The 236,465-nt window shown below is 45.8% G+C and overlaps 3 protein-coding genes and 1 long non-coding RNA gene across 25 annotated transcripts; 1 reads left to right on the top strand and 3 right to left on the bottom strand.

Moving 5' to 3' along the window:
* Nucleotides 1–5,358: 5,358 nt before the first annotated feature.
* Nucleotides 5,359–174,685, bottom strand: CHCHD6 (coiled-coil-helix-coiled-coil-helix domain containing 6). Of its 15 annotated transcripts, none has more exons than XM_005288409.4 (10): nt 174,479–174,682; nt 172,099–172,240; nt 170,718–170,787; nt 168,543–168,687; nt 120,782–120,802; nt 111,905–111,988; nt 78,366–78,436; nt 61,426–61,533; nt 56,907–57,042; nt 5,359–5,931 (listed from the first exon to the last, which is right to left on the bottom strand). In XM_005288409.4, exons 1-10 carry the CDS (start codon nt 174,566–174,568, stop codon nt 5,908–5,910), a joined length of 891 nt encoding a protein of 296 aa, XP_005288466.2. In that variant the 5' UTR covers nt 174,569–174,682; the 3' UTR covers nt 5,359–5,907. The 15 variants fall into 15 exon arrangements, with proteins under 15 accessions (XP_005288466.2, XP_023960753.2, XP_005288468.2 ...); XM_024104984.3 differs by lacking the exon at nt 5,359–5,931 and adding an exon at nt 35,587–35,740 and having other exon boundaries at nt 174,479–174,684; XM_065552937.1 differs by lacking the exon at nt 5,359–5,931 and adding an exon at nt 55,299–55,435 and having other exon boundaries at nt 174,479–174,685.
* LOC135972841 (uncharacterized) lies at nt 28,653–33,719 on the bottom strand. The gene is made up of 2 exons (XR_010589400.1): nt 30,267–33,719; nt 28,653–29,326 (listed from the first exon to the last, which is right to left on the bottom strand). It is a non-coding gene; the product is annotated as an uncharacterized LOC135972841 (long non-coding RNA).
* Nucleotides 174,686–181,744: 7,059 nt separating the features above from the next.
* TPRA1 (transmembrane protein adipocyte associated 1) lies at nt 181,745–205,617 on the bottom strand. Of its 8 annotated transcripts, none has more exons than XM_005288403.5 (11): nt 205,281–205,612; nt 197,437–197,645; nt 197,152–197,284; nt 194,183–194,269; nt 192,109–192,181; nt 191,018–191,097; nt 189,552–189,662; nt 188,858–188,918; nt 187,215–187,317; nt 186,313–186,393; nt 181,745–184,811 (listed from the first exon to the last, which is right to left on the bottom strand). In XM_005288403.5, the coding sequence occupies exons 1-11, from the start codon at nt 205,422–205,424 to the stop codon at nt 184,577–184,579; spliced, it is 1,317 nt and encodes a 438-aa protein (XP_005288460.3). In that variant the 5' UTR covers nt 205,425–205,612; the 3' UTR covers nt 181,745–184,576. The 8 variants fall into 8 exon arrangements, with proteins under 8 accessions (XP_005288460.3, XP_042705766.1, XP_023960751.2 ...); XM_042849832.2 differs by having other exon boundaries at nt 205,421–205,587; XM_024104983.3 differs by having other exon boundaries at nt 197,437–197,640; nt 205,305–205,442.
* A 3,523-nt stretch (nt 205,618–209,140) lies between these two features.
* On the top strand, nt 209,141–227,683 carry MCM2 (minichromosome maintenance complex component 2). Its single transcript, XM_065552935.1, has 16 exons — nt 209,141–209,281; nt 209,862–210,046; nt 210,833–211,008; nt 213,525–213,788; nt 214,601–214,820; nt 215,192–215,399; nt 216,138–216,272; nt 216,554–216,745; nt 218,172–218,265; nt 219,189–219,439; nt 220,386–220,512; nt 220,764–220,876; nt 221,984–222,226; nt 223,161–223,343; nt 224,784–224,939; nt 226,423–227,683. Exons 1-16 carry the CDS (start codon nt 209,276–209,278, stop codon nt 226,531–226,533), a joined length of 2,664 nt encoding a protein of 887 aa, XP_065409007.1. The 5' UTR covers nt 209,141–209,275; the 3' UTR covers nt 226,534–227,683.
* Nucleotides 227,684–236,465: the final 8,782 nt, after the last annotated feature.

The following is a 236,465-nucleotide window of genomic DNA, read 5'->3' on the forward strand; positions in this document are numbered from 1 at the left end:
AAACCTACCTTGTTTAAGAGATTGAGGGTTTTGGAGCCTGAGTCCCATGCACCTTTGTGCAACTCCATGCAGAACCATTTGATGTGAATAGTCTTCTTAGGGCCAATACTAATTGGTGAGCTTCTATGGCCAGGAGATCAGCAGCCATGTTTATGCTAAAACTAAGCATCTGAAATCAAAGAGAATCAACCGTACACTCCATCGCTCCCACCCCCGTCAAGTGCACATTCCAGGGGAGGCACTTCTCAAGAAGACAGCAAAAAGGGCATGTAATTTGGGGGCATTCGTGGACAGATGAGGGTTGCCAGCTGTATTTTGTTACAGATTCCAGAGGAGCAGTTGAATTTACCTTTAGCACAGAAACAACAGTTTGCTTGTTTGTCTCTCCAGCAAAAGAGACAAAAAGTTCCTTGCCTTGAGCTGACTGGCTGGGAACGTATGAAGAGAGAGTGTATGGTGATTAAATGCAAGAGACATTTTGGACATGGAGGCCTGCTAGTGCTGACAGCTGCTCCAGTCACTCCCTTTAGCTCTGCCACAGGTTGCCCACAAACTACCACCACTCTGCAGGTGTAATTAGATACCCGAGGGGGAGGGGTATCATTACTTGCACAGAACAATTGTGGACACAAGGGAGGTTGCAAAACCAGGCTAGGAAGAGACTTTAACCACTTCAGTCTGCATCACCTCTCAACATGGAGAATTGGGGAAATGAGGAGACAGCAAGACATGCACACACAGTGGTGATGGTGGTCGTGGTGGTGGAGGAAGGTTATCAGATAAGGAGATCCATTCAAGAATATTACAGCCACCTTCCCCGAGGACAACTATACAGAATTCCATTCAAGAGGAGCAGGTGTTAGGGTACAGGCCTGTGCAACTCCGTACTGCTGTTCAGATTCTGGTTAAAGATAGCCAGTAATTTCTGATCATGTTGCACCAGCTGGAGAGGGAAGAGATCCTGGTAAGAACATAAGAACGGCCATACGGGGTCAGACCAAGGGTCCCTCTGGCCAAATAGCTTGTCTTTTGACACTGGCCAGTGCCAGGTGCTTGAGAGAGAATGAACAGAACAGGCAATCATTAAGTGATCCATCCCCTGTCGTCCACTCCCAACTTCTGGCAATCAGAGGCTAGGGACACTCAGAGCATGGGGTTACATCCTTGACCATCTTGGCTAATAGCCAATAGGTATTCTAACACAGTGTGAGTTGTAATGGTTAATTTGTGTTAGTCTTTGTGTACACACAACAGGCCACTGCAATTGTAGACTATATTTTAAATAGGTACATTTCTACTACAGCAATTGGTGTGTGTGTGGGGGGGGGGGGGAGAGAAGAAAAGCCAGGGGACATAGAACCTATACTTCTTCCACTCCCATACAGACTGTGACAGCCATTGCAACAGGCCACCATGCAAAGTTAAGGACCTGCTCGTGAAAGGCACAGAGTGTCTGCAATGGAAGCTCAGCACCTCTAGAGATCAGGCCCTGTTTAGCAAGCAAGCTACAGAAAAGAACTTTTAACTAGTTTGGCAATAAAATAAATAATACCTTAAAAGACAAATGGAAAATTCTGCCTGGAAAAGGAGCACACAGCATGAGATCACAGGATTCAGCAGACTATAAAATAGGAAGTGAGACTGACTCTTCTCCCCCAACAGCTGCACAAAACCCTCCTACAAAGATGACAGACACATTTGGCAATTGCCTTCCTCCTTCAGCCTCTCTCATCATGGACAAGGCAGAGTTGGTAAAAGCATGAATGCAGAGAGGATATTAGATAAAGCATCTTGTAAAGTCAAGCGTGAAATATTAACCACAGGAGGCGATGGGTTGTAGTTTTATGCAAGATCACAAATTCAGTGTTTAGAGAGCCTGAGATGCCCTTGCATATTAGAGCTTCTGAGTGCTTGTTGAATGTTGCATTTGAAGAGCCACTCAGTCCTCTTGGAAAATGTTGAACAATTATGTTTTTATTTACTGTATTTTCTCTCTTTTGTTGTTGCTGTTCCCTTCCCATCATGCTAGAGCCTTTTGCATGAAAACAAGTTGATTTAATTCCCACTCATCTAGCCAGTTTCAGACAGTTTGTGCTTGTAACTGGGCATTCTGCAAACCTAATTTTCACATGCAGTTACTGCAACTGTACACCCCACATGCTAATGACTAGTTGCATTTGTGGCACACAATTACCTATTTGCACACACAACTACATTAACTGCACAGGCAAAGTAGTTATGCAGATGCTCAACGGAACTGTCTGAAAATCTGGCTGTATGTGAATTTTGTGCAGGTGGAAGAGGCTGGAGCCACAGTCCTGGATCCTGAAGTTCTACTTATCCACTAAACGTGCACCACAGACTGCAGCAGAGCAAGCTGCTCTCATAATCCTTCAACTTTGCCTTGAAGGGACCTTCTTCTAAGGGCGAGAGTGCAGTTTAGTTTCTATGGTCTACTCAGTCCTTGTTTATTCTGATGGAGAGTGCTAGGTTGCCAATTAGTGCCAACTGTGACAGGTTGTGTGGTGAGGACAACTATCCGCCACTGAGTACTAGACTGTAATCATAACAAACTTTGCCACTTAGGAGTTTAACTGACACCTGCCATCACAATCCTCCATGAAAATCAAACTCGAGCTCCGCAGCAAGCAACAAAGATTTCACGAACAGGCAGTCAAGGAATCAAATGGGGAGATAACCTGAAGGAGCTGATTAACGCATGGTACAGGTGTCTCCTGTCTTTGCGAGGCCCTTAGGAACCCAGGACAGGGGAAAAGGAAGAAAACAAACCAGAGAACACTCATTAGAGATGGTGAGTCATGTGTAGAGAGAAGGGTTTTCACACTGCTCAAAGGTACCCAAGGCTCTAGAGCCAGGATTTCATTTTGGGGTACCAGTGTGAGCTTTCCAAACAGATCAATTTTGTCCCAAGCCCAGAGGAAGATGCGGGGGAACGTGACAGCTAGCACCTTTCAATGGCATCATTCAGCAATGAGGGGGTAACAAGTGTGCTGGATTTTCTGGAAAGCAGGTGGAACCACAATTCCATCCTGCAAGGAGACATCCTGAGACCTACCAAAACTCATTTCATAGCCATTCTCCCGGGAGAAGATCAAGCCAATATTCCAGGGCTGAATGGCTTTCAGCCTCACTACCTCCTATACAGCTGGCTTTCAGGCCCCATCACTGGGCTGCACACAACGCATGTCAGATGGGTTTATTTCAGTCTTCATATGTATCCTGCTCTCACTGAATTCTTCTGAATCAGGACTTTAAGCACCAATATGTAAGAAATATGACAATCATATGACAGTGAGTACAGAGGCTACAAAATGAGTTGGTTTCTGTCATGACCAGCCTCACTCCACCATCATCTCATCTATGATTTCGGGTGAGATGGGCCCCCAGTGGACTGGGGAGGTGATTGAAGGGCAGAGGGAATAAAGGCAGTTAAACTAATCAAGCACTTCATTAGACAATGCCGGATGGCCTCAGACTGATACTCTGTCATCACTGGGGCTGCACAACAGTGGTAGTGCACCTGGCCAGCATTAGCCTGAATGAGGCCAGAGATGTTGCATTTGCCTTTTATGACTGGATCTCCCCCTCCCCCGCTACCCATTGGGTTCATTTTGTGAGCGATCACATCTGTTTATGTTTCACAGACACCTGCATATCTTGAGATGACAGCAACTCCCTGAATGCTGTAATCAGTTATTTCTCAACAGAGGAATTGCCAATTTGGTAAATAAAGCTAATTATGAAAGAACATGGAAATGTATTACAGTTGCCTCAGGGAGAAAATTGTCCTGCACAGCGAGATATTCAGTCCTGGCATCATAATCCATCACCTCCTCCACCCTCACCCCGCAAACAGGGGCGGCTGAAATGCAGGTCATGCAGACTACATGTGCCAAACAAACCTGGGGGAGAGGCGGGACGAGGAAGCAAGTTAATGGGGGCAATCACCGCTCTAAGCCAACAGTAATTAAGAAGTAGTGGTCACCTGGAGATGAACCTTACCCCTCTAAATTCCTGCCGGTAGTGGCTCTAGTGCTCTCTCCACAGATTGTACATGCTGTAGGCAGAGCAGGAGCCATACCCTGCTGGCCTGGCAGCAGCACAGAAAGCTCTCCCAGCAACAAATCTGAGGGCACAAAGTGCCCAGCTCTGGTTTGCGAAGCTTTCCCTCCTCTGCTAGGGCCAGTGGGTCTGATCTGCACAATGCAGCAAGTTTGGAATCAAAGGGAGATCTGTGACTTTAACCAAGGAAGGGCAATGAGTGAGTGAACACAGTGCCTTGTATAGTGAACAGGGGTTTGCAGCGCTGTCCTGCTTGATTAACAGCAAGTAGAAAAGGCTGGAACTGAGCTGACATATGGGCACATTTCCAGTTTAAGTGCACCCGTGATGAGTGGCAAAGTTCAATAATGACTCAGTAGGTGGCCCTCTACTACGGAACCAAACACCCAACACAGCTGTGAGGGGCACTGTAATGCTGGAGGTGCGACATTTTGGCTAAGACGTTAAACTGAAGTCCTGATCTCATGCGGTTCTTGAAGACATAGTCCATCCTTCAATAGCTTTGGTGCTGGCTGGATGTCTTGGCTAAATTCCAACCCTGCTCATTTCATTCTGGCTACCTTATAATTGCCCCTGTGGTTTCAACTGGAGAAGTTATTCTTCATTTCCTGTCCCAAGGTACTACATAGCGTTCTTGGCCTGGGAAATCATGAACCAGGTCCCAACCTACAGATGGCTGCATGTCAAAGATGGGAGAACGATCTTTAACTGTGCTATACACAAGTACAGAGTGTGCAGAGCAATAGAGACTTGTTCAGTCACAGACCAGAGCCAGGCAGTGCTGATGCTAGGAGACACCCAAAGAAATACATTCCAAATAGACTGACTGCCTCGCAACATGGATAGCGATGCAATGCTAGACATGCTGTTCCCTACTGCCCCTTGTTCCACAAAGAGGGAACACAATGGAGTGGGGGCTGGAGGGTGAGAGAGGAAAGTTTACAGCGAGTGGGGGAGGGAGAGTGCACAAGAGACTGGTGCAGTGAGAACTCTGTATTAGGTAAGAAGCTTTTTGCAGCATGATTCACCACAGCTAGTTCCCTTTTGGACAAGGCTTTTGTCCCCTTCCAAGTACTTTCAGAAAAGCCAAAGTCCTTCGACCCCTGGCCTGAAACAAATGAGATTTTTAATTTACAAACTGTGATTGGAACTATTCCTTATCTCTAGTCCTGATGCTTATTGGGAATTGACAGATTTTCACTGCTGGCAGGGGGCGGAGGGAGAGTAAGGAGCAATTCTCAAACTCACAGGGGTGAAAACATCTCACGGACACAGTGACCATTAGACAGTTTATTGTTCTTAGGAGGGAGCCTTGGAAGAGAAGGAATGTGTCTGCTGGTGTTAACAACAAGAGCATGCTAGGAACAGTTAATCCTAACAAGCAGGTCAGGGTTGCTTCCCCCAATACTTCAGATGCCTTTCTCTGGAGCACAAGGACAAAGGCAACAGCGCTGGAAACACAGATTGCATAAGTGAAACCAAAACTAGTACGGAGTTAACTGGGCCTTGGGTCACATGGGCCTCTAAGCTATGTGCGGTGCTGTGGACACTTATGATTGACAGGCTTCTTTTCACAATGAACGAATATAAAGGGTGAAGCACATTTGGCAGAACAGTGCTGCCCCTCAAGCCCTCCCCCCACCCCAACTCCAAAAACAATCAGTGAGACAGATACATGCAGGCGTTCAGAAGAGGAATCCTGTCGTTTTCTTGGACTGCTACTGACAGAAGGCACCGATTTTGGTCAGCATAAATCCAGAAGGATGCTGGGCTTCCAAGGGCCTCTGTGGTCCCTGTGATCTGCTCTTTGGTGGCTGTCGGGGTTTATCCGGAATTAACCAACAGTTCCTGGGAAAGAGGGAAAGAAGAAGACAAAGGGAAGAGCTGGCTGGTTAGTTATTCAACTGCTGACACTGGACTGTTTCTTTCTGAGACAAATGAGTAACATGGGCAGGGATGAGATATAGCTCACACCCAGACAGGAGAAACAGCACCCTTCACAAGATTATCAGGTATTCCTGGCTGTAAAAACAAAGCAAGATGTGGGGGGAAATAGGGATCATAGAACAGGTCACTGAAACAGCCAAATGGCAGAGGAAGAACATTTCAAAATGTGCAACTGGCCCCTCACCTCTTTCCACCCTGTTCCACCCAAAATCAACATGATCCCACCCCAATTTACAGATCTGTAACATTTCAGGAGGGGGAAGTTAAAAATCCCAAAGCTCCATTTGCTTCCTGATGAGCTTTGAATGAAGATTCTGTAACTACACAGGGTAGCTCTCAGTAGCAGAGATCTTCACACTGCCATTAAGGTTTCCTCTAAGGCTCTAGCAAAAGTCAAAGATGGTTTGAAGAGGAGGAATGAACCCAGTCCCAGCAGTTCACTTGCTCCAAGACTGTTTTCTGGATCATCACCCCTACATGTTGTGAAACAACAACAGACCTGGGTTTGTGCTCAGGCCAAGAAGGCTTTCTTTCAGGTTCTCACCTAACACCTCGTCAGCCCCTGCACCATACAGCTTCTGGGAGTTAGCGGCAAGAAACCCCAAACCAAGCTAAAGCATGTTAAACCCTCCTTGTTTGTCCTTAGGGCTGACCCAAACTAAGGCTGCTTGTTAGGGAGTCACCATCCCCTACAATCTCTGCCTGGCTGACCCCATCGCCTCCTCTGATAGTGGAGCTGGAACAAAAGGAAACACCTTTTTGTCAGACTCCTCTGATAACAGGTAAGAGGGGGAGTAACTTGTGGCCTGATTTGCCACCTTTCTGGGATCTTGAGTCCCACAAATGGTAAGGCTGACCCTGAGACAAGTGAAAGCAGCCCCAGGATCAAACATGAGGCACAAGCTCTGGTGAGGGGCACAAGAAAAAACTTGTCCAAGGAAGGATTTAACAATGGGGTCTATAAGGACTTTGGTGAGAAATAGCAGGTCTCTAGCCTCAGATTCAAGAGTCAACGTTCCAACGTAAATCACACTGGAGACGGATTTTTTCCATCGAATATTTATACAGTGCCTATCATGGCAGCATCTTGGCCTCTTACTGTAAGTGCCAAACTGACACACACAGAGACCAGTATGACAATAAAATATCTATTCCTGCCTTTTGATGGGCCCTGACCCTTCCCTGATTAAACAAGGCAGTTTACAATCTGCCCTGAAGGCCACCAACCTTGAGCTCTGGTAGACCAGAAATAGCAAGTTCCACAGGCGAGGGCTCTCCACTGAGAATGAATGCTCTGACACTGGCTTTGGAAAGCTCTGCTCCAGTAATCAACAGCAAGAGTGACGGTCCATGGACAGGTGGGAACTAGGCAAGTTCCAGATCAGCTATGGGTAACTGTACAACACCCCATGGCAGGGTTGACAATCTGGTGCTGTGTTCACTCCCTAGACCCAGGAGGGCTTGGAACACTTTGCTCAGCCCCTACGAAGCTGAACACTTCCTATCCATCTATACATACACGCACTCCACCTGACACTTGGACAAGTGCAGACCAGCTTAGAAGGGAACAGCACCCTATTCTCCTTCCACACGGTCTGACATGAGAAGAATAGAGGATGAAGAAATAGAGGGTCCCACAGACCACTCTGACCCCCACTAAAGTTTGAGGGACTTTGGCTTTTAATCTGAGTGACACAAACCTTCCTAAAACCCAGATCAACCTCGTGTGCTTTGTCCCCAGAGGAATCTTTTAGCTTCTTTGAACCCAGTTCTCTACTTATACTCCATGTCATGCTAATGGTAAGAGAAGACAGAAAACTGTGGGCCTGTTCAAACCCTTTTTAGGATATCATGGTGGCTGCAGCACATGCCATGGTCTCCCTGTCTTTACTCCCACTTCTCTCATTTCTGTAAGTTCAAAGAAAACAGCTGCCCTGTAATGAGCTTCTATCTCCTCCCCTTCCTGTGGATGTCAGCAGAGCGGATGCCAAGTGAAGGTTACTTTCCTCACCGGGCATCAAGGTACTTGTGTGATGCCAGCAAACGTTTCTACTTTTAAGTCAGAGTCAAAACCTTAAGAATGAGTGGTCATTCTTCCCTAGAAGCAGATGCTAGTACTGCCAACCACCTGTATACCCAGGGTACTTTCAGTGATTTATAATCCAGGCTCCTGGTGTCTGATGCCATCTCGTATAGTGGGTAGTTGGCTTCCCTGTATCAGCAACAGCATCATCCTACCAGCCACACATTCAGCAAATTGACAGTCTGTCTAAACTACAGTGAAAAGCGTGTTGAGGGAACCAGTTATGATGTTGGTTGTCTCCCCTACTGGGTTAAAGCATGGTTCCATTTTGCAGGGCAAACAGAACCTAGACATGTTTAAAGAATCTTGCTAAAGCCAGCTACAGAAAGCAGGCTGAGTGACTCGGGGATGATGGGGGTCTCACACAGCAGTCCAGAGGTTCTGGCTGGATTTGAGCTCTATCCCCCTGCCTGCCTGGTGGGCTTCCTTATGGGAGAAGCTGCTTTTCCTGCAAGCACTGTCCCAGAAAGTGGGGTCCTTACAGGAATGATATCACTGTGCCGGATAATGTTCATCGGCAGCTGGTGATGTCACTCCAGCAGTAACCTAATAATAGGCTCCTGTCGGCTGACTGAAGTTCCTGCAAGGGCAATTATTCAGCCCATACCTCCTGTGCCTCCTCAGAATGCTCCCATCTCTAGCATTAATGAGCGGGAGGGAGTTGGTAGGGATGTGAGGATAAAGAGAAACGTTATTTGCCAAATTAGCTAGTCAAAACTGATCAGGAAATCATCAATATTACTTGACCAGCTCTAATTTCCCAAGTAATTTTCCTGATCATTAGAAAGTTAAAGTTTTACATTAAGCAGTACATTTTAAAAACTGCAAAATGCAATAAGCAAAGCAGCAATACATTTCACAGTAAAATAATTCATTATATTCATGCTGTAACATTTTAGTTAAGCGTCAAGGAATGCTGCATTCTTTAATAGAGCCACTAATGCACCAACTCACCCTTCAATTATATTTTAAAACGTTTAAAAAAGCACTTTTTCTCCCTTCAGAGTGTGGTATCTATCAGTTATTTTCATTTGTTTTTAGTTGCTGAGAGAAAGACAATTAGCCAGCACTTACTGATTAAAATCAAATCCGTCCAACCCCAAACTATCTACACACCTCTAGGGAGGTCTCAACCTGAAGGTTAACAAGCATTTCTAATGCTAGAACATCACAGGATCCATCTCATTTGGGGTAGGGGGAGGGGAAGGAGAGAAATAGAACCTGATGAAACTCCTTGTCTAATAAGCATTGGACCCCAAAGCTGGCAGGGTGCAGAACAGAGCTGCCCACCGGCTTCCTGCCATGCAACTCGCATCAAGGAAAGTTTCTATGAACAAAGGCTGCAGTTGGATAGCACTATCAATCAGCTCAGGCTGCTCCCAATGGAGGCCTGATACAATTACATCTAAGATCAACACGCACTGGATGGAGTGACTAATTAATTTTTGTCCTCCTAAGAGGGAACTGCATGTTGTGCTCATGAAGGTTATGGGACTGGCAGTGCTTGGAGACTGAAGTACTCTCAGCACATGGCTGGTAGGATACAGGGAAGCCTCTCACAGCCATGACCGCTTCACTGCTTGGCACAGAGACTCAGGGCTTGGCTACACTTGCGAGTTACAGCGCATTAAGGAGCCCTGGGCGCACTAGCTCACTACCTGTCCACACTGGCAAGGCATGTAGAGCGCTCTGACTCCATGGCTAGAGCGCTCCTGGTACTCCACCTCAGCGAATAGAATAACATTTGATGCACCCCCACTGGAGTGCCGCGGCACCGGTGTGAATGAGGTATTGCATTACTGTGCTCTGATCAGCCTCCGGAAACGTCCCATAATCCCCTTAAGTCAAGTGGCCACTCTTGTCATTGTTTTGGATATGCCCTTTGAAAGCTCCGTTTGACAGACGTCATGCTTATCTGCTCCTGGACAAAGCAGCCATTACTGTGGAATGCTGTGTGTGAGAGAGTGAGAGGCGGGGCGGGGGGAGGGGGGGGTCTGCTGCTGTCTGAACTTACAAGATAGCATGCTGACATGCTCTCAGCCCCCCTAAAACCCACTCTCTCCCCCCCACATACACACAACACACACCCTGTCACACTCCACCCCAGCCTCCCCATTTGAAAAGCACGTTGCAGCCACTTGCATGCTGGGATAGCTACCACAATGCACTGCTCTCTGTGGCCGTTGCAAGAGCTGCTAATGTGGCCACGCCAGTGTGCTTGAAGCTGTCAGTGTGGACAGATTGCAGTGCTTTCCCTACTGCACTCTACAAAGGTTGGTTCAACTCAAAGCGCTCTACACCTGCAAGCGTAGCCATGCCCTCAGACCCACTTTCATAGCATTTACCAAAGCAGCACAGACCAGTGATATCTTGTCTCCAGTAGTGGCCAGTGACTGATGCTTCAGAGGGACACTGAAACCCTCTTAATATGTACTTAGGTTCATTTTAGAAAGAAAGCAAAAAACATGGCATCGTGTATGAGCTGGCTAATGTGTACACCATTGCTCCTCCAGGATGGAATCGACTGTGTGTCATGAACCCTATACTGTTAACAGTTAATGATGCTGGGGGCCTGTGATTTTGGAGCCAGAGATCAAAGTTCTATCCCCACAGATAATCAGTCATAATGTGCTGCACAGCAAAAGCCAGGGGGAAGGCGTGTGTGTGTGTGGGGGGGGGGGGTGTCTGATTTGTTACAATATCATATGCACATACACTTCTGATGCAAGTAGAAATTGTCTCACTTATCATAGGCTATCCAATTAAACAAACTGCTGGGTGCTACCCTCCACATCCCCACAGTATGCCATTCCAGGAGTTCACAGCTTTCACTGGATGAACCAAACACATCCCTCACATGGCATACACAGCATTCCATCCCTACACAGGCCCTAGGGCAGGCTCAAAGCCAGTCCAAGTCAGCTAGCAACTAAGAGTTGCTCCTGTGCGATGGCTGTTTGGTGGCCCACAATGAAATGAGTTAGAAACTTCAGCTCAAAACATCTTCATAATAAACCACCACAACTGGCACTAAGTAGTCTCCTTGTTACAATTTCACTAGTGACGCTAGGGACCTAATGGGGGCATGGAGGCCATACTTCCTGGTCACACTTGGAGGAACAAGGGTGAGGCGTGTTGGCAGGAGAGAGGGGGAGCGTGCCATGCTGCTGCCCAGGATATACATGATCTGTACATGGAGGAATACAGTCTCTAGGGCTGCCAGTCTAGCATCCCTAAACTTGTGTGTGTGTGTGTGTGTGTGTGTGTGTGTGTGTGTGTGTGTGTGTGTGTGTGTGTGTGTGTGTGTGTGTGTGTGTGTGTGTGTGTGTGTGTGTGTGTGTGTGTTATATTTATATAAAGAGTACAAGATAGTTCCTCACAACTTCAGCTCTAGCAGGAAGGGAAATCTGTCCAGTCTAGAAAGCATCTCCAGCTTTGCTTGTCTCTGCCTCCCCTCTCTCTCCTGACATGCAGCAATCTGAGCTACTAACCCACAACTCTTCACCACTGTGAGGCTTTTCCCCTCAATGAACAGCACTGAAAATCAGCCAGCTACTAGGCTGCCAGTCTGTCATCTCACAGCAGCGGCATGGAAAGCCAGCTCCCCTCCATCCCTGATTCCATCAGGGTGCACAAGAAAGGGTCGGGCTCTGCAATCATTTCAACTCAAGACATTTTGTCCTTTCCAAGGCTGTGTTTAGATGTGGGGAGTCGGGGCTCTCCCCTACTCATCCTTGTACCAACATGGGGGGCCAGGTAAACCCAGCAACAAGGTTTTGTAGCGCTGCTCTATCATCTTCCTCCCTTTTATTGTCTGCCCTGTGTGTGCAGCCAGAAGGGTAGCCAGTTAAGATCACTTGGGCCAGTATAGAGCTGTAGTGAGGAACCTTTCCCCTTTTGCCCCATCAAGGCTGGGTTGATCTGGCTGTCAGGGTCCTGGTGTTGCCTGACACTCACAGGCAGGTGTGGAATGTTCTCAGTTGACAGCCTCAGACCCTGTGAAACTTGCTCCCTCTGGTGGTTTGCCGGAAGCCGTGTTTGGCAAACCTCAGCACAGGGCAAGGCACATTTGTTAAATTAAAGCCCGAGCAAACACCACGGCAGCAAACCCTGCCATTTGCTGGGTGCCTCTGATGGACACTATTTTATGTTTGTTTTAATATTATTTTCAGCGCTCAGGCTCCATGGCAACAGGATCAGAATTGCCAGCCACAAGCCAAATGTCTCGGACCCCCCTTCTCTCCTGAATCCCTCCCCCAGAAGGGTGGTGGAGAAAAGGGGGAAGTGGATGTTTTAAGCTTCTCCCCGTGGTTGCAGCTGTAACCTCATGCCACAAACCAGCTTATCCTCTCTTTGGAAAAGCTTTCATTTAAATTATTATGAATCTTTTTGTAACTCCACCAAGAGAGCTCCCCCAAGGTTCTGAGTTCTAAACAGCTATCAATGGACCTCTCTGAACAGGGTGCAATCACCTGGGTGCAGAACATTAATTCCTCATTGCACTTGTGCTGCAGATGCTGACACTTGCTGCCTTATCTTTAGCACTTCTGCGGGGCTTTCCCTCTCCAGAGAACTTTACAAACATCAGTTACATTCCCAGCATCTCATGGAGGTGGGGAAGTGTTATCCTCATTTTACATGGGGGAGACAGGCTCAGAAATATTAAGTAACTTGTTCAAAGCCATGCAGAGGGAGTCAGTGGCAGAGTTGGAATTACAGCTCTGGAGTTCATGGTTCCCTGCCCTATGCTCATACCATACCTCTCCACAGCAGCCTTAATACTGGTGCACGTGTTGTCTGCCTTTAGCCAGCATGACTGCAGAAGTGTTTTTCACTTTTGCTAAGTTAGAAGGGCCCTCCAAGAAAACATTGCCAGTCTCAAGATGGGTATTCAAGGCCTTTTTACTGGCTAAGGCATTTGCTCCTGGACTATTAGCACCTCAAACCAATTTTAAGGGCATTTGCGTCACTTTGATTTGCAGGTATTTTTCAGTTATGTGCAATCGGTATTGTTGCATTCAGTGTACGGTCTCGTCCAAGGAGCAGCTGTGCTGACAAATGGATCAAAGCACTTCTATGCCATACACTTACTGCACAAAAATAAAGCAGCTTGATACCTCCTCTCTATCTCACGTCCTTCAGGCTAACACACAGTCCAAGGGTACTGGGGAGGTCTGCTTTCCTTGTCGCAAAGTTTGGATTGAGAGGGGGCAGGAGGATGTTTAAGCACCAAGAAAAATAGTTCATTCAATAAACAACCCACAGAGTTCTGCTTCCTCATCCCCTACTCTGTTAATTGTTCCCAGTAGCTTTGCAGAGACAGGGGAGGAACAGAAATAAATAGCTTCTGGCCTACTTCACTCCTGGATATAGATCTCAGAAGCCAGCATGATGGCAGAATGGAAAGCCTCCAAAAGGGTACAAAGTATATTGTGGGGAACTACAGAGAGCACATCAGCATGGAAGCCCCCCACTTGGTCTACACAGCCTGATGGAAAAATGGAAAAGGAAAAAGATCTTCTCTACTTATTTCTTTTATTTTCTCCTTGACTCGAGAGACCATATGCACTGTTTGCTTTGCTCTGCCACTACACCTCCTGTCATCTGTGTATGACTGGAAGATGGAGTAATTCACTAGCTCCACTAATCTCTAGTTGTTCTAAGACTCACCTGTTTGTTCATGCATTATAACATATTGATTTCCACAGAACAAATCACTCTAATCATTGTTCTAGCCCAGAAAGAGCCCTCATCATTACAGCTGCTTTATAGGAAATGTTTTTCCACTGGCTGAGAGTTTCTGCAATTCCCAGAATGCTGTAAGCAAATAGACTCCATTTGGGGTCCAGTCCGCTAACAAGTCAGCAGCCCCAACACATTACTGCGGGGAGAACACAGTTTTTTTTTTATTTTGGACATGAGCTGGAAAACACTGGGGGCAAGAGGAACAAACATAATTCCGCAAAGGGTCACTCCTGAGAGAATGATTGCTAACTGATTGCAATAAATACCGAGGGCGTTTTTTATTAAATTAATGTCCATTGATTTTATCTTGTTTTCACCATTAAGAAAGCTGACCAGGCTAGAGTGATGTTCCTTGTGCCTGGCATGCAGACTCCACCCACGCCTAGGCAGTGATGCAAGAGGAGAAAAATTTAGAATAATTCATTTGTGAACTCCTCTTCGCCCCACCCATCATTAAATGATTTGGAACAGGGTACATTTGACAATTATTAAAATATTTTTTATTTTTCAATATAGACTTATGGAGCGATGGAAATTGTATAGGGAGCCTTTCACTGCTAGATTCATCTTGCTGTTCTGATACTGGTACTTGCTCAGAGCTTGGCACCTGCATCTCCCTGTTATTCCAATCCTGATTCCCCTCATGTCTCTGTGCACCTCAACTCTTCTACAAAGCACTCTCTGCTATTTTAGTCCTGGGCCCCACACACAGCTCTGCCCCTGCACCTCAATCCTGACCTGAAACCTCACCTGCTATTCCTACGCCGACCCCTCCCCTGCTCTGCTAGTGCCTCTCCTGGCTATTACAATCCTGAACTTCTTGAGCCAAAAGTGCCATATCATGCTGAATTCTGTCAGTCTCTAATGTTTTGTAATATGAAAAAGTATCTGCTATTAGACAAGGTTCAGGCCAAGCTCATATGCCTTGTAATTTAGCCCACATTTAAAGCCAGCCCTTCCAAGATAAAATGCTGGTACATCTGCCTATTATATCACTTAGTTCTATTGACTGTGCCAATATCTGAACTGCAACCTCTTAAAGAAATATGATGTTCCCTCTCTCTCATCTCTGCAGGAATAGAACCTTGGATCCCAGAGGCAGCCTCACAGCACACAGCTAAAGGGGATGGGGAGGGCTTATGGCTATTGTCTTATTTGTTCCATAAAGTACTTAGTTCATTTTTCGACTCTGTATATAACAATCAAGATTAGGTAATGGGTCTCCCACATGGCAGCACAAAACAATAATCATCAGAACCCAAATCCAGGGCTGGGACTTGCAGTTTATTGCATATTTTTGTTTAGACACTCTGCAAGTGTTAGTACTACATCTTACTGGAGGAAAAGGACATACAGCTGCTGTGAAGTGGGGGCTGGGTTTCTAGTGGTATGAAATGGCTCCACTAGAGTTGGTCAAGATTGCTTCAAAATTCATTTCCCATTAGGATTGTGACCTCTCTCTTACAACCAGACACAATGATTCCGCCTTGGATGAAGATAATTACATCCCACTATACACATTAGAAGGTACAACCACAACAATGCACTTTATAGGAACAGACAGAGAAAGGAATTTATAGGGAAAGGACAGAACACTAGATATTCCTTTCCAGTGCAACTGGAATAACCCCTCGCACTCTTTAAGCTTGTAGTTTAGACCTCAGGAGGGATAAAGGAATCCAGGAGATACCTGATGTTTTCTACAGCAAAATAAATCACAACTTGTGCAAATTCAACCCTAGTTTTAGGTGGGATTAAAAGAAATGTTGCCAGTCCTTATACCAAAGACCCTGGATAACTGCAGCCAGGGGAGCAATACTCCCACTTCCAGAGCCAAAAGGAACAGAAAATCACCCCAGCGATGCAACATAAAACTTTGGTTCTACAAACTGTAACCCAAAAGCATTAGTGAAGTAAGGACAGAGGGTAGCAATATTGTTGCTGGTGTAGAAAGGCTGTGGCTGCAGGCACTTTTAATCACTGTTGTTTTATACCTTGCTCAGAGCAGATCTAAATGAAACAGAGTATATATAACTTGGGTTCCACCATTGCTACAACCAGTTGAACTGAACAATTGGAGCAACAGTGGGAAATTAAAAGAAAAAGAAAAAAATACTAGTACAGACAAGGCCAAAGAAACATTGTGGACCAGTCTTGTAACCTCTCTATGCTGCCATTTCCCCATATATAAAATGGGGATAATATTTACCTGTCTCACAGAGGTTGAGAGTGACAAGATGGGTGAAGTACTATATTGTATTGGATCAACTTCTGTTGGAGAAAAAGACAAACTTTAGAGCCACACAGAGCTCTTTTTTAGGTCTTGGAAAGGTAATCAGAGCATCACAGCTAAATATAAGGTGAAACAAATGGTTAAGCATCTCTGCAGTTGTAGGAAAAAGGAGGGTTAGTGGGTTACAGATTGTTTTAATGAAACATAAAAACAGTGTCTTTATAAAGTCCATGGCTTTTAATGAAGTTATGAATATAAGCTCCCAAGCTCATCTTTTGAAGCTGTTGTGTAGGTTTCCTTTGAGGACAAGGACTAAGAAATCAGATAAGAGTGTTTGACCTAGGATGAGAAGGCAGAATCAGTGAAAGAATTCTTCTAGTTCTCCATCTTAGTATGGTATCAGGGCCTGTGGAAGGCCAGAAGTTCAGTCCCTTGGAGAATACAGATAATTCAGTTTAAGTTAGGGAGTCCTTGATAAACTGATGATGTTGGGGTGTCATCTATGTTGTCCGCCTCAAAGAATCCTTTCACAACAAAGATGACACCATCCACAATGATCATGTCCCCACTGACAATCATAGGAAAAAAGAATAATCTGACAGGCCACCCCCAATGGACACATACTTGATCATTACATTGATTGCTTTAGTTAAAAAAAAAAAAAAAACCAACAGATTGAAATCCCGTAACAAACATCACACCATGCCTGTTACTCCACCACTGAGGGAAGAGCTATACAGCCCCTGAAATCCAACCACCAGATAACAATCAAACCAACAGACAAAGGGAGTGCCATCATAGTTCTCACCCATGATTATTGTGTCAACAAGGCCAACCCAGAACTCTCTGACATCACCTACTATAAAGAACTAAAAGATGACCCTGCACCACAATTTACCCAGGAGTTTAAGAATATCATCAAATCCTTCCCCCAAACAACTCCAAGAGAAACTCTATAACCTCCCCGCCCAAGAACTCCCCCCACCAACCTTCTACATGTTTTCCAAAATAAACAAATCATATCTGGCCATGGAACTCTTACTGAGGGAATATCAGGACTCATATAAACCATCCTCAAACCACTCACCACACAAAAGGCCAGTTTCCTCCAAGACACAACTGATTTCCTCTAGAAACTCACAACATTAACAACCTTCCTCAGAACACCAACCTTGTCTCCATGGATGTCATCTCCCTGTACACCAACATCCCTCACCATGATGGCATCACTGCCTGCCTCAAACATCTACACAACTCAATGGACAACACTCAGGTATCCATCCCAAACACATAGTCAAACTCATCCATATCATCCTCACCCATAACGGTCTATTCAAAAACCAAACACTTTGTCCAAACCATGGGTCCAAGGATGGCTCTCCAATATGCCATTCTCTGCATGGGCCACCTCGAGAAAGAATTTCTGGCAAAATGCACTTCAAAGTCAATGATATGCCTGAAATACATCAAGCATATTTTCACCCTCAGGACAGATTACCTAAACTCCCTCAAATTTCCACCACAACTACAACCACCACCACCCATCTATGAAACTGCCTCAAGAACACTCCCACCCCAGCCATCAATATCCTGGGCACCACGATCAGCTTCAACAATGTAACCCTCCAGACAACTGTATACAAGAAACCCCTGGATCACCACACTCATCTTCATAGATCCAACTACACCCCAGACACCACAAGAAATCTGTTATCTACAGCCATATACTTAGACAGCATAGAATATGCTCTGAGGTGAAAGTCTGGGATACACACCTTAACACACTTAAAACCGCCTTTGCCAAAGGACACTCCACCAGAGAAGTAGATCACATGATGGAATGGGCCAACCAAATACCTCAGGAGAACCTGCTTCAGTACGGGGGGGAGGAGGGGGAAAGAAATCCTCACTGACTGCACACCCTTAGTTGTCACCTACCACCCCTCAGCTTTTGTAACATCAAACAATTACAACTCATATTTGATGAGGACTACAACCTGAAAGAAATCTGCCCCAAACTCCTCTTCTTCCCCAAACAATCCTCCAACCTTGCCAAGCTCATCAACAGAAGCAGGACAGACCAGGACACACCAACTCAAAGCGGCACCAGACCCTGCCACAACAAATGAAAACCCTGAAGACCTATTTCCACTGCTATGATGATCAAGACCCCCCATAACACACCTTTCTAGATCCATGGGCTCTATACATGCCTATCACAACACATGGTGTACTTCACCAAAAGTCCCAATAACAATTATGTGGGTGAAACCAAACAATCACTATGCTCTTGAATAAACTCTCACAGAAAAACGATAAGACACAAAAACATCTTATCACCCGTGGGCAAACACTTTTCACAAAATGATCATGCCATATCTGACCTCTCAGTCCTCATCCTCAAAGGAAACCTGCACAATACCTTCAAAAAGCAAACTTGAGAGCCTAAATTCATAACTTCGCTAGATACTAAAAATCATGGACTAAGGCCATGTCTATGCTTACAAACTTGAAGTATGAGTATTCATGTAGCTGTGTTATGCCGACGGGAGAGAGTTCTCCCATCGACTTAATAAAACCAGCTCAGTGAGTGGCGTTAGCTACTCGGCAGGAGAGCGTCTCGTGCTGACATAGCACTGTGCACATAAGCGCTTATGCCAGCAAAACTTATTTCTCAGGAGGGTGTTTTTTAACACTGAGCGGGAAAAGTTTTGCCAACGTAAGTGCTAGTGTAGACATGGCCTCAATAGAGACTGGTTTTATGTCTCATTACAACAATCTGTAACCCACTTACCCTCCTTTGTCCTATACCTGCAGAGGTATTAATTGCCCACTTCATCTTGAATGTTTCTTGCAACATGTGTTAACTGCTTATGCTTAATTTGTTTCACCTTGTATTTAGCTGTGACATTCTGCTTACCTTTCCCGGAGCTGAAGAAGAGCTCAAGGTAGCTCGAAAGCTTGTCTCTTTCTCCAACAGAAGTTGGTCCAATACAATACATTACCTCACCCACTTTGTCTTTCTCATGTTCTGGGACAAACACGGCTACAACAACACTACAAATCACAGTGGGTTGAGAGATTAAAGTAAATAGTTGGAATGTAGTTCAAAACTCTTGGATTAAAGAGATTAGAGAAGTACAAAGCACATGATACAAAATAGTATAAAACAAGACACCAGTAAACTGCATCTTTGCAAGAATTAGAACCAACCCAGACAATGACTTCTGCAGACTTCTAGGGAAAGGAAGTAGGAGGAGAGAGATTGTCATCAAGATATCGGAAAAGTATTGGCTTTGAAGCCTGTAGTTTGGACATCTGAATTCAGAATGTCACACTGTTACTTAATAAATCTACTTCATCCCACCAGAAAACATAAATGGGCAAGACTACAGGCAAGAAACAGAGGAGACATAAAAGTCAGATATGCAGAAATTCATTTCGGGATCAGTTTACCCTTGGAAACCCCTCTGGATTTCAGATTCATGAGTTTATATATCCCATGTTCCAAAAATAATTCATTACAGATTCTATGCAGGGATTACTTTATCACAGGGGTGGGCAAACTACGGCCTGGCCCGTGAGTTCCCGCTGGGAAACAAGCCGCGGAATGGCCCCCCCTCCGACTCCTACGTGGTCCAATGGCCCCGCTCCAATGGGAGCTGCAGGGGCAATGCCTGCAGATGGGGCAGCATGCAGAGCCGCCTGGCTGCACCTCCACGTTGGAGCCGAAGAAGGGACATGCCGCTACTTCCAGGAGCCGCTTGAGGTAAGTGCCGCTTGGAGCCTGCACCCGAGCCTCTCCCCACACCCCAACCCCCTCCCCCAGTCCTGATCCCACTCCTGCCCTCCAAACCGCTCAATCCCAGCCCAGAGCACTCTCCTGCACCCCAAACCCCTCATCCTCAGCTCCACCCCAGAGCCCACACCCATAGCCAGAGCCTGCACCCCAACCTCCTGCCCCAGCCAAATTCCTCATCCCCAGCCCCACGCCAGAGCCTGCACGCCCCAGCCAGAGCCCTCACCCCCCCACACCTCACTCCCCCACCCTAGCCCGGAACCCCCTCCCGCACCCTGACCTCCTGATTTCTGGCCCCATCCCGGAGCCCACAACCCCAACCAGAGCCTTTCACCCCTTCCCACACCCCAACCCCAATTTTGTGAGCATTCATGGCCCACCATACAATTTCTATTCCCAGATGTGGTCCTCAGGCCAAAAAGTTTGCCCATCCCTGCTTTATCATGTTCAGAACCACTGACATCTGAGAAAAGGCTCCTTTTTAAATATTTTTTTTTCCTGCCTCATCAAATGCCATTTGACTGAGTGATAACTAAAGTTAAATGAACACACTCTGGCCAGACACAAGAATTTTAGATTCCTCATTCCCCTTCCATTTGATAATTCAAACTTTCAGCTCAGTTCACTCACTACACTTCCCACAGAATTAAATTCAATAGTGCATTAGTGCACAAGGCAATTCTGATGCTGTCCAACTTTGATGTCATCGGGAATCCATATTAATCTGAAATCAAGCCCACCAAATCTGGTCAAGACATGATTTCCTCTGAAACAATGTCACCCTGATAAAGAGAAAATACCCCCTGAATTTCCTCTGTATCCCTAAAGACTGTCCAACTTCCCTCCCACATATCCTTAACCCCTCAAAGCTCCAAACAGCAGCCATTGGCTGGAAGATCAAGGAAAACAGGATGCTGTTCTGAGGCAGTCAATGCTGCTCCTTTATCACCCAAAAGGGGTGCTCAGAAGCCATTCTTCCCACCAGTTCCTATTCCGCTCACCACCCTTTGTGGCACAGTTCCACATCTAATCACTGGACACATTATTAATTGATGCCTCCTTCTTCCCTTTTCAAAATATCACATTTATCTTGGGAATTTCAGTGCTCATGAAAGTCGAGACAAGTTTGCAACACCCAATCCCATGTACAATGTGAGCAGTTTGTATGTAGGCTTCACCACCACACAACTCTGGCACCATGTCTCAGTCCTGACCTGTGGTATCACCTGCTACATGCCACTCTGAGACTCTCCTTAGCAGAGGCTGAAAGTCTTGCCATACTATGCAGTGGTTCTTTGATTAATAGAAAATAAGGGTGTTTAAAGGCAAGAGAGAATGTGTATGATTCAGGATTCCTGGGTTCTATTCCCAGCTCTCCTACAAACTTCACTGAATGACTCTAGGTAAGTCACTCTCTGCCTCAGTTCCGCTTCTGTAAAACAGGAATATTGCTACAGGGGTCCTGCAAGGGTCCAAGGTGCTAGAGAAGTACAAATGCTTACCACTAAATTCTCTTGGGATTTATTTCCACATCTAGATTTGAACTCAGGCTTCAGAAAGGAAAAGCTAATGCATTAATTTGCTGGGCTGGTCAGCCCCCTTCTGCCTTGCTTTAAAAGACTCATGCAAAGTACTGCGTATTTTGATTTCCACTTCGGTGCCGCAAAAACATTTTTACACCTTGCGTAAGGCTAACTCCTCTCCAGTCCAGCCTCATATATTGAGCGCACACATGCGGGCAGGAATGACTTCCCTAGATATCCCTCTTCTATGCCTAATTCTATTTCTACTCAGTGATATAGTGAAATTCCACCCAGAAGCATTATGAGCTCGACTGGCTTTATTTGTTTAACGGCTCCCATTTTCATTAAACTGTTGCCATTCGGCAGCCAGTAATTTTATTTGTATGATAGCTGTATTCATCTCGTGCTTACGGGTGTTAATGTCGATTTCTCTTCCCCTTGCAGAGAGGAAGGGTGTCAGCAGAGAAGACAGCAGTGGGGCAGAGGCAAGGCTGCACTCACAACATCTATTTGCAAGGATGTAAGGAGTATAACCTTCCCTACCTGCTTTTATAAAACACCTACCAATGACTGACTGTTTGGTGTCAGAATAAATAATCCAAGGGTGAATCAGAAAGATATTTTACACAGAGATTAACTGAAATGCACAACCATAAGAGCTGGAGATGAAATGCCCTCCAAGCAGGACTGACTCCTTCAGATCAGTGCTGCAGCACTTCAACACTGGAAACTTATCTATAAAGCTACCTAGGCATTTATACCACATTCAACTCCGTGGTATCCAACAGTGCCTAGAGACCTGATTAGATCACCAGGGGAAGAGTGGTCTTATGGTCTCATCCACACTAAACCCCTGATTGATGGGCCTCTGCAAACCTGCAACAGCCAAGCACAAGAATGTAACAGGCATTTCTCATCATGTTTTCTGATGTGAACAAACTGACAAACTAGGCTGCCGCTGAAAATTAAACTGTCTACTTCCGAACCCACACCTCACAGGTGGAGGCTCCAGCATTCACGCACCAAATCCAATCGTTTCACTTCCTTACATTTGCTGGCGGATCCTGCCTTTCTACTGTGTCAAGGAGCCAGGAAACACGGCAACCTGGGTTTCTCAACTGGCACATAATGAAGACTTAGCACCCATGGCAGGAAATGCATGATCCCGAATAAAACGGGAAAGCTAACAAACGGATTAAAAATGAAGAGAGGTGCCTGGCCATGCACCCACACGCAGATGCCCAGCCATGAACCAATAGTAGACTTGACCAGCCACCAACTCAGATGCATGCAGACACTAGGCCACTGTAGTGGGGTGGTCACCCGCTCCGGCCCTGAAAGGGTTACAGCCAGCCCTGGGAGAGGGCTGGGGCTGCGAGTCAAAGACTAGGCTGATGGGGAATGCAGCCACAGCTGGCCCTTAGGGCTGTGAGGCAGCAGCTCAGGCAGTCTCTCTCTAGCGGTGGAGAGAGAAGGACTTGGCTGCCTGGGAGCTGAGCAGGGTGCCTGAGGTAGAGCAGGGCTGGGGAAAGGCAAAGGAGCAGGGGAGCTCCGGCCTGGCAATTCCCCAGGCTGCAGGCCTGGCTAAAGGCCCAAAGAAGGGCACTGGGGCTGCAGAGGTGCAGCCCGGGGTAGGCAAAGGCAGCAGGTCCAAACCCCCCTTGCCAATGATGAGTGGTATAGATTGTCCCAGTGAGCGGGGGCTAGATGGTGACTGGCAGTCGCCACTGAGGCAAGGTGCGAGTAGAGGGTTGGGGTTCCCTTGGTTGGGGAGACCCAGAGAGTGGGGGTACTGCCAGGGGGCAGCATCGAAGGTACAGGAGCACCGGGGTTCGGGAGGGACATGGGGGGCTAGCAACAAGTGGGACATCGGCCAGCAGAGGGTGCGCCGGAGCTGGAGAGCTAATTCCCAGGATGACCAGCAGGAGGCACCGTGCCAGTGAGTCATCGCTTCGCTACAGCCACATACACACAGTTGTCATTATTCCTTAACATTGCAGCAAAATGGTTTTGTATAGCTGACCATTTTTATCCAACACACCCAATGCTATTAAACATCATTGCATACACTGTGCTATAACTCTGAATGGAGCACTAACAAATGAAGGGAGAGCAGCAACGACCCTGGGAAATGAGGATGTTTCTCCACTTATTGCCTCCTCCTATCCAAGTCAGATCCAAGCCCATTTCCAAGATTAAAATCCTTAAAAAAAGCAGTATTTCTCCAGAAACTCTCTCCTCCTCAGGTTGGAATGTGACATTTCCCATGGTTAATGAGATGGAGGCGGCTGGGATAAGACACTAGGGCTGCTTAAATGATCATCTCCCCTTTCCATCGCTGCAAACTTCTAACCCGAGATACATAGAGTGGAGACCTGCTGCCATCTAAAACCAGCTTTTACAAACAGGACCTGAGGTGGGGTGTTTAACTAAAACAGTTTAAAATGCATAAGAAGCTGGAAAAGAAAGCAACATTTTATAAATATGCTACGTGGGTGTCTTGTGGACACAGCTCAGGCCGAGGGTGTTTTAATTTTTGACGAATGGTGCTGGTCGCGTCTTGTAATTTCTCTCACTGTGGAGCATGTCTGTTTGTGATAGATACCAGCACAGCTGCTTGGGTGTCCTTTTATCTGCAGAAAAGTATTGTCTGTTTGGAACCAACTCATCCCGAAACAGGAGCCCCCGAGGGGGAAGAGAGAGAGGAGGGGATGAGGGAGCTGTCAACTGGGAATACATCAATGCTTCGGATGTAAAGGCTCTGGCAAAGAACAGGCTTCATGCTTCAGCTGAATCCTTTCCTCACCCCTCCCTAACCATTCTTTACCTGTAGCTACCTACTTATCCTCTTTCCACAAGGCCTACACATTTAAACAAAATTATTTAATATTTGCATCATGATAGCACAAGGATTGAAGCCATGAGCTTGTACAAATACACAGGAACACCCAGTTAGCAACCTGAACATTTTATAATCCAAGAAAAACAATGTAACAGAGAGGAGACAGGGAAGAGAGGTACACAATCAAGATTTACACACCTTTTGTGTTCGTGCAGACTGTACATATCCCTACTTAGCTTTCATGAGCAATTTCCTCTAGGCAAAACAAACCATCCAAACTATTTTGCTTTCCTGTAGAGCCTTTCAGAAGAGGATCTCAAAGAACATACAAATATTAATTGAGGCTCATAAAACCCTGAGATATGTGCTATAATGAAAACAGAGCAAACTGACTTTTCAGTTCAGGGGCTGCAAAAAAAAATTAAAAATCAGTTCAGTTTGAACTGAAACTGATCTTTTTCATTACAACAACAACAAAACCCCCACAAAGATTTAATTTTCACTCAAACAAAATGTTTTGTTTGACCCAGTTTTTTGTTTCATTTTGGGAGAGGGGTTGGGTTTGTTTTCTTTGGGTTTTGTTTTAATCTTTAATTAGCTAAATTTCTAAACAAAAGTTTTGAAGCAAAAACTAGAAATGTTTCATTTCAGAATGGTCAAAATTAATCTTAATTTCAAGAGTCAAAATGGTTTGTTCTGACTTAGAAAAAAATCCTAATTTTTTTTGTCAGACTACACTATTCATCGAAGTTGACCCAAATAGCTTTGGTGCACTGAAAAAATGCATTTTTGAGTGAAATTATTTATCAAAAAATTTCACCCAGCTCTAGTAATAACCCTATATTACAGATGCAGAAATAGAGGCAGGGACAGATCAAGTAATTTGTCCATGGAAACATGAGTGCGAGGCTGAGCCTAGAACAGAACCCCTGGACTCTGGCTCCCTACTCTAACCAGTACATCACACTCCATCCCAGAGGTAGGAACAAAACACTGGCATCCTAGGTCCCAATTCTTACTGTAACCATATCACACTGCCTACCTCAAGCAAAGCAAGAATCTTGAATGAGTTATTTTTTAGAAAAGGAAAACTATAGTGATTAACTATAGCTAGGGAAGAATATACTCTTATTAAAACAGGATTTTTTTTCAACACAGTGTTTAGAATAGCTATCAATGTTTCACTATTGCCATAATTATGAATGGTGTCCGAGTGGAAATAGCCATGTACAGACCCTTCCTGTTTAGTCTAGGAAATGCAGCTGCCACATGAATTCATGGAAAAGCGAGGACTTTCAAAAAGTTTAAAAAGCTATACAGTTTTAAAATATACCCTGTTATAGTCATTCAAGACTTGCTAAGCCACTACTAAATAAAGCCAAATGAATTATTGTTAACTTAAACAGAGACATTTTTAATAATTAACTCATAGTATTGGAAGCCTGAGCTTTCCCGTGAGTCTCATCTGGATTCCCTCAAACCTACTCTGCATCACACCATCAATATGGCAGTTTTCCATTTGATTTTACTATGTATAAGACAATTCCAAATGTGAGTGATTTGCTCTTGTCATGAATGATCCGACTTCTGTTAACACTTGGAATTTTCCTTTCAAATGGATAAAGTTTGCAAAAAAGTTTCCACACAGGTTTTGACAATGTGGTCACTCGGGCATCGGTGGGGACAGAGGTAACTTGGGATCTGAATTAAGTAAGGTGCTGATCTATGCTGTACGACTGGTAACACTATGAAAAACACTAAGAAAACATTTCCTGTGCCATAGTGTTTAAGTTCACCACGGTACTTATGGCTGCTTCTGTACATGGACCAGGAGAACCTATGCGAAAGGCAGGAACCAACCCACATTAAGTGTCAATTTGGTGTTTTAATACAGCAAGAGCTACATTCCTACCATATATTTGGGTGGGTGGGTGCACAAATGGTTTTCACTGGTGATCTCCTTGGCCAAGCAAGGACAGCCACGACCAGGGGGGTCTCAGCATGAGGCACAGAATTATGGAGACTGAAGGTGACTGCACTGAAACCAGCCAGTCTCTGCTTTTCATCTATCTGCAGATAAAATAATAATAGGGAAAAAAGAAAAAACCCAAAGCCAGCCCACGCAGCACAAAGAGGACAAGCGGGTCGTTTAATTTGCAGAGAGCTATTCCATTTGTCCCACTCCACTTACTGTGGTGTTTGAACAGACAACCTGCTCCCCTTTCATGTGCGCTGCGGTGGCCATTTCTCTACAGCTGCTCATCATTTCCTTATCAAGCAGGAAAAATGAAGGATCACTAGAGACAGAGCTTAGCCTCGCTGAGATTTCACTCTCCCGGTGGGTTGTAAATGCCCCTATAATGTTGGCTTTTTAAATCTTGGGTTATTATTACCCACAGCTGCCATTCAGCCTGCAGAAAATAAAGCACCACGGCTTTCAGGACAACACAATGACTCTGTGCATTTGCCAGTGATTGGGAAAACAATGCTGTTGAGTTTCAGCTTTACTGGAAACCTTTATGTTGTGGGAGTCTGACTGCACGTATGCCTCTGCATGGGCAACGGAGGGGTGTGAGTGTGTACCATCAGAGATTGCAGGTACGTGTGCCTCTGTGTCGCACTGAGAAACCTGTGTGAATGCACGTGGACGCTCACCTGTGAGTCTGTCTGTGCCTCTCTGTAGGATTATTGGGAAGTGTGCATATGGACCTGTGAGTCCAGCTGTGCATCTCTGAAGTTCTATTGAGAAGCCTGAGTATGAATGTTCATCCCTGTGTGAATGTGCATGACTACACGTATGTGCAGTGTTGCCAGTTCTTATGATTTTATCCGAAGTTTCATGATATTTGGTGTTATAGGGATTTTTCTCAACATTACTCCAGCACTTGGGGCTTTATTCCATGAGAATCTCAGTTTTCACTTCCATATGAAAGAGGATTTGACCCTCAATGGCTGCAAAGAAAAAATGTGTCCCCCTAACGGGTCAAAAACAGGAATGCAAATGAGATTTTAAAATCTGGTGTTCTTGTGAGTTTTTGCAGCAGGCCCATGATTTCTGAATGTTTGCAGTTGACATCACTGCTCTGTGTGTATGTGGTGTACGTACATTCCCCCCCTCCAGAGTGTGCTGTATTGCCCACCCCAAGTATTAAAAAAATTATAAGTCAGCCCTCCATCCCACTCAAATCATAAGATTATTTTAAATACATTTGGTATCCTTTTCATTTGCCTTCTGGTTTTTGAATCTTTGGGGTAGACTCATGTCATATTCTCATCTGGGATGATGAGCAGTGACTGCAGAACTTTCGGATGAGAAAAGCCACTTTCATGAGACTGTGTGAGGAGCTCACCCCCACCCTGCGGCGCAAGGACACGAGATTGAGAGCTGCCCTACCCGTGGAGAAGCAGGTGGCTATTGCAATCTGGAAGCTGGCAACTCCAGGCAGCTACTGATCAGTCGCTAACCAGTTTGGAGTGGGAAAGTCGACCGTTGGAATCGTGTTGATGCAAGTTTGCAGGGCCATTAATCGCATCCTGCTCAGAAGAACCATGACTCTGCGTAATGTGCATGACATTGTGGCTGGCTTTGCACAAATGGGGTTCCCTAACTGTGGAGGGGCGATAGATGGGACGCATATTCCAATTCTGGCACCAGCCCACCTAGCCTCCAAGTACATAAATTGAAAGGAGTATTTCTCTATGGTTCTCCAGGAGCTGGTGGATCACCGTGGGCATTTCATTGACATTAACGCAGGCTGGTCCGGAAAGGTGCATCTTTCGGAACACAGGTCTGTTCAGGAAGATGCAAGCCAGGACTTTCTTCCCAGACCAGAAGATCACCGTAGGGGAAGTCGAAATGCCCATTGTGATCCTTGGAGACCCCATTTACTCTTTAATGTCATGGCTCATGAAACCCTACACAGGGAGCCTTGACAGCAGCAACAACAGGCCGAGTCAGTGCAGAAAGACTGTGGAGTGTGCTTTTGGACGTTTAAAGGGCGCTGGCGCTGTCTGTATGGGAAGCCGGACCTGGCTGATGACAACATCCCCACGGTTATATCCGCTTGTTGTACCCTCCATAACATTTGTGAAGGGAAGGGTGAAAGATTCAGTCAGGCATGGACCTTGGAGATTCAACAGCTGGAGGCTGAATTTGAACAGCCAGAGAGCAGGGCTATTAGAGGGGCCCAGCACAGGGCTGCAAGGATTAGGGATGCCTTGAGGGAGAAATTTGAGGCTGAAAGCCACCACTAATGTTTGGTACCTGCACGGGAGTGAAGTGCAGTGGTTCCAATGTTAGTAGGAATCTGTGTTTGCTACGTACGATGCACTGACTTGCAGTGCCGGTTGCTTTCCTGGGCTATGGTATTTTTTATTTAATGCAATAATAAAGAATGTTTTCAAAGCCAAAAAATTCATTTACTGACAAGCAACACAACTGCTTGGGAAACAGAAAGGGCATGATACATCTGTGCTGTGTGGGATAAGGGAAAGGGGTGGGGTGGGGAATGGGACAATCACAGATTTGTGTATGTCCGGTTATCATACTCAGCCTTCCTGTCTGGAGGGCCATGCAATGAGTGCTGCACTTCAGGCTGGCTAAAATGCATGGTGATGGGGGTTGAGTGCAGTGGGTAAGGGTCGTAGTTTGCACGGCTAGGTGGTGAAGCTACAGGTGTTGGAGGCAGCTGGTGGCGATTAGAACCCAGATGTTGGGGAAAGTGGGTTGGCAGTGACATGGTGGCACAAGGGAAAGAGTTTTGGGACAAGGGCTGCAGGGGGGAGCGGGCGCGGAAGTACTCTGCCTGCATTGCTACGAGTGCCTGTATCAAGTCCGCTTAGCACTCCATGATGCTTAGCAGCTGCTCTGTGCTTTGGTGCCAACAATCCGCATTCTGCTGGCGGACCCTCCTTTCACTCTCCCTCCACTCCTGCACTTTTTGATTTTCATTAAGGGGCTACTGCATGACTTCATGCAGCATGTCCTCTTTGCTTCTTCGCGGATGCTTCCTGATTCTTTGGAGTCTTTTGGCCGTTGATAACAAGGACGGCTGGGATCTCAAAGTTGCATCTGTAAAGCCAAAATGCAACACTTAACAGAGGCATCATTGTTCACACCAGACAGAGCAATGATTCGGCCATACTTAAAGACAAGCACAGTGTACACAATAGCAGAAATTGCCCGTCCCAAAGCGAGCGCACATAACCCACAGACAGGGCCAGCTTTAGGAAGGGCGGGGCCCGATTCGAATCGTTTCGACGAGGCCCCGGCAGGGATGACTCACCCGGCGGCGCTCCGGGTCTTCGCTCTGGGTCTTCCGTGGCACTGAAGGACCCGCCACTGAAGACCTGGAGCGAGTGAAGGACCTGCCACCGAAGTCCCGGAGCACCGCCGGGCGAGTAAAAATTAAAAGGGCGCCTAAGTTAGGCTCTCTTCTTTAGGGCGCAGGGCCCTCTTAGGCGCAGGCGCGGGGCCCAATTCGGGGGAATTGGCCTAAAGCCAGCCCTGCCCACAGGAGCCCCAAAATGGTGAGTAAGCACAGGAGCAAGGGGGACTGATTGTTTCACAGCCGTACTGTCCTCTGGGGTTCTGTGCCTTGGGGAGAGCCAACAGATGCAGGGGGCCCCTATACTGAACACTGTCCCCACATTTTCCACAGGATGAGTTCGTCCTGGAAGATATCTCGCTGCTGAGGGTGACCTGGGAAGCAAGGGAGGGTCTTCTACTACAATACAGCTTCCACCCTGGCCCATAAGCAGCTTGCCTGTGTGTGCAGCAATGGTCCCTCCACCTGTCACGGCACAGTGGCACGGACATGTTAGCCTTACTAGGACAAGGGGCACAGTAGCTTCTGCATGAGACCTTTGAAGAGATCACAGAGGCCAATTACCACGATGTGAGAGAGCACATCAACGCCCTATTCCGCATCTAGGCATGCACGCAGCCCTAACCCTCCTCGCCCCAAGAACCCGCACCGAATAACTTCCTTCCCAAAATAAAAGCCGCTTACCGGGCACCTCCTCTGGTGTTTGGTCTTCCCAAAGCATCAGCTGCTGCGACTGGCTACCTTCCTGCTGGCTTGAAAACAGCTCCTGGCTGCATGCATCTAGGGATACCGGGCTGTCTCCCTCCTCCTCAGCACCCTTGCTCCTGCTTTCCTCCTCCTCCTGCCTTGTTGAACTGGGCTCTGAAGTGTCCATGGTGGTCTTTGGAGTGGAGGTGGGGTCACCCCCAAGTATTGTATCCAGCTCTTTGTAGAAATGGCAGGTCACGGGGGCAGCACCAGAGTGGCAGTTTGCCTTGCGCGCTTTCCAATAGGCATTCCGCAGCTCCTTCACTTCGGGATGCACTGCCCCTTTCCATTATGTCCCCTGATATCTGCCCAAAGGTATTGTAATTCCTATGGCTGGAGCGCAGCTGGGACTGGACAGCTTCCTTCCCCTAAACACTGATGAGGTTCGGGACCTCGCCATTGCTCCATACTGGGGATCGCCTGGCGCATGGAGGCATGGTCACCTGGAAAGATTCGCTGAGAGCACTCCACGCCTCGCTGAGCAAACAGGAAGGGGATTTTCAAAATTCCCAGATAATTTAAAGGGTGGGTCTGACAGTTGGTCACCTGAGGGCAGGGCAGTAGAGTTCAAAGTGATGACCAGAATGGCTAGAACAGGCAATGTGGGACACTTCTGGAGGCCAATCAGAGCGCATTAATAGACCAGGGCGTCCACACTGGCGCCGCGGCGCTCCAACCGCGTTATGCGGTGCAGCAAGCGTTATGCTTCTCGTGGAGGTGGATTACCAGGAGCGCTCCACCCACAGAGTCCAGGCACTCTACGTGCCTTGTCAGTGTGAACGTGTCAGGAGTTAGGACGCCCAGGGCTGCCTGAATGCGCTCTACCTCGCAAGTGTAGCCAAGCCCTGAGTGTGTTTGTGAGGAACAGTGACCGAGCCTGAGCCTCAGTACCTGTGTATCTATGGATGTGATGTGTTAATGCTATCAGCTCTCAAGGAGGTGACCTTGAAATTTTGTAGGAATCCACTTTCCCTTCCCCCCGAATATCAATATGTTACAGGAAAATGTGGTTGAGCTCAAAACACCAACTTCAGATGCAGTCTTCAGTCAGTGGGAAAGTTAAAGTGATAGATAAGATAGAGCAAAGATCATGAGCACAGCCATTGGACTCAGAAAATACAAGGAACCTGTATCCATCCTTCCTGGGGTTCGGCTATAGCATCCTCTCCTCCCACCTCAAGCTCTCACCGCAAACCAAGTTGCAGCGAGCTGTATCATTTAGCTGGCTGTCCTGCTCCTCCTCTTGTGGTCCATGTTAACCCTTAAAATACCATCCTCTAGGGAAATCTATTCAGAAGTGGAGTATAGACCAGGGCTCCAGGAGTTGCCCCAACCATATGAAGAGCTACTTATAAATATTTCTAAGGGCTGTGGTTTTCCTGGTGGCACAGGATAGCCTGAAAAAGGTTCAGTATGTTCACTTAACAGTATTCATGCTAATACACTGCCTTTCCCTCATGCCTAATTTCCAAGGATCTTATAAACCTTTACGAATTTTAATAAATTATCATCGTCCCATTGTGAAGTATCAGTGCCTAGACACCACAGTGATAGGTATGTTAAAGATGCCAAAAGAGGAACAGACAGGAGAGAGCAAAATATCTATTTTTACATATAGGGAAACTGAGGCACAGAGAGGAAACTGACTCGCCTAGGGTCACATAGTGAATTAGGGTCTATTCCTGGCTTTGACACCATGTCTCCTGACACCCAAGCTTGTGCCTTACCCACAAGACAATCCTTCCTCATCAGTATATAATTTATATGCCCCTCTCTCACAGATGTGGGAGAGGAGAGTGAAATCACATCAAGCAGAGTCCTCCTCTTTTTAGTATCTGACTGATCTTCATGATGGAAGTTCTGTCTTGTAGTTAAACAGATGTGACACTACACATTTATGCCTCCTTAACAGCTGCACTGCTTGGGCATCTCAAGACCTCTCCCACTCACTAACCTCTCCAATACTTCTATCCACCAATTTATTACGCACCTTGCATCACGCTCACCCTCCCGACACAATTCAGCTTAAGAGACAGGAAAAGCAAAGTGAAAAAGAACTACCGTGACTGTGCTTTACACAGGAATCTGCATGGAGACACACACAGGCTTATGGCAGCATGCAACTTGGGTTAATGAATGACCCATCAGCAAAGTGAGAGACCCAGTGCCTGACCCATTAGAGAACAGCAGTCAAAAAACCAACTCAGTGATGGGTCATGGCAGCGCTTTACTGCTGTGGAGACCTTCCATTCTTTCAAAAAGAGGCTTCCTCTACTGCTTATTCCAACCGCATTGCCCCCAGTATCCTGAATTCACACTAGAGCCTCCTATACTCTTGCAAAGATGACGTCAAGAAGCTGTATGGTCCTTCCCTAGCCACTGGTAAACTGGTGAAAGGACATTATCTGAAGCCAGCAACAAAGCACCACACCAAGGGAGCTTCACAATTGAGTGGATCTCTCCCCCTCTCCATGTCCTATTTCTTTCTCAGTTGGGTGACTGAGGGACAATGACAACTCCTAAACACACGCATAGCGAGAACATACACTACCAGTGCAGTTCCACTGTTAGCAGAGACTGTAGTTCAGGGGTCAGCAACTTTTCAAAAGTGGTGTGCAGAGACTTCATTTATTCCACTCTGATTTAAGGTTTCGCGTGCCAGTCATACATTTTAATGTTTTTAGAAGGTCTCTTTCTATAAGTCTATAATATATAACTAAACTATTGTTGTATGTAAAGTAAATAAGGTTTTTTAAATGTTTAAGAAACTTCATTTAAAATTAAATTAAAATACAGAGCCTGCCACCATCAGCACGTGTGCCATAGGTTGCCTACCTCTGCTGTAGTTGGTCAGGTCTCAGGCATTTCTATCACTATGTCACCTAACCCTGCTTTAAGGTTAGAAGACATGGTGGTAAAACCATCTGAGCCCTATCTACACTTCAGCCTCTGCTGTTAGTACCTTTGAGGGGTTGTGTGTAAATGTTTCAGTGTCTGTGCAGTCCAAGTGTCTAAATGGCTTTGAGGTAAGATGACAAGACATACAGAGGTGAATCTGAACCCTGATCAGTTTTATGAAAAGATAATGTAAATATCTTGCACTTCAATAACGCTTTTCATCTAAGGAACTCAAAGCACTTTCCAGACATCCGGTCAATCTCAATAGGCCTACCAAGTAGGTAGGTAATATCTACCCATCTAGATATGGGCAAACAGAGAAGTTTAATGTCTGGCTCAAGACATCTAATGAGTGTAAGGCAGAGCCACGAATCTAACAGCTAAAGAACTCTTCCCTCTTGAAACACACAAAGAGGTTTAAACTCCTCATCCAGGTGTGAAGCCTGCTATGTTCAGTGAGAAGTGATTATTCTTGCTGCTGGTTCACTGGTGCTAAAAAGGTATAAAGAAACAAAAGCCTTTACAACAGAACACGTTCAAACAGATGCAAATAGGGAAGGGGAAGGGGGAGGATTTTGCACCTGGTTTAAGTTACCACCATTCATACATCTCATTTGTCTATCAGTTACTAAATTATCCACAATCCATCAACAATTCAAGTCTCTCTCCAAGAGGCAGAGATTAATTAGGAATGCAGAAATGTTTCATATCTCTCTCCAGTGAGATCAGTTCATGAGGAGTGTCCTGGGTGTTTGGGAACCAAAGAGGGTTTTGTGAGCCATTCCTTCAGAGAGCAATGACAGACACACAAAGAGAAGGGAAAACGCTACCATCGGGAGGTGAGGTACTATAAGGCAGGAAGTAATGGCTTTCAGATTCATACCGTGGTCTCTTTTATTGAGCACATGTGTGTGCCTGGAGAACAGGAAGCTGCATTTCAGTCCAAGCAATAATGCAAATGAGATTTTCAGGGAAAAACAATGAAGCTAGTATGTAAATATTAATTTAACAATCTACTCTACAAAGTCTCAGCTGATCTATAAATAACTGTTTTATTAAAAGATGATGCTCAAGGCAGCTATCCTGACTCCCGTTCCCACAATCCCCTGTGCCATCTTGTTTTCATTATCCCTGGAGACATTGTCTCACTGTATGTGGCTTGCTCCTCTTCCAGCACCTGCAGTGTAAGGAGCTCATTCCTACAATACAATACATACTCACAGAGCCCCTGGCAAGACAAAAATCATGAAGCGCCGTGCAGACAACAGCTCACAGAGCTCAATTAAAGAGTGCAAAAGGCTTCAGAGAAACAAAAATTAATGCAGTCCTCTTTTAAACAGAGCTAACTAGGGAACTGGCCAAGCAGATACTGACAGGCATTCAAAGAATGACTGACAAGGGCCCTGGCACCTTCTGTCCATATTTACACCACAAGGCCTGCCAACATATGATTGAGCGTAAGTGCCTAGAACGTGCATACTAGGAAGCTGATGGCACCTTCAACTACTCTAGATGAAGAGATATCACACAGCATCACCAGACAAAGAGAGTGTCTTACTATCTGGGATAGTGTTGGTAACCCAAACCCTGAGGTCCTTCATCCGTTTTTTACGCCCATTAGAATTATTTATATTTCATAATAATTATGTATTTCTCTACCACCTTTACTGGTTATACACACCAAAATAAAATCTTCCATTGTTGAAATGTAGCCTTATAGTGACACATGACAGCACACAGCAACACCACAACAGGTTAAGGCAGGAAATAAAGAACACTGCTTTCTGGTGGAACTGTAGAGGCAATTTAGATTAGCAAAATGCAATTACCCAAACTGAAAGGTGGCCAGAAACCACATTCTGAAGTTTTAGGATATTCACGTGGATTTTGTATGTATGCTCCAAAAATGTAAAGTATTTGTCTTCCTTTTGCTTCAAATAACTCTGACAATATACCTCGTGTTGGGCCTGCAAACAGACAGGTTGAATATGAACGAAAAGGAATGGCCTTCACTACTCACCCTCTCATTTATTTTAGACATCTGTTCACTCTGAAACTCACTTATACTTAAGACACTAGCAGTTACAATTTCACTCCTGATCACAGTGCCAGAAACATCCAGCCAATACATTCAGCCAGTGTGCACAATATGCCGGTCACATTATTATCTTGTGTTTATACTGCTGTAGCATCTAGAAGCTAACCAGATCAAGGGCCCCTTTGTGCTGAACACCATACAAACCTATAGAAAATGATAGTCCCTGCTCCAAAGAGCTTACACACTAAAAGATCACAATAATCCATTTCAGGGGAATGGAGATTTCCTATGGTACAGGTTTTGAACATGCAAAGAGCTGAATATTCTTTCATTAATTTGGATTAGAGACATTTGCATCAGTTTAAAAATTAGTGTTGAAGCATGTATCCAGCACTGTAAGTAAGTTTAAGAGGGTCAGACTCCTGCAGCTTGGCTCATGGGACCCTCGAAGTCATGGTGGGATGTGGTGCAGTTTCTAGAATAACAGCAGAAGTAGATTAATGTAGTAAGCCAGTACCTATTTGCGAATAGTCTTGCTTGTATTTTACAATAGTTATGCAATAGGACACAGGAGGCTCGTCCAGCAGAACAGAAAGCAGAAGAAACATGCTGAGAAATCACAAGGATTTTCAGGGGTGGGCAAGTGCTAAAGATATTATCAATTGGTCTTTCATTTTTATGATCATAAATAAAGGGATCAATTAAACTCACAAGTCAACATGAAGAAAACAAGTAATGGATTTGTGGTTAACTTTACTGTATTATTTAGTCTAATAAAAGCTTTTGTAAAGCTCGTAGCAATCGACTTAAGCTGCAACAAACAAGGAAGACTCGAGAGAAATTTGGTAAGAACGGTTGAGGCAATGGAACAAGCTGCCGAGAGAGGCTGCAGAATCACCTTCCCTGCAGAGATCCAAAGCAGATATCAACCCCTTTCTATAGCATGCAGGATTAGATGACCCAGAAGAAGCACTTCCAACCCAAACGACCCTAGGATAGTCCTCACTTGTAGCTATTATAAAGCTGTGAAATCTTACCCTATACTGGAATTTTCATTCACCAGATCCTTAACTTTGGAGAGTGTCCAGTTATAATCCAGGAGCTTTAACAAGCCAGTGCCTGAAGAAAAGTTAAACTAAGTTTGCTTCTCTCTGAAGCAAGTTTCCAGCAACTAGAGCGCAGATGAAATCCAACTTCTCACGTCCAGACAGAGTAATTCATTCTTCACGCTTGTTTAACATGGTCACTCACCGAGCGCAGCCTGGCAGCCTCTTTGTAGGCTGTAGAGTCTGCTTCACTGCCAGGAGTTGTGCTAAGACAAGTCCATGTCACATGTCAATGGAGACAGACTGAATCCTTTGGCTCTGGGACAGAAAGATCAAACTGCCGGATGGGCTCTGTCCCTTGCCGGGTACACTGATTTTTATCAACAGGAAAAGCCAATTAAAGTTGATAAAGACACATTCTCTGCTGATTTTCCTTACTGCCCACTGCTCAGTACTAGAATAATGGATAATACTCTGCCTGTGGGTGTATTTTTCTAAAATCTGTCAGTTCTGACAGCATTTTGGCACCTGGATAACTCAAGATTTATGTCAAGGGTCCAGGACTACACCATCTCTCAGTAGCTGATGGGTACATTTTTCAGCAGGGCTTCCCTAATTAAAGGGATAGAGATAGATGGGATCAGATTGATAGGTTTTGCAGTCAGATATTTCACGCTCAATTTGATGAAATATAAATCACTCTTGGAACTTCTCTTAAACATGTGAGAGGAAAGAAAAAAAATGTAATGAGAATACAGCAATGGGTCCAAAATACCCTGATATTGTCACTTAATTTTCAAATTCCACTTTCTGTCATCCCATGGCAAGGTCCTGACAACAGATGCAATGCTTACTACAAAAGCTAAAAGGAAAACAAACTCAGAAGAAGACATTGCTGCTCTCATTGCTTGCTCTGCCATAAAAGAGACCCAGGAGGTACTGCCCGCCTTGGGAAGATCAGCACAGGCTGGGAATTCTGCATTAGTTTAGATTGCCTCACAACCATCAATTGGCAACATCCTATGGCAGATTAGTGGACAGCTTTGACAGGGGAGTTCTGTCTTGTCCTCAGCAGTCAGTGTGGTGGCTGTAATAGATGGGGACTAGAGAGGGACTATAGTATTTGAGCACTTCATATGACTTTACATATATTAACTAATTATCTTCTCAAACCATTTTCTGGTGACATTATTCCCATTCTACAGATGGAGAAACTTATCCAAAGAGTCTAGTGGCCTGATTTTTCAAAGGTGATGAGCATCCACATGACTCACGCTGGTTTCAATGGGACTTACAAGTACTCAGCACCTGTGAAAAAAATCAGGCTATAAGTGATTGGTCAAGGTCACACAGTGAGTTAGTGTCAGAGCTGGTATTAGAACTCACAAGTTCCTAGCACCCAGCCCTATTTTCAGACCACACCATTGTCACAGAGGCTTGGAGAGAAACTCACAGGATAACCCTCTAGAGAAGGGGAGAAAGAAAATAGCCTTTCTGTGCATAAGTTATCAAATAAAGCTGAAGGATTACAATGCAGAGCAACAAAGATGTGAAAAGCACTGCTTTCCAGGCACTGAAAGGTTAAAACTATTATTTGAACAGCTGGGAAAATTAAAATGGTAAAATAATAGCTACCCTTCAAAATTCTACAGATGCAAAGACACTCTTCAATGAATAACTGATAAAGGGGAAAAAACATTTTAAAGAGAAACTGCTTCATGCATGAAGGTCAAACAAGTAACAGCTTCTGTGAAGTACCTAGATTTTCAGACTTGGCAAGCAATGCAGTAGCAGGGTTAACACAACAGCTTCTTACCTCTAGAGACCTAGGCTCAAAGCTAGGGTGACCAGATGTCCTGATTTTATAGGGACAGTCCCGATATTTGGGGCTTTGTCTTATATGGTGCCTATTACCCCTCACCCCCTGTCCCGATTTTTCTCATTTGCTGTCTGGTCACCCTACTCAAAGCCCAAGTACACAGGTGACAGTGACCATGGGCATGTCTTCTCCTACTCTACCCTTTTTGGAGGTTTATCCATATCACAAAATGATCAAACAGTGACCGTGTCTACATTAGCATTATTTTAAAAAAAAAAAAAAAATCCCCATCTCTGCACTACCACTGACACAGCTCCACACAAGAGGCAGCAACATTGGGAGCATAGGGATGGACAGGGCTCAGGTAATTTTACTATCCGGTTGTCTAGCCTTACTCGGAGCACTAAAGCTGCTCCGGTAACAGAGTGCAATTTTTAAGAAAAATGTTGTAGACACAGCAAGTGAGAAATAGTTAGCAGGCTGTTCAGGAGAGATCTAGTGTGGGGAACAGAGATTACAGCAGGTCAGGACCACAGTGAATCAGCAATGCTGTGTTGAGAACCCAGGTTTGGAACAGCAGAGGGTGCTACTGATTAGGATAGAGGGACATTGGGAAAACTATATAGGGAGCTCAAAGCTCCAATAGCAAGGCGTTCTGCAGGTCAGGAATGACCTACATCAGCAGAGCTGGGGAAGCTTGTAATATTGCTTGGCTCTTGCCAGGACCATCAGACCCTCCTTTTCAGGTGCACCAAATTCCCCTCTGCCACTCAACTTTCTTTTTGTTACAAAAACAAGAAAAAACATACTGTAGAAACTAAAGGGTGAATTCGCAGCATGGCATGTGCCAATTCATCTACACTCGACAGCATTTACCTCTCCTTCTCCCCGACCCACTTCATCTGCACAACTTCCTAAAAATACAGAACAAATTGTAAGTAGAACAGCAGCTGAACATACCTAATCAATCAAGGCCCTGATGCTTCGACAAAAACTGCCAGCATCAGAACAGAAGGCAACATCAACCCAACCAATCCAGACTTCAGCTCTTCCGATCATTTTGCGCTGACAAATCACAAAGGAAACTGTGGTTTCACAGACTCTTCCTCTGTGTTAGAGAGGGAGGAGGAGTGGAAAATATGTAGCAACCACTTCTTTGTATTTATATTGGGAACTTTTTAAACAGCGGTTTTCATGAAGGATGACCTCCTCACCCCCAAAGCACCCTCTGCCTTAACACTGCTAGAGTCCCTCTATAGAATACTCCTTACATTGTGTGCACGCGTTCATTTTCTCTCTGCCTTGGTGCTTGGTTTTACTGGGCCACTCTGGGCAAGGATTCTGCTCTTCTCTACTGGGCAGTGAGCTGGTGCACCTCCTGTGTATGGGCAGGCATCTTACATGCCAATGACACTTGCAGATTGGTTGGCACAGATCCTGCAACTATTCCTGTAATTTACTTCGGGAGATTTGAGGTGATCACAGCTTAAGCAGGGATAGGCTTGATCACTTTGAGTATGAGAGATCACCAGGGTGCGACAGTAAAGAGTGGCATTCTTTGACCAGTAAAGAGTGACAAATTAGAGGATTGGGCCAAAAAAAACCTGATGAGGTTCAACAAGGACAAGTGCAGAGTCCTGCGCTTAGGACGGAAGAATCCCATGCACTGCTACAGACTAGGGACCGAATGGCTAGGTAGCAGTTCTGCAGAAAAGGACCTAGGGGTCACAGTGGACGAGAAGCTGGATATGAGTCAACAGTGTGCTCTTGTTGCCAAGAAGGCTAACAGCATTTTGGGCTGTATAAGTAGGGGCACTGCCAGCAGATTGAGGAACGTGATCGTTCCCCTTTATTCGACATTGGTGAGGCCTCATCTGGAATACTGTGTCCAGTTTTGGGCCCCACACTACAAGAAGGATGTGGAAAAATTGGAAAAAGTCCAGCGGAGGGCAACAAAAATGATTAGGGGTCTGGAGCACATGACTTATGAGGAGAGGCTGAGGGAACTGGGACTGTTTAGTCTGCAGAAGAGAAGAATGAGGGGGGATTTGATAGCAGCCTTCAACTACCTGAAGGGGGGTTCCAAAGAGGATGGAGCTCGGCTGTTCTCAGTGGTGGCAGATGACAGAACAAGGAGCAATGGTTTCAAGTTGCAGTGGGGGAGGTCCAAGTTGGATATTAGGAAACACTATTTCACTAGGAAGGTGGTGAAGCACTGGAATGCGTTACCTAGGGAGGTGGTGGAGTCTCCTTCCTTGGAGGTTTTTAAGGCCCAGCTTGACAAAGCCCTGGCTGGGATGATTTAGTTGGGAATTGGTCCTGCTTTGAGCAGGGGGTTGGACTAGATGACCTCTTGAGGTCCCTTCCAACCCTGATATTCTATGATTCTTCTCTCAGAATCGGCATTAAACCAAGTGCTAGAAAGGCAACGTGATGTTGGAAGTCCCAACATTCATAAACCTGAGGCCCTGACCTCCAATGACCATTAATGATCCCGTGGCACATTTTGCAGAAGTCAGGACCACGGTGTCCTACCAAACTGCAATTTGGATAGTTACATTCAGCCTAACTAAAATTACTCCTGTAGTGTCAACTTAATATACTACCCTTCGCTTCCTGTCCTAAGCTGTTGTGCAGAGTAGCTGGGTTGCTAAACAGCTGTTCTGCTTCAACCTTCAGATGGCTGCATCTCAGTGGTGGGAGAAGGGTTTCCTGTACATATAGCTGCACTGGAAATTCACCATCTCTACTTACCCTCCTTTACTAGGATGATAAGCTACTAATCTTTTACTTGCCCAAGGGAAACAGAATTTTGTAAAGGTTAAAGTTGATGCATAATTATATAAAGCACCTTGGGAACTGTTCAGGGTTGAAATGCGCTGTATAAACGGAAGAGGAGAGAAGGAGAAAAGTGTGATGATTACACACACATCCCTCCCCCATCCTCTTTCCCAGGGGTCTCCCTCACCATTGTTTTGAGAGTCACTTCTATTCCTTTCCACTGTGCAATTTCACCTTTTAGCTTTCTGAACCCTTGTTCTGCAAGAGGCACAAAGAATACAGACCCATGCTCTATGTTCTTATGAGCCTCCAATACTCAGAGCCTAGAGATTTTTCTGCTCCTCTGATCAGCCATGTTGAAATGTATATTTTAAGTAAGACAGGCACTGAACTCTGCCTTGCCCCCTAAGGAAACTGCAGCCTCCTCTTTCCAAACTGCCAATTCAGTGCTACAAAGAATAGGCATCTTGATGTCAGCTCCAATTCAGATTTAAAAATGAAAGGAAAGCAAAGAAAGAACAGAGCAGAGGACAAGAGAGGAGGGAGGGGGAGAGAGGGAGCCGAGTGGAAGAAGGCAGGTGGAATACAAGGGCAGGCAGACACAGAGGGAAGGGAAGAAATTGAGCATGGACTCTGGAAAGAGATGGGTAAATCAGGAACATGAAGTGCTAAGAGACAGCAGGGGCAGCAAGAGCAGGACTGAGGTCTCCAGCTGTCTTTAACATTCTAAATGACAAAATTCTTGGAATGGTGGTGAATGCCTGGGCACTCTCCCTTCGAGAGAGTGCACCCTATATTTTATAAGTGGTTTCCCCACACACAATATAGCCTGTCCATAAACCACCCATGGCTTGAATTCTAATCTAACGGCATTTCAATGGAGCAGAAGTGACCTAGTGCAAGCTACACAGGTCCTCCATTACTTCTGCTGCTTTAAGCCCCTGCTTTCAGGGGTCATATCACAACCAGCATCCTTCTCGTGGGGAAGACTGGACCCCACTTTGGAGCTCACCAGTACCAGCCACCCCAGAGGGTAAACATGTCTTCCCCACACCACCTCACACTCTGCCAGTTCGTGAAGCAAGAGGCTGGGTCAGTCTGAGATTCAGTTACAAGTTTCCTGCAAGGTGACACATTGCTACAGCAGAGCTAGTCCCATGTATAGCCATGTCTAACTCCTTTGTGAATGGGATATGCAACTTCTCCCATTTATTTGTGCTGTATGATCTCTTTCTCCACTGCTTCACCATCTATTGAGTGTAGCCACCTCGCCACTATTTCACTGTTCAAATTCACTAGCAAACAGCAGGATGGCTCAAAGATGGAGTGTCAAATTTAGGGTTGGGAAGAGCAGCCTTCCCTTATAGAATCAGGTACAGCATCAAGCTCCAGGGCTAGGTGGCAAAACTACAGTGAAGGGGCTGCACTTGTTCCACAAAGGGAACACAATTCACCTCCACCACAGAGATAGAAGCAGAATCTTGCAGGCTTTGAGAGAAGCCACAGTAGAGGATACCAGCTGAGTTAGCGAAATGGATCTGCTTCCTACTGGGGATTTTTAAATTGTTTTCCTCCTTGTGGAGTTAGACTTCAGCCCCATCAGCAATGTGACAGGCTCTGTGAAAGTTTCACAGAGATGATCCACCTCACTCTGACCGGCAGCTATACTAGTCCTGAGCCCCACCCCCGCCCCCCAGCTCTGCTGATTTGCCTCCATCTTCAATGACAACACTTCCCAGCTTCCCATTAAATCCAGCTGTTGAATGAGGGGCTGTCAATCATGCCACACTGCGCTGAGTGGACTCATATCCATTGGGGACTGGACCAAGATGACCAGACTCATTAACCTTGTGATCCAGATCTGAGTCAAGTCTCTCCAGGCACAGTGCACATGTATTACATCCTGCCAATTACACTGAGTACCTGCTAGAGGGTTGGGAGGTCTTTGAAGGGTATTTATTGGACACCTCTTCTCAGCTGACAGAGGTGACAGAAAGCATTCTCCATGTAAAAGAGTGAATTGTCTCAGATATGTTCTTTCCTATTAATCTGGTCCTTTAATTCTCTACATGAGCAGGTTATGAAGTCCCCCTCTCCCCCCTCCCCCCATTCACTGTCCTGCCTCGGCAGTAAGCAGTGAAAACAAGCTACCAAGAAACTGACATCTGGCTGACAACTAGCCACAAATACTGCTGATTAGCAGGAAAAGGTGCTCAGGCCAGCTAGAATTAGCAGCTGCTCTGGATTCAGCTGGTCCCAAGTGCTTACATTTCCCAGGCATGAAGTATCTGACTGGACAACCCACACCAAGCAAAACTAAAAGTAGCCTTAAAACCATCAGCTCTCTGTTCCTTGCAAGACTATTCAGATGGTTGCTCATACCCAATCATACCACCTCACGTTTTGTCCTAGAAAGAAAAACGAGAGCATTGAGAGAGGTTTTGGGGATAGGCAGTTAACTTCTCACAAAATAGGTCACTCTTACAGTGTCCAGCCTTCAGAAAATCAAGGTAATTTCACAGCACATTGGGAGGAGGTAAATAACCTTGCCTTTTCTTTCCATCTCTCTAAAATCTGAAGCCCTCTGCATAGTCTCACTACCTTGGTTTCAGCTATTCCTTGACTGAGAATAGACAAGTTCAGATTGGTCTCATTTTTGTAGGTAGTCACAGAATGAACACTAGAAGCACAGCACACAATACTGTCTTTTGTTATTTATTTATATTTTTTCTGCATGGGCCCAGGCTGTAATCTTCAGGCACAGGAGACCTGCTGAGACACCCACATGATCAGAGGGCTTTACTGGGTTTTATGGTGGTTTACTGCAGCAAATATCAAGACTTGGCAATACATGATGAAACTTCATGAAAGGTGCCACGTGCCGCTTGGGATCTCTCTCCCCCGCCCCTCTCTTTTGGTTTCATACTGCATTATGCAAGGAGCTTAAAAGCTATCTGCTGTCTCAAGTCCCTGCTGTTGCTTCTGTGTGAACAGACAGCCCATTTCAGAACAAGCTGGTGCAAAGTGTCAGGTTTACATTAAATGGCTTCTGAAGCACCTTTCCACCGCCACAGAAAGTAGTGCCAATATGACCTGGCAAAGACACACTGGAGTTTAGGACAGGCTGGCAGGAATGAAATTGATATGGCTTTTTTGGACATTACTCCCCCATGTGCTCAAGAGCAACCTTGACCTGCTTTCTGATTTATATTGTATAGGTGAATTTAGTGCTCATGAACACGGAGACTATCACACAAGCAAACACCAGACATAGCAAGGCACGCAGTCAAGCTCACCACTCACTGCTCTTCCAGTGCACCTCAATCCTATTCTACAGTACCCAGGTCATTCCAGCTCAAGTTTCCAACTCTGCCTTCCTGATGCATCTCACTCTTCTCCTACAGTACCCACCGCTATCCCAACCTCCTAGGGTCTTCACAATTGTCACTACTTCTGTACACCATGCCCCTTTGAAAATGCACTGTGATAGCAGTAACAGAATTCTGATCCTCCTGAATCAAAAGCCCAGGACCAATTTAGCTAAAGGAAGTTCTTAGGGTATGACTACACAGGGATAAAAGATCCATAGCACAGCAGTGGCTACCTGGGTCAGCTGACTTGGCTCGGGGGCTAAAAACTGCAGTGTAGACATTCAGGGTCAGGCTAAAGCCTGCGTTCTGGGACCCTCCACCGTCACAGGGTCCCAGAGTTCAGGCTCCAACCTGAGCCCAAATGTCTACACTGCAGTTCTTCAGCCCCAGAGCATGAGCCCCACAAGTCCAAATCAGCTGACCTGGGCCAGCCGTGGGGTTTTTATGAGACAAAACAGAGGACAGCTACCGGTCATGAGTAGAAAACACCATGAAGGAAACAAAGCAGAATTTTAAAATAACCCAAACAGGCTATTTGAATTAAGGAAGCAAAGAATATCAGAGGCTGTTAATGTCTATTACGTTTAAAGGTACCTTTTGTTCAATTTGCTTATTTTTTCCCCAGGCTAGAGCATTTAGACCCACGTTTCAGACTCCCTGAAAAGGAGATTGGAAGATTCAGTGGACTAAAGGTCATTGGTGGCCTGCATGAAGTGAGTGGTTGGGGCTTAAGCCCACTTCTTAAAAGACAGGTGTACACATAATAAAAACCACCAGCACACTTGTAACTAACTGGCCCTCTTAGTCTTTCTGCTAAGATTGCCAACAAGGATCAAATGGGCTGCAGAGAACCAACTCTCCTCTTTCCATGAGTGGAGGTCCAACTAGGTCAGGGTTGAGGAACACCACATACAAAGCAGCACATAGAGGAAAATGGAACCACCGGTACAGGTGGTTTACCAGTTCTGGGGTTAGATGACGTCAGTCTACTGGGATTACCCAGCACTAAATTTACTCTTAAAAAAAGATGGGGGTTACATCCCTGTGAGTAAAGGATACAGTGCCAATTCATCACAGTAGATGTACAGGTGCTCTGCAGAGTTCCTAGATACCTAATCCCAGAGTGCATGTTCTACTGGGAAATTAGGAGTCTTCAAAAACATGAAACAACTGACCTGTGCTTGGCAGGGTGGATTGAATCTGGTAAACATTATTTCTGTTACCTGACCTGGTGAAGTGGCCCAGCAGATGATCCACTCAGAAAAATAGCAAACTCAATCCTTATGGACAGTGGTGCAGGCTGATCTGAGTGGAGTAAAATTCAGAGCCAGATGGTTGGAGGCAATGGGATCTGACAGAAAGATAACTGAGCAGAGGGCAAGCAGAGAGCTTGAAGAACAGAGGCAGAGGCGCCAAAATTTTACAGGGTATAAACTAAACATTTTAAAGATAAAACAACTGTTTTCTGGTTGCATTATTTTTAAATCGCTCCCCCCTAACGTACCCAGTGAGCCACTGGCTAGATGATAATCTTTAAACTCTCCTCACCATACCTTATCAGGCTAATTCAGAGCAGAAGGCTGGCTGAACCTAAAGCCCGTTTACACAGGACAAACTCAGAATTCATCAGGGACAAAGACTAAACACATTGTCAAAATAATTTTTCCTGCATTTCTGGACACATATTCAGGCTTTACACAGCAGAATGGTAGGCCAGTCTCTCTCTGGAAACTATTCAATACGTGTAACGCTGCAGCACCGAGTTACCTCTAAAGACTGTGCATTGTTTGCCTTATATTACAAAAGGTAGCTAGTTCAAATCCTAGCATGTGAGCAGTTTTGCAAATAAATTCTAAGAATACTTTGCATTTATAAAGGCCCTTTCACAAGATCTTAAAGCACTTTACAAAGGTGAGTAAGCATTAACCTCATTTTACAGATGTCAGTACAGAGAGATTAAGTATCTTCCAAAAGGATACAGTAAGTCAGTAGCAGAGCTCACTCCAAGTTCTATGCTTTAACCACTATCACTGAGTACTTCCCTCAGGTCTTCTTGTATCAGTATTTGAAGAGTGTCAAGCACCAAGGAGGCAGAGAGATTACTTACGGTGGTTTGAAAATGGCGAGCCATTACTCACAAAATACACATGGAGTCTTAGGAAGTATCTCCTAGCAAGGAGATCGGTTAGATGGCAGAACAGTCTCACAAAGGGGTTGAAGTTGCCTTTACTGGAGATACATACACTATACAAAGTTGAACAAAAACACATGAATTTTAGATTTGGTGAAAGGTGCCAATTTAACAGCCCTGGAGACAGAAGATCTCTATCCACAGAAGCAGGACAACAAAAGCAGTAGCCCAACACTTCTTCTCCTATGTCCCACAGTCCTAACCTGAAAGCACCACCTCCCAGCATGGGCAGGGTGGGGGCAGGGGAAGGTTTCAGTGCCCCTGTTCTCATTTCTATAACTGCCAGCAAAAACTGCAATTAATGCTTATTGCAATGGTCATGTTTGATGCAGACACTTTCCCATTGGACTAAGAGCAAACAGCCATCAGAGTAACTACTTTCAAACACTACCAACCAGCGATGGATCTGAATCGACTGGCGAAAGGGAATACATCTGATTACTAATCCTGGAGCCATTCAGACCACCTACTAAAGATATTAAAAACTAAACACAGCATTTTGGAATGGATATAGGGACGCAACAAACTTCATGTTGTAGGGAACAATTGGGCACTGACCTCTCAGGGTATAAATCACATGGAACCCAATAGTGATAGACTTAAAGTGTTCAATCTATTCAGTTTATCAAAGATAAGTGAAGAGGTGACTATAAGTACCTACCCGGGGAGCACATATTTGATAACGGGCTATTCAGTCTAGCAGAGAAAGATATAACATGATCCAATGGCTGGAAGTTGAAGCTAGACAAACTGAGAGGGGAAATAAGGCATACATTTTTAACAGTGAGGGTAATTAACCATTGGAATAATTTACCAAAGGTCGTGGTAGATTCTCTGTTACTGGCAATTTTAAAATCAAGATTGGATGTTTTTCTAAAAGATATACTCTAGGAATTATTTTGGGGAAGTTCTGTGATCTGTGCTACACAGGAGATCAGACTAGATGATCACAATGGTTCCTTCTGACCTTGAACTCCATGAACAGATCTCCAATTTCTACAACTCTGATGGAAAGCTATATCCAGGTTGACTCATCCCTCGTAAGTCATAACCAAATTAAACTCCATTCCCTGACAACAGGAAACAACAGGTTGCACATTTCAGGGCTACTTTTGAAATTCTTGGGAGATTAAAGCCATTTGGCCATTGACCTTGCGTTACTAATCTGCAGATGCAACCAATTGCAATTTTTGTGGGTCTGTCTCAGTCTATCCTGAGTCTCAAACAAATACCACTCTTCACCTGGGAAATCAACTTCTTTCTACTCTCAGCTGCTTGAACACTAATGTTTCCCGGAATTAGTTTGGATAAAAATGTCCACACATCCAACATGTCAACATAGTCCTGTGGCCCTATGAAATCATGAAAAATGCAACACTACAGCGCACTGCTACATTCCTTTTGGTCCTGAAGAACAAATTCCTAAATGCAATAACCCTCACCAAAGATATGCTATGTTCACTCAGGAAGACACTGCCTATTTCTGTGTATGTTACATCACTAGAGAGTTATGCATTCAAACCCAGAAACACAGAATTAGAGAGTCCTGTTAGGTATGACAGCTCTGAATACTCCACTGTATACTTACTGTCTAGGAATTTATCCTAAAAATGATCTAGCTTAAAGTCGCTAGGATAGAAGAGGTCCAATCCTTTCCAAAATACTGTATACAAGACGACATACCTACTTCTTGCTTCTAATGAGTAGAAATCTTTAAAAATCCCTGGTTTTAACCCAACCCCATTCAAATTAGCTAGTACTCCACAGAAGTGGGTGAATAGTTAACAGGAAATAGTTTATTTCAACTGATTTATCTTTTTTTATGAATAGTTCATAAGCAACTTACAATTTTCTCAAATCTGTTTGCCAGATTTCCATAAACAATTTTCAGTTTGCATATTTTCATGAGCAGTTTGTTACAAGTATTCAAAATTAGTTTTGGTTGGACGTACCAATTATAAGGCAGCTGGCTAACTCTGACTGCACATATGTTACATGGCCTGATTTCTGTTCCCTGACTTAGATGTGCATAATCCTTATACCTTGTCTATATTAGGGAAATTTTCCAACTGGTGTAGGTAAACTGATTTTAAAATCATTAAGAGCTATAATGTAAATCCAGTTTTAAATGTTGCAACATGGCCTTACCCATTTTTACTAAGCTGGTTTCAAGACTACCTGGGGAATATGCATACTGACATTAACTTTACCTGGGAACAGGCCAGAGATAAGAAGAGCTATTAGGAAAGAAGTCAGGCCCTAGGGTAACCCAGTCCCATTGAGAATAGCAGATGTGTACAAGAGACTCTTTTGGAGAAGAGAACTTGGGGGTCATCAAATCCTTCTTCTTTCATTCAAGGTACTGGGGTGGTTAACAATGTGACAAAGTGGGAGTTTTTTCCAATACCTTTTATGAATTCTATGTATGCCTCAGTTTCCCCTGAACCTACCCAGTGGAGAATATGGGATTATATCTGTTGTTGGGGGCAGCACAGACCAGGAGACAGGTGTGTGGGTGTCATCCAGCTATCTGAGCAGTATGAACAGGTCATTAAAAAGGACTGGTATAGGCTGACTCTTATCAATGGAAAATCTGAGAGACAATGTAAACTCCAATGATTCTACAATCAATCCTCAGTTGCGGAAACCCCCAGCATGTGGGGTTCTGAACTCAGCATAGCCCTGCCTCGAGAACAAAGGACTGAGAGGTGCAAGGTGGGGAATAAATGCTGGCTGCTGGGAGCACCGGAGAGGGGAATGGACTAAAAGTCAGAGAGATGGAGTCCATCACAGCTTGGCTGGCCCATTGGGGCCAGAATGGACTATGGTGTAACTTCTGCCTCTCTGTGCAAATCTCAGGACTTCTGATTGTGTGCCAGGTGACTAATAAATTGTTACCTTGTTTTGAAAAGGCTGCCTGTGTCACTGTAAAAACTCACCGAGAGCATTGTGCCCTGGCAGGCACAGTACAAGCCTCCCGCAGGAATCTGCTCTGCTGCAGGGAGCCAGAGAGAGAATCAGGGAATGCTAGTGCTGAAGCCCCCAGTCTTGGCGGCCATTGTCCTGCTCCTAGATCCATGTATCCTTGGGGCCTGGTCCACTAAAGGGGTCACTTCTAAGAAATGTTACAGAATACCCTGTGACTCCGTGACACACAATTAAAGACACAACTCCATGTTGCCCTATCAGGCTAACAAGGACTTTTGCTTAGAACATGCCACCCTGTTAGGTGTTGATCTTGAGGGAAAAGGTTAAGTGGGTCCTGCTGAGGCAGGTGACTTTACCTGGCTATAACTCTTCTTTGGAGCATGGGGGAAATGAGGTGAGGGCAGAGCAGTACTGGAGGAAGAATCCTGGCGCACAGCCAACCACGGGGAGAAGTTCTGAGCTGATTTTTATGTTCGCTTATTGCTTTCTTAAATAATGCCAAACTCCAGGAAGGTGGCACATTTGGGCTTTACATAGCATGTGGACTGTGTAGCACAGATAGGGAAAGGCACTTGTTCACATGTGTTAATACACACTGATGATATGCCAGCTTGGAAACACCGGGGCTTTGTGAAGCTCTGTGATACAGAGCAAAATAAATAACTTGTGCCTCTAGCTTTGTAAATACTGGGTGCATGCAGCAGCCATTTCCATTTTAAGTAGGCCAACATTTTACTCTGGGACACGCCTCATATATTAAAGGGTGCTTTATGTCCTTCAGGCAGCTCCATATTTTTACTTTTTCCACCAATGAACACTAGGGCACATGAAAAGCTTTTGTGTATGGACCAAATAGAGATTCTTCGGAACCAGGAATCTCTGCCAAAGGATCTAAACAATAATCGTTTCCAGTTCTTTCCAATTAGAAGCAAAATATGGATCATTTTCACCTTTGCAAGTAATAGGCTAGGAGAATGCCTGGGTACAGTTAATCTGAGGCTGCTCTCCTCAGAGTTTATGACTAAATAAACAGCAGCTGCTTGCAGCTTGCGGCCTCTCCACTGATTCCCTTGTGAGGGCCATTTATTGAGTCATAAACTCTTCCAATACCGTTATCACCACAGCATTTGCACAAACAAAGGGTGGAAGAGAGAAAGATTAAAAACTGAACTAACTTTACAGGGATAGCAAGAGAAAACTTTACAGATCCATTTGCATTTTAAAAAGGTAGGTGGACATATGCGGACCGCAGAGTGGGAATATACCACAGGGGGTGGCTGAGTGCTCCAAGCTCCAGGTATAAAATGCACAGACTTCTCTGAGACTACATTTGGATTCCAGAAAGGAAGTATTGTCCAACAGCCTTCTGAGCTAGAGATATAGTGTTCCATGTGGTATAATTTAAGTATATGTATATATCTTTTCAACGAGGCTTTAACGAGGCCCTACATGCTCTACAAGGTTGTTAAAAATCCTCTGGTACACCTCATCAGAGTAGGATTCGCCTCAGCATACATGGCCAGTTTTCCTCCCTCATACTTTTGGGCAACGTGGTGGGTAGCACAGAGGTAGAGAGAAAAGGATGAGGGAGAATTATGAACTCCTCATAACTTTACGTAAGCACCTGCTACTGACAAGAGAGAATGGTAATATGGCAGGACCCTACTGAGTGAAGCCTGTGTGTGGCCTCAGCATTACATAAAACACAGCCTGGCCATAAGCTTCAGATGAGCCAAAGGGCTGCTCGATGGACAGCAATAGATCCAGCGGGGGTCAATTTATCATGTCTAGTACAGATGCGATAAATCGAACACCGATCGCTTAGCATTGATTCCGGTACTCCACCTCAACGAAAAGCACAAGGGGAATCGACAGGAGAGTGTCTCCCGCCAACACACCACAGTGAAGACACCGTGGTAAGTAGATCTAAGTACGTCGACTTCAGCTACGTTATTCATGTAGCTGAAGTTGCGTAATTTCGCTCAATCTCCCCCCCCCCAACACACCCCGTCGTTTAGACCAGCCCAAAATGTCAGCTTGGCTGGTCCATAAGAAAAAGGTCCTGGTGACGCTAGGGTGGCAATCTGAGGGAAGGGGCAACTACTCACAGAGAGGCAAACCTCTGCAGGCATTTGTGAGGAGAGAGAAGGGTTAAGGTGTCAGGTCCACTGGCTCACACTTGTAGGTCATCCTTTCTGCGTAGGGGCTGATGGGAGATTTGATTGTATAATGATAGGTTATGTAACAAATGAGGCAGAAAATTCTCTAACAACTAAAACCGCAAGTGAAATTCAGATTCTATCTACTCTCGAGGGCAACAGGGGAAGGAGCCTTTGGAGGAGCAAAGACTCAGAGACATATTTACAGAAAAGGGAAACAGGGAGGCAATAAAATACTGCTGCAAGCCTAGGGGGCCCGATTCAGGATGGGGCCTGGAGGCTTGATAAAAAACAAAGGCTGTTGCTATTTGCTCACAACGACACCTGTCTCCCTACCTGTGCTCCAAGAAACAAATTAATCAGATTTCCATTGGCCCCCTCCTCTCCTCTCCCCACCCCCACCCTTGGCATGAGAGAAAATAGCAGCCTGGTCTTTCAATTCTAATTGTATGCAAGCTGGGGTAGCTCCTGGTGAAATTTGCAGTCAATAAACTAGAGACAATTTGAAGAGACACAATGGGAGCTGCCCCTCCCACAGCTTCACCATTATCCCAGCTATTATTTAGGTCTAAAAGCAGTGATTTTGTGCTTTCTTGTTTGAAGTTCTGCAGAGATATGAAAACAGACCCAAACTAAACAGGAGACATCACAAGCAGGCCAATGTGCTTCCCAGCAAGCAAGACACAGCGAGCTCAAGATGCTGGTGCTCCAATAATGGAGAGTACTTAGGTGGAATAATACTCACTAGAGTCAGTACTGAGGCTTCTAAACTCACTGTTAGATAGGCTCCAATAGAGATTTGAAACCTGGTCTCAGAAAGTGCCTCCCAAGTTCTTCTCCTTTGCTGGGAGGAGGAGACATTAGAAAAGTAGCCCCACATTCACTTGCACGAACTGCTTAAGAGGAAGTAAATAAGTGAAGCATATTCTGTGGGTCAAAGCCAGGGAAGAGGGGATTTCCCTTACATTTCCTCAGCACACACCTTCACTTCATCCCTGCCCATCAGCCTCTGCCCCATCAAGCCCACAAGAGTAAAAACAGCCACCATCTTAAATGGACCCAAAGGGTTTTCCACGGCCTGGCACAGGTAGCAGTATTTCTATGGCACAGAGATAGAGTCCAGGAGCCAAGGGGCCTCTCCTTCCCTTGTCCCATGATTTTTCATCAGGTGAACAGCATTCCCCCCTTCCCCTTGTCCACAATGCCTCTTTGGGGATGCTCTTTTCCAGAGTTGGCCTTGTTCCAAGCACCCCTTGCCTTGCAGAGTACGCTGCTGAGATTGGTCACCGACCCTGGCAGCTCAGCCAACAATGCCAAACTCACAGTCTTAGAGCCTCTATTGCTCTCTCATTCTCCTCCCTTCATCATTCTGCTGCCTCATTAGGAATCCCAGCTCTTGGCCTGCAGACAGACGGCTGCCCTCTCCCCTTTGTTCCTTAATAAAACAGCAGGTTTGCAGAAGTCCAGTGTCATCCTGGTCACTCTTTCAGAACTCACTGGAACCCCAGCAAAGGGCTAGTGCTGAGACAGGCCAAGGAACCAGGAGGGGAAGGAAATGCCTCAAATATATTTTCAAACTAAAGGGGATGGAATTATACAAGGAAATTTCGGGCTCAGGGAGATTTTCAGAGAGAATAGGGGATTTTTCAAAGGACGGGCTCTGACGAATACAGGCTCTGGAAGGGGTGGAGGAACAGTAGCCATCTATTGGGAGCTGCAATTTTCACTGCTATCATAGTTCAGAGTCCTCCCATCCTGTGTCTAGTTACTGTGTCCAGGGGCTCTCACAGTAAAATTTTTGGAGGCCTCAGAGTTCAGCCACCACTCTTGCTGTTGGCCGCTATGATAATTTTTCTTAAAATACTTAATTAACTTTAGGAAAAACAAATAAATACACACATATACAAGTCCAAATCATAATTTATTTATGAAGGGTTTTCTTTTTTTGCAGACTCAATAATAAAAATAATGTTCAGTTCTCTATTCTTTACTGGATCTAAACAGAATAGAAACACAAATATGGTGCTTTGCACATTCTTGTCTTTTGCTGTTTTCTTTCTGGTTGCTTTTTAAAAAAAAGACTTGCTAACTAGTAAGTCTGCTGCTGCGAAAAGTAATATCTGTATGTTTGCTAATATCACTTTTCATAGCAGAATTATTAGCTAGTTAGGAGGCTCTGATAAGTGATATTAACAACTGTACAAATATCAATTTTCACAGCAGACTTACTCAGCCCTGGCAAGCCAGGGGACAAATTAAGCCCAGGATGGGGAGCAATGGGTGCCAGGGGCAATGTGGGGGGGGAGGAGGAGGTAAGTCCAGGTCAGGGCCCACCCCCTCACAGTCAGAGCCTGGGGCTGGAGGAGGCTGCAGGGGACCAGGGGGCGGGGAGTGAGCCCAGAGCCAGTATCTGCCGCTGCTTGGCTGGGATCCAGGGCCGGAGCCCAAAGTCCCACAACTGGAACCTGCCACCCGCCGCCCCAGGGTTGATGCCCAAAGCCCAAGCCTCACTGACCCCGGGAAGGTGGGGGACTCACTGGCTGCCAGCTCCTCCAGCGTTTGTGGCTCAAGGGGGGAGGGGGGGGAAGGACCAACACTTCTGGTGGCCCTGGGGGAGAGGCACTGCTTTGCTCCGCCCCATCACTGCCCAGGAGGCTGTGGCCATTGTGGCCACATTTCAGAAATGCTGGTTTAAACTACGTCCTGGGCACCTTTCTGCCACCATCAGGGGGAGCTCTCAGAGAACTACAGGATTCATTAAGTAACATATGATGAGCATTACAAGATCTTTGGTGAAGGAAGGGCACTAGTGAGGGCAAAGCATTTGTATGCAAATGAACTGAAGTCACCTGTATACAGTGGCTAGTGGGAGCCAACACCCCTCCATCTAGAAATCAAGCTCACATCAGTTTAAAAGCATCACCAAGTTCTTCCCTCTTCCCCACGGTGAATCTACAAACGTGCAGGAGAGCTTGAGGAAGCGGGGCTTTCGGTACAAGATGTAAATTTAAGAAAAGTCTTTTTTTTTTTTTGGTTAGTCTTGTAATAGCCTTTCATGAAAAATAGCCACTGCCTGTGACTGAGGCAATGCACACATCTTGGGGTTCAGAGGACACCATAAACCAGTGGGGTTAACTACCATGGCCAGATTTAAACCTGGGGAAAGCCAGAGAACTCACTGAAGCTGTAAACGCTTACACCAGGGCTCCATTTGGTTCAGTGTTTTCAGAACCTTTTAATTCATAGATTATAAAGCCAGAAGGCACTGTTGTGATTATCTCGTTTGACCTCTTGTATAACACAGGCAACATGACTTTCCTGAATTCATTCCTGTTTGAACTAGAGCATATCCTCTGGAAAAACATCCAATCTTGGTTTAAAAATGTCCAGTGATGGAGAACTCACCACAAATGCTAACCTCAGAGCTCAGAGTTACCCTGGCAGTAGCCTCTCTTCCCTCCCACTACATAGAGATTTCCTGCCACCTTGCCGTCGCCTGCGGCACATGAATGTAATATGTGCTTCAATACCCTGCCAGCACCTCTTTCCAGCAGATTTCCACAACATCAAGGGAAACTTTCTAGCAAGGTTCACTGTACACAGAAGTCTCTGGGAACTAAAAATTGCCCAGGTATTTGGTTTATAAAGAAAACACACCACTAAAAACACCTCACAACCTCCAAGCTAATAGGATCTTCCACTGCCCTCTGCTGTTCCCAGTCATTCAGCTTCCAATTTACTCTTTAATAATGTCAGGCAGGGGCTCAGGACTGGCAGCGTCCCAGCTTCTTTCCCAGGCGAGTTGGAGCTGCAGCTTGTGAATATGCTGAAGTTTAATGCAATCTGTCTTCTTTGGTAATCACATTCCGTCTGCACTGGGCGCAATAAAGATGTATTGGTAAATGCATTTGCTAAAGATATACTCCGCTGAAAAGGCTACAAGCCTGATTTACAGGAGGCAAGGAGGAAGCATTGCCTAGCAGAGACTGGCAAGAGAGGTGCTCTGCTCTGGACACAGCAACAGAGGGGCAGAGATTGTGCAGCAGCAGCACAGGCCCTGCTTTACTTTAGAGCTGAGGAAGAAAAAGAAACCACATGTTTTGGGAGCTGGTGACTTTAAAGATACCAGAGAAAAGCCCTTTCCCTGGCAGCTTTAACCTTGCCGATTTGCAGACATACAAAGACCTTCTTTATAAACAGGAAGGAAAAAAATTCCACTAGGACTTGCAACAACATTTGGTCTAATATATCCTGACAATTTTCCCATCTCCTTCTGTTGGGGCTTCTTCTGGGAGCCGGCTGGCAGCTTGTTTCATGTTATACTTAAATCAGGCAAACAGCTTCCCCTCACAATGCTAATGCAAAGGAGAGAGGCTCCCTTCACAACAATCTCAGCCTCTCCCTTTCACACAAGAGATCCCATGAGAACTATCTCGGTCTCATATTCTCTACAAAGCTCTGCTTTTGCCCTGAAGTCCACCTCACCATAAACCCTGACACTGTTCAAGAAATTGCTCAGTCAGAGCGGATGGCCCAGTACCTAGAAGGACACTTTCCTCTTTTCTTACACACTAGAAATCCCACATCTTATACTCACCACCATCTCAAAGTCTATTTTTGCCAGTTGAGAGCCCTGGAAAGCGTGAATTTCCAGTGGAAGTGGTCTGTGAATTGTGCATCTTTTCCACTCCCTTTCTTTTGTTCAAATACTAATGGACTAATTCTTCCAAGATGCTGAGCAGCCAAAATTGATAGATGTTAATGGCAGTTGTATGCGCTCCGTACCTCTGAAGATCAGATCATAAGGGGTGCAGGTTTCCTATACTGGGCCAGCAATTTTGGGATACCCATAATCCCTTAGAGGAAACACCTTGGTCTAATTTGCCAATCTAGGGGAACTAACGGCAAGCAGCAACAATAGGAGGCAAGCCCCTCAATTTTGGGGTGCAATACTAGGAGACAGAGAGCACTTAGAGCTCTGGTCATTCAAAAATATTGCTTGTGTTGGAAATCTTGCTTTGCCATCTTAAATGTGAAGGGTGCAGCTTGGATGGTCCATTGGAAAAGTTGAGATTTGGGGGAAATGACAAAATGCATGAGAAGCTTATCAGAAACCCAACAGTGATTGGCACTACTGTCTCAAGATGCTAACTCAGAGCATCAGCACCTGCTGCAATTGGGGGATTCAGCAGCCTGTGGGGAGGTCCTGGGGAGAGATTGAGGCCTGTGAGCATTCTGACCTTGCCATCAGAGCCACAGCAATCTGAGAGAAACCTCCCCATAAGGAAAACACCACGCAGAGAGGACAGCAAAGCCAGCAGGATGCAGTGGGGAAGTAACAGTTACCTTCTGTGCTGCACTAACACAGCGCTGGTACTCCTTGGCCAGCTCCGAGCACTTGAGCACTTCATGCTTGTTTTCCTGGTAGCACTTCAGAATCTCAGACTGCAGCCCTGCGCATAGAGGCTCAGTGTTCCTCCGCCTGTAGGGAAAACGAGGACAGGAGGATCTGTGACAAGGGTAATGTTCACCTCCTTACTTCAACTCTACCAGTTCCCATTCATATGCCAACCCCTGCACTGGAACCCCCACGAGAAAAATCATCAAAAAATAAGTTATCCAGTAGGAATAGCAACCACCAAAGGAATCATGCCTTTCAGTTGAGGAGTTCAAAGCACTTAGCAAATACCAGCCTCAATCTCCCATGAGGTTAGGAAGGGTTATCCCTACTTAGCAAGTGGGGAAAGAGTCAGAGAGATTAAATGATTTGCCCAAATCACACAAAAAATCTTTAGCAGAGCTGGAGGTAAATCCCAGGAATCCAGGCTGAACCACAAGACCCTCCAAAACAACCAGATGTCTACCCTAAGAGTCGGAGGAGCAACCATGACTTGTTGAATAAGCCACCTCATTCTCCAATTTACGTCACAGCTATTAAAGCATGTCAAAACACAACAAAAAAGAGCAGGTTTACATATGTGACTGCAGCTCAAGTAGGCATGCATGAGCTAGCTTTAATCTAGCTGGAGCTATAAAGCTGTGGCAGTGCAGGTTTCAGCGTGGGCTAGTCCCACATGTAATTACCCAGGGTTCTAGATGAGCTTGTACAGTCTGCATTGCAGTCCATGCTGCCATGGCTTCACTGCTTCAGCACACTAGCTAGTTAGATTAAAGCTAGCTGAGATACATCTACTCAGGCTGCAATCAGACCCCATGATTGTCATGTAGACTTACGGGAGGTGTCTGAAGAGCATCTATAATTTGTTGAATAAACCACCTCACAATCTCCAATTTAAATCACAGCTATTTAAGCACTTCAAAAAACCAGCAGGCTTGGGGTCATCATGACCATTCTAGTGGCTAGCAAAAGTAGGGAGTAAGAGTGTAACTAAATATGTTTTTTTATTTTTTGAAGTCGTCAATTTAATATTCATCTATAGGTGACATTTACAGCTACCCAGGTATATCTCATATACTATAAGATATGCGTGTACATACAACACACAAGTAGCAACAGTACAAATAATGGAGAAGGCAGAGGTGAAACACCACCAGCAATGATGGTACTTACGTACTAAGCAAAGTGCCATCATCTACACAGACATGCATACACAAACTGCAGGATTTGCACCACACTTTAGAACTTGTGTGCAAGTGTGTGCATATGTTAAGGAGGGAGTGCACACAGTAAGAAATTCTCAGATGTAATCTACTACACCTTAAATCCCCACTTTTCCTATACTGCTACATTTGTAGATCTGTCTCTGAACATTGAGCCCAGCTCTTCTTTCCACAGCACTTGATCCTACAGGCAAATTGTAATCCTGTGCAATGACATCACATTCATTTCCTGAGCAACAAAAATGGTGTCATCAATGCATCCTTATGACTTCAGTGCACAATCAGGGAAGCGCCGAGAGTGAGTTTCTGGATGTTGCACCTGCTGCATATTTAAGCTATTATTTGAGTCATGTTTCTTTCTACTGGGCAAAGAAACTAAAAATCCTGTGCTTCTTGGATCCTTTGTGACTGTAGTGAGGATAGGGGGGAAGGGAGCTCTGACATGAACTTTCAGCCCTCGCATTTTTTAGGTTGGGGATGCATGCAGGGGATGGGGGGCACGATGAGGGCAAAATATTCTGTTATATCTGGATACTTCTCTGAGAAAATTGTACTAGGACAATGTCAAAAAAGTACACCTTCAGCCCTGATCACACCACCAAGTCTCAAGGGCAAAGCATTTATCAGGAACAACATGCCCCACATACCAGCCACAGCATGAAAAGTAACCGCAACATTGCTGTGCTTGCATTAGACAAGTCAAATAATTTAGACCCTCCTTCCCCCGCAAAAAATGGTATGGTCTTTAGAAGGAAGATAATTCCTATGTAGGTAATTCCTATAAATCCCTGGACTTTGTTCATTATCTTATGTGTCATATTAAAACAAACCAAAAAAATCTTTTAAAAGCCTTCCAAAAGTTTGAAATGGAAAAGAACTTGCAGGGAACTTCAGACACTCATAAGATTGGCATTTTGCTCTGTCACTGCGATTTTAATATAATTCTAATCAACTCAGTGAGTCCTTCGAAACAATACCAAACAGTGCTAGGTCAGGAAATACCACCAAATCCCTCAATTCACTGGGAAAGTTAAGACTTTTTAAATTAGGTTTGTAACTCAGCATGTTAAAAAAACCTAAAGTGTATTTTGTAACATCATCCAACAGGAGGAAGGGGGAAGAACGACACAATATGTTATGAAATCATTCATCTATATTCACCTGAATTTAACAGTGCGATATAAGCTTCTCTGATGGACGGATACATTTTAGAGAGTGTTTGGGTTTCACTTTGCCAGTCTCAGAATGGAGGGTCATTAAGCCCTTATTTGCTGGTTCCTCACCTGCTATGGTGCCTGCCTTCACTGACTAAGATCAATGACAAGTTAGGACACACTTGAGGGCTCATGGCACCCTCTTGCCCAGACTGTGCCAGAGGGTGCAGGCAGCACTGCACAGGGTTAAAAACAAAACCAAATTATAGAAAGCAGCTGGTGAGGTGCCTGCCACTGCCTTTCCCCTGTAAGAGGTGAGAGATCAACCCATGTAAAGTGACAGAGGTTGCTTGGGAGGCAGCTGCATTACCAGTGTATTTGCTACTGCTTCACAGAACAGCCCAAAGAGCAGAGCGTTTACACAGCAACTGAATTTCAGTTAGCCAGAGTCATCACAAACACCTTATCCCGGCTTCAATAAATTAGTATTTTTTTCAAAATGAAAGCCCAGATCTCATCTACACACAAGTTGCACCAATTTAACTAAACAGGTTTAGATCGATAAACTAGAGGAATAAAACACAAAGACAATTAAGTCGATTTAAATCGATTTAAGAATGTCTTAAATCCATAGAGTGTCTGCACAAGTTAATTGTACTGATTTAACTAAGTCTGTTTTGTCACCTTACTTAGGTAAATCAGTAGAACTTGTATTTAGACAAGGCCTCTGCTTTCACTCAAAAAAGGAGTCTCTTAGTTGTAAAGAAAACCTTAAAAATTTGAAGGAGTGTAACCAACGCAGTAAAGTCTGCCTGAGTTTGTAAATAGCCTAAAACAATAGCTCTGAAAGGGGTGGACTGTCCCATCTATGAGGTGCCCAATAACAATTTAGATGCCAGGTCTGTTAACTATCCCACTAATGCTCAAAGCACGTCATGGATGGAGCAGGAAGATCACACTGCAAGTGTGAAAGCTGATTTTGGTGCTATAAGCAGGTAGCATCTGGGAGGTTCCACCATTTCTCCCACCAGCCCTCAATCTGACCTGTGGAGCTAGGAAGCGCCTAGCTCAGATGTCCGTACGAACCCCAAAGGGGAGGCTATCCTGAGAGCCCAATGGGACACCTAAGCCTGTGCCTGTCTGGCCCCATCATGCTCCCTCAAAAAAGGGGGTGCCTGGACTGCTCTGGTGGTGAACTTAAGGCTAAGCAGTTTCTTTCCTAGTTCCAGTGGCTGCTGCTCCTCCCTCTGTTCGAGGCTAGTGCTGCCTCAGGCAGACATCACTGTGCTGCTTCCTCTTGGATCACGTTTTTAATTGTTGTTTTTAAACCTGGGAACTGTGATTGTGACATCACTGCATGACTGAGAGCTATGACCCCAAGCACCCGTTGTACCTATGCCTTCATCTGTCCCTGCTCACGGGTGTTTCTGAACCCCCCTGAGAAGGAGCCAAGCCTGAGGAGCCTCATGGAATCCAGCAGAATGTCATACTTCAGACACCTCCATAATCTCCTGAGAGTGAGATCCCATTTTGGCCTCTGAAGTACCTCCCCTCCCTTGGTTAGCTACAGCCAGTAGGCTCAGACTTCTCTGAGGAAGGTGGCATTCTAGCCTCCCCACTGGGCTGCTGTTGGTAAGACAGGGTGCTCAGCAAAAAGGGGTCTTGTGCAGTGACACATCTGGGGCTTTCTTTGGAAAGGTTTAAGGCTCACTATTTTTAAAAAGGAAAAAAATGTATTCTTTAAAAAAAAAAAAAAGAGACTATGCTGGCTCCAGAGAAGGCTAGGCTCTTAGACCCTGTTTAACATATTGAGTTATAATTCCCACCAGTGTTACTGAAACTGATAGATGGGACTCATCTACAGGGGCTGAGAGAAAGGACAGGCGGCAGGGTTGCAAGGTTAGGGGCTTGAACAATGCCCCAGGAAGAAAAATGAAGCATATCAATATGAAAGGCTAAGTCCATAATCTATGCCCCCATCTGCGTACTGGGCAACGTGTAAGTCAACAGGTGGAAAGAGGAACAGCTGAGACTAGAAATAAAATAACTCATTAGTTTTGCCTCTCTCATCAAACTGGGGGGAAACAAACCTTTGCTTCTCTGCTGTCCAATAGGAAGGAAGGCTGTGTACACATGAAATCCAGGATTTCAGATCCTCCTCTCCCCCTCCCACTGAGTAAGCTAAATCAGGTCTTTGTCTGGAAAAGAAGGGAGAGGTTTTCTTAAATGAAACAAAGGGCATCTTTCTCTCTGCCATCCCTTGAGGTAAGCATGGAGCCAGAGAGATCTTGCTGCATTTCGACGCGCTGAGAGTTACCAATTCCTATCTCTTTCCATGTATTCCCTTTATTTAATAAATGAAATCTCATCAACTTATCCTTCTTCTATTATCACTGCTGACATCAATCTGATAATATTGGCTTGGCGTGGAATCGTGCTATTATATGTCCTCCTGATATTTAATTTAAGAGAAACGTCTGCAGTGGGGTGAATATGTGAAGCAAGCTTTTTATTACTGGCAGCAGTAAGGACGCTGGGAGTGAATTAGACATTCATCTTAGTCAGGACCAATCTAGTGGCTCAGAAGAGGTTTTCTCTTTAACCCTCTCTTGGCTGTTCAGCAGTGGCAGGTAACTGCTGCTCCAGCCAACAGCTGCATTCATCTGTCTTGGAAAATTCATCTCTGCGTGAATATAAACCCAATGAAGAAGTGCAGAGTGCCTGGGAGGTTAAAGCAAGGTTCCTAAAGAATTTCCACCATCAATTCTGGGCTAGTAAAAAAGTGTGTGTCAGAATGTTTGTCAATTAATCAAAGAGTAACACTTCCCCCTCCCCAACACACACACTGAGACAGCCAGCTATTACAGGGATAGATTAAGGCAAGATCCCAGGGGCAGATGCAGGAACAAGGCAGAGCAACAGGCCACAGAGAAGTACCCGGCTGATTGCTGGTAGCAAGCTGCCCTTTAGGAGGAAGATCATGGACTCAGGATTGGGAGGTGGAGGGGAGGAGAGCCTTCTCCATCTGGGAGGAAGACATTAAGGCTATGTCTACACTACGCAGCTTTTACAGCTGTGCCGCTAAAAAGCACGCAGTGTAGCTTCTGTTTGTCGGCAGGAGAGAGCTCTTCTGCTGATAAAAAAATTCCAACCCCAATGAGCGGCAACAGCTTTGTCGGCAGGAGAGTGCTCCTGCTGACAAAGTGCTGTTCACACCGGTGCTTTTCGTTGGTAAAACTTTTGTCATTGTGGGTGTGTGTTTCTTTAACACCTCGAACAACCAAAGTTTTGCCAACCAAGTTCCAGTGTAGAAAAAGCCTAAGTTTCTGCATGGTGACAGAAGGTTTAACTAAAAGAAGAGTCCATCATGGGGTAGCTCAAGGGTGGTTGTTGCACAAAACTTTGGTAGAGGCAAGTGCCATTTAATCTTAAACTTACCCCTGAGGTTAGTTGCACTGAGGAAACAGGGCTGTAAATGCTGCAGTAACAGAGAATGACAGGAGGATACTCTGTTCTAAAGATTAATGGAAAACATGCTCATTCCTCCTAGTCAGTCAGAGTCGGGAGACCAGCCCAGTCCATGCCCACATAAACCTCCATCTTTCCATCATATGCGCATCTCCGGGTCATAGAGTCGGTACCTAATTTTTCTTGAGTTCATGAGCTTTCAGATGCAGGATTTTGGTTTAGGCCCTGTTCTTCACCCTTCTGGGACAGAGTTCCCAACTCTGGAAGTCAGTTGTTTAAATAAAAAGAGTAGACCCGTATATCCCACAACTGTGGCCTTCCCCCACCCAATCTTCTCAAAAAAATCCCTCATCCCTACCAGTATTTGCCACTATTTTGTCCTGCAACTAAAAATACACCAGCAAAGTAAATTTCTAGCCCTATCATTTTAGGACATAGCAGCCCCATAGGCCAGTGCAGGAGAGCAATTGCCTCATGGTTACTATACACCAGGCAAACTAGTTGATTGTTACAGAGGTCCCAGATGTAGTCAAAAGATGCCATAGCAGGTTGGTCTTTTACACTCTGGTGAACTGTATTCAGACTGAACTGTATACTGCAGTTACAAAGGAGTTTGTGGGGAAGATGGGGTGGGAATCTAAACCTAGACATTTTCATGCATCTACTCAGGAAAAGCCCAGGGCTGAGATATCAGGTGGTGTGGCCGGTCAGGAATGAGGTGCTTTGATAGAGCTGTATGAGGGCTCAGGGCATAGATAGCTCGAGGTGTTGCAGGTCAGGACTGACATACGCTAGTGACTTGTAATAGATGATACGTCTACACTATGAGCTGGGGTTGTGACTCCTAGCTTGCGTAGACATACTCGCGCTAGCTCTCCCCGAGCTGGTGTTCTAAAAACAGGCATGTAACTGAGGTAGTATGGCAGCGGCGACCAGCAGCCTGAACTCTATGGACACATGCTTGGCACAGCTCATCCATGCCACTACTCACTGTTGCCTGTGCTACCTTGGCTACACTACTATTTTTAGGGCACTATCTTGGAGGGAGCAAGTGCTAGTACATCTACAGCAACTGGGAATCACATGGTGGGATGTTTTTGCATCACGAGGCCTGCTGTGGGTATTTTAGAGTGAGCATGTTGGTGCAATGGTCAGGTACTGTGGATGTTGTGGTATGATATTACACATATACAAAAACCTATAAGTGGCTAGCTGAGCTGGAAAACTGCATTCTCCCTTTGATAGTATTTGGCTGTCACAGACAGCGTCTCTAACATGTCAGGAAAATAACTCTGGAGGAATACATCGAACAGGACAAAGAAAGGTTTCTTCTTTTCTGATTATCGCATTCTTAGCATTTACAGCCAAAAATTAAAACACAACTGAAGCATTTCATTCATAAATAACAAACTCACCACCACAGAGAAAATAGCTGTGGAAACTATCTGGGAAGCTGTCAGCTGGTGATCAAGGAGAAGGACTACAGGATACTGCAATATCACAAACCCATGACCCCACTACTTCCTTTGGAATTCCCTCCCCCAGCAGGTCAGTTCAATAACATAGCTAGAATTAAAAAGGGGATAGTCATTTGGTGACTGATTTAGCAGGAATATTGAATGGATGATCTAATAGATCTCTTCCATCTCTGACTTCCATGATCCAATAATATTCTATTACAAATACTAAGATGAGGTACTCAAATCATATATTTCAAGAGCATAACCTCTATGGTCAGGAAGAAAACACTCCTGCCCTTCCTCAAGTATTCAAGAACACTTTTCAACTGATCTGGTTTCACCTTCCTCCAAAGCATCGGGATTGAACACTGCTGTGGATTAGTTACTACGCTGGGCAGAACTAAAGCCCAATCTGCTGTGACAAATACTATCTTATGTCAAGTAAGAGAACAATGTGGACCAAAATAGAGAGAACCACCCCTGGGACTTCTCATAAGGATAGCGCCATTAGCCTCAGTGTTCTGGATAAATTCCAGCTCAGATAACTAAATTCTGCCTCCTGGAATTCCCTTTGCGGTTTCCATTGGATACAGTATGCTGCTTTACCTCCTGTCATCATAAACAGTTGTGCAGCACTGCAACTGAACAGCTGCTGCATTCCACCCCAGAGATAGCTGCATTTCAGTGGTGGGTGAAGCGATTGCTATATTCTAGTGGCATGGGAGTACCACTATTGTTAAGGTTGCATTGTGCCACCTGTTTAAAGGTGGACCTTTCGAAGTTCTCTAAAATCAACACGCTTAGTTGGTTTCTTTGAAATTTAGTGTGCCTCAGGAGGGTGCAGGATAGTGTTTAGTGACCAAAATTTGGAGTTATTTGAGCCAGGGGTTCCAGACATACAAGAACCCATAAATAGCCATTTAAAAAAACAAAAAACAAACAAAACAAAAAAAACTGTAGGTGAGGTTTTGGTTTTTGGTACTTTGCACAGCTCTAGAGATCAAACTATTGATGTGATGCAGGTCAAAAAGGTCTCAATCTGTCAAGTTTTACCCAAGTTAGTGTATGGTATCTACCCGAGGTGCCGACTTTTAATGTGCCGTGGGGTACTCAACCCTCGCCCCCGGCTCTGCCCCAGGCCCCACCCCCACTCCACCTCTTTCCCCAAGCCCCCACTCCCACCCCTCTTCTTCTCACCCCCTCACCCGAGACCGTCTGGTCCTCACTCCTCCCCCCAGCACCTCCTGCCTGCAGCGGAACAGCTGATCTGCAGCAGGTGCTGGGAGGGAGGGGGAGACGCTGATCCACGGGGCCGCCAGCGGACAGGAGGTGCTGGGGGGATGGGAGCTAGCTGCCACTGGGTGATCTCCACCCACCATTTTTTCCCCATGGGTACTTCAGCTTTGGAGCACCCATGGTGTCGGCGCCTATGGTACCCCTAAATGTTTCGGGAATCCGACTTGAAGAAAATGTACAGTTATATTGCACATGCACCAGTCCAGAAAAACAGCTAGAGGGGTTTCCATGCCCACCATTTTCTATGGTTTAAACTCGACTCTTGTAAGCGCCTCTCTAAAATCTGCCGTTTGCAGTGTTGTTGTAGACATGTTGGTCCCAGGAGATTAGAGACACAAGGTGGGTGAGGTAATATCTTTTATTGGTGAAAGAGACAAGCTCTGTGTAGCTCGGAAGCTTGTCTCTATATTACCTCACCCACCTTGTCTCTCTAAAATCTGAGCAGTTATTCAAAGTGCTTTGAAATTTGATGTGCCTCATGGGGACACAGGATACCATTAGTGAGACAACGGATTTCTGAGTTATAGGCCTCCCAAATACCGCTTTCCTTCTGCTACCTTGTACTATTAAACTCGGGGTATGTCTACACTGCAATCAGACACCCATGGCAGGCCTGTGCCAGCTGACTCGGGCTCACGTGTATGTTTAATTGCAGTGTAGATTTCTTTTAAATATTCTCTAATAAAATTTAAATGTTCTGGCTCGGGCTACAGCCCAAGCTCTGGGACCTCCCACCTTGTAGGGTCCTATAGCCCCGGCTACCGATTGAGCCCAGGCATCTACACTGCAATTAAACAGCCCCACAGCTCAAGTCAGCTGGCATGGGTCAGCCGTGGGTTTTTAACTGCAGTGCAGACATACTGCTAGAGGTACTCATGACTGTATGAATTACAGGCCTCTTGATAATGATGAGCATCCCTCAATTAACATATCTAAGGATAAGTTAATCACAAGCCTCCACCTAAGACAAAAGGAGTTTTGGACTTAGGGAATGTCTCCACAGCAAAAAAAAAGACTAGCAATAGAGAGTCTTAGAACCCAGGTCAACTGACTCGAGCTAGAACTAGGAGGCTCACACTGCAGAGGTAAAAATAGCAGTGTAAATGCTTAGGCTGGAGCCCAGGCTCCAAGACCCTTCCCTCTTGTGGGGTTTTAAGCCAGGCTCCAGTCCGAGCCCGAGTGTCTATACTGCTATTTTTAATACCTAATAATAATAATAAATAATAATAATAATACATAGCCCCTGTACTAAAGAGCTTTAACAACATTAAACTTCACAAATACCCCTTTAAGGCAGGTAGTCTTCCTAGTTCACAAATGATGAACCTCGTTGCTTCAGTTTAACTGACTTGCCCAAAGTCTGAGTTCAAGGCCAGAAACGATCATTTAATTTGACCCCTGTATATCACAGGCCAACACCACCACCCACATACTAAGCCCAACAACTGAAATGAGACCAGAGTATTACAGCCCACAGGATACTAAACTACTATGTGCCACAGGCAGAGAACAGAAGAGACTGAGGTTCACCAATGCCCAAGGCCCCTGCAATTGCAGGGAACTCACTGAGAGGCATACAGATAATCCCAGCAAGTGACCCATACCCCATATGGCAGAGGAAGGCGAAAAACCTCCCAGGTCACTGCCAGTCTGGCCTGGGGGGAAATTCCTTCCTTACCCCACATATGGTGATCAGTTAGACCCTGAGCATGTGAGCAAGAATCAGCTGAATCAGCATGTGAGAAACAGAATGCTTGGTGCCACCTCAGAGCCCTGGCCCACGCCATCCAGTGTCCCATCACCAGCCATGGCCATCTCTGATGCTTCAGACGAAGGAGATCAAGAAAACCCAGAGTACATTGCTGGAGGGCGGGGGGAGGGGAATGACCCTTTCTGACTCCTGCAGGTGACCAGCTGAAGCCCTGAAATACAAGCTTTTAGGAATATAAAACACAAACCACAAGGGACAAAACTGGGACTAGAACTGACGGTTCCTGACTTCCATACTGTACTTAGCCCAATACCGTATACCATACTACCTCCCGTGCTCAAACTTGTTTTCTTAACCTCACTAAACATAAGCAGTCATTCTCCATTTCACTGATGAGTGCCCCTAGAAAGCTTCAATTTATATCTCAGGCTGTTTTGCTAGACAAAGTCAAAGTAACTTCAATGACCAATATAATGACTGACCAATATAATCTCTACAAGCGTGGCTACTTGTGTTATCTGTTGAATGCCGGTACTCTCAAAACTGCACAAAAAGGAGGATGACGTGGCCCCATCCCATTGAACCTGCAAATTAGATAACTATTCGTCTCTACTGGCATTTTGCATGGCAGATGGCAAGTTGTGTGGTATAATAGAAAATACTTTTTCACAGGCAATTCAAATGTATATTTGGACATAGATTCTTGACTAGTGAAGAATGTAGGATATTGACTTTGGAGGAATTCTGCCAGTTTTGAAGCGGAAAGGAAAATTACAGCCTGTTCTTTTCCTTGCCAGGAGATACTGAAGTTAACAGAATTTGATCTCATGCCTGCAAACACCACACACCATTTCATCCAAAGATGCCAAGCTACTAAGGTTGACAAGCAAAGATGAAGAGTCTAAAGTTAGCAGTAAAATGGCCTTTGGAAGCGAAAGAGGAATGAGTCAGAACCTTGTTGCTGGAAGGAGCTCTCTGAATCAGAAAAGGAGGATGGCTGAGCTCCCACAAGGCAGAAAAGCAATATAGCAAGCAGTAACTGCATCTGAAACAAAACTTAGCCCCTACAGGTGACCCAAACAGGGATTTTTTTTTTTTTAAATAAGATAAACAACAACACTTAAGAACAGTTAAGACCTCAGATCAGGAATGGAGTATGTGCAGTTCACTGAAAGCATGAATTACTGGCTCTAAGAACACAAAATGTTGGATGGTCAGTGCTACAGCGTCTAGGGTGTAACTGCCTACTGAGAAAATGCCTATATCTATACAGATTTGAAAATTCCAAAAGCAACCCTTATTTACTGTACCTGCAAGACCTGAGGTCTGCAAGAGAGGAGTTTATGATGTTCTCACAAAGCTAGAGATGTTTCAGAGTAGCAGCCGTGTTAGTCTGTATCCGCAAAAAGAAGAACAGGAGTACTTGTGGCACCTTAGAGACTAACAAATTTATTAGAGCAGAATTAAGTAATCCGAATTAGAATTCAGGTGAGACACTGGAACTAAACACTTCAGCTTAAAGACCCCATGGCACTTTCTGCAATCTAAGCTTCAGGATGACATGTCATGCATAAGGGGATGCCTTCAGCCCCACAGCCCATCATGCTTACACTATGTTGTGTGATTCACTCACTACTGACTCCACCACCATTCACCCACCCTTTTAAACACTGGAAATGTTGCTGTTGCAGGAGAAACACAAACCCTTGAACTCAGGTCTTGGCAAGCAACACAATCTCAACAACGTATTTAAAGAACACAAGAAATTCCAATAGAAAACAATTTAAGTGAACATGTTTTTCAATTCATAGGAAACCATATGCTTTCAAACTGGCACCAAAAGTCTCTCATGCAAGTTAACGTGACCAGCTCCAACTTCAGGGTGCCTGCCTTCAGCTATTAATGATAAACCGAGTCAGCTCCAGTCGATGACAGCTTACTGCTGAAAATTTTTCTCCAAGGAAGAAGTATCCCTATGGACCACTCTGGAGTCAGTAAGGAGGTCTCCCAAGTGCTACATTTTTACCAAATTAGACATGGGCCTGGAGGGCTTGGCAGAAAAGCAGGGTGTGCACCTGTCCCATCATGCAGGAAAGAGACCTCCAGGAATCAACCTCAGGACACAGGGAAGAAGCAGAAGGTGAGGATGAGAAGCGTGAACCAAACTCCAGCAGGCCTAGGCATACTGAAATTAGGCTGAGGGTCTACTGATTGTGAGGTTTCAATGTTAATGGGACTCTATGCAGAAAGCTACTGGATGCACTATGGTTTACATGAAAATCTATTTTAGCTGAAGAACTTTGATCATCCATAAAGTGCTCATTGGAGTATGATGCTATAAAATTATCTCTCGCCCTCTACAAGGAAAAGAAGGGCAGCTTGGACACTGATCTCTGGGGAGACAACTCACTATGTTGGAGGCTTGTGTAGCTATGTCATGACTATCATCTCCTCAGGAGGAAGAGATTCAGGGCACATATTGGAATATAGAATCTCTGACCTTCAGAACATCAGTATCTCTCCCCTCAATACTCTCCAATATCACGTTCCCTTGTTTCCTATCACCCCATGAGGAGAATTTAACATTCAATAATAAATAGAAGTATCTCACATACAGAGCATATAATTCAGAAGCATGAATAGAATTACTGTTCAAAATAGCAACACTGCCCTTGAAATCAGTTGTTAGTGAATTAATGACCGGATTGTTAGGAGTGTTGCCTCAGCTTTGCCTTGGGCTTCTAATTAGCAAACAAGTCATTAATTCACTGGTTACAAGTGGTTTCTGAGGCATTATTGCTTCTGACATCACAATTTTTTGGAAGGCTTCTCCAGATGACCTGAGCCTCATATCAACCCCTGGCCATCACCATCACCAGCACACAGAAAGGCAGCTGCAAGCATCCAGTGCTGGCCAACCTGAGGTCACTAATCAATATGCAGGGCACCTTCCCTGGGAGAGGGAGGAGAAGGCCTAAAAAGTCACTAGTATGGAGTCATGTAGGAAAACTACATCCAGGGGAGTCTCAAACATCCTGAAACTGTTATGTTCTTGCTTCAGCCATGTTGCTTTTCCCACTGCACAATCCCCAAACCAACCATGTAAGTGCTCTGGTTCCATTTTCACTTTTATTCTTGATGAAGAAGTCTGTGTCTTGCCGTAAATTTGAGCTGCCAGCCAGCTTTGTTTAACATGTTTTAGACTATGTTACCCATGGTTTTGTTTTAAGGGTGGGGTATATATTATTGCTGCTGAAAGTAATCAGAATCAGCTCTGTCAATGCACTTTATACTATTCACCTATCTTAGGGTTTTATTCTGCCACTCATCACCATAGTACGAGTGCCTTCCACGTGAAATCAATAGCAACAAAAAAGTCCCTAGTGAATTCTACAGAGTCGGTCATTTCTTCCCCTGCTAGTCCAGTCCCAACCCCTCACCCCCACCCCACAGCTACACCATTGCACCTTGATTTTGACCTACAGCAACTGCTGCACTTGTGAGGAGAAACGGTCATTTTCACATTGGTTTTGCAATAGTGACAAATCTGTACAGTTTTTGTACACTCGTTTTCACTCATCATCCCAAATAACGCAAGAAAGTAAGAGGCAATATTGTAAATACAGAACTGGGATATCATTAAATGAACTGGGCCACGGGAGGGATATGCTTTTGTTTAGACACAAGCATCTTAGAATGCCAAGAATTGCAGAGAGCACACTTTATCCAAACTGTCATGTCTTCTATCTGGTAACATTTCACTGTGGCAGTAAGTATTTAAGGCTTTAAGAACCACTCTCAGGAAGAGTACAGTGAGCCAACTAGAACATTTATGCAGTTCCATCACAGCCAGTGCAATCCTCATTATAATACCCAACCCTCCCAGGACAGAAGGGACCACGAGAACAGAAAACTTACAAATGGTCTGAGTACAAGACCCTGAAACCAATGTACAGCTAGAAACAGTTTAACAATGGTCCTCCTGAAACAGTATTGAAAATGGATAAGTGCTAGTGTAAATGGGGCAAACTACCTTCAACTCCATTTAAGAAAGGAATTAACTCTTGTTTCTATAAAGACTCGCTCACACTTTCTGAAATGGCATTAAAGCCAGTACTGTCCCATCTATTCTAGCACTTGTACCATTTTACATATTATTTTGGGGAACATATTCCTGAAGGCCAGTTTCAGCAATACGTCAATTTCCCAAATCAGACCAGGTTTGGCGGCACAAGGGGTCAGTGCATTGCACGCCAGGTTGTGATGGAATCCCTTTATATGAAATGCATGTGGAACAGAATCACTGAAGGCAGGGCTGGGAGCAACCAGCATGAATAGCGTTAGGAGGGGGTTAGAGCCAGACCCTTTTTCTGTGGGGTAAGTCTTGCTCTTACCTCAACATGAAGTGAAGATGAGCTCCAAGGGGTAGCAGGTGTTGTAGCCCTGAAAGTTACTATCTCCCTATTGCTTAGGCCCCTAATTCAACCATGCATGAATCTATTAATCTAATAATAGGAGAAATCCCACAGCCATTTTGCTTGAAGCCCGTAATGTCCCTGCCTCTTCCTCTTGTGCTTCAGTATTTTCCACTTTACGTCTGCTTCAGAATTCTACCCCTGTGTGCAGTCCCCTCAGAGTAGAAATATATGGGGCTAGTTAAAAATTGTCCCATATCAGACTAAGATTTCATGAGCCAACAAAGTAGCACGAAGCATGATCTTTTGAACCTTCCCAAACTCTAAAGAAACCAGTCAAAAAAAGCTGGTAGTTCCTCGGGGATTTGCTCATGATTGCCACTTTCAGTGAAGGCCTATTGCTGCTATAAAGTCTGTTATGAAATTTAATGAGATCCTCATTTTCAGGGGATTGAACTTGGAATAATTTGCTGTTCCAAGCTCTCAGTCTGTCCAGAAGCTTTTTACCCCATGTCTGTGCCAAGTCTGTGCAGTTCTCCTTTCCATACAAAGCCCAGGAGGATACTTACCACTTGTCAGTTTCTCTAACATAATCACCTTAAATACTCATGTCCATTAAGTTTAAAGATCCTAGAATCATTAAATGAACTCTTAGATATGAGGTCCCATGTGGAGTAAATCTTGATGGCAGACTTTCCATTGGAAAGTTGCCTTGGTTTCAAAGCTGATCTCTATCAGGATGACAAGATAGGAGCATTCTTTAAATTCTCATTGATAACTGTGCATGGCATATTCAGTCCTCTCAGTGTAGCGAGCTAAGCAATAGGGCTCTTGGTAAGCAGCTTCAGAGAGAGTTCAACAGACCATAAGACGATCTCAGAGGGAAATTATTCAGCTCCAGAACAATTTTATCTCTTAACAACTTCCTAATCCCCCTACCCCACTCTGCAGCTTTACCTTTTAAAGAATGCCATATGCCCACACCCAACCATGCTGATATTTTTTTAAATTTGGAAGCAAAGAATAACAAAAATAAGATAAGGTCAAACTCAACAAAAGAAAATAAATGAAATTAAAAAAACAGCACTTTGAGGATAAATCTTGAGTGCCTGCACTAAGCCGTAACCTCTTCACTGATTTTTCCCCCCCTTAACAGATTCAGGGGCTGTAATAACATTTAATCCTCAGAAGCTAATCTAAATGTAACACTCAAAAGAAGACAAAGACAACGCAAAAGAAAAAAAATTTGGCCACTGCCTTTTGGGACGCCTGCTTTATCCCAGGAGCGAGCGCATTAATACAGCTTGGAATGAAATGCCATTTTATTCTCTGTAGCAGGGAGGGGATTAACAAGTTGTCTTCTCTAAACCCAGTCTGAGTCATGGCTCTCTGAGCACTGAGAAAAGGATGTGAAGCAAAGTGAAGGGTGGGGAGCACTGGTCTTTTATGTACATGCTGCTTCTTTTGTGGGTGGTTACTGATGTGCAGAGTTTGCTAAACACAGAAGGAGGGAGGAAAAGTTCTGAGTCTCCAGACTTTAATTCCACTGGTTAACAAAGGGCAAAATAATAATGCAGCAATTATAATAAAATCAGACAGACAGTGTGTCCATGGCAGTGCTCCAAGTCGTCATAGCACGCAAACAACAAGGGCATGTTACTGAAGGTGCTGAAAGAACTGCCCATTTTCCAAGGTCCGTTCACTGGCTTCCTGTTGCTAGGAGGTTCTTTTTGGAAGAGAGATGCAAACTGGATAGAACCCAGGACAGGACAGCGAGCAGTATGTAGGGAGGATGGCCGTGCAATTTCTTGAGATACTTCACAGGAAGGTGGAGTCTAGGTTCAGGTAATGTGGTTAGGAACAAAGACTATCACACAAGATCAGACCACTAGTGCATCACGTACCGTAGCCTGCCTTCAGCAGTGGCCAATAGCTGGTGCTTCTCTTGCTGACTATGTGGCCTGGGGCAAAGCACTTCATTTCTTTATTTGCCCTCCTGCAAGATGGGGATAATAAGGCTTACCCACCTGCCTCACAGGCACGTTAGTTAAGATCTGTACAGCACTCTGAATACGTGAAGAGCCGTATAAATACTAAGAGAAAAAAAACAGTAGTGCACTTGGATACTTGTGCAAAGCTGCAGCTGTTTAAAAGGGCTGGAGGGTGAAAGAGAGGGATACTCAGTTGCCTATAAATGCCACAGAAGCAGTCTCCCTGATTTGTGCTTCTTTGACCTTTGCTGCAGTATGGCCTCTGCAAAGTAGAATTTACTCACTGTAGGGGAAATCCCATTTTCATTCCCCACCCCTCAGTATACTAAAATACAAACTCAAATGTGGTACTTGATAAAAGGTGACAAAATGCAGGACAACGGAGTCTGATTAGGTGTGTACACACGCAAGGTAGAGAAGGTAAATCCAGTAATCCACCATGACTGATGGGATTGGTGTGTTATGGGCTGAGAGAGAGATTATGGAATGGAGACAGAGCATCCTGCAGAGGGAGGAACTACCCCACTTCCCATTTCTTCTTGTTATACAGGAGCAGTGGTGGTCAAGTGCACTGTGCATGGGGCTGGGAGTTGGCAGACCTGAGTTTCATCCCTAGCAGAATCTGTGTGACCTTGTTTGTGTCTGAGTTTCTCTACCTGTATAATGGGGATAATCAAATTTATTCACCTTGGTAAACTACTTTCAGAATTACAGATGGTCTAGTGCTTCAAGACTAAACAGCATGACTAGTCTTCTCCTTCAGTTGGTTTGTTGCTCACTGAGTTCGGATGGGGGTGGCATCCTGCATTCTTCAGTACTCAACAAACAATGCCTGATAAAGGAACCTTGTAGCATAAACAAATGTTTGGTCCTACCCAGTAAGTTCAGAATACTGATACATATACCCACAAAGGAACTTTCTCTCATTCCATCCAAGACATAACTCTGTTCTAGTTTTAGGAATGTAAGCAAACTTGGGCAGGAATTGTGTGTTCATATATGTTTGTACAGCACTTAGTACAATGAGGCCCCAATCCTGAATGGGGCCTATGAGCACTACTGCAACACACACACACAAACAAAGATGGTGAGCTGGCAGGGAGAAGCAAGGCGGTCAGTATGATTAACATGTGGCACCATCAATCCCTAGATGGTGTATTCCAACACAGAGCTTAGGGCAGGGGTGGGCAAACTACCCCATGGTGTCACGGGCCCCATGCTGCTCCAGGAAGCGGCCAGCACCACGTCCCTGTGGCCCCTGGGGAAGTGGGGAGCAGAGGGCTCCGCGTGCTACCCTCGCCTGCAGGCACCACCGCCCGCAGCTCCCATTGGCTGGGAACGGGGAACCTCAGCCAATGGGAGCTTTGGGGAAGGTACCTGCAGGTGAGGGCAGCACGCAGAGCCCTCTACCCCCACCACCCCAGGGGCCACAGGGACGTGATGCCGGCTGCTTCCAGAAGCGGCGTGGCATGGCAAGGCAGAGCATGGGACGGGGCCAGGGCAGGCAGGGAGCCTGCCTTAGTCCCGCTGTGTGCCACTGCCACCCCGGAGCTGCTCCAGGTAAGCAGCACCGGGCCAGAGCCCACATCCTCTGCCCCTGCCCTACGTTCATGGCCCTGCATGCAATTTCCCCATCCAGATGTGGCCCTCGGGCCAAAAAGTTTGCCCACCCCTATGTAGGGCAAGATTGCTTGTGATTCTCTAGAGAATCTCAAAGGCAGCCACATGTGGCCCCAGGAGCTTTTCTTGCAGCCACAGCCACCTGGGCAGTGGGGGTGGGGGGAGCGCAAAGCAGTGCCTCTCCCCCAGGGCCACCAGAAGGGGTTGGGCCCTCCCCCTCCGGAGACACAAATGCTGGAGGAGCAGACAGCCAGTTAGTTCCCCACCTTCCCAGGGGTGTGAGGCTCGGGCTTCGAGCATCAACCCTGGGGTGGCAGGTGGCAGGTTCCAGTCGTGGGACTTTGGGCTCTGACCATGGACCCCAGCCAAGCAGCGGCGGGTGCCAGCTCTGGGCTCACCCCCCCCCCCCCCCCCCGCCTTTGTCTCTGGCCCCTGCAGCCTCCTCCGGCTCCGGACTCTGTGCGGTGGCGGGCTCTGACCCTGGGCTCACCTCACCCCCCATTGCCCCTGGCTCCAATTGTCTCCCTACCCACCTCCCCATCCAGAGCTTTACTAGCTAACAAGGCTTTTTTTAAAAAGGCAACCAAAACCAAAAACAACAACAAAAGACAAGAATGTGCAAAGCACCTTATTTGTGTTTCTATTCTGTTTAGATCCGGTAAAGAATAGAGAACTGAACATTATTTTTATTATTGAGTCTACCAAAAAACCCCTACATAAATAAATTATAATGATTTAGACATGTATATGTGCATATTTATTTGTGTTTCCTAAAGTCAAGTAAGTATTTTAAGAAAAATTGTCATAGCTGCCACGAGCAAGAGTTGGTGGCCGCACTTAAAGGCCACCAAAAATTTATTGTGAGAACCCCTGCTCTAAGAATCTCCATTCAAAAGAGAGTCCTTGTGGCACCTTAGAGACTAACAAATTTATTTGGGCATAAGCTTTCGTGGGCTAGCTTATGCCCAAATAAATTTATTAGTCTCTAAGGTGCCACAAGGACTCCTCATTGTTTTTGCTCATGCAGACTAACATGGCTACCACTCTGAAACCATTCAAAAGAGGTAGATGATATGAGGAACTCTTTTCCCCCCTCACATTTACCAGCCCTGCATAGCGTATCCTTTCCCAATAATCAAGGCTTCCAGAGCATGGTTCCCAAGCTATTTTTTCAAGACAACTTCAAAACAGATACCACACTGGAGCCAAAGGAGAGATCTGGTCGGGGGGGGGGGTGGGAGGTGGCGGTTGCTGCCATCTAAGTGAACCCAAAGAAAGTATCTCTATTTATAGTGGCCAAAGTCTGCTTACTCTTCTAACAGAAAATATTACAGGAAAGGACAAGTAGGAAATCTGAGACTGGCTGCTCTTAGGGGCACAAAGAGAAGGGAAAGGGACCTCTAAGACCCTAGAACATTCTTGCTAAATCTCAGGAAATCATTATCTTTTGTACTGATCTCAACTGTTTACCATTTCGAGGAATGGCTGCATTACCAGATGGTAACATATGCTGCAGGTCTTCATCTTGCAAAGAACAGGGGTAGTCAAATAAACCTCAAGGGAATCCAACCGACGGCTATCCTAAAAACAGGTTTGACACACAGCCTATAACAACGAATACAGGATATAACCTGGGGTCTTAATCTCCTCTAAGAATTCATTATTTATGTTATATATTATATCCTTGTTATATGTATTCTCACCAACTGGCTACACAACTCTAGAAGGACACTCGGATAAACTCTCTTCTCTCTGCTCCAAGGGGGCTAAAGAAAAGACTGTCAGGTCTTGATTACCACAGCTACCATTTTTAAAATTTATTTTAATAACAATTTAAATTTTACTAAGGAGAGTTCTCTGAAAATGTCTGGGATGTATCAGCGCCTTGATTTTATAAGTACACTGCATGTGAGCTTTTGCCACAACCAAACTGTCCAAGCACCAGTATGGAATTATAACAAGTTATGTGATGCTTTGGCAGCCAGTCATAATTAAAAAAAAAAAGAATACAATATAATATGCTGTGCACCCCACTTACATACACCTGTATAATCTATTTATGTAGTTAAATATCATGCAGTCTGGACCTGATCCAACTGGACTGCATATGTTGTTACTCCAGTTTATTGCATGTTGGCCAACTGTTTGTTGTACCAAACTGAGGTACAAATGCTGCTCTTAACAGTATAATTTCTCTGGACTCATGAATAGTAAAGAATTTTCAAACTTATATTTTTTCCAGGGCCGCCCAGAGGATTCAGGGGGCCTGGGGCAAAGCAATTTTGAGGGCCCCTTCCATAAAAAAAAGTTGCAATACTATAAAATACTATATTCTCGTGGGGGCCCCGGCAGGGCCCGGGGCAAATTGCCCCACTTGCCCGCCGCTCTGGGCGGCCCTGATTTTTTCTAAGACAGCTGTTGGTACATGTGGAACAATGAGTTGGAAAATGCTACTGGCACACAAAAATGGAGGAATTTAGACATGAAATGCACTATAGTGGCAAAAAGAATAGACACAATATTAAAGGACTCTGAGCCAAGATAAAAACCATATTTCAGAAAATACATTTCATCTGTATCACTATAGACACACATGATCATTAAAACAGATTTTAGTGTTATTAGGTGTCACCATTTATGTATGTGCTTTTTACATTTCTCTTGCCTGGACAATGAAAAAAAAAAGTTTCACTTTGCTGGGCTAGTGCATAAGAACAGGAATGTCTGGGTTGCAAACACTGTGCCGGACAGTTTAAATGTAAACCAAAAATACTTTTCATTGCTATTCTAAAAGCCTTGAAAACATTCTAATCCAATTTGTGTTTTCTAGACCCCCATCCTCATCTCCTTCTATTTTTATTTTCAAAGAAATTCTACACTTTGACCCTAAACTTTCTCCCTTAAAGGTAGCACAAAGAGAGAGGGGGAGAGTTTACAACCGTTCAGGTCTCTAAATACTTAATCTGAGGTAATATCACATTTCATTTATGTAAATATCCAGGGGCTATGCACACAGAGTATTATAAATACAAACAAAGCTGTTGAAAAGAACCAAAAATGACTTCTTACTTTATGTGGTTCTCTGCACCAGTGGCTGCCTCATGGAATTGCTCTGATGTCAGCTTGTAGATTTCAGCATTCTGAAACAAAGCAAATATTGCTCATCACTCAAGACTGTGCTTTTTTGGACCCTACCCTGTGATGTAATTGTCTTCTATAATAAACAACATTCATTTCTCACCCAGCAGGCATCATATTCTGCTACAAAACAACTTAGGCTCCACCAATATAAAATATGAATATGAAAGAACATATGCACTTCTCAACACATCACATCAAGGCAACAATCTTGAGTCACACCGCAGAAGACACCTCATGTGGCGAGGGGTAGGCCTCTTGGCCAATGCTCAGCTTGTGTTATTTCATCCAAACTTATTTTCCAACAGGAGTTTCCAATGCTGCTTGAGGTTTGTTTTGTTTTTTTTAATTGCTGTGGGGAGCCTGTAGGTTACAGACTTGCAAGTGTCAAAGTTAGCTGCTAACACAGTTAGCCTAACGAGAGAATTATTTTTATATTTCAACTCCACTGTCCATGTAACTTGCTTTTTAAGGAAAATTCCTTGAGCCATTTGTAGACTAGCTACCATGTTTCCTCTTTAACAGTATAGTGAAGAGTATCAGACTTGAGTCAATCTGAAAGAGTAGATGCAAACTTATACAAGAACCAACCACTTTTTAAAATAAATGAAGAGATGAGAGAAAAAGAGTCTTGGAGGTAAAGACTGAAATTCACCTTAGGGCCCATCCTTGCTGCTCTCCTACCTGTCTCCTGATTTTGTCATTTTATATTAAACACAATTCTCTTCCTCCCAACTTTTTCTCCTGTGATTGCAACTCTGGTCCTCCACATGAAGAGACTGCAAGTATTGTTCAGTGGTTAGAAACAGGAATAGGGCAAGTCACCATCTATGTGTCTCAGTTTCCCTGGGGATAACACCTGCCTATTCCACAGAAGTCTTGAGACTTTTAGCTAATGGAAAATTTATGAAGTGCTCAGTTGAAAGGTATTTATTTAAGTGTCATTTCTATACATATCTGCATTTACGTAACACACAAACCACAGGAAGGAATTTGTTTTCACAAATTCTGACCTCATAATCGCTCTTAGACCTGACAAATCATGGATCAGTAATCAATCCAAAATGAGTTCTGCCAGCGAGCAGTCATGAATGTCTTTGTTTGCTTATTTGTTACATAATAGTCAAACTTCTATGCTGCAAAATCCTTTTTACTTCTTTCAATAACCAAAGTTCAGATTTTAATGGAGCCTTTTTCTCTGCCCTGTAAACAGATCCGATGACTTCCAGCTCCCTGCTGTTGCTTATTCACATATGAACCGACAAGACCTATGTGCCAATTAATTAAATTCGCCATTAAAAATGAAATAATGTGAAAATGTAGGATATGAGTGTTATTCTCCATGAGTTTCATAAATCTCACTGTTTCTCCAATTACTTCCCAAGCAATTTTCATATTTCATACCACCTGATTTCTCAAAGGGCCTGGATTTGTGAGATCAAAACGAGAGAAAGAGGGAAAGCGAGAGAGAGAGAGAAAGAAAGGTAGGAAGATTAAGCATTTTTCCAGCGATAGGAAGTAATGCCATCAGACACCATTAGCCAGCAGCAATTTGCAGTGAAACAGCAGCAGGCGAGGAAAACAGGAACAAATATGTTGTATGTGCGGCCCAGCATGAAGTTGGCATTTAACCCACCTAAGGAAGGAAAAAGCAGCAAACAAGAGTTGTTTGCTGGTAGGACTGTAGAATTAAAGCACTTGTGCAGGGGCCTTTGTGTAGTTTATGAGAGAGGGAGAGTTCAAGCCAATGATTTTATTGTGACAGAGGTAGTAGAAATACTGATGATGCCACTACTGCATCAAGTTCCTGCCTGAGCCCCTGGGCAACATTGGGTGGGATCCTCAAGCATGGACAGAAGTACTGAGGCATGGAACCGGTAAGACATCACTCCGGCTCTCAACTTGGCTGGGAGGCAGGCAAGTGAGAACTCAGATGGGGTGGGTCACCTCAATCTCAGTGATCAGGGGGGAGGGAAAGACAACAACCCTGCCAGACCACATGCCAGACAGCCTGGCAAGTCTGATATGGGTGTCATGTGGAAGTATAATGGAAGGTGAAGGCGTAGGAGGCACAGAAAGGAATTTAAAATGCCAAATTTAAAAGGGGAGGCAGGAAATCTAAGCACAGATTCTATAAACCCCCTTCCCACCAATCTAGATACCTCTTTGGTTGGCTTTTGGGTTACTCCTCTGTTTTTCATTTTGGGAAGACTTACTGCTTCCAGTGTTATGAATCAATATTGTTAAGTGCTTCCAAAAGAAGGAAAAGTTCCAGATTGGCCATTCAAACCTGGGCTTGCTCAGCAACTAGAAGTATTAAAAAGATTTCCCCATCCCTTTGGGCCTCTTCCTCTTTGGGGGTTGCTCATTCACTTCAGTCCTACCCTGAGCCAGATGGGGGAGCAGAAAAAGGGGGCTGCTCATTCATTTCTGTCCTTGCTTCAGATTTATTACATACATAGAACCATACAAATGTAGGGCTGGAAGGGATCTTGAGAGGTCATCTAGTTCAGCCCCCTGCACTGAAGTAGGACCAAGTAAACCTAGAGTGGACCATCCCTGGCAGGTATTTTTTCAACCTATTAAAAATCTACAATGATGGGAATTCCACAACCTCCCTGGGAAGCCTATTCCAGAGCTTGATTATCCTTATAGTTGGAAAGTTTCCCCTAATATCTAACTTAAATCTCCCTTCTTGTCCTACCTTCAGTGCACATGGAGAACAATTGGTCACCATCCTCTTTATAACTGTCCTTAACATATGTCAAGATTTATCAGGTCTCCCCCTCACGCTTCTTTTCTCAAGAGTGAATATGATCAGAGTTATAACCTTTCCACATAAGTCAGATACAGACGCTCCCCGACTTACGCAAGCGTTCTTCCGGAACACCTTGAGTAAGTCAAATTTGGGGTAAGTCAGGAACATATCTCCGACAATTACGCACACCAAAAAGAAGAAAAGAAAAAAAAAGGCTTACGGAACTTTTTCCATAAGTCAGGTGTGCGTAACTCAGGGAGCATCTGTATTCTAAACCTTTGATCATTTTTGTTGTTCTCCCACTGGACTCTCTCCAATTTGTCCACATTTTCTTAAAGTGTGGCATCCAAAACTGGACCCAGTACTCCAGCTGAGGCCTCACCAGTGCTGAGTAGAACACAGCAACTAGTGTAGGAGTGTTGTATGTAATATATGCAGAATGATATTAGCCATTTTTGCAATTGCATCACATTGTTGACTCATTCATTGATCCACTATTACCCCCAGAGCCTTTTCAGGAGTACTACTGCCTAGCCAGTTATTCCCCATTTTGTAGCTAATTCTTTTCTTCCTCAGAGTAGTACTTTGCACTTTTCTTTATTGAATTTCAGACCAGTTCTCCAAATCATTTAATAAGAACAAATTCCACCCAACTGCCTCTCAATCTGAGCACTGAGCAGAGGTGGTTCTACAGTTTTGGGGCTTTTTCCCCCCAGTGAGAGTAGTTTTGAGAGTTCTTCACATTCAATCTACATCTGCAAAATTTGCTGCCTCTTGTCATAGTTTGAATCCTCCCAGTGTGATTCTGTACACCACCACACTGTGACAGAACATTCCAATGGCTAATATTAACCCAGGACTTTCTAACCAGCCTGAAAGCTCAGACCAGGCAGCCATGTGAAAATGCAGAACCACCTTACCCACATTACACTAGGTGACAACTTCGTCAGGTCACCGATAACCACAGGTACTGTTGGTGTCTGAAGCTGGGCCTGGCTGTGGCATCGCTCAGCCCCAACAGAGACACTATTGGCCACAATAAAGAACCCTAAATTAGGACAGGAGATTCAGCTGCAAGCTTGTATAAAAAATATGCTCAGAAAACGTCCCACACTCACAGTGTTGCCAACTCTCATGATATTTAATCATGAGTCTCATGATATTTAATATTTCTTTTAAAGCCCCAGCTCCTGGAGACAAGTGGCTACATGAGAATTTGAGCTGCCATTAAAAAAAAATATTCTAAATTTCCAGCCCTTATGGTGCAGAAAAAAAGTTTGATAATGTGCCCCACACGAACCCAAAAGGCTTAAAGGAAAAGAATCTGAAATGTATTATTTTTATCTAAATCAAATGAGTTTTGGGGGCCTGACTCGTGATTTTTGATGTTTGGGGTTGGTAATTTTGGGATTCTGTCTTTAGAGTGTGAACAAGCTGCACCGATGCAGTGCAAATTCAAAGGGTTTACCTCTTCTGGTAAGTAATGGGTTGATGGTGAGAATATGAAAATACAGTCTCAAATCTCTCTTTCAGACACACACAAGCATGCGCACACATGCGCCTTGAAATAAAAACTTCCCTTCCCCACTAAAACTGAGGTTCAAAATACATTTTGGTTAATTCCCCACATATACACAGGCTCCAGTATGTTTTCATACTCTTCTGTACTGTCTGGTTTCTTCCAAGAGAGAAGGCAGAAAATTCAAAATATAGCAAGGAAAGCACTTCTTGGTTTATTTCAGAAATAGAAATAGCTGAAGTGTCATGAGAAAAACCCTGCCAGCTCAGTTTTGCCCTTACATTGAAGTCCATTACATACCACCTCAGTAGAATGTGCATTGTTCACTATGATATGCGAAACACTTGACACGAGAACATGAGTGAAGTGAGAAAAACCTGAAACTAATCAGATTTTAGGTGAAATGCTGTGCTAACCTTAAGCAGCAGCAGCAGCAAAAAGCTCTAACACCAGAACACAGATTTATCCATCAGGTTAAGAACTGGGTCAGTGGATCAGAGGCTCTTTGGATATAAAAAGACAACAGATACCAAAGCTATCTTGAGGTATTTTGACACCTTGGTGTATAGAATCTTGTCAGTGGTCATAGTGCTTAAAGATACAAAGAGGATTAATGTCTGTTGAAATGTTGCCAGCCTAGATGAATGCTAGCGATACTTCTGATGAAACAGAGCAGGCCATTGGAGGCCTTGACAAATGCTGCAGACGACAGCTGCGGGATTAGATGGTGAAATCTGCCTAACACCTGACAGATGCATCACTTATCTCGCACCCTCCCCGCCCCCGCCCTCCTCCCCCCCCCCCGCCCTCCTCCCCCCCCCAATCACCGTCACCCTGTCTGTGTGCACTCTGCAGCATTCAACAAACTTTCTAATATGTGGCCCTAAAGAAGCTGACAGGAACGGGTGTCTCCCATGTCCGCTAAAAGGAAGGAATATACTCTAGTCAGGGCCGGCTCCAGGCACCAGCTTGGCAAGCAGGTGCTTGGGGCGGCGAGTCCGGAGATGGGCAGCACGTCCAGCTATTTGGCGGCAATTCGGCGGAGGGTCCCTCACTCCCACTCGGAGCGAAGGACCTCCCGCCGAATTGCCGCCGCAGATCACGATCGCGGCTTCTTTTTTGGGGGGGGGAGGGGGGGGAAGGGAAGGGAGGCTGTTTGGGGCAGCAAAAACCCTGGAGCTGGCCCTGGCTCTAGTCCACAGGGGAATAAATACAAAATGAAAGGCGAGGAGAAGGGGCAAGACAAGGGAGACTTTACCACCTCTGTCACAAGCGTCTACAACAGATTTTAAACCCCTGCTTCCCAATGCCACTAAAGTCAGAGATTAAGACTCACATAACACTCATGAGAACATACATGTCTGCTGTCATTTGTGCACAGAGCTCATGAAGCAGCTGCTACAGATGTTTAGAGGAGCGGTTCTCAAACTGGGGTCCTTAGAGGGGGTTCGCACATCTGCTGGGTGGCCCGCTGAGGTGAGTCAGGGGGTGCTCCCTCCCTAAGCTCCACTGTATGGAGGCAGCCTGAGCTGCCTAGCATCACCACTCTCCCCCTATATGTTCCTTTGCACCCCCTGGTGATGCAGAGAAATGTTCGAGGGGGACAGCAACACGTAGCGGAGCTCGGGGAGGGAGCACCAGAGGTTTTCAAACTAGGGGTGTGGAGAAATGTTTGAGGGAGGGGAAGACAATGCCATGGGGCTCAGGGAGGGCGTGCCAGGTTTTCAAATGAGGGGGGCACAGAGGAACATTCGGGTGGGCGAGCGGTGACAGGCGGCTCAGGCCAGCCCTGCGAGGTGGGTTTCAGGGAGAAAGCGCCACCTCCTCTCCCAACTAACCTCATTTGGCCACCCAGCCTGTCTGGGTTGGAGGGGGTACAACCAAAAATTGCAGCATCAAAAAAGAGATCTCTCCTTGTCATCAGAAGGGGTTGCCTCACAGCCACTCACTCCATGAGCAGGCACAGCTAGCCAAGGAGACACACCACTACTCTGCCCTGCTACATCAACACTTCAGGGAGGAGGGTCAAATACATACATACATACATACATACATACATACACACACACACACACACACAAACACACACCCCACATTGCCTCTGCATCACACAAGGATAGATAGACTCTGCAGTCAGAAGCACAAACACCCATCTGACTGATATCTGTAAGTACTCTTATACTCTCTCTCTTAAAACATTACTAACAGTACATATTTATATGAAGTACACACATACTTTTGTCAATCAGTTTCTCAGTTTGGGGTCAGTGATTAATACTGCATTTGAAAAGGGGGTCCATCAACAAAGAAAAATTTGAGAACTTCTGGTTTAGAGGGTGCTCAGAAGGCTACCGCTCCCATGGTAGCAAGAGAGGAAGGTCAACCAAAAACTTAAAGCTAGCGCAGACTGTAGCAGCCATATTTGCTCAGCAACATCTCCTATAGGGATCACATTGGACCTGTGCTACAGAGACTCTAAGGGTACGTCCAGACTACCCGCCGGATCGGTGGGTAGCGATCAATCTATCGGGGATCAATATATCGCGTCTCATCTAGACACGATATATAGATCCCCGAACGCGCTCCCGTCGACTCCGGAACTCCACCAGGGTGAGCGGCAGTAGCTGAGTCGACGGGGGACCCGCAGCCATCGATCCCGCACCATGAGGACGGGAGGTAAGTTGAAATAAGATGCGTCGACTTCAACTACGCTATTCCCGTAGCTGAAGTTGCGTATCTTACATCAGCCCCCCACCCCTAGTGTAGACCAGGCCTAATAGCCTCAGACTGTAACTCAGGTTGTTGATTCTCATCTATAAGAAGCCTCCCATAGATTGGAACCTGGTGATTGAGAGTTTTTCCCCCACCCATAAATCCTGAAGCTGCAAGCAGATAGTCCCTTGAATTAGTCTTTTTCAGTGGATGACCCTTTGGAATCGCTTCCCACATAAACTCGTGCTTTGGTCTGAAAGAGCTGAGTTTTGGCTCTTCAGGACACATTGCAAAGGCTGGTTACTTCAAGCCTCGGGGTGGGGGTGTTGCAGAACGCCTGTTTCTGATTTGCTGACATTGGTCCAGCAAATACACACAGCTGATGTTTTCCACTGTTGCTACGTGTAAATGTACACGAAGGATAATCAACAGGCACTCTTTGCAAATGGAAAAATGAACATATAAAGCATGCTACATGTGGCTCCTGGGAGTAATGAATTAAAGTGAAGGGCATCTTATGAGAATTTACTTCCTTTCTCCTAGGCTTAGCACGGGGAAGATACAGGGAATAATGGGGGAAGTGCGGTTACTATCCAAAGGCAACTTCTAAATGAAGCTCTGGTATTTGCTGTTCAAGCGTGGGCTCATCCACTCCTCCTGGAGCCTGCAGTGAAGTCAGAGTGCTGAATCTGTGACACCCAATTCATTCCCTTGGCAACAGGCTGTGAGATCATAAATGCTAGATTAGGATTCACTGCAGAATCAAGGAGAAGAGCTACATCTGCAATACTAGCAAAGGGGAAATTAAACTAGTCAGTGGCAGGAGCATATTTCTGTTTGAATAAATCTGCTGCAACTCTACCCATGGGTGAAAGCAGGATAATACTTAACAGCTATAGAAAGCTTTTCATATCCAAAGTGCTTTACAAGTATCAGCTCTCACAATGCCCCCTGTGAGGAATATGGCTGACTAGCCCCATTTTACAGGTGACGAAAATGAGACACTGAGTGGTTATGTGACTTGTCCTAAACCACAGAAGGGCATGCATCAGAAACAAGATTAGATCTCAGGACTTCCTAGTTCCCAGTCCTGTACTCAGGCTATTGTATCAGATTAAGAACACACTGACAGTCTGACACTGGGCTTCGATAATGCTGGGGTCACATTCAGGAACCAGGGTGCCTTCAGCAAGAGGGTTCCAGAGAGGATACACTAGTTAAAAGCTTTATTTGTAAATACACATCCTGTTTTGTGCACAGGGCCAAGTGTCTCAATATGTGCCCCTCAGAAGTCCAAATTCAGCAACTCTTCCTTTAGAAAGCCATTATATCTCATTGAAAATATGAACAAAAGTCTGAGTTTTAAAAACTTCTACTGACAAAGAAAGCTGAATTCATTTCTCTCCCCACCTCCACTTTCTTGGAAACAGGTCTTAATAGGCCTTGAGTTCCAGCAGCTCAATCCTCACATGTGGTTATGAGGCCAACAGCTTCCAGTTGGAAAGACAAGCAGTAGACAAACAAAAAAACTCAAAGAATGAATAACCCTAGCAATAATAAAGGGAACCAAAACGCAGAAAATATATCATGTTACGTAGAAGCAGGACTGAGTTAAAGTAGACAGCCTGCAAAGTTTGCTGTGAAACATCAGTGGTGCTTTAAATACAGAAAAGCAAAATCAGCTTCACGGAGAAAGGCCATAAAATGCCAGCAGGCAACAAAGACTCTCTGACAAGGACAGCATCGGGCAATGCAAAAGCCTCAGAATCAGATTTAAAATGCCTTGGAAGAATATCCTCACACCCTCTCTTTCTAGTTTAAAGTCCAATATAGGAGTCAGAAGTCCTAGGTGAGGAATTCACAGTAAATGCTGTAATCAATTATACCTGACAACTGCAGGTAAACAGGCCTCACCAGCATTGATTAAGCATCAAGGTTTTTCAGCATCTGCTTTACACAACTCCTCAACCTGTTTGTACTGCACAGATAAAGCAGCACCCAAAAGGCTTCAGGGCATGACAGTTCCTGTTCAATGCCTCTGCCAGGGTAGCATGGCAGCACTGCTAGCCACACAGTAACACATGGATCCTATCAACAGATCAGGGTTACAAAAGCAGAAAGGTCTCAGCGCAGATTGCTTCTTACAACTCTTAACAAGCACACAGTAACTATATTAAAAGTGGGGTAAGGAGCAAGTGGCTTGTGAAGGGGGCAGGGGTACTAGTCTGCATAACCAAAAGCTTCAATCGAGATAATGACCAGCACTTCATCAATAAACCTAACAGTCTTCAGGTAAGTGCAGCATATTAAAAGGGGGATATTATTAAATACATTCCACCGCCAACCCCCTCTGCATTAGAGGGGCATTTGATTTGTTTAAAAGACTGTAATGACTGTCCAAAGGTTAGTATTTGGCAGAAGCCTTCATCAAGGGTTTCTGAACACCAAAGTCCCCTCCTCTCACCAAGACTGCTGTAGCTAAATGTCTGGGGTTTCTCACCACGAATGCCCCTGCCACACTAAATCTTATTTAGGAACTGCAGGAGACTGGCTAGTAAGCAACCTTTGCCCCTCCATACAAGAGGCCTGGATTACATTCTCAATCCTAAACTTTTGCACAACAGATAGTCAAAGAATGCAGCTTACTGGGATAAAAGAGGCATCCAGCGCCCAGGATGGAGGGCAGGGGGGCCTTACGGACAGGAGGTACATGCACAGGGGAAGGAGAACAGAAGAAGGTGGGTCATGTAGGTGCACCAACATGGACACAGAAAACCCCACGGAAAAAATAAAATTACCTATTTTTTTTTTGTGGGAGGAAGGGGGCGGAGAACAGTCTGGCCTACAATTTTCCTTTTTTTCCCCCCTTCAGGTTTTTCCCCTCCAATTGCAAATTATTCTGCATGCAGTTCCCAGCAAATCAAGCTTTGCTAAATAACCCTGACATGTGCAGGGCTGAGAACCAGCCAACAAGCAATGATGAGATGTCCCCAAAATGATTAAGGAAAATGCAGAGCATCTCTCAGGTTACATATGAAGCCTGTTGTACTTTCGCCTCAGCGCATGGGCGACGCTGTAAGCGCTGTTCCCAAAACCTCTGATATTCAAAAGCTCATTTGGTTGACAGGGAGCCTGTGGATTTGTGGACAGATTGTCACACAAACTGTCAGGTTTTTAGAAAGACGTTCAGACCTCTCTCTGCCTGCGTTACGGAGCACATCAAAGGCACAGAAGATGAACCATACACACAGATCTGACTGAGTGGTGGGTGTATATGTTCAGAGCACTGTACTAGTTTGGGGGGTGGATGGGGAGAGAAGAGTGGTTTATAATGTGAATAATCAAGGGCAGAAAGTTCCAGAAACTTGACAGTTTTTGGCAGCAATTCTCATCTTTGCATTTATATATTTATGAGACACATTTCCACACTAAGAGCAAACTTGGGAGAGAAAAAAAAATTATACAAGCAGCAATTTAATTTGCCACCACATTTTTTCCTCCCTCCCCTATTTCTGAATATATTTGTATTTTGAATCTGTGTTCACTCATATTCAGAGCCTGGAGCTGCGGAGAAGGAGTGGTCTAGTGGTTACACCAAGGAAAAGGAAGTTATTTACTGTGTTGTAACTGGAGTTGGAGATGCATGGTTGCTACGTGCATTCCACTGTGGATACGCATGTGCTCCATGGGCCTGAGACTGGAGAATTCTTGCAATCAGTGTCCATTGATCCGAACCTGCAGCCCTGCTCTCCTTGTGCTCCATACTGAGGTTGCAAAGGGTGGTGCAGATTGACTGCCTACTCTAGTTCCTTCTCTACTGCGAATCCAGTCATAATCCAAAGCAGATGGGAAGGAGGTACGTAGTGGAATGCACATAGGGACTATGCATCTCGGAGAATTCCGGTTACAACAAGGTATGTAACTTTCCATTCTTCTCTGAGTGCTTGTCCCCCAGTGTAGTCCACTGTAGATAACTGAAAAGCAGTGCTCAAAAAGGAGCAGGATAGGAGGATGCATGTGGTTTAGCAGCTTGTAGAACAATTGCCCCAAAAGATGCATCAGCAGAGAAGTCTTAGACCAAGGCATAACGTTTTGTGAACATGCAGATGGAACTCCACATAGCTGCCCTGAAAATGTTGAGTACCACCTGCTGAAGTGATGCCACTGAGACCCATTGTGCCCTTGTAGAGTGAGCTCTTACTTTGTGTGGGGCAGGGAGTTGTGCCAACTGGTCGAGCAGGATGCTACCAGAGATCCACTTAGAGACTTTCTGGGAGTATACAGCTTGACCTAGAATTCATTCTGCTACAGCAACAAATGGTCTAGGTGACTTTCTGATCAGTTTTGTTCTCTGCAGACAAAATGTCAGTGCTCACTGAATGTTGAGGGAATGAAGTCTCCTCTCCATGCCTGAGCTGTGGGGCTTCGGAAAAAGAAGACACAGAAAAGTGAATTGACTGGTTTATGTGAAAGTCTGAAATTATCTTAGGAGTGAATTATTGGTATAGTTGTAGTGAGACGTTGTCCTTATGCAATATTGTTTATGGTGGATCATACACCTACCCTCCTGGCCAATGTGTTGGCAAGGAGGAATGCAACCCTCATTGAACAGGTGAAGCATAGAATACGTAGCTAGCGGTTCAAAGAGTGATTTAGTGAGTGGCGAAAGGATTAAATAAGGTCCCAGTGAGGGGTTGGTTTCTTTACTGGCAGAAAGGTTCTGATCAGGCCTTTCAAGAAACTGGTTGTTACTGAGTGGGTAAAGACTGAGTATCCATCCCATGGCGGGTGACATATACTGACTGCTGCCAGGTAAAGCTTCAGTTAACTAAAGAAAAAGACCTGATGTCTTGAGCATAAGAAGACAGTCTACAATAGTGGAAATATCCGCTGTCTCTGGAAAGAGATGATTTTTGCTGGGCCCAGATAGAAAAACATTTCCCCTTGGCCAAACAGCATTTCCTGGCAGAATGCTTTTGGCTATTAAGAATAGTTTGCACAACTTCAGAGCAGGACAGTTCTAGGGTTGACACTCATCAAAATATCAAGCTGTGAGCTCATGTGCTTTGGGGTTGGGATGCTGGACTCTGCCATTCGCCTGGGTCAAGAGATTTGGAAAGAACCGGACATTGATCGGCAGTCAGGATGACATTCGTAGGTAGCCTGGAAACTAGAATTGCCTGGGCTATTTGGGGTTGATGAGGATGACTTGTGCCTTGTACTCCTGAATCTTTTGTAGACCCCAAGGATTGGAGGAAAGGCATAGCTCAAGTGATCTGACCAGGGAAGGAGGAGAGGATTGCCTCTGGAGTGCTTTCCTTAGCTCTCCTGGAGCATTATATGTTGCTTTTCCTGTTTTTCTGGGCAGCAAACAGTCTCCCCACTACATGAATATGCTACTCACTACTGAGTCACGTAACTCCCATTTGTGATCAATGGCAAAATGCCTGCTGAGGCTGTCTGCCAATGAATTCTGGGTTCCTGGAAGGTACACAGGCAATATGGTTCTTGATACACCACTTCCATAAGGTGACCACTTCTATACTCAGGGGGATGGATCTTGCTCTTCCCTGCTTGGTTATGCAGAATACGGTTATCATATTGTCCATTGTAACATTGTCTTTAATACATGCTAAAGCTGGATGAATAGTAGAAAGGCTTTGCAAGCTTCTCAGAATGCTGAGAATTCCAGAAAATTGATGTGCATTCTGGTCTCTCAGGGCATTCAAGTGCCCTGCACCATGTAACTGTCCATGTGAGCTCCCCAGCCTAACAGGGAGGTATCTGTAATGACCATCTTTCTGGTCTAGGAGCCGGACCTGCTGCTGGCTGCTTCCGGGGTGCAACGCAGTCCGCGGTGCCACAACAGGCGGGAAGCCTGCCTCTGCCCCCAAGCTGCGCCATTGACCAAAGAGCTGCCAGAGGTAAGCCCCCTCAACCCTGGAGCCCCAATCGTCCCCCAACTCCGTACCCCAATCCCCTGCCCCAGCCCCGAGCCCTGCCCCGAAGCTGGAGCCCCAACCCCATGCCCCAGCCTTGAGTCCCCCCACAAACCCGGAGCCCCAACCCTGTGCCCCAACCCCCTAATCCCCAGCCCCACCTCAGAACCCCCTCCCAAACCCTGAACCCCTTATTCCCAGCCCCACGCTGCAGCCCTCAACCCCACACCCCAACCCTCTGCCCCAGCCTTGAGACCCTTCCCACACCCCAACCCCCTCATCCCCAGCTCCGTTGGGTCGCGGGCATCAACAATTTTGTTCAACTGGGTCACCAGAAAAAATGTTTGAAAACCACTGGTGTAGACAGTGCACTTGCTTATGTCACCTTAAGTGGCCTCCAGGAGGTGTCCCACAATGCCCATCATGACTGCTCTGGTAAGCAGTTTCCACTCTGCTGCCCTTCAGTTAAGTACAAGGGCACATGCCTCTCCCCCTTTAAAGCCCCAGGGTTTTTTGAAATTCCACTTTGTTTGCTTGTGGTGGCCAGCTCACATCGCATCTTCCCTACTGACCATGCCGGCTTTCTGCAGCAAACGTGCTCCCACCTGCAGTACACCAGAGTTGTTGGATCTGTAGGGACTGTGGGGAGAGGAGGCTATGCAATTGCAGCTCCAATCCAGCTGTAGCAACTTTGACACCGACAAGCAGATGGCTCATGGCATGGATGAGAAAGGGCGCAAAAGGGACACACAGCAGTGCTGTGCTAAGATCAAGGAGCTGAGGCAGGCGTACCAGAAAGCAAAGTAGGCCAACTATCTGTCTGGTGCAATGCCAAATATCATGCCGCTTCTACGAGGGCCTGCACACCATCCTCGGCAGCAACCCTACCTCCACCGCCAAGAGCCCCATGGATACTTCAGCAGGACTGGAGGCAGCCGACAACCCCAAGGATGAAGCAGTGGATAAGGTTAGTTGGAGGAGGATATGAGACAGGCTACAGGTTTGTCTGGTGACGTGGCAGCCAGGACCTCTTTTTGACTCCAGAGTGGTTTAGCCAGTTCTGGCTCTGGCATCCCTGAAGCTGGAGAGGAGAGCTCCGGTAAGTTCTCATTTTGCTTTGATAGTGCATGGTTACATGAGCTAGAGGTGTCCTTTATTTTGTTATGTGGTGCACGTGGGAGAAGGGAGAAAATTAACATCACCAGGTGCTGTTTGCATCTGCTTCACATTCCCTTATGCAGTTACATAGTGGGGGCCCTGTGGAGAAGTTTGTTAATGCACACACATCTCCTGGGAATCCTTCCTGCAGATACTCTGCAATCCTGTCGAAGATTCCTTGGCAGAACTGCTTTGTTTCTTCCCCCTTTGTAAAGGAAACTTTGCCGCACCAATCGGCAATTACTTCTGGAGGAACCAAAGCAGCCCACGCATGGTCTGGTCTGAAGTCACACGCATGCAGGAGATGCATCCTTGCATCTTTGGTTACCCTCAGTAGTGAGATATCAGCTTCGATCACCCCCATCTGTGGAAAACAGTGCCAGTATTCAGATTAGCGTACCTGGGAGCTTGTACTGATCCCAGTCTGAACCCACCCAGACCCTTTGTCCTGTCTTGCACCTCCCTCCTCCCCCCACCGAATTCACCATGTTTAGTGCTCTGGCTGTGCTGCATGTTTGCCATGGGAAAGGGAGAAAGAGAGGTGTATGTAACTTTTATGATTCAAGATGGAGTGTAGACACAATATTGACTCGGTGTAGTGTTTCTTTTGCTTCTGCAGATGTGCCCTTGAGGGCCAGCTCCACACCAGCAGAACGCCTCCATCAGATAAAGCAGTGAACGAGAAGGAGTAAGGAGGACATATTTCGTAAAGTGCTGCAATCGTCAGATCAGGCCGATAGCAAGCATGGAGAAACACGATCAAAATACTAGAAATGCATAGCCAGCGGATGATACAGGGCCAGGAGCGGATAATAAAGTTCATGTAGGACCAAACAAACAGAGATGCTGAGGTCCCTGATTGCGCTGCAGGGGGAACACATGCATGCATAACTCCCCCTGTAGCCCATACAGAACTGCCTTCCTTGCTCTCCCAAAACTTCCCACACACATTCCTGGCCCGTCACAGTAACCCTTGTACTCCACCGCAGGGACATTTTCCATAATGACAGCTGGACTTACACACAGCTGTGAGATCCTCACTTCAGAGAGTGCTGCTCACTGCCATGTCCCTTGTAAGAAATGTTAATCTGTGTATTGCTGTTTAATAAAAATTTAGTCTTACAAAGACAGTGATTCTTTATTTGTGACCTACATAGGATGGTTGCAACAGAAATTCATACACAGTGGCAACCGGCACATTTGCAGACTAAATTAACACTCAGGCAGGAATCATTACAGGAGTCATTCAATGTGGCAAGTAAACAATACCTGGCACAACTCATTACAGAAAGACATTACTGGGGCTCATTGTCAAAATGCTGCTTCAAAGCCTCCCAAAATTGAATAGCTGCCTGTTGAGCCCCTCTTATAGCCCTGATGTCTGGCTGCTCAAAATCAGCTGCCAGGCGATTCACCTCTACCCTCCACCCCTGGGGAAACTTTTCCTCCTTGGCTTCATAAATGTTATGCAGAGCACAGCAGGCTGCTATGACCACAGGAATATTTTCCTCACTGAGGTATAGCCTGCCAAAAAAGCAGTGCCAGCGACCCTTTAATCTGCCAAACGCCCATTCTACAGTCATTCTGCACCTGCTGAGCCTGTTGTTGAAGCATTCCTTGCCGCTGTCAAGGTTTCTGGTGTATAGCTTCATGAGCCATGGGAATAAGGGGTAAGGGCTGGGTCTCTCAGGATCACTATGGGCATTTCCACAGCCCCTGTTGGAATCTTCTGGTCTGGAAAGAAAGGCCCTGCATGCAGCTTTATATACAGGCCAGTGTTCCTGAAGATGCGTGCGTCATGCACCTTCCCTGACACCGATGAGCCACCAGTACCTGCAAAACCATAGAGACGTAACCCTTTATGTTCATGTACTCCATCACAAGATGGTCTGGGGCCAAAATTACGACACGTATGCCATCTATCACCCCATCACCATTTAGTGAATGCCACTGCCACAAGCCATCCACTATTTTCTGCACATTGTCCAGAGTTACAGTCCTTCATAGCAGGAGGCGATTAATAGCCACGCACACTTGCATCACCGCAACCCCTAGGTTGGGCTTCCCAACTCCAAGATGATTCTCAACTGACAGGTAGCAGTTTGGAGTTGCCAGCTTCCACACGCTTTTCCATCATTACGGAAGTTCTCATTTTGGTGTCCTTGTGACAAAGGGCAGGGGCGAGCTCCACACAGAGTTCAAGGAAGGTGGCTTTCTGCATATGAAAGTTCTGAAGCCATTGCTCGTCATCCCATGCCTGCATCACAATCTGATCCCATCACTCGTTGCTTGTTTTCTGAGCCCAATAGCAACAATCCACTGTATGCAGCTACTCCATGAACGCAAACAATCTTGAATCGTTTCTTTCCATGGCACACAGCAGGGCAGGCACTACGGATTCTTGTTCAGATTCACAGCTCACGAAATACTGCAGGATCAACCGTGTTGTGTTGATGGCGCTTATCACAAGAACAGCGAGCAGTGCAGGATCCAGGCTGTCAGGCAGAGATGGTGGGCACAAAGTTTACAGTTGAAAAACGGTGCGAAATGCAAGCAGAAGCCCTTGGAATTATGGAACGGAGAAAACTGCATCATGGGGAAGTGATCCCGCCCCCCATGATGCACCACTATCCATTTGCAGAACTCTTAGTGGGAGAAGGTGGCAATTTGCACAATAAGATAGCTATCCATGTTCCACTGCTCTGTCGGTGCTAGAGCACCAACTGTGGACACGCTCCACCAACACAAAGAGCACTGTGTGAACATGCACAAGCGATGTAATTACAGCAGTTAATGATCACTGACGTAGCTTAAGTCAACAACTGTGTAGTGAGGACATGGCCTAAGGTTGCTCCTATAAATTCTTTAGTCTGCGTCAGGATTAGCATAGATTTCTCCATGTTCACACAGACTCCTAGGGATGACAGATGCTGAAGCAGCAATGAGGTTGATATGAGGTCTTCCTGGTGTGTCCTGCCAAAGAGAAGCCAATCATCTAAATCCAGGAAGAAGGATGCCGACGCTTTGCGCTGAACGACTCTGCTACTACTGGAAACACTTTGGTGAAGACACTGGGTGCAGTTGCTAGGCCAAATGGGAGCACCTTGTATTGGTAGTAGTTGGGACCCACCATAAACCAGTTATTCTGTGCTCAAGAATAACTAGTTTTTCCTTTTTTGGTTTTTAAAATGTTGTGTTTCAAAATGGGCTAAGATTCTTCTGGTGGTAAGTAAATAAATAAATAAAGGGTGGTTATTCTGGGGGAGAAAGTCCTGCTGGTCTGCAGGAAAAGGGCAGGTAAGGCATGTGGAGGGAAGAGAGATGGTAAGAAAGAGGAGAAAAGTCAAAATGTTTTTTAAATCATTTCCTTTTCCACAGTTTGACAGCCACATTCTTTCTGCTTTTAAGTATATTCTTCTTTTCCTTCATATAATTTTTGGAACTTTCATTCTCTTCAGAGGAATCAGGAAACATCGAGGCGGCTTCTTTGTTGCTGGCAAAGAGCTTGAAAATTATAAATACATGAGCCAATCAGAGCGGAGGGATAACAACAGCCAATGAGATTAGAAATAACTGCATATTCACAGTAGAGTTACGGAGACATAACCATGATTATGCAAATCAGACAACTACAGCAGAGTGCAGGGAACTGCATGACTGAGGAGGAAATCTACATCCCTGCACTCTGGCTGAGACATTTCCATATGACTAGATTAGTATTACAATCCTCATATATGACATCAGATGTGGCCTTGAATGCTGTTAGGTCACCACAATTTAAAAATTATGGTCTCATTGCAGGACCAACTAGGAAAATGGGTTTCCTTCCTCAAAGCTCACAATAAATAGTTTATTATCTATTTTTCAAAACAATATTTAAATCAGGAAATTGCTGTTGAGATTAAAAGTCAAGTTTCCAAGGGCATCCTGGGAGCACAAATGGATGAAGTAGGAACACATGTAGTTACCACAGTCAAAACAATAAATTTAATGTAAACACCTCCACATTCAGAATTCAATCTCTACATACCAAAAGGTCTCCTCCTCCCACAGCAAAGCTTATTTCATACAAAGAAAGAACTTGGTCCAGCAGATAAATGAGGAAGCACCGCATGTAAACCTCCCAAAGCAATCATAGATACTTACACATAAAATTACAGCTGGGACTTTGTGGTTGTAGCTAACAAAATATACAGAAAGGAAGAGTTTTCTTTTTTTAAGTGACTTTAGTGCAGGTTAAAGATGTATCCTTATTTGACAACTACACTGGTGGGCAGAGCCCACCAAAACAATGAAATCCGTCCTTCACCTCAGCTGCGTTGGGGGCCGTAGAGTCCAGAAATCAACAAATCATGGGGACAAAAAATGAAAACACAGGAATGCAGTTGCAGGTAAAAAATATTTGTGTGTACAGTTGTAGAAACCTCCCATCGTGCATACAGAGACCTCTGGAAAATGAAATCCTTGATCCAGAGAACAAATGGATAAACCAAAATGCAAACTTCCCCACCCTGCACTGCGTGCCTGGCCTCTGACCTGAAGAGGCAACCTCTGTATCCATGGCCAGGGCACTCCTTCCCCATCTTCTGAGATTATCAATTGGGATACACATTTTTGGGGGGGGAGAGGGGGGACGGACATGTTATATTCTAACAAAACCAAGACTCACCGTTTCACTGCAACCCAAACCACTGCATAGACAGCAAATGGTGGCCGCAGCTAAACCAAGCTGTAATTGAACGAATGACCTAAAGGTGAAAGGCTCCATATTCCATTCTCACTACTAAGTACTGCCCACTCATCACATGAAAGGCAATTTTGTTGTGCACACACAATCGTATTTGGAAAATTGAGATCCCAGTAAATTGACTCCAGACAGCAGTTGAAAGCTCCCCAAGACATTTACATGTCCAGTTGGGGCACAGAGCATAACATTTTTAACATGTCCAAATGAAAAATGCACATACTGAAAGAAAGAAAAAAGGACTCGAAATTTCCTACGTGGCTACTCTGACATGAGACATTTTCCGCCTTTTTAAAAAAACCACACACAAGCCTGCTCAAAATTTGTTACATGCTCCAGGCTCATCAGGCAATTTCTTTGTACTGCTTGATGCACCACAATACACCTTCTAGAACAATCAAGAAGGGAGAAAACTAAGAGTTGCCGGTAGACCAAGACCTGCAAGCCCATGGCAGCCCATCTTCCGTAACTAGAGGGCACAAAATTGTAGATGTAGAATCTCAGCTTTTATTAAGGAAAAAAAGTAATTTTCTAACCCTTTTTCCTCATGAAGACACTTAAAAATATAATAGCTAGGGGGAAAGCTTGTCATTCCCTAAAGATCACCAGTTATTCACAGTCCCCTCAGACCACCCAGGGCCGCCCCAAGCAGCCAAAACAAAAACAAAAAACAAAAAACAAAAAAAGCTGCGATCACGATCTGCGGCAGCAATTCGGCGGGAGGTCCTTCACTCCCAGGCGGAGTGAGGGGCCGTCCGCCGAATTGCCGCCGAATACCTGGATGTGCCGCCCCTCTCCGGAGCGGCCGCCCCAAGTACCTGCTTGAGAAGCTGGTGCCTGGAGCCGGCCCTGCCGATTCATTAATGTTGAATGTGGCAAGATCATAATGGACAACTCAGTTAATTTTGGGGGATAGAGAAGGGTTAAGGAAGAGAGTGGGACTGCAGTCTTTTCTTGGGGGGTAGGAGGCATGTTGCAACATGTTTTGCAGGCTTGGCAAAAAAAAGTGCTAAAGACCAGCCCGGGGACAGGGGATTTTGAGACAAGTGAAACAGATACCATTTGCTGGAGTCCAAGAGCTCATAACAGGCCCTAAGGTATACATATATTTAAGGAGGACATTAAAGCACATTATTTACAAGTTGTTCTGTCTCTTGGGCATGTGTATTATATGCCCAAGAAATTGGAATAGCTCTGTTATTCATACATTTCTTTAAAATGCCTGGCTGATGGGGAAAGCCTTCAAAGAAGTGGCCCTGGGCTGTCATGAAGCGTATATTTAAACACCCACAGAAAACTATTCCTATTAGAAACACACACACACACACACACCCCTTGTGAGATGTAGTCACAGTAAGTGCACAATAAGTTCAGTATCTGGACTGTTTCTAATTTAGTGGGGGATCTGAGATACTTTATGCAGTTAGACCATGTTATGGACTAATCACTGTCCATATAATTTCTTCCTCAAAAATCAAGACAAGTACAGAACAGAATTTTAAAACAAATTTTGTGCTTTAAAAAATTCAAGGCTTAAACCCAAGCAAGTAAAATAATTGTTGTTTAAAAAAATATCCACAGAACTGAGGCCTTCTTTGCCACTTTTCAGCCAGGAGCATTTTTTCCACAGCCAGGTTACAAGCCCCTGTGAGAGGCGAGAGGAGAACAATACTTGTACCATAAAGGTGAATACAAGTAAGGAGAGGTACTGGACTGTGAGGCAGAATTTGTGTGTTCTATCACTAACTCTGTCACACACTCACTGTGTGACCTTAGGCAAGTTACTTTTCAATCTCCTCTGTGAATAGAGCATAATACCATTGACTCACCTCACAGGGTCGTTGAGAGGCTAAAATTCTTCATTGTTTGTAAACCATGGGATCTTGGGATCCCTGGAAAGAAGACACTAGTGAAAGACAAGTTATTGATAAATGAATTGTAAGGATCGTGCATGTGATCAGTAAGGATTTATTTTCTCCTACTCCAAGTCAATCTTTGAGGCAATTTGGTCATTACGCTCCTTCTGAAAGGAGCTTCATAGGAGTTGATTCTGCGCAGGTGCAGGGCTCTGCCTACATGGAACAACTTGCAGTATTGAGGCCTAAAGCTGGGATAGTCAAAGAGAAGCGCAAGAGAATTAGGTGCCCAAATCCCCTCAAAGTGCCTGAGGCTCCTTTGAATGTCTCATCCTAAATTACAGAACACATTTCAGCCAGTACATTTTTTTCCCCCTATCAACTCATGAAGTCATTGTTTTCCCTTTCTCACTCTCCAGATTAATAATGTAACCAGTACTGCAGCTATCTGTAACTATACACAAGAACTAACTACATACAGCCTGGCTAAATAATTACTTGGGTGCAAGAGGTAGGATTGCTATTTATTGTACTGGGACAGTGTACATGGTACTGTATAGACTTATTTTGGTATGGTTGTACAGCACCAAGAAAAATACTCCCTGTAAGTACAAGAAGGGCATAACCACTTACGAAAAATAAGGAGTCCAAAGGCTTGGAATAAGGAAATAATGGGATGAAATAAAGGAAAAAGACTAGATATTAAAAAGAAGTGTCAACAGTGAGCTTTATTAGACAGTGGAATAAGCGCACTGGACTGAACAAAGCACTCATCTTCTGTAGGGAACAACTGTATGCTGACAAAGAGAGACAAGATTACGTCCCACATCATTTCTACCTGTAAAAAATCATGTACTTCCATTGACGGGACCAGATACCAGATTATTATCTGTAGTCAGCTGCTAAATTCAGTGTTAAGGCACCAAGTTCAAAACCACACATTGCCACATTTATTTCATAAGCAAGTCTAAAGATGGATTATTCCAAGCTGAAGCAACCCATAAGCATCATTCTTTTCCTGTACAAAGGAACCTTAAACACACCCGAAAAACAAAATCATCCTGAGGCTCAAGCAGATCCCCGTTCAGCACACAGGCTGCAAATGCGTCTCTAAACTAATCATGAAGACTGAAAAGGAAGCAGACACTTAGTTGCTGTTTGCATAGAAGCTGTTTGTAAACTGATGTCAGGCACCATACATAAGTCAACACAGTACTTAAGGTGAACGTACGCACTGAGGCGAAGGCAGGCAGGCGGTGCTGACATCTAGCACACTTTATTTACAAATGTTTTTTGAGTTCATCAAATTACCACTCAATTTCTCTGGTCTTTGAAAGCAGGTGCACTGAGGTATATTAACTACTAAACTTTACAGGCTTTTAGTGAAACAGCCATTAATGGGTGAATCAAGCATAGAGCACTGAAAGCCAGCTTGTAAGTCTAGCCAATAGAAATGCACAGTCGCATTTCACAGAAGACATAGCCACTGCATGGAAAACATCAATAAAAGCGCCTCCAGCTGAACATTTCTAGACCCTGCCAAGACAGATGCAGGCCAATGGAGGGATGTGGGAGGCAGGTAACTGGAGAAGAAAACAGGGATAGTAATTTTTTCAAAAACATGGCATATGAAGTATATAGTTCTATAAAAAAATGGGGCGGAAGGTAGCATAGTAGGAAGAAGTCAAAACTTGTTTCAGATGGCTACTCCACTGAGTTCAGAAGGTTCTTTCCCCTCTATAACATTGTCTGCCATTAAGAAAAGTAGTTTAACTTAACGCATAAAAAGGTACAATAACTCCCTTTTGCTAAATCCCCAAAGGTTTGAAGGATGGCTATGTTGTGGCTTTAAGGACTTCTCGTGTCACATGAGTGAAGCAAGCATGACAAGAGTCTCTTGGAATCACCCCTGCCTGACGAGGCATGTTCATGCAGGCTCTCCAGACAGACTAAGTAACTGGGGAAACGGTCTGGAGGAACAGAGAGAACCTTATCAACCTATTACAGGAAGCTATACTCAGGGATTATTTTTCTTCTGTTCACGGATCAAACCATCCACTTGATGAATTTGGCATTCTATTGTGTTGCTCCATTGGCTTGATAGACAAACCTCTCACAGTACTTCTCTGTACTTTAGAAAACTATTATCAGTCTACAATGCTTTTGATTTCATAATGGTAATTCAGGTGGTGGGAAGTTCAATAGAATAAGAAATGCACAAAAATTATTTTACTGAAGTCAAATCAAGAATGTTCAGATTCTTAAAACAGATCAGAGGAAATCAACCTATCTAGGGATGGGAAAGGAGGAGTTACTTCAGAAAGGACAATGAGTGCTTACAGCATAGAATTTGGTTTTATACCAGCCTCTCTTACTCTAAGTGTCCTGAAGCACTTGACAGAGGGATAAGTTAGGTACTGGCAGGATAGTGACTGGAGGCAAGCAGAGCACCATTACACATATAGCAATAGCTCACATGCAGCCTGAAGACATTACACCTATTTTACTGAGAAAAGAAATGGTGTCCATGCCACCTGCCAAGAGATATCAACTCATCTAGTAAAGGGCAATGAATATTTAACTCCCATCTAGATGGGGTTAACATCCCATCCCAAGGCCAGCACCTCAGCATAGTCCTTGGTTCAATACTAGGTATGAGCACTTTAGGTTTCATGGATAGTGAAACTCCAAATAGACTCCCCCAGCTCTTTTTGGTCTGTCTTAGTAAATTGTTTTAGTTTTCCCTTAATCAGCTATCAGCTGGCAGTATTATTTGTCAGGTGGCATCAATCAGTTTGCTGAAAACTGTAGAATACAGAGAGCACAAAAAGGGATTGCACAGACAGTGGACCAGATGAAGAGAGAGTCTGAATTAATTTTTGTTTTTAAGAATTATTGTAGATTTCTCTCTTCAGTGGGTTAATGCTGAAAGACTTAAGGAAGGTGTGTATTGTAAGGAGGAATTTGAATGAAGAGGGAGTGAATGTTTGACATGCCAGAAGTGAGAGACTGTTCTAAGGAGAAGGGGTAAGAAGAATCAACATCAATAAAAATAATAAACAAAAACAACTTAGTACTTCCATAGTACTTTACATGCCCTAAATGCTTTACAAACATGAATTAATGTTAAGCGCAAGGAAGGAAGGAGATTAATTTAACCAAATCAAATAAAGTGAATGCCACACAAAATTATGAGATCCATGAAACTAAACAGAGGAAAAGGCACATTAGATCTTTATCAATAAAAAGGACATTTATTTAATGCATCCCTTTCCTACCTACATAACTATGCAGCAGCTGCAACTACCTCTTCTGGCACTCAATGCTTTGAAAAACAATAAGTGGGGATTGTCGCAAATTAATGTATCTACTGCTCAACATTGTCCATAGCTACATACATTATGTTACTATAGGAGTCAGTGCTTAAAGAAATCAAAACAGAGAAAACCTCACTCTACAGCAGGAAGCTCTGCTTCATCCACTGAGATTACCCTGAGCCTTTCTGTGCTATTTCACACTACGCAACAAGCTATCCGTTTTTTGCTTTATTGTAGTATTGGCCTTAACTCCTCCAGGTCAGGTTAAATGGAGAATCAGGGAGAACAGCAGAAGGAATCAAGCAAATGTCTATACGGTTATTTACCAGGGGAAATGTATTCAACAAACCCCATCAGCATCTGAAGGGTTTAAAAGGCAGTTGAACCGGCTTTTCATTCCACTTTAGTAGGGATGCATCTGCCATTTGCAGTGGCGAGCATGCACACTTCCCACCCCCATATAAAACCCATGTAATTCTCAGAGTATATGCTCATTTTTAACCCCAATTTACCCCTTCCTGGCATTTATTGGTAACTCAAACATTAAAACTCAGCCTAAGCTTCCTCCCCAAGCTTGATTGTTTCTATGATTCTCTCTGAAGGACTTCTGTTTCCAGTCCATCGTTCTTCTTATCCAGAAAAATGCTACAGTACAAACCCTCCTGACTGGAGGAGACCCATTTCAAGACCTATCTCCTAGCATGACACTGCAGGAATTACACAGGACCCAATACAAGATGGCTCAGAGCAGCACTGCATCCCTAAGCAGGATATTAGAATCTGCTATCCTCCTACACAGAAAATGGATTCTTATTCCATAAGTTATAAAAGTTGACAATGATTACCCATTCTAACTTTGGTCTCAGAATTCCTATCAGAGGTTGTGCTTTCTTTCCTGGTACACACCTACTACTACTGAAAGCATCAATAAGAACAATAAGACCAGAGAGACTAAGGTTCTTAATATCTGCTTTAAAAAAACGGTTACTCACCTTCTCGTAACTGTTGTTACGAGAAGGTGAGCAACTGTTTTTTCTTCTTTGAGTGCTTGCTCATATCGCTTCCAATTAGGTGACTCCCAAGCCTTACCTAGGAGGTGAGGGCGGAGTTTATGGAATCGCTGATTGAAGCGCAGCCCTGCCAAACACTGCATCATCCCTGGCGTGCTGGGTGATGGTGTAATGTGAAGTGAAGGTGTGGACCGAAGACCACGCAGCCGCTCTGCACATCTCCTGGATTGGTACCTGGGCCAGAAAGGCTGCTGAAGATGCCTGAGCTCTGGTGGAGCGTGCAGTCAGAGCAGGGGCAGGGACCTTAGCGAGATCATAACAAACCCGGATACAGGATGTGATCCACGACAATATCCTTTGCGTGGTGACAGGGAGGCCTTTCAGCCTGTCCGCCACAGCAACAAACAGCTGGTTCAACTTATGGAATGGCTTAGTTCGTTCAATATAAAAACCCAATGCATGCCACACATCTAGGGAATGGAGCCTCTGCTCGCGGCTACTGGCATGGGGTTTCGGGAAAAAGACCGGAAGAAATGTGTCTTGACTGGCGTGGAAACCTGGCGACCGTCTTGCCCTTGTCCATAAGAGCCAACAATTCTGGTTTAGAATCCAGTGGGACAAGGTCTAAGAATTTGGACATTGCGTCTCAAGACTTGAAGTTATATTGGCTAAGAATCGCCTGCTGGTTTGCAATCCAAAGCTGGGGCCCTCCGGTGGAGTATATCTTCCTCCCAAAGAGGTCCAGCTTCATTGCATCCTTAGCTCGAGGGATAGGTCCTTGTTTCCCTTGCCTTTCCCTCCCATTAACAGCCACCATTACCAATGACTCCGGCGGGGGATGGGTAAACAAGTATTCATAGCCCTTGGAGGGTACAAAGTACTTTCTCTCGACTCCCTTAGCTGTAGGACCCAGAGAGGATGGTGTTTGCCACAAGGTTTTTGTGTTCTCCTGAATGATCTTTATCATGGGAAGGGCCATTTTGGTGGATCCTGCTGGGGATAAAATGTCTACCATTGGATCTAACACCTCGGTGACTTCCTCCATTTGTACCCAGAGGTTCTGAGCGACGTGCCTCAGAAGTTCACTGTGGACTCTGCTGTTGGGAACAGGAGGCCCTAAGGATGTCTCTGCCACCGCCTCATCTGGAGATGATGAGGAGGAGGAGCCTGGAATATAGGAGGGGCCCTCCTGCCCATCCGGCTCCTCAAAACGCTGCGGCTCTGCCCCCAAGTCGGAGTCCGCTTCAGTGCCGGCCCCGGCACCAGTCGCGGTGGCAGCCACGGTACCATCCGTGGTAGTAAGTGTAGCCACGGTGCTGGGTACGATGCCGGGTCTGTTGTCGGTGCTGGGCGTAGTACCAATCATGGCACTGGCAGTGGTAGCGGTGGCTGATGCCTGGGAGAAATCCCTGGCCCTAGATGCAGTTGGATGCGACGGAAAAGGAGAGTACTGAGGTGGAACCCTGGGACTGGTCCTAAGCCCACGGGTTCCAGAAGGGCCACTGGGCTGGCATCTGAGCTGGTACCTGCCACTGTGGTGGCCATGGTACCAGGGGAAAGGTTTGGGTCATCTCCGCTGACTGGGAGTGTCGGCAGCTATGATGTTGGCTTCTCCGGGACACACGAGTCAGTGTCGGATGAGTCTGCGTGCCAGGACCATGGCGGCACTGTGCCCATCGGTACCGGGCAATGTAGATCATTGCCAAGTCATAGCCTGCTTGCCCCTGGACTTCACCGGTGGCCTCTGAGTCGTTGGAGGACTCGGAACTGGTGCCGTGACACCATGGTCAAGGGAGTGTGGGCCTGTCAATGTTATCAGGTCCTGCGCCACCTCATAAGTCTCGGGTGTGAAAGGGTCCTCCACCTGGGTCTCTTCCGGTGGCACCAGATTCAACGGTCCCTCCTGTGGGCCCAGAGACAACGGTGCCAGCCGTTGAGCTGGAGGGGAGGTCCTGTCTTGCATCTGTCTCCCTCCCTTGGGTTCACGTTCCCATGCGCGGGAAGGGGAGCGCCCTCTATCAGTCTTGCTGTGCTTCTTCTTTGGGACAGGAGACCATGAGCAGTGCCGAGATTGGCCCCGCGCCATGCTCAGCGTCGGGGAGTGCTGGTAGTCTCTGACCCCAGAGTCCTTCCTCAGCACCTCCCGGACTGAAGCTGGTGTTGCATCCATGAGACTTGACTCAGATTGAGGAGCGGAGAGCTGCTTCCATTAGCAGCAACTTTAGTCTGTGATCCCTCTCCTCCTTTGTGCGGGGGCGAAAGTTCCTACAGATCTTGCACCTGTCTGCTTGATGGGACTCCCCCAAGCACTTTAGACAAGCCGAGCGCAGGTCGCCCTTTGGCATAGGCTTCTGGCAAACTCCACACAGATTAAACCCCTGGGGTCCAAGGCATGCCCTGGGCCCAGGACAGGGAAGGAAACCCCACCCCCCGCCCCCAAGTCCAGAGGTCAGTCTAACTAAAACAATTTTTAAACTGTCTTTAACTCGTATGTTCCGACGACCACCACTGATGGTAAGAAGGAACTGGAGAGGCGGTGGGTCAGCAGGGCCCTATATGCGGCGCCATGAAGGCGCGACTCCAGGGGGCTCCAGAGCCGACCCGACGGGTGCTGCTAGGAGAAAAACCTTCTGGCGAACTGTGCACGCAGCGCGCACTCACCTAACTGGAATAGATATGAGCAAGCACTCGAAGAAGAACTAGATGTACCCGAGACTTCACCCAAGTTAGCATAAAGGCCAAAGAAAAGAATTTTTAACATTTCTGTAGCTGTACTGCTTCAAAGCACTGGGCAAATACACTAATCCTCACAGCACCCCCAGGGAGGCAATTATCTACCTATGAGTTATTCTTATTTTATAGATTCAAAACCTGAGGCAGAGAGGTGAAATGATGTGCCCACATTCAAAGAGAGGAAACTACTATTAGAAATCAGGACTTCCTTGCTTCCAGTCCTGTGCTCACACAACTAGATCACACTGCCTCTCTGAAGGTCACAAATTAGAGGGATAATTAATATATTTACCCAGTTTAGACCTTCAAATTAAGATCTTCAGCAAAGTAACATCTTCAGTGCTGCATCCAACAGAACTACTGAGTTCAGTTCTGGTCACCCTATGTGATAAATGAAAGGGGTGGGGAGGTAGCTCCCTTTTGTGGGCACCCAGCCAACCAGTTAGCTATAAAACCCTTGTTAATAGCTATTCTCTACTTGCTTTACCTGTAAAGGGTAGGGAGTGGGCACCTGAACAAAAGAGCCAATATGAAGGCTAGAACTTTTGAAAATTGGGAAAAAACTTCCCCTTTGTCTGGCTCTGTTGTTCTCCCAGAGAGCAGAGACAGGGCTGAAAGCTATGCTATAAAAGCTTGGGCTAGGTATGCAAATCATCAGATCATACCTTGAAACTACTCATTTGAAACCCCAGATATACAAGTAGATCAGAAAATGCCTAGGAAGATGTGATTAGGTTTATCTCTTATTTTTTACGGGCTTGTGGATTCCTCTGTGCTAACTCCAGGTGCTTTTGTTTCGCTTGTAACCTTTAAGCTGGACCTCAAGAAGCTATCTTGATGCTTAATCCTTGTAATTGTATTTTTAAAAAACTTGCAAAAAGCTTAAGTTCCAAATGCATTTTCTTTCTTTTGTTTTTAATAAAATTTACCTTTAAGAACAGGATTGGATTTTTGGTTTCTGTAAAGGGAAATCATGTCTTACTAATCTATTAGAGTTCTTTGAAGGGGTCAACAAACATGTGGACAAGGGGGATCCAGTGGACATAGTGTACCTAGATTTCCAGAAAGCCTTTGACAAGGTCCCTCACCAAAGGCTCTTACTTAAATTAAGTTGTCATGGGATAAGAGTGAAGATCCTTTCATGGATTGAGAACTGGTTAAAAAGACAGGGAACAAAGAGTAGGAAGAAATGGTGTTCCCCAAGGGTAGGTCCTAGGACCATTCCTATTCAACTTATTCATAAATGATCTGGAGAAAGGGGTAAACAGTGAGGTGGCAAAGTTTGCAGATGATACTAAACTGCTCAAGATAGTTAAGACCAAAGCAGACTGTGAAGAACTTCAAAAAGATCTCACAAAACTAAGTGACAGGGCAACAAAATGGCAAATGAAATTTAATGTGGATAAATGTAAAGTAATGCATATTGGAAAAAATAACCCCAACTATACATACAATATGATGGGGGGCTAATTTAGCTACAACTAAACAGGAAAGATCTTGGAGTCATTGTGGATAATTCTCTGAAGACGTCCACGCAGTGTGCAGCAGCAGTTAAAAAAGCAAACAGGATGTTAGGAATCATTAAAAAAAAGGGATAGAGAATAAGACGGAGAATATCTTATTGCCCTTCTATAAATCCATGGTACGCCCACATCTTGAATACTGCGTACAGATGTGGTCTCCTCATCTCAAAAAAGATATACTGGCATTAGAAAAGGTTCAGAGAAGGGCAACTAAAATGATTAGGGGTTTGGAACAGTTCCCATATGAGGAGAGATTAAAGAGGCTAGGACTTTTCAGTTTGGAAAAGAGGAGACTAAGGGAGGATATGGTAGAGGTATAGAAAATCATCAGCGGTGTGGAGAAAGTGAATAAGGAAAAGTTATTTACTTGTTCCCATAATATAAGAACTAGGGGCCACCAAATTAAATTAATGGGCAGCAGGTCTAAAACAAATAAAAGGAAGTCCTTCTTCACACAATGCACAGTCAACCTATGGAACTCCTTGCCTGAGGAGGTTGTGAAGGCTAGGACTATAACAGGGTTTAAAAGAGAACTAGATAAATTCATGGAGGTTAAGTCCATTAATGGCTATTAGCCAGGATGGATAAGGAATGGTGTCCCTAGCCTCTGTCAGAGGGTGGAGATGGATGGCAGGAGAGAGATCACTTGATCATTATCTGTTAGGTTCACTACCTCTGGGACACCTGGCATTGGCCACTGTTGGTAGACAGGATACTGGGCTGGATGGACCTTTGGTCTGACCCAGTATGGGCGGTTTTACGTTCCTTATTTTTGTGTCCCTAAGAGGTTTGTGCATATGTTGTTTATTTAGCTGGTGGCAACAGCTGATCTCCTTTGTTTTCTTTCTAAGCCCTTTCCTGGGGCGTGCGTGCGTAAGGGCTTGAGGGTACCCCACAGGAAGGAATTCCCAAGTACGCCTTCCTGGTCTCTCAAAGGGGTTTTTGCACCTGGGTGGTGGCAGCATCTACACATCCAATGTCAGAGAAAAGCTGTAACCTTGGGAGTTTGATACAAGCCTGGAGTGGCCAGTATTAATTTTTAGAATCCTTGCGGGCCCCCACCTTCTGCACTCAAAGTGCCAAAATGGGCAAATCAGCCTTGACACACTGTCTTAAAAGGTACAACAGGAGAGAGGGTTCGGAGACAGGCAACAAAAATCAGAGGCCTGGAAAAACTTTCATAGGAGGAGAGGATGAAAAGGTAGGGATTGTTTAGTTTAGTAGAGAGAGATGTAGGAGGGGACTTGACAGAAGTATAAAAAGATCATGAATGGCAGAGAAGGTAAATTGGGCACGCTCATTAACCCTATTATATAATACAAGAGCAAGGGGACAGTCAAGGAAATTAAAAGGAAACATTTAAAGTAGATAAAAGGAAACACTGCAGAATGCATGGGTAACCTGTGGAACCCACTGCCACAATATATCATTGAGGCCAAGAACTCAGGAGGATTCAAAAAATGAATTACATGTTTATATGAATAATGGGAATATCCACAGGCTCATTCGATGGTATAAAACTTTTTTAAGGGATATAAACCCTCATACTTCAGGGCATATGTCAGCCTCTAACTGATAGCAGTTAGGAAGACACTTCCCCTATGGGCAAGTTATTCCATAATTATGCACAACATGGGGGGTGGGGGAAGGTTGGTAAATTTCTCCTGTTGAAACATCTGAAATTGGCCACTGGACCAAATAAAGCACTGGTCTGATCCAGATGGCAATTCTGCCATTCCTATAAAATACGCTTCTCCAGTGTGGTGTGATTATCCTGATGTCCTATGAAGTGAATGGTTGGTTACTCAGTGTTGAAAACTTCAGATGGAAAACTAGGTCTGTTCCTGCAGCCAGCAAAGGGGTTAAAAACATCCCTCAAAAATAGATAAATACAAAAGTCTGCTGCTTTCGCATTCTGTTACCACATGCAAGTGGGGACCGAGCCAAACCCATGCTTCAGTTAAGCAAAGTACAGGCAGGGAATTCCTGACAGCTTGTTCTTTCCAAGTATGATTTTGGGTTCTTTAGCTCTATATTGAATCATCACCTCCCCTTCGCCCCCAACTAGCCACCCCCAAACAATCTAGCTTTGGCAATCCAAATGTCCTTCCGTGACATTCTGAAACATTGGAGAAGGAAAACAACAGCTGTTCCGATGCTCCCCCCTAACTCGTCTCCCACCAAACCTCTTAAAAAAAAGAAAGGTTCAATTGGAAGATTCTAAAACAGTGACTATAGAAGTAGTCAAGGTCTGTGTGTATTCAGCGAGTGAAAGTGGAATTATATAAAAGCAACAGCTAATAAAAAAAGATTGTTCTGTGCTGTGTTTTCCATCTTTCCAACCATTATTAGAATAAAATTATCCACAGAGAAGATCGAAAACCTTTTTCAAAACTAATACAATTAAGCTTTATTACACTATTTCGAGTACATTTCTCTCATCTCCCGACCCAGCTCCCACACCTCCTGCTCCAATCTAGACTAACGGTTGGAGACTTTCTTCTATTTTGTTACCAATAAAACGTTCATGTTTAAGGGTCAAAATTATCTACTGTTTTGAGCTAGGAAACAAAGTCTGCCCTTATTACCTACTCACTATTGTGCAAAGAAGAACTAAAGAAGGAAAATATCTATGCATCAGCAATCTGAATGGAGCTAAAGGTCTTCCATCTGATCTCAAACCAAGTGAAACTCCTGTAGCCAAAGCATCAGTCACCTTGTATTTAAAAGGTTAGGCCTACATAGGACTGCAAAGGGAACCACAGAATATAAAAAGGCTTAAGGAGAGGGCAAGGCAGGGCTGGTCACAACTTCTCTTCAGCCCACAAGTCTGTAAAAAGGACAGACACACACACACAAATACTCCTAGTAGTTTCCACTTTGGGAAACCAGATCTGGAGGGAAAAAATATAAGAGAGACACAACATGAGGCCAAGAAATTACAAAATTCCCTTTACATATAAATAAATGGATGACTGTGATAGTTAGAGTGATAGCAGGTGGATTGTTTGTCAGTGGAATCTCAATCTTCATTATCCATAAACTGAATTAAACCCTGAATTTATTGCGGCATTAAGTGGTAGTTTTAGTAGTTTATTTTTTAAATTAATTATACAGATAAAAGTGTTGCCACAATGTGCAACGTGAAACTGCTCCTGGATATGTTTCATATTAATGGCATTAAAAAGTACTGTATGGAACAAACATGCACTAGCAGGGGGAGGGAAAAGGAAACTAGATATGCTAATAGGGTCTTCCCATTTGTACAATGTAATTTTCCAGTGAAAATGGGCCACTGTCACACTGCACGTTCGTAGAAAAGCAGATGCACAAATTCCACTGTCTCTTTGGGATCCACCTTCTTCCTCACTGCATTTTTCTCAGGCATACAACATCACTAGAAGTCAGAGCTGTGAAACCTCTCTGACACAAGGTCTAATTGCTTCCAATTGTAGAATATTATTCTTTACGTTTATTAAAAAATAAATACTACTACTAACATTATTTCATTTTGTCAGGAAGAGAAAAACACTTTAGTTCATAAGGAACAGTGTGGCTGCTCCGATTTTTATTACATCAATTTTTAAAAACTCATCATGGTAAACAATTAAACAGAAGCAAATCCCACGTTTAGAGGAGAGATTCAAATCCCTAAATGGATTTTCAAAGGTCATTTCAGGCTTAAAAGATGCCTGACAGTGTCTCTTTAAATCACATTCATTTCAAAGGCTTATCCAGCACAAGACTGACAGTGCATTGCAGCAACACACTTTGATCTGTTGGGCTCCTCTGAGAAAAATTAATAATACAACTTTAATTCATATGTATAGCAAGATTTGAGATTATTTTTATTTTTTTGGCCACGGATTTTTAACAAAAGGAATGAAAACAAGACAACTTTGTTTCAACTAAAGCCTGTGGTGAGAGAGAAAAATAAAAACCTGAATTATTATAAAATAGTTTTTAAAAAATCATCCAATTAAAAACCAATTATCTTTCAAATGTGAGTTGTTTAAAGGTTCTGTTTGTGGAGTGGTTTGATTTAACTGCATAAGGTGGATGTGGAGGATAAATAATGGGGACTGACAGTTCCAGGTTTCAGCACAATGCTTCTTGTTTCTCTTCTCTGCTGATCCACTCGGATCCATGTCTGATCCCATTAGCATTCAGCCACTGCAAATGAAAGACAACATAGCCTTACCTTCCTCTCAATACGGGCCAACTGCTCCTTACAGAAGGTGTCTCGCCGTTTCAACTCCGCCTCCTTGCACTGGAGCTCCCGTGCCTAGGAGGAAAAGCAAACAGCCTATCAACAGAACAGGATGGTGAAGAGGAGAGCTAGAGGGACAAGAATAGCAGGACAAGATGAGGACTGAAAGGAGTCCAGAAACCCCACATCACCCAGGACTGGTGTAGAGAGGCTCATACCAGGTCTCTCCAAATAGAATTCAGTCAGTCAGACCTTCACCACATTAAACATACACTTGCTTAAATCAGGATTGCTCTCAAAGTTCTAAAGGGCTGTCACCATCACACTTCCATTCTCTACCTGACATGTATTCCTTATTCCCATTAAAAGAATGGCAATATAAGTCATTTAAGATGCATAATCATAGAAGTGACCCATATGGCTAATGTAGGACTTTCCCCCCTGCCTTTTCCAGAGTTCCATCTAGTCTAGAGCCAAATCTCTCATATAAAAGGACTTCTACCACTTCCCTTAGGTATCTATTCCACAAGATGCTTTAAAATACAAAACAAAAACCCACCTTCAAGCTCCTACCACTTGGGGTTTAAGAGAAGTCATGCAAGAGCCAACTCATTCTTAAGATCTTGAGGGTAACCCTGAATATTCAAACCATATTATAGAGTAATATTAATACCCCCCCACACTTAATCGCCCATGCATTTGCTTTTATATTTAGCGCTTAAATAAGGTGGCAAGGCAGCCCCCAGTTTCTTTCCATCCCGTATCTATTCTCCCCTCCCCCCCCCTCCCCCGAGTATACATGCCCCCCAACCTTTGTTTTAGGTTTTACCCGACACCCTTTTTTTAAAAATAGGATGTTTTGCTTCTTTGTAATAAAGCACAAGGTTACAGTGTGTTTGACCCTTCAAACAGCAAGTCAGGCATCCGAACACAAGCTTAAAGTATAACTTAGTCATCAGTCAGAAAAAACAGGACAAGAAAAATATTATAGGAACGTAGCTTCCCCATTCAGAAAACAGTTTTGTACAGTTAGGAGTTCACTGCACTCTCACCCCTATGTTGAAGAGGCATTGAGATAACAAGGCATTGATGGAATTGAACTGATATTTCTTATTAACAGCTTAAAATAAAAATCATTAAATATTAAAATTGCAGTGGAGGAGGGGAGAACGATGGAAATTGTGCCTCCAAAAGTCTGCATGACAATCTAACTCGGACCTTTCAAAGGCAAAATTATTAGACCGTTTCATACGAATGCAAACACTGCTAATCCATACACAGATCCCAGCAGCATCGTTCTTAACTTTTAATGATGCCCGATTCAATTGCAGAGGATGCTGGTCCGATATGATTAAGCAGCCTGGACAGGAATGTCCCCTGTGGGCTCAGACCTGTCATTTTACAGCCAGCAGTCATTGTTAATGAGAAAAATTACATGTGAAAGCGAGTTGCTGCGTGTTTCCTTCCCTTTGCTCTCCTGATGACGGATGCGCTGTGGTATAATGAGGGGAACTTTTAAGTTAGGGAGGGATGGGGGGCAGATAAAGATGCTGGTAAAGAAGCAAGTAGGAGGCTTTTTTGTTACATGCATCATCTTTACAGGGATGATAAAGGTCACTTCTTTGAAGTGGTAACCAGATTTGAACCTTTCTGGGTTCCCACATTTGCTTTCCCTGCCATTCAGGGCCAGAATAAGGCATACATACCATAGGCCCATGCCTAAAGCCCCAGCTCCATGAGTCATGTGGTTAAAGAAGAATTTCAGCTTCCATGTTAAAAAAAGTTTCTATCCCTAATGGTGGCAAAGAAAAGCTTAAATGTCAATCAGGCGTAATCAAATCCCCGATTCTGCAGATGGCCTGGAAAAGACAATTACCTTTCATAACTGTTCTTCGAGATGTGTTGCTCATGTCCATTCCATTGTAGTTGTGTGTGCTCACCACATGCACTGGTGCTGGAAGTTTTTCCCTCAACGGTATCCATAGAGGACTGGCTCTGGAACCCTCTGGAGTGGCGCGCATATGCACTAGTATAAGGAGCGCCGCTAGCTTCCCCCTCCCTCAGTTCCTTCTTGCTGGAACTCCCACAGAGGGGAAGGAGGGTGGGTCATGGAATAGACATGAGCAACACATCTCCAAGAACAACAGTTACGAAAGATAACCATCTTTTCTTCGAGTGCTTGCTCATGTCCATTCCATTGTAGGTGACTTCCAAGCAGTGGGAGGCAGGTAGGAGTTCATGGACATGTCGATTGCAACACAGCTCTGCCAAATCCAGCGTCATCTCTGGCTTGCTGGGTGATGGCATAATGCGTTGTGAACGTGGGTACTGAAGACCACATTGTGACCCTGTATGTCCTGGATAGGGACATGTGCCAGGAAGGCAGCCAAAAACGCCTGAGCCCTAGTTGAGTAAGCCTTCACTATCGGTGAAGACACAGCCTGCGCCAGCTTGTAACAAGTACGGATGCAGGTGGTGATCCAACTCGAAATTCTCTGAGAGGACACCGGAAGGCCCTTCATCCTGTTTGCTATTGTGATAAAGAGCTGGATCGATCTGCAAAAGAGCTTGGTATGCTCCAGGTAGAAAGCCAGGGCACACCTGACAGCTAGAGTGTGCAGCCGCCTCTCCTCCATTGGTCATGTGAGGCTTTGGACAGAACACTGTGAGGAAGATATTCTGGTTGACATGGAAGTGTGACACCACCTTTGGCAGGAAGGCAGGATGGGGCCTTGGCCTTGTAGAATACCGTGTATGGGGGCTCCGAAGTGAGGGCTTTAATCTTGGCGACTAATCTCACCGAGGTAATAGCTACAAGGAATGCAACCTTCCACGGCAAGTGGGAAAGGGAACAAGAAGCCATATGCTCAATGGGCAGACCCACGAGCCTGGAGAGGACTAGTTTGACGTCCCATTGGGGAACCAGGTCCCAGATCGGCAGAAAGAGTCTTTCAAGGCCTTTCAGGAACCTGAGATTGAACGCATGTGAGAATGCCCATCTACCCTGGATGTGAGACTGGCAGGCCGGTATGGCTGCCTGGTGCACCTTGATCAAAGAGAAGGCGAGACCTTGGTGCTTTAAGTGAAGCAGGTAACCTAGGATGGACTGCAGAGACAACTGGGTTGGGGAAGATATTCTGCTCCGACGCCCAGCAGGAGGGCTTTCTGCTCTCCAAGGAACCTGCTGCACCTGACTACAGCAGGCTTGTTCTTCTGGATTCAGCCACACAGCATCCAAGCTGTGAGGTTCAGGTGCAGGAATCGATCCTGCGAGAATAGGTCCGGGCGGCTGGGAAGTGGCGACAAGGTTGCTACGGCCAGGTCCATGAGCATGCCGAACCAATGCTAGGACGATCAGAATGACCTGTGCCTTGTCCTCTTGATTTTCGAGAGGACTTTGCTGATGAGTGGAATTGACGGGAATGCGTACATCAGGTCCCCTGACAAAGACGGAGAAAGGGATCGGATAGTGAGACTCTGCCAAGGCCTTGGAGAGACCAAAACTGATGACACTTTCTGTTCTGTCTGGTGGCGAGCAGGTCCACTCGGGGAGCTCCCTACTTCTGGGAGAGCATTCTGATGACCTCCAAGTGAAGGGACCACTTGTGGTAAGAGAGGAAGGACCTGCTGAGGCGATCCACCAACGTGTTCCGGACGCTGGGGAGGTGCGAGGGGTCCAGGTGGATTGCATGCTGAAGGCAAAAGTCCCACAGACAGAGGGGCCTCCTGGCACAGAGCCAGAAGAGCAGTGCCGCAGCCATGGAGACCGCTGGAAGGGTCCCAAGGCAGGTTTACCCCTCGAACGGGGCACCTCAGTGCCCGGCGTGGGTGGCACCAGAAGGGACAGAATGTCCTTAGTCGCCTGAAAGTCAGTACCTCCACATGCCGAGTGCCTCTTCCACTTCCCAGGGTGGTGGGCGGGCCTTGAAGTGGGCTCAACAGCACAGCGGGAGTCAGAATCTGGCCACTGTCCGGAGGGGAAGAGCTGCCCCACATGGGTCTTTGCTCTCCTCCAGCTCTCTCCTTCCCTTTATGGGATGTAGGAGAATGCCCCTTTGCTTTTTAGCCAGTAAGGGGATGGGAATCAGCACCAGTCGGAGGTCGGTGCCAGCGGCGCACTCTGCACCGATGCCATAGTGCTTGGAGCAGAGTCCGATCTCATTAGCTCCAAGGCCAGTACAAGGGCCAACTCCATAAGGAGCACTTGGAGACGAATATCCCACTCCTTCTTGGTCCGCGGCCTGAAGCTCTTGCAAATGTGACACTTGTCACTCATGTGGGTTTCCCCTAAACACTTCAAGCAGCTTCTATGGGGGATCACTGACTGGCAGAGGTTTTTTACAACAGTCACAAGGTTTCAAGCCAGGGGACCAGGGCATGGCCCGTCCCTAGGCTGAGTCCCATATGGGACTAACTAACTACTTCTAACTTAAAACTAAGGGAACTATTAACTATACAAACTTTAAACAACTGCCATATATACCCGTTCATAAGCCAAATATTTTTGGTAAAAAAGTGATGCATCAAAGAGCGGGGGTCGGCTTATAAACGGGTCTACTCCAAAATTTGAAGATTTTAAACTCTACGGAATCATTGAATTGAATATCTAATACATTTATCTAATATGTTTTGTTTACCTGGAGCGTCTGCAGGCATGGAGCCCCACAGCTCCCTGTGGCCACGGTTCGCCGCTCCCATTGGCTGGGAACGGCAAACCGCGGCCACTGGGAGCTGAGGGGCTCTGTGCCTGTGAACGCTCCAGGTAAACAAAACGTCCAGGCCAGCTAGAGGCTTACACTAATGGGCCAGGAGCCAAAGTTTGCCAACCCCTGAAATATAGCTCAGTGGTTTGAGCATTGGCCTGCTAAACCCAGGGTTGTGAGTTCAATCCTTGAGGGGGCCACTGAGGGGTCAGGGGCAAAAATCCGTCCTGCTTTGAGCAGGGGGTTGGACTAGATGACCTCCTGATGTCCCTTCCAACCCTGATATTCTATGATTCTATAGGGTCAGCTTATGAAAGGGTCATACAATTTTTGCTATTTTTACCTAACCATCTTTGGGGGGGGGGGGGGTGTCATCTTATAAATGAATGGGCTAATGAACAAGCATATATGGTAATTCACTACTAGACACAGTAGAGATAAGAAAATTTGCTGGAGCAACAAGACATCCCAGCTCCATCACTGGCAGTAAGAAGGAACTCAGGGGGGAGGGGAGCCGGCAGCACCCCTTATACCGGCACATACACATGCCACTCCAGAGGCCACCAGAGCCAGTCCCCTATGGATACCACTAAGGGAAAAACTTCCGGCATCGGTGCAATGTGGCGAGCACACACACTTACAATGGAATGGACACGAGTAAGCACTCAAAGAACAACAATAGTTTTGAGGTGAACTGCCCCATGCATCTCAGAAGGGTGTTAATAGCAAGGAACCATGCTCTGGGGGCCTCACCAACACTACCCGAACAGAGAAGACTGTGTGTTTTAAAACCAGAGGAAAAAAGTGCAGTAGGTGCAGCAACCTACTCAAGTAGATACTGCAGCTGCCGGATAAGTATTGGGAGGACTCCTGCTACAATGGGTCTATCCTAAGCCAATCAGAATACATTGGTCAATTATGGTCCATTGAGCTATTGTTATTCTCCTGCACCAGCATCCAACTTCTATCAAATAAAATAACTTCTCAAACATCAACCCTGAGAGGAAAGGTGCTATAACTGCAAAGTCTTATACAAGAATGAGCCTGTTTACAAGATAGATAATTTAAAACATAATCACCAGCTCTGCCTCTCCTCAACAGTTCATGAAGTAGCAGGAAACCATTATCCCGTGGGCAACATTCCAATCCAGTGGCATGAAAATATAGCGTAAGGAATAATACTGCAAGGTTGAGAGGGGTGTTGACAAGACAGAGGCCTACCTATCCCTCCAAAGTACTATGTAGTCCCCATTATCACAGTGCCTGTGTACCCCACAATCTTTAATGTATCTGTCCTCAACAATCTGTGAGGTAGGGCAGTGCTAGTATCCTAATTTCACAAATGGGGCACTGAGGCACAAAGAGACCAAGTGACCTGCCAGTGGTCACACAGGAAGTCTGTGCCAAGCAGGGAATTGAAACCAGGTCTCCTGAATCCCATGCTAGTGCCCTAGTGACCAGACCATTCTTCCTCCCAATATCTCTTTTCCAATGAACTTCTCTGATCATTCTCTCTACTATCACCATTATCCAGTTGAACTACAGACCAGAGGCTCTACAGAAAAAGTTTTACTTGTAACTCAGACATGTTTTCAATGACTTGCTCATTTCAAATAACTCCACTGAAGTGCCTTGAGAAAGTCTATTTAGAGACAGATCTGCTTGAAAGTTGCTTTCTGTTTTCCTCTACCTCCAGCTGTTATGACTAGGAACTTTAGTACACTTTATCATAATGTTTGAAGTAAGTATGGTACTGTCAAAGTATGTGTAATTTGAAATATTCACTATACCAAACATTACAAAACTGGGTTAGGCAACTAGGGACATTTTGCCTGAATGCAGGATATTTATTAAGAACTCCTCTTGTCCTGCGGCTTATTCTCCATCTGAAGTCAGAAGCCTGTGATGTCCCAAATAGAGCTGGCTGCTGTGGAGATGATTATAAATTTCACAGAGGACTGAGACTGCAGGTGGCAAACAAAGCATCAGAAACACTTTTCACGTAAAAAGTTTTTCACTAAGGGATGGAGGAAGAAAAAAAATATGCATCACCACACTGGTTTCTAAATAGGATGCTGCTGATCCGTTTTGTGTCCATGTTTAAGAGGCTGAGTTGGGCTTAGGCATGTTGTGTGAGGAGTGATTGCATTCCAGAGGAGCATTTGAGAGTAGAATACTGACTTCTCAACAACCAAATTCACATTCCCCTTCTCAAACGAGTGATGTATGAGCATATCTAAAAGGAAGTGAAAACCATTTAGGGGAGATGGAATGTCTAACTAAAGGGGCACACTAGGCAAGGAGATTGGGGAGGCAGGGCAGAATGGACAACAGAGGTCAGCACAGTGCAAATGGCCTCTTCCCTCCTATGCAAGGAGGAGGGCATAAGATGCCTGAGAATTGTCTGTAATTGAGTTGGGAACAGAGGGCTTGTCTACATGCAGCTTTACTGCATGGTAAGCTAAGGCGTGAATCTACAGAGCACTAGCTTGCTGCAGTGCGCTTTGTCATACAGCCATTTCAAAATGGAAATACGACAAAGCACAATACAGAACTTTTAGTGCACTGTGTCTCCACTCAGCTAGTTAGTGTGTGACAAGCCAGGGTGTGACTGCACATTAGCTTGTTGTGCACTAACTCGCTGTGTAGATAAGCCCTCAGTGCTCTCTACTCTCAAGGTGGAATAGTGAAGGTCCAGTACCAGTGCACTACCTCATCTCTGTTCAATTGAGCAAACTGCTGCACCAGGGTTAGCGCCTTCTAATTCCAAGGCTCAACTCTTTTAGCCATACATCAAACAGATGCTGGTGAAGTTTATTCAGTGAGATGGAGAGAGTGTGGAAGGGCCTTCTGAGGTTCCTCCTAATTTCTCTCTTTACACCTTCCTCCCACCCTATACGCAAAAAGGCTCTGGGTAGAAACAATCTTCTTTTCAGCCAAGGAAGTCTGGACTTATCTCCCCAAAAAACACTGCTCTTGGGTCCACCATAAGGAGCTGTTGCAGAGCAACATGTGGCCCTCTTTCCATGCGCCTCTCACTTCACCATGTAAGATGTTATGAATAACTATGAAGGCACCTGTGTTGGTTACTAAACTGGTTGGTTATTAATCATCGAGGAATTGAGTGCACTGCTCCCACAGGCACAAAGAACAAGAGACAAGCTTGGTACTAATCAACTTCCCCAAAGGAATCCAGTAGCATAGACAAGATGTCTCATCTGGGGCACCTCAGACTAACAATTGCAGACACTTGTTGCTTGTGCCTGCCCACGTGTCTTCTTCAGGCACTGGAGCAGACAGGATATTGAAGAGAACCTGTTCAGCACCCCAGGACTGGAACACCAGGTGTGCTACTGGTCAAGACTGAAGTGCACCAGCAAAGGAGTGTGTTCTAGAACTGAAATAGCTGGAGTGCTGCTGGTCAAGACTAACGGGCAATGGCTGAGCTGAAAGGTGCAAGGCAAGACTGAAATAGTAAGGGATGCTGTAAATCAAGACTGAGATCTGTGTATAGAGGGACATACAAGACTGAAATAAAGGGTTATTTAAATCAGGATTAAGTTGCATTGGCAGAAATCTAGCCAATCAACAGTGGTTGGTACAGTTCTCAATGTCTATGTTAGGCAGCTCAGCCCTGCAAAATCACCCTGGAGTTCTTTATCCCTGAAGTATATTATAGGTAGAGCCCTGCGCAGATACAAAATTTATATCACCATCCAATCCGCAAAAATGGTCTGCGGATATAAAGCGGATATCCATGGATTTGCAGGGGTCTAATTACAGGTTCTCTAGAGTCCAGCTCTACTAACACTTCCACTGAAATCAAAGGAAGTTTTTAAACGACCAACTAGTGGGCTCAGACTTTGGCCCTAATGAGCAACATTGGGGAAACCTTCGTTTCCTCCCTGCCTCTGCTACCCACTTAGCCCCACATACACATACCCATCACCCTATCAAGTTTGGTCTCAGCAGCTGTAAGCTACACAAAAGGAACCAGTGAAAATCTTTATGGAGGAAATAATATGCAATTTTCTAGCTGAACACCTTTTAAAATGTAATGACAAAATAAAATCCTGCATCTGTGCTCGGCAATAACAATCTGTATGCATGCGGTAACAATATGACAACTTGGAATAAGCAAGATGCAGACAAAAAGAGATCTTACCCAGGCATCCAAATCCGCAGGCTTGGGGAAAAAAGACGAGAGAGAAAGAGGGGGGGAAGGGAAAGAAAAGGGGGGAAAAAAGATATCAGTGATTTATGGAGGCTGCCTACTGCTGCACAATACAGCTCAGAAAAGTTCTTTAAAAATGGCAAGCATTTTAACAGTGCATCTATGTCCCCTGTTAGCGACTGTGCTGCAAACAGAGGCTGTTAAATGGGCTTAGGCTTGGTAGTTAAAGAAAAATAAAACAACCACCCAACCCCCACCTACCCACCACGCGCACACACACACACACACACACACACACACACACACTCTCTCTCTCTCTCTCTCTTCAATGAATGCTGCACAGTGCTCCCTATTGAGCAGATGATAGGCAAAGACAGATGTGACGCAGCCAGAGACATGCAAGGCACTGCACAACATTAGAGATACTGGTATCAGTAGCAGCACACAGCAAGGGGTGTGGTAGTGTCAGGTGCACTGTGAAGGACAAGGCCAAAAGCCCTGCTGCTTCCAAACTCCCCAAGAGGTGCAGGTACAGTATCTCCTGCACAAGAGCAGTTTTCTATACTCAAGGTGACCTAGCTAGCAAGTCATCATCACTCATTTAGTTTCATCGGATACCTTACAGTTGACAGCTCAGTCACTGAAAATTTGATCAGTCAATGACCAGATTTTCAGCCATGCCCCCTTTCATAGGCAGACCAATATTCCTACAGTATATAGTCTGAACCTCTCTGCCAAATCCAAGCTGTCTTGTTTTGCTCCTTCATCTTTTGCTTGCAAGGTCTTTGTTTAGGGACTCCACAGTGAAGATGCACAGATCACAAGGATTTCAGGATCTCCTGTCTCTCCCTTTTTATTATTATTTTTGACTTAAGCAATCACCCCGCAGCAGCAAAGCAAGTACAAGATGATAAACATCTCTCATGCCCATAAACAGCCTGGCTTCAGACTGAGATGTTTACAAGGCAGCCAGAGTGCTTATTCGTTGTCAAGGACTGCTGCATCTCCCGTTTCTTGGGCTTACACTCGCTCGGCAGAACATTCTGTAAGTGGTTACTTTGGAAGGGCTCGCCTTTTTTATCACAATTATTTATTGGAGGGGGCTTGGCGAAGCAGGAGGGATGTTCTTGTTGGTCGTAGTTCAGTGCCAGAGACAGCAGACGGCACAGAGCAATTGGTTTATGGAAGCTGCTGTTGTTTTAATGGCACAGAGCAGCCACCTGAAGTTGTGGAGGGATGAAGTGTGATTAGCTATGCGTCCGGTCTGTCCTGATCCTCTGCAATAGCAGAGGGGGGTGGAACTGAATGTCTACAGCTCATCTGGGTAAAGCCAATTCCCTCCTTTCTGCAGATGCACCACAACCAGAAACAAGTCTTCAGTCCATCAAGCCAACACGTCAAGCATTCACTAACAATCAACAACTGATCATGACAGTAGCCTGGTTTCAACAATATTTTTCTTCCTACCTGTATTTGCAGTTTAGACAGGATGTGCTGGTTTTGTTTATTTTAACCTCTCCATTGCTGTACTGTACTCTGCCCTCAGTAGATGGGTGGGAGGGAATGGGTGCAGGTTGTAATGCATATTATTATTTCAGTAGATATGCCATATACAGGTAGCTTTCTGATGGATTTATGTCAGTCATCCATAGAACACTTAAGTCGTTAACTGTCAAGCTCCTAGGGGAAAAACATTTGCATCAAAAATCCATAAACATTGGCACTGACCCTCTCTCTTTTGGGCAGCCTCAGCAGAGGCGCAGATTATTAAGAATGAACTTGCCCCATCACATTTGAAGGGGCCTCTCTATGTCAATTCACTTTAAGAGAGTCATTAAACGGAAACAGAAAAGTTTATCAAAGTTTATCAGAATGTGACTAGACCAGCTCCTATATTGGAAAAGTCAATCACACCCTGAGTAAGGGCCCAGCTAAGAGGAAAATAAGGAAAGAGATTCAAAAGGAAGCCACCTCTGAGGTCTACTTGGTTAAAATTTGCCATTTGGCAGGCCTGTGCCAACAGGTTTCGATGGACCTGCATTAACTAACATTGGCTGACAACAATGTACTCAGAGTGCCTAAACACTTGTTTCAGAGTTTAAGTTGCCTGGCTAAGAGAAACAACACCTTGTATATCTTGTTTCCCAGCTGTGTAGACTCAGCTTTGAGTTGCCAGCTAAAGGCTTCTGTATTTTATGCTCTCTGCACCAATACTTAAGCCACATTTTCAAGCCTTTGGTCAACTCTGCAGCTTCCCTGTGCTGAGACAGAGTACAAGGTTAGATTCACTTCCTACCCAACCCGCTATGGAGGCATTACAGTAAACCATACCATTGGTAGATTTATTACTTTGGAGCCCAAAAGAAACAAAGATTCTTCCTTTGACTGTAGCAGGTGCATAAGGTTACTACCGAAGCAGACACAGATGTCAGCCCAGTAAACCTTCATTCTGGACATTCACATAGAAAAGGACCGATGCCTAAACTGCCCTGCAGTGTCTACCTGGAGTGGACTCTGGCTATGTCCAGGAACTATGCAAGTTATACGTGTGTGTCAGGAAAGTTAATATTCAAGCAGAGATTTCGCACCAGCCAAGGGGTAGAGTCCCAAGTATCTATTAAGTGGTTCTTGGTCCAGTACACAATGAAATCATTAACACATGATGTCCCTTTAAAATGAGTCATCACAACCTAGTGGTACATATCTGTCCATTTGTACGGATCTCTGACATTTCATTCCTCTGCATGATATCACACATTTCAGCACCTAGCCAGATCATTCCTGCCATCTATCTTGCAACGTACTACAACAAGGTGGACTCTCAAGGAGCGGGCTTTAGGGCAGGATGATGCCTGTGAGCTGCACCAACCATTGCCTTGGAGTTATTCCAGCAGCTGCTATGTTGAGATAGGTCATGTGCCCATCCGAAAGAGTGCCCGAAGGCTCAGTAGGAATCCGGGCCACTGGCTAGATGTCTCCTTCATTAGAAGTCAGCGTGCCTGGAAACTGGCACAATGGTTTATGGGACACTGCCAGCTTCAGGACGGCGGAGTGCAGCAGGGGTGGGATTGAGACAGAACATATAAGAGGCTTGAGCAAATCTGACACAGCAGATGTCTGGATACAGGGAAGGGCATAGGTTCACAGTAACCTAAGCAGCGGCTGGCAACTCCTTTAGGGGTCACACAGCAGAGTTTGAGGAGCTCTGCTTCAGATACACTGGCATCCTGATGGCCAGACTTCATCATTTGAATGGGCAAACAGTGAGGTTTCTTCAAGGAGAAAATCTGGAAACTAAAATGTTTCCATGGTGATAAGTATTAGAGAACTTTGAGGCTGAGACTAGACCCTCATTACCCATGTATCTGTCTGTCTCACACTTCCAGCTCCCTCCCCCACTTAAACACTTCCACTTTAATGGTAGACAGAAGCCAGCATCAGTGTTAAAGCGTAACAAGGCAGAGATATAGCCAGCCAACTGAGGGAGGGGGAAGAGTCTCCCAACTGAGCTGCAATCAATTTCAAGGAAAGGTTGTGCTGAAACTGCCAAAGCCTAATGTACACCAAACATACAATTTTATAAACATGGAAGATGAAAGTAGCAGTAAAGGCCTCTGTCCCTTTATGATTCAGGGACAACAGGACCTCTAATGCTTATGGAGTTGCTACAAACAGGTTTGCAATGTCCATAGCTGATTGGCCTTTTATTTTAAATTAAAACTATCTATTTTACAAATTTCAAAGTAAAACCAGAGGCTTTCATTGTTTACTTTAATGCTTACCTCCACCCCATATTCGTTTTCAGGCTGCCATGCAGCCAAGAGTACATCTGGTTCTTTCACTGCTACACTTAACTCCACCCCACATTCTACCACCCTTCCACCACCGCGATACACACACACACACCCCCACACACCACCCCACGGGCTGCCAAAAGACAAGCCATTCAATGTCTATAGCAGGAGTAGGCAACCTATGGCACGCATGCCAAAGGTGGCACATGAGCTGATTTTCAGTGGCACTCTCACTGCCGGGGTCCTGGCCACCGGTCCGGGGGGCTCTGCATTTTAATTTAATTTTAAATGAAGCTACTTAAACATTTTAAAAACCTTATTTACTTTACATACAACAATAGTTTAGTTATTTATTATAGACTTATAGAAAGAGACCTTCTAAAAACGTTAAAATGTATGACTGGCAGGTGAAACCTTAAATTAGAGTGAATAAATGAAGACTCGGCACACCGCTTCTGAAAGGTTGCCGACCCCTGGTCTACAGGAAGTCTCTGGAGAGCAGAGGCTTTCCAGACATATGCTCAAGATACTCAGGCTATGGCTACACTATGAGGCTTTTAGCCGCACAGCTGTGCTGCTACAGCCATGTCGCTAAAAGGTGCACAGTGTAGCTGCTGTTTGTCGGCAGGAGAAAGTTCTGCCAACAAAGCGCTGCTCACACCGATGCTTTTTGTCTGTAAAACTTTTGTCGTTCAGGGTGTGTGTGTTTTTAACACTCCTGAACAACAAAAGTTTTGCCAACGAAGTGCCAGTGTAGACAAAGCCTCAGTGTCTGATAACAGGTGAGATAGCAACTAGGCCAGGGGTAGGCAAATTACGGTCCGCGGGCCAGATCTGTCCGGCCAGACGTTTTAATCCAGCCCTCAAGCTCCCGCTTGCCCTGCTCCGGCACTCCAGCCAGGGAGCAGGGTCGGGTGCCGCTCCACACGGCTCCCAGAAGTAGCGGCATGGCCCCCCTCCGGCTCCTACGCCAAGGTGCAGCCAGGCAGCTCTGCACGCTGCCCCCACCCTAATCACTGTCCCTGCAGCTTCCATTGGCCGGGAACTGCAGCCAATCGGAGCTGTGGGGGTGGTGCCTGCAGACAGGGCAGCGTGCAGAGCTACCTGGCCGCGCCTCCGTGTAGGAGCCACTGCTTCCAGGAGCCGCTTGAGGTAAGCGCCACCTAGAGCCTCCCCCTGAGCCCCAACCCCCTGCCCCAGCTCTGATCCCCCTCCCACCTTCCGAACTCCTTGATCCCAGCCCGGAGCACCCTCCTACACCCCAAACTTCTCATCCCCAGCCCCATCCCAGAGCCCACACCCACAATCGGAGCCTGCACCTCTTCCCACAACACAACCCCCTGCCCCAACTTTGATCCCCCTCCCGCCCTCCAAACCCCTTGGTCCGAGCCCAGAGCACCCTCCTGCACCCCAAACGTCTCATCCCCAGCCCCACACCCCAGCCTAGAGCCCCATCCTGCACCCCAACCACAATTTTGTGAGCATTCGTGGCCCCCCCATACAAATTCTATTCCCAGATGTGTCTCTTGGGCCAAATAGTTTGCCCACCCCTGAACTAGGCAGTCTAAACCTTCTCTTCCTCCCTTAAATTCCTCTTCTGCATACTAGGTTCCAGAGTCCCCCCTCTTCCCCCCAACTTACAGAAGAGGAAAATGGCTCTTAAAGGGCATCATGAGGTTCCACAGTGATTGAGTAAATCTGGAATAAGTGAGACACAATCTACAAGGTTAATAGATCCCCCTCCTCCATAACAGCCTGCATCATAAACCCACCCAAAGCTTATCCTGGGTTATTTCTGGATCATTCATGACCATTGGTAAAGGACGCAGTTTACCCACCTATACCACCTACTTTTATCCCTGGGGAGAGAGAGGATTGATGGTAGCAATAGTGGTAACATGTGCCTGCCCCCACACATTTAGAGAGAGAGGAAAAACAAACAAACAAAAAACACACACACACACACACACACCCAACGCTGGTTTCTCTCACCCCACTCAGAAGACCGAGATACCAAGTTTTTGAGTCAAAACACATCAGATGGAGTATTTTATCTACTATTGCCAATGCTATATGAAAATTAAGATTACATGATAACATGAGTAATCCACCCACATCCCTCCGGGCAGCATAAAGTGATCAACCCATGGGGTCAGGAAAGAATCTCTCCACCCCACCCCACACCATAAAGCATTATGCAATTGCATTACAGGCAGCAGCTTTCACCTGCCTCTGAAGCATCAGCTATTGGCAACTGCCAGCAGCGGGATACTTTACTAGATGGTCCAGTGGCCTAATCCAGTACAACAAATCCTTTGTTCTTGCCAAACTAGCTACCACAAGATTAAAAATCTAATTTCTGTTCATTTAAGAAGCTTCTCTCAAACACTCTTTGGTCTGAAGGAAATGCAGTCAGCTTTGGGGCTGCTTTTTAATACAGGCTAAGGTGGTTTTATTAGCTATGTTGCTTGGATAAGGAAATCCTAGAAAATCTTCAGCTATCATGGTCCTGAATATCTCTCTCACTCACTCACTCTCCAATCTCTATACAAACTCACTTTGCAGGAGGAGACCTGGCAGTCCAGTTTCACACATCACTGCTCAGATTTCTACAAGCCCAGAAAGTCCTGTATATTTTCCAGTGTTCCCTACTCCTTCAGCCCCAGACCTGCACAAAAATACATTTACCCAGAAATACCCAATCAATATCTTTCAGGGTCTGGAATCCAGCCTAATAGGACACTGGAATGCACATGTAAAAAGCCACAAGAAAATCATCCAGGGGAGAAAAGGTTTAGCATAAATTGATTGCCTTCTAAATCCATGGGGAAAAGGAACAAAATAGTTACATGGAGACATATAGGAGATGCCACCCACTTTAACTCCACTCCTAGAAGACAAGCATTCCCATCATAATGTGGCATTTTAGTGCGGTTGATTATAGTTTGGTAAACTGGAGATGGAAAAAGCTTTAAATTAGATATATTAATAAGGATTTCCAGGGGCAGGTGAAGGGATTAGAGAATCAAATGTAAGGCTCAGAAGGACCTTGAGAAGTCACCAAGTCCAATCCCCTGCACGGAGGCAGGACCAAATAACCTAGGCCACCCATGACTGGTGTTTGTCCAATCTGTTCTTAAAAATCTTCAATGATGGGAATTATACAACCTCCCTTGGAAGCCTATTCCAGTACATAACTACCCATATAGTTGGAAAGTTTTTCCTAATATCTAACCTAAATCTCCCTTGCTGCAGATTAAGCCCATTACTTCTTGTCCTACCTTCAGTGGACATGGAGAACAATTGATCACAGTCCTCTTTATAACAGCACTTAATATATTTGAAGACTGTATCAGGTTCCCCCCTCAATCTTCGTTTCTCAATATTAAAACATGCCCAGGTTTTTTAACCTTTCCTCATAGGTCAGATTTTAATTTTTGTAGTTGTGCACTTGATTTTGCCTTCCTAAATGAAATACTCTGCTCTTTTCTTCATTGAATTTCATCTTGTTGAATTCAGACCAGTCATCCAATTTGTCAAAGTCATTTTGAAATCTAATCCTGTCCTACAAAGTACTTGCAACCCCTCCCTGCTTGTCATTGTCAACAAATTTTATAAGCATACGCTCCACTCCATTATCCAAGTCATTAATGAAAATACTGACTAGTACCAAACCCAGGACTGACCCCTGTGGGATCTCACTAGATACCCATGGCAGTTTGACAGCAAGCCATCAATAACTACTCTAAGTATGGTCTTCCAACCAGTTGTGCACCCACCTTCTAGTAAATTCATCTAGACCATATATTCCCCTAGTTTGCTTATGAGAATGAGCTCATGTGGAACTAGATCAAAAGCTTTACTACAATCAAGATATCACACTTACTGCTTCCCGCCCCCCCCCCCATCCACTAGGCCAGTAACATTACCAAAGTAGGAATTTAGGGTGGTTTGGCAATGTTTGTTCTTGACAAATCCATGGCTATTGCTTATAATCCTATTATCCTCTAGGTGTTTACAAATTAATTGTTTTATCATTTATACCCGTATCTTTCTAGGTACCAAAGTTAGTCTAACTAGTCTATAATTCCCAGAGTCCTCTTTGTTTCCCTTTTTAAAGATAGGTACTATGTTTATCTTTCTCCAGTACTCTGGAGTGCATTATTGAATGGACTGACTTCATTGCAACATCCCTCACCTCCATGATCACTAAATAGAAACAAGCAAGCAGTGATTAAGTTTCCCCACCTACAATTCTGTTTATGCATGCACCTCATTCCTGGCCTGCTACACCTCACCCCACCCCCAGCCCCCATCAAACCACTCTTCAAGCACCTCCTATGAAAAGGCTGCCAATTAAGTTGTGATTCTGAGATACAGACAAATGCCCACTAAGGACTCAGTTTTGCTTCTGGAGACCTTGCTTCCAACTGTGCAATTTGGGCAGCATGTACACTGGTTCTTGGCTAAATGCACTACCCAGATTTTACAAGGCTCTGATCAGACAGAATGCTGCAAGGTAACATCTTTTAATGACGGCTGAGTATATCATAATGAAGCCATTTGCAACCCAGCAAGAGTGTAGATACAGCAAAGAGGAGAACTGCAGGCTATTGTAGAACTATATACTTTTATTTTTACATTGCAATCTCCAGGGCATGATTGTATCAAGAGAAATTTGCAAATATATGTCAATGCCAGCAAAATTTTGATTTCCATTTGATAGCACAATTTGCAAACAGTAGTTTTCCATGTTGTGCAAGTGCTTAACATGTGTAATAGCTACATGAATTCGATGCCAATTTACATTTACTGGGCAATGCACAATTTCTCTTGCACACACTAGGAAATAGCGGGGTCTAGAGGAAGCGTGTGCAGCTTGAAGAGACCACAGAGTTTAACTTCCTTGTGTGAGGATGCAGTAGCAAGTGTTTTAACCTCTCACCAAGGAGCACAAGCAGGAAGTAAATGCTGCAGTGAGATTTCTGGTTGGTTTAGTAGTAGGAAATTGTTAGGGAGCACTAATAAGTTATCTTTAAAACAAAAAGATTTAGTTTGGCTCCCAAGTCCAAATGGTGAGCTTATGAAATTTAAATATGCTATCAAACGCTAAACCTTCTGTCATGTGCTAAGGAATCATGGAAATACTCACTCCTAAAGTGATCACAATCTCTGTTAAATGAACACTGCTCAACATTTAGTTTTTTAAAGCTATAAAATGTAGCTGCTAGAAGAGCTGGTAGAGCTAAGAGTCTCAATTCCATGGGTTTCAGTTTGCAGGAATCAATCCAGCTCTGAATATAATGTAAACTTCAAACCAAAACCCCTCTTTTATTGTAGTAGATGCTATTTATAAACATACCTACACACAGTTTGCTCTCTAATTACAGCTGCGGCACACGCAATCATTTACTTGCTTTGAGCTGCTTTTGTACCTTACAGCTCCTAATAAAGAGAGTCAATAAAAGCCATTTCAAGAACCTGTTGATTGATTTATTGATTAAATTATGGATTAAACAAGTTTACCAGTGCAATAGATTAGAAATAGCCAGAGTGGAAAGTGGCTTTGCATATACTCGTTTGGAGGCTGATGCCTGAAGGTGTGAGGATACTTAGGTTTGAACAGAGATTGGGAATGGTTGGATCATTACACTAATTGAATCTATTTCCCCATGTTAAAATATCCTCACACCTTCTATGGGTCATCTCGATTATCACTTCAAAGGCTTTTTTCTCTCTCCTGCTGATGATAGCTCATCTCAATTGATTGGCCTCTTACAGTCGGTATGGCTATTCCCACCTTTTCATGTTCTCTGTATGTATAAATATCTTCTGTGTGTTCCATTCTATGCATCCAAAGAAGTGGGCTGTAGCCCACGAAAGCTTATGCTCAAATAAATTTGTTAGTCTCTAAGGTGCCACAAGTACTCCTGTTCTTTTTATGTAGCCAAGAGCACATCAAGTTCTTTCACTGCTACGCTTAAACATTGGTTATGAAAGAAAGGAGCCTTTGCTCAGGTATAAGACACTATTGTATGGATCACAATTTCACAAACCTAATTTTAGTTATCTTCACTGTAACATATTTGCACAGTGAGGGCACGTGAAAGAGGATTAGGTAGCTCAGCCAGGGACATTAGTGACTGCAAATCACCACCATCTGGGTACCCTGAGTGAAACAAGCTAGAGGACTTGTTCCAGTTCCTAGCAGTGCCCACATCACAACCATTGTCATTGCAACGGTTACCATAACTGGCAACCTCAGGTAGCTTATCTTCACTAGGGAATTGAATCAGTTTTCACCACACTTTTGACATGATGCTTACACACAATGCTGATACTACTTGTCCTTCCGTTCACTGACCAGCCAGCTGTAATGAGCATTGCATTGCCAAACTCAGTTGTTAAAAAACTGATTTTAACCAGGATTCAGTTTCATTGTGAAGACAAGCCCCAGGAGGCCAAGGATTGAACAACCCTCTCCCTGACAGAAGTGGTCTCCTATGAGGCAGGGTTGAGGAACATTGGCAAGGGTGGGAGGGAAGGGAAAAGCTTCTGACATTATCATCTATCTGCATAAGTGTTTATACTACACATCACTATGGTATCCAAGAGTCTGGACTGCACTGGGGATAAAAACAGGAGAATTCAATGTCCAGGGCTGTCAATAATCTTTTTCACTAGCACAAAATTAACAGAGAAAAATAAATACTCAGCTACATAGACAATAAAGAAGCTTCATGAAAGATTTTTTTTTTCCTCAAGACCAAATTCACAAGCTGCTAATTAGTAAGGATTCCGGCTTCTCCATACAAACCCTGAGCCTGTTCAGAAGAAAATGCCAGACTTATCAAAATCACCTTTAAAATAAAACGCTCCCTCTTCCTTCTCTTAATATACATGATCAACGCAAAATTCACTCAGAGAATCAACCCTCCCACATTCCATTTTCCATTTTGTTCTAGAGTATCTTCCCCACAAAGACCTTAAATTCCTAGTCTTAAGAGATCAAGCTTTCCTCTGAATTAGTACCCCCTTCACGTCCTGAGTTGTGGTCATATAAACCCTTTGCACCTTTTCACTCTATTGAATCAATCTCCCCAGACAACTTCTGGGGTGGCACTAAGCTCTCCCCACTCCCTCTGGCTCTTCTTCCCTCACTAATTCTGTGCTCAGAACGGTGAAGCACAAAATTAGACATTTCAAATTAAGCAAAAAGAGAGAGAGAAAAAAACTTATTAAATCAACATTAGCATCAAGAGCATCTTTAAGAGAGAAACTCATTTGCAAAATATTGTAAAACCCCTTACGTTGACAGAAATGAGACAGGCAGCAGCTTTAGCCTTCCTCCTCCTTACTCCATCCCTCTCTCCATATTGGCCACAATGCCTGAACAACGATAGCAAGGTCTTTTCCAGACCACAGCCCCAAAGATTGCAGAGCCCGTCTTGAACTTACAAGCTCTGGAATTGCTAGACAGCAAGTATATTGCTCAGCTGCGTCTGTACATGACACCTTGGTCTTTTGGAAAAGTGCTTTTTATTTTATTTATTTTTTTGGTGCTGGTGCTGGGGGGGGGGGGGGAAATAGGGGGGGAGACAACAGAAGCAGATTCCTCCTGAGGGGTATTTTTTAAGGCAAAGTCAACCACAACGTTTTACCTCCACAAATTGAGCCACAAGCAGGGCTTTGCCTCCTGACACTGACGTACAGAAACTGATATGATGGGGACTAAGCATGGAAACTGATGGAGACTTTTGCTATTAGGAATGATATTGGCCTAAGCATTTGGTTTGAAATACCTAGACTCCCTGGAGTCATAGCTCCAATTCCCAACAGGTTAAATTCAGCCCTTCCTCTTTTCGAAGTAACTCATCTGAAAGTTTCATGCAATTCACGGTCTGCTATGCAATCGTATGAGATCTTAAAACTGATGAGCTCTGCTCTTCGTGACCTTTAAAGTTCCCATGCCAAAGAGTTGGGGTTTGCCCTCATGTCACCAGCTCAAATTTCCATTGCATACACTACTGTGCACTTGTCTGGCTGGCTGCCACCCCAGCACGGTGGTAATTCCAGCACTGCTGTATGTAGAGAGCTTATAAAGTGCTTTGGGTAAAGAATGCTATGGAAACAAATTATATTAAAACCATGTTAATTTACAAAAAAAGTTATGATTTTTCTCACAGTATTTCAAGGAATGACTAAATCAGTATTTGAAGTATTTAATTAGCTAGGAGAAGAAGGGACAGGGTTTCTCAACCCATGGGTCATGACCCTAAATTGGGTAAGCAGAATGCATGAAATGGCTGTGGCAGGGTCCACGGACATCGCTACCATAAGTCTGACCCTGGCCCTGTATGCATGCACCGTGTCCTGGCGTTCCTGTCATGAGTCCGACCGAGGCCCTGCGCGCATGTGCCATGGCCCAGCATTGCTGTCGTCCGAACCCACCGTGCGCATACCACAACCTGGCATTGTTGTTCCAAGTCCAACCCTGCGCACGCATGCATGGGGCACAACTCAGCATTACTACATCATACACATGTGATAAGTCACAATGACCCCATCAGTGCCAGGCAGGCCCACAGCTAGACTCGTGGAGTCAGACTCAGTGGTCATAGCTAGAGGCAGACTCACACCTTTATGCCACTCATTCACAGAGTTAAGGAGCTGTGCTACACAGAGCTCTCCTTCCCCCAAGAGTCCCCAGTGTTAGCTGGAAAAGGACAAAGAATGCCGGTCCCAGTCCACGGAGGAGACGGGTGAGGTGACGGGTCAGCGCTTGGAAGGCGGAGCTGGGAGAAGGTTGCAGCAGAATGGGAGGGATATGCCCAATCCATTAGTGAGGTGTCTGATGGCAGCAGGACCTGCAGATTAGAATGTGAAATAAGGTGGCCTCCCGCATTCCCAGATAAGGCCAAGCATATGTGTGCATCAGGGAGTGTGTCATGGTCACTGCATGGTCACTTCTGCCTCAGGGGATAAAGAAGGGGATGTGCTATGTCCCCTTTGGACCATGGCAATCCCTGTCCCATGCACTGGAAAAGGGCCCTCCCTCCTGCCCCCCTCCAGGGCAGGACAGTCTGGCTCCCAGCATTGGGGCCTGTCCTATGGTTTAGGAGCTGAAGCAGATCCCTATGGAGCAGGGCACTGGGTCCTGGCATGCCATTCCCTCAAGATCTGGTCCATGCTAAGGTGTTAACCCTTTTCTGGCCAGTGCCCAGGCTGGCCCTTGCTTGGATCACAAGCCTTAGAAACACAAGACGCCCACAGAGGGAATGGAGGTGGCTGAACCAAGAGAAAGAGACACCTGCACAGCTCTCCAGTAATATGAGTCCTTTTATATGAGACCAGGCAGGGCAGACACAGGCTGATAGGAAGAAGGAGGACACACATCAATTCTCAGTGTCCAAAGAAAGAGACAGGCTCATAGCAAACAGACCACATGTGAGGGAGAAGCAGTATAGCTACTTTGGGACCACATCCTGCTAGGCCGTCAGAGCTCAGGCATCAGAATTAAGTTGAGTTTAGCTATCAGTGTCATGGCTGATTAGTGTGCTGTTTCGAAAATCAAAAGAGGGCCCTTTCCACCCTAGCCCAACTCTCCTGTCCCTTTTTTTGGTTCTAGAACAAGGACCTCATAATTTCTGTGTTGCGATCCTGTGCCAGGCCAAACCTGCAGTTCTCGCAATATCTCTGTAAAGAGTTATTTAAATAGCAGCAGACACCAGTGATTAGCCAATCAAATGCAACACTGCATCATCTTACTGTAATCTTGCAGCGGAGAAGTTGGTGCATTTTAGTCAGAAGTGAGTTCTGTAGTCAGTAAAATGGAGAAAATTTTAAGCTGTGCTGTTGCAAGTGGCAGTGAGTAGGAATTCTTCACAATATGAAAAGAAAAATAATCATATGTATGACCCTGCGTACTTAAAGTTTGGAGTTTTGCTCATTGAGGACCAAACCGGTGAACAGAGGCCCCACTGAAAAGCCTAAAACCATCAAAATTATTCAGACATTCGGGGACAAAGCACCCAAGCTATAAAGACAAAATAGTTGATTGTCTTCAACAAAAAAGCAAAGATTAGGAAATACAAAAAATTCTGGAATGTGGATATCCTGTCCAGGGGCAAGCATTGCGTGCCTCTTACCTCATTACACACAGCCTTGCCAAATGTAAAAAAGCTGAGAAGTTAAATTTTACCTTCTGCTAATGACATGTACAGTCCCTGTTTCCAATGACGCAATACGGAGAAGCATCTGTGATATTTCAGAAGACGAACAGAAAACAACTGACCATTTTTCAGCAAGTGACTTTCGCTTTACGATTAGATGAAACTACAGAAATGTGGCAAACCATGCCATTTGCCTAGTTTATGTAAGGGACTGATATTCAAGAACAGAACCTATTTAGTGCAGATATTCCTACTGCTGTTGACATATTTGTTGCACTGGATAATTATATGCAGTCAGTGGGATTGAGCTGGTCAAAGCATATTGATATTACAACTGATGGAGTCATTTCAATGGCAGAGAAACACTTGGGTGTTGTGCAAAGGATTCTTTGAGAAGCACCCAATGCAATATGGAACCACTGCTTCCTGTACAGGAACGTGTTAGCAGCTAAAGACATGATACCTGAGTTTCACAAAACTCTTAGACATTGGGAAACTGTAAATTATTTCAAACACAATGGCGAGAATTCCACATCCTTTCAGGTTCTCTCTCAGAAATTGGAAAGCGAGTCTGTCCATCTGCTTTTCCCTGCTGATGTTTCTTGGCTGTCCCATGGCAAGGTTTTGTCCAGGGGTGAAAGGACTTACCGGTACACCGGAGTCCTGAGCGGGGGGCAGGGGCATGGCCTCAACCAGAAGAGGCGTGGCCTTTCAATATTTAAAGGCCCTGGGGCTCCGGCTGGGAGCCCCAGGACCTTTAAATCATCCCGGAGCTACCAGCTGCAGAGGCAGCTAGAAGCCCCGGTGCTCAGGGGCAAATTAAAGGGACCGGGGCTCCAGCCGCCGCAGAGCTCCAGGCCCTTTAAATCACCGCAGGAGCCCTGTCGCCACAACCCCAGGGCGGCAGGGCTCGGGCAGGGATTTAAAGGGCCCAGGGCTCTCTACAGTTGCAGGCGCACCGGGCCCTTTAAATCTCCGCCCGAGCCCCGGCTGCAGGAGCCCCAGGGCTCCAGCAGCGATTTAAAGGGCCAGAGGCTCCAGTCACTGTGGGGAGCCCCGGGCCCTTTAAAGTGCCACTGGAGCTCCATCAGCGGGGCTTGGGCAGCACTTTAAAGGGCCTGGGGCTCCCCGGAGGGGCCGGAGCTCCGGGCCCTTTAAATCCCCGCCTGAGCCCGGCTGCCGGAGCTCTGGCACGGATTTAAAGGGCCCAGGACTCCCTGCAGCACCTGGAGCCCTGGGCCCTTTAGATCACCGCCGGAGAAGCTGGTCCAGTCCGGCACGCCATACCGGCTCTTGCCGGCACACCGTACCAGCTTACTTTCACCTCTGGTTTTATCTCATGTGTACAAACTGACAAATAAGTTGGCAACTTTTCCTAAAGAAGATTTAAAAAAAAAGGCTCACCTGGCAGAGCACTTCTGCCTTGCATATCTGGCAGATAGGTTCAATCAGATGAATGATTTGAATCTGACTTTACAGGGCAGAGGGCACATCATTTTGGGAAATCAGACAAAATGTTGGCATTCGGGAAAAAAAAAAACACTCTGTGTAATAAACATGTTCCTAATGTGTTAGAAACAAACAAAAAAAAAAACCCAAACAAAATAACAGGAAGATTATGCTCGTCAGGAAGCAAAATTATCTGTTATCACTTAACTAAATTACACACAAGATTCTGCGATTACTTTCCAGATGAGCAACTCAGGGATGAAAAATGGATTCATAATCCATTTGGAGTAGTGCTGGAAAATGAGTGTCTGTCTATGGAGGAAGAATCTCAACCAGTGAAGTTGTTTTTGCGATCGCAATGTAAAAAGAAAATATATTAAAACGAATCTTTCCCAGTTTTGGTGCAGTGCCGCTGGTCAATATTCCACTCCTACTAGCCATATTATTCAAGCTATTTTGCCATTCAGTACTACATACGTCTGTGAAACGGGATTTTCAGCCTGAGTAAAAAGAAAAATAAAAGCAGGAACAGACTAGATGTTGAGCATGACCTGCAGACTGTGCTGGCTACAATTATACTAAACTTTGATAAAAGGAAAGACAAGAAAGCTCAGGTTTCTGATCAAGTGGAACCTAGGATTTATATACAAATACTTACATACTGTATTTTAAATATTTGCTGCATTTAGTACTTATGTTAATGCATATATTCATAGGTAAGGAATATTTAATAAGACAGATGTTTTTTGCACAAAAAAGTTACTTACTGGGTTGCGAAAAACCATCAAGGTCTACAAATAGGTCCTGAGCCCAAGAGGGTTGAGAATCACTGGGCTAAGGGCTAAATCAGAGGACAGAATCAAGATTCTAGTTCTATTCCTGACAACCGAAGGGGGGGGGGGGGCAGGAGAGGGAATGCTCGATAGATTAATTGCAAGTATGTACCACTATCCTGCAGGGGCTGAGCCATTTTACTGCCTAGTCCTGCCAGAAGGACATACAAATTTCCCCAGTATACATTCAGTGGGGAGTGGTCAGAGGGTTACACATCTGTCTCTCTAAATGCAAACTTCCCTAACAAAGTGGTGGCATCTTATGACAAGCAGTGAGCAAGAGAGCCCCCCAAACTGATGCAGTTCTGACATGAAAGCCAGCTAACAGACATCTCTTTAGAGCTATAAGTGACACCATTAACAGAGTGATTTATTTGTATTACAATAGCACCTAGAGGCCCACATACTCCAGTGTACTAGATAATATATAAGTAGGACAGTCCCAGCCCCAAAGAGCTCACAATCTACAACATAATTTAACTATAGCAGGGGTGGGAAAACTACGGTCCATGGGCCGCATTTGGCCCACCAGCCATTTTAACCTGGCCCTCGAGCTCCTGCTGGGGAGTGGGGTCTAGGGTTTTCCCTGCTCTGGCGTTCTGCGCGGCTCCCAGAAGCAGCGACATGTCCCCCCTCCAGCTCCTACACATAGACGGACCCAGGGGGCTCTGCTCCACATGCTGCCCCTGCCCCAAGCGCTGCCCCCGCCTATCCCATTAGCCGGGAACCACAGCCAATGGGAGCTGCAGGAGCGGTGCCTGCGGACGGGTCAGTGCGCAGCAGAGCTGCCTGGCCACACCTCTGCGTAGGAGCCAGAGGTGGGACGTGCTACTACTTCCGGGAGCTGCTTGAGGTAAACGCTGCCTGGAGCCTGCACTCCTGAGCCACCCCTCTGCACCCCAACCCCCCTGCCCCAGCCCTGATCTCCCTCCCACCCTCCAAACCACTCGGTCCCAGCCCGGAGCACTCTCCTATACCCAAAACGCCTCATCCTCAGCCCCAGAGACCTCCTCCTCTTCCTGGACACATACAACAGAGGCCCCTTCCTGGACACATGGGGTGTTAGGCCCAAGCAGGGATAGAGTAAGGTCAAGACAGCGGATTATAAGGTACTGGGCCAGACTGGCAGTGGACAGGTCACCGCAGTCATGCTTTGGTGCCCCCTATGGAACATTTTCAGAACTCTCCATAGGATCCTTTTCTGATCTGATGGGGGATAGTTCCCTACTTGTTTTGGGGGGTCAGGGGGGAGGAAGTGAATAGGAAATGGCAAGGAAGTACATCACCAAAAGCAGTGGTGTCATTGGTTGCCAGTACTTGTCGTGGTGCAGAGGTGAGAAGTGATGTCTGTTCTTCCTAAAGGTGTATCTTGGTGCCAGGGACGGCTCACCAACTGGTGCTGGTGTTGGTGCAGATTTGTGTCAAAGCCTGTATACCAGTACCTTCATCTCCTGCACCTTTTGTTCTATTAGTCCCTTGTTCAATGCTGACATGGGCTTGGAAAATTTGTCCCTGAAGGGATGTTTGAAGTCCTCTTCGCAGGAGAAGCCTGTTGTACACAGAGCTGTGCTTGCTCAGTAAAGGTCTGCTGCTTGGCACTTTTTGAAGCAGATAGCATAGGCAACTGGTCTCCTAGTCCCAGAGTCTGCGATGACATGTTTAGCACCAAGATAATCTATGCCAAGGATGCCGGTGCCAAGGCAGTCAGCAACATAGATTATATGGCCAAAGAAACATTGTGATCATTTAGTCTGATCTGCAAAACAGACCATAGGACTTCCCTGAATTAATTTCTGTTTCAATTAGAGCATATCTTTTCAGAAAAACAGCTGATCTTCATTTAAAAGTGTCCAGTGATGGAAAATCCACCACAATCCTTGATGAGTTATTCCAATGGTTAATCACCCTCACTGTTAATTTTTTTCTCCTTATTTCCAGTGTGAATTTGTCTAGCTTCAACTTCCAGGCCCTGAATCTTGTTATACCTTTGTCTACTGGATTGAAGATCCCATTATCCAACTTCTGTTTCCCATGTAGGTACTTATAAACTGTAATCAAGTCACCCATAGCCTTTTCTTTGTTAAGCTAAATAGATACAGCTCCTTGAGTCTATCACTATAAGGCATGTTTCTCAATCCTTTAATCATTCTTATGGCTCTTCTCTGAACACTCTCCAATTTACCAACATCCTTCTGGAATTCAGGATGTTATATTCCAGTAGTAGTCACATCACTGCCAGATACAGAGGTAATATAACCTCCGTACTCCTACTCTATATTCACATTTATACATCCGAGGGTCACTTTTTAGTCATAATGGTGCACTGGGAGTTCATGTTCAGCTTATTATCCATCATAACTCCCCCCCCCCAATTCTTTTCAGAGTCACTGCTTTCCAGGATAGAGTCCCCCATCTAGTAAGTATAGCCTATATTCTTTGTTCTTAGCTGTATAATTTTGCATTGGACTGTATTAAAACACACATTGTTTGTCTTGGGCCAGCTTACAGAACAAGAATGATAGCTTGGTATCAGTGACCTATCCTCGTCATATTTACCACTGCTCCAATCTTTGTATCATCTACACGCTGCATCAGCGATTATTTTATGTTTTCTTCCAGGTCACGGATAGAAATGTTCAATATTGTAGGGACAAGAACGGATGCTTGCAGGACCCCACTAGAAACACACCTGCTCTATGATGACTTCCCATTTATAATTATCTTGAGATCTCTCAGCCAGCCAGTTTTCAATCCTTTTAATGTGTGCCATGTTAATTTGGTATCATTCTAGTTTTTTATTTTTTAAATCAAAGTATTATGCAGCATGTGTAAGTATATTACATCAACACTATTCCCTTTATCAACCAAATTTGTAGTCTCAGGTTAGTTTGACAGGATCTGTTTTCCTTAAACCGCTGCTGACTGGCATTAACTATATTGTCCTCCTTTAACTCTTTATTAAAAAGGAGTCTTACATCAGCCACTGGAGATCTTCGTGTTGGTACTGGTGGTTTCGGTGCCCTTTTATATTACTTCTCCCTACTTAAATCAGGCATATGGTGACTGATTACTGGGGCAGTTGCCATGGATAGCCTCAACTCACATTTGGTGGACCTCACCTCTCCTGGATTGGACCCAACTTTCATGGATTGCTCAAGTAGACTTAATTTGAGCCTCATCTCTCGATTTTCAGGTGCAGAACAAGAAGGAATGGCAAATTGAGCACTTGTCAAAGATGCATCCTTCCAAAGCCAAAAAGGCATCTGCTATGCCAGTCATTTAAGGACATGAGACCATTGCATGATGGACTGGATTTAAACCCCAAAGGTTTAAAGGAGGTCCTCCCGGTCCTTTTTTGGGGAGAGATGGGGGAGTCCAAATCAAGAAAAAGTAATGAGGAAATGAAAAGGGATTTCTTTGCAAAAACAAACCTGGAATAAATTGAAGCTCAAGGAAGAGGAGCGGGTCAGACACTCATCAGGTTCCATCTCACTGTCACAGGCAGTGGAACTGAGGTAGAGTCACAGCCACTTATGCCCTTGATGAGGATTAACAGGGTACATGCGTGACCCCAATGGACACTGCTACTCAGGAAAGCTTCCAAGTTCCCACCCAGGAGGCACACATGTGTATACAGTGGGATGCATACTGACACATACTCAAAGAAGAATGGAACATTCAATTTTCACCTTAGAGGGCAACGATGGTAATATAAGAGTTCCCAGGGTGATCCAAAACAGAAGGATCCAATGAAGGTGACCAATTTATCATCAAATTATAAAGTTAAATGGCCAGGTAGACAAAAGAGCTGGTCTGTTAATCTAATGAATCATTAATTCTTCAATTCTAAGGTTGTTCTCAGCCTCTCTTGCATGCTGTGGGAGGATCTTAAATCAAAATGCATTTAAAAGTCCACCACATGTACAAAAGTAATCTAATCAGGTGGCGCTGCACAAGAGAAATGGAGGGCTAAGCAAAAAAAATCAAAACAGTTTGCCTTCCTCCCTCTCTCTGCCTCAACAGGGGTCCACAGAGCCTTGCTGGGGGGCTGCTGAACAAAATCTCTCTCATGTATTGGTAAAGTATCCATCACTGTAGTACCTAAGCAGCAAATAAAGTAACAGAAATTCACATAATGTTGTGAACACAGAACATGAATGGATTCATTTTGGTAGGAGAGATGATCCTCACACATGACGCGATATAGAGAATGACAATGCTGGAAGACTATGATCTTAGCATACAGTCACAATGGAGTTTCTGAGTAACCGGGAGTCTATTCTTCCTGCACAAGAACTATTATAGCATTGTTATGGCCAGTGCTCCCAGTTTATCAACCATTACCCCACATCTGCAGACTTTCAGTATAGTGGTCAATTATTACCACCACAGAAATGGAGTATTGAAAGGACAATGAAGACCTGAAATTGCCTCTTCAGTGTAACTCCCAGCTCTGCCTTCTTGCAGACCCTCAGTCAATTTGATAACATGGCACATACCAACCCCTATGAACAAGTAATGGAACAATACACATTTATAAAGGCACTTATATCTGAAGGTCTGGGAGAACCTTCAGAAAGTTACAACTAAAACAAAGAATTTTAAAAAGCAACAAGGCCCAATAACCAAATAGGTCCCAGATGGATATTTTTACAAAATACGGATACTTAACACATACAAACACTTTTCTTCCTCAAAGAGCTCAATGAACATTAATGAGTCATGGCAACACCCTCTGAGACAGGTATTATTTTCAGGGAAACTGGGCAAGTCATTCAGCCTCTGTGGGCTTGTCTACACTGGCAATTTACAGCACTGCAACTTTCTTGCTCAAGGGTGTGAAAAAAACACCCCCCTTAATGCAGCAAGTTTCAGCGCTGTAAAGCACCAGTGTAGACAGTGCACCAGCGCTGGGAGCTAAGCCCCCTCGTGGAGGTGTTTTTTTTAGCTTTAGCATTGCCAGTGTAAACTAGCTCTGTGTTTCAGATCTACACAGCAAATAAGAGTCAGGATCAGGATTAGAACTCCAGAATTCCTGGCTCACAGGCCTCTCTTTTAACAACTGAATTACATCTCTCTTACTCCCCCAGACACAATGCACGCCCCAGCAGAGAACTAAACGGCAAAATAAATGAAGTTTTCAACTTGGCCTGGCCAGAGGTCATATATTTGCCATATGGGTTCCAAAAGGAAAATAATTTCACAATCACAGGGCATCAACTGATAAGCCCCTGCCTCTCACAATCTTGTGATAATAGTACAATCAGCAGATCTACACCCCCAAACCTTTCCAATCTACAACGAACAACAAACAACATCATTTGAAACTAGAGGAAGGAGTTGGAGCTGCAAGAGAATGAAATAGGATTTGATTCTTTAAGAGACTCAAACAACTAAAGCTATCAGTTTATTCAGGTAACCAACACTGCCCACAACTATGACTTAAATCAAGCTACCAGTCTGTCTACCTTGGTCGTTGTGGGAAGTTCCAACTACCAGCATTAAGGGAGTGGACTCCTAAGGAAGACATGGAAACAAAGTGAAGTGAGAGAGAGCAGCATAAACACTGAACAACTGAGGACAACGGAGCGTCATGCTGGAGTTTACTTTCAATGTTAACACTTGGCTGTGGTAAGCAACAGAGAGTCCTGTGGCACCTTAAAGACTAACAGATGTATTGGAGCATAAGCTTTTGTGGGTGAATGCCCACTTCGTCAGACATTCACTCACGAAAGCTTATGCTCCAATACATCTGTTAGTCTTTAAGGTGCCACAGGACTCTTGGGCCTGGTCTACACTACGACTTTAATTTGGATTTATCAGCTTTAATTCGAATTTACCCTGCAACCGTCCACACAACGACGCTATTTATTTCAATGTAAAGGGCCCTTTAAATTGATTTCTGTACTCCACCCCGACGAGTGGAGTAGCGCCAAAATCGATTTTAACATTTCGAATTAGGGATAGTGTGGCCGCAATTCGATGGTATTGGCCTCCGGGAGCTATCCCACAGTGCATCATTGTGACCGCTCTGGACAGCGATCTAAACTCGGATGCACTGGCCAGGTAGACAGGAAAAGCCCCGCGAACATTTGAATTTCATTTCCTGTTTGCCCAGCATGGAGAGCACAGGTGACCACAGATAGCTCATCAGCACAGGTAACCATGCAGGCTGATAATCGAAAAAGAGCACCAGCATGGACCGTGAGGGAGGTACTGGATCTGATCGCTGTATGGGGAGAGGATTCAGTGCTTGCAGAATTTCGTTCTAAAAGACGAAATGCCAAAACTTTTGAAAAAATCTCCAAGGGCATGATGGAGAGAGGCCACAATAGGGACTCAGATCAATGCCGCGTGAAAGTCAAGGAGCTCAGACAAGCCTATCAAAAAACAAAGGAGGCAAACGGTCGCTCCGGGTCAGAGCCGCGGACATGCCGCTTCTACGCCGAGCTGCATGCAATTCTAGGGGGGGCTGCCACCACTACCCCACCTGTGATCATGGATTCCGGGTCGGGGATAGTCTCATCAGCGACACCTGAGGATTCTGCCGATGGGGTAGAGGAGGAGGAGGAGGAGGAGGATGAGCTTGCAGAGAGCACACAGCACTCCGTTCTCCCCAACAGCCAGGATCTTTTTCTCACCCTGACTGAAGTACCCTCCCAAGCCAGTACCCAAGACTCTGACCCCATGGAAGGGACCTCAGGTGAGTTTACCTTTTAAAATATAAAACTTGTTTTAAAAGCAAACTGTTTTTAATGATTACTTTGCCCTGAGGACTTGGGATGCATTCGCGGTCAGTTCAGCTACTGGAAAAGTCTGTTAACGTGTCTGGGGATGGAGCGGAAATCCTCCAGGGCCATCTCCATGAAGCTCTCCTGGAGGTACTCCAAAAGCCTTGCCACAAGGTTTCTGGGCAGTGCATCCTTATTCCGTCCTCCATGGTAGGACACTTGACCACGCCATGCTTGCAGCAAGTAATCTGGTATCATTGCCTGACAAAGCCTGGCAGCGTATGGTCCCGGTGTTTGCTGGCATTCAAGCAACATCCGTTCTTTATCTTGTTGTGTAATCCTCAGGAGAGTGATATGGTAACCTGGTTGAAATACGGGAACTTAATTAAGGGGACAGAGGTGGCCGTTCCTACTGGGCTGTTTGCCTGTGGCGGAAAATAAATCCTTCCCTGCAGTTAGCCAAGCGCAGATGGGAAATTGGCCCTGAGCTTTTCGCGTTTGGCTAGCAGGGATCTTCCCTGTTACCAGCCACGCGGTGGGGGGAGGGGTACCGTGATCATCCCAGAGAATTCATGGCGGAAGGGGGGCGGTGGCGGGGGGTGGTTAGTTTGGTTCCTGCAGGGATCTTCCCTGATACCAGCCACGCAGTGGGGGGGAGGGGTACAGCGATCATCCCAGAGAATTCATGGCGGGAGGGGGGGTGGGTGGTTAGTTTGTTTTCTGCTGCTGCTGAATGTTAACAGAAAAACCGCAGCACTCTACAGGCTATGCTTGGTATGTGGGAAAGGAGGGCGCAGAAGCTGTAAGACAATGGCTTACCATGGCCGCATGCAAGCCGAATTCTGTTGCCCAGACCTGTGATCTCTAGCAGCAAAGCCACAGGCACTCAGCATTAAGAGGCAAAATGCGACCTTGCACAGAAATCACATGTGCTATGTAATGTGAATAGTGTTGGTCACCGTGAAAGAGTATAAGCATTGTTCTGCAAAATGTATCTTTTTAAACAATTCTCTCTTTTTTCCCCTCCCTACAGCAGCTGCAAATTCCTCAAGCCTCCCTCCTCCATCCCGAAGGTTATCACAGATAAGGCGTCGTAAGAAGAGAACGCGAGACGAGATGTTTTCTGAAATTATGGAATCCAGCCGCAGTGACAGAGCTCATCTGAATGAGTGGAAGGAAACAGTTTCAAAGTATAGGAAAGAAGCCAGTGAACGTGAGGACAGGAGGGACCAACGTGAGGACAGGAGGGACGCTCGAGATGAGAGGTGGCGGCAGGAAGATCAGAGGAGGCAGGATGCAACGCTGGGGCTGCTGCGTGAGCAAACAGACATGCTCCGGCGTCTGGTGGAGCTTCAGGAACGGCTGCAGGAAAACAGACTGCCGCTTCAGCCCCTGTTCCACCCTCCCTCCTCCCCATGTTCCGTATCCTCCTCACCCAGACGTGTAAGAACGTGGGGGGGGGGGGGAGGCTCCGTACACCTTCCCATTCCACCCCAGTAGACAGCCCAAGCAAAAGGCTGTCATTTTTTTAACCTTTTCTTAATGGCTTTTTCCTTCCCAGCAATCCTCCTCCCAAATACCACCCGGGTTCCCTCCCTCTTTTTCTAACCTATTAATAAAGAATAAATTATTTTTAAATTATAGTGACTTTATTTGGTTTGAAAGAAAGCTGGGGGAAGGGGGAAGGGGGAGGGTGGGTTCCTTACAGAAAATCAGTCAATAAAGGGGGCGGGTTTTCATGAAGGAGAAACAAACAGATATTTCACACTGTCCCACCAGTCTGTGCTTGTTTCCCTTGCCCAGAATCGGCGTTCCATGGATAGAATCTGCCCCATTAACAACATGATCTCCAAAGCACCGGGGCCCGTGGTTTCACAGAATTCTGTACCCGTGTCCATGTCCATGTCAATGTCCTCATCATGCTTGTCGCTGCGCTGCCGCCGCCGCTGCCTCCTCGCCTCGTTTTTCTGGTCCTGGCTCAGCATAAACTCCACGAGAACGCGCGAGGTGTTTACAATGTTCATGACTGCTGTCTTGAGCTGAGCAGGCTCCATGCTTGCCGTGGTATGGAGTCTGCAGTGTTCACCCACCCAGGAAAAAAGGCGCGAAATGGTTGTCTGCCGTCCGTTGCTTTCATGCAGGGAGGGAGGGAGGGAGGTGAGGCTGTACCCAGAACCACCTGCGACGATGTTTTTTGTCCCATCAGGCACTGGGATCTTAACCCAGAATTCCAATGGGCGCGGGAGACTGCGGGAACTATGGGATAGCTATGGGATAGCTACCCACAGTGCAACGCTGCAGAAATCGACGCTAGCCCCGGTACTTGGACGCACACCACCGAATTAATGTGCTTAGTGTGGCCGCATACATTTCGACTTTATACAACCTGTTTTTCAAATTCGAATTATATAAATTCGGATTAATCCCGTAGTGTAGACATACCCTTGGTTGCTTTTTACAGATCCAGACTAACACGGCTACTCCTCTAATACTTGGCTGTGGTGTTCAGCCCATCTCAGAGACACCAGCAAATGCACCCCCATCATCAGTCAGTTCTTCATGCAGCAAATCGGGAATTAATGTTCATGGGTTCTGATGAGTGACATAATTGCAATTTAAAAAGGGCAATTAATCATCAGCTGTGCTGCTGGCTGCCTTATCAGGCTGGGATCTTCTCCCTCCACAACAAGGTAACAAAGTATCTTTTCTCTCCTCTCATCCCCTCCCCTGCACCTCGCCCCCCAGGCTCCAACACTCAAGGTTATGCTTATTTTAAAACACATGCCCATCTGGATCATTTTCTACCCTTTCCCTCTTCTGCTCCCGCATTATCCCTGGCCAGTCCACCTGCCATTTGAATAAAGAATGCTCTGTCAATAGGTTTCCTCACTAGTGCTAACTAAGATATTCAAGAGGCTCTCAGTTCCAGCACCTCTACTATGCAGTTTCCCTTTCACACACTTTACTGTGTTCACATAAGGGAACAAAAGAAACTTTAATAAGAGTGCCATCCCATCCCACCCTCACTTGGAGGGCATATACTAATGCTTTTAATGCCAGTTTGTTTCTACAGATACAGCCAACAAGACAGCTGAAGGCTCCAGACCTAGCAGGGGAGGGGGGAGAAGGGAGCGCTTATGAAGAGCCAGGAAAGTCACTTTCAATAGATATCTGGCAGCACTGATCTGTTCAAATTTCAGTCATTTTGCACTATTCTTATGGGAGGGTTTTCCAGCATGCCCTGAAAGTGATCAGACTCTGGGATTAGTTTTGCTATGTCTGGAAGCTTGTTCCACGGCTGAACCTCTATTTCCAGATGTGAAAGGAATTTCAGCAGTCAGTATTTAGAGGAAAGGCAATTCCAGAGAAGTACAGAAGCTCGGCTTGTGGCACTAGGGTTAGGGGAAAGGAAATTCTGGCAGAGTCTTCTTATAGCTAAATAAGGGGAGAGAACACCCCTTTTCTCCACAAAAAGTATATTTTTAGCAGAGTCTTCCCTTCACCAGAATAGGAAGAACAGAGTTTGTGAAATCCACTGGAGACCTCACCATGCAGACCTAATCATTGGAAAATACTTAGATGCTATGATGCACACATAGAAAGTTTTAAGATTGACAGATTTAGAGCTCTATAAACCCTGATTGCAACATACATAATACACAGAAGATTACATCCCTGGCCCAAAGAGTCTACAGTAGAAATCACTAGAACCAAATGAGATTGCCTTAGAACAGGCATCCTTGATCCTTGCTGAAGGCAGCTGATACATGTTGAAGAGGAACTTGCCTTGTAATACTGACTGCATATGGTCCTTCCATCTCAACAACATAAGGAAAGGACAATGAAATGACAACTCTTCTAAGAAGAAATTTGAGAAAGAATGGAAACTGGCTCAGAGTTCTCAGTCACTTGCCAGGGTCCCAAACAAGGTAGTTGTCAGCAGTCTTTGCCAGCAGGTGTCATCAAAACTTTAAAATCCAGTCATTGCTGGTATGTGGCAAGCAAGAATCTCATCACCTGAGCTGCCACAAAAAAAAATTTCTCCCCTTTCGAAAGGTGGCCGAGAGGGGTAAGAAGTCAAGGGAGGCAGCCCCATGCTAGTTTGGTTTCTTTAAGGTCTATCCTAAATAAGTTTAGAGGCTGACTTAGGTTGTTGGCCTGCAGATTTTCCAAGCAGCCACACCAGGTCTGCAACAAATGAAACCACACAAGCTAGCAGCCATGCTAATGTCAAGGTTTGCTGCTGACCAACTAGGCCCTGGCAACAGAGAGTCCTGGAAACTTCTCAAATGCAAGAGATATTCAATGAGTTCCTCCCAAAGAGGAGGGGGACATATTTGACACACACTCGCATTCTCTCCCCTCCACCACTGTTTAGATCCCTAGGTGGTAAGTGCATTAGAGCCCTGCAAGCTTATCACTGCTGCAGTTCTGATAATACTTTACATAAGTCTGTTATCTTCCATCTGGAAATTTCAAGCTGCTTCACAAATATTAATAAACAAAGCCCCACAACCACTCTCCTTACTAACTCCATTTTACTGATGAGGAAACTGAAGCTGGAATAAAGTCACTTGCCCAAGCTACCCAGCCCGTCAGTGACAAAGTGAGGAAGAGAACCTAGCTCTATGAGCTAAGATCTTCTTGGTCTATCCAAGGCCATGATCAAGTGTCTAGATAAAATGTGGCTCCCAGGCCGGTGGTTTAACCGCAAGACTTTCCTTCCTCCCTAGATCAGGAACTCACACAAGCTCTGCCTTAATGTCCCACTCCTCCCCTTCAAACTCACCATGGTTAGCTCCAGAAGTTCACAAATCTACATTTCCTGTCCTAAACAAAAATCAGTTCTCCCGTTTTGTCTTCACCCAGAGTGTGTGGGGATTTGGACGTCTGAAGATTGTGTGGTTCCCTCCCAACTGGGCTCAAACTGATCCCCCCTGCCCTTCACAACATGCATCCATGACTCATTATAGCCACTAACATTCTTTCCAAAGAGGACTGGATAGGACACTCCTTCATCCCAAAGCTCCTCCTTAATGGACCAAAGATGTTGTCATTGAGCAATACCAGGTACTTGCACCTAGGAGACAAGCAGGCAGCCTTCTCCAGAGCAGGGATTGAGAATCCCTATATCTGAACTGGATTTCATGCACATCAGAGCAGAGTGCAAAGTACGGGGTAACAGAGCTGGATCCCCAAAGGATTTTAATGGACTCCACTGTGCTCCATCGATAACAGCATTTGCAGAACATTTAAGTCAGGGAGTAAGTTTGATGAGTAGGGAAGAGGAGAGGTATGCACGGTGTGATCCTCTGGCCTGGGGTGGGGTTTCTGGACTGTCGTCTATACTATCACAAACACTACATTTTCAAACATTCCTTCACAAGGAAACAATAAGAAAAAAAATCTCTACAATTAAATATTTGTGCTTCCATGTCTCTCCCCCTCAGTATTCTCCCACTCTTCTATCTCCAACCTGCTGCTAGGAGGTTCTGATAAGCCTTAGTTCATTTTCCTTCCAAATATCTATGCACCCCACACCAAATATCAACCACTACCAGAAGATCTGGGATCCAAATCCCTCATTACACCTACCTTTGCATTGCCCACATGCGGCGATCAGCAATTAACCGGGTATTGGGTAAGGCCCAAAGCACTGCAGTGTTATTACACACTTATCTCTACAAAACCACCCTGCACAAGTGACAACTTTCCGGGGGGGGGGGGGGGGGGGGGGGAGACAGGGAAGTGTGTGTGGGGGGGAAGTTGTGCAGCTTCGTGATAATTAAAGCAGAGACGAGTGTCACTGCTATAGATAATTATGCATTAGCACTGAAATTACTTAATGGAATAAAATAAACTAAGCCAAATGTTTTGTTTTAAAGGGAATTTAGTGCTTGCGAAAGGTGCCAGACTGACAGCCCTGGAGACTGAAACCCTCTGTTATTCATAAGTATTCAAAACAGGTATAGCATGAAGAGCAGCAGGGCAGGCTTCCACCCACCCTGACACCAAGACCGGTTAGGGGCAAAAGGGGATTTCAGCCTCCAAGGTCATTCAATCCTTGGTCTCTGCCAACACTGCTACACAGGGGCCAATCAGTGCTAATTGGGAATGGGTTTATAACAAGGACACCGGCCTGGATAAAATGGACTGAACCAACAAACTCATCTCACATAAACCCCCTAACCGCTGTCAAGATGACAACCACTTCCAATACCAATATGGGTGAGATTCAAACCAGTTACTTAGAAGTGATGGGGTATTGGGTACATGATCTATGACTAAGCTATCTGCTCTGACCAAGTCTAAGAGTTTACTTCCTTCCCCTTCGTCCAAACAATCACACCTGCACACTTTCCCTTCACTACTCTCATCGAGATCAGGTCTCAGCCTCCACTTCCTTGTTAAAATGAGGACTCTCAAGGTCAGTCAGAATTTATAAGGCAGCCATTTCATCTTTCGTGCCTCTCTGGCTAGATTCCTCCTTAAAAGCTGCTGAACACTGAGGATTCTGCTGGGTTTGAAAGGCCTGCCAACACCAAGGCCAATTAGGAGTTTTAGGGCGATGCACATTAGGGTTATTATAGGCGGCAGTTATGCAGCCAGAATAAATCTTAGTTGAACCTTTAAGTGGTGTCTGTAACTCAGATTTCCCCTTCTTGAAAGCAGAAATAAGACGACAGACCTGCTCCCTAAAGAAATCTGCAGGGATTCAAGCAAACCAGCAATATCTCCCTCAAAATGGGATTCTGCACTTACAATGGTACGAGAGAACAAGGGCTACAACCATCAAAGATCACAAGAGCCGTTGTGTGTTACATACCCACACTCCTCTTTGGTTTATTTTTAAAAAATCCAATTTTTCCATAGCTAATTAGGACATCTCTATGCTTTAGATTGCAGCTAATTAGAAACTCAGAACAGCAGCAAGACTGAATTCAGATACTCCTGTCGCAAAGCACAGGCCCTTGCCATTTGGGCTAAAGGAGAGTCTCCTTTAGCTGTCAGCAACATAGGACTGTTTTGAGACACAGCCGAGCAGGTCCGATTCCAGACAGCTGAGGGCAGTGGGTTAAGAGAAACTAGTTTATTACATTACTCTCGGTTTTGTGGATAGCATCTAAAAGGAAGGCTGGAATGGAGATCAGTAATAGTGACTTTTGAGGAGGATCTTCTGTGACTCTCAGGATCAAGCATGGGGCATTGCTTTGGTTGCAGTTCTTCTCGGACTGGGCTCTAAAGAGTTGCACTAGCTGCTACTAGGGATCACCCAACCCTCAAAACAGAACTGTTAGACCCACACTAAAGAACCTGGACTGCAAAGACACATAACTGAGGTAGCGAAGAGGATTTCATAGCATTTGTTCAGAAATGTGTTTCCTTCTTGATAATTTTGCTCATCCTGTTGCTGCAATTTATAGATTCCAAATCCAGAAGGGACCATTGTAGGGTGACCAGATGTCCCAATTTTATAGGGACAGTCCTGCTATTTGGAGCTTTTTTTTTTTTAATATATAGGCACCTATTACCCGCCACCCCCGTCCCGGTTTTTCACACTTGCTATCTGGTCACCCTACACCATTGTGACCGTCTAGTCTGACCTCCTGTATAACACAGGCCATAGAACATTCCCCAAAATAATTCCAGAGCATTTTTTTTAGAAATACATCCAATCTTGATTTAAAAATTGACAGTGATGGAGAATCAACCACGACCCTTGGTAAATTGTTTCCGGGTTAATTACGGTCACTGTTAAAGCTTGAATACACAGCAATATAACCGGTGGCTGCTAGATCTGTGTGTTTAAACAGAAGGAGAAAAAGCCTCAGGGAGCATGAGGAGAAAATGAAAAGAAGGTGGTGGATCCAACATAGATTTCTAGGTTTTAACAGGTTCCCGTATACAGCAGCCCCACAAGTCCAACAGAATGTGTCTCTATAGAGAGATAAGTAGATGGACAGAACATGGTACAAACTTGCATTCAGGATGAAAACATGGCATATTCCACATCCCAGCCCAGAAGAGCCTAGGGACAGAATCAAAACTTTGAGAGGTTTTATTGGTACGCAAGCGATTCAAAGCCTCAGCAGCTATTGAAAGAGAACACTGGAAGGGTGACTTGGTGTCCCTTTACCGCCACCAAGTGGAAATGTTTGCCAGTTTTGTGAAACCCTTCTCAGTACAGTGGAAAAGAGATAGGCTCAGGAAAGGGCTCATCACTGGCAAGTAACTGAGGAAGCATTTGTTAAATTTTTCAGCCCCAAAATAAAAAAGTGCTACAGCCAAGAATGACATCTCAACAATTGGAGCAGCAGCCAAGAGGCAATACGAGATCAATATACAGAGCAGACTCCACACTGGGCAGTGGTTTTGGTCTATGGAAGATAACTAACTTCTGGGCCTAGTAAAGGAGGCAAGTAACTGATTTCCTGGGCCCTAACTGCAAAGGGTAGGGTATTATGGGGAGAAATCAGAACTCTAGAAGCACCTGCTGTTTTGATCCTATTTATCGGACTCTTGCCTGCACCACTGGGTTTTAGAGAAAGAGAGTCACACTTAGCCAGCCTGAGAGTTTTCACGACAGGTTTCACAAAAGGGTCACGACAAACTCATACTCTTCTAGGGAATGCAAAAGATTTCATGGGAATCAAGTTCACCCAGGGCCACTAACCAAGTGGAAAACCAACAACAGATCAGAGTGTCACACAGCTGGAGACTTACTTTAAGTCAGCTATACGTATGTAGAAACATACACATTTAAAATACACTTCAAGACTAGGGGTCAGCGCATTGACTTGGTGATAAGCAATGTGAATTATCAAGCAGGAGACCCAGGTTCAACTCTCAGCCTGGGTATTTAGCTCCTTAAATAGGCAAATGACTTGCTGAACAAGAGGGAGCCTAGTACAGCTCAATAGCAACCCCTGGTGGAGCAACATTAATGAAGTTCAATTATTAACTGGTTTGTTTTACTAAAACTGTAAGTTTTAGTCATGTTTTATGAACAGAGTAAGACATTCCCTGCCTGAAGAGCTTAGTCCTGCCCTTCAACGAAGGGTGCAACCAACGGAAACATGGAACTTAAAATGCGTGTGCACAAATGTGATCATCTGCATGTGCCTATCCCTGAGATTCAAGTTTGATTGTGAAGCATTTAAATTAAAATATATTAAATTCATATTGGAGCAGATGAGCAGGAAGTGGTCTCCTCCAATTGCCTCAATCCTACCTGAACAATCCCTTGGGTACCCCGTGAACCAGCTTCCTTTCTCAAGGGAACAGCCAGCATGTCAACAGCCTGTGGCAGTAGTGCGTTTACTATGCACACCAGTCCAATCTCCACAAAACAGAAAGGTAACCAAGATCATTAGAGTTGTTTTGCCTCAAGGTGCCTTAACAGATTCCTCATTAACACTAGGAAAGGACCTGTTATAGCTAAGTTATAACACAGCTAATGGTCTCAATTTAATTTGGGCAAGCAGAAAGTTATACTGTACCTGGACTCATTACAGTGAAAATATTAAACTTCAAACTCCAGATTTTGCCTCATCTCTGGAAAGTATGGCTGCCCACACAAATTTCTTATAAACCTCTTTAAAAAAGATAATGGAGCAGAATAGCTTAGGTGGGTGAGAATGGGATAAAGAGGTTTTTTTTCTTTAGATCATCAATTCCAATTTGGACCAAGGTCATAGTGACCAACAGTCTGGGCGCTACACAGGCTATCGAACAGCCATCAGATGGCAAGATGAGTTGGTAGGTCTCAGGTTCAGTTACCAGTGGAGAAATGCCCACAGTGCTACAGGCACTGGTAGAGGCATCAAGTATTGACTCGGGCATGGATACTGAACTCTCCTCTTCCTCCTGGAGGTGGCTCTAGCGCACGGAGTCTTGTGCTCCACTCATCAAGTGGAAAGTGGACTTCAGGACTGTCAAATTGATATCCCTGATGTGCATGAGGTTTAGAAAAATTAGACAATAAAATGATCAATTAAAGAATGAAACTCTTGAGCAGGTGGGGATGTTTTGGAGAGAAGCAGCTGTCTTCTATGAACAGAATTATAAGATGGGCTCAGGTTTAAACCACTTAAAATGTCACATTTATACATGGAGATGGGGGGTGGAGGTTGATGAGCAAAATTGGGATTGGCAAAAGTAAAATGTCCTGTTCCCCCTCCCCAAAAAGAGATTCCATTTCCCTATTAAAATAAATTATATAGGATATTTCCTCGTATATAGAGCTCGAGCTCTCTCACACAAACAAAATATTAGAACTGTAAAATTATTTTCCAAAATATTTTTACAAGTGTTAAACTGATAAGAGAACAGGTTGTGTTAGAGCCAGTCACTCTCATGCTGGGATTCTAGAATTTGCACAGGGGGAAATCTAATATGGAGTGGTATGGTTTTAATTTGTGGGTATGCATTATTACTGTAAGAGGAGCTGAATGCCAATGATCGCATCTGTTTCATTCATTGAAAAAAAAAAAAAAAAAAAAAAAAAAAAAAAAAAAAAAAAACTAACCAAACAAACCTACACGTTTAGAAAGACTGAGTCTGAAGATTTGTTTGCTAGATGAATGCTCTGAGCCAGGTAAGCCAGCAGTGACTCCTCATATCCCAAAGCAGCTGAAGACCTACTCAATGTCTCAGAGGACATACACAGAGGGCTGTCATATCTTTAATTTTAGAAGCACTGGAACTTTAACAAATACATCATTTCTCTAGAGTGTTGATTTACCACCAAAATTTAGTAGATGTTAAACGAAAAAAGTTTTAAAACTGTCATAACTAAAAGATCTTCCCGATCTTCTCAGTTGCTCAGGTTTTCACTCTCAATTCTTAGAGGAATGACATCATTAAGTTTTCCTATCACCACAGAGTTTTTCAAACTAGATAGGGCCTGAATTTCAAATGTAACACAAAAGCAAAAGAAATAAAATCAACATTCTTCCCTCCCCACCCCATCCCCCCAAAAAACAATAAATACCCTCCCCTCCCCATCCTTTTAGGTCCACCTTATCCATTGTTTAATTAAAAGCAAAAAAGGCATAAACTGTTTGTCTCTTTTGCAGGTAACTTTTAAAGAATTCTATGAACTTAGTTATCTGATAAGAAAACAATTAATAGGTCAAATTCTGAACTCTACCAGCCTTCACAGAACCCCTTTTAAGCAGCATTACTACCCAAGGTTTACATATAATACGTATCACATATAAACAGAAAATCACAGTGAACAAGCACAGAACAATGCTATAGAATTATAATCAAAATCCTGACATGATCCAAAAGCAGAAAGAATGCCAGCCATAAAAAACAGCAGCTGGAGTCTGATTCACATGACTAGTTGACGCGCCCTTCAGTTAGAGGGCTCAGATGATATAGGGATGGACTTTGGACAAAGTTGGACTGGTTGTAAGGAGCTCAGTTACCTCTGATCACATATTTCTCACATCCTCCCTAACTGTGTAATATACATAGTAAATTATTTCCAGGAGTTTGCATCAGGAAGTAGGAATGGTGCTCATGGAAGGACTATTTTAAAAACATGAAATTCCACTACACGTGGTATGTACAGACACAATTTGGAAGAAAATATACTGATTCTATTAGGAAACTTAAAAAAAACAAGCCTCACCCAGACACCCAAGAGTTAACATTATTGGTTTCTCATCTAAACCCCTTCCGAGGAGGTTAAGCACACAATAGACTATCTAAAGCAACAGCTAGAGAGGCTGCTTGAAATTCCACACATGTGCCTCAGCAATGTATTTCTATTAATGTCCAGTGTGTGTCAGCATGAAGATAAGGTACCAACATCATGTCCAACCAGCCAGCTAGAGAATGGGACGCGGTGTAAAACATTGTCTGATACTTAAAGTCCCGGAGAACAGTGGCGCTTGCAATCTCACTCTCCGCACACACGCACCTGATAACACCACCACCAAGAGAAGGCAACGCAATGAAACTGTCCTGCAGCTTTGAGGAAGAAAAGAGATTGATAGGGAGGGAGCAGGAAGCTAGGAAGAAAGAAAATAAACTTGATCAGCAAAAAAAAAAAGCAAGTTTCAGGTACCCAGCTTTGGCAGCTGTGCAGGAATGATAGGCTGCAGCTACACTAACTGGGAGAAAAGCCTCAAGTGGAATTTGCTCTTCACATCAACTTCTTTAATCCTCATCGACTTTATTTTATTTTTAAAATGTAAAACCACACACACACTCTCTCTCCTTACTGCTACTTTTTAATCTCCCCAACTACACCATGTACACTCACTATATCCCCCAGAACAATACATAGATATTATTCCATCTCAAGCACAGGCTAATCGCCATCATCCTTTGCAGTCCCCTCAGGAACACTTCATACAGGACTTGTTGGGAAAGCAAAAACAAAAACAAAACAATAAGTTAATTAAGCTACCAGGATGGAAGGGTGTGAGAAGTGGGAGGGCTTTGGTTAGATTTTGGGGTGTTTAGGCAGTATGAAAGGAATCGGTCAAATGCGATGCTCCCCATCTAGTTTCCACATTATCTGGAAACACAGAGCTACCCACCAAGTTTTTCATTTCATGTAAGTTAGATCATTTGCTAGCCAGCGTATACCCTTTAAATTCACCATCTCATCTTTCTCCCAACACTCCATACCCATCTCAATATTTTGAGAGACAGAGCAATTGCCCAAATTGAAATTAGAGTAGGGCATTGAGAATAAGACTTCTAATCTTACAAAAAGTGACATGGGATCTGTAGTGATTTCATATGAAGGATGGTACCTGCTGAAGCACCACACTGGTGCAATACTGACTCAAAAAAAAAAAAAAAAAAAGGGGGGGGGGGGGCTACCTACTGAAACTTCAATGTAATACCTTGAGAGGTGGTGCCACTCTCTCAATCTGAAGAGCTGTAATGCCTAACCAGGCCTTCCATGTGGAATCAGCACTGGTACTCATGCCAGAAAATGACTGCTGGGAATAAGAACGGAATTCCACTTATGCCATGAAGTTTGGGCATTTGGTTATAAAAAGATGATCAAGGAGTAGTTTTGATGGATTCATTCACTGTCAAGTATCAATTTATTAACCTTGCATTTGTTTGTCAATTGAACAATTTGTGGCCATGTTCTTTTTCCTCTGCTCCCCTCCCTCAGAGATGGAATAGCTTTGCTGGAACTCTAAAGCTAACCTGTTTTAACTTGGTTGGACTTGACAATGGCAGTGCACGAAGGATCATGGTGGAACAGGGAGTTCATACACTTTAACGCATCTGGAAATCAATATTCCCACAGTCTTCTAGCCACTCTTTGGTGGCTTGTGACACACGGGTTTGGGCACAATTTAAAGTTACTGCTTGTGAAAGGTCCAAGACAATAAATAGAATAAGCTGCTATTGGTCAAAACAGAAATACTTTGACAGAGCTAAGGACTGGAACACCTGAGAGTGCTCTATGGGAAGATTAAAGTGCATTGGCAGAGTGATGTTGGATAAGTTTGCACAGTAGTGACCTGCACTGCCCTTGGCTCCAGCTACTGCAATTAGGCACTCACTGCTGTGAGCAGTAAATCCACTCACAACTGTAAAAAAAACTAAAATTCTATTTTAGATGTTAAGGCTTTTCCTCAAAGAATCAGTGATTTATCCATCATTCCACAGTTCCAATAGAGAAGAGATTCTGAAACTCCCAAACCCATTGCAACCCCTGCTAGTGCAGGCTTTCTAAACCAAAACAAACTATTTTGACAGCAGATTCTGTGGAGCGAGTGAACTTTGTAGCAAAAACACGCAAAATGCAAGAAAGGCAGCCAAGTCAAGCAGCCCCACAGATGACTTCAATTTGTTGCAGCTATATGGTTTAAAAAGAGGTCAGCCCAGTGATAAGGTCCTCTGGCCAAGGAAGCTATAAAAATGTGAAGCTCGCATTAGACCATCAGCTGCTGAAATCTGCACAAACCCTCCAAACACAAAATTAACCTTCAGAGTCAGGAGATAAAAGAAGACTAGAGTAGCAGAAAATAGAAGTGATTTTTGTGGGTTTAAAGGGGAAGAGAAAAAAGTTTCTTACAAACCTCTGATCAATCACACTAGTACAGGTTTCTCAACCTTAGAGTCATAGCCCAAAAGTGGATCGCCAGAATGTGTCAAAGGATTGCAAGGGATGGCTGGGCTCAGCTCCCCAGTCCAAGCATTGTGACCTGGTGCACAGGGTCACAGCCCTGCTCGGGTTTGGCCCAGCCACCCCTTCCTTCATAATGATGGAGGCCGGCTGAGCCAAATTTGAGTGAATGGCGCTGTGGCCCTATGTGCCAGGTTGCAACACTACTCACGCAAATGACCTGGAAGTCACAATGCTGAGAACAGGAAGCAAAGCCCAGCTAGCCCTGCAGGACAGGAATCAGGAGCAAGTGGTTGGTGTAACTTTTTCCAATCAATGCTGGCCCCCGATGTAACCCCTTCCCCACAGCAGGGCAACATCCGGTCTTCCATACTCCCTGTCTTGCCCTGCAGCCCAGGCCACGACAATGTACCCCTTCCCCACAGTCCAGGAACTTTCCCCCATCATACCACCCCACCTTGACCCCCAGATCTTCCCCCACAGCTTCTTCTGCTCCTCAAATCCTTCCTCCAACCCACCCTACTTTATCCCAGCTCCCCAAATGCCACACCTCTTTAACCTCTACCCCTCATGGGCCATGTTCCGGGGCTGTTTTCTCTCTGTGGAACTATCAGCCTACCATCCCTTCCCCAGGCCCCTCTGTTCCCATATCCTTCCCCAGTCCGCCCAGAACGTCAGCTCCTTCCTCACTACACCCCCGATCCCTCAATCTCCCCACTTCACCTCCAGGTGCCCAAATCCCCCCCACTCCTTACCCTCTGCCTCCATAAGCCATGTGTGTTGGGGGGAGGGGTGGAGCTGTGTGTTTTTCAGAGGTGTCTCACCTCGCTGCCCCTCCACCAGTTGTTCACATCTGGAGAGAGTAGATGAAATCATAGCTCCGGGCCCCCCACACCACCGATGGACCCCATGAGGGAAATGGGGAAGTAACAAGTCTGGGGGCATCACAGAGGTACCTCTGGATTGTGACAGGCCATCAATGTTTATAAATGGGTCCAGAACCCACTACACCCGCGGTTCTCAAACTTCATTGCACTGTGATCCCTTTCTAACAACAAGAATTGCTACATGACCCCGAGGTGTGGAACTGAAGGCTGAGCCCACCCGAGCCCCATCACCACCAGTGATGGGCCAAAGCAGAAGCCCAAGGAATACAGCCCTTCAGGCCTGTAACCTGAGCCCCACAGCCCAGGCCTGAAGCCAAAGCCCGAGCCTCACCGCCCGGGGCTGAAGCCCTTGGGCAGTGGGGCTCAGGCTTCGGCACTAGGTCCCAGCAAGTCTAATGCCACCCCATTAAAATGGAATCAGGACCCACTTGGGGGTCCCGACCCACAGTTTGAGAACCGCTACACTACATTATTAGCAGCTGTGAAAATAAACAGCACATAGGCAGCCTCTTATCCCCTGCCAGATAATGCCTTTACTGTCCCCCAGGATAAGAGCGGGGGGGGGGGGGGGGGGGATAGGAGTTTTGGCCAAGGACTCCAGGTCAAATCCAGAGAAGTGCCTTGGAGTCTTTAATGCCCATGCAGAACAGACAGAGCATAAATCTAATCACATGGAATTCAGCTCATCGAAGAGAAAGAGAGGGAAATGCTGGAGCTGTATTATCTAAACCAGATTGCACTAAATTGTGGGGAGGCAGAAGAGCAAGTTATGAAGCTGCACTGCCTGGTGATTTAATTCCCCCCGTCAATTTCTTGCACTAGATAGAGGAAAAGAACTGGAGCTACATAAACCAGTCCAGACCCCTCAGCAGAGACAAAGAGGCACATTTAAGAATGCTGAAGGCACAGTATTACAAACTCCCATTTGCACACAATAGGAGGATGTTTCCATATCCTACATTGGAGAGAGCCCATTCCAGCAGGCATGCTGTCTAAGCCCTGGTTTACACTACATAGTTAGGTCAAGGTAAAGTAGCTTATATCGACCTACCTATGTCAGTGCACTTGCTTGTCCCGCCGATGTAAGTGCCCTACTACACCGACATAACTACTCCACCTCCACGAGAGGCGTAGGGCTTATGTCAGTGTAGTTAGGGTGACACATTGTCCATGTAGACACCGTTATAAACATGGGACGTTGGCTGTCATTCTTGTCAATTTCACGACTCCGGCAAGGATCCGTAAAACTGACAAGGAAGTTCTCCCTGCTCACAGCAGGGCCGCTGCTCAGGAGCCCGTTAGCCCCGCTCCCAGTGGGGAGGCAAGGAGCTGGGACAGTGGGGAGCCCAGGCAGCTGCCCCACTCCCAGTAGGGAGCATGGAGCTGAGAGCGGGGAGGGCCGCCAGGCTCCCAGTGGGGAGCAGGGAACGGAAAGCAGGTGGGGGCAGCATTGAGTGGAGCGGAGAGCCCGGGCTCTCAGCTCCTCACACTGCCCCTCTTAGGTCAGTGGACGCAGTCCTGGTGAGAATGCGCATCACCAACCGAAGGAGGCTAGCATGGACATGAACCATTGCAATAAATTACTGCAGGTGCTGTAAGTCAACCTAATATAGGTCGACTTAAGTTTTTAGTGTAGATCTTTCCAGGTCTAAAGCAAACAAAAATATCACACAGAACAATATGCCAACTGGACAGATAATGTAGATTAAATTAATATAATGGACTTCACACCAGGCAACCTTGTTTTACTAAAAATAACTATGCAGTGAGAATAGTGGAATTTCTGCATAGCCAGAATGGTAACTGGTCTTTAGAATGATGCAATGAAGCGATATTCTTCCAAATGACAGTTGTCGGCGTGAAGGAATTGCCCCACATTAAATTTCCCCACCAGCACAATATGGGGGAACATGTCACTGGCAGCCAGATTCCCTAGGCCTGCAGAAGGGCAGCTGCAACCCTAGTTGGTTGCTGAAGAGTTGCAGCAGGCTGGACTTCTCTTTACCTCTCTCATTCTTACAGAGCGTAAGGCGAACAGACTCTCTGGGTCTGCTACCGTCACCACGTGAAACCGGATCTGCTCATTGGAAGCACTGACACCAAAGCAGGAGTCACAGTCACCCATTTGCCTAATAAAGTTAGCAGCTAATCAGAACTTCCAGCCTGAAGCTGAACTGGGCTGCAGTAAAGAAGAAACCACACTGCAGGTTTGTCTGTTGCCTGGTTCCACTTCAGGATAGATACAAATCAGATTTTTTAAAAAATTGGATATTTTAAAATTTAAATACATTTCTTTTGAAAAATTAACCTATTTAAAATTAAATTTTAAGTTATGAAAATGTATGTTAATGCCTAAACTACTTATAATCTATTGAAGTCATTTAAATTAAATAGTAATATTCAAGCAGTACATGTTTGCTGCCAAATTTTTAAATAAAGTCAGACCACTGAACTGGCAGAAGCCACTGACTAAGTACCTGGAACCAGAGTTTGTTGAAGGGCTATACCAGCTTTTGACAGCAGCAGCCTATTCCACAGGTGCAGAGAGAATATTTTATTAATTTCCGTTTATCCAAGTAGTTCAGTTCAATGGCTAGTTCATTGAAAGTTGAGAATGATGGAGAGTTTAAAAAAAAAAAGCAGAATAGCTCATTCTCCTCCTCCAATTTATGAATAAAAATAAGGTATGACATGATGAGATCTACTAGTTCTAAAATCTTGAAGGACATAGCAACTAGAACAGTAGTGTTTCTTAAACTTTTGTACTGGTGACCCCTCTCAAATAGCAAGCATCTGAGTGTGACCCCCCTTATAAATTAAAAAACACTAATATATTTAACACCATTATAAATGCTGGATGCAAAGCGGGGTTTGGCAACCCCCCACGTAATAACCTCGTGATCCCCTGAGGGGTCCTGTCCCCCAGTTTGAGAACCTACCCTGAGCAGGGAGCCTGAACTAGAATCAGTTTAATTTACTAACTACAGATAGTACTTTGTTTAATATATCAGTTTTAAATGTAACATTTTTATAAGTGTGCTGATATTAAAAAATAAGTTTTAAATAAAATACTTAAAATCTAGTAAAGAAGAAATGTGTGATTTTTATTGTTAGAAAACGGTGAAAGTAAATTAAAGAATCTGAATAAAGTATGTTAAACTATATAATTGCTTACATTAATGTATACAAGTACACTCCTCCTGATTACCAAAAAGTAATTCTCATGCCAACCAATGAGAATCAACCTTTCTTTAGGAAAATAAAGTTGTATAATGCAAAATAAGATTAAAGTTATTTAAGTTAAAAATTCCTGCTTACTGATTTTTTTTTTTAAATCTATCTTGCCATTCCACCCACAAAGAAACTGCTGTTAAATGGAGAAACATGGCTGTTTTTTAAAAAAATACTAGACAACGTGTAGAAACAAAATTCATGCTTTACAATGGTGCTGTGAGAGATACTGATCCAGCATTCATTGATGACAAATGCAAAAGCAAAAACCCCTGCTTCACGCAGTCAGATTTCAAGACCCCTGCAAATCCGCGAGTATCCGCTTTACGTCCATGGACCATTTTAGCGGATAGCAATGCAGATGTGGATACAAATTTTGCATCTGCGCAGGTCTCTGACAGAGAGAGCCAGGCGGGCAGCTGTGAGGAACCAAGATGCAGACCCTCAACCTGCCCAGGGCGGGTAGGCCTGGGGGGCAGGGACGGGGGGCAGGCCCCCTGACCACAGCAGGTGGAGGGTCCACAGCGCGGGTCCCCACAGCTGCCTGCCCGGCTCTTACTGTGGCCAGGCTTCAGCTCCGAGCTGTCTCCCCAGCGCCATCTGGAGCCCAGTTGGGGGGAGCTGCACTGTGGGGAGCCTGGGTCCCTCCACCTGCCCTGGCCAGGGGACCCGAGCAGCCCCCAGCCCATGTCCCTGCCCCTCAGGCACTCTCCCCAGGGAAGGTGGAGGGACCCATGCTCCCCACAGCTACCAGCATAGCTCTCCAGCTCAGGCCGGAAGGAGAGGGGGGCAAATCAGAGCCGCAGCCTGTCCACGGTAAGAGTTGGGTGGGCAAGTGTGGGGATCAGCAGTGGACCCACCACCCACCCTGAGCGGGGAGCCCAAGCAGCTCTTGGGCAGCTCCACAGATCACCCCCCTCCTTCCCTGGGCAGGCCAGCATGGAGCCCAGCTGGGGAGCCGTGGCGGACCCTCCACGGTGCGAGGGGGGAGCTGAGAGCAGCCCCTGGCCGTCCCTCCACCCCCCAGGCTCCCACAGCTGCCCATGCAGCTCTTCCCAACAGGGCTCCAGCAGGGAGGTGCCTCAGAGCCTCAGCCCAGCCGCAGTAGGTGGGCCCTGCAAATCTGCAGGTATCTGCAGAGATCCACATCCAGGATGTGGAAATTCACAGATAATTTTTGCAGCTCATGGATCGGATGCAGATCTACATTTTTGTATCTGCACAGGGCTCTACAGTTTTCTGGTCACAGAAATGGAAAGGGCACAGCCAACACGCTGCAAAACGACTGCAAAGCCCACACAGCAGAGAAAGCAGGACTGGTAAAGCTACGCTGAAAAGAACTGGATTTGAATCAGTCACTCAAACTTGACAGAGTGGTAAGAGACTGTGTGCTTCAAAAGGCTTCTCTACACTAAGAAGTTTACCTGTTGATGACAATAGGAGTCAGCAAGGGTGCTGCTGATCCGTAACTAAAAACGGCTTACTTGCAAGTGTGAACAGAACCAGATCATGTTCAGCAACATTTCAGAGGCCACTTTCAGCACCAGCTCAACTATATCTATTTCTGATTCCAGCAGTCAGCAACAGGGAAATTCACTAATGTAAATACAGCTATACAAGCTAGCAATACAGCAAGCAAGATTCCTTTTAAACAAACAATGGCCTGGAAGCCCACACAAGCTTTGCACCCACAGAATTACTGTATCTTTCCCCTCCACCTGTGGGACCAAAGGGGAAAGACAACTCCTCATCTGATCATCTCCCACCTTTCCATACAGAAGCCTTGCCTATGCTGACAAATTTCTCAAACTGTCCTTCCACTGTATTAACACTGGTGGTTAAACATGCATGAACTGGCCATTGGTATTTTAAACAGTGTCACCTAGATCTGCTTTGAGCTGGGTTAGAAAAACAAAACACTGGTTAAAATGCCAATGGCCAGTCTATGCTAGCATTCCCACTGCTAGTACAACAGTGGGGAATTTTCAGAGATCTGCCAGTGCAGACAAGGTTCAAGAGCTTGGAGTTCTGCAAATCATAAGGCCAGCTCCAAAATCCAAGACTGTGGTCATGACTCATGCTTACCTCATTCCAATCGCAAGAAAAGTAACAGGAAAAAACTGAAGAGCAACTAGGTTATTTCTGAGCATGAAGTGTGACCCAAAGAATTGGACTGCCCATGATTACTTACAGTCATCATATACCTGAGCAACTAGAGAGGGCACAAACCACGACATTTGGTTATGATTTCCCCCCCAAGTCCAAATTCTAGTGTAGGCTCATATCGAGTGCCAGGGAGCAGGAATCAATGGATATCAGAGAGATTTTCTGCCCAGCTGGCAGAGCACAGCCAAGAACACACTGCATGAGAAGCTACCATTCTACACACAGCAGGAGGAATTTCATCCCAGCAGATGAGGAGGTCTGCTTTCATCCTAGCCTGTTTCCACACAGCAACCCAATGCCTTCTGGTCACATGGGGAAAAAAAGCTAGTTATGTGAGGTTTGAGTCTACCCTCACCCATTCTGAATTCACTCTTTTCTCTTAAAGGGGGGTGGGGGTGGGAGTGGCCATGGGAAGAGAGACTTTTGGGTCAATACATCTGACAACTATTATTCTTGGGGGATTAAACAGGGAGATAAGAACTTCAGGGCTTTGCACAAATCATATTAGTTCAGTTCTCAAATCCCGGTAATGCTTCTTTTCAAAGTATTAATTTCATTTATTCTATTTGCTCTCCCTCTATCCTGATAACACGGGCGCACACGGCCTCTGAATGAGATCCTCCTATAAAATAGGTTATAATCCTCCCTTTCTAGAGCCGTAATGAGATGTCTTCGCTTAATCGCGTTTATTTCCCGCCTGCTTCTCCCCCTCCCCATCCTACATTGATTGGTTTCAAACGTTTTGGTTAAAGCCAGCAGGCCTGAAAAGTCACTGCTTCTGACTGGGTGGCTGACAGATGCATGCTAAACTGCCCCAGCAGATTAAAGAGATGTGTGCGGGCAGCCTCACTTGCAAAGTTGTTGTTTTGGCAAAAATACAAGAACTAGGAGGGGAGAAAAAGATAGTGATTAATTAGAGACAAAGACAAAAGAAAAGGTATCTGGTTTGGGGCGAGGCGGGACTGTGCAGGGCAAAACCAAGGGACAGAATAAAGGAGAAGCTGATTAGGAAGCTGCAATACTAGCCCCGCATGCTAAAATAAAAAGGGCTCATAAAACAGCTACATTTGTTCTTGACCGTTTGATAGCACCTTTCGTGTGAGAATCAAAGCACTTTACAAACACCCATTAAGAATCAGAGCCCCTCTGCGAGGTACTGCACATATAATCCCCATTGTACTGGATGTTAATATTTATACATCGCACCCTCACTAGAACGCGCGTTTATATAACGCGAATTTGGATAGAACGCGGTCGCGGCCATGGATCCTAAATTTAAGTATTGTACAGTACAATATTATTATTATTTTTTTTTTTGAGTATAGACCGCTGAGCACTCTCCTGTCAACTCTAGTACTCCACCAGAATGAGGAGCACAAGTGCAGTCGACGGGAGAGCATCAGCTATTCACGTACTGTAGCTGAAGTTATGTATCTTAGATCGACCCCAGGCGATAGTGTAGAAAAGCCCTAAGTCGATTGCTGTAGGCCTAGAACGCCAAATGTAATGTAATAAAAATTTACAGGTATTTATCTTTAGAAAGATGTCAAAAATGTCGGGCAAAAGGAAGGCTTACTCGGTGCAGGAGAAATTGGATGCTATCGAATGGCTTAGAAATGGCGAAACCCAGGCAAAGATTAGCCACGATGCTGGCATTAACGAGTCCACCTTTCGTGGATGGCTAAAGAATGCTGACAAAGCTCGGAACTTACATTCATAACCTGGATGAAGAGCAGGGCCTTCAAAGAAAATGAGCCTGTTTAGCGAATGATGCCGATCTTGAGACTGCGGTATACACGTGGTTTGTGCAAGAACAGTAGAAAGGCATTCCAAGCTCTGGTCCACTTATAGCCATGCAATAGGAAAAATTCGATCGGGAACTTAATGGCAAATTCAGCAATTTTAAGGCGAGTTCGGGTTGGCTATGGTGATTTCAGAAAAGACACAGAATCTCTCAGATTGCAGTTTCGGGAGAAAAACATACACGCTGCTGTTTATCATTTGAAGTTAGGGGCAAGAGATAGGGTAGTGAGGTCAAAGGATGGCCTAAGTCCAAGTCCATCACTCCCCTCATTCTCCAGGCTTGAGGACAAGAGCCAACACTCAGCCACCATTCCAGACTAAGGGACCAAGGAGCTGGAAAACAGAGGAATCCTGACAAACAAGGATACTGACAGGTGAGAGCTACGGTTCAAGGAGTGCGTTCTGGACCTTCAAACACTAACTGGGAAGGTTTGGGGTGATGTGGAAGGACATTCATTCCTGACAAACAGAGGTCGGGCAGTTTGAGAGGCCAAAGTGGGGAACCTTATACTATATTCAAAGGGTGCCTGGAATTGAGAGGAAATAAATCATGGAAGAGTCCCCATAGTTTAAAGAGTTGACACATTGAAGTTCCTGTTTAAGAAGAAATCCAGGAACCAGTAGCCAGCACCCTTGCCTGACTCTTGTTAGAACAAAGTAGACAACTCCAAATTTCTCATTGATTTCTAAGGTTCTCGGATTTGTTTCATGTCAGCGATCGATGGAGGAGATTACACAGCAATAAACTTTACCACAGTTTCCCTACCACCACATTCTGGGCATAAGCTGCATATTCACTATTTACTTTCCATGGGTTACCCAAGAAAAATCTGATTTGAACCCGCTTTGTGTTTGCAAACAGTCACGTACCCAGAAACTCCCTGCTTCATACTCTGGAGGATTAAGTGTTATACTCTGATGTGATTACAGCATTTGTACATAGAAGGTAGGTCTACACTGCAATTAAACACCCATGCCAGGCTCGGGTCAGCTGATTCAGGCTGGTGGGGCTCAAGCTATGGGGCTGTTTTACTGGGGTATAGATGTTCAGGCTCAGGCTGGAGCCCAGGCCCTGGGAAGGTGGAAGGTCCCAGAGCCCAGGCTCGAGCCCAACCGTCTACACCACTATTAAATAGCCCCATAGCCCGAGCCCAAATTGGCAATGGAGGAGCCGCAGGTGTTTGTTTAATTGTAGTGTAGACATACCCTAACAGTCAGGTCCTAGCTTGTTCCAGCCATAAGGGCACATTTCAGTGATAATGCTGACACACCTCAGTCACATTCTTCCCAGACAGCTCTTGTGTCGCTCACTCCAGGGCTCTCTCACTGAGCAGTGTCATCTCCTCAGATTTAGAAATTAATTCACTGCCACTTTCTACAAAGGTCTGTTAGTTTCTTTCATAAATGTAATTATCATCCTCCCAGTGAGAATGGACTAAGTGCTACTTACCAGCTGCAATGTCTCACCCAGACACACAGCTCTTACCTGCCTTAGATATCAACTCCTTTTTTGTATTTAACCCTTCCGCCAGAGAGATCTCCCATCCTTAGTCTCTGCTGTTTCTCATAAAGGAAATCACTGGCCTCACAGGGGTCACTTATGAACCACATCAGGGAGATCAATCTCAAAAGGCAGCAGGTAGCATGTTGGCTCAATAATAAATTAAGATACTCAGCTGTTCCAAAGTGCTTCAGAACCAAGTTACACCTCACTACCCTACCCCAGAAGGTAAGTATCATCAACATCTATTTACAGATAGAAAAATGGAGGCACAGAGGGATTTGTGATTTAACCAAAGCCACACAGCAAATCAGTTGTTGTTTTTTTTGGGGGGGGGGAGGGGGGGAGAGAGAATGGGAAAAAGAGGAAGGGAAAAAACAGGAATAGATCTTAGAACTCAACTCCTAGCCCTGTTCCCTCTCTCATCTCGACATTGTCCTTTTAATAAGTAGTGTGACTCTTGGTGAATTAGTCTAAATATCCACCTTGATACCCAGGACCAGTTTCACCGTAGCAAGCATCATCCTCGCATTGTTATAATGGGACAGCTCATGCCACTACAGTTCAGAACAAGCTGCCAGTTCCTGTAAGACACTCTACTCCTGACTAATCAGGTGTTTGTGTAACTTTACTCAACAGTCCAGATATAGCAAAGTTGAGACAGGTCAAGTCTGTACCTTCATCAAAATACCCATTTCACACACGAAGAATCTTAGCAGAGCTCCATCCAGCCCAGGCTGTCACAATGCTAGTCTCTCCCAACCCTACATATGCAGCAGGCTCTCTTGCCAGCCATCTCCACTCACCCACAAACAATGCTCCCCCTTCACGTACTCAGATGCTATACCATTCTCATACAAGCTCAGCATAGGGTTAGTTACATGACAGACTTGCCAACTACAGCATAAGCCAAAAAGCAGGTGAAGAGTTATGAGGTGATGACTACCATGGACTTAGGACTAAGCAGCAGTTGCTGAACTCATTACACAAATAAATGGCATTTAACTGATCCCTCAAAGGAGAAAGGTTTCAGGCCCTCCTCCTGCCTGGAAATATGTTGCTTTGTACCTACCAGCTGAACTGCTTTCTGCCTCTCTTCATTGGTGCTGTTCTTTTCCCGTTGGAGGGTCGTATTGAGACACTCGCTGGCTGCCTCCCGTTCCCTCTTGGCCAGCCGGAGCAGTTCCTCTTGGACCAGTGCCTGCTCTCGCTCATACCTGCATCAGTGCCAAAGAAAGGCAGAGAGAAGGTGCTCAGCAGACTTCTGGCAACAGATTCATGGGATAAGCTGTCCTACCCTTGGCCAGGAACAGAACAGGCAGAGGTGTGATTTACTTGGACAAAGCCTGCTCACAACTCCCAGGCTTCTGTGGGAATTCTGGAGCACCATGAACTTTAAAAGGTGACCTGAAAATTCGGTACTGAACAATTTAAAAAAACAAGGAGGCACAAAGCACATAAACCTACAGTTCAGTTAGGTTTGGCTCTTAAATACTTGACAGTCACCTCAAAACAGTGAGAATAAAAGGATTTCATAAACTATATATAAAGCTGCTTTTAAAAAAATAAGATGCAGGTCACACAAAAAGAAGTTTGTCTGCCTAGCTGACTTTTACTACCAACCCTACCTTACCTATTTGCTTTGCTGGCCCTGTGAGGCAGAAGGAGCCCTCTGCAGAGTAAGTGGGATGATTGATGTCAGGGAAGCAACCTTGAGACATGTCCACAGTCTAAGCACCTGAACCTGAAGAACCACCATGGAGCAAATTTAGTGCACCTAGAGATCCGTTTACACTGCAATAAAAGACTGCAACATGGCAGTGGCTGGCCAGAGTCAGCCTACTTGGGTTTAGGCTGCAGGGTTAAAAATTGCAGGGTAAATGTTCAGACTTGGGCTGGAGCCCAGGCTCTGAGACCCACTCCCTTCACAGGATCCCGTAGCCCAGACTGCAACCTAAGTGTCTACCCTGACATTTTTAGCCCTGCCACCCAACCCAATTGACCCCGGCTCAGACTCAGAGCTGCCAGTATTTTTTTTTTTTTTTGCAATGTATTCATACCACAGGTGACCACCACTCAGACCCTGGGAGTTTCACATGCACAGAGAGACAGGCTCATCAGTACACAAGAGAGACAGCAGACCTCTATGCCACTCCCTTTCTTTCTCTGCAGCATTCACTAAAGCATCTGTCCAGAAACAGCTGAGTAAGCCAGGACTGAAGACTACCAGCAATTCTGATTTCACCATCTCTTTAAAGAACAGAACCAACTTCCCAGAGAGTCCACTAGGTGTGTCAGACACACAATTATGGACAGTGGGTTCAATGCACCACTTTTACAAGCTTGAATAATCAACAATAGCACTGAAGAGGACTCATTTTCATAGTCCCCAAAACTGGACTTGTGTGACATGCAGAGAAAGCATGGACACAGTAAGGAGAATGTAACACAGGAAAAGGCAGTTAGAGAAGCTAGGAAAACATATGGCAACAGTTTTATAACAGACAACCTTCCATCGATGGGGAAGCTGGACCTCCTACTGTCTGAACCCTTGGAACAAGCAGCAGAGACTCCTGAGGGTGAGACACAGCAAGGACCGCATTTCGCACAACTCATCTCATTCTCACTGTACCTTTACATGCACTGCCACCTTGGTAAGCCAAAATGCCCCAAACAGGAAAAACCCACAGCGCAGTGGAAAAGGCTGGCAGCCACCAGGTCTAGCGGAGCAGGCATCAGGAGAAGAAGCTGAAGATGTCTACACAAACATTATTTCAGATACAACTACAAAGATTCTCAGTCACATACAGAGTTAAATTGATCAACAGATTTGAGGTCTGGGCAGAAGTTTCTTCAAGGACTCAACAAGAATCTTAGGGGTTTTCACTTTCCTCAGGAGACAAGAGCAGGCAGATCCAACTTTAGGCTCCAGTGGACATATGTCTCATATGACTTTCTATGGGTAGTGGAGAAAGACAGGAGGAGCAAAGAATGCTATGTTTCTATAAACTCCTTCCCATTGGTTCCCAGCCCCCTTACCTGTCTCCAAGCCCAGGAGTCACATGCTCTCTCAACAAAATATGCCCAGTGGCCTTTGTCTACATTATGAACTCATTGAAGACACACTACACAACAACACATACAATCTTCACAGCACTGAATTCTAGAATGCAGCATTACACAGGGCATATATGTGGCCCCAGGCAGCAAAGGTGGCTGTCTCCAGACAGGAAGAATGTCCCCCTACCTCTTGTACAGGTCCTCCTCCGCCTCAGAGGGCTTCCGACCAGAGCTACTGGCAGTTGGTGGATGGATTCCTGAAGAGAGGAACAGAAGCAAATGATGACTATGGAAGAAAACACTGGCTACCATCACATCATGAGAACAAACATTATCAGAGGGAAGAGAAAAATTCTCAACAAATGAGCAACACTCTACAAAGGGAACACTCAGTACAATCAGAAAAGTCAAGGGGAAAAAAGGAATAACTTAAAAAGTTTTATGGCCGAATTTAGCGTTGATGTAAGTGAGAGGCTGACAATACTGTCTTGAATAAGGCATAATGACAGTGAGTGTTATGCAAGCTTCCTCCATCTGAGGATACTGATGCACTTCAAGCACTCATGTTATTTTAATCCTATTTTACACCCCTTTTCCCCAGTTCTGCAAAAGCCTCTCTCTCCAGAACTGCTGCAACCTTTGTTATTTCAGCACTGGTCTCTCCTAAGTAGAGACCAAATTATAAAGTGGTTTGGGACATTCACAGACAGGGACAAGGATGAGGCACCACTAAATCCACTTTTAAAACAAGACTTCGGCCACAAATGAATGCTGGTCTCTGGCAGCAAAGGAATGGTTCACCAACCCTCTGCAGTACTCTGGATCCCAGATTGTTTCTGTTTAAGGCTTTTATGGGCTCGATGACAAATGTACCAACAATATGTATTTGAGCACCATGGAGTAAAACATGAGTCAGCTGACTTGAATGAGAAAACAAGTCATTAAGCATGCAGCTAAATAGCTGAGCTTTGCCAGTTTCTCCTCTTCTCTTTCTGGTAATAGCTAGTACCAGCTCATGAAGTTTCTCTCTTCTGAACCTGCAGAACAACATGACATACGTACAGCAGATTCCCTGTCCACTGAAAGAAGCTGATATGACTAATGCCCTTTTAGAAGCATGGCTGTAAGTAATACTCTGTACTGCTACCATACCTGTCATCCAAAGATCTCAAAAGAACCTTACCACACATTAATGAAGTCACACAAATATTTGATGAAATGGGTATTACTACTATTCCACACATGGGGAAAACAGAGAGGCACTGAAAAGTTAGATGACTTGTTTAGAATCACACAGATTCACTGGCAGAGCCAGAAACAGAACCCAGGATTCCCAACCATTCTAGTTACCATACAACATTGTCTACCTCACCCAAAAAAAGCTTTCTTGCAACAATCTGAATGTCCAATCTGTGTAATCACACTGATACCCACACAGGTGTAAATGCCACTCATCATAACAAGCACGTCCTGACAAGGTACAAGTGTGTTATAAAGGCACTGACCACTCCTCAGTGACCAACAGTGTCAATACTTTAGACTGCAGACATAGCGCAGACTGACAATACCTGTAGTAAACTTGGGCTTCCCTTCTGCAGCTTGTGGTGATGGTGCAGTGCCACAGGATGAGGGAGAAGGAAAGGAAGATGGTCTCTGGTCCCCTTTAAGTTGAGAAGTTTCCTTCATTCGGTTCACTACATCTTCAGAGAGCTAGAGCAATTTGTTGGAAAGAGGTTAAGTTAGTCAATTCTTGATTTTTATTTTGTATTAAGAGGAGTTTTCAACAGGTAATTATTTTTTAATCCTTCTTCAAAATACTGCTAGTTATGCTATTTTAAAACATTATCCGAGATCAAGTTATCTATTGTTGAATTCACATTCAGCAAATATATTACATCAGGAAGTGATGGAGTTCAAGTAATTGAGTCTTAAGGCTAGATTGGACAACAAACTGGAGACCAAAATATAAGTAACAATCCTGTATGCACCGGGGGGGGGGGGGGGGGAGGGGGGAGGGAGGAGGAGGCTGGGAAGGATTATTACTTAGTAGATCTTCAGTTCCTACTTTTATAAGTCTAGGTGGAGTTTTCTACAAAACAATAATGAAGTGGAGGAGACGAATGTGCCCAATTCCAATTGTATTGCCTATTCCCATACTTGGGTGCAAAACCATGGAAAGGTAGAAAATGCACCCAAAAATCTCCTGGGAATTCAATTCAGAGTGCTTTTCTGCCCTTGCCTTTGATGGCATGGACAGGGCTAACTGTTCTTCTGATACACCAGTCAATAATTTTATACTGGTCACTCTTCTCTAATGGACAAAATTAAGGGGTGCTCAATTTCCATGCCCAGGCCAGACTCCCATTGACACACTTCAAAGCATAAACCAGAACATGGATTTTAGCTATGCCACTACTGCCCAAGATAAGCAGCATTTTAACATCTTGATTACATATTGTGATTTTGTCAGGTTGGTCTTAGGGCTATTCCCTTCTGCTTGCACTATAAACGAAACACAGACGGCACCCTATTAACAGATCTCAGGGAACACAGCTCCAATCATACAACATGCACTGTAAAATAATCTACATAATGACTATGATGTTTTAGTGAAGACAAGGACAAAATTAATAACTAGAAAAATGAGTGTACTTCCTTGAAAGAAAATGAACTGCCAACACTAGCTATAAAGTATCTGAAGTTTTTATAAAAAAACAAAATAATCCCCTTGGAGTTCCAAAAATAAGGAAGCCTATTTAATGTCATAAAAGCTTGTGACTGGATTCAGCTTTGCAATTCAAATGAACGAGTCAGGGAGGCCCCTGTTCATTTAGCGTGAGCTCTTATAATGACAAATATCGGAGCTCCGTCCATTTAGTCTGAACTCCTAGAGATCAAAGGAATGGACCAATAACCATAAATCAACAAGTTTCTCTAATTCCACCACCATTCAGCTGAGCAGCAACATAAAATTAACAAAGCAATTCACTTTGCTGTGTAGTTGGTACATGGAGCTGAACGCTAAACAGGCCCAGCTAAGCAGCAGCAAAGACAAAATTGATTAAGATTAGACTCTCCTCTATATCAAAGATCTACAAGAGGAATGTGAAACAACCCTAGTCAAATCCTTGTGATTGGAAGCTGCAGAAAAGAAGTGAACAATCTTATCCAGTCTCACTCAGAAGGCCCCTTCACATGGAGCTAAGCAAATAGGCAGCCAAATGGGATACAAATGGCATAAAGGAAATAGGGCAAATTTGCAAAAATTTAGAGTAACAGAAGAAAAATAACAACGAGGAGTCCCTGTGGCACGTTAGAGACTAACAAATTTATTTGGGCATAAGCTTTCGTGGGCTAAAACCCACTTCATTAGATGCATGGAGTGAAAAATACAGAAAGCAGTATAAATAAGAGAAATAAAGAGACAGATAAGAAAGAAACCAAGAAAAATGCACCCTAGTGACACCACCAATTCTATCTCTAGGGTGTCCTATCATGATGTAGATGGGGCCTCCTTCCTGAGCTCCAATTCCCCCCTGGAGAGGCATCAAATCTTCACTCACAACAACTCCTATCTCCTTACATGTCACCATTACACCAGTCGCTATAGTACTCAGATGATATTAATTTAGGGTGATGGTCTTTCCCTTGGATGCTCTCTGAGCCAGTCAGAGCAGCCACCTCCTGTCCTTAACGTAAAATCTCCTCGAACCCATAAGAAGTCAGAGTGCAGGATGGATTAAACTGCTCTGGGGAAAGGGGGCACGGGGAGGGATGCCTTTTAACTCACTATAAGGGCAACAATACTATGGTTGGGTGTCACTCGCTTTTCCCAGCCCCTCAGCACCTCTCCCCTCAGCCCCTGCCTCACCCAGCACCTCTCCCCGCAGCACCTCTCCCCACAGCCCCTGCCCCTCTCCCCTCATCCCCAGCGCAGCCAGTTCTCACCCTGATGCCCTGCAGCACCCGCACTCGCTCCTGCTCATCCAGCCCGAACGAGACCTTCCTGTTCCCGTGGCTGCTCTCGCTGCCCCCCATGCCGGCGGGGCTGGATGGGGGTTAGCCCACCCTGTCCCTCGCGTAAGCCGGGACACGCAGCCTCCTCAGCTACACAAACTCTCCCTAGTTCACCGACCAACAAACCCGCGTCTCATTGGCGGCTGGCTCGGGAGCAGCCAATGGAGAGGCACGTTGCTGGCGATGGCCCGCGGGGCAGGCTGGGAATTGTAGTCTGGTCGCTGTCGATGTTCCTCCAAGGGCTCTGTCGGGATAGGACAGAAGGAGGAGACCAAGGAGAGCAGCGAGCATGAGAGGGGGCGGCCTAACCTCTGCGAGCCCAGCTCAGGCCTGAATTAGCCACTGGGCATGATAGGCTGAGCCTAGGGTCCTAGCCTCCCACAGGGCTTCAGATAGGCCACCCCCAACCCGCCCAGAGGAATAGCCCTGCTATAGAGCAGTACTGCCAACCCCCACTTTTATAGGGACAGTCCAGATTTTTGGGTCTTTTTCTTATATAGGCTCCTATTACCCCCCACGCCCTGTCCTGATTCTTCACACTTGCTCTCTGGGCACCCTACAAGCTTTCCACATCATGAGCTGGGCAGGCCTTCAAAATAATGTTTTTTTTTTAAATAAATATATGTTGGGCTATTGTTTGTCTTCTGAATTCTGAGTGTTTATGTTCACGTACTTTGCATCTTAAGGGATTTTCTCCACACCCACAAGGTCTTACAAACTTCCTTTAAATTAAAGCAGAGATTCTCATATAATCTCTTGACTTCAGCACCTGGGGCTGTAAGACAGCACCAAACACAGCAACACCTGATTTTTTAAAAAGGGACTTTTTTTATGGGGCTGGTGGGATGAAGGAGCATTTGACAGGACTTTGTGTACAATTAGCTGCCTTTCTTCCCTTAGCGTCAATCCTCCACCACCAGCACCTGCCTTTCTTTTATTGATTTATGGCTGTAGGACATATTAAGAGACATGACAACAGAAGAGAATGGCCATCAATTCTACCAGGGAAAGGGTGAGTAGCTATATGCTTTAAAAGAGAAGGCTGAAAGGGGACAGATGAATGAATATTCATAGCCTATAATAGAGACAGGCTGAATGGCCATAGACTTGAGCAGTAAAGGTGGAGTTATTTGAACACACAGACTAGAATGCTCAGACTTAAATGGGAAAGAAAGGTGTCATGCTTATTTACCTTTCATTAGCTAAGGTGAAAGAACCTTAGAGAGAAGAGCGCCCACAGCCTGTATCATGTCAATGGAATAAAAGAAAATGATTCATTTCCAAAATATTTAAATAAAACACATTCACCTCTGCAAGACAGAGTTTCCCAGAGTGGATTTTCTGTCCAGTGACAGAATTATAGCTAATTGTATAGCTAATCTATTAAAAGGCCTCCTTAAAAAGATATTACCCTCAATCACCCTTAAAGAATGATTCCTCAAAGCAGCTAACATTCCATGTCACTCTACCTATATATTACAGAACATATCTCAGTGTAGTGGTTCTCAACCACCGATACACATACACCTAGGGGTACGCAAAGGTCTTCCAGCGTACATCAACTCATTCAGATATTTGCCTAGTTTTACAAGCTACATAAAAAGCACTAGTGAACTCAATTCAAACTAAAATTTCATACTTGTTTATACAGCTCTAGATACTACACACTGAAATTTAAGTATATTTATATTCTAATCAATTTATAATATATGGTAGAAATGAGAAAGTAAGCAATTTTTCAGCAAGTGTGCTATGTCACTTGTATTTTTATATCTGATTTTGTAAGCACATGGTTTTTAAGTGAGGTGAAACTTGGGGATACGCAAGACAAATCAGACTATTGATAGGGGTACAGTAGTGTGGAAAGGTTGAAAGCCACTGCCTCAGAGAATCTATACTGAAGCAGGTGTGTGGACTCTTTGAGGGAGCATAGCTAAGCATGGAATATTTGTTGAAATCCAAAGTAATTTTAAGCTAATTAGGCAATACCATTTATTACTACTGCTTTATCAGTCCATGGAAAACAGTGGCAAATCTCTCATTGCCCAAAACATATGGTGAATTGTTTGACAGCTTGATCCAAATCTTTTGAATTTTCTCATAAAAACTGAGAAATAAAAGAGGGCCCAAAGTACATTAGGGGCCAGACAAATGGACACACAAAAGACAAAGACTGTGATCATCCAAATACCGGTACATCATTACCCCAATAGATGGATTTCATTACAAAAAGCCTGGAAAATGGCTGCCTTGCACCCTGCCAAAAGAATTTTATTTTTTCAGAAATTTGCATCTGGCATACAAGAACAGCAGGCAAGATTCAATCCTATTACCTAGCAGCAAACAGAAGAAAATCTCCCACTATTTGGTCTATCCAGTGATCCTAAGGGTACAGGTCACTCTAGGATCTAGATACCCAAGGCTTTCTACAAGATTACTAAAATAATAATTTTGCAAGACGCTGATTAGTTTTATGTGTTGGAGACATATGAAAAGGTTTTAGAGAAGGCAATTTGGATTTGCTCCAAGAGAAAGGCTTGGTGCTACAATGGTGGAACTTGGAATCTCTTAATTTCTTTAATTTAGTGCATTTTGCTCAGTGAATACAGTTAATTAGCAGTTAGCACACATAAAATGTGATATGCAGTTGGCAAGATATGCCTATTTAATTACTGCACCACTAATGAGATTAAATATATGAACCAACAAATCACCATTGTGTTATGTTGTGCTAGAGGGGTATTAGGCTCCAAGATGCTAAGGTGATACTAGAACCCGTGTTTTCCTATTTAAACATGAAACTGTTAATTGTGGATTCAGGTTCTTGTGTAAAAGGGATGCTTTTCCCATAATGACCACACTAGGACAATCCTTCCGAACATTTGTTTAAAAAAAATCATGACAAGCAAAAGAGAAACATTAAAATTTTTGGAATTCAAAGTCAAATGGTTATTCATTATAGGAAAGTTCCCCTTCATATTTCATTCATATTCAGAGTCTTTCAGAGGGAAAATGTTGATTTCAAAAGTTTCTTGCTGGTACCAGAAGGCTTTGTTGGAGAAAAGAATGTTTCAGTCTGCTGCTGGTGTTATTCTTGTTATGATCAGTCCTGCTCTTTAGGCAAATGCACAAACGAGAAGAGAAAGGAGAGGAAAGAAAGAAAACTTCTCTCACTGATGCCTGCTTAATTCACATGCCGTAGGCAGGATATGGTACACAGGTCAGTCACAAACTGGTGCATTTTATCCTCTTCACCCCATTCGCTTCCCCAGTCTGGGATGACATCTGGCTGGTCTGCTTTGGTTTCTTCTCATTGGTCTTCCTTCATGCTGGTGCAAATCTGGTTCAAGTCTTAGCCTGTCCTGGCTTGTTATAGGGATGGTAATGTGGAGTTCAGTTAATTTCAAAGATGGTTAATCTTGGAATTGATTAACCTATTTTAAGACCAGACGTGACCATTATGATCATTGAGTCTGACCTCCTGCATAACACAGGCCAGAGAATTTCACCAAGTGATTCCTGCATCAATACTATCACTTCTGGTTGTGCTAGAGCAGCGGTAGGCAACCTATTGCATGCGTGACAAAGGTGGCACGCAAGCTGATTTTCAGTGGCACTCTCACTGCCTGGGTCCTGGCCACCGGTCCCGGGGACTCTGCATTTTAATTTAATTTTAAATGAAGCTTCTTAAACGTTTTAAAAACCTTGTTTACTTTATATACAATAGTTTAGTTATATATTATAGACTTATAGAAAGAGACCTTCTAAAAACATTGAAATGTGTTACTGGCACGCGAAACCTTAAATTAGAGTGAATAAATGAAGACTCGGCACACCACTTCTGAAAGGTTACCGACCCCTGGGCTAGAGCATCTCATTTAAAAAGCTAGCTAATCTTAAGGACTTCCTGTAATGGAGAATCCACCACCTCCCTAGGCAAAATTGTTCCACTGGTAAAAATTTGCACCTTATTTCTAGTATGAATTTATCTAACTTCAGCTTCCAGCCATTGGATCTGGTTATGCTTTTTTCTTCTAGATTGAAGTCTTTTCCCTACGTAGGGTATTTATAGACAGTGGTCAAGTCAAAGTCACCTCGTAAATCTTCACTTTGATAAACTAAAATCGATCGAGTTTCTTTAGGCAAAAGCCAAACAGAAAAGAAAGAAAACAAAATATCACAGGGGGGGGCGGGGGCAGGGAATGGAGAGCAGGATGCTCATATCTTAGTTCCTAGAGAATGCTTTGGATTCAGCTGATTTAATTGTGATAGCATAACAGCCGCACTGTTGCCTGAATATAACAAGAAATGCCTCCGAAGTCCACTAATGACGATGTTATTTCTTGCATATAAGTTCACCAGGGTAACCCTGGGGACGGTAAGATCCTGAAACATGCTCAGGATGTTCATGTTCTTTTCCCTCTAAAATGTCCCGAAAGGGAGCGGTCAGCTATCATGCTCCCATCAATTTGATCATTCAATCCAGTTTCCACTGTTCCGAGTACAGGCATTTCTTTCCATTTCAAGGAATTCCTAGTCCATCATTATACCAACATGTATCCTTGGAGGGCAGTTCACCATTCAATTTAATCTTAAATTCAATTTGTGCAATTCCTTTGACAGCAGTTTGTGCTTGTTTTTATCACCAATTTTAGATAATGCTTTGTTGTTCAAGATAACCTTTCCTTACCTATCACCTACTTCGGTTCAGCAAAGCTTTTATGAATTATTGCTATTTATTATGTGTATGACCGTGACACCCAACAAGGAGCAGAACAGCCCCTTGCACTAGATACTGTACAAATCCATAGTAAGAGATGCTCCCTGGCTCAAAGGGCTTACTATCCAAACAGAAAAGGCAGATCAAGGATGTGGAAAAGGTATGCAACATACAAGCAGATTGATCAGAGTGTTGACTAGCAGACATGTTATTTTCAAAGAGGCTCTTCCCTAGTTCAGTTTTTAAGCATCCCACACAACCTAACCTCTCTATTATTTGACTTTCCTCATTTTCAGAAGTCAGTTAATCACTTACAGATATAAAGAAAAAACTCTTAATATGTTGCTGGCCTCTTTAGTAGTTATACATTTGGGATAGAGGTGTTCAGGTAAAGCTTAGTGTTATTAATTTAATAAATATGAAAACCGCAGCCTCAGTCCAACAATGGGGCTCTGGCCAAACACAAGGGTCCCTCTGTGTGGATCCAATTGCAGAAATCTAGGGCCATTAGATTGTTAGCTCTTTGAGGCAGGGCCCATCTTTTGTCCTGGACCACGATGGGGGCTCCTGGGTTCTACAACACAATACAAATATTGGTACACTACTTGCATTACAGGGGTGTCTATGTACAGAAAGAAAACAAAACATTTAGAACACCCTTCACACAAACAGCCACCTGGGATCTCCCCTAGGAGATCCTCAGAAATTTTGGAGGTGGATCTAGCAGCCTATTCCATGTGTGGAGCAATCCCTGCCATCTCCCAATGGAAAAGTCTGGGAGGAACTTGGTGAACAGATGCTTACAAAGATTTCTACCTTCTAAGACCTGCCCCGCACCAGCAGGTTTTACTGCAGGAGGATCTGATCCAGTCCCATGGTAAAAGCAGGGAGCCCTTAGCTCTAGCACCAGGTACTTTTTAATGCCTGGCCACTATTTTGGTTTTCCTCCTGTGCCACCCATGCTGCTTAACACTAGCATTCAGTAGCCATCTGATCTATGCAACTGCCCTATTAGGGGCACCAAATACAAATGCAGTTGGACGTAAAAGCCAAAAGACAGAAGATGCCCTGAACCACATTGACCCCTGCAACTGCTCATCCCAAACCACAGCCTGACACCCAGAGCCACTGGCCCTTTACTATAAACCGCCAGCCCTGCAGACCCCCTCCCCAAGGTACAGCCCGCCATTCTGAACCACTGCTCCTGCCACCCCCGCCCCTAAACAGCTGCTCTTGCAGCTCCTCACCCTGAGCCACAGACATCCCAAGCCTCTGCCCCAATCATCCCTCACTCCAAACCACCACTGAAGCCCTTGAGTCCCCTACTGAGTCCAGGGCCTGCGACCAGACATTGCCCACAAACACAAGAGAGATGAATGTCCAACAAGCTGCAGGTTCACTCCCCTGCCTCTCCTTTTGTTGCCAGCCTAATGTGTACTTCCAGATGCTGCCTTTGACCTGTGGGAGGCAGGCCAATGCACTACCCCCATCGGTGATGGTTGCTAGGCAACATAGCATTAACAGCCTGTCTGTCTGCCTGGCAGGGGACAGCTGACAGAACAGGAGCAGCAGTACCAGCAACACAGAAGCAGCAACTGCACAGATAACCCAGGTTCCCTCCAGGGAGGAGCCAACAAGTCCAAGGAGCCCATCAAGGCAGCCAGACCTCACCAAATGTGAGCATAGGGCAGCATCCCAGCCCAGAAGAGGTGGAGAGAACAGAGAGCACAAGGGTCCATGAAATCAGCTACAGAAAGGCGAAGGGGGGGGTTATTTTTAAAAGAGTATTTTTCTAAATGGATCTTAAAATTCATGTCTTTCGAATAAGGCTATCTGCGAACAGTGAGCATACGATCAAGCTGCTTTTTCATAGGAAGCGGCCGCAGCAGCATTCTGCAGAAGCTAGAGTCTGGATGGCTGGGACATAGATAAGGGAGCTGTTAGAGTCAAGCCAGGATGAGATGAAAACTAAATGATGGTTTCATCAGAGGAAATGATATACGCACAGCCAACGTTGGGGAGGCAGCTCGTTTTGGAGGAGTGCTCGGGAAGGTGGGGTTGCGGTCAAAGGTGGCACTGGCCTTGTGGATATCTGGTAGCAAGTGGCACTATTCTGGAGTAACTTCTCTGGCCAGCTCAGGATCAGTGTTCACCAGCTCTGAAGGCTGCATCAAGACTGCAACAGGACTATGGAGTGTGTGCAGCACAAAAGAAGTTCCAGGTAGCCCACTCTTCCGCACCAGGAGGAAGAAGAGCAGGATAGCTGAAGTCTTAATTGACTTAATTACTTGGAATTGGGGATCACTGTCACTTCAGCTCCATACTGTTAGATGGTTATTGCTAGGATAAAAGTATGTACAAAAATCACAGCCTTTCCCTTTGAAAAGGGGATGTTACATATACTATGGCAGATATATTTTTTAAAAGATTCTGAAGAGCATTTACACAGCCTGGGTGATTTGAGAGAGAAATTGTTATTGTTTATGCCAAACGTCATTTTATTTATTTTAAAAACAAAAATATACATTACTCTATTTTTAATCTCCCCCAGTCCCCCCAAAAACATACACACACTTCTGCTCATGGACCATATCATGTGCTGGCCTCAGAGACGTTACAGACATAAAAAGACAACAGAAGGAAGATCAGTCCTAGACCTAGTGCAGAAGCTCCTCAGCAGAAGACAATGTGGGACATTCAGAGATGATATTGGGGAACACTGAATCTTGGAGAAGGGGAACTGATGGACACACTGAACATATGCCCAGCTGATTCTTCGGCATTTGATTTAGCAGATAATAGGTTGTATTCATAGTCTGTTCTTCACATCACCCAGGGAACAAGAAAGTCCTCATTTTCAGGGTCTTGAGGAGTCTCAGCATTTACTCCTTGGGGTGGGATAGGTCTATACAAACAAGACTAACACTCTTTAACCAATCTGCAAAGCCCTGCCTGCCCTAGGGAATTTTTTTTGCAAGAGTTCTCCTGCTGTTGCTACGCTGGTCCAACTTCAGTGGTGTCACCCATCTTGGTGGCCTAGTGCTTCCAGGATTTCAGGGAGCATGCCATCTAACCCTACCCACAGATGCAGTGTTTCAAGCACCCTCTTCTAGGATCTCCACATTGCTAACACCAGTGGAGTTGAACTGGTGTCTGCAATGCAGGAAATTGCAACATTTCCCTAGTGTGGAAAAGGCTGACCTGGCCAAGTAGCTTGACAGAAAGGAAGACCAGTCTCAGCCTCCTCCTGTTTGTGTCATTGCAGGCAGTGCGGATTTAAAAGGCTTTGAGGAGCTACATGAACAGTTCAACAGGAGCAATCAGAAAAGTTTTTCTTTAAAAAGTAGATAAAATTTTTAAAAATAAACCAAAGGATCTTTTCCTTCATGTCACAGCACTGCCTGCAGATCAGCAGGGCAGAATCCAAAGGCAGCAGAACTTCCTGGCCATAGAGAGGCTGCGCTGCTCGTTAACGAGAGAGAAACCAGGTGTCTACATGGCTTCAAAGACCTGCACTAGCTTCCAGTTCTCACTCCTGGTGTTTCCCCTACCCCACATTGGAGACTTCTGGAAGCTGGCTGTACTACACCTTTGCCCCCCTCCTACTCACAATTCAAACCACCACCACACCACAGGATGAGCATTTCCTAAAATCTTCACCTCCTTCACTTTCTTTGGCTGCCAGGCACAAGAAGCAGTTATAGGAGAGAGACACACAAAATCCTCAAATGTTTATACATTTTCACCCTGCCATCTCTAATGGAATGCAGCCATCTCTTATGTCAGAGCCTCCACCTCCCCAGAGCTCCCAGTTGGAATCGCACCCCCTCAGTACTACAGGCATAAACCTGTTTGCCAACAGTGAATACAAACCAACCACAGAGGTGCCACAAGACTGGCTGCTGCAGCTTTCAGTGGAACAGCCACATGTTTGGACCATGATGAGGTCCAGGAAAGCCATGCCAGATTGGAGAGATGCAAGTTGTTCTTTCACTGTGAGAAGGTTAATGGCAGGTCCTGGATAGTCTTTAAAAGAACCACGTTCTAAGTGCAAGGAAATATTTTCAATACATCCAGCTATAAAATCTGTTCAGGCCAGTGTGACTGTGCTAGGCTGCAAGCTGTAATGCACCACAGGTCAGGAGAGGGAAGCTGCCACAGAAGTAGTAGCAGTTTGTCTGTCTGACTGCATCCCATCTACCTCCCAACCTAAAATATTAGTCACCTTGATCCTAGCACTCTGGTGGCTTCCCAGAGTTCACCAGTTATTGGTCATTGGCAGCCAGGACTCATCTGGGGCTTCTGCTCTGCCTCAACCAGCTCAACTCCTCTGGAGCCTTCATCTTCAGAGCCAAAAAGCTTCCTCCTCTACAGCCCTCTTAGAGCTCTGGAATTCAGCCAGGATTGTAAAGCAGAGTGCAGATCTGAAAAACTCACACTGGGCCAATTTTATTCTTAAAATTCAACCCTAATTCAGTGTAAAATACATAGCCGCTTGACACCGCAAGTTCACAGTATGAGTTCAGTTGGGCATAAGCATGGTCTTCAGAGACCCTTCCATAGCCACTGTCTCTCCAACAGACAGCAATGCTGGCTCTTTAAAAGTCTCTTTCCTTGACCCAGGATATAGCTGATCTGCCAGATCCCAGACAGTGCCCCTGTAATGGTCACAGGACATATTTAACAGTTCGCTCATCAGTGAGCCTTCTCCCATACACGCCCAAAACACTCTTTGTAATTCTCATTTTACTACAGTTCATGATTTCCATCAGTATCTGCTGGAATTGAGGAGTAGCCCTGCTCTCCCAGGCTTCCTCTCTCCATACAGCGCTCTTCCTACAATACAATGCAATATGACTGGGGAAATGGGACCTGTTGAGACAGCCCATGAAAGTGCCTTTGGCTCCATGTGCTGAATGCTTCGCACATATGCACCCTGGAGAAGCCAATCTCAACTCGCCCACCCCAAAATCCCACTCCCCTCCCAGTTACACAAGTGTTTTCAGTCACTGAAAAGGAACGGGTGCCAGCCAGGCCCATCTTCTGGGTCACGACTGCATCTGGAACACCAAGGATCAGGAAGGTTCAGCATTTAGATATTTATGAACAAAGCTGGTCTAGGCTGTTATCACATGAAGATACAAAAGGTCCTTCTGGGAGGGCTGGAGCCATTTTGTTCCACAATGGGTTTTTTAAAGCCCAGGGGAAGAGGGAAAAGCCACATCAAGTGACTGAGGACCATCTGTGATGCACATCCTAGCAGCTGTGTGATCAGGGAGGGTGGCATCGTGCTGGGGGTCTGGGTTGATTTAGGCATTGATGGCTTTCCAGCGGTCACTGTCAATGCTGTTGACACTGCCCACGTGGTAGGGCATTGAGGCGACATCATCCAGGTAGGCTGTGGTGTCGATCTGGGTGCTGGAGTAGAAGCTGGAATCCACGCCCTCTTTCTTGGCCACAGCATAGGCATTGGGGAGGTGCACATCTACATCCTCAGGCTCGTCCACTTGGCATTTGTAGGAGAAAAGGATCTTTGGCTCAGACCTGGAGTCAGGGAAAAGAATTAAGATCCTTGTTAAGTGCTGCAGTATCACAAGAGACGCACCAGTAGCTACAAGGAACCTGCACTGTCCTAAAGGACAGTCAGCCAGAGCACACTACCCCATGGTGCTACCAACGGGAGAGTTCCATGATCGAAACAGCAGGGGGCTCTGCAGCTCAGCAATGAGGTACATCGGCAGAGCTACAATTGAACAGCCATGGCTGGAATGTGGCGTGTAGAGGAATATGCTCTCATCACAGCACATTTAGCTCCTAAAGACCATTGGTGAAATCCTGGCGCCACTGAAATCAATGGGAGTTTTGCCACGGACTTAAATGAGGCCAGGCTTGCCCCTCAAGGCTCCTCCAGGGGATTTCAGACATGCTCCGAAAGGAGGCATTTTTATACGAAGAACCAGCAGTTTCCATCTACAGCCGATTCCAAACCAAGCTTAGCCCCCTCCAGACTGCATATGAGGCCCCAGAGACTGTTTTACTTGCTCTGAGAGTACTTCAAGCCCTTAAATGGGGTTAAGAACCTGCTGCTTCCTCCCCCACTGGCAAGATTCACACAAACATGCCTGTGTGTTTTGTTGTGTCTTGTTCTTGAAACATTAAGATGAAGACACTGCACTTCCTTGGTCTGGCCACACAGTGGCACCTCAAGCCCAAGAATCAGTTACTCAGAGAGCATTAGTGAGGGGCAGAGGGATGTGCAAGGAGTTCCCAGCCTCTGGTTTTGGGATCCATCATGCTAGCTCAGGGATTGGCAACCTTTGGCACACGGCCCATCAGGGAAAGCCCCTGGAGGGCCGGGCCGGTTTGTTTCTCTGCAGCGTCCGCAGGTTCGGCCGATCGCAGCTCCCACTGGCCACGGTTTGCCGCTCCAGGCCAACGTGGGCTGCATGAAGTGGCGCGGGCTGAGGGATGTGCTGGCCACCCTTCCTGCAGCCCCCATTGGCCTGGGATGACAAACCGTGGCCAGTGAGAGCTGTGATTAGCCAAACCTGCGGAAGCTGCAGGTAAACAAACTGGCCGGCCCACCAGGGGCTTTCCCTGATGGGCCACGTGACAAAGGTTGCCAATCCCCGTGCTAGCTAATCCACAAACCGTTTCTCTAAACCCATCAGAAAATCCAGGAGCCAAGATACTGACTTAATCCTGCTGTGGGACTCAGGCTCCCACTAATCAATCGATTATTCATTTCAGTGACCAACAATTTAGCTCTTACTGGTGCTTTGCAGACATTAACAGCTTAATCTTGACAAATTCCTGTGCGTAGTTTAAGTATTATTCCCATTATACAGATGGAGAAACGTAGTCCCAGAGAGGGGAAGTAACTTACCCACGATCCCATAGGGAACAACCGCCACAGCCAGGAACAGAACCCAGTTCTCCTGAGTCCTTACCCACTGCTCCTTCCACTGCTTTTATTTTACAAATGGGGCAAGTTGGGCACAAAGATCAACTGACATCTAAACCCCCTGTTGGTTTGGCTACTCACCCAAAGAAGCCTTTCAGGAATGCCACATAAATGAGAGGTGCAAAGAAGCTGAAGTAGAGGAATGTGGTGACGTCGACACAGCTTTGGAGGCAAGAGGAAACAAGCAGCCATTTAGCGTCTGCTGTCTAATGAACACAACCATGCCACCCCATTCTATCCAGAGTGTCAAAGACATACGGGGCGGGGGGGGGGGGGGGAGGGAGAGGAGAGAACAGCAGGAAGAACCTTCTATGAAACAAGTACATGGCCTTGGTGCAAATGAACGAGTTCTGCCACCAAAGCCTCACCACTCCCAGGCCCCCAAGGACAGAACCAGCAGGCCCCAAGTGTCTCAGTCCAGTACATCACAATTCAAACTCTGGGGGAGCTCCTTAATAGCAGGGCATTGCACCCCATAGCAGATCCTGCCAATTCCAAAGCACAACTCAAGCGGTGTCCCCACTCTACTTCGGGGAAACTGTCTGTCTCCATGTCTTCTATTAATATCTACTGAACATGGTCTCGCCCACTGTGAAAACCCCAGACAAGACGAAGCCAATGGCTAGTCATCAATGGAAACAAGGTGCTGCCCCATCGTAGCACAAGAGGCCCGTGTGGAGAGAACTAAGGAACAAATCCACAAACCCCTCATTCCCAGTAGCTTCCTGCACTGTTTTTTCCTGGTGTCTCCTACAGGGAGATCTTAACAGAAGTACTGTTTAATTCATGCCAACTGCTTTATTTCTTTTTAAGAACAGTCAGGAAGCTCATTATCCCAGGACTGTGCCTAGGGCAGGGGGAGAAGGTGATGCAAGGCTCTCATTAAATAAGTCTTAATTGGGCTACAGACGTCTCTTCCTCCTGCCAACCCAAGGACCCATCTACAGTAGCAGGCAGGATGCTGGGGCCCCCTGCATACATACCACAATCCTTCTATGATATCCACACAGAGAAGGGCGCTGCCCAAGCCCTGCACCAGATTCAGCAAAGCGAGAATTCCAGCATAGACATAAAAACTCTTCCTAGCTGTAAGACAGACAAGGACACAAGGATGAAATCTAACCCCATCAGCACTGACTGAATACTGGATCATGATAGACACACACTGCTTGATGGAAGCGACACAACCCGCGTGTGGAGGGCAAGTGTGTCAAACATTTAAAGAGAAAGCACTGTGGAATGCTTGGAATGCAGGAAGTCCATGTCCCATATTTCTTCCCCAGACCACATCTTGTGCCAGGAGATTAATAGGGTATAATGGATGAAACCACAGGCTCATGCATCATCAAGAAAAAGGTGGAGTTAAAAAGGGTGGTGTCAAGGCAACACATGCAAGCCTGTTACAGCTGGGTACATTGACCCGGTGTTGGTCACAAGGCAAACAAATGGGTAGCACAGGTGGCAATCTTGGACACAACGGCCTGTGATTGAACCGGAAGAGGTGCTGTGGGTCAGGAATGAAGGCATTAGTAAAGCTGCATGGAGGACAGACAAGGGGCACTCTGCATCAGGTGTGAGGGTATCAGCAGAACTGAAAGAGGCAAAGACTGGAATAGCAGGGGATACTGCAGATCTGGAGCAAGGTGCATCGGCAGAGCTGTGGCCTGGCGAAGCCTGCCCGGCATCTGCCTGCAGCATGCCCGGCACCTGCCTGCAGCATGCCCGGCACCTGCCTGCAGCATGCCCGGCATGTCCTCTTGCTTTGGTGAGCATCACCCTGACAATTTTTTTTCATTTAAAGAATGAATAATCTAATGGAAGTATTCCCATAACCTGAACACCCATCCCCTAGTTCAGATACTGCAGCCATTTCAGGATGCTACAGATGTATCACACTAACAAAAATGGCAGAGTTGCCAAACCAGACAAGACTGATTAGCAACTCCCAAGCAGTCAGTCTGGAAAGCTTAGAGTTTTTCCTTCCCAAGTGGCCAGACAGCAGCTGTACGCCAAGATGATGTAACCTCATGTGCTACACAAGGGGCTTTACCTTTCAGAAGCCAAGCTCTTCCTTATGGTATTCACCACACCTTACAACACATTACACCTCTCCCCACTCCCACGATAATGGAAAAGCCCCACAGTGAGGACACAAACATGCCCTCTCACCCTCTGTCATCTCAGGAGGGAGAGACTGAAATGCAAGTCGTGCCACCGTGCAGGGATTTCACCACTCAAGAATTAGCTACTTGTGCTTTACAGAACCCCAAAGTAACCCTCATTTACTGTGGATGCCTACATACATCCCATTGTGCTAGGACATTTTTGTCTGCCAATATGAAAAAGTGCTGGCAGCTGGAGGGCTAATACTGACCAGCTACACCAAACCTACAGTAGCTCCAAACCACCCAGAAAATGGAGAGCCCACTGAGCAGCGAACCTCTACTCAATCCCCTGCCACATACCCAATGTCCCAGTCACTGGTTGAGTAGGGGCGTGTGTATTTGCTGTAGATTTGGTTACAGGGGATACCTAAGGAAAATGCAAACCAACCCCCACGCCCAATACATGGTTCTGTCCCAGCACTGACTGGCTATGCCACATGAAGCCTGGTGTGTCCACTTACATGGCAGAGAAATCCGGTCTTTCAGGGGAGTTTTTGGAAGAATCACCACCAAGGAATAGACCTGTTGAGGCAGAAGGAGACAGCTAGGTCCTTGCCCCTTGCAAACTGTTCTACCGCTGGCTTGGGGTTAAACTGATAAAGTCTCAAGGGAGTGGCGGGTGTGCAAAGTGCCAGGGACCCCATTGGCACGATATAAATATGAATTCATAGGGAAAAGGAAGGGGATACAGGGAACCAAAGCCATTGATACTGAAGCCAGTAGGAGCCCTAGGTGCTCAGTACCTTGCTGGCTCAGGCCTTTAGGGGCTCTTCACTTTGGAACACTGGGAAGAGGCGTCAAGCAGAGCTAGAATTTTGCTGCCAGAAATGGAGCCCCTCCTACCCAATCTTTATCTGCCCTCCCTACCCCTCTGAGAGGCATCAACTCCCAGGTGTTCCCAGTTCCAGCACTGCACGCAGGGAGTTACAAGAGAATAAAACGGGTCCCTTTGGGGGAGCCGGGAGCTGTCTAGTGCCTGTGGTTTTGCATTTGACTACTTGGACCCAAGTCTCACTATGCTGTATAGAAGCCATCAAGCAGCTAGGTAAGCAGAGATAATAGATACACTTACCAGAGAAGAGGTATCAATTTGATACCTCTCCAAACTGTCTTTCCATGTGTCTCAGGGAGGGTCAGAACATGCTTTGTCCTTACCAGAAAGAAGAAACAGGAGCTGGCGAGCCAGAAGTGCCTTCCTCCATGGCCATAGATGTTGAAGTCTTCCGCTGAGAGGTGAGCATCAGGGTAGAGGATCTCCAGTGTCCCCTAACAGAGAGAAGGGCATTACAGACCCCTCTATCTCCCACACACACACCACCACAGGACACCGGACAAAGTATATTTGCATTTACACATGCTCAGACAACTGCTCCACTGAACCCTGCACCTTGCATTGCTCAGACATTCCTCCCCGCCCCAAGGCAATTCAGCCTCATCTAGGAAGACAGTGGATGAGATGTGGTAAGAAGCTGGGGAGCCACAGGACTCGAACAGAGCAGAAGGAGGGGGGAGGAAGTGGCAAGGGTAGGTGTCTGTTTAGCAATAGATAAGCAGCCATCTGAATGTATGTGCAATCGCATGTTATTGCAATGGGAGAGACTTCTCCTCTGGGGCCTGGGGAGCAAGCAAGCCAGGGGACCAGCCACAGTGCTTGGGTCTGGAGGAGAACAGCTCCTGGGATGTCCCAGAAGACAGAACGGATGGGAAGCGGGAGACTGGATTCAAAGGACCACTGGTCTGACCGGGAATGGCAAGTGCCGTATTGCCTCCTCCAGAACTGACACTTCCTATTGTAAGATCCAATCTGTAAAACCCTTGCACTTGTGCACAGTTGGGAAAGGAGACCCAGTCTCATATACCTGGAGCCCATCTGAAAGCAGGCTAGACAGAAATCTGATTGCACAGACAATGAAGAGAAAGAGGGAGTTACTGAATCCAGATACAGCTCAGCCACTTGGTATTTAATGAGGCTCTTCCAGCGTATCATGTGGTAACAATCAGCTCACTGCCTCTGTACGTGAGAGTCCGAACACTGAACAATGACTGCCCTGTTACTCTGGTGCTGCCACTAGTGAAGATGAGAATATGCCCAGACACACAGCACATTGTTCAGAGAGAGCGAGACACTGCTAATATACCAAGTGGTAACGTGATGGGAAGTGGCAGCTCTCAGCTCAGGAAGAGGCAGGAGAGTTGAGGCTATGAGGGCCCACTGGACAGCTCTAGTTCAATAAGCATGTCCCATTTCTCCTTCGAGTTAGGATGGAACCAAAGACTGGATTTGGAAGTAATTCCCTAGATGTGAAAAGCTCCAGCACCACTCCTCAATCCCTTCAACCAGCCAGTCCCCACCTTAACCTGGTATCTGATTCCCTGACCCACCACTGAGCCAGCCAGTCCCCTTGACTTGGGTTGCTTTCAGTCCACTGCACTAGAGGGGAAAGGCTCCAGTCTTGCAGAATGGAGATTACTCGTAGCTACGCTTCTTTCCTCCCCAGATTCCAAAGCAACAGGCCCCTTTCTCCACACAGCTGGCCAGTTCTTCCCAGGCAAACACTGCTCAACATCAAACAGCGTGCTCTCCTTCGCTAGCACTAGCCTGCAGGCCCCAGTGTGCTCACCTGGGTAACAGAGTAAGCCAGTGACAACACTGTGGTGATCACCAGTACACGCTTGACACTGGAATTGCTCTCGAGATGACCTGAAAAGAGCAAGGAGAGATCATACTTCAGTCACCCTCACTACATCAGCTGTCTCCAGGAGCTGCTGTCACACTAGAAAGCCCTTGTTCACCTGCACCCCCAGTAGGAGGATTACAGCTCATTTAACGCACAGCAGCTGTATTACTGCCCAGACTGCTTAAGCCTTTCACAGGGCTCAGCACGTCATATCTATAAAACAGGACACTGACTCCGCTTCCTTCCCACCCCAGAAAAGCAACTTCCAGTACGGTTACAAGTCAGAGTAAGCAGCAATGTTATCTACACAGAACTGCTGGAAACTTTTCTCTTCACAGAACAGCTAAAGGAGGAGTCAAGTCAGGGCCACCCTCATCTGGGAGAACCTGCATCGAGGTTGTGAGCCCTCCGGGGTGGGAGATCCAGTGTTTAGATACTGCAGTGATGAGCATGACAGAAACATCTATGAGCGAATACATGCACCTGAGGACTACTCAACGCTAAGGAGCATCTCCCTGGGCTCGAATGAAAGCACTTCTGACAAGCTGCAGAGGAGGGTTCATCCTGCCCATGCCAGGGAAGAGGCAGCAAAAGGAGGTGGTTAAAAGGGCCCCGGAGGAATCTCCCACCCAAAGACAGTGGAGTTAAAGCAAATATAGTAATGACTTTCAGAAGCCTGTGGGAAGAATTTGCATGCTGGAGGGGACATTTTCAGACGTCCGCTTGTGCACCAGCATCCTCTCCTTCCCCCAATTTGCATGCACCATCACCACAAGCGCATGTGTGACTCCGACACTCGTGTGCTGTCCTGGCAACTGCATGAGTCACACAGGAAATGGCACAAATGACACTTCAGGTCATTTCCAATAACGAGAGTCTTACTTGTCTCCCATCTTTATTCTAGTGATGCCTCGCTTCACAGGATTACCCCTCCCCGCTCCCCTGTAGGCAGAGGCCAGGCTGTACACACCACCTCACAGGAGGGAGGAGACACATCCGGAGTACTAGAAAGCAGGAAGCCTTCTGGCACCTACCGAAGGCAAGGCCTAGGATCACCACACTCAGCTCAATGGCCAGGAGGAAGAATCTCGTGATCTCCCACAGGATCTAAGAGACAACAAAGACCAGGGTCAGAAGGGCCAGGAGCCAAGGGGAAGTTTATACAGCGATACTCCACCCCCTTGCCCTGGGGGAAGACACTCTTCAGATGGAGCTGATCATTCCCATATACCAGGGGTGGCCAAACTTACTGATCCTCCGAGCCGCACATGATAATCTTCAGAACTATGAGAGCTGAGCGCACCTGCTCAGGGCTTCTGCCCTGCGGCAGGGTGGTGGGGCTCAGGACTTCACCCCCTGGGAGGTGCCTGCCAGTGCTCGGGGCTTCAGCGAGAGCAGGGCTGAAGCCCTTAGATCCCCTCCCCATGGGGCTGAAGCCCCTAGACCCTCTCCCCATGAGGCAGAAGCCCCTAGCGCCACCACCCCACTTCAGGGCAGAAGCCCTGACCTCTCCCCCGCACCCCAGTCTGGTAGGTGGAGAATGTGGGGCTCTGCAAGCCGCACTGTAACTATAAGAGAGCCACAAATGGCTTACAAGCTGCAGTTTGGCCACCCCTGCCATATACCTTCCTCACCCTTTGCAGAGGAAGGTGCCAAAAATTAACTAATCCCCCCAATTATACCCCTTGCCACAAGGCCCAGCAGTGCACACACTGCCCACCCAGCACAGGACTGAGTGGGAATGAATGATACACCATCTGTAGGACTGAGAAAGTGGCCCCACTTCAGCATAGTTAAAGCCCTCCCTCTGGGGCAGGGGGTGTCATCTCTGCTGCATTCCCAATCACTGCCAACCCAAACAACATGTGTCTTCATCACCTTAGAAACTGGGGCTATTCTGCAGCAAATCTATGGCTGGCAAAAATTCTAGTGCCCTCCTCTGGTGCTGCCTATCCAGGGATCTCAAAGTATAATAAACCCTTAAAGCTCCCTAAGGGGCCGGTAATTATTATTTCCATTTCACAGACAGGGAAACCAAGACACAGAGAGATGAAATGATTTCCCCTACAGTGAAGCAGCGGCATATCTGGGATTAGGACCCAGGAGTTTCAGGAGTAGCCAGTATATCCCGTGGGGAAGATACTCATAGACTTCGGAAACCAGTCCCACAACAGCAATTCCTAATTAAAAAAAGATGCACCTCCTGTTATAGCACCCCATCTTGCAAAGCCACGTAACAGCACATCCCCTGTAGGGAGTACAGGACAGGATATCTATGTCCCTCCATGATTTCCTAGCACCACAAACAGCAGAGAGCTGAACAGAGGCACAGACAGTTACTCTCATGAAATCTCATCCCTTATTTAATGTTCAGACCCTGATGCATGCAGCAGAGGCTCAGGAAAAAGATTACTGTGATCTAATTAGCCACTCACGACAAGCAGGGTGTTAAAAAGAAGTGATCTGCCACAAGGAACATCAGGGAGAAAGGGAACCTAGAAACTACAAGGGCACCCAGGGAACTCTGACTAGAGAAGGCTACATTTTCTAGGTTGGACTTCTGCCTCCAACAACACAAGAGCTACAGAGCATTTGATTTAGGGGATGTCCTCTTGTGGTAATCATTTACCTCTCTAGAACAAAATTTACTTTACAAACACATTTCCTGTTTGCCCTTTGCTTGATCCAGAAACATTCAGTTATTAGGGTCACAATGGACTTCAATGTTGTTTGTTCTCAGCACACAGGAAAGTACCCGACATTTTTCACAAGGCTGCAGCCAGGGACATTAAAGTCTGGGTGTTGCCAGTCATTAGACAATTGTAGGAGGACCTGGCTTAGCATCAAGATGCCTCGCTGATTCATTCTCTCCTTGCAAGATGGAGATTTCGCTACTATTGATGTGTTATTTAGGAAGTTCATTGTTTCACAGATCTGGATGCTGTGATCCTTTGGATATGGTTATCAAAATGAGACTCCACAGTATCCACACGCCACGAACGTTGCAGATAAAAATATTCTTCCAGTATGCATGTAAACAGGAAGCTGCTAATCACAAGGGCCATAACTGTGCAATGCAGAAGTGTCGAGGGTCAGTGCTGTACTCACCTTATCGGCAACTGTGGCGGCATCAGAGGCACTGACTGTCATGGAGACAACAGCACGAGCAATCCCAACTAAAGCCACCACAAACACCTAGGAAAAGAAAGCAAAGGTGAGCTAGTGCCCATATGCTGCACATTGCCCAAGATAATAATCAGGAATTCTGCTCTAAGAACCAGTTTCCACCTTAGCTTGGAAGCCTAACAGTTAATACTCGGGGACTTCTGAGTCAGAGATCCAAGATAGAGTCCAGGGGCTAGTCTCCCTCTCCCCAGGCGTAGTTGGTGTGAGTATTGCATAGGCAGCAGGCTTAGACCCTGTGAAGGAATGAACGCATAATTTCCCTCAGCAACCAGTGAAAGGAGCCTCTTCCAGTCTTGGGGGGGGGAGGGGGAGAGGGGGCTCTCCAGGGTCCAAGAAGCTAATTCTTTTTTTCCCATTCCCACCACCTCAGCCCAGGTAAAGAGTCAATCAGCAAAAATACCACTCCCAATGATGAGGGCAAGGGCCTAGTGTGACTCAGTATACAGAGCTCACCAGATAACAGATACCACAGGATATCAGCTAACAGACCTCAGATCTGTTATAAAGCAGAGCTCCACAGTCCATTCATTAAACACTGGCAGCCCTCAAGAATGCAGAAGATGGGAAATCAGCTGAGGCCAAGGGCTTTCAAGTTTCTGAAAACAAGTCTTTCCAAGAAGAGTTGCCAGCGTTGTGGGCTAAATTATGCTAATCTTCTAGGGATATGAAGTGGCTAAACCTATCCCAATAGGGGGAAAGGTCAAATCTGATTAACCAGCTCACAAGCTGTACTGGCCTTTCCACAGTGACGGTGAGCCGGGGGGACTATATCATAAAGCATACTGCACAGGTGTTTTGAAGCGTACCACCTACTACAGATCTTCATAGCACCTTCCTGAGCATTCCAGCTTTACATCCCCAGTGGGTGCTCTGAAGGACACCCTTGCAGTGAGGTGTGGGGAGGAGTGCAACCCCAGGAGAGAAGGCAGTGTTGCTACTCATTGGAGTGCAAGGTTTCGGGAAAAGTTGCTCTGAGAAGTAAAATCTTTGAATGCTCCATGGCACCAGTTTAGCAGCCATATTTTCCTCCCCTTTATGGGAACTGGATCTTCTTTGCTACTGCTCTAAGGGGCAAAAGACCGGCCTCTCTTCAAAGCCCATACTTATTTTTAACAATGAAGAAACTGCATCAGCTCAGTGAGGAAGCAGTAAATCGTACTAATGTGACTCTTCGGGTGGGTTTTGAGACGAGGCAAGAGGAGATGTAGGCTGTCTTTAGCCTGTCACCAGTCCAACAGGCTGCACCATGCCCTGAGAGAGGAGAACCTTCATTCGCTTTTTAGAAACCAGACAAAGAGAGTTGTCTGAAGGGACACTGTCAATTTACAAATCTTGATTTCAAAGGAAACATTTTATAGCCTCTTTTTCCTACCAGTATACCCGAGATTATAAAATGGAGATATGCTTTTCACTGTCTCTGCTGCTGGGTTCCTTTTTGCTCCTCCCAAAGCCAACAGTCTAGACAAGTTTCACTTTTGTTTCTTTCCTTCAGTTTCTGGTCAGTTGCACTTTTCTGTTCCATGGCACTTGCTCCCTGCTGAGCCAGTTGCACTGGGAAAGGTTTAAATCCAAGTTTTAAACTATTGATAATGCTTTTAAAAATTCCTGAACATTTTTCTAATTATTAGATTGTTCTAAGATTTCCTACCACCACCACCACCGGCCGCTCCCTGACATTCTGGGCCTGCATTACTTGACTGTACCCCCTTTCCACAGCTCAGAACTTCCAATTACAGATTGAGACTAGGTTTGCTATTATCTTGGCCTCAGTTTTTCACACTTCCTGGTTTTTGTCTGTTACTACTCATTCCTAGTTTGAGGAAAGACACCTCTTCTCTTGCTCATGTATAAACAAGCATTTCTCTCTACCAAGGTGAACTTTGTCCAGCAGGGCACTGTACTGCTGCCGCATTACTCCCACTGACAGACAACAGACATATGCATGCTGCTTTGAGGCAGGCAGGGGCCTTACTGCACACCCGTGATAGTAGCTTCATGAATCTCATCCACACACTTAATCCAGCCAGGTCCCTAGCTGCACTTACACCATGCACCAATGGCAGCACGGCTGACAGCAACAATAGCTACTACAGAGACTTTCCTATCCTGATTAGCGGCTGCATGTGACTTTTTAAACTGTGGAACGGGAAAGAAGATCCTACATATTTGAGAACTAGGACTGTTCTCATCCACATGTTCTGTTTTCACCCTCCAACCTCACATCACCAAGAATCCATAAGAACGCTCTCAAAACCAAAGCTGGGCCATGCAACTGGAACAAGCAGCCCCTTTCCCGCTGCCTCAGAGAGGAATTCCCAGGCTGGGGATCTCTAGGTTTCAGGAGCTCAGCTGGAACACATCACATCAGGATTTTCTATAGAGGGTTAACTAATGTGCAGTCTCTTTCTGGCAGCTTCATGCATTTCATTTTTCAGGGGATTCACTTCCACTATATCTCAGTGAAAAGTTAGTGTTGTTTTAAATGTGACATATGGTAAGAGAGGCAATGAGTAGGGAAGATATAAGATACTAGATAGTAAGGTGAAGTAAAAAAAATTGTACTAGATTAAAAACGAGTCACTTAATGGTAGAGAAAGACCCAACCCAAAATCCCAGATCCAAACGTCCCCCAAGTCTCACAGAAGTGGAATCCTGATCTGGATCCAAACTCTGAAGCTCTGTGCCCATTTCTAACAGTGAATCTTAATTTAAAAAGAAAACCTGTATGTTTATGCAGGAGCCAAAGGGCTTTACCTCCAAGGGATCTGACTCAGGTTCTCCCCGAACGATAAATGTTCTGGGAAGGCGGGTGAGGGCAGACAAAAAACAAAAAACCACACACACCACTTTAACACTCCCCAATCAATTCAGAGAGCAGTGCTGGTACTCACTAGTATGTAGAAGGTAGTAAAGATGGGGCTGGAGGTGACATGGATCTTGGCCCTGGCAGAGGGCAGTTTCCAGAGAAGAAAGACAAAGAAAAGCACATTGGGAACCAGAAGCATAAGGTCCCAATAGCGAACTCTGCAAAAAGTAAAATAAAATAGTTAAAAGTGCATTTGCATGATTCCCCCTCCCGCCCCCCCCCCCGAGAGACAGGCGCCAGCCTCACTTTCCCCTGCTCCCACACTTGAGAGGGAAAGCCATCATTTCCTGGACAAGCTCCTATACCTCACCTGGACTTCCCGATGTCTTCATATAGCAGGAGCAGGCACTTGTGTGGCACAGTGATGTTGGTGTCGTTGATTGCCCATGTTGTTGTTTGGGGCAGAGCTGTCACATTATCTGAGGCCATAACCAGGGCATTGGTAACAGAGTGGGTGATATTGTCATACGTGGAGAACCTCACCACAGACGTCACGGACTGGGACATCCTGCCTCTGCTCTGGACATGGGACAGAGAGTTAGAGTCACACACAATGGGTGCTAAGACCAAGCATGATACAACACAGAACAACCAAGATGAAGGCAAAAAGCAACCTTAAATCAACTGAGCAGGAAGATCAGCAAAGAGCGTCCCTGACATTAGATCCTAGGTAACTGAATCCTACGCACTACCGCAAACTACCAACATCAGCCCTTTTCATCCAAGGATCTCCAAGCAGTCATCAACAAACTAAACCCCTCACCGCTTCTTGGATATAGATTACTATCACTGTCCCTAATTTATAAATATAGAAACTGAAGAACAGTTATTCAATGACTTCTCCAATGTCACATTGGGGGACAGCCAAGTGTAGAACCCTGGAGCCCAGGGTCACAGTTACCTCTTCTGTCCATTGTACCACACCCCCTCTCCCTAGCAGTTTGAAGGAAGATGAGATTGGTTTCAGCAGGGGAGTGGGCAGTTATCATATGACCTGCCCTCCCTGAATGCATACTCACACTCTCCTTGCCTATATGCCTGACCTATCTCCGGTACCAGGGGCTGCTCCTGCTGGGTTATTAGTTGTCATTCATATGTTATTGGGCCAAATTCTGCACTCACATCCATGAAATCCCAAGTCCTGGCCACTGACTTCAGTGGGGTTGCAGAAACTGGCTCCATGATTTCTTCTAAGAACTCAACCATACCACAGTCCTAACTGGGCTCATGCACATAGTACTTACAAACAGACATGCAAATTATATATAGACCACCACCAGAGAAACGCAGCCTGGAAGGCAGCATCATGCTATGCTTCATGGGACATAATGTGTCATGGGATTAAAGCAGACTGGGAGACGGGTGACCTGGATTGCGTCACTAGTCCAGCAGCTGAAGTGATGCATGACCTTGAGCCAATCCCCTCTCTACACAGCAGTTTCCCCATGTGAATGAGAACCCGACCCTTGCAATGTGCTTTACAGTTCACAGACACAAGATGCAATACAACTGCAAAGTCCTGTTCTCTCTAGAACCCAGCTCTCCCCAGCAGAGCCATCGCAGAGCACAGTGCCTGCCTACTGTCATCACAACGCCACATGTCCCTGGGTGGTGGGCGCAGACATGTCACTGGTAGGGTACGTCCACTGAAAAAAACCCACCACTCACAGTAGCCAGTCTCAGACACTGGTTCAACTGACTCAGGTTCGTGGGTCTCACACTCTTGGGCTAAAAATAGCAGTGTAGACTCAGGCTGCAGCCCGGGCTCTGAAAGTTCTCAGGGGAGGAAGGTCTCAGAATCTGGGCTCCAGCCCAAACCAGGAATGTCTACACTGCTATTTTTAACCCTGGAACATGAGCACGAATCAGTTGGCCCAGGCTCAGAGACTTGCCATCGCAGGGTTATTGGGGTTGGGGTGGGTTTTTTTGCAGTGTAGACGTACAGATAAAGCTTTGGCAGCCAGTTTGCTGTAGAGCTAATCCAGGATTAATCTCAACAAAATTCCCCTTCGTGTGGCTTCAAGCTACAGCCAGCACTGTGAAAGTGAGCAGACAGGATGAGTGGATTTAGGAAGGTAGGGTTTTTTGCCACATACTGGCAGCAGGAGTCAGCAGATGGACACTTTCACAGATGGGAGGAGGAGAGGCACAGCTCTGTGTCATCTGCTGAACCTTTAGCATTTAGGGTTTACCCTTCCAGGGTTCTGCCTGAAACTTTCATACACAGAGCTGTTCTTTCTTCTGGAAAACTGGGATCCTTTCCAGGGCTTACAAGGCAAGGCAAGTGGGGGAGCTCTCTGCTAACAGACCCACTTTTCATCCCTACATTCTAACAGGTACTTGTTGGGTTGGGGATTTCTTTAATGATCACTGTATGTTTCACTGCCTTAGGTACATAACATTAAATAAACACACTCTTGGGAAGATTAACTTTGTGCTGAGGTGGCAATTTCTGTGCCAGAAATCCTAGTTTGGCAGAAGTTCCAATGAGTGATCTTCGGATTATGGAGACACCTTCTCCTCCCCCAAGAGGTACATTTCACTTTCTCCACTTCCCACAATTCCTAATCAGCGTAGACCAGTCACTGGAGCAGGCATTTTCTCTAATTACTCTGCTCTATCCGTCTAGCCTAACACATGTGACAGACCTCTTCACTCTAGGAAGGGCAGGAATTGGGTAGGAAAAGGTGGATACCGTCATGCTTACCCGCATAGCAGAGATTCTGCCTAACTTTTTTTTTTTAAATAGTATGCGGAAGGGAGGAGAAACAGCACCATGAGTGCAGGGATGGGAGAGAGAGTCATGAAAACAACTGTGAACCATGACACCCCAATGACATCCACTCTGGGACACAGCATCTGACCTGCCTTCCCCAAGCAGAAAGAGCCTGGGTAGAAATCAGTCTGTCTGGGAGTTAAATAGGAAAGAACAAACATCTTTCTTGTAGAGGGCATCCCAGAGACGCCAGATCCTCTCCTTAAAAATCACCGGTATCATGCAAATACAACACAGTGGTGATAAGCAGAGCCGGGCTGGCCAGATCTAAGACCTACAGTCACAAAGCCTTGAAGGGCAAGTCAATACTGAGCCTGCCTCTCAACCAGGCTACTAGTTCTGGGCAAATGCTAGTTGTCCTATTTTTCTTCCAAAGACGCTCAATATAAAAGCAAAGTAATAAGACATCTAGCACTGAGGAACAAGCCAGGCTAAGTGGCACTGTTTATAGTGGTTAGGGGTTATAGTAAGGAACATCAGTATAGTGAATTTGCTCTGCTCTCATTGAAGCACCGGGCATTTTTGCCACTGACTTCAATGGGAGCAGGAACAGTTTCTAGGCTACATTGTCTTAGCTCCATCATCCACCACAGGACTGCGCCTTAACAGCATATTCCCCAGGGCTTTGTCCAGTCTAGTCTGAAATACAATCAGCTGTATGTATTGAGAGAGATGTTTCATTAGGACCTTCTACACTGCCAACACCACCATGCTGCACAGCTGTTAAACTCTGTTGAGGCTGACCTAGGTTGGCCCAGGCTGTGTAGATGAGGCAAAAATCATATTATACCCAGGTAAAAGAAAAAAAATTGTGCTATAGTCCAGGTCCCTCTTCTTTCTCCTACAGGAAATGTTTCTTTGTCAGACAGCAAATCAGTTCACACCCTTCCTTCCCCATATTTTGGACAGAGCTGAAGCCATTCTGACCTAAACTGCATCAATTTCTCTGCCCAGCAAGCCCTGGACTCACAAGGGACAACAGCAACAGGAACGTATGCCTGGCTATTAGATCTTACCATTATTATTGATCTAGGCCTGGAAGCCCTAGTCACGGAGTAAGCACGGATCACTCATGTTATTGTTGGTGTGACATAAAAATGGTGGGTATTTTTGCCCCCCTCACTAAAAAAAGGTGGATTTTTTTAAATTTTATTTTATTTTGAATTAGGACATTCTAACAATTTCAAAGATAGATGAAGTTTGTGGCTGAAATTACTGGACAGTAGTCTGATCTCTCAAGGCCCATCTCCTCTACAGCTGAATTACACAGCTAGCAGAGTTGTAGCTTGGTTTCCCAGACTGGTGAGGAAAGAATATTTTTCTTCCTTTCTGAGAACCATGTTAGAAACCCCTGTTTATCCATTACATGGCACGATAAGCGGCCTTTTCCACATACAAGCAGCCCTGATCATAGAAAACTGTGCTAACAAACACCACGTTTAAAAGCAACTGTTATTGCAATGTCTTTAAAAGTGAAAATAAGGGGGGGGTGAATTGGGGGTGGAGGGAGGAAGGTTGAAACACAGCTTTTCAAGAGTCACCATATCAATGTTTGCTTCAAAATTCCTGCATCCTCATTTTGTCCACGGGACAAGCTCACAAGATGGGTTTTTCCACCCAGTGGCAGAAATATGTTTACTTAATTCCCCTCTCCCCTCCCAGTTTCAATTTCACATCAGAATTTGAAGCAAGTTTTAAAAAGAAAGAAATGAAAACCACAATGCTAAAAAAATAATTAGCAGAAGCCTCAACAGTGACCCAAACCCACAATATAATGAAGCATAGGTTATGAGCAGAGTCCTTCATAAATATCCCTTAGCTTACCACAGCAGACAGGAAGGTAGTGTTGCCTTCTCGTGGAGGGGTGAGAGGAGTAGCAAAGAAACTCGCAGTAAACAGAGTCAACATACCCCATGTAGGAGAGGAGGGAAGGTAGGATGACCACCTGCTTAAAGCAAATGAAGGACTCCGGAGAGCCTCACCCCCATTCCAGCCTCTTTACATCACGCATCAGAGGTACCAGAGTAGAATAAATGGGCCCTAGAAACCCTGGTTCCAGCCACAAGAAAATTGCCCCAGTGCAGACAGTAAGGATGCCTCCAAAGGGCCACCTTACCAACCCCCCTTAGTCCCAAAAAGCACTGCAGCCCCAGAAGGCTAGGTAACTCAGGCCCCTATGCCTGTGTTATGCTGGTGGCCTGGAGCACAACTTATAGCTGTCTTAGTCACCCCCACCCTTCAGCTGCAAGTTCTGAACCGTACCACATAAGAGAATAGGACCTCAGGTTATAGTCTCAGTTCTGTCATGCAAACACTTGGACAACTCAGGTAAAGCATTTAGCCTCTCTATGTTTCAGCTTCCCCATCTGTAAAATGGGGTATTCCTCATCTGCCTCTCCAATAGGGCTGTAAGGTTAAATTCATTACATTCTGTAAGGTACTTCAGGATCTTTTGATGAGAGACACCTAGAGAATTGCAAAATATTACGTACACTGGAGATGAAAGGTCTTAGCATTCTGCCATTTGAGCTCACTTGACTATGCCAGAGCAGACTTGGTTTAGAACAGTGGTTTTCAGCCTGTGATCTGCAGACCCCTAATTACATCTAAGATTTCCAAAGGGATCCTCACCTCCATTTGAAATTTTTTAGGGGTCTGCAAATGAAAAAAGGTTGAAAACCACTGGTTTAGAAAACAATCTAGTTTTTAAAAGCTAGTGTTTTCTGATGTATGTGAGGGTTAACAATAGATGCAACATTCTCTCACACACAAGTGTTACCACTGCCATCTGTTTCAACAATTTCTCTTTCCTGGGTATCCCATCCTTATTACCACACACATATATCTTGCTCCATGTTAGCGATGAGTATTTTTTAGTTGATCATATGTTATAGAATATTTAGAATTTAGTTTCCGTTCACAATGGATTACCTGGAGCTCAACTACATTGCAAACGGCATTGTGGAGTGATCATATTAAGTACCACAATAAAAAGCTTCAATAAGAAAGACTGCTTGTCCACCCTTGGCAGATTTAAAGGCCAACACATCAATTGCCTTCAAAATAACCTAAAAACAGTATCAAAATCCAAAAGAATTTTTTGAGAAATCTTAAGTTTGGTCCTGAGCCTGCAATGAGTTCTGAGTGAACAGAGTCCTGGGTGTGCATGGAGCCCCACTGTAGGATCAAAGCCTTACCATTAAGAAAGAAACCCAGGCCAACATTTTAAAATGTGTATGCCTCGTGTTAAACAGCTAATTCCATACTTAGGCACCTAAACAAGTAGCCTAACTTTCTGAGGCACTGAGTACCCACCACTCCCAAAAGAGTTTGAAAATCAGGCCACCTATGAGGTGTCTAAAGAGACATCGAACTTGAGGCACCCAAGTTTGAAAAATCTGGCCTAAAATTTAAATTGTAAGTAAAACTTGTTCCCAAGTTAAGAGACCAAGTCTGAAGGCCAGTTAGAGATCATTGTCAAATCCTGTTTACAGTCATAACAATAGCTTTGTTTGGGAACACAGGGATATGCCAAAGATTTTCAAATAGGGGTTTAATAATCATCATAAAGAATTCTCCCAAACTTCTCCCACTTAATACAGTAAAGCTGCACTCCCTCTTAGTAAAGGCTTTTAAAAGAATAGGATTTGTACATATAGATCCTCAATATGCAGGCTAACATAAAGGCTCCCAATGATGGCTATAATTCACACACGATGCCGTTAGCTTTTCATGCTTCCCAACAACAGCTAGGCCAAGCTGCCACTGCCTTCCATCTGCCCAGGAGATTTGCTTGATTTCCATTTTGAAATACTCACTCCTCATGGAAGAGGTTTGCAGTCAATTTCAGTGTTTCTCAAAAACAACACTGAAAGCTCCCAGTGTCAGCAGCACTCAGGCAGGTGCTGCTATAAGTTACTGGTTTATGAAACCCAGTGTACATTCAAAAAACACAACTAGCAGAAAGAGAGAGTATTTCTCGTCTTCTTTAGAACTCCTGAGACCAGCAACAACCTCCCCAACATACACACATCCCCAGAACAAACAGATTGAACAGGTATTTCCCATTGAAACCTGCCTACACACAAAGAACCTGTCTAGACCAGGAAAAACGGTGTATTGTTAAACTGTAATATGTTACATTAAAATCCTAATGTAGCCAGAGCAAATTATAGTTTTAACATGTGTTAGCTGATCAGGATGAGTCCTAGGCTTCCCGCTAGTATGTTAAAACTATCCAAACACACCCTAAGTTACCTCGCTATAAAGGTTTGTTTTAAAGCGATGTAGTTAAACCCGTAAAAACCCTTGTATGGACACCTTTGTGTCAGTTTAAACCTGGATTATATCAATTTAGCTTGTATTAGTAAATATATAGGCACAAACTAAACCTATGTATTGTTTTTAACTGATACAGGTGTGTCCACACGGGGGTTTGCAACAATTATTTTAGTTTTTAAAAGTGATTTTAAAAACACATGCAACTTCTGCATGTAGCCAACCCCTAAGAAGCTCATCGCTCTCATATTAGCGGGTACCTCCTCACAGGAAGGCTTGAAGAGACAGGATATGAATCACAGAAATGCAGGGCTGAAATGGACCTTGAGAAGTCATCAAGTCCAGGGCCCTGCACTGAGGCAGGACAAAGGAAACCTGACAGGAGTTTGTCCAACCTGTTCTTAAAACACCTGCAATGACCTGGATTCCACAACCTCCCTCCAAAGCCTATTCCAAAGCTTAACTACCCTTATAGCTAGAGAGTTTTTTCTAGGATCTAGCCTAAATCTCCCTTCCTGCAGATCAAGCCCATTGCTTCTTGCCCTACCTCCACTGGACATGGAGAACAATTATCCACAGTCCTAACAGCCCTTAACGAAGCTGAATATTGTTATCAGCCCCCCACTGACCAGCCAGGCTCGAGACCTCCGTTTAAGAAAAGATTTTGAAGCCCAGGGTGTCCTCAGGGCCCTGGCTACACAGCACCCGGAACCGAAATGACCAGCTCCGCCGCGACTCGCCCCTTCCTTATTTCCCCGCGAGGCCTCGCCTAGAACGAGTTACACGGAAACAAGCCGCGTCCAAACAGGGCCCCTCGGACACCAGCGGGGCCCGCCCCCCACGGCTGCCTGCCTGGCAGAGACCCGCAGCAGCCTCGTTCGGTGCCAGCCTGCAGCCCCACAAGCTCCCGGGCAGGGCTCCCCCTTTCACGGAGCTGGCCCCAGGGAAACCCTCCTCCCGGGTCGGCACCGGGCCCGGCGCGGGCGGGCGGGCGGGCGGGCAGCCGGCCGCGGGGCTCCCTCTCTCGGCGGGGCCGGCCAGGCGACGGGGAGCCCCTTCTCCCGCCCGGGCTCGGGGTCCCGGCCGCGCTCCCCCGTTACCTGCTGCTGCCAGGCGCTGCTCACCCGCGGGAACCCAGCCGGGCCATCCCCCAGCCGCCGCTCCGGCCCCACCGCTTCCACCGGCTGCAGGCCCGGGGAGCGTCGCGAAAGAGCCACACCATAAGGGACCGCAACCCTACCCATGTCAACTAGCCAGTCCCCCTTCCGCTGGCACCCCCTTTCCCTCCGGGTGGGGTCTCCTGCGGCTCGACGAGCCCATGTAAGCCAGAGAGGACTCAACTTCCCGCGAGGTGGAAGGAATGGCCTATTCGTCTGGGCCTAGAATTGGTATTTACAGAGGATCTCTGGGCCGGAGTTCTTCGCCCAATCACGAGGCGCCTAGGTCAAGAGACTCGCCAAAAAGAGAAACAAAACGGCCACAGGAACCAATGGAGTTCCCTGGGAGGCGGGACTTGACCTGCAAGACTGTCAGAGTCTAAAAGGTGCAGGGACACAATTCACCCCTCTCCTGCCAAGCACCGAGGGGTATTGGCAGAGTGCGTGGGGAACTCGGAGTAAGGCGCTAGGGTGAGCAAAGGTGGCAGAATCTGGGCCACAATGAAGATGGAGGGTAAAGAGAAAGCAGAGGCTCTGGGGAGAGAATGGAAGGTACAAACTGGAAGATCTATTGCACCAGGGTCTAATGGAGAGAACTGGGTTAGGATTGCAAAAGAAAAGAAGCAAAATACTGGAAATCAGATGGAAAGGTCAGGATAATATAATGGATCCCAACACTAAACCAAACAGCTTAATGTGAGAGAGCCATGGGCAGTTTCAGGGTAAAACAATTTGATTGCATAGGATGTTATGTGTAAAATGCTTTGAGATCACCAGACGGAAGCTGCCAGAGGAACGCGGTGTTGAATAATTTGTGTTGTAGTCTCAGTCATTAGGCAAAAGCCGTAACTGAGGCAACTGCCCTTTCATCTATCAACACCCACTTCTGCTGGGATCACTACAAAACTTTACAAAACACCAGCTTACTGTGACTAAGTTGGGAGGCAGTTGAGCTAATATTTGCATATATAGAGAGAGAATATATGTACACATTGTATCCATTTTTGATGGTATTCCTTTTCCCGCACCCCACCCATTCATTGTCATTTCTTCTTGGACTGTAAGCTTTTCGGGGCTGGATCCCTGTCAATGGGACCATCATATTGACTGGAGTCTCTGGGCACTGCCACAATATAATATAATAAGAATTATTAAATAGGCTCATATAGTCCAAAGGGTTGCAGAATGTCTGTCTACTGTCTTCAGATCTTTATATCTTGCTTTCTGGAACTATAATTAAATTCTCATTGATTTAATTGAGAGCAATATTGAGCCTGTGGTCAGCAGAGGCTCGGGATACAGTTGAGCCAGCACCCACACCTTTAGAAGTTCCCTGCTGATTTGACAATTTCACACCTTTCTTTGAATCCCTCCAGTCACTGACTACTTTAAAAAAAAAATTGGCCACAGCAAACATAAGAAGATACTTGTCTTCACTTTCAAGACCTCTGACAACCAATCCCCATCACCATCCCCTCCCACCTAACCTTGTCATTCACTATCAAGATGTCAACCAGCCTCCATTGCCCACTTGGTAAATTTTCAAACAAGCACGGTCATGCTTTTCCCATACTGCCTTCACACTTGGGAGGAGCTCCCCATAAACCTCTGCAAAACGAACTCATTATCTTCCTTCAAATTGCTCCTTAAAACTCTCCTCTGCCATGAAGCCTACAAAAATTTGACAATGGTTAGACTGCTGGTGCATTGAAGGCACTGCCTACCATGCTGACCCATACTGCCGCATTGTTCTCACAGGTCCTCTGGCCTAAGTCTTAATAAATACTGTCTAGACTCAATAAGTATTGAGCTCTCCACACCTCTGCGCCTAGGTCTGCGGCTTACATAGGGGCACACTCAAAGGTGTGACACTGTGCTACCTCTTCATCTTTCCAACGTTGTCATCACCATTTTCATTTTGCTTCTTGGGTTTTCTAATAGGAACACAGGCATTATTATTAACAATAACAATAGTGTTTTCATCCATAAATCTCAAAGCATTTTACAATATCAAGTGAGACAACAGGTACTTGCCTGAGAGGATGAGAAATTTAGCAGCCTTTGTATAACCTTGTTAGCTTCTGGTGGACCCCTGTCAGAGCTGTCAGGGGCATCTCCAATTGTTCCAATTCACTCTACTTTGGTTCTAGGAAATCTCATTTTATTGGAATATTTTAGCGCTGGTGGAAGGTGCTGACTTGATGACCCTGGAGACTGTAGCCCTATATCCACAAGACAGGGACAGCATGAGTTGCAGCAGGGCAAGCTTCGCTCTCACCAACCCATGTGCCTCATCCTTGCCTTGGATAGGGGAGTTCAGTCTCCTTGGCTCATTCAATCCTTGCCATCTGCTGGGATTGCCAAAAATGGAGGTCAGTTAGTGCAATCCTGGTGGTGGTGGATATTGTTATTTTGTTGGTCACCATTCCACTAGGACAGTGGTTCTCAAACTTTTGTACTGGTGAAGCCTTTCACATAGCAAGCCTCTGAGTGCGACCCCCCCCCTTATAAATTAAAAACACTTTTAAATATATTTAACACCATATAAATGCTGGAGGCAAAGCAGGATTTGGGGTGGAGGGTGACAGCTCGCGACCCCCCATGTAATAACCTCACCACCCCCTGAGGGGTCCCGAACTGATCCCCAGTTTGAGAATCCCTGCACTAGGAATTAGACTGATTTCACAAAACTCATTTCACTCAAGTCACCAGGCAGTTATCAGATGGTAAAAAACAGCCTTTAACTGGATTCAGACCAGCAGATGGGTGTGAAGGGTTCCCTACCCTTCTCAATCCCATGGAACTTCCCAATACATAGTCTCACCTAGGGGCGGACAAACCTGGATCCAAACACTTGGGCCATTTCAAAACTAGCCACTGATTTTAGCTGCCCAACCTGAGCCACCTAAGGGCCTGATTTTCAGAGGTGCTGAGCACCCAGAGATGAGCCCATGGATTTTATTAGGACATCTCTGAAAATCAGGCACAATGTGTCTGAAGTTGGGTAAGTGTAAAAACGTGTTGGGTACTTGTGGACACTTGTAAAAGTGCGGGCATCGGTCTGTCTCCTTGGGAAATGCCACTTGCTTACCCCATCCAGCTGTCCTGTGCCTGGAATAAGGTGCCACCTTGTGGCGAGACCAACGCACTACAACATTAAGTTCCATTGATCTCTGGTTATCTTGTTTATCTATCACTCCCAGAGGAAAAAAAAATCGCACTTGCCATCTGGTCACCCTATACCTAGCACCCAGCTCCTCCCAGTCCCCCTAGCTCCACCCACCCTGACCAGCCCCCATTCCTCCCTGGCCAGCCCCCATCTCCTCCCATCCACCCCAACCCCTCTTCCCTTCCCAGTCCCCCCACCCCATCTCCTCCCACCCAGTCCAGCCCAGCCTCTCCTTCCCCGAGACCTTCGGCCAGCCCCCATCTCCTCCCACCCACCCCACCCCATCTTCTTCCACCCAGCCCAGCCCCTCGGCCAGTCCCCATCTCCTCCCACCCAGCCCAACCCCTCTTCCCTTCCCAGTCCCCCCATCGCATCTCCTCCCACCCACCCCACCTTCTTCCACCCAGCCCCCATCTCCTCCAACCCAGCCCAAGCCCCTTCCCTTCCCCGGCCCCCATCTTCTTCCACCCAGTCCAGCCTAGCCCCTCTTTCCCCCAGCCCTTCGGCCAGCCCCCATCTCCTCCAACCCAGCCCAACCCCTCTTCCCTTTCCAGTCCCCCCAACCCATCTTCTTCCACCCAGCCTAGCAGCCTCCTCCTCCTCCCGCCCGTAACGCCCTGACTCCTTCCCGAATCCCGCCTACGATATTCTGATGAATATTCATGAGCGACTCATTAATTATTCATGAGGTTTCGCGGGCTTTTGCCGACCACGTGGGATCGTTTTTTCGCGCGCGGGATTCAGGCCGGTAGAGGAAGCTGCAGCTGAGATGGCGGTGAGCGGCGGGGCCCGGCTGGGGATGACCGCTTGGAAGCTGGTGTCTGGATGGGGGTGACTCCCGGGGCCTTGAAATCCCCCCCGGGTGCCCTGGGCTCTGCATGGGGGAGGAGGCCCTGGGGCACAGAACCCCCCCCCCCCGCGTGCCCTGGGCCCTGCATGGGGGAGGGGGCCCTGGGGCACAGAACGCCCCCCCCCCCCCCCGGGTGCCCTGGGCAGTGCATGGGGGAGGGGGCCCTGGGGCACAGAACTCCTCCCTGGGTGCTCTGGGCTCTGCATGAGGGAGAAGGCCCCTAAAGGTGATGTGTCTCTGTTGTCACACACACCGTGATCTGCCCACTGGGTAATTTGAAGATTATTTTAACTCTTTCCCCTGGGGGAGATGGTCTGTCCCTTCCCAGATCTGTTCTGGCACTATGTGGCCTGTTGGGAGGGTAGATCCATGGGGCATTAAGCATCCTTTCCACCTTACCTAGTTCTGTGGCCCCTGCATTGGGGAGAGAGGGGAGACCTGTGCATGCTCTATGGGACAGTCTGTTCTTCTGCCAGCCTCTAACGTGACTCTGCCTTTCCTGTAGGATTCCTCCGAGTCCCAGAACGTGGCCACCAGTCCTGCCCGTAGCTCTCGGCGAGATGCCTTCACTTCCAGTCCGGGCAGAGACCTGCCTCCTTTTGAGGATGAGTCAGAGGGGCTGCTGGGGACCGAGGGGCTCCCCGAAGAGGAGGAGGATGGAGAAGAGCTGATTGGGGATGGGATGGAAAGGTAGGGAGCATGCAGCAGTCGGGCGATGATGTGAGAAGCCTCCTGGGGTTGTTCTGTGCAGGCAGCGCCTTGGCAAAGGGGGCAGTACATTTGCCTTTCACCTCTGGACACAGGTTCAGATTCTTCTCAGGGGCATTAGGGAGAGAACTCATTGTCTTCAGCCTGGTCCTCGTTTGTGCACCCTTCAGAATAGCCCTTTGTAGTTCAGCATGTTCAAACTATGCAGGTGTTTCTAAAGGCACCATCAGCACCCTGGGATGTGTCTGCTGAAGAGAAGCCTGGGATGGGAACAGCAGAGGGGCTGCATAGCACTGGTGAGGGGTATGGACAGGCACCCAAGGCTGGGATAGCAGGGGAGTGAGGAGCGTTGGGTGAGCTGTGGGGGGTGAACTTGTACAGTTCCTGCCTGGACTGTGTCTGGCTCAGATCAGCACTTGCCCCTCACACAGGGGAGCATGAAACTCACAACCCTACTTCTTAAGCAACACTGTTCACTCTACAAGTATTGGAACCTTTGCAACTGGATTTAAAAAGAAACATCATCTACCCCAGGTCCAATAACAAACCAGGGAGCTGTGTGGTACAGAGACTGTTAGTTTGGGTTTGTATATTGGTATCGTTACCATAGTATTGGAGCTTCTGCCATTGCTAATGTGGAATTGTAAAATTCCTCTCTGTTTTGGTGGCTCCTTCTGACACCACCTTGCCCCAAACAGTAGAGTGTGGAAAAACACTGTCATTTGGCTAAAGCGCAAAGCTGACTAAGCTAGATCTGTGTGTGCGTAGGGACTACCGCCCGATTCCAGAGCTGGATGTCTATGAACCTGAAGGCCTGGCCTTGGATGATGAGGATGTGGAGGAACTGACCGCCAGCCAGAGGGAGGCAGCGGAACAGGCAATGAGGCAGAGGGACCGTGAGCTGGACCGTGGCCTGGGCCGCATGAGGAGGGGGCTGCTGTACGGTACGTGTCAATGAGATTTTAAAAGTGATGGTTTGTAACCTGCCCTTTCGGGAGAAGCTAGTCTCTCCCCCGCTGCGCAGAGTTATTTGCTCAGCCTGGATAGCCTGACCACTGTAGGAGCTCCACAGCCTGCTGAATAGCTAGGTGTTGAGGGGCCCGTGCAGCAGTGGGCTCACCTGAATCCCCCCCATACACAATCCCTTTGTGGTGGGCACTTCGGGAGCTCTGGCAGTAGCGATATTAGCCTGGTGCACTTGATGTGGCTGCTGCTGAGCCACGGCTCCCAGGTCCACATCAGGATTTGGGCTCATGCCCGGTAAGTGCTGGGCCGACTGCTGCACACCTGTTTATGGAGACTTCAAACCAAGCAATGAACCGTCTCTGATGGGCTGTCCCCTGGTCCCTTTAGAGGAAGGATAATTATTAACCCTGATGTCCAGTCCAGTCCCCCTTCTTTCTCTCTGGACACAGGTTCTGAGGTCAACCTCTGTGTACAGTTTTTGGAGTCTGCCTGGGGCTCTTGCTTTTACCTCCATAATCTCTGAAAAGCCAGTGTCTAAACCATATTTCTGTAACTTGCTCTTGGTACCTAAAGCTTGGGGGCTTCTGTAGACCAGAGCTTGGCTTGGCATGGGGAATAAAGACAACCTGGCGAATTGCAGACCATCAGTCATCTTCACTTCAGTACCTGGAAAGATAATGGAGTAAATAATTAAGCAATCAATTTGCAAACACCTAGAAGATAGCAAGTTGATAAGTAATAGCATGGATTTGTCAAGAACAAATTGTGTCAAATCAACCTAATAGCTTTCTTTGACAAGGTAACAAGCCTTGTGGATGGGGGGGGTGGGGAAGGGGTAGACGTGGTATATCTTCACTTTAGTAAGGCTTTTGATACTGTCTCGTGTGACTTTCTCATAAACAAACTAGGGAAATACAACCTACATGGAGCTACTATAAGGTCGATGCATAACTGGCTGGAAAACTGTTCCCAGAGAGTAGTTATCCAGTTCACAGTCAAGCTGGAAGGGCATATCAAGTGGGGTCCTGCAGGGATCAGGTCTGGTTCTGTTCAATATCTTTATCAATGACTTTGATAATGGCATAGAGAGTACACTTATAAAGTTTGCGGACGATACCAAGCTGGGGGGGTTGCAAGTGCTTCTGAGGAGAGGATTAAAATTCAAAATGATTTGGACAAACTGGAGAAATGATCTGAAGTAAATAGGATGAAATTCAATAAGGACAAATCCAAAGTACTCAATGTGTAAAATGGGAAATGACTGCTCAGGAAGGAGTACCGCAGAAAGGATCTGGGGGTTATAGTGGATCACAAGCTCAATTTGAGTAAAAGTGTAACTTTGTTGCAAAAAAAAGCAAACATCATTCTGGGATGTATTAGCAGGAGTGTTGTAAGCAAGACACGGGAAGTAATTCTTCTGCTCTACTCCAATTAGGCCTCAACTGGAGTATTGTGTCCAGTTCTGAGCGCCACATTTCAGGAAAGATGTGCACAAATTGGGTAGAATCCAGAGAAGAGCAACAAAAATGAGTAAAGGTCTAAAAAACATGACCTGTGACGGAAGATTGAAAAAATTGGGCTAGTTTAGTCTGGAGAAGAGAAGACTGGGGGGTGGGAACATAAGTTTTCAAGTACATAAAAGATTGTTACAGAGAGGAGAGAGAAGAATTGTTCTCTTTAACTTCTGAGAATAGGACAAGACGCAATGGGGGGAGGGATAGCTCAGTGGTTTGAGCATTGGCCTGCTAAACCCAGGGTTGTGAGTTCAATCCTTGAGGGGGCCACTTGGGGATCTGGGGCAAAATCAGTACTTGGTCCTGCTAGTGAAGGCAGGGGGCTGGACTCAATGACCTTTCAAGGTCCCTTCCAGTTCTAGGAGATGGGATATCTCCATTAATTAATTAAAAATGGGCTTAAATCTCATCAAGGGCAGGTTAGGTTGGACATTAGGAAAAACTTCTTAACTGTCAGGGTGGTTAAGCACTGGAATAAATTGCCTAGGAAAATTGTGGAATCTCTGTCATTGGAGATTTTTAAGAGCAGGTTAGACAAACACCTGTCAGGGATGGTCTAGATCAGGGTAATCTGCAGGCGGGCTGCGTAACAGTTGGTTTACATTGACTGTCCGCAGGCACGGCTGCCCACAGCTCCCAGTGGCCGCGGTTCGCCATTCCCGACCAATGGGAGCTGCAGCGGTGGCCGACGGGCCACAGGTTGCCCACCACTGGTCTAGATAATACTTAGTCCTGCCTTGAGTGCAGGGGACTGGGAAGACCTTTTGGGGCCCCTTTCAGTTCTACGATTCTATGATTCTGTGGTGGTAGAATAGAGCTTAGTTTGGTCTGGCTGTGTGTTGGGAACTTCTGACCATGCTTGCAAAGACATTATGGTCCATTCATTATATATATTTTTATATATAGAGAAGTGGGGCAGGGAGGTGTAGAGAGCAGGAATGTCAGCTCTGAGTGACACCTCTTTTTCTTTAAACTTTCAGATAGTGATGATGAAGATGAGGATCGTCCTTCCCGGAAGAGGCGGTTGGCAGAACGGGCTGCAGATGGGGCAGAGGAGGAGGATGAAGACATGATTGAGAGCATTGAGAATCTGGAAGACATGAAGGGACATTCAGTAAGGGAGTGGGTGTCTATGGCGGCTCCCCGGCTTGAGATCTACCACCGCTTCAAGAACTTCCTGAAGACCCATGTGGATGACCATGGGCACAATGTGTTCAAGGAGCGGATCAGTGACATGTGCAAAGGTACGGCTGACTGTGGGGTGGGTGGGAGTGGCAGATGAGCAGACCCACCTGGATGTTTTTTGTTGTTTTTTTGCAGTAGAACGCACTTTGGGGTGTCTGATATGGCATTTCCCCCTTCTTCCTTGGCTGTGGCACTCTACAGCTGTCTATTCCATATGTCCTCTTCCTCTCTTGTCTACCCCAAATGCTGAATCAGCTTTTTTAGGGGCTTTGTTGCTTTTGATGGAGCTGGCTGAATAATGCAGAACTTGGCTGCAAACTTTCCTCTAACTTCTTAATTCATGCCCCTTTTGTGTTCACTTTCCATTGTGCAGCTGAATTCTGCCAGCAGGAAGTGCTGCATAGGGGTGCAGATTGGAAGCTTACAGGCTCTGATACAAGACGAAGAGGAATTTTTTATTTGTTTCTTGGCATCATTTGCACCAGGAACCAGATCGTTCAAACAGGGAACAGAAACGGTGCCATATGACTTAGGAGACAGTCTCATCTCAGCAAAAAGCAAAATATCAGTCCCTGCCCCATAGAGCTTACATGAGGCACAGATTTGGGGGTCAGTCATCAAGCACAACATCCCAGGGGCTAGTAGTCGCTGATTTAGTTTTTTGGAGATGCTTGTATGACCAGGCATTGTGGCAAGGCCATTCAGTCTTGAAAACATTGCACTGGACTTCTGTGCTTTTTGGGAAGCTTCCCTGTTCTTTGTCAACTCAGCGATCAGAAATCTGATACTGGCGAGGAGAGATGCAGTAGAACATTGGCTAGAGGAGAACACTGACTACAGATGAAATCCACCCTACTTGTCCCCTCTACAGAGAACAGAGAGAGCCTGGTGGTGAACTATGAAGATCTGGCTGCCCGGGAGCATGTCCTTGCCTACTTTCTGCCAGAGGCCCCGGCTGAAATGCTGAAGATCTTTGACGAAGCAGCCAAGGAAGTGGTGCTGGCCATGTACCCCAAATACGACCGGATTGCTCAGGAGATCCATGTCCGTATCTCGCATCTGCCTCTGGTGGAAGAGCTGCGGTCACTCAGGTAGGCAATGGAGTTGGTATGGATGATGGCCAGTCCTGTGAGGGCCTTTGGACCATGTGTTTGGGATGGTGAGGCTTGCTGGAGCTACACTGACTAAAGTTCTGTGTGAGAAAATAGGAACTCTGGGCTATGCTGGGGGAAGGATGCCAATGGATCCAGCCTGTCCCAGTAGGATGATGGGCTCTGTTATTAAAGTTGCTCAAAGATGATGTTTCTGATGCCCCAAAAGATAAACCACAAACCTGTGAGAATAGGCTCACTGATCAGTGTTCCCCATTGGGTATCATACCTGCTGTGCCTGCTGCAAGGAGGCTGTGGCAGGTCTTTCTGCCTTCCCTGGAGCCTGCCAATGTCTTCCCTTCTCTCTTTAGGCAGCTGCACTTGAACCAGCTGATCCGAACCAGTGGCGTAGTGACAAGCTGCACAGGGGTCCTGCCTCAGCTCAGCATGGTCAAGTACAACTGTAGCAAGTGCAGCTTCATCCTGGGGCCCTTCTTCCAGTCCCAGAACCAGGAGGTGAAGCCCGGTTCCTGCCCAGAGTGTCAGTCGGTTGGCCCCTTTGAAATCAACATGGAAGAGGTAAAATTTAAACCCTTTATACAATGTTGACACATCTCCTGCAGTGGCACCTTCTTCCCACCTCTGTCCAATGAGGAACTGGATTGATGACAGGTCTGGTCCCTGGATCTAGATCCAGTTGTCTCTGGGCCTGAGAGTCCTTATCTGTTTGGCCGGTGTAAGGGCATGTCTGATAACATGTTGATCCCTATGCTATGTAGATACCTGAAGGTGCTGCAGGGTTGCAAACACTGAGCCTTCCAAACCACCCTCCTCTCCTCATTGTATGGCTAGGGGAACTGAGCCACAGAGTCACTGCAAGATAATAGCAGAACTACTAACTCAAAGCTCCTGGCTCCCATTTGTTGACCTAACCACTATACCATGCTCTTCCCTACAAGCTGAGTGTCTTTACCCAAGTGTTTCAACAATGGAGCCAGGAGCTGGATGGGTAAACACAACTAAGCTCTCCGTCATGCAGGTGGGTGCTGGAGAGTGAAATGCTTTGGTCAGGGCAACATGGCAGAAGCTTCCGCCAATTCCAGAGCTGTCTATCCAGCAGACGGCCTCTAGCCCTAAAGCTACTTCTAATCAATCCCCAGCCAATCCTGGCCCCCGCTCTTTACTCAGAGCCTAGTAAAGTCTAAACTAACTGCTCCAGCACTCTCCCTGGCCTCTTCTGCAAAGGCCCTTTGAAAAGCACCCGCGCAGGCTTTAAGGGCGTCTGACTCACTGTGCAACTTGCGTTTGTTATCCCAGACCGTCTACCAGAACTACCAGCGCATCAAAATCCAGGAGAGCCCTGGGAAGGTGGCAGCTGGCAGGCTGCCTCGCTCCAAGGATGCCATTCTCCTTGCTGACTTGGTCGACAGCTGCAAACCAGGGGATGAGATTGTAAGTCCGTTGGGGTGAGCGTGGAGCAGTTAAACTTATTCTCAGCCCTGTGGGGGGCATTGTGAGAACCTGGACTGTCACTTATGTGTGTGTATGTGGGGAGGGGTGATATTGGGGGCTGTCTTAGCTCTAAGACATGTCAGATTGGGCTTGAAAGTCATGTTTCCAGTGTCTTGAGAATGGAGCATTAGTGGGAGGAGGAGACAGTCTCGGGCCAGGTAAATTGGTACTTTCCTGCTACCTAGACATTAACCTGCCTTGTCCCTTTCTGTGCCTTCTAGGAGCTAACAGGGATCTATCACAACAACTACGATGGCTCACTGAACACAGCCAATGGATTCCCAGTATTTGCAACAGTGATCATGGCAAATCACATTGCCAAGAAAGATAACAAGGTGGCAGTTGGGGAACTGACTGATGAGGACATGAAGGTTATCATAGGCCTGTCTAAGGATGAGCAAATTGGGGAGAAAGTGAGTCTGCTTGAAACATTTCTCCTCCTGGCAGCTAGTTGTTTGCATGAGTCCAGATCAGAGAACAAAGTTAAACTGTGTGATATTATAGTGGGACATCTCAAGTTAGAGGGACACCATCAGCTCAAAAATCAGCTTCTCTCTGCAAAAGTCTTGCGCCCTGTAGGGCTAAGATGGCTGTCAATGAGAGTGAAAAATTGAAGAGAGGTGGATGAGACACTTAGTTTGCTTTGTAAATTTTTGTCAGCACTTTGTGTAGGGGCAACTTCACCATTCCTCCTGGATAGTTAATTCCCATCTTGTTTGTACAAGCCTTTCACACCACAACAGGGATAAAATAGGAAAAGGTGACTGAGGAAGCCACTGGACTTGACAGAGAGACTCCACAGGGGCAGTTCTGAAACGAGATTGATGCCAGCTGATGGGTGTCTCCCTGAAGCAGTGGCTGCCTAGTGGAGAGAGCAGAAAGAAGATCTAGCTCCAGTGTTCTGCATCTCATCACCTGTCTCTCTTGCCTTGCTCTCTAAGGGCAAGTGCCTAAAACGAGCATCTTCCCCTTAAAACATTCTGTCCCTGCGCCTTCTTAAAGGAGGGTTGTGATTTCAGGTTGGCAAGGAATAAGACTGGCTTAAACTGTTCAATTAGCAACCCTGTAACCTGCCAAGACCCGAGTTGATACACTAAAGGACACAGAGCCAGATTAAGCACCTATAGGGCAGGAAGCGTAATGTGGTGGGTTCAGATCCTTTAGCAAGGATGAGATCTCGGTCATCTCTATCCTGTCTTTAACTGCAGAGTCTGATGTTTTTAACTTTACTTCCACTGGGTGGAGCTGATACATCTATAAAGCCAGAGTTTTGGAAATAAAACTTCAGTTCTTTGTCCAAAAAAAAGTAGGTTTGAAATCAGTAGTGACCAATATCCAACATTTTGACAGAACTTGCTTTCATTGGGCATGCAAAAAAACAATTGCCTGTAATCTAAATACTTGGTCTTCAGCCATTAATCTGCACAGCAGATCACCAGTCTTAGTTATTCCTGCTGATAATAGTCAAATATTAATGTATCAGTTAAACAGGCTTCAACCAGAATCAGGATCTCTAACCCAGAACACAAAGTAACATATACAGTCTCTTCGCTGTATTTGGTGTGAAGTATGAATGTAGTGGTAATAGCGAATCCTGCACTGGATTGCACATTGAGTCCGGTGTTGATGAGCAGGACAATCATAGAACCTTTGTGGCGTATCGGTCGTATTATTGCATTGATGCGATGTTCCTCTCTATATAATAAAGGAATCCTTGATGTCAGCAGGGTGACTTCAACCATTGATTAGAATAGCCGCGTAGCTAATGAGTCTTGCTGCTTTTCATGCTAAATGTTGAATACAATGGGCCACTGAAAACTCTTCTGCCTTTCCTTTCAGATCTTTGCCAGCATTGCTCCATCTATTTATGGGCATGAAGACATCAAGAGAGGCCTGGCCCTTGCCCTGTTTGGTGGTGAACCCAAAAACCCTGGTAGGTGTGTTGTCAGTTGTATTCAGTGTGTGATTCCAGACCTGTTTCTACTGGTGCAGTGAAGAAAGTTAGGAATTATTTTTGTAATGTGACTTCTGGGTAAGAAGATCAGGAGTAGTAGAGTAAGGGGATGTCTCTGTGAATAGAACTAGGAACATATGTTCCACTCTACCGGAGTAGAAACACATAGTGAAGACGAGGTCCCGGCTCTGAAGAGCTAGAATTTAGGCCGCTAGCATCATGGGTTTAACATACCTCTGCCCCAAGCATTCTGGGTTTAGTGTCCTTGTGCCGGTCTGATGCCTGGGGAACCCTCACTGCTTCCTCCTTGTGTACGGAGTGTCTTATTTCAACTGGGGGAAGAAATGCGACATCGCACACCTAGATGTAAAAGAACCAGGTTCCACAAGGGGAGGGCTGAGATGTGTACTAGATGTGTCCCTGGGCCAGCCATGTGTACTAGAGCTCGGTGACCCTGGATCTCTTGCAGATCTATTTGGGTGGATTTTTGCACTTGCGTAAGTCCATTGGCGAGTGAATTGGGAACCCCTCGAAATGTTCACAACTCAAACTCACACTGAAGGTGGCGGCGGGTGGGAGGCGAAGAGGGAGGCAGAAGGAATTGATCTTTAAACAAGACTTTCTGGCTTTTGCTCAGGAAGTAGTATTCTGAGTGCCGATGGACCCACTTGCACATTCCTGGTCTGAGGGAAACCATCAGATTTCACGGTTCTTGCCAAACTCTAACAAACCCTGAACACCCAACGCTGTATTTCTTAAGTTTCCCTGTCAAACACTCACCCCTTCCTAGTGCTCTTGTTTCCTTTCGATTACATACTGCTCCATTAGAGGGCAGTATCATTGTTAAAGTGTATAAAAGCTACTTTTCCCTAAGTCCTCTCCTATTTCTGACCTGGCTGTAGGTGGCAAACACAAAGTCCGTGGTGATATCAATGTCTTGCTTTGCGGAGATCCAGGCACAGCCAAATCTCAGTTCCTCAAGTATGTGGAGAAGGTGTCCAGCAGAGCCATCTTCACCACTGGCCAGGGTGCTTCTGCTGTTGGTCTGACTGCCTATGTTCAGAGGCACCCAGTCAGCAGAGAGTGGACCCTGGAGGCAGGGGCACTGGTGCTGGCAGACAGGGGTGTCTGCTTGATAGATGAGTTTGACAAGGTGAGCACCGACTTATCTACGCAGTAAAGCAGAGCTAATGGGGTGTGGGTTAGGGGCTGTCTTGGCTGAGGAGTTCAGTGGCTCATGACTCCTCTCCCCCCCCCACCAATGTTTTATCTGTTGCTTGTGGGAGAGAATGACCCAGGCTGGTGTGGATGCCCTTTGTTAGGCTCCAGCTAGGCTCACAATGCAGTTCACGTGCGTGTGTGATGCTCAGGAAAGTTATCAAAGTCCCCTTCATGCAATGCCCCCCTCTGAAGCACTTCATCCCTGACCTGGAGGGATGAAGGGAGCTCAGATTGTCTCCCATTCGTTCTTTGGTCTCTGGGGCTAACGAGTGCCCATTCTGGTGGTGTGGTGCCAGTGTCATTAGGAACTGCATGGAGACACCGTTTCCCATAGGCCACTGAGACCTCATCAGGTGGTGTGAGCTATCACTTGCTACTGAGCTGGGCCAGATTTTAATGGGTCTCCTAAGAGCAAGTGAAAGTTGGATTTGCCACCACAGTTGACTAGAGGGGGCTGGCCTGAATCCGAGCCATCTGCTGAACTCCCCACAGGTCCAGCAGCAGGTAGGTAAGGCATGAATCTGAGGATCTAAGGGCAGTTTGTAGCAGTGAAGGAAGCAGATGCCTCCTGTCCTTGAAATATCTGTGCCCCCTAAACTAGGGCTCATGGATCCACCCTACATCCTCTCCTGCCTGGGGAAATGTTAAAACAAGTTTCTCAGCTCTGTATGGCAAGCTCTTGTGAAGTGGGTGGGGACTGGTGATTTTTTTTTTTTTTTCCCCCTCTCCCTCCCTTCCCGCTGCAACCCTGGCAGCACGCACCTAGTGTAGGCTCCTGGAAATTGGACCATGAGGCCCTGTGTAACATGTTCCTTCACTCTTGGCCTCCTGCAGGATAGTGGGCACCAGTGTATGTTAAAGTCTTTGCTTTCTCCTAGATGAACGACCAGGACAGGACCAGTATCCACGAAGCCATGGAGCAGCAAAGCATCTCCATCTCGAAGGCTGGCATAGTCACCTCTCTGCAGGCCCGCTGCACAATTATTGCTGCTGCCAACCCTATAGGTAAGTACCTGGGGACCAGGAGAGCAGGGAGTCCCTGTCTCAGACCCATGGTATCAGTTTTGCAGTCACCAGAACTGCTACACTGCCTCTTTATGTACCTCTGGTCACCAGACCCTCTAACTCTGTTACTACATGTGCTGTCTGGAGACAGAAACCATACCCACAGGAACAAGGTTATGATGCTGGATGAAGGGTCTCATGGGGGGGCACATGAGCTTGTTTGACCATGAGGGAATCCATCTGTGATGCAGGTGGGCGCTATGACCCGTCGCTGACTTTCTCAGAGAACGTGGATCTGACGGAGCCCATCATCTCTCGATTCGATGTCCTGTGTGTGGTGAGAGACACGGTGGACCCAGTTCAGGTACAGGCCAAAATGTGACCCACAGCTTATGCGGTGGTGGGGGTGCCACTGCCCATGCCGACAGGGAGCTGGTTGGGTTCTGATGCCTACCATGCTGTGATAGCACTGAAGTGGTGGGAAGAGGGGCATAGGGCAGAGCTACCCCTTGCCTTGGTGCTTTTGCCAAGTGAAGTCTCCCAAGCCTCAGCAGGTCATTGACTACAGGCTGCTTGGGGGCCCCAACCTCCACCCCTAAGACTTATCTCATTCCAGCCACGTTCCTTTCATCCAATTCCTTGAATGCCTCTCCCTCTGTCTCCATTTCACCCTGTGGCCAGTTGAGTAACTAACTCCTTGAATTGGCCATTCAGGGCATGGAGAGAGGATTGCACCTCACCCCTTCCCTCGAGGCAAGAGAGCTTCATCCCCCCATTCTCCGCAAAGACGCCACAACATCTCCCAGCATCATCCAGAGCCTTACTCAAACCTAGGTGTCTATCAGGGCTGTGTACAGCCCCATCCTTCATGCTGTGAGAGCTCCTCTAATTGTTCCTCCTCCTGGGGCACTTCCCCTTCAGCGTAGTGAGGATTTCCACCCTGCCTCAAAAAAGAATGACATTGCTTCTATAAATGTGACTTGTCCTTATTGCAGCACAGTCTCCACCCAGCAACTGGCTGAGATTCCTTTTTGGAACCAGTGCACATGGCTCCAACATGCACTGGGGTCTCTGTCGAATGCCATGAGGCCCCTGCTCCCTTTTTCCAAAGACTGAGTGTGACTCTTCAAGTCTTAGCCAGCCTGTGACGGCCTGGGAATCAGCCTGGGTCCCCTTGTCTGAGTACAACCATTGGCCAACTGCGCACCTATCCCCAAGCTTCTGCTAGGTCATAGAATATCAGGGTTAGAAGGGACCTCAGGAGGTCATCTAGTCCAACCCCCTGCTCAAAGCAGGACCAATCATGAAATCCCAGATCCTTAAATGGCCCCCTCAAGGAGTGAACTCACAACTCTGGGTTTAGCAGGCCAATGCTCAAACCACTGAGCTGTCTATCTGCAGCACACAGCTGCGTGGTTGAATTCAGCTGCAGTAGCAGCGATGGCCTGTTACTCCTACCATTGTCCTGCAGGACGAGATGCTAGCCCGATTTGTCGTGGGAAGCCACATCAAACACCACCCTGGCAGCAAAGACGTAGTGAATGGAGATGCCCAGGAGATTATCCTCCCTAACACCTATGGCGTGGATCCCATCCCCCAAGAGATCCTGAAGAAATACATCATCTATGCCAAGGAGAAGGTCCACCCTAAGCTAAACCAGATGGACCAAGACAAGGTAGCCCGGATGTACAGTGATCTCCGGAAGGAGTCCATGGTGAGTAGACTTAAATAAAGGGCTAAGTGGGGGGAGCTACCTGGATCAGGAGTGGACTACCCCAAGATCTTCCTACTTGTTCATGTTGTGTCCCTCACCATAGTATCTGGGTATGAAGCTCTGGGTCGCCTTGCCAAAAGGACTGGACTGTGTCCAATGTTGTAGAGACACCTGGTAAATAAGTGGTTCTGCCTCATCTGAATGTAAAGGTACATAGGTTAGTAGTGAGGTTTTGTATGCCACAAGGCTAATACGTTCTGCTCCATTGCGCTCTCTGGTAGGAATCAATGGAGATATCTTAAATATATTGGCTTTGCTGCTGTGGAATCCCATAAGCTCCTGCTGCGTCTTTGGACTTCCTTTGAGGTGGTCACATTCTCCACCTTCACCCCTGGGGGCTGAGGGAAGCGCTATGGCTGCAGTGCTTTCCCATTGAGCCTATGGACTCCTCCCGAGGGATCCTGAATCTTCCTCTTCTCAACTGAATCTGATGGGGCCACAAGGAGTTTCATGGACCTTGGGAAAATGTAGTTTAATGTCTGACTTAATCTGTTTTTTTTTTAAATTCCCTACTAAGAATGGGTGGGGGGCGGGGGGAATAACCCTTTCATGCCTCTCATCATAAAAAAAGCAAAATAAGGGGCAAAAGCACCTTTATAGCTCACCTTTAAGTGAATTAATGGTGTTGTCTGTCTAGGCCCATAAGTATCAATTGCCTTTCCCCATATTGCACTATGCCTGCCAGCAGGTGGTGCGGTTTCCTTGGTTTCTGAAGCTTCTTGGTCATGAGGGTTCATGACCAGTCACCTACAGTAGGTAGCCTTGCATCTCAAGCAGACATGCATGGGCTGAGAAGGGCCTGTGTAAAGAGCCTGGTCTGCTCTCTCTCATGTTCTGTGTGCCCTTGTAATATTGTCCCCCCCTCGCTCCATAGGCCACTGGCAGCATCCCCATCACGGTGCGTCACATCGAGTCCATGATCCGCATGGCTGAGGCCCACGCCCGCATTCACCTGCGGGACTATGTGGTGGAGGACGACGTCAACATGGCCATCAGGGTGATGCTGGAGAGCTTCATTGACACTCAGAAGTTCAGCGTCATGAGGAGCATGCGGAAGGTGTGTGGGAAGGGGCTCATGGGTTGGAGTCACTTAACCAGCTAGATTAAGGCTCCATCTGAACTGATCGGGTTGGAAACCAGTTTGGTTTGGACAGTGGCTAAAACACTGATCTTTACCTTTATACCACCTCCACAGAACAAACCCATCTTGGGGTTTTGCATTGATGTACAGGGCATCTTGGGGGACAAAGAGGATATGGCCAGAGTGCACTGCTCTATGGCTATTCTGGGCTAGTGAAATGGCCCATAGAAAGCTGTTACAAGCAGGTGTAATTTAGAGCACCCCCTGGCCTGTTCTACACTGTGCCGAGGTTGGAACCAGATCTAGAGAAATGTTAAAAAGGTACCTTAAAGGGGACGTGTATGATCCAGCGCTAGGAGCATTGTGCTGCCTCATTCTCCTCTTTCCCTCTCCTCCCTTCCAGAAGTAGACAATTGTACAATCTCCTTTGTTGCATCTTGGCGTGGACACACACTCTCTCTCTCTCTCTCTCTCTCTCTCTCTTCATATGGGAAGGTACCCTGGGCTGCACCCTGGTCACTCTGGTTTTAACATGCAAGTGTCTATGCTTTTCCTAAGAGCCAAAGATCCTGGCTTTGAATTATGCTCTGCTTTTGGCTGGCTGCTCAACTCAATTGGCTCAGCTCAAGTTACTGCTTGGATCTGTGAGACTCCTGGCCACTTTCTTGGGCTGGGGGCTGTGATCAGCAAGTTTTAAGCTTGGGAGGTCGCTGTGAAATCTGTAGAATTCCAGGCCATATATAGACTATGCTGCTATATAGACCTTTCTCCCAAGTGCGGGCCCTCCCCCAAAAGCCCTGTCTTCCAGCCTTTGGGGAGCATCAGGGTTGGGTCCTAAGCCTGTGGGGATATCCTATATTGCAAGATCAGAGAGCACCTGATGGAGGTTCCTCAGCCTAGTTAAAGTAAATATGTTCACCCTATGGATTCTGCAAATGTCTCCTGAGCCACTAACGTGGCTGGCAAAGGCCTGTGTTGCAAAGGCTAGTCAGAACCGTGAAGGAGGGTGTGAAATGGAAATGAATGTTTTCGTTTTTTACTTGACAGCTTAAGCCTCACCGTCCCACGCAGTATGTCTACACTACAAGTGCTACAGCTGCAGCTATGCCACTGTAGTGTAGATATTTCCTACGTTGCTGGAAGGGGGGTTTCCATCAATGTACTTAATCCACCTCTCCAAGAGGTATTAAATAGGTCAACAGAAGAGTTCTTCCTTCTACCTTGCCCTGCCTACACCAGAGATTAGGTTGACTAACCCCGGCCCTCGAAGAGAAATTTTTAACAGCCCTAATGGATGTAGCTAGGTCAATCTAATTGTTAAGTGTAGACCAGCTGTTACACTTGTGTCCTGCGTGCCGGTCATAGGTTGTGTGGCCCTCTGACTCTAACCCTCTTGGATCTTCCTTTGCTTCCCAGACCTTTTCCCGTTACCTGGCTTTCAGACGAGACAACAACGAGCTCTTGCTGTTTATTCTGAAACAGCTTGTGGCAGAACAGGTGATGTATCAGAGGAACCGCTATGGGGCCCAGCAGGACACCATCGAGGTGCCAGAGAAAGACCTGGTGGATAAGGTATGGGATAGGTTCTATGCACTGCACTCTGCTGGGGGGGACTGACTGCTCCCTGACCCTCCCCTGCTCTCTGACCCTGGACCCTTGGGCTCCCCCTTAACCTTCAGTGCTAATGGTCCAGAGTTCTCCTTGCTGTATGTAAAAGGAGATGCTTGTGATACCATAGAGGAGCAAGAAACCAGCTGTTCCAGCCCTAGCAGACTGTGCGTTGGGATGTCTATTTTGAAGTCTTCTCTAGGGTACTCTATTACCACTGTCAATCTGCCAGAGGGTCATAGGTGCCTTTAAAGGGACCCTGTCAGACTAATAATGTTTTTCAAAACCTCCTTGCCTGAGTTGCTGCACCAGAAGAATGTGGCATTAGACATAAGCCATTTTAAATGAAGTCTAGCTTTCAGTCTGTCTCTTGCCTCTTCGCTTTTCTCCCATCTGGGTAATAGAATAGTGGCTTTCACTTATTCCTGATCAGTTTTGTTTTCTGGTTCTCGTGCGCTAGTAAATACTGCTGCAGTATTTGGACAGCAGAGCCCGCGGAGTAGCTGGTGCTTGCCCCATTGAGTTTAGTCTGATTGGACAATGAGCTCTCAGAATGGGAAAAGCAAGTGATTATACAAGCAGTGATCGGTAAAGATCATGCCTACTCCTGTCCTCCCTCCCCTCCACTGCCCCAGTCACTGAGGCTTGGTCTACACTAAACCCCCAAATCGAACTAAGGTACGCAACTTCAGCTACGTGAATAACGTAGCTGAAGTCGACGTACCTTAGTTCGAACTTACCGCGGTCCAGACCCGGCAGGCAGGCTCCCCCGTCGACTCCGCGTACTCCTCGCAGCGAGCAGGATTACCGGAGTTGACGGGGAGCACTTCTGAGTTCGATTTATCGCGTCCAGACAAGACGCGATAAATCGAACCCAGAAGTTCGATTGCCTGCCGCCGAACCAGCGCGGTAAGTATAGACAAGCCCTTAGTGTTTACGGCTTCCCTGTCTGCCTGTAAGCTTTTTTTTAACTAAACTGAACTGTTGGCCCTCACGTGGGACGTCTCTGAACAGTCCATGGCACCAGGAGAGTATCAAATTTCCCGTTCCTTCCTTCTTTACGTCTTGGTCACTGTCATGGAACGTGCCTAATAACTGTACCTCTTTCAAATGTCAGGTCCACCAGAGTGGTTTGTGAATTCAGCCCCTCTTATTAGAGAAGGCTCTTGTGCAGATCAGAAATCCCAGGGTAACTCGGTGCATGCTGCATATGATGGGTCTCAGCTTTCCCTAGTTATGGTTGCATTTTAGATCAAATGGAAGTAAAGAACAGGCAGAAAGCAGGCAGGTGCTGAGCTAGCATCCTCCATGCAGCTCTCCCCAGTCCTGCAAGCCTGGGCCTCAGCTGAGCAGAGACTGCTCATTTTCATGAATGGTGTGAGCCTTCTGCAGTGGAAAGTCTTTTCTGAAATGAGCATTAACGCCTCCCTCTGTTCTCTTCTCCCAGGCTCGCCAGATCAACATTCACACCCTCTCTGCCTTCTACGACAGCGAGCTGTTCAAGATGAACAAGTTCAGCCGCGACGTGAAACGGAAGGTGATCGTCCAGCAATTTTAAGGACAGCGGCAGAAACTGCCTTGTGTGCAAGGGAGAGGAGAAGTCGGCATGTGTCCCACCCAGGAATGCAACTGGAAATAGGAGAACCGGAGCACTCAGCCATTCCCTTGCTTGCTTTGTGCCTTATGGATTAAGGGAGTGCCTTAGGAGTGCTGAGCAGCAGAAGGACTTGTAAATAGAGTTAAATAGGTAAAGGCCCAGCTAAGTCTGTTTGTTAGCAGCTTTGGTAACTCTTTTGTCTCTTAGCTGAACCTGATAGGTGAGAATTGCTGGTTGTCACATGGGCTGGATGTTTTACACCCTCCCCACTTCCTCCATGCCGAGCTCCGACTTGAGGTTCCCCCTGAAGGCACGGCTGGAGCAGTACCAGCAGAAGGGCATTCCTTCGCTGGCAGATACGTTCCAGTGAGATCACCATAGCCGTCAGCCTCCTGTTTCTGGTTACTGCCTAATGGATAGCAATCAGGACTGGTGTGTGGAGATCTGAAACGGACTCCTTGGGAGATGGGGAGAAACTGGCCTCCCAGGCTGAATCCCTTGGGTCTGACAGTTGACGTTTCCCTAGGCCCCTTCATGGGCCAACCTTGTGCTTGGGCTCAGCTGGAGGGGCTTGGTGAGACTTTAACATGGCACCTAGAACACAAACGCTTCAAACATTAGAGCTCTTTAAGTGGTTATTGGCAAAGGAGGGGGCCGGTATTGCATCTGTCTTGCATGGGGCAGGGTCCAAAGTCCCTAGTGGGTTGTTAAATGCTTTGGTGGGTGGCACATTCTGCCTTACGTAGGGGTACAGGTCAGAACTGGAACAAGCAGCAGAACCCTCCTAAGCCCACAATATAGCTTAGGAGTGAAGCGTCACCCTCCCCCTTCCCCCGCCAGTCCTAAAGCAACCTAGCTTGTACAGAACGCTGGCTGGCTGGCGAGCCTGTCTTCAGTGCAAAGTGTTCCAGTGTTCTTAAGGGCAAAGTCAGTTGAGACGCCACAGATGTGAGAGCTGTGGGTGTGAGAACCCCAGCAGGACAACATGCAGGAAGAAATCTGTTGGGGTCGGATAGTCTGAACACGTTCCTGTGTCACACCTGCTTTTTGTATATTCGACTGCGAGTCTTGTGCTCTTTTACTGTGAGTTTGAATACATGTGTTTTGAATATGCCTGTGTTCATATTCCTCTGGAAATTTCCCCCACTGCAGTAAGGAAGTATAAGCATGACTGAGCGGGTTGCCTGCTCTCATCCTTTGTCTTGCTATGTGTCTTCTCCACCATTCAAAATGGAGGCTCACAGCGAGAGGGAGGAGCCATTTTATCTCCTGGGGTTTGATATCCTGGTCCTGCTTTTGTACTTGCACTTACCAGGTAACTGTCACTGTGAGGAGGGGTGGGAATGGACTGGGCACCTATTGAAGAACCGGGGATGGGCGGGTGGGGAACAGACTGGGCACGCAGTAGTTTTCTCTAGGCTATTCAACATTTCCTCACCGTGATGAGACAATAGGAGACTGCCGCACAGGGCAAGGAGAATGATCGACGCTCTACCATTTCTGCCCGAGGCCAGTAGCGGCTGGGCCTTTGAATGATACCTGGGTCTGTGGACTTTTTCTGGTTCCTATAGAGTGTGTGGGTCTGATGGCCAGGCCCAACCACTGTTCTAAACCACTCAACCCCTTGTTGTGTTCCACTGGCTCTCCGTAGGCTCCTGCCTCTCCTGTGAACTGCACTGTGATCGTGGCCTTAAACTGCAGCCCAGCAACCCCGGTTCCCTTCCTTTTTAATATACAGCCTCCATGTCAATCTGCAGTCTTGGCTGAGTGGCTGCTACTTACATTTCAGTGTGGCACAGCCCTAGACCATGTCCAAGAGCAGTTCAGCTAGTTGGCTTTAAGTGCAATTTGCCCAGCTGGTGTAGAACAGCCTCAAACCTGGGTTTAGACTGCCCCCACCTACTCTAGAACGTGTCTTGGAAATGGCTGTACCTGCTGTGTGGGGTCCAGGCAAACTCCTTGCTGTTTAGATGCCTTTCACAGAACTTGTCCCCAGTTACTGGCGGTGGTGGCTCCTTACCCATAGGTCACATCCCCACACAGCTTGGCTATAACTCTTGGCAGCAGGGCAGCTAACAGTGATCTAGGTTAGCACATGACTCTTGCTGCCTTTGTGCAGTGTAAACCAGACTCCTACCCGGTGTTAGTATAACTGGCTTGACTTTCCCCTGGGGCTCTATGTGGCAGGGCTTCCCATTGCGGCTCATGGGCATGTCTTCCTGACACCCTCTCCCTTGCTGGAGGATTTTTGTCTCCACAATGTACTGATATAAATATGATTAGCTAGTACGCTAGGTGTGGATGTGCCCATGTGGTTGTCATGGCAGAGCTGGGGTGTGGATACAACCTATAACTTGTAACCAGCTGGGGTGATCTGAGCTTAAAGCTCTTTTCATAATCATGGCTAAAGGCGGTAACCTGGACGGAACCTTTTAGCGTGAACAGCGTCCCAGTAGCACCCAAAGCTTGTTGTGATTTTTAGCGTACAGGGCTTTGAACACCTCACCTGCTACTGCCTGAGGTGGTGGGGAAGGCATAGTGAGGGACAAATGGCCTGGGAGAGCAGCTGGGAATTCTGTGGCTGGCTCAGCCATTCTCTGTCACTCAAGGCAGGAGATGCCTCCACTGGAAGAGGGCAAGGAGTCAAGGACCTTCAGTTTGAGATGTTGCTAGCCCTGCCCCCAATGCTACACATACCATGAGCTACTGGGCTTCACCCTTCACATTGTTGCATTGTCCAGCCCAGCTGTGCAGGACAATTCTTGAATCTATGGCCCTTGCTACAGCTGACATAGGGTCACTAGTGGAAGACCCCTACAGGTCAGGAACTCACATTTTACCCCCTTTGGGAAGTATCCACACTGTGGGTGTATCAGTACTAGGGATGTAAGTATTGTTTTAAAAAGTACATGTGTAAACTACACCTCTACCTCGAAATAACGCTGTCCGCGGGAGCCAAAAAATCTTACCGCGTTATAGGTGAAACCTTCGTTATATCGAACTTGCTTTGATCCACCGGTGTGCGCAGCCCCGTCCCCTCAGAGCACTGCTTTACCACCTTATTTCCGAATTCATGTTATATCGGGTCACGTTATATCAGAGTAGAGGTGTATTAATTATACTGGTTAACCGTTTAATCATAAACACAATGGGGTCTGGGGCTGCTGTCCGCCCCTGCACAAGGGGGTCTGGGGCTGCCGCCCAGCCCCACACTGTAGGGGGGTCGGGGCTGCTGCCAATTTGTTCTAAACGTTAACTGCAATATATTAACGGTAAGACTAATACTTATTGGTTAACTGTTTAATATTTGACATCCCTAACAGAATAGAAGTGTGTGGGTGTAGGGAAGGGGGTTCCTCTCCAGTTCCTGTGGCACTCTGACTCTCCTCGCTAACACTGGCCTGAAGGCATATTCCTCCTCTTAAGATTGTTGCGCATCCAGGGTCCCTGGAGTGAACTCGGGCCCTCAGAAACAGCAGGTGGCTGGTCTGAGCTGGGACGCTGCACTGGGTGAAAACTGATGCTGCTTTGCTCGGAAGCTGCCTTGCCGGGAAGCGTACATGAGTAGACTGCAGCAAGGATGGCACTGCAGGGCTCAGTAGAAAGCACTCCGCTCCTCTCCGGAGTGTTTCCCTGGGAGCTGCTGCCTTCCCTAATAGGCTTCACTGAAAGTCCCTGGGGTTAGGCAAGTTTGGGCACTCTGCTCCAAGCTGTAAAGGTTAAAACATTACATGAGCGTTCACCTCTGGAAACCTGCAGGTCTTGCGTGTAGCAAAGGATGGGAGAGGCCACTGCCCTGCTTGGATTTGTACTGAAATGCAGAATTACTTCGATATTGCTTCTAAGAAATACACAGGCAAGGTGGTGTCACTACAGTCTGCCAAGTCCCCTGCGGGGCCTTTGGCTGCTTGTGAATGCTGAGTCAGGCTGGCTTTGGGAGGGTCTCCAGTGTGACTTCAAAACACAATGAGTGAAAAGGGGAGGGTTTGCCCAGACTCTGATCCAGTGCAAGCTGACCCCCTTGTGTGTAAGCTTGGAGATGGAACAATGCGTCTGCATGCACTTTACAAAACAGCCATCTAGCCTCAGCCTCGCTTGGAGAACAATGCACAAGTGCCCAACCTAGGGGAGACCTGGGTGAACTTGTATCAGAGGGGTAGCCGTGTTAGTCTGAATCTGTAAAAAGCAACAGAGGGTCCTGTGGCACCTTTGAGACTAACAGAAGTACTGGGAGCATAAGCTTTCGTGGGTAAGAACCTCACTTCTTCAGATGCAAGTCTGAAGAAGTGAGGTTGCATCTGAAGAAGTGAGGTTCTTACCCACGAAAGCTTATGCTCCCAGTACTTCTGTTAGTCTCAAAGGTGCCACAGGACCCTCTGTTGCTTCCTGGGTGAACTTGACTCTCTAGGCACAGAGAATGCTCTCTGGGTCTGGGTGAGCAGATGGCTGTAAGTAACCAGCTCCTTTCATAGGTGAAGATGTATTGTGGATAGTTCCATAAAACTAATGGCACCTCAGTATCTACTCCAGTCTTGTAAGCTCTCCACTAGAAGTGTTACCCCTGTTATATGCAGAAAGGTTTAGCAGTTCAGTGTTAGCTTCTGCTTTCACCATGGCCCCAAAGCACCACCACCCAAACTCTCTCAAAGCTAATTGCATGCTGGATAGTAGACATGTCTGAGCATGCTTGTCAAATGACAGATGACAGCCAGCATTAGCAACTACAGCTGTAATGCAAAGGCTTTTACAAAGTAAGGGTAAGATTAGAACATACAGTGCCTCTGGCCTGACAATGATTCAAAATCTTCCATGGCGAACCTGGGTTATAGCTGGGCAGAATTTGGTTGCTCATCCCTCTGCATTTCTCCAGGGCTCCAGTGAATCAGCAGAGGTTCTTTCCCAGTGTAACTCCCCTTAGCACACTTAGATACCTGTGGCTTTGACTGTCTCTTGCACTGACGCTCCAACTGTCATCTTGGTGTCCTAGAGGAAGCCAAGCACTTGTGACTCAAATACAGGGGTAAAGGGGTGAAATTCTCAGGGCTGTGTTATACAGTGAAGTCAGCCTAGATGTAGAACATCTTCTATGCTACTTATCTTGAAGACTTTATGTTATTGCGTGTCTCCTCCACACAAGCCCCAGTAAGTGTTGAAGCTGCATCTGTGGGAAGTAGATGCAAACCTCACATCCACAGTGATGTAAGAATAGAACCAGTACCTGCCCCTGCTTAGTACAAGTCACAAAATGTTTCACAGTATCCCAGCATTAAAAAGGCTAAGTCAGCAAAAAAAATCTCTTATATAAATCTGTTTGGAAAGAGACATGCTCAAGTAAACTTCTGTGTGCTGCAACAGCACAAGATTAACTTTTTCCTTTAGAGAAGGGGTTAGTGCTGGGACAAAAGGGAAATAAATCCTCACCACTTCCTATTATGAGAAAAAGGATGGTCTTGTGGCTTAAAAAAAACCAGGCTGTGCGGCAGGACACTGGGTTGAATTCTCAGGTCTGCCACAACTTTCCTGTGTGACCTTGGCAAGCTCACTTAATCTCTCTATCTCTTCATTCTCCAACTGTAAAAGGAAGTTTCTTTCTCCCACTCTCTGTCTAGCCTGCTTAGATGGTAAAATCTTTGGGGCAGAAACTCTCTCTTACTACTGCATGTTTAGTGCCTAGCATGAGGTCCACTCGGTGCTTCTAGGTGCTACTGAAATACAAACAGTAAGTAGTTTGTTTTTTTTGGTTTTTTTTTTTTTTTTTACTAAAATCCTTTGGTCTGTTACTAGTTAACACCTCTGATTGTTAACGCTGAAGTAATATTAAAACATCTCTCTACTCTTCACTATGGCAGTAGTTTACTTTTTGTTCAGCATGACAAGGTAACAGACTGGTTGGATTATCTGGCTTCTGACTGGTTTCACCTTCATGGTCTCAGATTAGATCAATGCTGCTTTGTTGGGCCCTAAAATCTCTTACCAGCATATTTTACATTAATTTTTTAATTGAAGCTTTAAAACAAGTAACATTTGTTTTGTTTAGTGTATTTTATTTAACAGATCTAAGTCACGAAATTCTTCCCTCAGCTATTCACCCATTCACTTCTGTCTACTGCCAGGGAAGTTGTATGCAAATATCTTGGGCCAAAACTTGACCCCAAATTTGGAACTGTAAAGCTATGCATGCTGTGACGAAGTGGAGGGTTTTCTTGTTTTCTGTGGAGTTTCAATGGTTTGCATGCGGAGGGGGTGGGACTCAGTTTCCCTGGGTGTTACTGGTTTAACGAGGTGAGGGGAGAGGGAGTTTGTTGTTACAGAGGACCGGAGAGGGAACTTGGGACCCCAACCAATGGCCGGGAGGATGGATACCGCAGCGACCGGTGACCTGGCGACCCGGAGGCCCAGCTGAGGAGACACAGCCGGTTCTGGCCAGAGGGCGGACAATGGGCTGCAGAGTGAGGACTCAGTGACCTAATCAGCCGGTTCCAGCCAGAGGACAGAAGCGAGGAGAGGAGGCCCCAGTTTACAACCCTGTTTACCTGGAGAGAAGACAATGGACAGAGATGGGGCCTGGGGCCAGTGATCTCAGATGCCCAGCTGGGAAGCAGGGGGGCTCTGGGCTGGAGAGGCGGAGCAGGCAGAGCCCACCTGGATGCAGAGAGACTGGGATGTGCTGGGCTGAGGGAGGCCAGGCCTGAGGCCCTGAGAGTTTCCTGTGCTGTGTTCAACTCTCAATAAACCCTCCTGTTTTATGCTGGCTGAGAGTCACTCCAGTCTAGAGAACAGGGTTGCATCAACCCCTTCGGGGGTGGAGGCCCCCGCGGTCCAGAGCGAGTGGACTCCCTGAGGGGGCCCACAGCAGAGACAGATGTGCTAAGGCTCCAGGAGGTGGAGGGGCCTGACCCCGAGAGAGCGTGGACCCCCGAGAAGGGCTGTCGCACTGAAAGGGGCACCCCCCACGGACCGCATGGGGCCACGAGTGGGCACGATCTGTGAGTCCGTGACACATGCTCATAAGAACAAGGCTGTATACTTAACTTGAAGCATGCAAAAAAAAAATAATATATATATATATATATATATATATATATATATATATATATCTTCAGTTTTCCTCAGCAGTGATGTACCTCAACACACCTGCATTAGAAGGAACTTGAAAGTAGGAACAAAAGTGGAATTGACCTGACCAATTTTAGTGTTCCAACCTACGTGAAGGGCAGAAAGTGACAGGTAAAGACACTAATAAAAAAAAAAAAGGGGGGTGGGGGAGATATTTGGATGCTCCCATTAACAATTTTCATCACAATTTTGGAGTTCACTTTGCCATAAAACAAAGGATCCACAACACTGTAGTTGAATCACAAAACTCCTTTCACTACTGCTAGCCATTAACATCATTTGAGAACATCAACCACGTAGGAAGCTGAAGATCAAATAAGCAATTATATAAACCTTCACCTGTAGCATTGTCTAAATCTTCTTAGAGCAAAGTTCAGTTAACCACACTTGTCTATGGTTGTGTAGCTCAGGTGCTGAATATAAGTTCTGTATGCTATCTTGGGACTGGGCGTTTGCCCACCGCTGACAGCTATTTTTCCCCAGATTGGCAGAGTTGGCCTGGCTGCCTGAAGCTAGTGATGAATGGTGACATAGTCATTTCATTCTGTTTTAAAATGTGTTTCCCGCTTATGCTGCCTTTACACAGCTCAGTCTGAGACCAGCACACAAGTGCCAAAATAAGGGGCAATTTTCAGCCCATCCAGAGGCAGGAGTATCATGTCACTAGAAATTGTAAATAGGCATGTGCATTGCTCAATTAGTTTCCTCTGCCCATGTTATTTCTATAAGCCCAGGGCAGAGACCCCAAAACATAAAAGGATGTAGATCAGGACTTGGATCTGAATTTATGGGCTTTCTTCTATCACTGTTAGTGAAATGAATGAAAATCTGGACCCAACATATATCTAAAGTTTGCGGCTCTTGGAGGGAGGGGAGATATGTGGAGTTTGAAGGATTGCATTAACTCTTGTAATTTTCCCATACAGGAGGGGAACTGAATTACCCTGGGTTAATAATAAGGCTATCCATTTTTTAAAAATGCCTTGGTTCACTATTTGACCCCCGACTAACAGTGAGCGCTGCAGGCTTTGCTACATGAAAGCAGATTGCCTCATTTGGTTGTTCTAAACAGAGCATGTCAAAAGCTGATAAGTATGTTTTGTGAAAAAAATTCCAACCGTTTTCATTTAAAAAAAAGTTTGCAATTTTTTGGATGTTTTTCCCAGTGAAAAACAGAACCGTTTTTTGTTTGTTTGTTGTCAACTTTAAACTTTGGTTGAAAAATCACAGAATGTAATAGAAAATGTTGATCAGCTCTAGTTGTAAATCTGTGCTGTGCACTTAATTCGTTGGCTTCATTCTCAAAATTATGGGATTAGGAACAAGGAATTGGGCCTTGTGTGTACCATTCCCCGATCTACCACTGACTCACTAGGTCACTTTCCTTGTTTTTGTGCTAATTTTCTACATCTATAAACTAGGTAATTAAAAGCCTCAGCAGCCCTTGTCATAATCTTCAAAGTGCATTTCACTTATTATGGAGAATAGTTTGTAGAGAGTTATTTATAAGTGACCTGATGCCTGTCTTGAGGAGCTTACACTTGAAATCAGACACACAAATATCCCTTCATGCATCCCATGGTGAAGGGACTGCAGATTTGCCAACTCTTGTGATTTTTATTGTTAATCTCATGCTATTGATAGTTTTTTTTTTTTTTTAATTTCATAAAGTCTTAGCTACTGGAGTCATGTGATAAGAACCTCCGCTTTCATTTTTTTAAAGTACATTTCTATCCCTCATAGCAGTGGTTCTCAACCATTCCAGACTACTGTACCCCTCTCAGGAATCTGATTTGTCTTGCATACCTCAAGCTTCACCTCACTTAAAAACTACTTGCTTACAAAATCAGACATAAAAATACAAAAGTGTCACAGCACACTATTACTGAAAAATTGCGGACTTTCTAATTTTTACCATATAATTACAAAATATATTCGATTAGAATATAAATATTGTACTTTTCACTTGTGAGCCTTGTCTGAAGCCCAAGCCCCAGGTGGTGGGGCTGAAGCTTGTAATTTAGCTTTGCAGGGGCCCCCTGTGATGTTGGGGCCCTGCCTGCTATCCCATAATGCCAGCCGTACACTTACAATCCCTCTAAACCCGTCCTGTGACTCCCCTGGGGGCTGCAACCCAGAGGTGGAGAAACACAGATCTAGATGAGTTGAGTACCCCTGGAAGACCTCTGTGTACCCCTGGTGGAGAACCACTGCCTCATGGTGTGGAGAAAAGCTTGAAAACATGAGCTGAGTGCCTCCTAAAGGCTCAAAAACAGAAGGCAAAAAATCTAGCTTTAAAAAAATCATGAATCTCATGATATTTGGTGGCCTGACCCATCATTTTTGAATGCTTGGGATTAGCAGTACTGGGACTGTGTTAGTAAGAGAGCACAGGTGCAGGCTTTGGAAAATTGCTACTTGGGGTAATGGATACTAAGAGATTTCAAGGGGGCAGAGAGAGGATGGGGTGGAGCGGGAAGCATGAGAGGGCACCATCCCTTACTCTTGGCCAAAAGTGCAGTAAAAGCAAGAGAAGACAGCAGAACAGAGGGAATGAGGGGAGCGCAGTAGGAAGTGAGAGCAGAGAGACAGGCACAAGGAAAGAGTGAAGGTGAGGAGTTGAAGGTAACAGGCAGGGTGAGTAGGGAATAGGATAAAATGCAGGAGGCGTCCTAGTGGTGAGAGAGGATAACTGGAGTAGCTGTGTTTTGGAAGGGCAAACTAGTAATACAAAAGCTCATCATAGATATTAGGGTTGAAAGGGACCTCAGGAGATC

Source organism: Chrysemys picta, chromosome 7 (genome assembly GCF_011386835.1).
Source record: "Chrysemys picta bellii isolate R12L10 chromosome 7, ASM1138683v2, whole genome shotgun sequence".
Lineage (NCBI taxonomy): Eukaryota > Metazoa > Chordata > Testudines > Emydidae > Chrysemys > Chrysemys picta.

Excerpts from the sequence above, each read along its gene's own strand:
- CHCHD6 (XM_065552937.1), bottom strand. The coding sequence starts at position 174,568 with ATGGGGGGCAGCGAGAGCAGCCACGGGAACAGGAAGGTCTCGTTCGGG. Across the intron at positions 168,688-170,717 it reads GAGGAGGACCTGTACAAGAG|GTATGAGCGAGAGCAGGCAC; the intron begins GTAGGGGGACAT and ends GCACTGATGCAG. Across the intron at positions 120,803-168,542 it reads GGCAGAAAGCAGTTCAGCTG|CCTGCGGATTTGGATGCCTG; the intron begins GTAGGTACAAAG and ends TTTTTCCCCAAG.
- TPRA1 (XM_005288403.5), bottom strand. The coding sequence starts at position 205,424 with ATGGGTAGGGTTGCGGTCCCTTATGGTGTGGCTCTTTCGCGACGCTCC. Across the intron at positions 192,182-194,182 it reads CCGCCACAGTTGCCGATAAG|ATCCTGTGGGAGATCACGAG; the intron begins GTGAGTACAGCA and ends GTTGTCTCTTAG. Across the intron at positions 189,663-191,017 it reads TGGCTTACTCTGTTACCCAG|GGGACACTGGAGATCCTCTA; the intron begins GTGAGCACACTG and ends TCTCTCTGTTAG.
- MCM2 (XM_065552935.1), top strand. Across the intron at positions 218,266-219,188 it reads TGGTGAACCCAAAAACCCTG|GTGGCAAACACAAAGTCCGT; the intron begins GTAGGTGTGTTG and ends ACCTGGCTGTAG. Across the intron at positions 220,513-220,763 it reads TGCTGCTGCCAACCCTATAG|GTGGGCGCTATGACCCGTCG; the intron begins GTAAGTACCTGG and ends TCTGTGATGCAG.